At 41.2% G+C, this 257,606-nt stretch overlaps 4 protein-coding genes, 1 long non-coding RNA gene, 1 other non-coding gene and 3 pseudogenes across 15 annotated transcripts; 5 read left to right on the top strand and 4 right to left on the bottom strand.

Moving 5' to 3' along the window:
* Positions 1 to 16,186: 16,186 nt before the first annotated feature.
* Positions 16,187 to 17,654, bottom strand: LOC144307723 (uncharacterized). Of its 2 annotated transcripts, XR_013374465.1 has the most exons (3): positions 17,179 to 17,620; positions 16,989 to 17,090; positions 16,187 to 16,830 (listed from the first exon to the last, which is right to left on the bottom strand). It is a non-coding gene; the product is annotated as an uncharacterized LOC144307723 (long non-coding RNA). The 2 variants fall into 2 exon arrangements; XR_013374464.1 differs by lacking the exon at positions 16,187 to 16,830 and having other exon boundaries at positions 16,895 to 17,090; positions 17,179 to 17,654.
* A 4,604-nt stretch (positions 17,655 to 22,258) lies between these two features.
* LOC144308905 (inter-alpha-trypsin inhibitor heavy chain H6-like) lies at positions 22,259 to 26,391 on the top strand (annotated as a pseudogene).
* Positions 26,392 to 35,341: 8,950 nt separating this feature from the next.
* Positions 35,342 to 37,948, top strand: LOC144309155 (PEST proteolytic signal-containing nuclear protein pseudogene; annotated as a pseudogene).
* Positions 37,949 to 92,839: 54,891 nt separating this feature from the next.
* Positions 92,840 to 102,493, top strand: TRO (trophinin). The gene is given in 12 exon segments (XM_077887651.1): positions 92,840 to 92,884; positions 95,607 to 95,711; positions 95,827 to 95,860; positions 95,863 to 95,886; positions 96,143 to 96,222; positions 97,109 to 97,200; positions 97,904 to 97,983; positions 98,077 to 98,119; positions 98,530 to 98,592; positions 99,152 to 99,263; positions 100,042 to 101,743; positions 102,252 to 102,493. Coding segments are annotated over 12 exon segments (2,517 nt in total). The 3' UTR covers positions 102,389 to 102,493.
* Positions 98,793 to 98,921, top strand: LOC144309329 (small nucleolar RNA SNORA11). Its single transcript, XR_013375371.1, has one exon. It is a non-coding gene; the product is annotated as a small nucleolar RNA SNORA11 (small nucleolar RNA).
* Positions 102,494 to 104,209: 1,716 nt separating the features above from the next.
* PFKFB1 (6-phosphofructo-2-kinase/fructose-2,6-biphosphatase 1) lies at positions 104,210 to 177,569 on the bottom strand. Of its 7 annotated transcripts, XM_077887656.1 has the most exons (15): positions 177,200 to 177,569; positions 175,890 to 175,965; positions 147,999 to 148,124; positions 144,455 to 144,548; positions 143,552 to 143,618; positions 142,208 to 142,282; positions 141,654 to 141,710; positions 139,140 to 139,261; positions 134,976 to 135,183; positions 132,087 to 132,233; positions 128,442 to 128,546; positions 108,901 to 109,030; positions 106,185 to 106,247; positions 104,863 to 104,927; positions 104,210 to 104,507 (listed from the first exon to the last, which is right to left on the bottom strand). In XM_077887656.1, the coding sequence occupies exons 3-15, from the start codon at positions 148,090 to 148,092 to the stop codon at positions 104,448 to 104,450; spliced, it is 1,287 nt and encodes a 428-aa protein (XP_077743782.1). In that variant the 5' UTR covers positions 148,093 to 148,124; positions 175,890 to 175,965; positions 177,200 to 177,569; the 3' UTR covers positions 104,210 to 104,447. The 7 variants fall into 7 exon arrangements, with proteins under 7 accessions (XP_077743782.1, XP_077743780.1, XP_077743784.1 ...); XM_077887654.1 differs by lacking the exon at positions 175,890 to 175,965; XM_077887658.1 differs by lacking the exon at positions 175,890 to 175,965 and having other exon boundaries at positions 177,281 to 177,569.
* A 1,225-nt stretch (positions 177,570 to 178,794) lies between these two features.
* On the top strand, positions 178,795 to 189,449 carry APEX2 (apurinic/apyrimidinic endodeoxyribonuclease 2). Of its 2 annotated transcripts, none has more exons than XM_077889157.1 (7): positions 178,795 to 178,944; positions 179,161 to 179,535; positions 180,520 to 180,603; positions 183,227 to 183,407; positions 183,950 to 184,096; positions 184,834 to 184,903; positions 187,427 to 189,449. In XM_077889157.1, exons 2-7 carry the CDS (start codon positions 179,379 to 179,381, stop codon positions 188,333 to 188,335), a joined length of 1,548 nt encoding a protein of 515 aa, XP_077745283.1. In that variant the 5' UTR covers positions 178,795 to 178,944; positions 179,161 to 179,378; the 3' UTR covers positions 188,336 to 189,449. The 2 variants fall into 2 exon arrangements, with proteins under 2 accessions (XP_077745283.1, XP_077745284.1); XM_077889158.1 differs by having other exon boundaries at positions 178,812 to 178,949.
* On the bottom strand, positions 180,975 to 181,151 carry LOC144308540 (small EDRK-rich factor 2 pseudogene; annotated as a pseudogene).
* Positions 189,450 to 189,619: 170 nt separating the features above from the next.
* ALAS2 (5'-aminolevulinate synthase 2) lies at positions 189,620 to 215,838 on the bottom strand. 2 transcript variants are annotated; one of them, XM_077889156.1, is made up of 12 exons: positions 215,689 to 215,728; positions 213,235 to 213,298; positions 210,307 to 210,502; positions 209,531 to 209,653; positions 208,589 to 208,699; positions 205,604 to 205,826; positions 204,868 to 205,052; positions 199,217 to 199,396; positions 196,116 to 196,280; positions 195,301 to 195,569; positions 193,694 to 193,856; positions 189,620 to 189,905 (listed from the first exon to the last, which is right to left on the bottom strand). In XM_077889156.1, the coding sequence occupies exons 3-12, from the start codon at positions 210,485 to 210,487 to the stop codon at positions 189,742 to 189,744; spliced, it is 1,764 nt and encodes a 587-aa protein (XP_077745282.1). In that variant the 5' UTR covers positions 210,488 to 210,502; positions 213,235 to 213,298; positions 215,689 to 215,728; the 3' UTR covers positions 189,620 to 189,741. The 2 variants fall into 2 exon arrangements, with proteins under 2 accessions (XP_077745282.1, XP_077745281.1); XM_077889155.1 differs by lacking the exon at positions 213,235 to 213,298 and having other exon boundaries at positions 215,689 to 215,838.
* Positions 215,839 to 257,606: the final 41,768 nt, after the last annotated feature.

The following is a 257,606-nucleotide window of genomic DNA, read 5'->3' as shown; positions in this document are numbered from 1 at the left end:
AATGTTAAATAAATGTACCAAGTGCCTGCTCTATGTCTGGCAGTGTTAGAGGTGTTTGGGAAGGGGTGTTGGGAGAGCTGGAAAGGTGATCTAAGGGACTGGTCATATGGTCAGACAGTGGGATGATTGTATTTAAGAAGACTGAGCAGAGAGAACTCGGTGATGTAAAGTCCAAGGATTGGGTGCTTAGTGGAGAGAAGATGGCATTTCTTGGAGATGTGGGGTCAGTAACATGGAGCACCAGGGTATTGGTTGGGCTATCCATGTGGACGGTTAAATTACTGGGGATGGTGGCAGTTGGGGAAGAGAGGAACATTGGAACCACGTGCCAAAGTACACTTGTGTGATTAAATGTGTCTTCTCAGCTACATTGCCCACTAAGGCATAGGGCCCTCAGGTAATCAGAGATCCACCTTCACCCTATTTTAGGGAGAATTTCCCTGCACTTTTCTCCAGGAAGCCCACACCAAGTGGGGATGGCCAGAGCTGGGAAGAAGAAATGGGGGCAGACTCCAGTTCATGTTTTTGCCAGTTGTTGGCTTGGAGGACATTACTGCAATGAATGAACTCCCACAATTTTCATTCTCTCAATATCTATTAAATTAAAAATAATTCTAGATTATGTTGTATGTCTTCCCCTTGGCCTCCTATGGAAGAGGAGAGAGTCCTTGTAGAGCAGTTTCTCTGCTATCTTTCATTATCACTCCTTAAGAAGCCTTTTTAGACATTTTTGTCCTAATTGCTATCGCTCCTCCCATGAAATTTCAAAACCACAGATATACTGTATATATATCTAATAATTATATTTCTGCTTTATACATAAAATATTGTTATTAAATACAGCACTAGCTGACTAAAATGTTTAAGTTAAAGGTTACTTTAGAAATCAGAAAAGCTATTAACATTTAACTTTATAGAGTTAAAAATAGAGCTACCCTACGACCCAGCAATTGCACTACTTGGGATTTACCCCAAAGATACAGATGCAGTGAAAAACCGAGGCACCTGCACCCCAATGTTTATAGCAGCAATGTCCACAATAGCCAAACTGTGGAAGGAGCCTTGATGTCCATCGAAAGATGAATGGATAAAGAAGATGTGGTCTATGTATACAATGGAATATTAGCCATTAGAAACGATGAATACCCACCATTTGCTTCCACTTGGATGGAACTGGAGAGTATTATGCTGAGTGAAGTAAGTCAATCGAAGGTCAGACATATGGGGAATATAAAAAAATAGGGGGAATATAAAAAATAGTGAAAGGGATTATAGGGGAAAGGAGAGAAAGTGAGTGGGAGAAATTGGAGAGGGTGACAGAACAGGAGAGACTCCTAACTCTGGAAAATGAATAAGGGGTAGTGGAGGGGGAGGTGGGTGGGGGATGGAGTGACTGGGTGACAGGCACTGAGAGGGGCACTTGACAGGATGAACACTGGGTGATAATGTTGGCAAATCGAACTCCAATAAAAAATATACAAAATTTAATTTTATAACTACTTGAACAACTTTAAATGAATTTATTTACATTGTAATGTACATTTTAATATATCAAATTACATATGAAAATTAGCCATTTTTTAAGTAGGCTCCACACCCAATGTGAGGTTTGAACTCCTGACCCTGAGGTCAAGAGTCACATGTTCTACCACCTGAGTCAGCCAGGTGCCCCCGGAAATTAGCCATTTTTATAACAGTTATGATAGTGTAGTAAATTTTTTAAAAGCAATTCACAACTTATTTTTCTAGCAAAAGAAACAATTGGAACTTTAAATTAATTTAAAACTACTTTTAGTGAAGTTAATTTTTAAGTGTTGCTTGATACAAGAAAATTAGTAGCTGCTAGATATTCATTCAGGTATTGTCAGCAGTTTTTCTTTTCAGTACTTGACATAATGATGGAGTGAATAACTTTTGTAGAATTAAATAGAAACTATTTTGGGACGCCTGGGTGGCTCAGTGGTTGGGCATCTGCCTTTGGCTCAGGGCAGGATCCCCAGGTCCAGGATTGAGTCCTGCATTGGGCTCCCTGCATGGAGCCTGCTTCTCCCTCTGCGTATGTCTCTGCCTCTCTGTGTCTCTCATGAATAAATAAATAAAACCTTTAAAAAAGAAACTATTAATTTAATTCTCAAAGCCCAAATAACGCAAAGGCACTCAGGATCAAAGGCAGTCAATGGCAACCAACAGGTACAAACAGACCACTCAGTTCTCACTATATGATTGCAATGGAGCAATGGATTGAAAGTCCTCCAATCACAGCCATCTATTTTCTCTGAGGTTTTGTAAGATTTAGCTTTCATACATTTTGTGTATCTTCTGTGACCTCAGCATCATTGCTGCTCATGTGATAGCCGAGAAAATCCAGTAAGAGAAATTACAAACTGAGGAATAAGATTTTATAAGGTAGGCTTGAGCCTTAAAGGGCCAATCAACAAAAATAGCTGATTATTTTTGCCTCCCCAAGAACCAATTTTCACCCTTTTGGAGTGATTACCCACCACCCCATCCATCTCCAACCCCACATTGAAAAGTTGAAAATGCAATCCCTAGAGTAATATTTCCTTTGGACTGAATAAAAGAAGGTAGAATGAATGCTGGATACCCAAGAAAGGGGGAAGTAGGGGGTGGGGAGAGTGAGAGAGAGAGAGGAGAGAGAGAGGCAGGATAAGAAATATCTACGAGACCAAACATTTGTAAAAACAAAATGGATAGTAAGTTTTCCCCAAACTTACACTTTCAAAAATGCCTTGGTTCAACATAATGCTACTATCCATGTGTAACCACCATTTACCCTTTCTCCAAAAGATTACCACAAATCTTATCACTCACTCTCCAGCTCCAAGTCCAGTAATTTTGGGTGATATCCCTTCCTATTCTAGTTACCTTGCAATCCTTTCTAGATATGCTATGAGCTATTAAGTAAATTGTACATTGAGCCACTATGAACACAGTGTATTTTACAATGGGGCAAAGATAGAGAGTATGGAAATACACACATACACACAGAGAGAGAGCAAGGAAGGAAATAAGGACAATGGTTATAGTCTTTGTTACTGAAACTAGCCTAGCGGCCACAGCTCATTTTTTCTGACTTCCATTTCTCTCTTTTGAATCCATGTATGCCCCTTGCCTATAACAAGCACCTTAGCTGCTCATGGTTATTTGCTTGGTAGCATGAGGCTCTTGGTGGTTCTACATGTATATGGCTAGTGTATTCTTTGGCTAACCTTATTACTGTACATGAGGTGGATGAAAGCACATAGGGGATTTCCATATATATATTTCCATATATATATTATATTTCCATATAATATATATGTATATTAGATAAAGCCTTACTCCACTGGGTCCAGCAATCCTGAACATTCTTTGTAGGAGCAAGTTGTTCATTATGCTCCTAAAGGACCCTAGAGGTTGCCTCCACAATGACTGCATGGAATCTGCACTCTTGGAGGTCTTATCTTTATTAGGTTGCTTTAATCTTCCTTGAACTTTTGCTATGGACATGGCAGTGCTAGTGAATCTCCTGGATTCCCAATTTGCTCTTCTCCACCCCATTGTGTAGTAGAATCCTTATTAACCCTTGATTATGATCACTCATCCCAGCCACGTAGTAAACACACTTTTTATGCCTATTGGTTCAATGTCATGGGGAACTCCAATTGACTCCTGTGAATTAAATTTTTGCAAGAGCTTCACTAAGTGAAGTGATGAGAGGTGTCACTTCAATTTCCACCCTTTGGTTCCTAGACCTATATATATTCTTTTTATGGGAGAAAGAGAATTATATATTGGTTGTTGATTCAAAGAATACACTGAATTCTGTATGATGGCCCTCAGATCTCATAAAGTGTTGTTTCCTAACTGTTGCTACAACTAAATCTTCCATAGGCCATCCCACCCTTTGTAAGGGCAGTTGTTTGTGGGTGATTGTGTATGTGATAAGAATAGGGAAGCCCATAGTCATTAAACCATTGTCTTACCTCTTTCACTGTGAAATGTGTTCCTTGGCCAGAAAAAAATATTGTATGGATATTTCAATGGTGTATAAAGTATACAAAGTAATTAGAAAACCTAAGGATGATGGTGTCAGTAAAAGCACTGTGGGCAGGGAAGGCAAATCCATTCCAGAATATGTGGTTATTTTAGTAAAGATATATTTATGACTACTCCATGATTTCCATGCTGGAAGTGGTCCAGCATAATCCATCTGTTGCCCAATAACTTGTTGGTCTTCCCAGAGAATGGTAACATTGGGATTTTTGCTCTTAAGATAGGGGCTACTCATCCTTGACCTAAGTAGCCAAATCAACCTAAGTGAAGGTAAATCCATGTTGAACCCCTGGATAACATCCAGTTTTGCTCATTGGCTCATCAAACAAATTACTGGAATGTTTGGAAAAGAGGTTGACAGATTTCCATAGGCTGGGTCATCGTGCTCCTTTTGGTAACACAAATATTCTCATGCTTAGTCCATCTTGAGAAACCTGTTCACTTACTCCTCATATATATTCAGGCAAGCAATTAGATTGGGTTTTACACATAATAAGCATTCAAGTATTTTGTTGCATTATTATTATTGCTATCAGTTTTCCAGTCTTGTTCCTTCCCAATCTCAGGCCATCTGGCCAGAGTGTTAGTTGGTATTGATTGTGTGCCTAGTCAAGTCACTTTCTGGATGAAGAGATCAACCAAATGCATGGTTCCAAGTTTTGCCTTCTAAGAGGATTTTGATCACTACTTCCCCTGAGTGGGGCTGTTAACACTACAGCTGTCAACTTCCACCTAGTTCCTCCTTATCAAGCAGCAGCACCTGCAAAACATGCTCCTAAGTTTTTTTTTCTTCTTCTTTAGTAAGCTGGTTATTGGGAACTACCCACAAGGATCTAGGTGTGAGCTGACAGAGGGCAAACTGTGGCAAGAATAGGTGCTTATGGGAGTGTGAACCTCCTGCAACTCACTTGTTCTTTCAGGACCTTCTCCAGACTGGTTTTATTTATACCACTGTCCTTTGCTGATGGAGTATTGTTATTGCTTGCCCAAGTTTTTGGCTTGGTGGATCAAGCCTAGGGTGGGCAGCTCAGTTTGCATGGTATTTGGGACACAATGGTTGGGTATTCAGGCTCTACCAGGGCCAGTAATTGAACGTTGATAAGTTAATCATCAGGTGCAAGGAGCTGTTTCTCAAAGAGTAGTTATTTGACAAAGTGCATGACTTTTGCTTCAAAACTCTTTGAGAGGCTTCTGCTTTGATTCTCCAGTTGAGGCTTGTCAGAGGCTCCATACAGCATCCCAATCTGTCACAGACACTACCTTAACTCACTCAGACATTTACTTGTTTAGTCAACAAATGTGTATTAGAGACTACAATATTCATGGGTCCCAGAATGTCCTGTTTTCAAAACACAACCAGTACAGTGAGGGAAATGATGACAGCACCAAGAGGAACCATGAAGTACTGGGAGAGCCCAATGAGCAAGTGACTCACTTTTCTTTTGCAAAAGCCATGTTAGTCACAGATGGTGTGTGATGAACATCAGCACAAATGCATAGACACAAACACATATGTATATGTCTAAATATAGGCATTGTGTACACACATTCAAATTATGGATTGTGAGTCAGCAGTGTGCTCTGGTGGAAGGAGCCCTTGACTGGGAGGTAGGCAACAGGGGTTAAACTGCTCTAGCTTGCTTACATGGTCCCTATGAGACCTGGGATACATTCCCACTTCTCTCTAGCCTTGTATCTCCTGCCTGTAAGATGCAAACAGCCTAGTCCTGTGAGCATCACATTTGATAGTGGGTGAGAAGCATCCAGAGTGCTCCCTGACACACAGTAGGTGACAGCCTCTGTGAATGATTATGGGTGACAGTCAATGGAAAAGTGCTTTGTAAACTGCATGGTGCACTGTGCCCATAAGAATGAAGATTGGTGTCAGGCATTTGCATGTACATGCACACGTTTGTGTGTGAGGGTAGTATGCCTTGTGGAGGTGGCCATGTGTCCAAATTAGGCATTGAGCTGTGTGGGCAGGGCCATAGCTGGCCCCAATCAAGAGACTCCTGGCTGCAGGTGTGCCATGGGGCAGAACTGATGTCACCAGTACTCTCTACTCTGCTCTAAGGAGTAAGATGGGTGGGAGTCAAAGTTCTGGTCCACTTTAAGGGGAGCCAGTCTGAAGGTAACAGAAAAGAAGCCATGAGGACCAGGTCTTCCAGCCCAATGCCTTGCCTAGAGACACTACCACCTTTGCAGAGGAGGATCTTGAGGGGCAGGCAGGAAAGCCTGGTTTTCAATTCTGGCTCTCTTTTTTACTGGCTGTGTGACCTGGGGCTGATTTTTCTCATCCCTGGGCCTCAGCTTCTTCTGGATTCATAAACCACCAATGGTAATGCCCATCCCACAGAACTGTTGTGAAGACTGAATGAGGCCACACATGTGGAAGCAGATGGTGCTGTGACTATGCACAGGTGCCCAATAAAAGGGAGTACTCTCTCCCTCCTGCACCCCATTTCCCATTTGTTCTGCCCAGGCCATCCTCCCAGCAAGAACAATACCTGTATTAATAAGCCCAGGCACAGGGCCAAACATTAAGGAAAATGTGTGCCTTTATTTCATACCTATAATGTGCAGGTTACTATATTTGGCTGGAGAGAAGAGAATAATGCCACAGTCAGAGATGGGCCAGAACTGAGAGAGAAGGAGCCCAGGGCATGATGACCTGACTGGGAGGGCAGGAAAGAACAGGGGAGGGCTTCCTGGACCAAAGCATGGAGGTGGGCCTTGGAAGGGGTAGGGGAGAGAGGGAAGAAAAAGAGCAGTACTGGTGAGGGACAAGTGTTGATAATGGGATGACCTGAAGTGGGGGTAGGGGACTGTGGAATCAGCCCTCAGTAAAGGGTAGAATAGATTCAAGGATGTGATGCTCACTAGCTGACAGAGGAAGGCAGCCTAGGTGGAAAAAACTGCACAAGCAAAGGCATAGAGTTGTGAGAGAGACGTGGGGACCAGTCAGGCAGGGGTGAAGGGTGCTCACTGTAATGGAGCTGGAGGAGCAGCCAGATCTGGGCAGGCATGAAGTGCCAAGACCAAGCTGCAGATGCTGTTAGTGCATGGGAGCCATTCAAGGATGGGTCAAGACTGAGTGGCTGATTGGGTGGAAGAGCGAGTGCACCAAATCTGCTTTTACCCTGTCACCGAGTCCTCCCATCATCAGGACCCAGGCAGTGATTGTACCACTCACCCATAGCCCACCTGGGCCAGTTAATTCAATGCCTGGGGGTGCATGGGGCCCTTTCTACCTGCTTTCCCTGAGCTTAGAGGCCAGAGTCACCTCTGATGTGGCCTCTAAAGTTGAGTTCACTCTCACCATGCTGACATAAGTAGATGGAGTGGGATGTGATTGGGATGTTCATAAAATAGTAGACTATGTGGCTCTGGATGTGGTCCTGCACTGGGTTCACCAGATAATATATGCCCATATTGAAGATCTTGATGTAGGACAGATGACTGGGCCTCCCCAAGCAGGAACAAGGTAGCTCAAGAGATGATGGCACTGAGCTCTCTTCGTTTTCCCCCATTTGCTCCTCTTGAGCCACGTCTATCCCATACTATGCCCCAAGATAATGACTTTTCTTGATTGCATCCTCTTGTTCTGCAAATAAGACACATTGGCATGAGATGGAGGATGATCAGAGAGTTTAGGGTATTTATTTCCATGTATCCCTACCTCCTGGGTTGTCTTTTAGCCATGTTTGAGTTCCCTAACCATGACCGTAAACTCCTGTGGGCAGAATCTTGTCCCCATTGTCCCCAAGGCTGGTGTAGCACTGGCTGCTTGGGGCAAAAAGGGTGCCAGAAACTGAGGCCCGGGGCTCTGGACAAGACACCTGCACAGGGCTGAGAAGGGGGCTATGGCAAGAGGTGCCCTTCATCATTTGCACCTATATTTTATCTTACAAAATAAAGTACACAGAGTCTTCTCCACTCTAGAGGGAAAACAGGGTTGAAAGGTCCTACTCCTGGAGTCCTGCTAGTTTTGCAGCTACACTCATGAAGTTCTGGAAGATCCTCTTCACTTGCCAAGAAGGGGCAGGAAGTTTTAGCTTTCTTAGTGTCTTCTCACGTGAGAACACTGAGGAGATGTGAGGAGCAGATGGGGGGGGTGTTGTTTCATTGTTTCTGGGGAACCCTACCCCCTTGCTTTTCTTTTGTCAATACTAGTAAAAATCATGTTCTCAAAGGCTGCCCTAGCACCACTTTGGCCATACCTCATGCAGGTGTATCTTTTGACATTTACGGGGTCACCGCAGTAGAGGCTGAGGAGTGTGGTGGGGCAAGTGGGTGGCAAAATGTCTGGGAAGATGCACTCATGCTTGGGTAGGGGACTGGATGCGCCAGTGCAGGCCTGGTGGGCACTATGAAGCCCTTGCAAGGCCCGGGGGTCCCAGGGCTCCTGGTCAATGCTTCGTGCTTGGTCAGGCTCTGTGAGCAAGTCCCTTGCCAGGGCAGGTCCAGGTGTTCCAGAGCTGGACAGCAGAAGAATTCTTGTCCTCACTGGCTGGTGGGGCAGAACGCCCGGGAAGGGTCCCAGTCGGGCAGTCGGGGAGTAACCAGGTGGTGTGGAGTTGATGGCATTATTGCAAATCCTCTCTTTCCCTGAAAAATTAAGACTGTGGAGTTTAAGGAAAAATTGTTGCTTGAATTAAAAAACATCTGAATTAAAAAAAAAATCCCACCACTTTCTTCTAACATATTCCCTTGATCTTTCAATTTTGGTAGTGGAAATGGCTTTCAGTTAATCAGTGCTTGTGTGTCTGACCATCCCTTGTGAGTTCCCTTAACCCTGCCCACCTCTGAAAATTATATCTTCATTAATTTATCTTTGGTTACCAATTGAGTGTGCCATCTATTTCTTTTTTTTTTATGCTTTTATTAATTCTTTGTACCCTTTATTTTATTTTATTTTATTTTTTTTAATTTATTTTTTATTGGTGTTCAATTTACTAACATACAGAATAACACCCAGTGCCCGTCACCCATTCACTCCCACCCCCCGCCCTCCTCCCCTTCTACCACCCCTAGTTCGTTTCCCAGAGTTAGCAGTCTTTACGTTCTGTCTCCCTTTCTGATATTTCCCACACATTTCTTCTCCCTTCCCTTATATTCCCTTTCACTATTATTTATATTCCCCAAATGAATGAGAACATACACCAGTGAGAATGGGGAAAATTAACAAGGCAGGAAACAACAAATGTTGGAGAGGATGCGGAGAAAAGGGAACCCTCTTACACTGTTGGTGGGAATGTGAACTGGTGCAGCCACTCTGGAAAACTGTGTGGAGGTTCCTCAAACAGTTAAAAATATACCTGCCCTACGACCCAGCAATTGCACTGTTGGGGATTTACCCCAAAGATACAAATGCAATGAAACGCCGGGACACCTGCACCCCGATGTTTATAGCAGCAATGGCCATGATAGCCAAACTGTGGAAGGAGCCTCGGTGTCCAACGAAAGATGAATGGATAAAGAAGATGTGGTTTATGTATACAATGGAATATTACTCAGCTATTAGAAATGACAAATACCCACCATTTGCTCCATCTATTTCTTGACAGCATTCTGATTGACATGAAGAGAATGTGAAAAAAATGGACTGTATGGATGTATGAGTAAAGGGTGAATGTGATGTGGATAAATGCATGAATGAATCAAGTGTGAATGAGGGAATGACAGAATAGGTAGACCTATAAACTTCCATATTTACTCCACTAAGAGTGGTGGAAGTCACACTTGCTTTCTTCAAATGACCTCTGAGAATGCAAGGGCAATGGGAAGACAGTGTGAAGTGCAGGCAGCACCTGAGGATACCATCTCAGCCAGAGAGCTCTCTTGGCTGCAAGCCTTGCTTCAAATTTCGTCTATAGATGTTTGAAGGCCAGAATCAGAATCACTATATGAGCTACTATAAATAAAGATTCCTGAACCCACCATTCTAGAGTCTGCTTGGTAGGTTGGAGAAGGGCCTGAGAATCTGTGTTTTTAACCCATTTCAGGTGAATTGGATATCCAGCCAGACTGGAGAACCACTGAGCTGGCCTACTGAAATCCTCTGAAAGATGAAGGGACAGGCACAGAAATATCACTCATGCCATCTGGCCACCTTTACCAAGCTGTTTAGGTTAGAGGCCTTGCCTCACCTGACGCTGCTGACCCAGAGAGGCAGGGTAGTATATATGAAGGAGAGAGACAGACACAGATCTGGGATCAAATCCCAGCTTTGATATTGTTGTAAGATGGGACCACAGGCAAATCACTCAATTGCTCTGCTTCACTTTTCCCACCAATACAATTGGGGAGATGCCATCTCTAGCCCAGGACCATTGTGAGAATTTGAGAAACATTCTTTCCTACAAATCACTGGTACAGAGTAATGAAGATGTGACGATAACTGCCATTGTTAGCGTTGAGTACTTACTAAGAACCAAGTGCAGTTCTAAATGCGTTACATAAACGGTCTCATGTAATCCCCACACAAACACTGTCTGTGAAATAGGAGCTATTATCACTCCCGTGCTATGGATGAGGAGACTGAGGTTTAGAGAGTGTGAAGGAACTTGTCCAGGAGTCCACAGACAGCATCTGAGTCCTTGCAGCCTGCACTCTTAAGCCCTAAGCTATAAATGGCAGCTCCCTCCCCCTTCTCCTTAAAGGTTAAAACAGAGGGTAGAGCCAATCCTGTGGGGATAAAACAGAACAAAGACCTCCGAAAGGAAGGAAGCCAAGGGAATGTATGCAAGCAGGCGCCTCAGAGAGTATGGAGGCTCAGTTTGCCCCTAAGCTTCCTGACAGCTGTAGCAGGAAGGAGGGGGGAAGCAGAATTCCCAAGGTCCATTTTCTAGAAAAAAGGAGGCACAGAGACGTGTCTAAATGGACATTTGTCTCGGGTTGAAATTCCAGGAGAGTTGATCTTGTGGCCTGCTCCGCAAACATCCGGGGCCAGAAAATCATCTATGATGATTTTTCATCTATGATGATTTAGTGATGGGCACTAAAAGCCCATTTACACACGTGATTCTGAGAGTCAGAGGCAGAGGGGGAAGAAAACACATGAAATTCTATCCCAGAGGAGAACCTTGCTAGACTGCAACTTCCCACAGCAGTAAGGGGCATGGGAGGGGACTTAGGCCCTGTTTCTGTGTTTGTCTCTCTCCACAGCACACACCACACAGCCCCTGTGGGAAGAGCCCCAGGCCCCTGGTCTACCTGGGGACATGACACTCTTCCAGACACTGGGCCTAGGGATGGATGGCAAGTGAACCAGGGCAATGTTGTGGGCGAGGGTCAGACTTCCAGAGCCTGGAGTGGGGGGTGGGGCAGGGGAGGGCTGGGTCTGTCAGTCTGGGCCTGCTAGAAGAGGCAGAGCAGGAGGAACTGGTTGTGGGATTTGGAGAGGATGATAACACCAGGGCCAGTGGAAGGGTATTTTAGGCAGAAGGAGCAGCAGTGGGTGGTTCAGGGTTTGCTTTTCCCCATGCTCAGATATTGCCCCTTTTGATGTCCCCTTTCCTGGAATTCTGCCTGGAGAGCCCTCCATGCCACCCACCTCAACCCTCCCCACTCATACAGGGGAGGCTGACTCCCCCCATCCACCTGGATTGAGAGAGGGGAGAGAGAGACTTGTGTCTGAATCACCTTCTGCCCAACACTGCAAGACCAGCCTGCCTTCTCCAGCTCAGGTATCATGGCTCACTTTGTGGTCCAGTACGATGTAGTCATGGAGGATGTCATTGGAGATGTGCAGGTGAGGGAGCTGGGAGGAATGGAAGGAACATGGGCTCTGGAGTCAGACAGGACTGGCCGGTAATCCAGCTTCTGCAAGTTGTTCATCTGTTTTTCCTTAGAGATCAGTGGGGACAAGTGAACATGGACAGAATGATGTATGGGGACACAAGACTTCACAGCATGGGAGACACATGTGCTTCCTCTAAGTGTTGGAGACCTGAAACTCTATAGATGGAATAAAACTCCAAATGAATCCATTCCTTTTTAGAGCTTGTTTGGAGGTTCTAGCAGGGGAGCGCAGCTACTCGTATACCCTTGACCGAAGAACGGTCCTCCTCTATGGGGGATGGTTGTCCTCTTCCACTGAGCTCACAGCTTCGGGAGGGACGCACATGGAGTGGTGAGGGAGGAAGGGGACACCCGCCTAGCCAGCCAGATCAGCCTAATCAACCCTGGCAATCAATGGGGTGACAGATGTCGCAGCCAGATCGCCCTCACATCCGAATCCATTCCTTTTTAAAAAGATTTTATTTATTTGTTTGTTTGAGAGAAACAGAGAGAGAGTGAGAGCGAGCCTGGGCACACAAGAGCAGGAGCAGGGGGAGAGGAAAGGGCAGAAGGAGAAGCAGACTCCCTGCTGAGGGGGGGTGTGTGGGGGCACAACACAGGGTTATGACCTGAGCCGAAGGCAGATGCTTAACCAACTGAACCACCCAGGCGCCCCGAAATGAATCCATTCCTAATCGAATCAAGTTATAGACCACTCTTAACAAGTCCTTTTGCAAAGTGAACCATTGGCCAGTGTAATTGGATTCTCACACTCATGGGACTCTTATTACACTTTCTGCAGCTCTGATGCTCTCATGTTCCCTCAGGCTTTCTTGCCGTCTCTAAGTTTTAAAAATTCTTTTTGCCTCACCTGAGCCATCTGCCTAAACAGGGAGCCCTTAATTCAGAGCTCACACATTCATGAGGAATATGCAGAGATCCCATGCTCTGCCAGAGGGGTAGAGCATGGAACCAAAACCCTTGGCCTGACAGCAACAACTGCATAGAAACCTGAGATGTCTGATCCCAGCCTGCCTTTCCTGCCATACCTCTCACCGCCTGCAGTGCATAAACCACCCTCTAGCTACTCCACACCACACCACACCACACACCACACCACACCACACCACACCACACCACACCATACCACACCACACCACACGCCTTTCTTCACAATACCCAAATTTGCCACTCATTTCTGTCTGAGCATTTGTTCATACTATCTGCTGCCCTGGGAATGTCTTCTCCCTCCTTTCTCCGCTGGTCAGGGTGGGTCCTCGTCCCTGAAAACCTTGCTCAAATGCCACCTCTCTGATGACCCCAGCCCACTGACAATTCCTCCCTCTGCTCTAGGCTAATATAGTGCTTTGGTAACACCTCTCTCCATGCACATATTTACTCATTCGTTCATAAGTAGATACATTGCCACCAAGCAGAGCTACCCTAGCTCAGTCCTGTCCTCATTGACTCTAGGAAGTCAGAAATGAGGTGGACACAACCCCTCCTCTTCCTTTGGAATGTTCCAGTCCTGAAGCAGCCAGATACATAGAGCTATGGCAGTCATAAAAGGTTCTGAGTGCTGTGTATAAACTGTAATGGTTATGTGTGGATACCACTGAGGAGTGTTTCAGGAAAGCCTTCCTAAAGGAGCTGGCCTTTAAATTAGCCTGGGAAAATATGAATAGACTCCACCTCTGGGTCGATGGGGTGAAGGGAATAGCACGCAGAGAGAGTGGGGGGTGCAGTATGTGCAGAGGCACAGAGGTATGGTACAGCCCTTTGTGGAGGGGGAATAAAATACTTCACCCTCTCAAAATAGGAGCTGAGGGTACCCTGCCAGTAGGTGGCAGCAGGGGCCTCGACCTGGTGGTGTTCTAGCATGTGGGTGTGTTAATTGAGGTATTTGTCTGCTTCTCCCTTCTTTACCTTCTTGACCATTGCCTGGAGTAGAAATACAATTAGAACAGATGGAATTAGGCACTAAATAGTTAGACAGATACTGCCGTTTACTGTGTGCCCTGCCTCCTGCATCCTCTAACGAGAACCCTTCAATTGACCTCCCATTCCTGCTTGAGTATGCCTGTCTTTCAAAGCCCAGCATGTTCACCCCTTCATTCATTCAGTTGGGACTCCCTAGGTACCTGATATGCTTCATGCCTACTGCTGGCTGATGTGGGGAACCCTGAAGTGAATCACACACAGATCCTATCCGTCGTCAACAAAGAGACACAAAAGATGAGAAGTGTTCTTTCAATGACAACACAAGGTAAGACAGATGCCATCATGGGGGAAGAAGGTGGTCAGGGAGGGCTCCGTGGCAGAAGTAAAGACTGACGTGGGTTAAAGAGTACAAAAAGAAAAAAAGAAGTGTACCAAACTGGGAGGGGGGCTGTGAAAAGGGAAAGACATTCTAGACAACTGGGGGCTGCATGATTCAGGGGATGAAGGCCAGAAATATCCAGGGGGTGTTTGGGGAGCCTCAAGTAGGTTGGAGTTCCTGGAGCATGGATTTGAGGCACAAGAAATGGTTAAGAGGTGAGACTGAAGGCTACAGCAGGGGCATGATATGGAACATGGAATGTGTCTTGAAGGTGACAAGGGAGCCATGAGAAGGAATGACATAATGGGGTTTGAGTTTAGAAAGACCAGACTGAGCAGCTGCTCCAAAGATGTATAGATGGGAGGGGCCACAATAGAAGCAGCGGAACCAAAGAGAAAGAAGTCCCGAATTTGGGTTTTGTGAGTTTGGGATGGAGAGGAAGGGCGGACCCGAGATATATCCAGCAGATTAAACCAGCAGGAATTGGTGGCTGGTTGGATGTGCCCCTGGGAGTGAGGGGCACAGGAAGATTTAGGGATGACCCTCAGGTTTGTATCTGGAGTGGCCATGTGGATGATAGGGTCTGTAAATGACAAAGGCACACAAGGGCAGGATGGCGGAAATATATGAACTCATTGTTTGGGCAGAATACATTGGAGGCATCTTCAGACATCCATGGGGATGGGTCCAACAGTGAGCAGCTATGCAATTGTGGAGGGGGAAGAGTGGAGAGCATTGGACTGGAGAAAGAGGTCTTAGGTCATTGTGGAGATTCAGAGACTGAAAGTACGGGAGTTAGGGAAGTGACCCAGGGAGAATGTATTGAGCCAGAAGAGCAGATCCAGGATGGCAACTGCTAAGTTAGCACAGCTTCCCAGTCCAGCAGCTATTGATCTCCTCAGCTCTCAGGGTGTGCAGCCCCACCAGCTGCCAGCAGTCTGCTCAGAGCTCTATATCCCCACCACTTCCCTCCATTGTGCTACACCAGCATAATCATTTTCTTTGCATGCCATGGCTGAAAAAGTATCAGGAAGCACTGCTTAAGGGACAGAGGGAGAAAATGGAGCTCAAGAAAGAGACTGAAGCAAATGGGCCAGAGAGCTGGTAGGAGGATAAGGAGAGTTCACCACTTCAGATTCCCAGGACAAAGGATTCTTCTTGGGACCAAAAGTGATCGATCAGCAATTGCAAAATACATCAGGGAGATGCAGTCCAATAAGAATCAAAATACACCCACTAAGTTTGGAAACCAACTTGTTATTGTTGCCTTTAGTGAGAAAAGAGTCAGTGTGTGGTGAGGGCTGAAGCCAGTCTGTGGTGTGGAAAGCAATAAGCTGGAGGTGAGGAGACCACTGTAGGTGATGATTTAATTACCTTGGCATGCTGTAGGGATTAGAGAAGATGGTTTGAAGTTCTGATGGGATTGGAGCCAATGGGGATTGTCCTAATGGATGGAAAAGACACACAACTTTTCATACTCTAAAGAAGACCCAAGTAGCATGTGTGGGGCAGGTCAGAGAGAAGGGTCTGACCAGTGGAGGAGGTGCTGGAGGCTGGGAGTGCATGGGGTCCAGGACAGGACTGTTCTGTCCTTAATAGAGGAAGTGGTGTATGGGTGTGTGAACCCTGTGCAAGAGTGTGGTGGGCGGTCCAAGGGGCATGGCCTGGTGCCCTTAATTTTCTTCATTAGGAAGGAAAGGAAATATTTCCTGAAAGTGAGGTGGCATGGCAGCTGAGGGGAGCGTGAGAGGTTGGTGACCTGGGTCATGCCTCTGGCTTATAGGATGTGAGGTGTGAGGCCACCAGGGAGCCTGGGACCATGAAGAGATAGGAATGTGATATTTCCGGAAACTCTCACCTACCCAGGTTATGGGAGGAATAGCAGGGCAGCTGGGCTCTGCCGTGGGCTTGGGCAGTTGCAGGGTGGACGACTCAGGCTTTGGAGACCTGCTGTAGAGTGCCAGGAGAAAGTGGAGACAGAGCCTGCACATGCACTTGTGAATTAACTCAAAGGCTGGAGTGGAGGGGAGGAGGTAGTATGTCCAGCCTTGTGATCAGAGAGTACCTGAATGGCAGAGAGGAGAACAAAGCTGGTTGTCCCAAGGCAGCGCTTCCTTCTGGCTACTGAGCAGCACAGACCCTCAGCAAGCCCCATACTTCCCTAGGCTGAGCTGACACTGGTCCTGGGGGCCCTCCCAGCTCCCCCCTCCACGTCCCTCAGCTGTTCCAGCCTCCAGGCTCTGCAGAGGGAAGATGGAGTAGGGGGAGGGGGCCAGCAGCCAATCACATCCTTGGCAGCCCAAGGCATCTGCACCTGGTCTAACCAATCCCCTCTGAACAAACAGCTTGCTCAGCCTCTGCTCCCTCCTTCCCTGCCTACTCTGCCCAGCAACAGCAGGAAAGAGGTTTAAGGAGGAGAGGGAGGCCCTGCAAACTCCCAGCCCCTGGCAGCAATGGAGCTGGGCCCCTGGCTCACTCTATAGAGGGAGGTTAAAACAATACTTACAGTTCCTGGAGCCCAGGCAAAATGTCCCCAGGGGCTCTCAAGACTGTGCAAGTCAGCTCTCATGGACAGGAACTCACATATTACAGAGATCCTGATCCTTGGAGCCTTGGGCCACAAGCCAGTCTCATTCACTCCACAGCTCTGGGGCAGGCCCTGGGCTGACAGCCTGAACAGCAGAGACACAGTTCTGTCAGAGCAGATGGACACTGACACAAACAATCACACAGATGCCTATTTAACTAGAAACAGAGTTAAAGCCTACGAAGGAGAAAAAAAAAAAAAAGGCAGGGTGTTCCATAGGAGAATAAGAGGGAACCTGATAACCTGATTTAGACCGTCTCTCATGGTTCCTGTTGGTTTCACTTCTTTTTGTCAAGATTTGCGAGGACTATTTTATTCATTACTTTGCCCCCAGAGGCCTCCCACCTGTCAAGAGAAACATGGTATTCGTTATTGACGTGAGCGGCTCCATGTTTGGTACTATGATGAAGCAGATAACAAGGACTCTGCAGACCTTTTGTAGCTTGTTTTAGAAGGCTCAGAAAGCAGAGAGTGCTGGAACAGTGGTCCTCTGGGACCAGAGACTCTACCTCCCATCACTCTTGGATCTTATAGGCCAAGGCCTACCCAAAGGTCCTGGAACCTTGCACATCAGGAGCCATGAAGACCTGAAATCACAGAGTACTAGAAACGTTGAACATGGGACAACGGGACTGTAAATAAACATCAAGGGCCTTAGCCACAAAACTTCAGATCTCCAAGGGGCCCAGAGTCATAGAACCTTCAAGCTGGAGAACTCTGGTGTCATAAAGCCTGAGTCAACAAATAAAAATAAAACCACAGTCAATTTAGACTCTGAACCTTCCACAGGCCACAGGTTGGTTTTGTCTTCTGTTGTTTATTTTACTTCACAGCCAGAAAAATACAGTGCACTGGCATTGTAGTGCTTAGAGACTACAGAGTCCTGGGTCCATCTAGATTTAAATATTGTAGCCCTTCTACCAGAGTGCCCTTAAAACGGAAAACTGGAGCCATAGGCCAAAGAGATTTTGAGCTTAGAGCCTGAATCTATAAAGTTCTGGAAGCAGTATTTTGAACTACAGTACTCTGGGATTCTAGAATTATAATGTTCAAGTGACCTGGAGCAGTATGGTCTATGTGCCTTGAAATTTTGAACCATAGAGCCCACAGGACCTAAGGCTACTAACTTGTATTTTACCAGAGTGTAACCAAACTGGGGGAAGGGAAATATCGAGAGCTGTCTTTTTGTAGTCTTAAGTGTAGGGGAAAGAAAATACCCAATTCCAAACTGTCTAGCCTTCCTATCTCATCTAGAGTCAGGAAAAAGCTGAGGAGCACTTGTGGAGGTCATGTTTCAGGGGCATAGGTGCCCTAAAAGACCGAGACCGAAGCATAGAACTATGAAATGCTTCTCCTTCCCTCACAGTATCACCACATGCACTGCATTCCTGTATAACAACAGGAGATTACAGCTGAGGGTACTGGAAGCCTAGGCTCTTCAGGAAAGAATATCCTGAGAAACCCAAGACAACAGAGGAGTCGAAAACAAGGACCCTAGAAGAAATTTTAGCCTCTGACACATGCAACTGTAGCAACTAGCAAGCACGATTGAATTACTCACCAGGTAATCTCAAATCACACAAAATCTCACACTTAAAGTTCTTTTTATGTGATACATCATGTCTGCTTTCACCAAATACTTACAAGCCATGCCCAAATGAAAAAGCATGGTCTGAAAAGATAAATCAACCATCAGAACCAGACTGATATGGTAGAGAAATGATTAGACCTGGAATTTATAACAGCTATGACTAATATGCTAAGGGCCCTAAGTGTGAAAAGTGGGCAACATGCAAGAACAGATGGGAAATGCAAGCAGAGATGGATACCCTAAGAAAACCAAAAGTAAGTGCTAGAAATAGAAAATGCTGTAACAGGAATAAAAAATGCCTTTGATGCGGGCTCATTAGGAGACTGATCATGGACAAAAAGCAAGTCAATAAGCTTGAGGATATGTTAATAGAAACTTCCCAAACTGAAAAGCCAAGAGAAAAAAAGAACGCAAAACAAAGTAAAACAGAAGAGAGTATCCAAGAACTGTGTACAATTACAAAAGTATAGCATATGTGTAATGGGAATACCGGAAGGAGAAGAAAGAAAGTAACAGAAGAAATAATCGAAGGAATACTGGATACAAATTTTCCAAAATAAATGACAGCCACTGAACCACAGCTCTAGGAAGTTCAGAGAACACTATAACAGGATTAGTACCAAAAAAATCTACACATAGGCCTATCCTATTCAAACTGCAGAAAATCAAAGACAAAGTTCTTTAAAAAGCCCATAGAAAATATCACCTTACTTATACAGGAACAAGAATAAGAATTATATTGGATTTCTCTTGAAAAACCATGCAACAAAAAGAAAGTGAACTATGTAACGCGCTGAAGGAAAAAAAAAAGAGTGTTAGAAAAAGGAATAAATTAAGGTTAAACAATAGTCTTTTCTTTTTAAATTAATTGATCTAACAAAAACAGTTTGCTCAAAATAATTATAGAAATAATGTGTTCAGTGAATACAGCTTATTGATAAGTGAAATTAGTGACAGCAATGTTATAGAAGAGACAGGAGGGATGAACTGGGAATATTCTATCACAGGATACTTGCACCACACACGAAGCTGTATAGTGTTTTTTTTTTTTTTTTGAAAGTGGACTTGGATTAGTTGCAAAAGCATATTCCACATTCTAGGGCAAACATTAAGAAAAAAATTAAAAACATAATGGATATGCTAAGAGACAAGAGAAAATGAGATCATATCAAATACTCAGTTAAAACCACAGAAGACAGAGAAAGAGTAGTAGACTGAAAAAAAGGAAGGAAGAAAGGAGGAAGGGAGGAGGATGGATGGAAGGAAGGAAGAAGAAACACAAATAGAAAACAGCAAATAGAAAACAGTTAAAAATATGGCAAATATTAGTCTAACTCTAACAGTAATCATGTTAACCGTGAATGGTCTAAATACACCAATCAAGAGACAGAGACTATCAGTGTTGATTCAAACAAAACAGAACATAACAAAAACAAACAAACCATAATCAGACCAATTATGTGTTGTCTACCAAAAACCCATTTTAAACATAAACACACAGATGGATTAAAAGTAATGGTATGGAAACAAAAGACATACCATGCTAACACGAATCCTAAAAATCCTGGAGGAGCTATATTAATTTCAGACAAAGTAGACTTTACAGCAAGCAAATTATCAGGGATAAAGAGACCATTGTATAAAGGAACAAAAAGCAAATTTCCCTGACAGATAACATGCTGCTCGATCTCTTGGTATATATGGCATCACCTGCATGGAAGATCTATCTGATTCACAAGATCTATACTACTGTAAAGTGTTTCAAAGAAGCAAAAACCTTCCTGTGGCCCTTCAAATGATCTTCTCCATGAAGTGGAATGAAGGTGTGGATGCCAGCAATAGGGAAAACCAGATCAACAGGCCTATTAGAAGGATAAACTAAGGTATCTACCATCATTATTTCTGCAATTTGGCCAGTTAACAAACAATGACTACTTTCAAACTGAAAAAAAAATCTTATATAACTATAATTACATAATGACTCCCCAAGAAGACGCGACAATCCTTAATGTGTAATGCACCTAGCAATAGGATGTCAAAATACATGAGGCAAAAAGTGATAGGACTGCACGGAGAAATAGACAAAACCACTGTTATAGTTAGAGACTTCAGCTCCTTCTGTCATAAATGGACAGATCCAGCAGGCAGAAAATCAGTAAGGACATAGTTTAAGTGAACAGCACCATCAATCATTTGGATCTAATTGACATCTACACAATACTTCATCCAACAACAGCACAGTACACATCCATCTCAAGCTCACGTGGAATATTTGCCAGGATAGACTGCATTGTGGGCCATAAAACACGACTTAACAAATTTGAAAGAATAGAAATCATACAATAAATATAGGCTCTCAGACCAAGTGGAATTAAACTAGAAACCAAAAACAGAAAGGTAGCTGGAAAATCTCAACAGACTAAGCAACACACTTCTAAACATGTAATCTGCCTCTGGTTAACAGGAGAGTCTCAAGAAGGGTCATCATGTTCTATGTTGCAGTCCTCTGAATGAAAACGAATGAATGGTTAAATCCTTAAAACTATACAACCCTTAGGCCTTAGTACCTTGTATAGAAATAACCTTTCAATCTTGAGCAAGACCTGAGCTCCCTATTCGAGAATGTGTGACCTAATCTATACCCTGAGCTCGTCCTGTGGCATGAAAGACTCTGATCCACTTAAAAGCATTCAAGGCATCTTCTATCCATTTAAGACGTAGAGAATGGTGGGCCACAAAGTGGTATTTCCTGTTGTCTCTGAAATCTATAGCAACGTAAAAATTGGAAAGCATAAGGTTTAACACCTCCAAAATATGGATTTGAGCCCCTGGCTCATCAGTGACACACATCATGTGTGACGTTGAGCAAGTCACTCCACCTTTCTGAGCCTCAGTGTTGTCACTTATAAAATGGGTATGATATTAGTACCTTTGTCATTGTGTTGCTATGACAATTAAATGAGCTGATGCATCTAAATATTTAGCACAGTGCCTGGAACATAACAAGTGCCCTATAAGTGGTACCTAATATGAGAACCTACATCCCCCATTCCCTGAACCTGCTGTGTGCCTAGCCCTATGCTAGGTATTGTCATCAGGAAGGGAGCTAATAGGAAGAAGCATCCTAAGCCCTGTTCTCAGAGGGCTCAATATCTGTGTGGGAAACGAAAATATTCCACATACAACAGCCAGCGAACCATCTGGGACAGGGAATATCTGGGTGCCAGGGGCATGGGTCAGAGTAAGCAATCAAAGAAGTGCTGCCCAGAGAAGGAGCAACTGAAGGAACAGTGAAGATATGAATATGTAAAGGAGAAGGGGGTGGGGGAAGGTCTGTTATCTAAAGGGCACAACAAGAGCAAAGATGTGGAGAAAAAAACCACACAGAATCTGGGGTTTTCTGGGGGCTGATGAGAAGGTCAGCCTGGAAGAAATGGAAGGTGAGGTGGAAGAACAGATTACTTAGGACAGAACCAAAGTATGCCAATTCACAGGAAGGAAGTTATAAAGACCTAGAATCATAAAACTCTTAAGCTTTAGGGTCCCGGAATCACTGTATCCTGGGTCATGGGGTCCAGGAACCATGGAACACACAGGATCCTAGCACCCTGAAAGCACAGAGTTTGAGAATTTTTTTTTTTTATGATAGTCACAGAGAGAGAGAGAGAGAGGCAGAGACACAGGCAGAGGGAGAAGCAGGCTCCATGCACCGGGAGCCTGATGTGGGATTCGATCCTGGGTCTCCAGGATCGCGCCCTGGGCCAAAGGCAGGCGCTAAACCGCTGCGCCACCCAGGGATCCCGAAAGCACAGAGTTTGAACCTTCTAGTCCACCACTGTCTAACAGAACTACCTGACGATGGAAATGTTCTAAAGTTCTGAGGTGTCCAATTTGGTAGCCACTGCTCTGCAATAACCGTCACATGGTTATGGGACACTTGAAATGCGGCTACTGCCAAGTAAAGAAACAGACTTTAACGTTTTCCTTTAACTTACATTGAAATAGCTACGTGTGGCTAAGCAGTTACCATTGGACAGTGCAATTCTAGGCTTAGAGCCATAGGGCCTCTAGCATGTCGACCTGAGAATTCTAGATTTACAGAGTGTTGGAGTCAGAGTCTTAGAGCCATACGACACTTAGGCCTTAGTACCTCACATAGAGATAACCTTTCAGTCTTTTTTTTAAAAAAGATTTTATTTATTTATTCATGAGAAACCCAGAGAGAGAGAGAGAGAGAGAGAGGCAGGGCAGAGACACAGGCAGAGGGAGAAGCAGGCTCCATGCAAGGAGCCCGACGTGGGACTTGATCCCGGGACTCCAGGATCCTGCCCTGGGCCTAAGGCGGGCGCTAAACCGCTGAGCCACCTAGGGATCCCCCAACCTTCCAGTCTTGAGCAAAACTTCAGGCCTTGGTCCACCCCCTTCACTTCATCCACATCCCACAAACTAACAAGGCCATGAATGTGATCCTTGGTGACCTGCAGGCCGACTACTTCAACATCATCACCTTTTCTGATTCGGTTAGTGTCTAGAAAGCTGGAGGCTCCATCCAGACTACTATCCAGAATTATCCACAGCACCAAGGACTACCAGGCCACATGGAAGCTGATGGTTGTAAGTGTTAGACCTGGCCACTCAAATGGATGGGCTGTGGTAATGTGAGGAGTTCCTTTTTATTTTTTATTTAGTTTTTAACTTTATTTTTTCTATTTTAAGGAGGCCCCACACCCAATGTGGGGCTCAAACTCATGACCCTGAAATTAAGAGTCACATGCTCTACCATCTGAGCCAGCCAGGCACCCCAGATGTGGGGAATTCTCAAAATGCTCCCTTCATTCCCCATCCACCTCACCTCTCACAATACCTGAAATATCACTATTATGTTTTCTACAAATATGTCCCTTCATCTTCTGTGTTCTTTTTCCTAGTAGAAAGAACATAGTTCTATGTATTTTAGGGTACATTCTTCCTTGGCTCTGAGTTTCTCTTTAAAGCACATACTCAGGAGAATTTGCCAAAAATGTTTAAAATCAATAATCTACATACTTATTTCCAAGCATTTGGTCAAGCTTTTGAGCAAAATCATCTCTCAGAAAAGTACCGAAGTCTCCCCAATCAAACACCTCCCGTCAACTCATCCATTTTTTCCCCCTGTAGCATGGAGGTGAGGTTGCTATCCTTGGGGAGCTGCCTGTCTGACTAGAGGATTAGATATCCCCCCAGGAAACAGGCAAATCGTAGTCTGAGACAGGGCGTGATAAAAGCCAAGAACATGTGGGCCCCACTGTCAGATCTCAGGGAGCCTGTGTCGGGGTGGGGGAGCTGGGAAGGATAAGCAGCAGAAAAAGTCTGAACAAGGATAATGAGAAATTCCTGAGCCAGAGAGGTTGGTGAGGTGCCCAGTGTGTCTGCAATGGGAAAAATAACCAGAAATAACCAGAAAAGATGGTCTCACAGTCTGCTTCCCACTTAGGGACCAACATCAAAGCAGCTCTGCTAAACCACAGCAACCAGGAGACTGCACGGGGACCCAATGTGGGGAGGACCCCTCTCATCACCTTCCTGACAGATGTGGAGCCCACAGCCAGTGTGATGACGCCCAGTGTGATCCTCTCCAACATCTGACAGGCGCTGGGCAACAGGGTGTCCGTTTTCAGTTTGGCCTTTGGGGATGAGGCTGACTTCCCACTGAAATGTCACCTATCCCTGGAGACACGGAGAGCAGCCCGGTGCATGCACGAGGACACTTGACACAGCCCTACAGCCGGTGGAGGACCTCTCCGAGGAGATCTCCATGCCTCTGCTGGCAGACATGCATCTGGACTACCTGGGCGGCTTGGTAGGGGCCTCCCCTTGGGCCTTTTCCCCCAATTACTTTGGCGGCTCAGAGCTGGTGGTGGCAGGACAGGTGCAGGCAAGCAAGCAGGAACTGGGCATCCAGGGTCAGCTTCTTGTGGCCTGCTACAGCGAGGCAGCCGCCAACAGCAGCCAGAAGAACTTTGGTGTCCCAGGGGAGCCAGCCTACAACGTAGCCCACTCACCTGCTGCCTACCTCTGGGCCTACCTCACCATTGGAGAGTTGCTGGAGGCATGCTTCCAGGCCCGTGACACCACCGCTTGCCACCTGCTGGCAGCCAAAGTCCCCAGCCTGTCCCTTGAATATGTGAACTTTGTCACATCTCTGACTTTACTGGTCGTGCAGCCCAAGGATGCAAGTGGGAAGGCCAGGATACAGACTTCCACTGCAGCTGGACCAGGCACCATCATGCCCTCATCCACCAGCAGGCATGGCCTAAGGACAGGCACAACCCAGTCAGCCCTGGTATCCAGGGTCTCTCCCAAATCAAGGCTTGTGAAACCAAGGTTCTAGTTATCCTCAACTACTCCTGCCTCCACAAACATTATACCCAGTTCCAAGGAGTTGGAGCCACTGGGCCAGAGCCCTAGTACCCTATCCACCCCAGCACACCCAAAGCCCAAACATCCAGCACAACACGATCCTGGCACTTTGGTTCAACCAAGTCTCAGAACAACAACTGCTACCTTTGTGCCCTCAAATGCTGGCCCCTTCTTGCTTCTGAAGCCCAGTGTACCATCACACCAGTATCCTGGTGCCCTATCCCCATGAATTCCAAGACACAAGTCCCACCTCTGAATCCTGGCACCTTATCCCAGGCCAAAGCTGGCACTATCAAACCTGTTATTCCACTGCACTCCGAACCTGGTGCTCCATCACAACCCAAACTGGATGGTCTATCACACCCCCAACCTGGGGTACTCATATCACAGTCACCCAAAAGGCTGCCACAGCCCAAGCCTGGAGTCTCCACACTTCAGATCCCCAAGTGCCTATAACACACTAGACCAAAGGTTCCTGCTCACCAGACCCCAAACAATCGGCCACACCCTAAACCCAGGGTTCTCTCATGTAAGACCTCCAAAATCCCATCACCTCTTAAACCTAGTAGCCCACCTCCCCCCAAATTACCCAAGCTTATCATTTCCCAATCCTAGGACCCCACTACCCAATAAACCCAAAACCCCATAACCCCCCAAACCTGCCAGACCTGCGTCCCCACCTCTTCAGGATCCAAGCACATCCACGAGCACAACCTCAAGTCCCGCAAGTCCCAGCAGTACCATGATCACTTCTGTCCCTGGAGAACACCTCTCTATTCCCTTTGACCTCACCCTGCCCTCTCTGCTGCCCCAAGGAACCTCTGGCATCAGCATGACCTGCTTCTGGGGCCCCAAAGCACCACACAAATTCTGGGACCATCTGTGTCAGAAGACCCAACAGTGATCCTACCCAGCAGCTCTGGTCTTCTGCTGGAAGGCAGCTGCCCAAACCTGCCAGTCTTGCTGCCTTCTAGCACCCTCCCTGATGTAGAGAGCCTGCTCCATCTCCCTGAGGAGCTAGAGCTGCCGCATGAGTCAGTGGTGGAGTCCGTGTTCATGGAGTCCTTGAACCCACCAGCTTTCCATACCTTTCTCCCTCTTGACGAAGATGGTGAGTGCCATGGGCAAGAGGTCAAGCCATGGCGGCAGGGGGCGGGGGAGGTATGAATGGGGAGCTCCGGGAACTGGTAGCATACAAGGCATTCTGCAGATTCTAGTGATAACCCAGTTGCCTGCTTGCTTGCTTTGAGGCTTCAAATCAGCTATTTAACCTCTCTGGGCCTCAGTACATAAGCACAGAATTAGAGGCTTTGAGGGAGGAGGGATGTTAAGACTGGGAAGGCTAAACAGAAACAAACTGGTCAAGCTGTGGTTTTGACATTTGCTTTGTTGGACAAGAGAATTGCTCATGCGTCTCAAGCAGGGTAGGGATACAGGGTTATAAATGGAAGCATCACTGGGCAAGGCAAGTCTGCTTAGTTCTTTTGTGCTCTGTAAACAGCCCTGTTTAAGGAGAGGGGTATAAACACTGGAAAAGATAATTATCTTTAAATTTCCCAAAGACTGTGACGCACTAACTGTTAACATTTTCTAGCCCTTCCGATGTGAAAGTACCGCTCTACATATTGTACTTGTAAGTCCCTCATTTACTACACACACACACACACACACACACACACACACACACACACACAAACCCTGTTAATAACTGCATTTTACTCATTGGTAAGCTGAAGCACAGTGAAGTGAAGTAACTTATTCCATGTCACACAACTAGTAAGAGATTTGGACCTACATGATTTGGTCCCAGACTGAATGTACTCCACCCCTCCATTGTTCTGTCTTCCTAAGAAGAGCAATATTTCCTGGGTGACCTCATAGGGCAGGATTAGAGCCAGTCGATGGTGGCAGTAAATCACAGGGATATAAATTTGGGCATGAGATCCTTCACATGCCCCTCTCCCTCACCACCCACCAATATCCCATCCATCTTCAATTCTTGGCAATGTTACCTCTGACATATTTCCCAAATGCACCCACTTCTCATCACCCCAACTATTACTATCTTAGGGCAGACTGCCATTGTGTTTACTCTAGAAAACTGGTCTCCCTGCTTCCTCTCTTGGGAGATTTTCTTTACCATTTTCCTCCAGCAGCAAAGGGGTCATTTAGAAACAAAGATTACTTCGTGTCCCTTTCATACTTAACTCCCCTCAAGGGTTTCCTGTCACACCTAGAATGAGATCCAAAGTTCTCTTGATAGCCCACAAGGCCCTGCATGATCTACCCTCTACCCCATACCTCTCTGACTTCACTTTCTCCCACTCACTCTCTGAACTCTAGCCCCACTGGCCTCCTCTCTGTTCATCCAATGGGCCCTGTCTCACCCTCATCTCCACTCAAGGACCTCTCTCAAGCTGTTCCTTCTGTTTGATGATCACTCTGCCCTGCCCTGTCACTTGTCTAGCATCCTCATCTCTTCCATTGCCATCAAATTCCAGACCACACATTAGATCTCAGCTCAGATGGCCTTCCCACCCTCCCCACAACTGCCCCAGACTTCATTATATGTCTATAATTCCCTTGGTCACTTTATTATTTTTTCTGGGGCTCCTGGCTGCTTCAGTCTGTAGAGCATGTGGCTCTTGATCTCGGGGTAGTGAGTTCAAGCCTCACGCTGGGGTATAGAGATTACTTAAAAAACTACTGGACGTTGTGTGTAAGTGATGAATCACTGAATTCTACTCTTGAAACCAATATTGCTCTGCTTGTTAACTAAAATTTAAATAAAAATTCAAAAGGGAAAAAAATAAAATTTTGATTAAACTACTGAAAAAAATCTGAGAGAGAGAGAGAGAGCAAGATGCCTGAAGACCCAGACATAGAAGCAGAGGAGTCAAGATACACAGTGACACATATAGAGACATGACACAGGGACACAGAGGTAACCAGGAAGACATAGGTAAACACCTTAGTCCAAGACACCAAGGACTAAGAAGTAGAGGCACAGAGACACGCTGACATGATGACTTACAGATATGGGATAGGGGATGAGAGGAGAAAATAGAGACACAGGACAACAGATCTATAAAAGCATAGAAACAGAGATGTTGCACAGACCAAGACTTGGAAACAGAGACGCAAGGACATGAGCACATGCAGAGGAGCACACGAGGAGCAAAACTGGAGCACAACCTTATATATTCAGAGATCCAGTGGCAAAAACGTGGGGATGCAGACACCCAAGCTATGACAAACACCAGCTAAGACGTAGGAGTTAGGCTAGGTAACAGAGAGACATAAAGAAAGGCAAGCTGGAGACCCAAGTATAATGGAGACCCTATGACACAGGGACACAGGAAGAGAGAGAGAGAGACAGAGACAGAGACAGAGAGACAAAGAGACAGAGAGATCCTAGAATAGGATCCCTAGACACAGGGATGAGAAGCCACAAAGACAACCATATGGATACAGGCTAGAAATGGGAACAGAAACACAGGAGCATGTCTGGGAGGACCAAGATAGGAACAAAGAAACCTAGACAAATTGAAACAGACACAAAGAACATCAACAAACGGGCAGAGACACGGTGACAAGGAAATCTACCCAGAGAGGCAGGGATGCAAAGACACAGAATAAAGATAAACCTGGGGATAGAAACAGAAACATACAAATAGGCAACCAAGGACACAAATGAAGAGGTAGGGAGAGTGAATCAGGCACAGGAACACAGAGAGTGGTTCAAAAATAAAAAGTTATGCACAGGAGAATACAAAGATGGCAGTGGAGTAGGGGGATGCTATGCTCACCTTGTCACATGAACACAACTAGATAATTATCAAATCATCCTAAATAGCCCAGAAATAGACCTGAAGACTGACAGAACAACCCCCACAACTAGAGGGAGAAAAGAGGTCACATTGAAAAAGATAGGATGTGGGGAGACATGGATTAGGAGAGAAATGGATCCTGGGGGCTGCAAAGGGGAAGAAGCTGTGGTTGCAGAGAAGGGAGGGGGGCACACAGGGGAATGCACACAGAGGATGCTCCCCCAAAGCCATTGGCTTGGAAAACGAGAGGGGCTGAATTTCATGAGTTCTTGCAACCAAGGGGGCTTAAAGGCTGGAGTTTTAAAGGTCAGTGGGCTTGGCTGGAATAGACTTGGAGGGCACTAGGCTGCTCCTGGAGAGAAGGTAAGCAAATGACCTGAAGGCAGACAGCGTGGAAACAGTGATCTAAAAAACCCCTACAATGGAATATTACTCAGCCGTTAGAAACAACAAATACCCACCATTTGCTTCGATGTGGATGGAACTGGAGGGTATTATGCTGAGTGAAATAATAAGCCAATCGGAGAAGGGCAAACATTATATGGTCTCATTCATTTGGGGAATATAAAAAATAGTGAAAGGGAATAAAGGGGAAAGGAGAAAAAAATAAGTGGGAAATATCAGAAAGGGAGACAGAACATGAAAGACTCCTAACTCTGGGAAATGAACTAGGGGTGGGTGGAAGGGGAGGTGGGTGGGGGGTGGGGGTGACTGGGTGGCGGGCACTGAGGTGAGCACTTGATGAGATGAGCACTGGATGTTATTCTGTATGTTGACAAATTGAACACCAATAAAAAATAAATTTATTAAAAAAATGAAAAACCCCTGGCACACACAGTGGAAGAGTTTATGTGTTCTTCTCGTAGTGTGTCCCTGAGAGCCAATATTCGTGGAGATGCTGCTCTGGGAACAAAGAAGCTGGCTGGTGCTATATCCCTCCCCTGACCTGCAGCATAAACACAGAGCCACCTGTAGAAAGCAACACAGCATGCTCACACTAGCTGCCTAACCTTCTTACACCAAGCCCCACATCCCCTGCACTCTGGAGGGCCTGCCCTTCTCTCTCTCTCTCTCTCTCTCTCTTTTTAAAGATTTTATTTATTTATTCATGAGAGACACAGAGAGAGGCAGCGACGCAGGCAGAGGGAGAAGCAGGCTCCATGCAGGGAGCCTGATGTGGGACTTGATCCTGGGACTCCAGGATCACGCCCTGGGCCGAAGGGAAGCGCTCAACCACTGAGCCACTCAGGCGTCCCAAGGGCCTGGCCTTCTCAGTCAATCTTGTTCCAGTCCCAGTGCAGAGGGCCCCTTCCCAGGAGACCAGGAGAAACTCCTGCCCACACCACATCTCCACCAGAGAGTTCTTCAGTGCTTTGGTTCCAGTGCAGGAAGTATCAGGTCTCATTTAACAAGCAGACTAAAGCACACCTACCTAAAACTCACCACATTCTAGCAAAGGACTAAACACTGCCCACTGCAGGTTAAGAGTGCCTCTGCAGACAACCACTCTGAAGGACAGAGCAGCCAAAGCACTCCAGCAGAGTGCAGGCGACACACACCAGAGACGATGCCTGAAGTAGTGCCAGGCCATGGACACTACATGACCTCTTCTTCATAAAGCCATTGCTCTCAGGAGCAGGAAACATACCTGGCTATTCTAACACAGAGACGAAGGCAGAGACTTAGACAAAATGCCAGATGGAGGAATTCATCCTCAATGAAAGAACAAGATAAGGTCATGGCCAGAGATCTAAGCAGAAGAGATAATAAGTAACATGGGTGATGGAGGATTTAAAGCAACAATCATAAGAATACTCGCTGGGCTTGAGAAAGAGTGGAAGACTTCAGGGAGACCCTTACCACAGAGATAAGAGAGTTAAGAGGCAATCAGACAGAAATGAATATGGCAATAACTGAGATCCAAAACTGCCTGCAAGTAATGACCATAAGGACGGAAGAAGAAGAAGAATGAATAAATTATATAGTAGATAGGATAATGGAAAATAATGAAGCTGAAGAAAAGACAGAAGGACAAATTATGGATCATGAGAAAAGGCTTTGGGAACTCAGTGACTCCATCCAACATAATAAAATTTGTACCATAGGAGTCCCAGAAGAGGAAGTGAGAGAAAAGGGGGCAGAAGGTTTATTTGAGAAAATAATAGCTAAAAACTTCCCTAATCTGGGGATGGAAACAGACATCCAGGACCAGGAGGCACAGAGAACTCCCACCAAAATCAATAAAAGCAGGCCAACACCAAGACATATTGTGATTACATTTGCTAAATATAGTGATAAAGAAAAATCTTAAAAGCAGCAAGACAAAAGAATTTACAAGGGAAGACACATAAGGCTAGCTGCAGATTTTTCAACAGAAACTTGGCAAACCAGAAGACAGTGGCATAATATGTTCAAAGTGCTGGATGGAAAAATCTGCAGCCAAGAATTCTCTATCTTGCAAGGGTATCCTTCAGAATAGAAGGAAAGATATAGAGGTACCCAGACAAACAAAAACTGAAGGAGTTTGTGGCAACTAAAACAGCCCTGGATGAGATATTAAAGGGGACTCTTTGCAAAGGAGAGACCAACAGTGATAATGAGAAGAAGGGATCAGAGAAAACCTCCAGAGGTGACAAAAGACATGATAAAATGGCAATAAGTCCATACCTATCAATAATTATTCTGAATGTAAGTGGCTTAAATGCTCCAGTTAAAAGACATAAGATGACAGAATGGATGAAAACAACAACAAGTTTCGTCTATATGCTTCCCACAAGAGTCTCATCTCAGACCTAAAGACACCTGAAGATTGAATGTGAGGGGATGGAGAAATATTTATCACGCGAAAGGATGTCAAAAGAAAGCCAGAATAGCAATTCTTATATCAGGCAAACTAGACTTTACATCAAAGACTGTAACAATAGATGAAGAATGACACGATTCATTATAAAGGGAACAATGCAGCAAGAAGATCTAACAATTGTAAATACTTATGGGCACAACATAAGCGCCCCAAATATATAAAACAATTAATAACAAACATAAAGGAACTCATTGATAATAGTACAGTAAGAGTAGGTAGGGGACTTTAACACCCCACTTATAGCAATGGACGGATCGCCTAAGCAGAGAATCAATGAGGAAACAATGGCTTTGAGTGACACAGTGGACCAGATGGACTTTACAGATGTATTCAGAACATTCCATCCTAAAACGACAGAATACACATTCTTTTCAAGTGCGCATGCAACATTCTCTGGAATAGATCACATTCTAGGTCACAAATCATGCCTCAACAAATACAAAGGAGAATAAGATCATGCCATGCATCTTTTCTGACCAGGACACTACGAAACTTGAAGTCAACCAGAAGAAAAAAACTGGAGAGACCACAAATACCTAGAGGTTAAACAAATGCTACTAATGAGCAAATGGGTCAACCAGGAAATCAAAGAAGAAAATTTAAAAATACATGGAAACAAATGAAAATGAAAACATAAACGATGCAAAACCATTGGGATGCAGCAAAAGTGGGCCTAAGAGGGAAGTATATAGCAATATAGTTCTACCTTAAGAGGCACAAAGAATCTCAAATAAACAACCTGATCTTACACCTCAAGGAGCTAGAAAAAGAACCTCAAACAAAACCTAAAATCAGCAGGAAGGAAAGAATAAAGGTTAGAGCAGAAATAAATGATATGGAAACTAAAAAAACCCAAAAACAATGGAACAGAACAGGTCAATGAAACCAGAAGCTGGTTCTTTGAAAAAAAAAAAAAAAAAGAATAAAATTGATAAACCACTATCTAGACTTATAAAACAGAAATGAGAAAGGACCCAAATAAATAAGATCACAAATGAGAGAGGAGCGATAACAACCAACACCATAGAAATATGGACAATTACAAGAGAATATTATGGAAAACAATATGCCAACGACCTGGAAAAAATGGATAAATTCCTAGAAACATATAATCTGCCAAAAATGAAACAGGAAGGAACAGAAAACTTGAACATACTGATTACCAGCAAAGAAATTGAAGCAGTAATAAAAAAAAATCTCCCAACAAACAACAGTCCAGGGCCACACAGCTTCACAGGGGAATTCTACCAAACATTTAGAGAAGACTTAATACCTAGTTTTCTCAAATGATTCCAAAAAAATATAAAAGGAAGGAAAACTTCCAACTTAATTGTATGAAACCAGCACTACCCTGATATCAAAACCAGACAAAGACTCCAGCAAAAGAGACAGAGAGAGACAGAGAGAAAACTACAGGCCAATATCCCTGATGAACACGCATGCAACAAATTCTTAAGAAAATACTAGCAAACCTAATCCAACAATACATTAAAAAGAATCTTTCTCCACGATCAACTGGGACTTATTCCTAGGCCATCAGTATACTTTGATATTTGCAAATCAATCAATGTGATACACCACATTAATAAAAGAAAAGAGCCATATGATCCTCTCAACAGAGGCAGAAAAAGCATTTGACAAAGTAGGGCATCCATTCATTATAAAAACCCTCAACAAACTAGGGTAGAGGGAACATAACATAATGAAGGCCAAACACGAAAAACCCGCAGCCACTGTCATCCTCAATGGGCAAAAACTGAGAGCTCTTCCTTTATGTCAGGAACAAGACAGGGATGTCCACTCTCACCACTGCTTCTTAACAGAGTTTTGGAAGCCCTAGCCACAGCAATCAGACAACAAAAAGAAATAAAAAGTAACCAAATCAGCAGGGAGGAAGTAAAACTTTCACTATCTGCAGATGACATGATACTCAATATAGAAAACCTGAAAGACACCATCAAAAAATTGCTAGAACTGATGCACGAATTCCCCAAAGTCACAGGCTACAGAATCAACATACAGAACTCTGTTGCACTTCTATATGCCAATAATGAAGCAGCAGAAAGAGAAACGAAGGTATGGATCCCATTCACACTTACAGAAAAAAAAAAAAAAAAAACATAAGATATCTAGGAATAAACCTAACCAAAGAGCTAAAAAACCTGTTCCCTGTAAACTATAAGACATTGATGGGAGTGCTAAGATGGCAGCATCCTTGGAGCACAGGTAACTATCAAATCATTCTGAATACCCAAGAAATCAACCTGAGGACTAATAGAACAAACTGCACCACTAGAGGGAGAGAAGAGGCCACAATGAGGAAGGTAGGAAGTGCAGAGATGTGGTTTGGGGGAGAAAGGGATCATGGGAGCTGCAGAGGGGTGGAGGGTGCCCTGGTTGTAGGGAAAGGCAAGAGGGAGTGGAATGCATAGGGATACATGTGAGGAGAAGACTGCTCCAAAGCCATTGGCTTAGAAAACCAGCGAGGCTGATTTTTGTGAGTAATTGCAACCAGCAGGACGCAAACACTGGAGTTTTAGAGGTCCCTGGGCTTTGCTGGGATAGAGGCCTGAAGACATTGCCCTTACTCCCAGAGACAAAACAGGCCAGCAACGCGGGAAAGACTGCGGGACTGCGGGATCTGAGGACCATCCCAGGTGCATGGGGAGAGAGACCGTTCATACTTTATGGAGTGCGTCTGTGAGAGGTGGCATTGTCTCTCTGGGGACAAAAGAACTGGCAGGCGCCACTTCCCTCCCTTGCCCCTCAACATAGGTGCAGACATATCTGCTGAGGGTGGCAAACCCGGACACTGGCTGTTTAGCCTGCTTTGCTCCAAACCCATGCCCCTGTGTTCTGGCATGGCTGCCCTTCTGAGTCACACCTGCATCGTTCCCAGCACTGTGATACCCTGTCCCAAGGACCAGCACAGGCCCCCGCCACACCAGGTCCCTGACGTTTGGAATTTTAAAAATTGGCAGGGGTGGCTGAGATAGAGCCCAAGGTGCACTGCACTGCTCCAGGCAAACAAGCAACCCAGAGACAGACAGTGTGAAAACAGTGATCTGAAAAAAATCCTGGTGCTTGAGTGGAGATTATTTGCTCCGTCGAAAGTGCTTCCCTGAGAACAGTAAAAACGGACTCGTGGACACCTGTCCCTGCGGACAAAGGAGCTGTCTGGTGCCATTTCTCTGCCCTGCCCCTCAGCATAAACTAACTTCAGTAAACACCACAGTGCCAACACTGGCTGCCTGACCTGCTTATACCAAGTCCTGTCTCCCTGTGCTCTGCTGGTATTAATGCTGCTCTTGGGCAAGTGTGCTTCAGGATGGGATTAGTGGGCCACTTCCCCAGAAGACCAGCAGAAACCCCTGCACACAGGATGTCTACTGACCACAGAGTTCCACAAGGCTTCAGTTCTAGTGGAAAGAGTGCCAGGTCCCTTTTAACAAGCAGACTGGAGCACAACTAGTTAAAACTGGCCACATTCTGGCCAAGGTCCAAACACTCCCCACTATAAGCAAGGAGAACCTCTGCAGATGACTGGCCTGAGGGATAGAACAGACAAAACGCAACACCAGAGGGCACATAGCACACACCAGAGACACTTCCTGAAGCACCGGGCCCTGGACATTATACAAACTCTTCTTCATAAAACCATTACTTGCAGGAGCAGGAAACATAACAGGCTTTTCTCTCTCTCTCTCTTTTTTTTAAAGATTTTATTTATTTATTCATGAGAGACAGAGAGACACACACACACAGAGGCAGAGACACAGGCAGAGGGAGAAGCAGGCTCCATGTAGCCATGTGGGACTTGATCCTGGGTCTCCAGGATCACACCCTGGGCCAAAAGCGGCGCTAAACCGCTGAGCCACTCAGGCTGCCGAGCAGGCTTTTCTAACACAGAAGAAGCCAGAGACCTAGACAAAATGCCAGGATGGAGGAATTCATCCCAAAAGAGAACAAGAAAAGATCATGGCCAGGGATCTAATCGAAACAGATATACAGAATATACCTGATCCAATATTTAAAGCAACAATCATAAGGATACTAACTGGGCTTGAGAAAAGCTTGGAAGACATCAGGGAGACCCTTACTGCAGACGTACAGGAGCTAAACACCAATCAGACCAAAATGAAAAATGCAGTAACTAAGATTCAAAACCGACTGGGTGTTATGACCACAAGGATGGAAGAGGCAGAGGAATGAATAAGTGATATCAAAGATGGGAATTATGGAAAATAATAGAGCTGAACAAAAGAGAGAAAGAAAAATTTTGGACCACAAGAGTAGACTGAGGGAACCCAGTGAGTCCATCAAGCGTAATAACATTCATTTCATAAAAGTCCCAGAAGAAAAAGAAGAGAGAAAATGGGGCAGAAGGTTTATTTGAGGAAAATAATAGCTGAAAAATTTCCTAGTCTGGGGAATGAAACAGACATCTAGTTCCAGGAGGCACAGAGAACTCGTAACAAAATCAACAAAAGCAGGCCAACACCAAGACAATATTGCAGAACAGTTTGCAAAATATGGTGATAAAGAAAAAAATCCGAAAGGCAGCAAGACAAAAGAAATCCATAACTCACCAGGGAAGATCCATACAGCTAGCAGTAGATCTCTCCACAGAATCTTGGCAGGTCAGAAGGGAGTGAGTGGCATGATATGCTCAACGTGATGAATGGCAAAAGTCTGCAGCCAAGAATTCTCTATTCAGCAAGGCTATCATTCAGAATAGAAGGAGAGGTAAAGAGTTTCCCAGACAAACAAAAACTAAAGGAGATTGTGACCACTACAGCAGCCCTACAAGAAATATTAAACGGTGCTCTTTGATTGGGAAGGGAAGACCAAAAGTGACAAAGACAAGAAAGGAACAGAGAAAATCTAGAAATAATGACCAAACAAGCAATAAAATGGCACTAAATACATATCTATGAATAACCACTCTGAATGCAAATGGACAAAATGCTCCAATCAAAAGACATAGGATGCCAGAATGTATTAAAAACAACAACAACAACAACAACAACAACAACAACAAGACCCATCTATATGCTGCCTGCAAGGGACTCCTTTTTAGACTTAAAGACACCTTCAGATTGAAAGTGAGGGGATGGAGAAACATTTATCATGCAAATGGACATCAAAAGAAAGCCGGAGTAGCAATACTTACATCAGAAAAACTAGATTTTAAACCAAAGCCTGTAATAAGAGATAAAGAAGGGCGCTATAGCTTGGCATGGCTGCAGAGGAGGCCGCGGCGGGGAAAATGGCGGACGGGAAGGCGGGAGAGGAGAAGCCGGAGAAACCGCAACGAGCTGGAGCCGCGGGAGGACCTGAAGAAGAAGCAGAAAAACCTGTGAAAACTAAGACTTTCTTCCAGTAATGGAGGGGAAAGTTCCAGTCGCAGCACTGAGAAGCGATCAGCTAAAGAAGAAGCTGCAGACCTCCCAACAAAGCCTACAAAGATCTCCAAGTTTGGATTTGCCATAGGTAGACGACAAAGAAAGCCTCAGCCAGATCCATCAAACTTGGATCAAGTAAGCCTAAAGAAACTGTTCCAACGCTTGCTCCAAAAACCCTTTCAGTAGCAGCAGCTTTTAACGAAGACAAAGATAGTGAACCAGAGGAAATGCCTCCAGAAGCAAAGATGCGATGAAGAATATTGGAAGGGATATACCAACATCAGCAGGACCAAACTCCTTCAATAAAGGAAAGCATGGTTTTTCTGATAACCAGAAGCTATGGGAGCAAAATATAAAATCTCATCTTGGAAATGTCCATGACCAAGACAATTAAGTGATGTGTTTTGAAATTGGGGTGTGGGGTGGGTGCAAAGTTAAAAGGAACAGTTTCCTTTTTAAAAGAATGGTATAAGACTATCTTTGGAGCCGCCTTTTTGTTTTGTTTTGTTTTGTTTTTTAAAGATTGAGTGGTACACTAATAAGAGTTTGAAATTAGAGGTAATTTATGTTTTATATACAGATTTCAAGACATCTGCTAATTTTGTAGTTTCATGTGATTAGTTTCCAAAGGTTACAGATAATAAAAAACCCAGAAATGGTACCTTTCTAAGAATTGCATGTTGTTTTAGACACAACTATTAGCACATTAAGAGGGACGCAAAAAGTTATTGTCTATTAAACTGCAAGCAATTAGTCTTAACTCCCTTATTAACCTAAAGTGTCTGGCTCCCAGGAACAGCCTTATAGAGAGGGAGTATCGTATTGGGAGGAAAATGTTCCTGGACTATTGACTGAAAGTATGTTAGATAAAATACAGCTTTTCTTTTTCCTAATGGGCATTTGTTTTGTTTCAAGTCGTCATAAACTAGGTATTGCATTGCTATTGGTTGGTACAGATGCTTAGCGCTTTAAAAAAAAAATTTTAAGGGGCACCCTGGATGGCTCAGTGGTTTAGCGCCGCCTTGGGCCCAGGGCCTGATCCTGGAGACTCTGGATCGGGTCCCACGTCGGGCTCGCTGCTTGGGGCCTGCTTCTCCCTCTGCCTGTGTCTCTGCCTCTCTCTCTCTCTCCCCCTGTGTCTCTCATAAATAAATAAAATATTTTTAAAAAAATTTTAAGAACTTCTATGTAAATTGTTGTGTATTTGAGATAGCCCACTTCACTTTAACGGGTCTTGTCTACCTTCATTAGTCTTCAAAGACCATTTGCTGCCAAAGTAAATCAGTATTTTGAATGTCCTTCTCTTGGTTTTTGTTATTAGCTAGTTCCTGTAAGCATTTCCACCAGATCTTGAGGCAAATCATAAGAAAGCTGTTTCTTTTAAAATACAAACCACCACCAAAAATTTAAATGTACATAATACTTAAATATTTGGCTGTTTTTAATTTTTAAAAGGTAGAAACACCAAAAAAGCAACATTGTATGAAGATGAAAATGAGAAAGATGCACTTTCTGTAACTTTGTTAAAGCTTACTTTAAGTTACTAACTTGTGTCTTCCTCAATTTCTTTCAGAAGTGTTCTATAGTTTTGAGGGTATAGATCCTTTACATCTTTGGTTAGGTTTATTCCTAGGTATCTTATGCTTTTGGGTGCAATTATGCTGAGTGAAGTAAGTCAGTCGGAGAAGGACAAACATTATATGTTCTCATTCATTTGGGGAATATAAATAATAGTGAAAGGGAATATAAGGGAAGGGAGAAGAAATGTGTGAGAAATATCAGAAAGGGAGACATAACGTAAAGACTGCTAACTCTGGGAAACGAACTAGGGGTGGTAGAAGGGGAGGAGGGCGGGGGGTGGGAGTGAATGGGTGACGGGCACTGGGGGTTATTCTGTATGTTAGTAAATTGAACACCAATAAAAAATAAATTAAAAAAAAGTTACTAACTTGTGAAAGTGAATTTGATTTGAACTTAATGCAACAATTCTTATTTTAGTACAGTAATAACAGTTCATTTGAAGTGTATACATATTAACCAATGGCCTCTCAAAAGCACATTTTAGGTACTGGAGATAAAAAAGAAAATGCATCTTTAAACATTTTATGGATTCTTTGACCACATATACGTTGTTAGATCTATGTATTGTAGGATTTTTTAAAGAATTTTTGTATATGGATTATTTTTTAATGTGACAGTTAAAACACATCTTTAAAAGCATAGTCCCAGATAAAAGAAACAGAGTATAATGGTTTCTTTGAAAACTCCTGCAATGCTTAATTTGGAGGCAGCTTCAGACTATTTTATTGGTGGTAACTACTCGCTGAGCTCTTTTAATAGGTAATAACTCCAGAGAAGCAGCCTGTATATACTCCTAACACTTTGTTCATTTGCATTTAAGTTTAGAGTAAGCCCCAAGTAAAACAATGGAAATGTATATAGAACTGTTAGTTCTTACATTATTTAATTATATCAATATACATGAATTTAACTTGCTTTAATGTAGGCAAACTTTCCACGTTGTCCATTTTACTGTTTATGTTAAAATAATATCCCTTTCCTACATAATCTTTTCTTGACTCAAATGAAATATTAACCTAAGGTCAAGATGGGAGAGAAACGACTGAGATGAATGTCTTTACTAAAATACCAATAAATTTGGCAAACTCAAAAAAAAAAAAAAAAAAAAAAGAAGGGAGCTGTATCATAGTAGAGGGACTATCCATCAAGAAGATCTAACAACTGTAAATATTGATGCCCCCAACTTGGGAGCACCCAAATATATAAATCAATTAATAACAAACATAAAGAAACTCATTGATGATAATATAATAATAGTAAGGGACCTTAACACCCCAGTTACAGCAATGGACAGATCATCTAAGCAGGAAACAATGGCTTTGAATGACACCCTGGACCAGATGGGCTTAATAGATATGTTCAGGACATTTCATCCCAAAGCAGCAGAATACATACCTTTTGGAGCACACACAGAGTATTCTCCAGAATAGTTCACATATTGGGTCACAAATCAAGCCTCAACAAGTACAAAACGATCAAGATCATACCATGCATCTTTTCTGACCACAAAACTATGAAACTTGAAGTTGAGCAAAAGAAAACATTTGGAACGACCACAAATAGGTGGAGGATAAGCAGCATGCTCCTAACCAGAGAATGGGCCAACCAGGAAATTAAAGAAGAAATTTTAAAAATACATGGAAAACAAATGAAAGTGAAAACACGACAGTTCAAAACCTTTGGGATGCAGCAAGAGTGGTCCTCAGAGGAAAGTATATGGCAATACAGGCCTACCTTAAAAGGCAAGAAAAATCTCAAATAAACAACCTAAACTTACACCTAAAGGAGCTGGAGAAAGAACAAAAAAATGAAGCCTAAAGCCAGCAGAAGAAGGGAAGTATTATTTAGGTTAGTGCAGAAACAATGCTATAGAAACTAAAGAAACAGTAGAAGAGATCAATGAAACCTGGAGCTGGCTCATTGAAAAAGTCAGTAGAATTGATAACCCTCTAGCCATACTTTTAAGAAGAAAATAGAAAGGACCCAAATAAATAAAATCACAAATGAGAGAGGAGAAATGAGAACCAACACCACAGAAATACAAAGAAGTAAAAGAGGATATTATGAAATACAATATGACAACAAACTGGACAACCTGGACATTTCTTAATGGATAAATTCCTAGAAACATATAAACTACCAAAATTGAAACAGGAAGGAATAGAAAGCTTGAACAGGCTGATACCCAGCAAAGCAATTGCATCAGTCAGTAACAAAAAAATCTCCCAACAGCCAAATATCCAGGGCCAGATAGCTTCATAGGGGAATTCTATCAAACGTGAAGAGTTAATATCTATTCTTCTTCAACTATTCCAAAAGATAGAAATGGAAAGAATACCTCCAAATTCATTCTATGGGACCAGCACTACCCTGATCCCACGACCAGACAAAGACCCCAGCAAAATAGAGAACTACAGGCCAATGTCCGTAATGAACATGGATGCCACAATTCTCAAGAAAATATTAGCAAGTCACATCCCAGAGTACACTGAAAGAATCATTCACCATGATCGAGTGGGATTTATTCCTGGGCTGCAAGAGTGGTTCAATATTCACAAATCAATCAACATGATGCACCACATCAAAAAGGAAGGTATAAGAACCATATGATCCTCTCAATAGATGCATAGAAAGCATCTGATAAAGTAGAATGTCCATTCATCATAAAAACCATCAGCTGAGTAGGGATAGATGGAACATACCTCAACATAATCAAGATCATATATTAAAAACCCACAGCTAATATCATTCTCAATGGGCAAAAACTGAGATCTTTTCTTCTTCAGTCAGGAACAAGACAGGGATACCCACTCTCACCACTGTTCTTTAACATAGCATTGGAAGTCCTAGCCACAGCAATCAGACAACAAAAGGAAATAAAAGGCATCCAAATCATCAAGAAAGAAGTAAAACTTTTGCTATTCACAGAAGACATGATACTCTAATACCAAAAACCCAAAAGACTCCCCCACAACAATTGGTTGAACTGATGTATGAATTCAGTAAAGTCACAGGACACAAAATTAGTATACAGAAATCTGGTGCATTGCTATACACCAATAATGAAGCAACAGAGAGAGAATTCAAGGAATTCATTTACAATTGCACCCAAAAGCATAAGATACCTAGTGATAAGCCTAACAGAAGAGGTGAAGGTCCCCCCCCCCACTCTGAAAACTGTAAAGCACTGTTAACAGCAATTGAAGAGGACACAGAGAAATGGAAAGACAGTCAATGCTCGTGCATTGGAAGAACACATATTGTTAAAATGTCCATACTACCCAAAGCAACCCACAAATTTAATGCAATCCCTGTCAAAATACCAAGAGCATTTTTCACAGGGCTAGAACAAACAATCCTAAAATTTGTATGGAACCACAAAGGATCCCAAATAGCCAAAGCAATCTTGAAAAAGAAAAAGCAAACCTGGAGGCATTACAAGGATGGAGTTCAAGCTATATTACAGAGCTGTAGTGATCAAGACAGTATAGTACTGGCACAAAAACAGACACATCGATCAATAGAACTGAATAAAAAACCCAGAAACGTTTCCACAACTACATGGTCAACCAATCTTCAACAAAGCAACAAAGAATATCCAATGGGAAAAAGACAGTCTCTTCAATAAATGGTGTTGGAAAACCTGGACAGCAACATGCAAAAGACTGGAACTGGACCATTTTCTTACACTACTCAAAATGGATGAAAGACCTAAATGTGAGACAGGAATCCATCAAAATCCTAGAGGAGAACACAGGCAGTAACCTCCTTGACATTGGCCACAGCAACTTCCTGCTAGATATGTCTCCCAAGGCAAGGGAAACAAAAGCACAAATAAACTATTGGGACTTCATCGAGATAAAACACTTTGTACAGCGAAGGAAACAACCAACAAAACTAAAAGGCAACCTTCAGAGTGGGAGAAGATATTTGCAAATGGCACATCAGATAAAGCATTAGTATCTAAAATGTATAAAGAACTTACAAATCTCCACACTCAGAAAGCAAACAATCCAGTTTAAAAATTGGGCAGAAGACATGAATGGACGCTTTTCCAAAGAAGACATCCAGATGGCTAACAGACACGTGAAAAGATGCTCAACATCACTCATCATCAGGGAAATGCAAGTGAAAACCACAATGAGCTACCACCTCACACCTGTCAGAATGGCTAAAATTAAGAACACAGGAAACAACAGGCGTCGGTGAGGATGCAGTGAAAGTGGAACCCTCTTAAACTGTTGGTGGGAATGCTAACTGGTGCAACCACTCCAGAAAACAGTGTGGAGTTTCCTCAAAAAGTTAAAAATAGAACTACCCTGTGATCCATCAAGTGCACTACTAGGTCTTTACTCAAGGAATACAAAAATACTAATTTGAAGGGATATTTCCACCCCAACATATATAAAGCAGCATTATCTATAATAGCCAGCTTATGGAAACAGCCTAAGTTCCCATCAACTGAGGAGTGGAGGAAGAAGATGTGGGGTATATATACCCATATATCCCTCAGCCATCAAGAGGAATGAAATCTTGTCATTTGCAATGACATGGATGGAGCAACCGAACGTTATGCTAAGTGAAATTAGTCAGAGAAAGACAGATACCATATGATTGCACTCATGTGGAATTTAAGAAACAAACCAAAGGAACAAAAGAGAGAAAAAAGAGGGAGAGAGGAAAACCAATAAGCAGACTCTTAACTGTAGAAAACAAACTGATGGGGACCCCTGGGTGGCTCAGTGGTTGAGCGTCTGCCTTCGGCTCAGGGCGTGATCCCGGGGTCTGGGGATCGAGTCCCACATCGGGCTCCCTGCAGGGAGCCTGCTTCTCCCTCTGCCTGTGTCTCTGCCTCTCTGTCTCTCTGTGTGTGTGTCTCTCATGAATAAATAAATAAAATCCTATTTTTTTAAAAAAATAAAACAAACTGATGATTAGCAGAAGGGAGTGTGGGGTGGGGGGTTATATAGGTGATGGGGATTAAGGAGTGCACTTGTGATGAGCACTGGCGTTGGATGGAAGTGTTGAATCACTATATTGTACACCTGATAGTAATACTACACGGTGTGCTAACAAAGTGGAATTTAAGTGAAAACTTCAAAAAAATAAAAAGACATCGATCAGACACCAGACACAAGCAGCGAGACAGGAACACAGAGATGGTGAGTATGATCAAAACAAAAGCAGGGTCAGAGCGAGAAGGTAAGAGAAACAGATGCAGAGAGGCACCCTGGAAACTAGATGCATAGAAACAAGAACACAGCCAGGGGGACCCAGAGAAAATGAGGCAGGGACTGAGAAAGAGAGGTATTGAGTCACAAAACAACTTAAGACACTGTCACAGCAACATCAAGAAACAGATACGGAGACATTGGCAAAAACTGGGGAAAGTAAATGGAGAATTACAGTAAATGCCAAATCACAGACATGGAGAGCAAAGTGCCAGAGATGCACAGACTCAGAGACTCACCAACAAAAGGTACATGGAAGGAGGCATTTGCACATGATTCATGAGCACAGACACTGCAACACAGAGGCTCAGAGACACCCAGATACAGGAATACAGAGACCCTGAGACACACTTCCAGTGGATCACAGAGGTTCTAGGATATGCAAGGACTTGGGGATGGATGCACGGAGATAAAAAACACACAGACACTGGAGCATAGAAGCTCACGGGCACCCAGACACAGACATGCAACAGACACTAGTTCATATGCTAAGGCTCAGAGACATATAAAGATTTAGGGACATGCAGACTCAGGGATGCACAATGACTCAAGGGCACATCAAGACTCAGGAATAGGCAAAGATTCAAGGACATGTGAAGAATCAGGGATGCACAGAAAAAAGGGATGCACAAACACTCAAACACAGAGACTTGTTGGATCCCCAGACACCGAGACGCAGAGACCTATCGGCCCACAGAGACAGGCAGACACAGACTGCAGAGCCTCTGGATATGCAGAAATTCAAGTACCTTCAAGGACAAGGATGACTAGACACTGAAACACAGTCATGAGGGACACACAGAGACAAGAAATAGAAGCCACAGAATACAGGCAGAGAATCAGGGACACTCAGAGATGGCGATATACAGACACTGAAACAGAGACTAATAGGATGTACAACACAGGGACACATAAAGAAATGAACACAGAAACTCACAGGGTTACAGGAGTTCAAGGACATGCAGATACTGTACCACAATATACAGTGGAAATCACAGACACCAGAGCACAGAGACAGTGGGACATAGAATCCTTGGGACACTGAAATATGCAGACACTGGAACACAGTTAGACACTCGCTCATATAAATATTAAGATGCACACAGCCATTAGGAAATATGGGCAACCACTAACTCACACACACACAGACACAGGTATACACACAAACACTTAAAACACAAGCACACAGATACTAGAATAGGTGTCAGAACACACAGGGATGCTGGCACACAGAGTCAATGGGACCAGACACTGCCACGCAGGTCCTGGTACATACAGACACTGGCATACACAGAGGGACACATAGAACCTGAGATTGACATACACACTGGGATACACACACCCTTGAGACACAAGGAACCTGGGGTACGAAGACTGAAGCACACAAAACCTGAAACTCAGAGACACACAGTAAGCAGCATGCTGATACTGGAACACACAGACGAAAGGATACAGGCATTGGGGCCCACAGACACAAGGGCATATAAAAACACTGTGACACACAGACACTTTGACTCACAAATAGTGGAACAAGGGATCCCTGGGTGGCGCAGCGGTTTAGCGCCTGCCTTTGGCCCAGGGCGCGATCCTGGAGACCCGGGATCGAATCCCACATCGGGCTCTCGGTGCATGGAGCCTGCTTCTCCCTCTGCCTATGTCTCTGCCTCTCTCTCTCTCTCTCTCTCTCTCTCTCTGTGACTATCATAAATAAATAAAAATTAAAAAAAAACAAATAGTGGAACAAGCAAACACTGGAATATACATACACTGAGGTTCAGTGGCATTGGGACACACTGAAGCCGGGACACACCCTTGGGACACACGGTTATAGAGGCTTACAGTGGCAGTGACCATACAACCATGGGACTACACAGAACAGGGCCATACAGACACTGGGTCAAGCAGACATTGTGAAAAAAAAAAACAGACATTGTGATACACAGACACTGGGCTACAGATACTGAGGTGCATGGGAACACTGAAACTAATAGACACATGCAACACGCAAATGGTCAAGCTACACAAACTGGCACAGATAGAAAGTGAGGAACACACATACTGGAACATGTACAGACACCAAGACACACAGACACTACAGCATAGAGTCATTAGGACATAAACAGATACTGGGGACACCCAGACATTAGAGTAGAGAGAAACTATTGATCTGCAGATACTGGGAGATATACAGACACTGTGACAGACAGTCATTTTGACACAGACACTGAAGCACAGTCAGGGGTAGAGGCAGAAGTTGGGATTTCTAGACATTGAGGTTCACAGACACTAGGATACCTAAACACTGAGATGCACAGATACTTGGGGCATACAAACACTGGGACACAGCCCCTGAGACACATAGACATTTGGATGTAGAGACACTGAGGAATACAGTCCCTGGGACATTCAATCACAGGGAAACAGGCACACAGACTGAGACAGACGACGACGGTGACATACAGACACTGACATACACACAGACGCTGACCCACACAGACGTTGCAATGAGTAGGTAACGGAACACATAAACACTGGGGTTCTCAGAAACTGGGAGGCACAGGGACACCTGGATGGCTCAGCGGTTCAGTGTCTGCCTTCGGCTCAGGGCGTGATCCCGGGGTCCTGGGATCGAGTTCCGCATCGGGCTCCCTGCAGGGAGCCTGCTTCTCCGTCTGCCTATGTCTCTGCCCCCAGCTCTCTGTCTCTCTCTCTCTCTGTCTCTCTCTCTGTCTCTGTCTCTCTCTCTTTGTGTGTGTGTCTCTCATGAATGAATAAATAAAATCTTCAAAAGAAGAAAGAAAAGAAACTGGGAGGCACAGGCACCAGAAAACATATAGACCATAGGACGTACAAACACTGGTTGCAACCACTTAAACCTACAAATTCTGGGACACATAAACACTAGGACATACAGACACTAGGATATAGTACCTGAGGCACACGTAAACACTGAAACTCAGGCATACTACATCATGCTGACACAGGGACATAGTCACTGAAATGTGCAGACACTAAGATACGCTGACTCAAACACACAGAACCTGGAGTACAGACACTAAAGCACACAAAACAGTGAAACACATAAACACACTGCAACATGGCTTACTTTAAAACACACAGTCCCTGGAATGCACAAACACTGGAACATACAGACATTGACACAGACACTGGAACATACAGTCATTGGGACATGCACAGACAGGAGAACACATAGACACTGGAACCTACAGATATGGGGATACAGACCCTGGGACCTACAGACACTCTTTTCACAGATATTGAGCTAGTCAAAAAACACTAGGGCACACAGACAGGGATAAAGACACTGAGGCACACAGAAATACTGAACTGAGATACACGGCCAACATGCTGGCACATGATACACAGATACTGAAGACACACAGACACTAATGCACTCATTCACAGGCATAAAGAGAAATCGATATATGAAAGAAATTGTGGGGCATAGTAAGACACATAGACCTTAAGACACATAAACGCTTGGATACACAGAGACTGGGTGAATGAGGGAGCCATTTCCTAAGATGTGAGAACCTAGGAGAAGAGGTAGGGGAACCTACATTAGTCTAAGGTGTCTGTTGGCCTCCAAAAACATTTATTCATTAATTAATCTCACTTCTTTCTCCAAAAGTCTTGAGATTTCATGCATAGATCTCTGTTAGAATAATTTTGGTTGCAAGTAATAGAAAATCCTACTCAAACTATTTTCATAAAGGGATTTTATTGGCTCCTGTAACTAAAATATTTCAAAAGTATGGTGGGTTTCAGAACCAGTTCCACTGCTCAATGATGTCGCCAAGGTAACATTCAATTTCTCTCTATCACTTCACTGCCTTCCACAGTCGCTCTATCCTAAGCTTGGCTCCCCTAATCACAGTGTGACTGCCAGCAGCAACAAACACTGACGGGAAGTCCTGCGTTTCACTGTGTAACTTGAGTACATGCCCACTATCAAATCAGTTACTGTGTCCTGGGATATAGGGTTGTGCTAACGGGCTTAGACCAAACCCGGGCCCACTCTTGGAGGCAACATCTGAGTCAGCCACCAACCAACTACATGGCTGCTACACATTGTGTGAGAGGCAAAATGAATGCTGGATAGACCAGCAACATGTCACTACATTAGAACAAGTGGTTTAGCTATAATAAGCACAGTAGACCAGGTCAAAGGAATAAGTGTCCAGTAATGATGAAGTAGTAATTATCAGAAGACCCATACTGGAGAAAGCTACTCCAACACAGCCCAAAAGCTTGAGCTTCTTAGCAACCATGGTGCAAAATGACAGCACAGTGATGATCTCTGAAGGTGATCTCCATGCATGTAGCTGTTTTTTCATAGTAGCAAACGACTACTGCTGTCATAACAGTCACAATTCCCTCTATCTTCTATGTAAGTTGGGTAGAGTGTACAGTTCGGCAATACTACCATTAACAGAGGATAAGACAGAGGCCAGGAGAGTGTGCATGACCTATTTTGCAAGATGAAGCGAGTCAATGGCAGAGCTAGGACTAGAACTCCAAATGTTTCTTAGCTATAAGCAACAGAAATAAACTCTGGCCGGTTAAAGTACAAAGAAATTTGTTAATCAGTTATTAGATAGTTCACAGAGTCTGTGAGAGCAGGAAAACCAGATGCAGAGACAACATAGCTAGGAATGATACCTAGAATCACACCTCAGAATTTTTCCAGAGGAGATACTGCTCATGACGGCCACTGGAAACTGATGCCATCATTTGCAGTTCCCACCTCACCAACTCTTCCATTGCCTCTGGAAATCAGAGGCAGCCGCTGCAAGCTGCAATCACCCATCAGCAAAAGTGGGTTCCATGTAGCCTCTGCTTCCTTATGCTTAACTCCAGAGTATAAGTCTAGGATAAGTTGATCTAATGACTGTAGCCTGGTCATGTGCCCAAGCCTTAGCTGCAAAGGAGGCTAGGCAAGTGAGGAGGTGGTTTTTTCAGCTTCTGATGTGGCAGATGAGGTCTGCCTCATAAGCCAGGGGATTACCAAACACAGAAAAGGAGTCAGTAACCAAAAATAGCAGTAAATACTCATTATACCTGGCTTACTGTCACCCTACCCAGGGCTTCTAGAATGGAGCCACTTATTCTGCAATCAGTTGTTCAATAAACATTCCCCAAGTGTGGTAAGCTAGCAACACTAGGAGAAAATGAAGGAGGTGGCAGAGACGTGTCCTCCCTGTCCTCCTTCCAGGCTAGTTGGAGTGTTCTGCCCACCCAGGAGCTCTTAGGTAAGTAGCACCAAATACCTGAACAAGGTTTAGGACCAGGAAGGCTTCCAGGGGTGCCTGGGTGGCTCATTTGGTTAAGTATCTGACTCTTGATCTCAGGGTTGTGAGTTCAAGGCCCACATTGGGCTCCATGCTAGGCGTGGAGCCTACTTTAAAAAAAGAAAAAGAAAAAGAAAGAAAGACAGATAGACAAGACAAGACTGGGAAGGCCTCCAGAGGAAGTACAACTTGGTCTGGACCTTCAAAGATAGATAGACTTCAAAGTGGGAAAGAAGAGAAAAAGAGCATTACATCTAGTCTCTACTCTTAATCCCCTTCTTCTTTTTCACCTGGTCCTTACCTGGTCACTGGCTGTCTGAGTATCTATTCACATGCCTAAAAGATGGTTGAACATCACCATTGCCTCCGGATTTCCAGGGCTAGAGCTAAATGCCACTCTGGAGCCAGCAGTGAACAGACACATGGTCCAAATGGCTGGATGGTAGAGACCAACCGAGGTCCAGCAATGGTCTCCATTGTCACCCAGTAGGGTGGGTGATCACGCACACCATTTCCTTCTTTCCTTTCACATGACCTCAAGTTGGTGATTCTTTCCATCGAAATCTCAGTAAAATTGACAGAATCGGTCATATTTTGCAGGGTATGAGGTTGAGATAAAAAATATGTATGCATGTATATATGTAAGTATGTATTCACATGCATATATATACACTTTAAAGTACCCAGCTCAAGGCCTAACACATAAATGGTACTTGATATTATTATCATTCCTCATAGAAAGTCAGAGGTAAAAGGAACTTCAAAAATTACCCACTCCAACACTCATTTCTCAGAGTAGCTAAGGCCTAAAGGGAATAAAACATTGCCTGGGATCACACAGGTTAGTGCCAGAGAAAGAATTGTTTTTTTTGTTTTGTTTTGTTTTGTTTTGTATATTTTTTTATTGGAGTTTGATTTGCCAACATGTAGTATAACACCCAGTGCTCATCCCGTCAAGTGCCCCCCTCAGTGCCCGTCACCCAGTCACCCCGCCCCCCCCCGCCCACCTCCCCTTCCACTACCCCTTGTTTGTTTCCCAGAGTTAGGAGTCTCTCATGTTCTGTCACCCTCTCTGATATTTCCCACTCATTTTCTCAGAGAAAGAATTGTAAACCTTTCTTCCCGAAACCTTCTCCAAGAATTTTTTTAAAACCTTGTCTAGCTGAGTCATGTTGATTACAATTCACACTGTGGGTGTAAAGTAAATGGGTCGCCCCTCCAATGGGTGTTGGCCTGTCTTCAAACAGTTGGAGGATTTATTCACCTAAGAATTACAGAAAATTTATCTATGCCAGGTTATTGCTAGATAAGGTAAGAGACTAGAGAGGACTCAGATCTGATCCCTGCCCCTAAGATATTCCAAGACCTGAGAGAAGATGGTTATAAACAGACAACTGCAAACAAACAAACCAAAAAACCAACCAAAGAAAAACTAGAGATTTGTGTGTGTGTCAGGTAGTGAAGGGACTAAAGGGTGACTTTAAGCGATATTAGCCTTCCCCCCTATAAAATCCATCAACCAGTCCACATCCATCACAAATAACTTAAATGGCAAGGATGTTCTTTCTGTAGATGACTGCAGCTCTTAATCTTTTGTAAAGTATGACTAAAATAATCCTGAGAGACTTCCAGCTATGGCTGAATGAGAATATCAACAAATGCCCCCCTCAAAAAGAAACCATAAAGTAGATAAGTTGATTTTAAAAAATAAAACCAGTTGTATTGGAGCCCAAAGGAACACAACAATCTAAGAAGTGTTTATACTTTTGTGTGTGTGTGTGTGTGTGTGTGTGTGTGTGTTTCTGTTTCCCCTCCCCTGGTTTATTGAGAAATAATTGGCAAACATCAGTGTATAAGGCATACGGCATGATTGTTTGTATGTATTTTGAAATGATTATCACAATAAGTTCAGCTAATATCTATCTTCCCAGATAGATACAATAAAAAGAAAAGAAAGCAGAAAGAAATAGAGGGGAAAAAAAAAAACTTCTCCTTGTGGTGAGAAGTCTTAAGATTTACTCTCTTGGATTAAGGACCTAAATGTGAGACCTGAAACCATAAAAACAGTAGAAGAGAACACAGGCAATAATTTCTCCAACTTCAGCCATAGCAACATTTTTTATTTTAGATATGTCTCCTGAGGCAAGTGAAACAAAAGCAAAAATAAACTATTCGGACCATATCAAAACAAAAAGCTTCTGCACAGCAAAGGAAACCATCAACAAAACTAAAAGCAACCTACTGAATGGGAGAAGATATTCGCAAATGACATGCCAATAAAGGGTTAGTATCCAAAATATATAAAGAACTTATATGGCTCAAGACCAAGTAAACAAATAATTCAATAATATATATGAATATATAAAAAGTAAAAATAAATGAAAATAAAATTTAAAAACATGGGCAGAACACATGAACAGGCATTTCTCCAAAGAAAGCATACCGGTGACCAATAGACACATGAAAAGATGCAAAACATCGCTCATCATCAGGTAAATGAAAATCAAAGCTACAATGAGCTATCATGTCACACTTGTCAGAATGGCTAAAATAAAAAAACTCAAGAAACAACAAGTGTTGGCAAGGATGCAGAGAAATGGGAACCCTCGTGCATTGTTGGTGGGAATGCAAACTGGCACAGCCACTGTGGGAAACAGTACAGAGGTTCCTCAAAAAATTAAAAATAGAAGTACCATATGATTCAGTCAATGCACTACTGTACATTTCCACGAAGGATACGAAAATGCTAATTTGAAAAGATATAAGCACCCCTGTGTTTACTGCAGCACTATTTACAATAGCCAAATCATGGAAGCAGCCCAAGTGTCCATCGACAGATGAGTGGATAAAGAAGTGATATATATAATGGAATATTATTCAGCCATTAAATGATTGAAATCTTGCCATTTGCAATGACATGGATGGAGCTAAAGAGTATGATGTTAAGTGAATTAAGCCCATCAGAGAAAGGCAAATACCATACGGTTTTACTCATATGTGGATTTGAAGAAACAAAACAAATGAAGTATAAAAAGAAAAGAGACAAGCCAAAAAACAGACTCTTAACTATAGAGAAGAAACTGGTAGTTGTGAGAGGGGACATGGGTGGGGGGATGGGTGAAATAGAAGGCAGGGATTAAAGAGTACATTTATCACGATGAGCACTGGGCGATATATGGACGTGTTGAATCCCTATATTGTATGCCTGAAGCTAGTATAACACTGTATGCTAACTACACTGGCATTAAATTTTTTAAAAAAAGTTTTCCTCTCTTAACAACTTTCCCACATATCACACAGCACTGTTAGCTATAGTTATCATATATATATATGTATATATATGTATATATGTATATATATGTATATATATGTGTGTGTATATATGTATATATATATGTATATATAGTACTTCTTCATCATAACTGGAAGTTTGCACCTTTTGACCACCTTCCTCCATCCTCCAATTCCCCCTCACTGCATCCTCTGCCTCTGGTAACCACAAGTCTGATCTCCTTTTTTATGAGGTTTTTATTTTTGTAGATCCCACATATAAGTGCAATCACACAGTATCTGTGTTTCTCTGTCTGAATTAGTTCACTTTAAAAATAAAATATTTTATTTATTTATGAGAGAACGAGAAAACACAAGCGAGGGGGGCAGAGGGAGAGAGAAGCAGACTCCCCGCTGAGCAGGAAGGCCAAGTGGGGCTCGATCCCAGGACCTTGAGATCACAGGGATCCCAGGACCCTTGGATTATGACCCCAGCTGAAGGCAGAAGCTTAACCAACTGAGCCAGGCAGGTGCCCCTGAGTTATTTCACTTTGCAAAGTCTTTTCAAGATCCATCCATGTTGTCACAATGGTAAGACTTTTTTCTTTTGTATGTCTAAATAATATTCATATATATAATATATAATTATATATTATATAATATATATATTATATAATATATAATATATAATTATATAATATTATATGTCTAAATAATATTCATATTATATAATATATAATGTGTTATACATAATGTGGTATATATATAAATATGTGATATATACATATGTATAATGTATATATGTGCGTATATGTGTGTGTGTGTGTGTGTGTGTGTGTGTGTGTATCACAACTCTTTGTTCATCCATCATGGACACTTTCCATGTCTTTATCTATATAAATAATGCTGTTATGAACATGGGGGTGCAGATATTTCTCAAGTTAATGTTTTTATTACCTTTGGATTTATTCTCAGAAATAAATATCCATGAACTTGTTGGACCATATGGTAGTTGTATTTTTAATTTTTTTGAAAATTGTCCATAATGTTCTCTACAGTGGCTGCACTAATTTACAAACCTACCAACAGTGAACAAGGGTTTTCTCCACATCCATGCCAATTTGTACTATCTCTTGTCTTTTTGATGGTGGCCCTTCTAACAGGTGTGAGGTGGTATCTCATTGTGGTTTCAACTTGCACTTCCCTCATGACTGGTGATGCTAGGCATCTTTTAATGTACCTGTCGGCTTTTCATGTATTTTCTTTGGAGAAATGCCTAATTCAGATACTTTGATCATTTTTTAATTGGGTTATTTGGTATTTTGCTATTGAGTTAGTTGTAGGAGTTCTTCATATGTTTTGGATATTAACCCATCATTAGATATATGGTTTGCAAATGTTTTTCCCACTCTGCAGATTGTCTTTTCACTTTTTTGAAGGCTTCTTTCACTGTGCAGAAGATTTTTGGCTCGATGTATTCTGACTTGTTTATTCTTTGTTTTGTTGCTTCTGCCTTAGGTGTCCTACCCAAAAAAGTCATTACGAAGACCCATGTCAAGGAGATTTGTTCCCGTTTTCTTCTAGAGGTTTCATGGCTTCAGGTCTAACATTTGAGGCTTTAATATATTTTGAGTTGATTTTTGTAAGTGGTGTAAGATATGCATCCAGTTTCATTCTTTTACATGTGAATATCCAATTATCCCAGCACCAGTTAGAGACTGTCTTTTCTTCACTGAGTATCCTTGGCTCTCTTGTCAAATATTAGTTAACTGAGTGTGCTTAGGTTTATTTCTGGGCTCTTGATTCTGCTCCATCGGTCTATTTCTCCATTGTCGTACCAGTACCAAGCCGTTTTGATGATGACAGATTTAGAGTATAACTTGAAATCAGGAAGTGTGATACCTGCTGCTTTGTTCTGCTTTCTCAAGATATTTTTTGGGGGGTGTGGTGATGCCACGTGGGGTCTTTTGTGGTTCTACATAAACTTTAGAAGGCCTTCTTCTACTTCTGTAAAAATGTGTCATTGAAATCTTGATAGGGACTGCATCAAATCTATAGATGATTTATGGTAGTATTGACATTTTTAACAATATTAACTTTTCCAATCTATGAACACAAGATACCTTTTTTACATTTATTTGGGTCTTCTCCAATCACTTTTATCAATTTCTTCTAGTTTTCAGTATGGAGATGTTTCCCCTCCTTAGTTTAATTTATTTCTAAGTATTTCATTGTTTTTGATGTAATTGTCAATGGGAACAATTTATTTTTCCTATGATTAGATGCATATTTTATTTAAAATAGGTTTGGAATTGAGAGAATCATGAAAATCATGAATATAAATATTTATCGGCAACGTTATGGTAAATACATGTATTATACATGCATATATATATACATATACATTGTTTTTACTGTCATCATCTCATTTTGCTTTATGTCATCAATGAAGTTGGTCATTGTATGCCTGTTTTTATAGGATACTTGGCAATGTAATGTAAACTGATCTAAGCATATGCAATTAATAACCGATAGAGTCATAAATTTAACCCAGGCGCTTTTGCCTCCAACAACTATGCTTTATATTTTATTTTATTTTATTTTTTTATTTTATTTTATTTTATTATTTCTATTTTATTATTGAGGTATTGACATACAATGTTATATAACCTTCAGGTGAACAACATAATGATCTAACAATTAGCTACATTACTCAGTGCTCACTAAGATAAGTATAGTCACCATTAGTCATTCTACAACATTATTATAATATTGTTGGCTATATTTTCTATGCTGCAGCATTTATCTCCATGACTTATTTGTTTTATACCTGGAAGTTTATGCCTCTTAATCCCCTTCCTATGGTATTTGTGTTTGTCTGACTGGCTTATTTCATTTAGCACTATACTTTCTAGCTCCATCCATGTTGCTGTGAATGGCAAGAATTCATTCCTTTTTATGGCTGAATAATAGTCTGTTGTATATGTATGATACCACTTCATCTTTGTCCATTCACCTATCAATGGATAGTTAGGCTGCTGCCATAATTTTGTTGTTGTAAATAATGTTGCAATAAACATTAGGGTGCATGTATCCCCTCAACTTAGTGTTTTTGTGTTTTGGAGATAAATACTCAGTAGAGCAATTACTGGATCATAGGTAGTTCTATTTTTAATTTCGTGAGGAACATCCATACTGTCTTTCACAGTAGCAGTGAAACTTTCACCAGTTTGCATTCCCAACAAGAGTGCATGAGGGTTCCTATTTCTATGCATCCTTGCCAACGATTGTTTGTTGAGTTTTTGACGTTAGCCATTCTGACAGGTGTGAGGTGGTATCTCATTGTGATTTTACTTTGCATGTCCCTGATGATGAGTGATGTTGAGCATCTTTTCATGTGTCTGTTGGCCATCTGTATGTCTTCTTTGGATAAATGTCTGTTCATGTCTTCTGCCCATTTTTTAACTTGGGTCTTTTTGTGTTGAGTTCTATAAGTTCTTAGATATTTGGATACCTACTCTATTGGATATATCATTTGCAAATCTCCTCTCACTCAGTAGGATGCTTTTAATTCTGCTGGTTGTTTCCTTTGCTGTGCAGAAACTTTTCACCATGATGTAGTCCTAATAGTTTACTTTTGGTGGTGTTTCCCTGTGGAAACAGGTTGTATAACAAACAGATTGTTCTCTATAGTAAAGAGTCTGTTGGTTGGTTTGCATCTCTCTGTTTTCTTCCCTTTGCTCCTTCGTTTTGTTTCGTAAATTAAATGTGAGAGTGAAGTCATACGGCATATCTTTCTCTAACTTAGTTCACACAACACAATACTCTTTAGCTCCATCCGTGTCACTGCAAATGGCAAGATTTCATTCTTTTTGAGGGCTGAGTAATATCCCATGTTTTATATATATCCCACTTCCTTATCCATTCACCAGTCAATGAACCCTTGTCTCCTTGCATAATTTGGCTATTGTAGATAACACAGCTATAAACATTGGGGTGCACGTATACCTATGAATTAATATTTTCGTATTCTTCAGGTACATACCCAGTAGTGCAATCGCTGGATCAGAGGGTAGTCCTATTTCTAACCCTTTGAGGAACCTCCATACTGCTTTCCAGAGTGGCCGCACCAGTTTGCATTCCCACCAACAGTGCAAGAGGGTCCCCCTTTCTCTGCATCTTCACCAACACCTGTTGTTTCTTGTGTTGTTGATTTTAGCCATTCTGACAGATGTGAGGTGATATCTCATTGTAGTTTTAATTTGCATTTCCCTGATAATCACTGATATTGAAGATCTTCTCATGTGTCTGTTAGCCATCTGGAGGTCTTTTTTGGAAAAACGTCTATTCACGTTTTCTGTCTCTTTCTTAATTGGATTATTTGGTTTCTGGGTGTTGAGGTTTACAAGTTCTGCACATACTGTGGATACTAACCCTTAACTGGGTGTGTCATTTCCAAATATCTTTTCCCATTCTGTAGGTCGCCTTTAGTTTTGTTGATTGTTTCCTTCACTGGGCAAAAGTTTTTGTTTGATGGAGTCTCAATAGTTTATATTTTACTTTTGTTTCCCTCGCTCCAGGAGACAAATCTAGTTGCTATGGCTAATGTGAGAGGTTACTGCTTGTGTTCTCCTCGAGGATCTTGATGGTTTCCTGTCTCACCTTTAGGTCTTTCATCCATTTTGAATTTATTTTTGTGTATGGTATAAGAAAGTGGTCCAGTTTCATTCTTTTGCATGTCGCTGTCGTTTTCCCAACACCATTTGTTGAAGAGACTGTCTTTTTCCCATTGGACATTCTTTTCTGCTTTGTCAAAGATTGATTGGCCATACAGTTGTGGGAATGGGTTCTCTATTCTGTTGCATCGATCTATGTGTTTGTTTTTGTGCCAGTACCATACTGTCTTGATCCCTGTAGCTTTGTAATATAACCTCTACTCTGGAATTGTAATGCCTCCAGCTCTGCTTTTCTTCTTTAAGGTTTGTGTGGCTATTTGGGGTCTTCTGTGATTCCATACAAATTTTAAGATTCTTTATTGTAACTCTGAAAAATGCTTTCGGTATTTTGATAGGAGTTGCATTAAATGTGTAGTTTGCTTTTGGTAGTGTAGACATTTTAACAATACTGGAAGACATTTAATAATGTCTTCCAATCCGTGAGCATGGAATGTCTTTTCATTTCATTTTGTCATTTTCAATTTGTTCATTGATGTTTTATCCTTTTGAGAGCAAAGGTCTTTCATCTCTTTGGTTAGGTTTATTGTCGGATATCTTATTGATTTTGGTGCAATTGTAAATGGTATTTCTTAATTTCTCTTTCTACTCCTTTATTATTATTGTATAGAAATACAACAGGTTTCTGTACATTGACCTTGTGTCCCGCGACTTTACTGAATTTGTTTATCAGTTCTAGCAATTTGTTGGTGGAATCCTTAGGTTTTTTTTTATATAGAGTATCATGTCATCAGCAAATAACAAAAGTTTTCCTTCCTCCTTGTTCATTTTGATGTCTTTTATTTGTTTTTGTTGTCTGATTGCTGTGACTGGGACTTCCAGCACTTTGTTAAGCAGAAGTGGTAAGAGTGGACATCTTTGTCTTGTTCCTGGCATAGAGAAAAGCTCTGTTTTTGCCCTTGAGGATGATATTAGCTGTGGGTTTTTCATATATGGCTTTTATTGTGTTGAGTTATGTTCCCTCTACCCTGCTTTGTTGAGGGTATTTTTTCCTAAGGAAGACTTTTTATTATGCACCAAAACAGAGATTAGCAGAAGGATATGGCCACTGTACTCGTAGTGCTAAAAAGGTGTATAAAGAAATAATTCAGAAGTGAGAATGTTGAGCCCTGAATTTTAGTCATAAGTAATGCTCTTTGTTATTCTACTGAGTTGGTTTTGTGTTCATCTGATCTTTGAAAGTCCACTAATGATTTGTAAAATATACATTGTATATTTGTTCTATAGTGTCCAAGGAAAGATCATAATATTATATAGTTGGCAACATTATTAACAAGAACCACGGAGGGTTTTTATAATTAATGGATATCCTACATTGTCAAATGCTTTTCCTGCATCTATTGAAATGATCATTTTAAATTTAAATTTAATTAATTAAAATATAATATATTATTAGTTTCAGAGGTAGAGTTTAGTGAGTCATCAGTTGCATATAATACCCAGTGCTCATTAAATCAAGTGGCCTGCTTAATGCCTATCACCCTATTAGCCCATCCCTCCACCCACCTCCCTTCCCATGATTCTTATCCCTTTTTTCAGTGTGGTGTATCATGTTGATGATCATGTTGCAGATATTGAACCACTCTTGCAGCCCAGGAGTAAATCCCTCCTGATTGTGGTGAGTGACTCTTTCATTATACTGTTGGGTTGGGTTTGGTAGTATTTTACTGAGTATTTTTGCATCTATATTCATCAGGGATACTGGTAGTATTTTACTGAGTATTTTTTAAAAGATTTTATTTATTTATTCATGAGACACACAAAGAGAGAGAGAGACAGCCAGAGACACAGGCAGAGGGAGAAGCAGGCTCCACGCAGGGAGCCTGACGTGGGACTCAATCCCAGGTCTCCAGGATCACACCATGGGCTGAAAGCGGCGCTACCGCTGAGCTACCCAGGCTGCCCTTAATTAGTATTTTTGCATCTATATTCATTATACTGTTGGGTTGGGTTTGGTAGCATTTTACTGAGATATTTTGCATCTATATTCATCAGGGATACTGGTGGTCTTTTTTTTCAGTGGTGTTTTTATCTGCTTTTGGTATCAAGGTTGTGCTGGCCTCATAGAATGAATTTGGAAGATTTCCTTCCTCTTGTATTTTTTGGAATAGTTAGAGAAGAATAGGTATTAACTCTTCTTTTCACGTTTGGTAGAAATCCCCTGTGAAGCCACCTGGCCCCGGACTTTTGTTTGTTGGGATTTTTTTGATTGCTGATTCTATTTCTTTGCTGGTTATCAGCCTGCTCAAGTTTTCCATTTCTTTCTGTTTCAGTTTTGGTCATTTATATGTTTCTATGAATGTATCCATTTGTTCCAGGTTGTCCGATTTGCTGGCATAAAGTTTTTCATAATATTCTCTTATAACTGTATTTCCATGATGTCGATTATTATTTCTTCACTCTCATGTGTGACCTTATTCATTTGGGTCCATTCTCTCTTGTTGTTAATAAGTCTGGAGGTTTATGAATTTTATTAATTTTTTCAAAGAACCAGCTCCTGATTTCATTGATCTGCTCTATTGGTTTTTAAGGCCTATATCATCTTTTTTCTGCTCTGATCTTTCTTTTTTTTCCTTCCTTCTGCTGGCTGTAGGCTTTGCTTGTTATTTTTCTAGCTCTTTTAGGTGTAAGGTTAGGTTGTTTTATTATTTTTTGTATATTTTTTATTGGAGTTCGATTTGCCAACACATAGTATAACACCCAGTGCTCATCCCGTCAAGTGCCCCCCTCAGTGCCCGTCACCCAGTCACCCCATCCCCCCCACCCGCACCCCCTTCCACTACCCCTTGTTCATTCCCCAGAGTTAGGAGTCTTTCACGTTCTGTCACCCTCTCCGATTTTTCCCACTCATTTTCTCTCCTTTCCCCTATAACCCCTTTTACTATTTTGGTTAGGTTGTTTATTTGAGATTTTTCTTGCTTTTTGAGGTAAGCCTGTATTGCTAACTACTTTCCAAATAGGACCACTTTTGCTTCTTCCCAAAGGTTTTGGACCACTGTGTTTCTACTTTCATCTGATTCATGTATTTTTTAAATCTCTTCTTTGATTTCCTGGTTGGCCCGTTCATTGTTTAGTAGCATGTTGTTTTACCTCCATGTATTTGTGGCCTTTTCGAGGTTTCTTGTGACTGACTTCTAGTTTTATGGCGTTGTTGTCAGAAAGGTGCATGATGTGAAGTCAAATTTTTTATATTTGCTGAGGCCTGATTTGTAACCTAATATGTGATCTATTTTGTAGAATGTCCCATGTGCACTTGAAAAGAATGTATATTCTGCTGTTTTAGGATGGAATGTTCAGAACATATCTGTTAAATCCATCTGGTCCAGGGTGTCATTTAAAGCCATTGTTTCCTTGTTGATTTTCTGTCTAGATAATCAGTCCACTGATGAAAGTGGGGTGCTAAAGTTTCCTGCTCTTATTGTCCTATTATTAATGGGTTCCTTTATGTTTGATATTTATTCTTTTATATATTTGCGTACTTGCATATTAAGTGCATAAATATTACCATTGTTATATTTCTTGTTGGACTGTCATCTTTATTAAGATATAGTTACCATTTTGTCTCTTGTTACAATCTTTATTTTAATGTGGAGTTTGTCTGATACAAGTGTTACTACTCCAACTTTCTTTTGACATCAATTTGGATGGTCAATGTTCCTCCGTTCCGCTTACTTTCAATCTGCGGGTGTCTTTAAGTCCAAAATGAGTCTCTTGTAGGCATATAGATGGGTCTTGTTTTTTATACATTCTGACACCCTGTGTCTTTTGTTTGGAGCATTTAGTCCATTTACACTCAGAATAATTACTGATACGTATATATTTTGTGCCCTTTTATTACTGGTTCTTTGTTGTTTGTGGAGATTTTCTCTCTTCCTTTCTTTGTTACCTTTGGTCTCTTCTTCCCACTCAAAGAGTCCCCTTTAATATTTCTTCCAGGTCTGGTTTAGTGATCATGAACTCCTTTAGATTTTGTTTGTCTGGGAAACTCTTTATCTCTCCTTCGTTTTTTGTTTTTTGGTTTTTTTTTGTATATTTTTCATTGGAGTTCGATTTGCCAACATATAGCATAACACCCAGTGCTCATCCCGTCAAGTGCCCCCGTCAGTGCCCGTCACCCAGTCACCCCATTCCCCCCGCCCACCTCCCTTTCCACTACTCTTTGTTCGTTTCCCAGTGTTAGGAGTATTATGCTGAGTGACGTAAGTCAATTGGAGAAAGACAAACATATGGTCTCATTCATTTGGGGAATATAAAGAATAGTGAAAGGGAATAAAGGGGAAAGGAGAGAAAATGAGTGGGAAATATCAGTGAGGGTGACAGAACATGAGAGACTCCTGTCTCTCCTTCTATTTTGAATGATAGCCTTGTTGGATAGAGTATTCCTGGCTGCAGATTCTTTCCATTCAGCCTGTTGAATATATCATGCCATTCTTTTCTGGACTGCATGATTTCTGTTGAGAAATCTCCAGCTTGCCTTATTGGCCTTCCCTTGTAAGTTAAGGGCCTATCTTTTTATGCTGCCTTTAAGATTTTTCTTTCCTTTTTCACTATATTTTGCAAATTTAACCATAATATGTCTTGGTATTGGCCTGCTTTTGTTGATTTTGATGGGAGTTCTCTGTGCCTTCCGCATCTGGATGTCTGTTTCCTTCCCCCCAGATTAGGGAAGTGTTCAGCTATTATTTCTTCAATTAAATTTTCTGCCCCTGTTTCTGTGTTTTCTTCTGGGACACCTATAATACAAATGTTATTGTATTTGATGGAGTCACTGAGTCCCCTAAATGAATTCTCAAGGTACATAAATCTTCTTTCTCTCTTCTGTTCAGCTTCATTATTTTCCATTGTTTTGTCTTCTAGGTCACTGATTCGTTCCTCTGCTTCTTACAGCCTTTTGTTTATTGCATCAAGCCTGTTTCCAATCTTCCTTATTCCATCTTTCATCTCTGATTGATTCTTTTTTAACAATTTCATCTCTAAGGAAAGGATCTCACTGATGTCTTGTAATATTTTCTCAAGCCCAGTGATTATCCTCATGATTGTTGCCTCCATCAGGGCCAGCCTGGGTGGCTCAGTGGCTTAGCGCCACCTTCAGCCCAGTGCCTGATCCTGGAGGCCGAGGATCCAGGCTGGTGTCGGTGTTGGGTCCTCTGCATGGAGCCTGCTTCTACCTCCGCCTGTGTCTCTGCCTCTCTCTCTCTCTGTGTGTGTGTGTGTGTCATGAATAAATAAATGAAATATTTTTTTTTAAATTTTAAAAATAAATACTCCATCAGATGTGTTACTTATATCTTTTTTGCTTAGATTTCTGGCCATGGCCTTACCTTTGTCTTTCATATGGGATCATTTTCTCTATCTTGGCATTTTGTCTAAGTCTGGATCTTCCCTGTATTGTGAAAGCCAGTTTTATATCTTGTTCTCAAAAGAAATGGCTTTTTAAAGAATAGTTCATGTAGTGCCCTGGGACAAAAAGAAGCAAATCTTTTTGTCCCGTTGAAGTCTCAATAGTTCATTTTTCCTTTTGTTTCCTTTGCCTCTAGAGACCTCTCTATCAAAAAGTTGCTGCTGCCAAGGTCAAATAGGTTGCTACCCCTATTCTCCTCTAGGATTTTGATGGATTCCTGTCTCTAGTTTAGGTATTTCATCCATTTTGAGTTCTTTGTGTGTGTGGTGTAAGACAGTGTTTCAGTTTCATTCTTATCTATGTGGCTATCCAATTTTCCCAACATGATTTGTTGAAGATACTTCTTTCCTATGTATATTCTTTCCTGATTTGTCAAAGAGTAGCTGACCATATTTTTGAGTATCTATTTCTGTATTTTCTATTCTGTTCCATTGATCTATGCATCTGTTTTTGTGCCAGCACCATAATGCCTTGATGATTACAGCTTTTTAATACTGCTTGAATTCTGGAATTGGGATGCCTCCACCTTTATTTTCTTTTTCAATTTTGCTTTGGCTATTCAGAATCTTTTCTATTTCTATATAAATTTTGGGATTAAGTGTTCCAGATCTGTGAAAAATGTCAACGAATTTTGATAGGGATTGCATTGAATGTGTAGATTACCCTGGATAGGGTAGACATTTTGCAATATTTGTTCTTCCAATCCATACACATGAAGTGTTTTTCCATTTCTTTGTGTCTTCCTCAATTTCGTTCAGAAGTGTTGTATACTTTTCGGAGCACAGACCATCACCTCATTGGTTAGTTTTATTTATGGGTGTTGGTTCGATTATAAATGGGATTGATTCAATGATTTCTCTTTCTTCTGCCTCATTGTTAATGTATAGAAATGCAACTGAGTTCCGTGCTTTGATTTTATATCCTGTGAGTTTGCTGAATTCCTATACCTGTTCTAGCAGTTTTGGGGTCAAATGTTTTGGGTTTTCCACATCGAGTATCATGTTGCCTATGAAGAGTGGAAGTTTGGCTTCTTGCTGATTTGGATGCCTTTTATTTCTTTTCATTGTCTAATTGCTGAAGCTAGGACTTCCAGTACTATGTTGAACAACAGTGGTGAGAATGAACATCTCTGTCATATTTTTGACCTTAGGGGCTGAGCTCTCATTTTTTCCCATTGAGGGTTATTCCTGAGTATTTTTCTCATATGGCTTTTATGATATTGAGGTATATTGCTTCTATCCTTACATTGTGGAGAATTATCAAGAAAGCATGCTGCGTTTTATCAAATGCTTTTTCTACATCCTTGAGGGCATCATATGTTTTTTGTCTTTTCTTTCATTACTGTGGTGTATTAAATTGATTGCTTTGCAGATGTTGAAAGCTTCACCCTTGAAGCCCAGGGATACATAGCATTTGATCGTGGTGAATAAATCTTTTAATATATTGTTGGATGGCATTGGGCAGTATCTTGATGAGAAATTTTGAGTCCATTTTCATCAGGGATACTGTTCTGTATTTCTCCTTTTTGGTTGGGGTCTTTTTCTGGTTTTGAGAACAAGGGAATGCTGGCAATATCTACAAATGAGTTTGGAAGTTTTCCTTCCATTTCTATTTTTTGAAACAGCTTCAGAAGAATAAGTATTAATTCTTCTTTAAATGTCCCATAGAATTCTGCTGGGAGGCCATCTGGCAGTGGACTCTTGTTTTTTGGGAGATTTTGGATTACTTCTTCAATTTCCTTCCTGTTTGTGGGTCTGTTTAGGTTTTCCATTTCTTCCTGGTTCAGTTTTGGTAGCTTATATGTTTCTAGGAATGCATCCATTTCTTCCAGATTGTTTAATTTGTTGCCATTTGGTTGCTCATAATGTTCTTTTATAATTGTTTGTATTTCTTTGATATTGGTTGTGATCTCTCCTTTTTCATTCATGATTTTATTTACTTAGATCCTTTCTCTTTTCTTTTTGATAAGTCTGCCTATGAACTTTTCAATCTTATTCATTCTTTCATTGAACCAGCTCTTAGTTTCTTTGATCTCTTCTACTGGTTTTTAAATTTTTATATAATTGATTTCTTCTCTATCATTTCTCTTCTCCTGCTGTATTTAATGTTTATTTCCTGTTCTTTCTCCAGCTCCTTTAGGTGTAAATTTATATTCTGTATTTGAGAGTTTTGTGTTGCTTGAGAAAGACTCATATTTCTATATAATTCCCTCTTAAGACTGTCTTTGCTGTATCGCCAAGGTTTTGAAGTGGTGTGTTTTCATTTCTATTTGCTTCCATGTATTTTTAAAATTCCTCTTTAATTTCTTGGTTGATTCATTTATTCCTTAGTAAGATGCTCTTTAGCCTCCATTTATTTTGTGTTTCTTCTAAATTTTTTCTTGGGATTGACTTCACGTTTCAAAGCATTGTAGTCAGAAAATATGCGCAGTATAATCACAATCTTTTTGTACCAGTTGAGACTGAATTGTGACTTAGTATCTGGCCTTTTCTGGATAATGTTTCATATGTACTGAAGAAGAATGTGTATTCTATTTCTTTATGATGAAATGCTCAGGATATATCAGGGGAAGTTCATAGGGTTCAATATGTCATTGAAAGCCCCAGTTTCCTCGTTCATCTGCTTAGATGATTTGTCCATTGTTTGATTGGGATCTTAAAGTGCCTAGTATTATTGTATTATTTTCAATGAGTTTCTTTAAAATTCTTGTTTTATGTATTTGGCTACTCCCAAGTTAGGGGCATATATATTTATAGTTGTTACATCTCTTTTTGGACATCCCCCTTTATTATTTTTTTTAAATAAAATAATTTTTATTGGTGTTCAATTTACCAACATACAGAATAACACCCAGTGCTCATCCCGTCAAGTGTCCCCCTCAGTGCCCGTCACACAACTCACCCCCACCCCCGCCCTCCTCCCCTTCCATCACCCCTAGTTCGTTTCCTAGAATTAGGAGTCTTTATGTTCTGTCTCCCTTTCTGATATTTCCCGAACATTTCTTCTCCCTTCCCTTGTATTCCCTTTAACTATTATTTATATTCCCCAAATGAATGAGAACATACACTGTTTGTCCTTCTCCGATTGACTTACTTCACTCAGCATAATACCCTCCAGTTCCATCCACGTTGAAGCAAATGGTGGGTATTTGTCGTTTCTAATGGCTGAGTAATATTCCATTGTATACATGAACCACATCTTCTTTATCCATTCAGCTTTCGATGGACACCGAGGCTCCTTCCACAGTTTGGCTATTGTGGACATTGCTGGTATAAACATCGGGATGCAGGTGTCCCGGCATTTCACTGCATCTGAATCTTTGGGGTAAATCCCCAACAGTGCAATTGCTGGGTCGTAGGGCAGGTCTATTTTTACCTCTTTGAGGAACCTCCACACACTTTTCCTGAGTGACTGCACCAGTTCACATTCCCACCAACACTGTAAGAGGCTTCCCTTTTCTCCACATCCTCTCCAACATTTGTTGTTTCCTGCCTTGTTAATTTTCCCCATTCTCACTGGCATGAGGTGGTATCAAATCGTGGTTTTGATTTGTATTTCCCTGATGGCAAGTGATGCAGAGCATTTTCTCATGTGCATGTTGGCCATGTCTATATCTTCCTCTGTGAGATTTCTCTTCATGTCTTTTGCCCATTTCATGATTGGATTGTTTGTTTCTTTGGTGTTGAGTTTAAGAAGTACTTTATAGATCTTGGAAACTAGCCCTTTATCTGATACGTCATTTGCAAATATCTTTTCCCATTCTGTAGGTTGTCTTTTAGTTTTGTTGACTGTATCCTTTGCTGTGCAAAAGCTTCTTATCTTGATGAAGTCCCAATAGTTCATTTTTGCTTTTGTTTCTTTTGCCTTCGTGGATGTATCTTGCAAGAAGTTACTGTGGCCAAGTTCAAAAAAGGTGTTGCCTGTGTTCTCCTCTAGGATTTTGATGGAATCTTGTCTCACATTGATCTTTCATCCATTTTCAGTTTATCTTTGTGTATGGTGTAAGAGAATGATCTAGTTTCATTCTTCTGCATGTGGATGTCCAATTTTCCCAGCACCATTTATTGAAGAGACTGTCTTTCTTCCAGTGGATAGTCTTTCCTCCTTTATCGAATATTAGTTGACCATAAAGTTCAGGGTTCACTTCTGGGTTCTCTATTCTGTTCCATTGATCTATGTGTCTGTTTTTGTGCCAGTACCACAATGTCTTGATGACCACAGCTTTGTAGTACAACCTGAAATCTGGCATTGTGATGCCCCCAGAAATGCTTTTCTTTTTTAAAATTCCCCTGGCTATTCGGGGTCTTTTCTGATTCCACACAAATCTTAAAATAATTTGTTCTAACTCTCTGAAGAAAGTCAGAGTGTTTTGATAGGGATTGCATTAAACGTGAAAATTGCCCTGGGAAACATTGACATTTTCACAATATTAATTCTGCCAATCCATGAGCATGGAATATTTCTCCATCTCTTTGTGTCTTCCTCAATTTCTTTCAGAAGTGTTCTATAGTTTTTAGGGTATAGATCCTTTACCTCTTTGGTTAGGTTTATTCCTAGGTATCTTATGCTTTTGGGTGCAATTGTAAATGGGATTGACTTCTTAATTTCTCTTTCTTCAGTCTCATTGTTAGTGTATAGAAATGCCACTGACTTCTGGGCATTGGTTTTGTATCCTGCCATGCTACCAAATTGCTGTATGAGTTCTAGCAATCTTGGGTGGAGACTTTTTGGTTTTCTATGTAGAGTATCATGTCATCGGTGAAGAGGGAGAGTTTGACTCCTTCTTTGCCAATTTGAATGCCTTTAATGTCTTCTTGTTGTCTGATTGCTGAGGCTAGGACTTCCAGTACTATGTTGAATAGCAGTGGTGAGAGTGGACATCCCTGTCTTGTTCCTGATCTTAGGGGAAAGGCTCCCAGTGCTTCCCCATTGAGAATGATATTTGCTGTGGGCTTTTCGTAGATGGCTCTTAAGATGTCGAGGAAAGTTCCCTCTATCCCTACACTCTGAAGAGTTTTGATCAAGAATGGATGCTGTATTTTGTCAAATGCTTTCTCTGCATCTAATGAGAGGATCATATGGTTCTTGGTTTTTCTCTTGCTGATATGATGAATCACATTGATTGTTTTACGAGTGTTGAACCAGCCTTGTGTCCCGGGGATAAATCCTACTTGGTCATGGTGAATAATTTTCTTAATGTACTGTTGGATCCTATTGGCCAGTATCTTGTTGAGAATTTTTGCATTCATGTTCATCAGGAATATCGGTCTGTAATTCTCCTTTTTGGTGGGGTCTTTGTCTGGTTTTGGAATTAAGGTGATGCTGGCCTCATAGAACAAGTTTGGAAGTACTCCATCTCTTTCTATCTTTCCAAACAGCTTTAGTAGTATAGGTATGATTTCTTCTTTAAACGTTTGATAGAATTCCCCTGGGAAGCCATCTGGCCCTGGACTCTTGTGTCTTGGGAGGTTTTTGATGACTGCTTCAATTTCCTCCCTGGTTATTGGCCTGTTCAGGTTTTCTATTTCTTCCTGTTCCAGTTTTGGTAGTTTCTGGCTTTCCAGGAATGCGTCCATTTCTTCTAGATTGCCTAATTTATTGGCGTATAGCTGTTCATAATATGTTTTTAAAATCGTTTGTATTTCCTTGGTGTTGGTAGTGATCTCTCCTTTCTCATTCATGATTTTATTAATTTGAGTCTTCTCTCTCTTCTTTTTAATAAGGTTGGCTAATGGTTTATCTATCTTATTAATTCTTTCAAAGAACCAACTTCTGGTTCTGTTGATCTGTTCCACAGTTCTTGTGGACTCGATTTCGTTGAGTTCTGCTCGAATTTTAATTAACTCTCTTCTTCTGCTGGGCATGGGGTCCATCTGCTGTTTTTTCTCTAGCTCCTTTATGTGTAAGGTTAGCTTTTGTATTTGAGTTCTTTCCAGTTTTTGAATGGATGCTTGTATTGCGATGTATTTCCCCCTCAGGACTGCTTTTGCTGCATCCCAAAGATTTTGAACGGTTGTATCTTCATTCTCATTAGTTTCCACGAATCTTTTTAATTCTTCCTTAATTTCCTGGTTGACCCTTTCATCTTTTAGCAGGATGGTCCTTAACCTCCACGTGTTTGAGGTCCTTCCAAACTTCTTGTCGTGATTTAGTTCTAATTTCAAGGCATTATGGTCTGAGAATATGCAGGGGACGATCCCAATCTTTTGGTATCAGTTCAGACCCGATTTGTGACCCAGTATGTGGTCTATTCTGGAGAAAGTTCCATGTGCCCTTGAGAAGAATGTGTATTCAGTTGAGTTTGCATGTAAAGTGCTGTAGATATCTGTGAAATCCATCTGGTCCAGTGTATCATTTAAAGCTCTCGTTTCTTTGGAGATGTTGTGCTTAGAAGACCTATCAAGGGTAGAAAGAGCTAGATCGAAGTCACCAAGGATAAGTGTATTATTATCTAATTATTTCTTCACTTTGGTTATTAATTGTTTTAAATATTGGGCAGCTCCCACATTCGGGGCATATATATTGAGGATTGTTAAGTCCTCTTGTTGGATAGATCCTTTAAGTATGAGATAGTGTCCCTCTTCATCCCTCACTACAGTCTTCGGGGTAAATTTTAGTTTATCTGATATAAGGATGGCTACCCCTGCTTTCCTTTGAGGACCATTCGAATGGTAAATGGTTCTCCAACTTTTTATTTTCAGGTTGTAGGTGTCCTTCTGTCTAAAATGAGTCTCTTGTAGACAGAAAAAAGATGGGTCCTGCTTTTTTATCCAGTCTGAAACCCTGAGCCTTTTGATGGGGTCATTAAGCCCGTTCACATTCAGAGTTACTATTGACAGATATGAGTTTAGTGTCATCATGATATCTATTCAGTCCTTGGTTTTGTGGATTGTTCCACTGAACTTCTTCTTAAGGGGAATTTTAAGAGTCCCCCTTAAAATTTCTTGCAGACCTGGTTTGGAGGTCACATATTCTTTCAGTTGCTGCCTGTCTTGGAAGCTCTTTATCTCTCCTTCCATTTTGAGTGAGAGCCTTGCTGGATAAAGTATTCTTGGTTGCATGTTCTTCTCATTTAGTATCCTGAATATATCCTGCCAGCCCTTTCTGGCCTTCCAGGTCTCTGTGGAGAGGTCTGCTGTTACCCTAATATTCCTCCCCATAAAAGTCAGGGATTTCTTGTCTCTTGCTGCTTTAAGGATCTTCTCTTTATCTTTGGAATTTGCAAGCTTCACTATTAGATGTCGAGGTGTTGAACGGTTTTTATTGATTTTAGGGGGGGATCTCTCTATTTCCTGGATCTGAATGCCTGTTTCCCCTTCCAGATTAGGAAATTTTTCAGCTAGGATTTGTTCAAATACATATTCTGGCCCTCTGGCCCTTTCGGTGCCCTCAGGAACCCCAATTAAACGTAGGTTTTTCTTCCTCAGGCCGTCATTTCCCTTAATCTGTCTTCATGGTCTTTTAATTGTCTGTCTCTTTTTTCCTCAGTTTCTGTCTTTGCCATCAACTTGTCTTCTATGTCACTCACTCGTTCTTCCACGTTGTTAACCCTCGTCGTTAGGACTTCTAGTTTGGATTGCATCTCATTCAATTGATTTTTAATTTCTGCCTGATTGGATCTGAATTCTACAGTCATGAAGTCTCTTGAGTCCTTTATGCTTTTTTTCTAGAGCCACCAGTAGCTGTATAATAGTGCTTCTGAATTGGCTTTCTGACATTGAATTGTAATCCAGGTTTTGTAACTCTGTGGGAGAGAGGACTGTTTCTGATTCTTTCTTTTGAGGTGAGGTTTTCCTTCTAGTCATTTTGCTCAGTGCAGAGTGGTCAAAAACAAGTTGTATTGGGAAAAGGAGGAAAAGAGAGAGAGAGAAGGAAAGAAAAGAGAAAAAGAAAAAAGAAAAAAGGAAGAAAAAAGGAGAAAAGAGAAGAAAAAGAGAAAGAAAAAGAAAGAAAGGTGAAACAAAAGGGTGGGGGAAGCAATCAGAAATCAAAAAGAAAAAAAAGAACACGGGGGAGTATCTTCTGATTCTGTATACTTTAAGTCCCTTGACTTCCCCTGGAACTTGTCCGTCTAGTTGGTCTTCTGGGGGCGGAGCCTGTTGTGCTGATTTTCAGGTGTTCGCACTTGGGGGAGCTGCTCTGCCCCCTGCCTGGTGCAGGGCTCAGTGGGGGTTGTTTACCCCGTGAGGCCCCAGGAGGAACAACGGCAGTGTCGGCTGCAGCTCTGGAAACCTGGATTCAGCTCCCGCAGGAACTACTCCGTCTGCAGGGGCCTGGAGGCTCCGGGGGCAGGGCCGCTGATCTGCTCAGCTCCGCGCAGGAGTGTCCTTGCGGTCCTGAGCCCTCCCGGCCTCTGCCTGTCCCGGGGGGAGGCCGGATCCTGGGCTGTGTCCCAGCGCCCTGTGTTCCCGGCCTGCGCTGTTGGATTCGTGCTCCTGCCCCGCAGCCCCCTCCGCGGAGCGGCCGCCCGAGCCCCTCCAAGCTGCTCCGGGTCCCGCCATGCGCGCTGCAGCCCTTAGGGAGCTCGGCGCACTCTCCCCGGGGCGCAGGTGTCTGTTAGTGTCCCAGGGAGCCCGAGGGCATCCCCGCCCTCCTGGGGTCCTGCTCTAACTCCCTGCGGGCACCTTCCCCCCCGGGAAAGTTGGTGCAGCTCCTGCTTCTCCCCGACGTGGCTCTCCTGTCCTGGGGACACTCGCCCTGGCCTCAGCCCAGCTCCTCGCGGGGCCCCTCCCCCTTGGATGCCTTTTGTTTCTTTATTTCTTTTTCCCCGTCTTCCTCCCTTGATAGAAGCACAAACTGTTCTCACTGTAGCGTGTCAGCTGTTCTCTCTTTAAATCTCAGGCCGAATTCGTAGATTTTCAGGATGATTTGAAGGTTATCTAGGTAATTTGGTGGGGACAGGTGTTTTGGGGACCCTACTCTTCTGCCATCTTGCCTCTCCTTCCCCCCTTTATTATGATGTAGTGTCCTTCTTCACCTCTTAATACAGTCTTTGGTTTAAAGTCTAGTTTGTGTGATATGGCCACTTCAGCTTCCTTTTGGTGTCCATTAGCATGATAAATTGATCTCCATCTGCTGACTTTAATCTGAAGGTGTCTTTGGGTTAAAATGAGTCTTCTGTACTCAGCATATTGATTGTTTTTTTTTTATCCATTAGATATCCTATGTCTTTTGATTGGAGCTTTTAATCTTTTTATCTTCAAAGTAATTATTGAAAGACATGAATTATTGCCATTGTATTACCTTTACAGTCATTGTTTCTGTAGAATATAGTTGTTCCTTTCTGGCCTTTATTACTTTTGAGCTCTCTCTTTGTGTAGAGGATCCCCTTTAATAGGTCATGCCAGGCTGGTTTAGTGATCACAAATTCTTTTAGTTTCTGTTTGTCCTCAAAGCTCTATATCTCTCTTTCTCTTCTGAATGATAGCTTTGCTGGATAAGGTATTCTAGGCTGCATATTTTTCTCATCTAGCACCTTGATGTACCATACCAGGCCTTTCTAGCCTGCCAGGTGTTTATGATTAGGTCTGCTGCCAGCCTATGTGTCTACCCTTATAGATTAAGGACCTCCTATCCTGAGGTGCATCCAGGATGTTTTCTTTGTCTCCAGGATTTGCAAATTTCACTATTATATGTTGGGGTGTTGATCTATTTTTATTGATTTTGAGGGGGGTTCTCTGTGCATCCTGGACTTGAATGCCTGTTTCTTTCCACATTCTTGTTATGTCTTCAGCTATAATTTATTCAAGTATACCTTTTGCCCCTCTCTCCCTCTCTTGATCTTCTGGGACACCTATTATCTGGATATTAACTTGCTTTGTAGATTCAATGAGTTTTCAAATTCTCCCTTCAGTATCTAGCAGTTGCCTAGTTGTCTTCTTTTCAGGTTGCCTATTTTGCATCATTTTATCTCTATGTCACTGACTGTCTCTCCTGCCTCATTTATCCTCGTTGTTAGAGCCTCCACTTGGAACTCTATCTCAGTAATAGCATTTTTAATTTTGACCTGATTAGATTTTTAGTTCTTTTATTTCTACAGTAGGGGATTCTCTAGGGTCTTCTATGCTTTTTTTCATGCCCAGCTACTATCCTTATAATGATTGTTTTCTTTTTTTTTTTAAAGATTTTATTTATTTATTCATGATAGTTACACAGAGAGAGACAGAGAGGCAGAGACACAGGCAGAGGGAGAAGCAGGCTCCATGCAGGGAGCCCGACGTGGGATTCGATCCCGGGTCTCCAGGATCGCGCCCCGGGCCAAAGGCAGGCGCCAAACCACTGTGCCACCCAGGGATCCCTATAATGATTGTTTTCAACTTTAGTTCAGACATCTTACTTATATCTATATTATTTAATCCATGGCAGTGAGTACTACCTCTGTTCTTACTTTGGTGGTGAATTTCTCCATCTCATCTTTTTCCCCAGAAATTAATACAATAAAAGAGAGAAAAGACAAAACACAACAACAGAGACAACGCAAGATAAACCAGAAAAAAATAACAAAACAAAGTAAGAATAAAAATAAAGCAAGAAAAAAAACAGCAAAAACAAAAAAGTAGATCCTGGTGTATTTTGGTTTGTTAAAAGAAACTAGATGCCAAAACAGGAAAGAAAGAAAAAAATTTATACACACACAAATAAATAAAACACAATGAAAGGAAACAAAAAATGAGATGCCTGGGTGGCTGAGCAGTTGGGCTCCTGCCTTCATCTCAGGTCGTGATCCTGGGATCTGGGATTGAGTCCCACATCAGGCTCCCTGCGAGGAGCCTGCTTCTCCCTCTGCCTGTGTCTTTGTCTCTCTCTCTCTCTCAGTCTGTGTCGCTCATTTATAAATAAATAAATAAACAAATCCTTTTTTTTTCTTAAAGAAAGGAAACACAAAATAAAATGCATGTATATATAACATAAAGAGATTAGGCGGGGCATGATGGCAGAACAGTAGGATCCCCAAGTCACCTGTCCCCACCAACTTACCTAGATAACTTTCAAATCATCCTGAAAACCTACGAATTCGGCCAGAGATTTAAAGAGAGAACAGCTGGAATGCTACAGTGAGAAGAGTTTGCGCTTCTATCAAGGTAGGAAGACAGAAAAAAATAAAAATAAAAAAGCATCCAAGGGGGAGGTGCCGCCACAAGGAGCCCAAAGGCCAGGCGGATAGAGCCTCCGGGACAGGAAAGCCCAGTCCCAGAAAAGCAGGAACTTTACCAATCTTCCCAGAGGGAAAGGTGTTTGCAGGAATCCCGGGCAGGATCCTAGGAAGGGCAGTGGAGCACCCAGGTTCCCAGGTCACTAACAGAGGAAGTGCGCCCAGGGGAGAGTGCGCCACAAACCACTGGCCGGGCTCCCTAATGGTCTGGAGCTCGAGCCTGGTAGGGCCTCAGGAGCAGCTCAGGCAGCTCCTAGGGAGGCGACTCCGGTCGGAGGGGGCTGCGCGGTCCCGGGAGCATGATTTCAGTGGCACAGGCCCCGGAGCACAAGGTGCCAGGGGACACAGCCCGGGATCCAGTGCTCCCCTTGGGACAGGCGGAGTCCAGGAGGACACAGGACAGCGAGGTCAGGCCCTGAGGTATGCAGATCAGCAGTCCCCCTCCCCCGGAGCATCCAGGCCCCTGTGGACTGGGAGACTGTGGTAGTTACTGCTGGAGCTGACTCCAGGACTGGACAGCTTGCCACTGTCACTGTTGTTCCTCCTGGTGTCACCTTGTGCGTGGGACTGAGCGGAGCTGCCAGGGACCAGGGGCCTCACAGGATAAATAGCTCCCACTGAAACGTGCACCTGGCAGGGCACAGCGCAGCTCCCCCAAGTGCACACACCTGAGAATCAGCACAGCAGGCCCTTCCCCCAGAAGACGAGCTGGAAGGACAGGGGAGGAGCAAGTTCTTAACCAAGCAGTGCTGGAAAGCTCCAGGGGAGGCGAGGGACTTACAGTATATAGAATTAGGGGATACCCCTCCTTGTTTTTTGTTTTCTGTTCGTTCTGTGCCCCACTTTTTTCCTTCCCTTTTTCTTCCTTTTTCCAGTACAAGTTGTTTTTAGCCACTCTGCCTGAGCAAAATGACTAGAAGGAAGAACTCACCACAAAAGAAATAATCAGAAACAGTACTCTCTCCCAAAGAATTACAGAATTTGTATTACAATGCGATGTCAGAAAGCCAATTCCATAGCACAATTATAAAGCTAGTGGTGGCACTGGAAAAAAAGCATAAAGCAATCAGGAGACTTTATGACTGCAGAATTAAGATTTAATCAGGCTGAAATTAAAAATCAATTAAGTGAGATGCAATCAAAACTGGAGGTCCTAACGATGAGGGTTCATGAGGCAGAAAAAAGAGTGAGTGTCATAGAAGGCAAGATGATGGCAAGGAAGGAAGCTTAGGAAAAAAAGAGAAAAACAATTAAAAGATCATGAGGAAAGGTAAAGGGAAATAAATGACAGCCTCATAAGGAAAAATCTACGTTTAATTGGGGTTCCAGAGGGCGCCGAAAGGGACAGAGGACCAGAAAGTGTATTTGAACAAAGCATACCTGAGAACTTCCCTCACTTGGGAAGGGAAACAGGCATTCAGATCAAGGAAATAGAGAGAACCCCTCCTAAAATCATAAAAACCATTCAACACCCTGACATTTAATAGTAAAAATTACAAATTCCAAAGATAGAAGATCCTTAAAGCAGCAAGAGATAAGAGAACCCTAAACTTTATGGGGAGAAGTATTAGGTTAACAGAAGAACTTTCCACAGAGACCTAGCAGGCCAGACAGGGCTGGCAGGATATATTCAGGGTCCAAATGAGAAGAACCTGCAGCCAAGGATACTTTATCCAGCAAGACTCCATTCAGAATAGAAGGAGAGATAAAGAGCTTCCAGCATAGGCAGAAAGTGAAAGAATATGTGGCCACCAAACCAGCTCTTCAAGAAATTATTTTTCTGTAAAAAATTATTAAGGGTGACTCTGTAAAACAAAGAGGAAGTCCAAGGAAACAATCCTCAAAAACAGGGACTGAATAGGTATCATGATGACACTAAATTCCTATCTTTCTTTCTTTTTTTAATTTATTTTTTATTGGTGTTCAATTTACTAACATACAGAATAACACCCAGTGCCCGTCACCCATTCACTCCCACCCCCCGCCCTCCTCCCCTTCTACCACCCCTAGTTCGTTTCCCAGAGTTAGCAGTCTTTACGTTCTGTCTCCCTTTCTGATATTTCCCACACATTTCTTCTCCATTCCCTTATATTCCCTTTCACTATTATTTATATTCCCCAAATGAATGAGAACATATAATGTTTGTCCTTCTCCGACTTCCTATCTTTCAATAGTAACTCTGAACGTGAATGGGCTTAATGATCCCATCAAAAGGCGCAGGGTTTCAGACTGGATAAAAAAGCAATACCCATCGATTTTCTGTCTACCAGAGACTCATTGTAGACATAAGGACACCTACAGCCTGAAAAAGAAAGATTGGAGAACCACGAACCATTCAAAAAGTCCTCAAAAGAAAGCAGGGGTAGCCATCCTCATATCAGATAAAGTTTACCTGTTAAAACTTAAAGATTAAGACTGTAATAAGAGATGAAGAGGGACACTATATCATACTTAAGGATCTAACCAACAAGAGGACCTAAAATCATGAATATTTATTTCCCTAATGTGGGATCTGCCAAGTATATCAATCAATTACTAACAAATGTTAAGACATACTTAGATGATAATACACTTATACTTGGTGACTTCAATCTAGTGCTTTCTACACTCGACACATCTTCTAAACACAACATCTCCAAAGAAAACAAGAGCTTTAAATGATACACTGGACCAGATGGATTTCACAGATATCTACAGAACTTTACATCCAAACTCAACTGAATACACATTCTTCTCAAGGGCACATGGAACTTTCTCCAGAATAGACCACCTACTGGGTCACAAATCGGGTCTGAACTGATACCAAAATATTGGGATTGTCCCTTGAGTATTCTCAGACCATATGCCTTGAAATTAGAACTAAATCAGAACAGGAAGTTTGGAAGGACGTCAAATAAGTGGAGGTTAAGGACCATCCTGCTAAAAGATGAAAGGGTCAACCAGGAAATTAAGGAGGAATTGAAAAGATTCATGGAAACTAATGAGAATGAAGATACAACCATTCAAAATCTTTGGGATGCAGCAAAAGCAGTCCTGAGAGGGAAATACATAGCAATACAAGCATCCATTCAAAAACTGGAAAGGACTCAAATACAAAAGCTAATCTTACACCCAAAGGAGCTAGAGAAAAAACAGCAAATAGATCCTACATCCAGCAGAAGAAGAGAGTTAATAAATTCAAGCAGAACTCAACGAAATCGAGACCAGAAGAACTGTGGAACAGATCAACAAAATCAGGAGTTGATTCTTTGAAAGAATTAATAAGATAGATAAACCATTAGCCAGCCTTATTAAAAAGAAGAGAGAGAAGACTCAAATTAATAAAATCATGAATGAGAAAGGAAAGATCGCTACCAACACCAAGGAAATACAAACGATTTTAAAAATATATTATGAACAGTTATACACCAATAAATTAGATAATCAAGAAGAAATGGACGCATTTCTGGAAAGCCACAAACTACCAAAACTGGAACAGGAAGAAATAGAAAACCTGAACAGGCCAATAACCAGGGAGGAAATTGAAGCAGTCCTCAAAAACCTCCCAAGACACAAAAGTCCAGGGCCAGATGGCTTCCCAGGGGAATTCTATCAAACGTTTAAAGAAGAAACCCTACCTATTCTACTAAAGCTGTTTGGAAAGATAGAAAGAGATGGAGTACTTCCAAACTTGTTCTATGAGGCCAGCATGACCTTAATTCCAAAACCAGACAAAGACCCCACCAAAAAGAAGTACAGACCAATATCCCTGATGAACATGGATGCAAAAATTCTCAACAAGATACTAGCCAATAGGATCCTACAGTACATTTTTTTAATAAATTTATTTTTTATTGGTGTTCAATTTGCGAACATTCAGAATAACACCCAGTGCTCATCCCTTCAAGTTCCCCCTTTAATGCCCGTCATCCATGCACCCCCACCCCCCGCCCTCCTCCCCTTCCACCAACCCTAGTCGTTTCCCAGAGTTAGGAGTCGTTATGTTCTGTCTCCCTTTCTGATATTTCCCACACATTTCTTCTCCCTTCCCTTATATTCCCTTTCACTATTATTTATATTCCCCAAATGAATGAGAACACATAATGTTTGTCCTTCTCCAATTGACTCATTTCACTCAGCATAATACCCTCCAGTTCCATCCACGTCGAAGAAAATGGTGGGTATTTGTTGTTTGTAATGGCTGAGTAATATTCCATTGTATGCATAAACCACATCTTTTTTATCCATTCATCTTTCGATGGACACCGAGGCTCCTTCCACAGTTTGGCTATTGTGGACATTGCTGCTAGAAACATTGGGAAGCAGGTGTCCCGGCATTTCATTGCATCTGTATCTTTGGGGTAAATCCCCAACAGTGCAATTGCTGGGTCGTAGGGAAGGTCTATTTTTAACTCTTTGAGGAACCTCCACACAGTTTTCCAGAGTGGCTGCACCAGTTCACATTCCCACCAACAGTGTAAGAGTGTTCCCTTTTCTCCACATACTCTCCAACATTTGTGGTTTCCTGCCTTGTTCATTTTCCCCATTCTCACTGGTGTGAGGTGGTATCTCATTGTGGTTTTGATTTGTATTTCCTTCATGGCAAGTGATGCAGAGCATTGTCTCATGTGCATGTTGGCCATGTCTATGTCTTCCTCTGTGAGATTTCTGTTCATGTCTTTTGCCCATTTCATGATTGGATTGTTTGTTTCTTTGCTGTTGAGTTTAATAAGTTTTTTATAGATCCTGGAAACTAGCCCTTTATCTGACACGTCATTTGCAAATATCTTCTCCCATTCTGTAGGTTGTCTTTTAGTTTTGTTGACTGTATCCTTTGCTGTGTAAAAGCTTCTTATCTTGATGAAGTCCCAATAGTTCATTTTTGCTTTTGTTTCTTTTGCCTTCGTGGATGTATCTTGCAAGAAGTTATAGGGGCCGAATTTGAAAAGGGTGTTGCTTCTGATCTCCTCTAGTATTTTGAAGGAACCTTGTCTCACATTTAGAACTTTCATCCATGTTGAGTTTATCTTTGTGTATGGTGAAAGAGAGTGGTCTAGTTTCATTCTTCTGCATGTGGATGTCCAATTTTCCCCGCACCATTTATTGAAGAGGAAGAGAGGGAACATTCCTCAACATCTTAAAAGCCATCTACAAAAAGCCCACAGGAAATATAATTTTCAGTGGGGAAGCACTGGGAGCCTTTCCCCTAAGATCAGGAACAAGACAGGGATTTCCACTCTCACCACTGCTATTCAACAGAGTACTGGAAGTCCTAGCCTCAGCAATCAGACAACAAAAAGACATTTAAGGCATTCGAATTGGCAAAGAAGAATTCAAACTCTCCCTTTTCGCTGATGACATATACTCTTCATCGAAAACCTAAAAGCCTCCACCCCAAGATATCTGGAACTCATACAGCAATTTGGCAGTGTGGCAGGATACGAAATTAATGCCCAGAAATCAGTGACATTTCTATGCACTAACAATGAGACTGAAGAAAGAGAAATTAAGGAGTCAATCCCATTTACAATTGCACCCAAAAGCATAAGATACCTAGGAATAAACCTAACCAAAGACGTAAAGGATGTATACGCTAAAAACTATAGAACACTTCTGAAAGAAATTGAGGAAGACACAAAGAGATGGAAAAATATTCCATGCTCATGGATTGGCACAATTAATATTGTGAAAATGTCAATGTTACTCAGGGCAATTTACGCGTTTAATGCAATCCCTATCAAAATACCATGGGCTTTCCTCAGAGAGTTAGAACAAATTATTTTAAGATTGGTGTGGAATCAGAAAAGACCCTGAATAGCCAGGGGGATTTTAAAATAGAAAAGCATAGCTGGGGGCATCACAATGCTAGATTTCAGGTTGTACTACAAAGCTGTGGTCATCAAGACAGTGTGGTACTGGCACAAAAACAGACACATAGATCAATGGAACAGAATAGAGAATCCAGAAGTGGACCCTCAACTTTATGGTCAACTAATATTCGACAAAGGAGGAAAGACTATCCATTGGAAGAAAGACAGTCTCTTCAATAAATGGTGCTGGGAAAATTGGTCAGCCATGTGCAGAAGAATGAAACTAGACCATTCTCTAACACCATACACAAAGATAAACTCAAAATGGATGAAAGATCTAAATGTGAGAAAATAAGCCATCAAAACCCTTATAGGAGAACACATGCAACAACCTTTTTGAACTTGGCCACAGTAACTTCTTGCAAGGTGCATCTATATGAAGGCAAAGGAAACAGAAGTTAAAATATACTATTGAGACTTAATCAGGATAAGAAACTTCTGCACAGCAAAAGAATCCATTAACAAAACTAAAAGACAACCTACAGAATGGGAGAGGACCTTTGCAAATGACATATCAGTTAAAGTGCTAGTATCCAAGGTCTATAAAGAACTTATTAAACTCAACACCCAAGCATCAAGCAATCCAATCATGAAATGGGCAACGGAGATGAACAGAAATTTCAGTCAAGGAGACATACACATGGCCAAGAAGCACATGAGAAAATGCTCCACATTACTTGCCATCAGGGAAATGCAGATCAAAACCACTATGAGATACGACTTCACACCAGTGAGAATGGCAAAAATTTACAAGACAGGAAACAACAAATTTTGGAGAGGATGTGGTGAAAGGGGAACCCTCTTGCACTCTAAGTGGTAATGTGAAGTGGTTACAACCACTATGGAAAACAGTGTCGAGGTTCCTCAAAGAGTTAAAAATAGAGCACCCTATGACCTAGCAACTACAATACTGGGTGTTTACCAAAAACATACAGATGCAGTGAAACTCCGGGACACCTGTTCCCCGATGTTTATGGCAGCAATGTCCATAATAGCCAAACTGTGGAAGGAGCCACGATGTTCTTTGACAGATGAATGGATAAAGAAAATTTTATATATACAATATCTATCTATCTATCTATCTATCTATCTATCTATCTATCATCTATCTATCTATCAGCCATTAGAAAGGATGAATACCCACCTTTTGCTTCAACGTGTATGGAACTGGAGGGTATTATGCTGAGTGAATTAAGTCAATCAGAGGAGGACAATGATCATATCATTTCACTCATACAAAGAGCCTAAGAAATAGTGAAAGGGATTATAGGGGGAAAGGGGAGAATCAAGCGGGAAAATTGGAGAGGGTGACAAACATGAGAGACTCCTAACTCTGGGAAACTAACAAAGGGAAGTGGAAGGGGAGGTAGGTGGGGGGATTGGGTAACCAGGTGTCGTGCACTTAGGAGGGCACTTGATGGGAGGAGCACTGGGTGTGATAGTATATGTTTGCAAATTGAATTTCAATTTAAAAAAATAAATAGAATATATAGAAAAGAAGACAGGCAGTAACTACTTTGTCATTGGCCATGGAGACTCCTTACTAGATATATCTCCAGAGGTGAGGGAAACAAAAGCAAAAATAAACTATTGGGACTACATCAAAATAAGTGGCTTCTACGTAGTAAAGGAAACAATCAACAAAACTAAAAGGCATCCTACAGAATGGGAGAAGATATTTGCAAATGACATCCAATAAAGGGTTAGTATCCAAAACATACAAGGAATGTATCTTTCAGCATTCTGAAAACCCATCAAATAATCAAATTTTAAAAGTGAGCAGAAAACAGAAATAGACATTTCTCCAAATATGACATATAGATGGCCAACAGACTAAAAAGATGCATATCATCCCATATCATCAATAAATGCAAATCAAAATACAATGAGATATCACATCACATCTGTTAGAAAGGCTAAAACCTACAACAAAGGAACAACAGGTGTTGGTGAGGATGTGGAGAAAAAGGAACACTAGTGCTGGTAGGGGTACAAACTGGTGCAGCCACTCTGGAAAATAGAATAGAGGTTCTTCAAAGAGTTAAACATAGAATTACCTTATGATCCTGCAATTATACTAATGAGCATTTACCCAAAAACCCACAAAAGCACTAATTCAAAGGGATATATGCATCCCTATATATATAGCAGCATTAGTACCAATAGGGAAGATATGGAAGCAGCCTAAGTATCAATGGATTGATGAATGGAAAAAGAAGATGTGGTAGACACATACAATAGAATATGATTCAGCCATAAAAAATGAAATGTCATTTGCAATGACATGGATGGATCTAGAGAATATAATGTTAACCAAAATAAGTCAGAGAAACACAAACCATATGTTTTCAGTCACGTGTGGTATTCAAGAAACAAAAAAAAAAGGAGAAAAAAGAGGGGGGAGAGAGAGAAAGAGGGAGAGAGAGAGAAATCAAGACACAGACTCTTAATGATAGAGAACAAACTTATGATTACCTTAGGGTAGATTGGTGGGGGGATGGGTTATTTTTTCATAGTGTAGATTTTTTTTTACTTGAGTTCAATTTGCCAACATATAGCCCAACACCCAGTGATCATCCTATCAAGTGCCCCACTAAGGGCCTGTCAACGAGTCACCCCCACCCCAGGCCCACCTCCCTTTCCACTTCCCCTTGTTCGTTTCCCAGAGTTAAGAGTCTCTCATGTTCTGTCTCCCTCTCTGATATTTCACGCTCATTTTTTCTCCTTTCCCATTCATTCCCTTTCACTATTTTTTATATTCCCCAAATGAATGAGACCATATAATGTTTGTCCTTCTCTGATTGACTTATTTCACTCAGCATAATACCCTCCAGTTCCATCCTCGTCGAAGAAAATGTTGGGTATTTGTCATTTCTAATGGCTGAGTAATATTCCATTGTATACATAAACCACATCTTTATCCATTCATCTTTCGATGGACACCGAGGCTCCTTCCACAGTTTGGCTATTGTGGACATTGCTGCTAGAAACATCAGGGTGCAGGTGTCTCGGCATTTCATTGCATCTGAATCTTGGGGTAAATCCCCAACAGTGCAATTGCTGGGTCGTAGGGAAGGTCTATTTTTAACTCTTTGAGGAACCTCCACACAGTTTTCCAGAGTGGCTGCACCAGTTCACATTCCCACCAACAGTGCAAGAGGGTTCCCATTTCTCCGCATCCTCGCCAATATTTGTTGTTTCCTGCCTTGTTCATTTTCCCCATTCTCACTGGTGTGAGGTGGTATCTCATTGTGGTTTTGATTTGTATTTCCCTGATGGCAAGAGATGCCGACCATTTTCTCATGTGCTTGTTGGCCATGTCTATGTCTTCCTCTGTGAGATTTCTCTTCATGTCTTTCGCCCATTTCATGATTGGATTGTTTGTTTCTTTGCTGTAGAGTTTAATAAGTTCTTTATAGATCTTGGAAACTAGCCCTTTATCTGATACGTCATTTGCAAATACCTTCTCACATTCTGTAGGTTGTCTTTTAGTTTTGTTGACTGTTTCTTTTGCTGTGCAAAAGCTTCTTATCTTGATGGAAGTCCCAATAGTTCATTTTTGCTTTTGTTTCTCTTGCCTTCATGGATGTATCTTGCAAGAAGTTACTGTGGCCAAGTTCAAAAAGGGTGTTGCCTGTGTTCTCCTCCAGGATTTTGATGGAATCTTGTCTCATATTTAGATCGTTCATCCATTTTGAGTTTATCTTTGTGTATGGTGAAAGAGAATCTTCCAGTTTTATTCTTCTGCATGTGGATGTCCAATTTTCCCAGCACCATTTATTGAAGAGACTGTCTTTCTTCCAGTGGATAGTCTTTCCTCCTTTGTCAAATATTAGTTGACCATAAAATTGAGGGTCCACCTCTGGATTCTCTATTCTGTTCCATTGATTTATGTGTCTATTTTTGTGCCAGTACCACATTGTCTTGATGACCACAACTTTGTAATACAACTAATATCTGGTATTGTGGGGATCCCTGGGTGGCTCAGTGGTTTGGCGCCTGCCTTTGGCCCAGGGCGCGATCCTGGAGACCTGGGATCGAGTCCGCATTGGGGTCCCGGCATGGAGCCTGCTTCTCCCTCTGCCTGTGTCTCTGCCTCTCTCTATCTCTCTCTCTGTGTGTGACTATAATGAATAAATAAATACAATCTTTCAAAAAAATAATAAGGGCAGCGAGGGTGGCTCAGTGGTTTAGCGCCGCCTTCAGTCCAGGGCCTGATCCTGGAGACCCGGGTTCGAGTCCCACGTCAGGCTCCTTGCATGGAGCATGCTTCTCCCTCTGCCTGTGTCTCTGGTTCTCTCTCTCTCTCTCTCTCTCTCTCTCTGCTCTGTGTGTCTCTCATGAATAAATAAAATAAAATCTTAAAAAAAAAGAAATCTGGCATTGTGATGCCCCAAGCTATGGTTTTCTTTTTTAACATTCCCTGCACTATTCAGGGTCCTTTCTGATTCCATACAAATTTTAAGATGATTTGTTCCAACTCTGAAGAAAGTCCATGGTATTTTGATAGGAATTCATTGAAGTTTGTAAATTGCCCTGGGTAGCATGGACATTTTCGCAATATTAAGTCTTCCAATCCATAGGCATGGAATAATTTTCCATCTCTTTGCGTCTTCCTCAATTTCTTTCAGAAGTGTTCTATAGTTTTTAGGGTATAGATCCTTTACCTCTTTGGTTAGGTTTATTCCTAGGTATCTTATGCTTTTGGGTGCAATTGTAAATGGGATTGACTCCTTCATTTCTCTTTCTTCAGTCTCATTGTTAGTGTATAGAAATGCCACTGACTTCTGGGCATTGATTTTGTATCCTGTCACAGTACCAAATTGCTATATGAGTTCTAGCAACCTTGGGGTGGAGTCTTCTGTGTTTTCAATGTACAGTATCATGTCATCTGCGAAAAGGGAGAGTTTGACTTCTTCCTTGCCAATTTGAATGCCTTTTATTTCATTTTGTTGCCTGATTGCTGAGGCTAGGACTTCTAGTACTATGTTGAATAGCAGTGGTGAGAGTGGACATCCCTGTCTTGTTCCTGATCTTAGGGGTAAGGCTCCCAGTGTTTCCCCATTGACTATGATATTTGTTGTGGGCTTTTTGTAGATGGCTTTTAAGAAGCTGAGGAAGGTCCCCTCTATCCCTACAGTCTGAAGAGTTTTGATCAGGAATGGATGCTGTATTTTGTCAAATGCTTTCTCTGCATGTATTGAAAGGATCATATGGTTCTTGTTTTTTCTCTTGCTGATATGATGAATCATATTGATTGCTTTACGAGTGTTGAACCAGCTTTGCATCACAGGGACAAATCCTACTTGGTCATGGTGAATAATCTTTTAATGTATTGTTAAATCGAATTGGCTACTATCTTGTTGAGAGTTTTTGCATCCATGTTCATCAGGGATATTGGTCTATAATTCTCCTTTTTGCTGGGGTGTTGTCTGGTTTTGGAATTAAGGTGATGCTGGCCTCATAGAACAAGTTTGGAAGTACTCCATCTTTTTCTATCTTTCTGAACAGCTTTGGTAGAATAGGTATGGTTTCCTCTTTAAACATTTGATAGAATTCCCCCTGGAAAGCCATCTGGCCCTGAACTTTTGTGTCTCGGGAGGTTTTTGATGACTGCTTCAATTTCCTCCCTGGTTATTGGCCTGTTCAGGCTTTCTATTTCTTTCAGTTCCAGTTTTGGCAGTTTGTGGTTTTCCAGAAATGCATCCATTTTTTCTAGATTGCCTAATTTATTGGCATATAGCTGCTCATAATAAGTTTTTAAAATCGTTTGTATTTCATTGGTGTTGTTGGTGATCTATCCTTTCTCATTCATGATTTTATTAAATGGAGTCTTTTCTCTCTTCTTCTTAATAAGGCTGGCTAATGGTTTATCTATCTTATTAATTATTTCAAAGAACCAACTCCTGATTTTGTTGATCTGTTCCACAGTTATTTTGGTCTCAATTTCGTTTTATTCTGCTCAAATCTATTAACTCTCTTCTTCTGCTGGGTGTAGAATCTATTTGCTGTTTTTTTTTCTCCAGCACCTTTAGGTGCAAGGTTAGCTTTTGTATTTGAGTTCTTTCTAGTTTTTGGATCGATGTTTGTATTGCGATGTATTTCCACCTCAGGACTGCTTTTGCTGTATCCCAAAGATTTTGAACAGTTGTGTCTTCATCCTCATTAGTTTCCATGAATCTTTTTAATTCTTCCTTAATTTCCTGGTTGACCCTTTCATCTTTTTCATGATGGTCCTTATCCTCCATGTGTTTGATATCCTTCCAAACTTCTTCTTGTGTTTTAGTTCTAATTTCAAAGCATTATGGTCTGAAAATATGCAGGGAACGATCCCAAACTTTGGTATCAGTTCAGACTAGATTTGTGACCCAGTATGTGGTCTATTCTGGAGAAAGTTCCATGTGCACTTGAGAAAAATGTGTATTGAGTTGCGTTTGCATGTAAAGTTCTGTAGATATCTGTGAAATCCATCTGGTCCAGTGTACCAATTAAGGCTCTTGTTTCTCTGGAGATGTTGTGCTTAGAAGACATGTCAATTGTAGAAAGCGCTACATTCAAGTCACCCAATATAAGTGTATTACTATCTAAGTATGTCTTAACTTTGGTTAGTAATTGATTGATATACTTGGCAGCTCCCACATTCGGGGCTTAAATATTCATGGTTGTTAGGTCCTCTTGTTGGATAGATCCTTTCAGTATGATATAGTATGATATAGTGTCCCTCTTCATCCCTTACTACAGTCTTTGCGATAAACTTTAGTTTATCTGATTTAAGGATGGCTACCCCTGCTTTCTTTTGGGGACCATTTGAATGGTAAATGGTTCTCCAACCTTTCAGTTTCAGGCTGTAGGTGTCCTCATATCTAAAACGAGTCTCTTCTAGACAGCAAATAGATGGGTCTTGCTTTTTTATCCAGTCTGAAACCCTGCGCCTTTTGATGGGGTCATTAAGCCCATTCCCGTTCAGAGTTACTATTAAAAGATAGGAATTTAGGGTCATCATGATACCTATTCAGTCCCTGTTTTTGTGGATTGTTCCCTTGGACTTCCTCTATTAAAGAATCCCCCTTAGTATTTCTTGCAGAGCTGGCTTCGTGGTCACATACTCTTTCAGTTTCTGCCTATCTTGGAAGCTCTTTATCTCTCCTTCTATTCTGAATGAGAGCCTTGCTGCATAAAGTATTCTTGGTTGCATGTTCTTCTCATTTAGGACCCTGAATATATCCTGCCAGCCCTTTCTGGCCTGCCAGGTGTCTGTGGAGGTCTGCTGTTAATCTAATATTTCTCCCCATAAAAGTTAGAGATTTCTTGTCTCTTTCTGCTCTAAGGATCTTCTCTTTGTCTTTAGAATTTGCAAGTTTCACTATTAAATGTCGAGGTGTTGAGCGGTTTTTATTGATTTTTTTTTTGGGGGGTGGGAATCTCTCTATTTCCTGGATCTGAATGCCTGTTTCCTTTCCCAGGTTAGGAAAGTTCTCAGCTATGATTTGTTCAAATTCATATTCCAGACCTTTGTCCCTTTCGGCGCCCTCTGGGACCCCAATTAAACGTAGATTTTTCCTTCTGAGGCTATCATTTATTTCCCTTAACCTATCCTCATGATCTTTTAATTGTTTTTCTCTTTTTTCCTCAGTTTCCCTCCTTGCCATCAACTTGTCTTCTATGTCACTCACTCGTTCTTCTACCTCATTAACCCTCATGTTAGGACCTCTAGTTTGGATTGCATCTCTTTTAATTGATTCTTAATTTCTGCCTGATTAGATCTAAATTCTGCAGTCATAGGTCTCTTGAATCCTTTATGATTTTTTCTAGAGCCACCAGTAGCTTTGTAATTGTGCTTCTGAATTGGCTTTTGACATTGAATTGTAATCCAGATTTTGTAACTCTGTGGGAGAGAGGACTGTTTCTGATTCTTTCTTTTGAGGTGATTTTTTCCTTCTAGTCATTTTGCTCAGTGCAGAGCATCTAAATCAATTTATACTGCAGAAAGGAGAAAAAGAGAGAAGAGAAAAAAGAAGAAAAAAAAGAAGAAAAGAGAAAAAGGGCGGGGACACAAATAGAAAACAAACAACAAGGGGGAGTATCCTTTGATTCTATATACTGTAAATCCTTCCACTTCCCCTGGAACTTTCCAGTGCTGCTTGGTCAATAACTTGCTTTTCCCCTGTCAATCTAGCTGATCTTCTTGGGGAGGGGCCTGCTGTGCTGATTCTCAGGTGTGAGCACCTGGGGGAGCTGCTCAGCCCCCTGCCTGGTGCACGGCTCAGTGGGAGTTGTTTATCCCGTTTATCCTGTGAGGCCACTGTGAGGCTCAGTGAAGGTTATTTATCCTGTGAGGCGGCCAGCTCTCCAATCCTAGAGTCAGCTCCTGCAGTAACTACCACAGCTCTCAGTCCGCAGGGGCCTGGATGCTCTGAGGGTGGGGGCCGCTGATCTGCACAGCTCGGGGCCACCCAGCGGTAGGAGCGTCCTCGCTGTCCTGTGTCTTCCCGGCCACTGCCTGTCCCGGGGGGAGATAAGGATCTTGGGCTGTGTCCCCCAGTGCTCTGGGCTCTGGGGATGCACCCATGGAATCACGCTCCCGCAGGAATTGCGCTCCTGGGGCACACAGCCCCCTCCGCTCGGAGCCTCGCCTCTGCCCAAGCCGCCGCCTGCTCCCGGCCCCCGGGCGTGCTGCAGCCCTTTAGGGAGCCCTGCTGCAGTGTGTTGCGGTCTCCCCCTGGGCGCAGTTCCTCTGTTAATGCTCCTGGGAGCCTGAGGGCATCCCCGCCCCTCCAGGGATCCTCCTCAAACTCCCTGCCAGCGCCATTCAGTCCGGGAAGATTGGTGAAGCTCCTGCTTCTCTGGGCCAGGGCTTTCCTGTCCTGGGGGCACTCCCGCATGGTCTTAGCCCGGCTCCTCGTGGGGCCCCTCCCCCTTGGATGCTTTTTTATTTCTTTATTTTTTTTTCCATCTTCCTACCTTGATAGAAGTGCGAACTCTTCTCACTGTAGCATTCCAGCTATTCTCTCTTTAAATCTCAGACCGAATTTGTAGGTTTTCAGAATGATTTGAAAGTTATCTAGGTAAGTTTTGGGGGATGGGTGACTTGAGGACCCTACTCTTCCTCCATCTTGCCCCCTCCTGAGTGCACCTGTTGTGATGAGCACAGGGTGATGTATGGATGTGTTGAATCACATATTATATGCCTGAAGCTAACATCACACTGTATGTTAAGTAACTGGAATTAAAATAAAATCTTAAAAAATAACTTATTTTAAACTACATTTAAAAAAGAATATAAAAAAAAGAATATATTTGAGTTCCTTAAGTACAGGTATCCTATCCTACTTGTGTTTGCGCACATCCAGTGAGCACCTTGACACAGCTGTGTGCTTAATGTATAATTAAGGATTGAGTACAATAAATAAATATCCAAGGAGAACTATTTGCTGCACTGGAGAGCTGTGATCGATTTCCCGAGAGTCTGAGTACTTGCTTAGCACACCAGTAATGGTGGAATGTCGCCCCAATAAAATTTTTCAGATAAGTTGATATTCATTGAAAGCATCAATATAGTCATCAGAGATAAGAAAAAAAACACATTGGTAGACTTTCTTATCTTTACTGTTTTAATTCTGAATGGCATATGGTGTGGGAGCACCCTATCTCTTCCTGTTTAGAGCCTCTAAATGTCTTAATCTGGTCATACTTGAGAGAGGGAAAGGATTATGACATGGTCCTCAGAACAGCTCCTGGGGAGAGAGACCTCATACACAGGACAACACACTCTAATTAGTGTTGGTAGAGGGGCTGCAGGAAGGGATTTGGGAGCTCAGAGAAGCACAGTCCTCTTAGGGTGAATAGAGGAATCAAATAGGAATGGGGGTACAGGGTGGGTGATAGATAAATCAAATGGGGAGCTGGAGAGAGCAATTCCTGAATAAGAGGTAGTAACCAGAAAAGAGACCACACAAAGAAGAGAACGCTGAAAGTGGAGAGTGAAGGAGGAGGTTGACAGGCAGGGAAGGAGGCCCATCTGGAGGTGGAAAAAGGCAGGACCACTTCCGGCTGGGGAGGGAAAGCCAACAAGCTCAAAACTAAGGAGAGGTTTGGAGAGAGCAGATGCCTTCTGGATTCCAGAGGACAGGTGAGCTATGGTGCCCAGCTTCAGTGAAGACCCTGTGGGATCCTCTGGGCAATGGCTTCAATGTGCTTGACTCCACACACCCTAAGTTGAAGAAAACCTGCTACATGTTCAGGAGCTAACTGCATTAATGTGATCAGGTTTAGAGGTGCTTGGACCCTGTTCGTATGGGAGATAGAGGGGGCAGAATCCCCTTTGGGCCTTATAATGGAGAGATCTGGTCTCTGTTCTGGCCGCAGAAAGGAGAGACACAGACCCAGTTTGGACTGTGGGAAGATAAAGCAATAGTTCAGGCAGTAAAAGAAAGGAGCAGGACCCAATTTGGGAGGGAGATAAGCTATGGCAGGAATCTGGTAGACTGGTAAAAGGGGACAGGGTCCGCACTGGGTCACAGAAAGTAGGGATCAGGACCTAGAAATGAGCAGCAGAATCCCTTTGAATAGTGAAAGTGACCAGGCTCAGCCAGAAGGAAAGAGGAGCTAGGTGCTAGTTTGAAAAGGGAAGGGAAAGAACCTGGTACTATTTGGGAACAAGGAATACACAAAAGCGTAATACCACTGGGTTTGTGGGTAGGGTATTGTCGCAGAAAGGGCGGGAGCAGTCACTTGCAAACATGAAGTGGGGGAGAGGTTTGGGGAATGGACAGTGCAGGACTGCACAGGAGAGAGGAGGGAACAGGCATCTTAGGGAAAGGGAGGGGCTGAGAAGTACTGCAGAAGGGGGCAGGGTTATTCAACATAGTACTAGAAGTCCTAGCCTCAGCAATCAGACAACAAAAAGACATTAAAGGCAATTAATTTGGCAAAAGAAGAAGTCAAACTCTCCCTCTTCGCCAATGACATGATACTGTATATAGAAAACCCAAAAAACTCCACCCCAAGATTGCTAGAACTCATACAGCAAATTGGCAGTGTGGCAAGATACAAAATCAATGCCCAGAAGTCAGTGGCATTTCTATACACTAACAATGAGACTGAAGAAAGAGAAATTAAGGAGTCAATCCCATTTACAATTGCACCCAAAAGCATAAGATACCTAGGAATAAACCTAACCAAAGACATAAAGGATCTATACCCTAAAAAGTACAGAACACTTCTGAAAGGAATTGAGGAAGACACAAAGAGATGGAAAAATATTCCATGCTCATGGATTGGCACAATTAATATTGTGAAAATGTCAATGTTACCCAGGGCAATTTTCACATTTAATGCAATCCGTACCAAAATACCAAAGACTTTCTTCAGAGAGTTGGAACAAATTATTTTAAGATTTGTGTGGAATCAGAAAAGACCCCGAATAGCCAGGGGAATTTTAAAAAAGAAAACCATATCTGGGGGCATCACAATGCCAGATTTCAGGTTGTACTACAAAGCTGTGGTTGTACTACAAAGACAGTGTGGTACTGGCACAAAAACAGACACATAGATCAATGGAACAGAATAGAGAATCCAGAAGTGGACCCTCAACTTTATGGTCAACTAATATTCGAAAAAGGAGGAAAGACTATCCATTGGAAGAAAGACAGTCTCTTCAATAAATGGTGCTGGGAAAATTGGACATCCACATGCAGAAGAATGAAACTAGACCACTCTCTTTCACCATACACAAAGATAAACTCAAAATGGATGAAAGATCTAAATGTGAGACAAGATTCCATCAAAATCCTAGAGGAGTACAAAGGCAACACCCTTTTTGAACTTGGCCACAGTAACTTCTTGCAAGATATATCCATGAAGGCAAAAGAAACAAAAGCAAAAATGAACTATTGGGACTTCCATCAAGATAAGAAGCTTTTGCACAGCAAAAGAAACAGTCAACAAAACTACAAGACAACCTACAGAGTGGGAGAAGATATTTGCAAATGACCTATCAGATAAAGGGTTAGTTTCCAAGATCTATAAAGAACTTATTCAACTTAACAGCAAAGAAACAAACAATCCAATCATGAAATGGGCAAAAGACATAAACAGAAATCTCACAGAGGAAGACATAGACATGGCCAACAAGCACATGAGAAAATGCTCTGCATCACTTGCCATCAGGGAAATACAAATCAAAACCACAATGAAATACCACCTCACACCAGTGAGAATGGGGAAAATTAACAAGGCAGGAAACCACAAATGTTAGAGAGGATGTGGAGAAAGGGGAACTGGTGGAGCCACTCTGGAAAACTGTGTGGAGGTTCCTCAAAGAGTGAAAAATAGATCAGCTCTATGACCCAGCAATTGCACTGCTGGGGATTTACCTCAAAGATACAGATGCAATGAAACACCGGGACACCTGCACCCCGATGTTTCTAGCAGCAATGTCCACAATAGCCAAACTGTGGAAGGAGCCTCGGTGTCCACCGAAAGATAAATGGATAAAGAAGATGTGGTTTATGTATACGATGGAATATTACTCAGCCATTAGAAACGACAAATATCACCATTTTCTTCGACGTGGATCGAACTGGAGGGTATTATGCTGAGTGAAATAAGTCAATCGGAGAAGGACAAACATTATATGGTCTCATTCATTTTGGGAATATAAAAAATAGTGAAAGGGAATAAAGGGTAAAGGAGAAAAATGAGTGGGAAATATCAGAAAGGGAGACAGAACATGAGAGACTCCTAACTCTTGGAAACGATCTAGGGATGGTGGAAGGGGAGGTGGGCAGGGGGTGGAGGTGACTGGGCGACAGGCACTGTGGGGTCACTTGATGGGATGAGCACTGGGTGTTATGCTATATGTTGGCAAATTGAACACCAATAAAAAATAAATTTATATAAAAAAATTAAAAGGGGAAAAAAGAAGGGGGCAGAAGGTCCTATCGGGAAGGGGTGGTGCGTGTCAGTGTGGAAGAGTAGAGATGGGCGGTTTTAGGGAAGGGGCAGTGCAAAGCAGTACTGCAGTGGGAGCCAGCTGGTGTTGGGGGAAGGGCTGGATCGAAATACGTTGCAGTTAGGAAGAGTGGGTCAAGGGCTTGTCCGAGCTGTTCTGCTGCTCTGAGAGCAGAGGCGTCTGTGGGATTGAGATTATCAGCCTTTCCGGACCACCAAAACTCATTCACTCCAGCTGGCACGCATGCGCACTATTAAGCTGCAGTAGGGAGCATGTCTAAAATGAAGGGGTGAGGTTGTAGAACTGCCTTGTGGTATCGCAGAGGCAAAGGAGCTAGGGTTTGGATAGGTGGTCTGGGTTTCTAGGTATGAGAACCCAACAGTTGAAGCGTTTGGGGGCCAAAGCTGGATAAACTCCCTCTTCCCTCAGGATAAGCGAGAGGTCTGGTGAATCTCCCTCTCCTCATTCTCCCCTAACTCAGGCCCCTTCGCCTCAGGCTTAGCTGTTACTCGGCCTTTCAGAAAAATGGATAGGAGAAATGACCGCAATTATAGGATTCTCCCATTCCAAGTGAGGCATCTCTGTATTCTCACCAGGCCATCTGCCCAGTCCTGAGTTCATTTACTGGTCTTGAGCCCCTTACTACTCTGTAGTTGAAGAATTTCCTAGCTTATCCTGTATCAGTCTTTCCCTGCAAGATGAAGGAGGAGAGAAAAACCTATCTGACTTTATCTTCTGCTCCCTCCCTTTTTCTTTATACCCCCCTTCAATCACTGCTCAGAGGAAGAGGAGGCCTTTGTGGAAAGGGTGCACTGTAGGGAGGCCAGATGGTTCAGCAGATCATAATTCTAAGTGTGTAGGGCCCCCTTCTTTCCCCCTGGGAGCCTGGGGCTTCACTTCCCTCCAGATATACAGATTGAGACCACAGAAGAGGACAGTGTCTTGCTGATGCAATACCCTCTTGGCGGCAACCAAGGACTCTCTGGCCATGGACCTACCAGTTGCTGACCCGCCTAAGAAAAGCAAGATCAAGAATGCTCCCGTTAAGGCTGTTACAAAGACCATACGTGTTGCCCATACAGTCTCATCTGCCAATGTGATTGCCACTAACAAGCCTAAAGTAACTTTGCAGTCTTTATTATTTTTTTAGTTTCTTTTTTTTATAAATTTATTTTTTATTGGTGTTCAATTTGCCAACATAGAGAATAACACCCAGTGCTCATCCCGTCAGGTGTCCACCTCAGTGCCCGTCACCCAGTCACCCCCACCTCCCGCCCACCTCCCCTTCCACCACCCCTAGTTCGTTTCCCAGAGTTAGGAGTCTCTCATGTTCTGTCTCCCTTTCTGATATTTCCCACTTATTTTCTCTCCTTTCCCCTTTATTCCCTTTCATTATTATTTATATTCCCCAAATGAATGAGACAATATAATGTTTGTCCTCCGATTGACTTATTTCACTCAGCATAATACCTTCCAGTTCCATTCATGTCGAAGTAAATGGTGGGTGTCTGTCGTTTCTAATGGCTGAGTAATATTCCATTGTATACATAAACCAATGAAACGCCGGGACACCTGCACCCCGATGTTTATAGCAGCAATGTCCACAATAGCCAAACTGTGGAAGGAGCCTCAGTGTCCATTGAAAGATGAATGGATAAACTTTGCAGTCTTTAAATCTGCCTATCATCCCCCAGATCAACCAGGCTTCAGCTACCACTGAAGCAGCCAATACTCAGGCTTCTGTAGTCACTGCTCAGCCTAAGAAAGCCAGTAAGACAAAGAGAATTACTGCTAAGACAACCCAAAGCTCCCAATCTCCAACTGGTAAGTAGAGTGTCACTACACAGATCAAGGCACTCTTGCAGGCTCTATACCAGACATCCTGCAGGCTATCCAGGTTTCAGTTAGCAGTGGGTCAGCCAACTCCCAGGTCTTGACAGCCTTCACTAAGCCTACGGAAGTTTCCAAAGCTAAGAAGGCTGCTGATAAGGCCATAACTAGTACTATTGATATCTCATTGGCTCCAACCACCACCCACTCAGCTACCACCCAAGGCCAACTTACTAATGAGGCAGCCACTACCCATGCCACAGCAGCTGGCATCAGATCTAATAAAACCTCCAAAGCGAAGAAGGCAACTGTTAAATACTGACACTGAACTCCTAAAGGCCCCGAATACTGACACTGAACTCCTAGAGGGCCCAAAATACTGACACTGAACTCCTAGAGGCCCCAAATACCAAGACAGCTACCAGGCAGACTGAGGCCTCAGCAGCAGCTATCTGGCCCCCAAAATTCAGGGGCAAGAAGGCTGCCAATAGAAGCCCAAATTCTGCCTATGAGGTCTCTCAGGCTCCATCTGCTGCTCAAATGGTCACAAACCAAGCCCTAGCAGCCACCTTTCAGGTCAAGAGAGGGTCCAGGGCTCATATGTCTGCCACTAAAGCACAGACAGCCGAAAGTCAGACTAAAATTGTTGACCAACGGGCCCAGGCCAAGATGGCCACTTTTAAGACTAACATAAGTGCTCTTGAGACTCAGGTTGCTGCTGCTGTCCAGGCCCTGGCAGATGACTACCTGGCCCAGTTGAGTCTCCACAACCAGGACCCAGGGCAAGAGGAACCAAAAGGTGAGATCTCTGACATCACCATTCTTAACTCTTCACTTCTTTTCCATTCCTATGCTCCTGGTTTGTTCATTTGTTCTATAAAAGTTTATTGAGACTTTTTGCTTTGAGCCAGTCCCTCTGTTTGGATAGGCTATGAGAGATGCTGAGAAGAACATGATATAGTTCCTGCTCCCTGACAATCCATGGATTGGTGGGGAAATAATACATTCATACACTTAGCTACAACCTGGTTATAATTCAACTTGTATTTACATAGTAGTTACCATGTGCTATGTTTTCTCTTACAGGTTGTGTCTTTATTTTTTGAAAGTAACTCCTACTATCTAGGGATCATAGATCCCAGTTTTATAGATGAAAAAACTGAGTCCCAGAGAGATGAAGTGATTTGTCCAAGGTATACAGCTAGCAAAATCAGTGGTGACCAAAATAAGAGGAGGAACCCCGGGTCCTGCCCTTGGGTTGCTTTTGTCCTGAAAGGGAAATGAAACTCCTGGCTAGAAGATAGTGAAGACAAATCTAGGACTTCTGACCGTCCAATCTGGCCAATTGGATGGTCAGAACCCACTATAGGAAGGGTTTGGGAGATTTTCAGGAGACGGTAGGGTAGGGAGACAGAGCCTTTCATCTGGTGACTCTAGACCTTCCTTCTTTTTGATGATGTAGTCAAAGCATCTGAATGGAGATGAGAGAGGTGGTAGTAATTACAGGTTGATCCCATGGGGCTGGAGGCCTCTGCCAGCCTGAAACGTGGCCATTTTGCAAGAAAGGGTAAGAATCCAACTCTGCCCAGTCTCTTTTCTTCTTTACCTTCCCTCTTTTCTGTCATTCTTCCAAGTTTTCTAAAAACATATTGAGTTCTCCCCATGTATTCCTCTTCTCCCAGGCAAATAAGTTGGTGAAATACCTGTTGGTTAAGGACCAAAGATCCCCATCAAATGCTCAGGTAGAGTCATACCAACTCTCCTCCCTGAAATCTCCTCTCCACTCCCCTCCCTCCTCTGCTCTGGGGTAACCATTTACTTTTATAGCCTTTTTGTTCTCTCATATATCCTCCCTTACTCTTCACATTCTGATATGGCTGGCATCTCCCATTAGCACAGTTCAGGACTCAGACTGCACTGACCCCACAAGCTGGCAAAAGGGCTGCAGTTCTGTGGCCCCCGCACAGCCTGGCTGCTCCCACCTCTCCCTTCCTACAGACATGCTGAAGGATGTCATCCAAGAATATGATGAATATTTCCCAGAGATCATTGAATGAGCAAGCTACGCTCTGGAGAAAGTGAAGGGGCAGCCCTGGGGGATGGGCACAATGGGGAAGCCTTGACTCAACAAAGACATACATGACCCTTCTGGGATAGATCAAAGAGACTTTCTATTTTTTTAATAAATTTATTTTTTTATTGGTGTTCAATTTGTCAACATACAGAATAACACCCAGTGCTCATCCCGTCAAGTGCCCACCTCAGTGCCTGCCATCCAGTCACCCCCACCCCCCACCCACCTCCCCTTCCACCACCCCTAGTTCGTTTCCCAGAGTTAGGAGTCTTTCATGTTCTGTCTCCCTTTCTGATATTTCCCACTTATTTTTTCTCTTTTCTCCTGTATTCCCTTTCACTATTTTTTCTCCTTTCTCCTTTATTCCCTTTCACTATTTTTTATATTCCCCAAATGAATGAGACTATATAATTTTCAAAGGGACTTTCTATCCCCATTACTATGCAGTTGGGCAAACGGTGGCATAAGTAGGAACATAGACTAGCCCAGGGTCACACTGAAAGCCAGTGGTAAAACACAGCTAGGGCTCAAACCTCCTTTTTTTTTTTTGGGGGGGGGGGGCTCAAACCTCCTAAGTTAGTTCTGTCTGATGCTGTCTGATGCTGGATGTGTCCTGTAATGCATTTTAGATGGTCACCTCTCCATTTCACTCTCCATTCTCTATCTCCCTAGATTCCCACTAATTACAAAGGTGATGCTGATAATAGTACATTTCTTACCTGTTTTCTGTAGTGGTGACCACTTAGCTAAGTGCTTTACCTGCATTATCTCACTGATTTCTCACATACACTCAAAACTCTAGCTACACAGGGAACTGTGGGATGCTCAGGAAGCTCACTGATGCCTAGGTTGAATTTTGTGATCTCACAGGCTATATTTTTACTTGGCAGATGTTTTGAGTCAATCTGAAAGAAATTGATAAGCAAAGTAACTTGCATATTCTCATCAGCATTCAGGAATTCTCTGCAGGCATACTGGGAATGTAAGCTGGGAAAGGGCTGGGGTGGGAGGGAGGCTTTGCTTCTGTCTATGGCACTACCCCATCCCTGTCATCTCTCCCCATATCTCCTTGGAGAGGCAGAAAGTCAGGGCCTAAAAAGCCCCTGTTTAAGCTTCATCACATAGTTGGAACCCTGCAGATGGTAGTGGTACTTGATTATGATTGACTAAAGAATATAGAAGCCTGGAGAAGTGCATTCCTACTGTCTTGTTTTCTGTTTATACAGAAGCTTTCAGGAAAAGCAGACCTGTTGTTGCCTGTCTCTTCCTACTGGCTTTGGTAGAGTGGTTCTTCCTGGTATGGGTGAATCATGATGCTTGAAGGATAGGAGCATCTCTGGGGCTGTACCTAGAATTCTCTTGGAGCAGGGGGGTCAGTTTGGGAGAGAAAGAAAGGACTCACATTAGCTGGGTGCCTAGGTTGTTTCAGGTTGATAGGCATTCTTCCATCCTTTTGGCAACCTGGGGCAGAGGAGCATTGGATTTTGCCATTCTACTTAACAGGAGACTGAGACTCAAGAGTCTAAGTGCCTTGCTCAGCGTCACATAGACCTTGAAGTATAGACTGGGAAGAATTCTGTCATGTGTGAGGAATCTGGGAGAGGGTAGCCTAGTGAGCTGGCTGATATGTTTTTTGCAGATGGCTGCTGGACATAAATCTTCTCTCTACCTTGTTATTTCCCTAGGGTTAAGGATTCGCCAAAGCTAGGTCTCCTCATGGTGCTTCTTAGCATCATCTTTATGAATGGAAATTGGTCCAGTGAGGGCGAGTGACTGGGCATGTAGCTGAATGGGTGGCCACAGTTGGAATTCCACATGTTCATTTTCTGTCCCTGTCTCTTCTTGCCTCCCTTTGCAGCTGTCATCTGGGAGGTGCTGCGCAAGCTGGGGCTGCGCCCTGGGTATGATTGGGCTCTCTCAGTGCTTGCTGTCCGTGTTGTTGTTTGGCAAGAGAGGATGGTCCCAGGATTGCATCAGCTTGGTGGTCTGGTGGTGTGGGAACGGGATGCTGGACTGGGTAGAGGGTCCAGGGTTCTGACCTGGGTGGACGGGTAAATGGTCCTGAACTCTCTGCACTTTCCCACCCCTATGTCATTCCAAACTGAGATAGAAGATAGAACTTTAGGGGCATTCCTGACAAAGAACCATCTGGCTTCAACTTACTGTTTCTAGTGACTGTGTGTTCACTACTTTTCTGGCTTCACTGGGACTGCTATATGTGCTAGAGAGGTCTCTTCCATGTTGAGAAACGCCTCTTCCCTCATATGGGAAGTTTTCTTCTCTGTTTATGGGTTATTTTTCCCATCGTCAGGGTGAGGCACTCTCTCTTTGGGGAAATAAGGAAGCTCATCCCAGACGAATTTGTGAAGCAGAAGTAAGTGGCATTTGGAGGCTTTGTCTGGCCCTGAAGTGTTCTGAGTGTGCTGCTCTGGTTCAGAAAGTGCTCAATCAGCTCTTTTATTACACTAGCTTTAGATGCAGTATGGGCATCCTATGCCCTAGAACTGAGTCTTGTCCACAATTCCCATGAGTGGACAGTTCCAGGATTGGGCTAGACTAAAGGCCAATTGCTTTGGGGTGTGCTCAGAGCAGGGTACCTGAAGAATGGCTCCTCTGTTTACAACACACCCAACAGGAACTTGGGCTTACTCCTCACAGGTTTCAAGGTACTTTGGCCTTCCTGTGACATCATGCCCTATACGTGCCTTCTATGAAGCATCAAGTGACAGTCTTGCACAAGTCCAAAAGGAAATGACTCAATATTGGAGACCAATGCCACAAACTGTGTTTGGGAGTGAGTGTAGGGAAGGAGGGTCTTAGAAATCCTTGTTGTAGGAGCTGAGTTTAGTATTTGAAGGGGCTTGCCACCTGGTACCATTGGTTGCACAATAGATTTGTTTGGTTAGAAGCAAGTTTCATTTCCATTCTCCAAGGTACCTGGAGTACAAGAGGGTCCCTAACAGCAGATCACCTGAATATGAATTCTGGGGCTTGCACTCTTACCATGAGACTAGCAAGATGAAAGTCCTCAAGTTTTCATGCAAGGTAATAGGAGAGCTTCCCTGACTTGTAATATTAAGGATACTGGATGTCCCTTGCTGGGGAAGACTATGTGCAAGGGTGGTCAGGTACAGGGCAGCCTGCAGTTAGTATATAAACATATGGAACTTCACTGATGTCTGAGAATGCTGCTGAACATAAAGTTTACATTGTTTCATTCTTTTTTCATACTTTGTGTTAGTCTTCTTGCATTGTCATAACAAAATACTACAGACTGGGTGACTTAAACAACAGAAATTTATTTTCTCACAGTTATGGAGGCTGAAAGCCCCAGATTAAGGTCCAGCAGGATCGGTTTCTGAAGAAACCTCTCCCTCTGGCTTGCAGATGAATATTTTCCTGCTGTGTTCTCACACAGTAGAGAAAGGGCCTTTTATAAAAACACTAATCTTATTTGACCAGGGCCTCACCATTATGACCTCATTTAACTCTACTTCCATTAAGGCCCAATCTCCAAATATAGTCACATTGGGAGCTGGTGCATTAACATATGAACTTGTGGGGAGACACAAACATTCAATCCATAACATACTCTTTTATCATTTCCCATCTTCTCAGTGAGGTTAAGTAACTTGTCCAAAGTCACACAACACCTTAGTTATCAGAGCTGAAACTAGATCTCAGGACTGACCCATGATAGAGCCTCAGAAAACTAAGAATTAAAAAAAAATACTGCTGCTATTGGTTTTATACAAAGCCCATAGTATGTAATTAATACATAGTTACAAATGTTATTGTCCTTATATTATCATTCCCATTTCAGATGCAGAAGAAAGACATCAAAGACTGGGCTGCTTAGTACCAGGCGGTAGAGATGGAAGTGCAAGCTGCAGCTGTGGCTGTGGCTGAGGCTGAGGCAAGGGCTGAGGCAAGGGCTGAGGCAAGATCCCAGATGAGGATTGGAGAAGAAGCTGTGGCTGGGCCCTGGAATTGGGATGACATGGCTATCGACTGCCTAACAAGGGAAGAGTTAGGTGATAATGCTCAGTCCTGGAACAGATTTTAATTTGAAATTGAGACCAGAGCCCAAGAAAATGCCGAAGCCAGCACCAACATCGACTTCAACAGAGGAGCTAGCACCAGGGTTACCTTCAGTGATAATGCTAGCATTAGCTTCAGTGCTACGCCCAGACCCAGTGGTGGCTTTGGTGGCAGAGCTGGCATTAGCTTTGGTGGCACACCCAGGACCAGTTCCAGCTTCAGCAGTACAGCCAGCATTTGCATTAGTGGTATACCCAGCACTAGCACTAGTTTTGGTGGTGCAGCCAGTACCAGCTCTAGTTTCAACAGTGAAGCCTGCATTAGCTTTAGTGGCATACTTTGTACCAGTGCCATCTTTGGTGGTGGGGTCAGCTCTAGTTTCAGTGTCTCACTTAGCACCAGTCCCAGTTTCAGTGGTGGAGCCAGCTCTGGCTTTGGAGGCACACTCAGCACCACCACTGGCTTCAATGGTGCATTTACTACCAGTAGCAGATTTAGCAGTATGCTCAGAACCAGTTCAGTCTTTAGTGGTGCACTTAGCATCAGGACTGGATTTGGTGGCACATTGAGCACTAGTGTCTGCTTTGGTTTCTCTCCCAGCTCTGGTGCCAGCTTTGGTGGCACACTTAATACCAGTTTCTGCTTTGGTGGCTCTCCTAGCACCACCACTGGTTTTGATGGAGTACTCAGCACCAGTGTCCCCTTTGGTGGCTCTTCCAGCACCAGCACTGACTTTGGTGGTACACTAAGCACCAGCATCTGCTTTGGTGGCTCTTCCAGCACTGGTGCCAGCTTTGGTGGTTCATTCAGCACCAGTGCTGGTTTTAGCAGTGCTGTCAGCACTAGTGCTAGCTTTAGCAGTGCACCCAGCACCATCTCTGGCTTTGGCAGTATGTTCAGCACCAATGCTGACTTCAGTGGGGCGCTTAGCACCACTACTGACTCTGGCATTGCTCCCAGTACCAGCATTGGCTTTGGTGGAATTCCCAGCACCAGCCTCTGCTTTGGCAGTATGTCTAACACCAACCTATGCTTTGGTGGCCCTCCTAGCACTAGCACCTGCTTTAGTGGTGCTACCAGTGCTAGTTTTGGTGATGGATCCAGTACCGCTGCTGGTTTCATCTTTGGCAATGGGTTAAGCACCAATGCTGGATTTCGTGGTGGGCTGAGCACCAGTGCTGGCTTTCGTAGTGGACTAGGCACCAGTGCTATCTTCAGTAGTGAACTGAACACCAGTGCTGGCTTTGGTGGTGGACTGATCTCAAATGATGGCTTTGGTGATGGACTGGGCACCAACGCTGGTTTTAGCAGCACACTTGGCACAAGTGCTAGCTTTAGTGGTGGCCTCAGCATCAGTGATGGTTTTGGTGCTGGCCCTAATAACAGCTTCAACAGAGGACCAAGTACCATCATTGGCTTTGGCAGTGGTTCCAACACCAGCACTGGCTTTATTGGCGAACCCTGCACCAGCACCAGCTTCAATTGTGGACCCAGTTCTTTTTTTTTTATTTTTTTATTTTTTTATTTTTTTATTTTTTTATTTTTTATTGGTGTTCAATTTACTAACATACAGAATAACCCCCAGTGCCCGTCACCCATTCACTCCCACCCCCCGCCCTCCTCCCCTTCCAACACCCCTAGTTCGTTTCCCAGAGTTAGCAGTCTTTACGTTCTGTCTCCCTTTCTGATATTTCCCACACATTTCTTCCCCCTTCCCTTATATTCCCTTTCACTATTATTTATATTCCCCAAATGAATGAGAACATATAATGTTTGTCCTTCTCCGACTGGCTTACTTCACTCAGCATAATACCCTCCAGTTCCATCCACGTTGAAGCAAATGGTGGGTATTTGTCATTTCTAATAGCTGAGTAATATTCCATTGTATACATAAACCACATCTTCTTTATCCATTCATCTTTCGTTGGACACCGAGGCTCCTTCCACAGTTTGGCTATCGTGGCCATTGCTGCTATAAACATCGGGGTGCAGGTGGTGGACCCAGTTCTATCACTGGCTTCAGCAGTGGACCAAGCAGTAGTGCTGGCTTTGGCGGTGGACTGAGAAATGGTGTTGGCTTTAGTGGTGGAGCCACCAGACTTGGTGCCTGTAGCTTCTCTTATGGCTAGTGAGGTTTCAGGTAATTACAACATTTGCTCAGCCATGGCCCATGGGGATGGGCATAAGAACTGGGAAATGTTATAAGAAACCCCAAAGGGGGAGGTTTGGGTAGGGAGATGAGGACAATGAAGGAAGTATGAGGAAACAGTATATTTGGTGCTAAAATGTGTTCCTGTTTGGTGTTGTTTTTAGCTTTATTTCCCAGGTTTGCAGATACAGCTAATGAATTCCAGCAGTTCTTCCCAAGTAGCCAGGTACATCCTTGGGATCTTTGTCCACACAGCAGTATAAACAGACATTATCAATCAGCTGAGGATGACACACTATGAAAAATCTGTTTGCAGATCCTGCTTTATTGTTTGCTTATTGTATGTTATCATATTTTGGTATCAGAGTTACATTAAATTTGCAAAATGAATTGGAGTTTTTTATGTTTTTTAATGTGCTTGTTGTGAGTAATATTTCAGGTTCCTAGAAGAACTAGAGATCAGTGTAGCTCTTCAGAGAAGGGGGGGCTGCAGCTTTAGGCTAAAATAAAAATATTATTTCAATGGGATAGAGACCTGGAGAAAGTATAGCAGACAAGGGGATTATAGCTTGAATGAAGATATAGAGGGAAAGCCTGGAATCAAGGCAGAGGGAGAGGGTTTTGGACAGTAAATATAGATCCATTTTGAGACATTTGTATAAGAATAGAGAGATAGGCTGTATAAGAATAGAGGTAGACACAAGAACAAGGGAGGGTTTTCTTGAGATAGGAAAGAGAGATCTGAACATGTTGCAGAGTGTAGGGGCAAAAGCCAATAAAGGAGATAGATATTCTATAATAGTCAAGAATGGACTGAAGTAGCCCATGCCTGACAAGGTGGGATGGGATAGAGTGCCAGGGAATAGAGGGTGACCCTGACTTTGAATAGGATTTAAGGGTGGCTGTGGAAGCAGATAAATGTAGGTTTGTTTCAAACAGTAGATCTTCCCAAAAAAGGTGATATGAAAAAGGTGATACAAGGTTTGGGGCTTGCTGGTGGCTATGATGGAAGAACAAAGGAATCAAGGCAGTGAGTACATGAGTCTGTCTCTTTATCCCTGCGTTGCTGATACCTCGGTGCATGAAGAGTGGCTAAAGAAATGGAACATAGGATTCAAGCTGTCTAAGGATGGAGGAACAATGAGGAGGAAAAGATGATAGATTGGAAGACAATTGAGGAATCAAAGGATTATACTCTTGATGCAGTACAAGAACAAATCTTGTTCATTCAGGAAATACTATACACATGCCTACTATGTGGGAGGCATGTTTCTAGGGATCCTGCAGATGACACAGAGAGTTGTAAGGACTGGGGGCCAGTGGTCAGATAGTGAGATCCTTGTATTAAAGAAGTCATACTGGGTGTGGGGTGTCTAGATGGTCTATAGAGTAGATGGCTAAGGGGGAAATGATCATTGTTTTGAGGGGTCAGGGGACTTGGAGGGCAGATTATTATTTGGATCATTTGTATGGACAGTGAAATCATTCAGGATGGCAGCAGGAGTTGGAGAAGAGAGGAACACTGTGGTCTAGTTACAAATTCTTCTGAGTGTAGGAATGAAGGTGTCAGGTCCTCAGCTATGCTGCCCACCAAGAAATGAGGCCATAGGTCCTCACAGAGACATATCTCCTCCCTCACTTTTAGAGTTGCTACCCCAGAACCCTTCCCTCCAGTAAGCCCTCATCCATTCCACACCCCACAACACCAGAGGCACTTCACAAGGTTGGGATCTTAAGAAGATCTTGTGGGGGAAACCTCACAATGCCTTCCTCTCCCCTTTTGTAAGCAGCAAGAGAAGTCTTTATTATTAATAAGGATTTATTAACTTAGAAAAAGTTTCATTCAGAGCTAGACACCTCCTTGGTTGTAGCTAGAAATCAAGATGTATTTCGAAGCTGCTGAGGGCTTCTTCACTGGAAGCAAGGCTCTTTCAGTGAGGCCAAGTCCAGGGTCTTAAGGTAAAGGAAGTACAAGGATAGCAGCTCTTAAAAGGTGTGAGACAATGAGAGCAAAGGCAGTTTCACTTCTTGGAAAGGGCTCAATAGTGGGCAGGGACAGTGTCCAGGGCTTCTTCAGGTTCTCGGGTGATGTCCACATTCTGAGAGGAGAGAGCCCAGGATTAATAGGAAAGAGCCAGCACTGTAGAGCCCCAGCCCCTTCCCCGCCTCTTGTTCTCACTGCCAGGCTCTCCTCCTTCAGCCAGGCCTTGATCCTTACATTTTTCTCAGGCAAGCCTCTGGGGAATCTCAACTTGAGGACTTTTGGGTAGGCATTGCTGTAGCCCTGCATTTCAATGGCACCTCAGGCCTGGGCCACAGTTCCTGCATTTTTTGGTGCTGGTTATTCTACCTGTTGGTACGAGACACTCAAGCTCTGTGGGATTGGGCCAGCCTTTCTGTGCAGGTGGGTGCTTTCACCATGTGCCAACTTAGGCCACAGAGCCCCTCACCTACCTCAGGTTTCTCCCGGTGCGTGTTTACGGCTTCCACGTTCAGGTAGATGGACTCCACTTTGCAGCCTCAGAAAAGAACAGCCAGTCCATCCATAAGCCCCCAAGGTAAGCACAAATCTTCCCCAAGGTGTCATTCACTCCCTCACTTATCACTACCTATACCCCCAGCCCCACACCATGTAGATTGTGACTGCTCTGCAGGACAGGGAATGTAGATCTGCTGAGTGATGTATGGGGAAGACACCAGATCTAAGAGAAGCCAATGAGGTATCTTCTCAGCTGCCCCTAATAGTCTCAGAGTTCTCTGAGCCTCAGTTGCTCAAATGGGAATAGGAAGGAGATGAGAATAGATGATCTCTAAGGATTCCCCCCAAGTCTTGTGCTCTGTGAGACAGCAATCTAATGTATATAATAGTGGTAGAGCCCTATAGATCTTCTAAGCTGTGTTAAGTGCTGAAGTGGTGGAAAAGCCTTAGAGCTACTGCCTTGGGACAATGAGTCCCCGGTAAAATTTATTTAGAGGACAGGGATGCCTGGGTGGCTCAGTGGTTGAGCCTTTGCCTTCGTCTCAGGGCATGATCCTGGGTCTGGAGATGGAGTCCAGCATTGGGCTTCCTGCAAGGAGCCGCCTGCTTCTTCCTCTGACTGTGTCTCTGCCTCTCTCTCTGTCTCTCATGAATAAATAAATAAAATCTTAAAAAAAACTTATTTAGAGGACAAAATGGTTATGGCATCAACAGAGGTCTGGAAGTTCACAAGGGAGTTCTGGGAGCCTGAAGATAAAGGAGAGTGGTATCACTGGGGCCTGGGGCTGGCAGAGGAAGCCCAATGCCTATGGAAGTCCCTCTTAGCTCCAGCCCTGTGGACCACAACTTACTCTGGGCTTCAGCACACTGTCTTTCATATTCATACCTTAGAAGATATTTGAGTCTGTCTCTTCCCTGCTTATGAATATTTCATAGCAAACTAATGTCTCAAGAAAGAGTCTAAATTGACCAGACCAATCTTTGAGCTCTTTCTTTGATCTGGCCCTGACTTACACTAATTCCTCTGTCCCCTTCATGCACCTTCTCTTTTATAGCTTAGTGTTCCATGCTTGGTGCTTTGATAGAGCCAAAGAGAGTTGAGGGCAGCTTTTGGATTTAGAGGCCATCCTAGTTCTTCCCTGTTTTCATCCTATTATTGCCAATTCTTATTTCACCAGGACTTACAATTATCCACCCCAGAAACTACCCCCATTACTCTCTTGGGCAAATGGTATACACTGGAAGCATGCTCATGCCTTCTATGTGTCTTTCCACAGATGAGGGTGGAGGCACTCACCATAAGCCACAGGTGTGAGTTTAAGCACTGTGTGCAAAGGACACTTGAGATATGGCAGCTCATCTGGAAAGGAGGATAAAGTAGCCATCAGAGAAAGGGTACTGGAGAGGGTACCATTCCTCAGGCCTCCTCTGCCATACCCCTTTCCTTATGGTCAGCTTCATTAGGGTTACACTCCCCCACTCTGTAAGCAGTGCTGAGAGCAGGGTGGGTAGTAAGGAAGAATGCAGAAGGGTGTCCTCTAGAGCAGAGAGGAAGGAGGACCTTGGGGAACGTGGAAAGACTGTGAGTTCCCCAGGAAGGACAGGATGGTCATCTGGGATGTGGCCTATCTCTTCTTCACTCACAGGGCAAACATGAAACCAAGGCAGACCTTCCTCCTGCCCTCAGCCTCAGGCCTTCCACAGGCTCTTTTAGTATGAAGGCCCACAACTTTGTCTTGGCAAGTATTTTCTGAGACCTTGCTATGTACCAGGGCCCTTGAATAGGTGTACATGTACTTTGGCAGCTCCCACAATTTTCTCTCCAGCCCAGGCCTGCATTCTCTGACTCTTCTCACACTTGTCAATAGGCATTTCTCTATTCACTTGTTTCCAGTTGTTGACTGTTTATTATTCATAAAGTTGTTTTGAATATTCACATACCATTTATTAAATGAGCCTAGGTTTTCATTTATTAGACATCTCTGAGAGGAGGAAATGATCAGGCCCATTCCATGGATGAAGAACTAAGGCTCTGAGAGGACACTTGTCCCGTGTCACAGTCAGGAAGCAGCAGCACTGGGACTTGAACCTAAGACCCTCTGAGGCTAAATGCATGCTCTGCCCCCTGCAGCCAGCTGCCACTGCCTTGGAGGGGCTCATAGGGTTGTGGGAGTGACACTCCCAGCTCTCACTACTCTCCAACATCAGCCCTCTCACCCACCCAGAGTGCCCTTACCACTTCCCATCTTCCTTCAATGAGCCAGAACCAAACCTCACATGGCTTCCCTGCCCTCAAGGTTCATCCTGGGCTTTTAAGGCTGCCACTACATTCCTGGCTTCCTGAGACATCAGGTTTGGCGATATCCTGGGCATCCATCCTGCTCCTCCTCATCATCTTTGTCATCATAATTGTCAGGCCCTGGGGGCCCAGTGCTTTGGGTACAAGATCTCATTCTATCTTTGCCAATACTCTACAGGGGTTACTGATCCACATGGCACACATAACAAAATGGACTCAGAGAAGGCAAGTGACTTGCCTGAGGTCTCTGACTTAGCTCTGCCACCACCTGGACAAGTAACCTTGGCCCAGCCTTTTCTTTCTCTGGCCCTCAGAGTTCCTACCTCTCCCAGCACAAAATTGGGTTAGATGTACTCTGAGGGTGCCCCAGCTCTGAGGTCCTATGGGTCTGCTTTCCCTGTCACATCATCTCTCTGGGATCCAAGTGTTTCCTCACTGACTAATAGGGGTAAAAGCATGTACCCAGCACTGCCTGGGCCAGCTTTCAGGGCAACTGGGAGCAGCTGGTGTGACCTGTGCATGAATAATCAGGAAGTGTTTAAAGCGGTGTGAGAATAGCAGGTACATGTGCTCTTCCTTCAATCTACGCATATCTGTGAGGGAAGTCCTCTGGAAAGTACATGAGATTGACACCCCTCCCTTATTCTCTGAGCCCTGTAACCTTGGGCAAGTTCCTTCATCTCTCAGAGCCTCCATTTCCTCATCTGCACAGTCGGGGTTACAGTGCTTGCCTCACAGTCTCAAAGATAGTACTGAGCAATAGAGATGGGAAGTTATCAGAAATTTAGTAGCACAAGAACCCTCACCCCAAACCCATCACCTTTTCCAGTGAGGAGATTGAGGACCAGGCAGAAGAAATGACTTGTCCAATGTCAAGTTCTCAAGTTCCCTGGGTTTCATTTTGGATGACTCCATATCCAAATACTCTTTATTTGGAAACTAGCATAGTACAGAAGATTCAAGTCTGCAGGACATTGCACAATATAACTTTGAAATATAAATTTGCAAGGTCCATACATACCCTCACAGTATCCTGGAGATGCCAATACTTCAGCATCCACATCAGAAATGAACTATCATGCCAAAGAGTGACATAACAGTCCTTTGCCAGGTTCCCTGCCCTAGGTTGCAGTTCAGTATATGTTGTCAGCCTATAGATACTTTGTAAACTACAATATCTAGATATCTTTTAAGAAAGAAATCATCATTTAAAAAATAAAATTAAAATATCACTATCTTGGGAGAAATCATCCCCACGGCAAAGGCAGAAGCCTATAATCAGGGTCAGGAGGCAACAAAAAGTCCCATTACCACCTGATGACAGCATGTTTCAGAAAAGTACCCTCAGCCTTTTCAGGTTGATACAAAGGCTGGCTTTGAAAACATTAACTCAGAATAATACTAATATTAGTAACAGCAACTAACACCTATATAGCCCATACTGTGTGTCATGCACTGTCCTAAGCTCTTTACATATGTTAATTTATTTAAACATCATTATTGTTCTCCCCATTTTACAGATGTGGAAATTGAGGCCAGAGAGGCTTAAGTAATTTGCCAAAGCTAGTATGTGACAGAGCAAGAATTTGAACTCAAGAATTTTTGTTCTAGATGCTGTGCTCTTAGCTACTAAGATATAAACTACAGACAGCTGGTGTCAGGATCCCAAATCTTATCCAGCTTCCTGTGCCAGGAACAGAGAGGAGTGCGGTACCTGAGCTCTTATCCAGGAAGTAGGCAAGGAGGCATCGCATGACAGCCTGGTGGCAGATCACCAGTACATTTTCCTGCCGTTCTAGCTCCATTATAACTGGCTCCAGACGCTGAACCAGATCTTCATAGGACTAAGAATGACAGAAATTTTGGGTAAAAAAAGGTAGATGAGGAGATTTGCTCAGAGAACAACTCAGGACTAGGAATCAGGAAAAGTTGGTTCTGGCACAGCTCAGTTTTTGACCCAGTAGTATAATGTTAAGTCATGCAATTCATTTTTAGTGTCTTAGTTTTTCATCTACTAAATGGGAGCATTCAATACAGTGGACTAAATAACAACAATAATAAAACTTCTCAATATAAAATTCCTGGAAAAGCTAGATAAAATAAATGTTTGGCCTGCCGTACTCTCAAAAAAATAAAAGAAACATGAATGTAGGGTTCCAAAATGGAGAAAAACTTGGAAAAAAATAAAGATAGAGAGAGGTAAGTGGATGTTGCCTTGGGGGGCATTTATCAATTACAGTAAATGAGAGGCTTGAGATTTTAAAACCTTATAGAGACAGAAGGCAATACCTTAGATGTTTGCAAGGTGGAGAATTGGGACTGAACTTTTCACACAAATCTGAGACCCTCAAAGGGCTACATCCTTAGAAGTGTAAACTAGAAGAAATATATATCCACAGGCAAAAGGAAACAATGACATTTATCTGCCTCTGCTTACTCAGTGGAAAAATAGGAAAATCTTCCTATAATAATACATTAACCACAAGCCTACCATCAGGTGGGTTTGTGGTTCAGATTTACAATATTCATGTGTTTTAGAAAATGCTAAGATGAGGGTTTAATAAAAAGCAATTTTAATCATTAGTTACCAGAAGTGTCTGGAAGAAGCAAAGGGAAATTATCTCTGGATCCTCTCAACTTAGTCTGTGCAGAATTCTTATATACAAAATTTACCAAACTGTAACTCACATAACATGCAAGGGAAATAAGCTATCACAAGTGAAAATAAACAGAAACAATGAGAGGAGAACCTTAAAAACTTAAGATAAAGGATCCACAATATAAAATAAATATGTTTGAAATTTATAAAGAAATAAAAGATGGAATAATAATCTGAGGAAGAAGTACAATGCTATTAAATATATGATGTAGATTTGAAATAAACATAATAGAATTTGTATAAATGAAAAATACATTTATTAAAATTGAAAACTAAATGGATTGAGTAAACAAAAGTTTAGATACAACTTAGGAAATAGTGATTTGAAGATAGAGCTGAAGAAATTACTCAGAAGGCAGCAAAGACATAAAAAATAAGAAGTTAGGAAACATGAAAAAAGGATAAAGACAGAATGTCTGAGGGTTTCTAGAATTGAGGAAGAATCCCAATTCTCAAATTTAGGAAGTCTAACTAATCATAAGCAAAATAAATGAAAAAAATGTTCAGATATATCTGAGTGGAACATAAAAGCAATGAAGATAAAAGATCTTAATAGCAGTCTTAGGGAAGGTAAACAACAATTAGATTGACTATAGACTTCTTAGTCACATTAGAAGCCAGACGGCAATGATGGTGGGGGAGGAGTTAAGATGGTGGTGAAGTACAGGGACCATGGGCTTTCCTCATTCCTTGAACACAGATTTATGGAGGTCAGATCCCTTGGGACACCCAAGGAACTGATCTGAGTATTGGAAGAAAGATTTCTACAGTTGGAGGGAGATAGTATGACAGGTTTATTTCAACAAAAACAACAACAACAACAAAAATCAAAGCATACCTAAAGGTTCAAATGTTCCCCACTGCAAACAAGGAGGAACTCTGCAGAGGACTGACCAGCAGTAAAGGACAGCCAAAACATCAGAGTGCACACAGCATATATCAGAAACACTTTCTGAAGTGCCAAGCCCTGGACATTGTATGACCGCTTTTTAAATATAGCATTACTCTTAAATATAGCATTACGCTTTTTAAATATAGCATTACTGTGCAGGAAACAAAACAAGCTTTCATAACACACAAAAGACAGAAATGTAACCAAAATGACAAGATGGAGGAGCTCTCCTCAAAACAAAGTTCAAGAAGAAATTACAGCCAGGGACTTACTAAAAACAGATGTAGGCAATATATCTGAACAAGAATTTAGAACGCTCATGCTCATAATATTACTAGCTGGGCTTGAAAAAAAAGCATAGAAGACACAAGAGAAATCCTTGCTACAGAGACAAAGGACCTAAAAACTAGTCAAGCTGAAATGAAAAATGCTATAACTGAGATGCAAAACAGACTGGATATAATCACAAAGAGGATTGAAGAAGCAGAGGAAAGAATAGGTGATATAAAAGATACAATTATGGAAAATAATGAAGCTAAAAAAAAGGCAAAGAAAACTAGTAGATCATAAAGCTGTGGCTGGGCCCTGGAATTGGGATGACATGGCTATCGACTGCCTAACAAGGGAAGAGTTAGGTGATAATGCTCAGTCCTGGAACAGATTTTCATCATAAAGGTAGACTTAGGGAACTCAGCATTTCCAAATAGCACAAGAATATTTGTATTATAGGAGTCACAGAAGAAGAGTGGGAAAAGGGTGCAAAAGGTTAATTTGAACAAATTATAGCTGAGAACTTCCCTAATCTGGGGAAGGAAACAAGCACTTGAGCACAAGAGGCACAGAGAACTCCCCTCAAAATCAACAAAAACAGGTTGACACCATGACATATTATAGTGAAACTTACAAAATACAAAGACAGATAATTCTGAAAGCAGTAAGGGGCTGAGTTAATAACAAAATTTTAAAAAACCTCATTGATAATAATACAATAATAGTAGGGGATTTTAACACCCCACTCTCAACAATGGAAAGATCATCTGAACAGAGATCAGCAAGGAAACAAGGGATTTGAATGGCACAGTGGACCAGATGGACTTCACAGATACATTGATAGTATTTAACTCTAAAACAGCAGAATACATATTCCGTTCAAGTGCACGTGGAACATTCTTGAGAATAGACCTCATACTGGGAAACAAATCAGGCCTCAACTGGTACAAAAATTTTGAGATAATACCATGTATATTTTCAGACCACAATGCTATGAAGCCTAAAGTCAATAACACGAAAAAAACTTGAAAGGGCCACAAATACAGGGAGGCTAAGAACATCCTACTATAGAATGAATGAGTTACCAGGAAAGTAAAGAGGAATTAAAAAAAATACATGTATACAATGGAATATTACTCAGCCATTAGAAATGACAAATACCCACCATTTGTTTCAACGTGGATGGAACTGGAGGGTATTATGCTGAGTGAAATAAGTCAATAGGAGAAGGACAAACATTATATGGTCTCATTCATTTTGGGAATATAAATAATAGTGAAAGGGAATAGAAGGGAAGAGAGAAGAAATGGGTAGGAAATATCAGAAAGGGAGACAGAACATGAAGACTCCTAACTCTGGGAAACGAACTAGGGGTGGTGGAAAAGGAGGAGGGCGGGGGTGGGGGTGAATGGGTGACAGGCACTGAGGGGGGCACTTGACGGGATGAGCACTGGGTGTTATTCTGTATGTTGGCAAATTGAACACCAATAAAAAATAAATTTATAAAAAATAAAAAATAAAAATAAATAAAAACAAAAAAAATACATGTAAGCAAAAGAAAATGAAAACACCAGGGGAATTCTACCAAACATTTAAAGAAGAAATAATAACAATTCTACTGAAGCTGTTTCAAAGGATAGAATTGAACAAAAACTTCTAAACTCCTTCAATGAGGCCAGTATTACCTTGACCCTAAAACAAGACAAAGACCTGATCAAAAAGAATTACAGATCAATATTCCTGATGAACATGGATATCAAAATACTCACTAAGAATATTTACTACGACCAAGTGGGATGTATTCCTGGGATGCAAGTGTGGCTCAACACTGACAAATCAATCATTGTGATAGATCACATTAAAGAAAGAAAAGACAAGAACCATGTGATCCTCTCAATTGATGCAGGAAAAGTATTTGACAAAATACCGCATCTTTTCTTCATTAAAACTCTTCAAAGTGTAGGGATAGAGAAAACATACCTCAATATCATAAAAGCCATCTACAAAAAGCCCATAGCAAAAATAATTCTCAATGGGGAAAAACTGAGAGATTTTTCCCTAAGGTCAGGAACACGACAGGGATGCCCACTCTCACTACTGTCGTCCAACATAGTACTAGAAGTCCTACCGCCAGCAATCAGACAAAAAAAGATATAAAAGGCATTCAAATTGGCAAAGAAGAAGTCAAACTCTCACTCTTTGTAGATGACATGATATTGTATGTGGATAACCCAAAAGACATACCCCAAAGTTGGTAGAACTCAAACAGCAACTCAGCAACATGGCAGGATACAAAATTAATACACAGAAATCAGTGGCATTTCTATACACTAACAATGAGACTGAAGAAAGAGAAATTAAGGAATCAATACAATTTACAATTGCACCAAAAATCATAAGATACCTTGCAATAAACCTAACCAAAGAGGTAAAGGATCTGTTCTCTAAAAACTACAGAGCACTAATGAAAGACATTGAGGAAGATGCAAAGAGATGGAAAAAACATTTCAAGCTCATGGATTGGAAGAATAAATATTGTTAAAATGTCTATACTCTCCATAGAAATCCACATTCAATGCAATCTCTATCAAAATATCATGGACTTTTTTTTTTTTGCAGAGTTGGAACAAGTAATCTGAAGATTTACATGGAACCAGAAAAGACCCTGAATAGTCACAGCAATGTTGAAAAAGAAAACTGAAACTGGGGGGGGTATCACAAAGCTACATTATAAAGCTGTGATCATCATAACCTTTGAGTTGCAGCAAAGACAGTCCTAAGAGAGAAGTATGTAGTTATACAGGCTTTCTCAAGAATCAAGAAAAATCTCAAATACAGAACCTAACCTTACACCTGAAAGAGCTGGAAAAGAACAGCAGATAAAGTCTAAGTCCAGCAGGAAAAGGGAAATAATAAATATGAGCATAAATCAATGATAGAGAAATAAAAACAGTAGAACAGATAAACAAAACTAGGAGCTGGTTCTTTGAAGGAATTTATAAGATTCATAATCCCCTAGCTAGACTTATCAAAAAGAAAAGAGAAAGGACCCAAATAAATAACACAACCAATACTGGAGAAATACAAACAGTTATAAGAGAATATTATGAGCAAATATATGCCAATGAATTAGGCAATCTGGAAGAAATGAATGCATTACAAGAAACATATAAACTACCAAAACTAAACCAGGAAGAAATAGAAAACCTGAACAGACTCATGCATAGCCAGGAAAGAAATCGGAGCAATAATCAGAAATATCCCAAAGCACCAGGGTTCAGGGTTGGATGGCTTCCCAGAGGAATTCTACCAAACTTGAAGAAGAATTAATACCTATTTTTCTGAAGCTGTTTCAAACATAAAAAAAGGAAGGAAAACTTCCAAACTTATTCTATGAGGCCAGCATTACCTTGATCCCCAAACCAGATAAAGGCCCCACCAAAAAGGAGAATTACAGACCAATATCCATGATGAACATGGATGCAAAAATTCTCACCAAGATACTACTCAATAGGATCCAACAGTACATTAAAAGGTTTGTTCATCATGACCAAGTGGATTTATTCCTGGGATGGAAGGGTGGTTCAACATCTGCAAATCAATCAACGTGATACACCACATTGACAAAAGAAAGGACAAGCACCATATGATCCTTTTAATAGATGCAGAAAAAGCATTTGACAAAATGCAACATATTTCTTGTTAAAAATTCTCCACAGTGTAGGGATAGAAGAAATATACTTCAATATCATAAAAGCCTTATAAGAAATACACATAGAGAATATCAACCTCAATGGGGAAAAACAGAGCATTTCCCCTAAGCTCAGGAACCTGACAGGGATGTCCACTCCCACCAGTGTTGTTCAACATAATACTGGAAGTCCTAGCCTTCCAAAAGAAAGAAAAGGCACCCAAAAAGAAAGAAAAGGCATCCAAATTGGCAAAGAAGAAACCAAATATACACTCTTCGCAGATGACATGATACTCTATCTAGATAACCCAAAATACTCCCCTCCCCCCAAATTGCTAGAACTGATACAGGATTTCAGTAAAGTGACAGGATATAAAATCAAAGCACAGAAGTCAGTTGCATTTCTTTACACTAACAATGAATTTATAGAAAAGGGAATCAAAGGAATCAATCTCAATTATAATCACAGCAAAAATATAAGACACCTAGAATAAACCTAACCAAAGAGGTAAAAGATCTGTACTCTGAAAACAATAGAACATTTATGAAAGAAATTGAGTAAGACAAAGAAATGGAAAAACTCCATACTCATTGATTGGAAGAACAAATACTGTTAAAATGTCTATGCTATGCAAAGTCATCTACATGTTCAATGCAATCTCTATCAGAATACCATCAGCATTTTTTACAGAACTGGAACAAACCTGAAATTTTTATGGAATCATAAAAGATCCCAAATAACCAGCGGAATGTTGAAAAAGAAAACCAAAGCTGGTGGTATCACAATCTGGACTTCAAGCTGTATTACAAAGCTGTAATCATCAGGACAGTATGGTACTGGTACAAAAACAGACACATAGATCAATGGAACAGAATAGAGAACCCAGAATTGGTCACCCAACTCTGTGTTCAACTAATCTTTGACAAAGCAGGAAAGAATATCCAATGGAAAAAAGATGGTCTCTTCAACAAATGGTGTTGGGAAAACTGGACAGCAACATGCAGAGGAATGAAACTGGATCACTTTCTTACACCATACACAAAGATAAACTCAAAATGGATGAAAGATCTATATGTGAGACAGGAATCCATCAAAATCCTAGAGGAGAACACAGACAGCATGCTCTTTGATCTTGGCTGTAGCAATTTCTTGCTAGACATGTCTCTAAAGGCAAGGGTAAAAAAAGCAAAAGGGAACTATCGGGACTTCATCAGGATAAAATTCTTTTGCACAGTAAAAGAAACAGTCAACAAAACTAAAAGAAATCTATGGAATGGGAGAGGATAGTCACAAATATTTTATCAGATAAAGGGTTAGTATCCAAAATCTACAAAGAACTTATCAAATTCAACCCTCAAAAACATACAAACAAAAAAATCCAGTCAGGAAATGGGCAGAAGACATGAACAGAAATTTCTCCAAAGATGACATACAAATGACTAACACACACATACGAACAAATGTTCAATGTCTCTTGGCATCTGGGAAATACAAATCAAAATCACAGTGAGATACCACCTCACACCTGTCAGAATAGCTGAAATTAACAACTAAGGAAACAATAGATGTTGGTGAGGATGTGGAGAAAGAGGAACCCTCTTAGGCTTCTGGTGGGAATGCAAACTGATGTAGCCATTCTGGAAAACAATACAGAGTTTCCTCAAAATGTTAAAAAAAAAAAGAGTCATCCTATGACCCAGCAATTGCACTCCTAGGTATTTTATCCAAAGGATACAAATATAGTGATTTGAAGGGGCTCATGCACCCCAATGTTTATAGCAGCAATGCCCACAATTGCCAGCCTATGGAAAGAGTTCAGACATCCATTGACAGGTGAATGGATAAAGAAGATATATATATATATGTATATATATATATCAGCAAATGAAATGAAAATCTTGCCATTTACAATGACATTAATGGAACTAGAGGGTATCTGAGTGAAATAAGTCAGTCAAAAAAGACCAATACCATATGATTTCATTCATAGGTGAAATTTAAGAAAAAAAAACAGATGAACATAGGGAAAGGGAAGGAAAAATAAAATACCAGGAAACTGAGATGGAGGCAAACCATAAGAAACTTTTTACTATAGGGAATAAACTGAGGGTTGCTGGAGGGGAGGTGGGTGGGGGATGGAGTAGCTGGGTGATAAGCATTAAGAGGGCACTGGCAATAATGAGCACCAGGTGCTATATGCAACTCATGAATCCCTGAATTCTACCTCTCAAAATAATAATGCAGTATATATTAATTAAAATGTATTTAAATAAAATTTTTTTAAAAGAATGAAACAGATTATATAACTTAAACAAACAAGTAAAATATCAGGATCAGGGAGCAAGATGGTGGAGAGTAGGAGTTCTCAACTCACCTGGTCCCACCAACTTACCTAGATAACTTTTTTTTGATATTTTTTTAAATTTATTTTTTATTGGTGTTCAATTTACTAACATACAGAATAAGCCCCAGTGCCCGTCACCCATTCACTCCCACCCCCTGCCCTCCTCCCCTTCTACCACCCCTAGTTCGTTTCCCAGAGTTAGCAGTCTTTACGTTCTGTCTCCCTTTCTGATATTTCCCACACATTTCTTCTCCCTTCCCTTATATTCCCTTTCACTATTATTTATATTCCCCAAATGAATGAGAACATATAATGTTTGTCCTTCTCCGACTGACTTACTTCACTCAGCATAATACCCTCCAGTTCCATCCACGTTGAAGCAAATGGTGGGTATTTGTCATTTCTAATAGCTGAGTAATATTCCATTGTATACATAAACCACATCTTCTTTATCCATTCATCTTTCGTTGGACACCGAGGCTCCTTCCACAATTTGGCTATCGTGGCCATTGCTGCTATAAACATCGGGGTGCAGCTGTCCCGGCGTTTCATTGCATTTGTATCTTTGGGGTAAATCCCCAACAGTGCAATTGCTGGGTCGTAGGGCAGGTCTATTTTTAACTCTTTGAGGAACCTCCACACAGTTTTCCAGAGTGGCTGCACCAGTTCACATTCCCACCAACAGTGTAAGAGGGTTCCCTTTTCTCCGCATCCTCTCCAACATTTGTTGTTTCCTGCCTTGTTAATTTGCCCCATTCTCACTGGTGTGAGGTGGTATCTCATTGTGGTTTTGATTTGTATTTCCCTGATGGCAAGTGATGCGGAGCATTTTCTCATATGCATGTTGGCCATGTCTATGTCTTCCTCTGTGAGATTTCTGTTCATGTCTTTTGCCCATTTCATGATTGGATTGTTTGTTTCTTTGGTGTTGAGTTTAATAAGTTCTTGAGGAAGACACAAAGAGATGGAAAAATATTCCATGCTCATGGATTGGCAGAATTAATATTGTGAAAATGTCAATGTTACCCAGGGCAATATACACGTTTAATGCAATCCCTATCAAAATACCACGGACTTTCTTCAGAGAGTTAGAACAAATTATTTTAAGATTTGTGTGGAATCAGAAAAGACCCCGAATAGCCAGGGGAATTTTAAAAAAGAAAACCATATCTGGGGGCATCACAATGCCAGATTTCAGGTTGTACTACAAAGCTGTGGTCATCAAGACATTGTGGTACTGGCACAAAAACAGACACATAGATCAATGGAACAGAATAGAGAACCCAGAAGTGGACCCTGAACTTTATGGTCAACTAATATTCGATAAAGGAGGAAAGACTATCCATTGGAAGAAAGACAGTCTCTTCAATAAATGGTGCTGGGAAAATTGGACATCCACATGCAGAAGAATGAAACTAGACCACTCTCTTTCACCATACACAAAGATAAACTCAAAATGGATGAAAGATCTAAATGTGAGACAAGATTCCATCAAAATCCTAGAGAAGAACACAGGCAACACCCTTTTTGAACTCGGCCACAGTAACTTCTTGCAAGATACATCCACAAAGGCAAAAGAAACAAAAGCAAAAATGAACTATTGGGACTTCATCAAGATAAGAAGCTTTTGCACAGCAAAGGATACAGTCAACAAAAGTCAAAGACAACCTACAGAATGGGAGAAGATATTTGCAAATGACGTATCAGATAAAGGGCTAGTTTCCAAGATTTACCTAGATAACTTTCAAAACATCCTGAACACCTACAAATTCGACCTCAGATTTAAAGGGAGAACATTTGGAATGCTACAGAGAGAAAAGTTTTCGCTTTTAGCAGGGTAGGAAGGTGGAAATAAATAAATAAATAAATAAATAAACAAACAAACAAACAAACAAATAAACAAACAAATAAATAAAGAATAAAAGAATAAAGTTGGGGAGGGGAATTGCAAGGAGTCAGGCTAAAGTGGAGTAGCAAAAGCCTCCGGGACAGGAAAGCCCAGCCCTGGAGAAGCGGGAACTTTAAAAATCCATGCCATATTATTCCCGAACAGAAAAGTGCTTAGTAGGGAAATCAGGCTGAATCTCAGGAGGGGCAGTGAAGCCTCCAGATTCCCAGAGTCACTATTACAGGAAGTGCGCCCTGGGCAAAGCCCCACCGCAAACTGCAGACAGATTTTTGTAAAGGGCTGGAACGTGCAGTCCTTGGAGCATTTGGGAGAAGCCAGTGGGTTAGGCAGGCCAGCTCCAGTGGCTGTGTCCCAATGCCTTCGGGAGCCGAGGCCCCTGGGATCACAGTTTCAGCAGCACAGGGCCGAGGATCCCAGGACACCCAGGCAGACAAAGCCAAGAATCCTGCATTCCCCCTGGGACAGGCAGAAGAGGGGAGGGCACAGGACAGCAATAACTCTCCTGCCGCTGGGCGCCCTGCAAGCTTTGGAGATCAGTATACCCGTGCTGGCCCCAGGAGCATATAGGCCAGTGAGGACTGGGAGACTGAATTAGTTACTTGTGGGGAGCTGACTCCAGAGCTGGAAACCTGGCAGCCGCCATTGTTATTTTTCCTCCTTGTTTCACCTTGTGCCTGGGAAGGGTGGGGCTGGCCCAGAATAAAGGTCTTACAGGAAAAACAGCTCCCACTGTGCCCAGCACCGCGCAGGGGTGGCGCATCTCTGCCCAGGCACAAACACCTGATAATCAGCACAGCCAAACCCTCCCCCAGAAGACCAGCTGGAAGAACAGGGGAAGAGCAAGTTCTTGATCAGCAGCACTGGAAAGCTCCAGGACCAAGGGAATATTGAAGGAATATAGTATATAGAACTAGAGGGACCCCCCCACCTCTGTTTTTTTAACTGTTTTTTTTTTCCTTTTTCCATTACAACTGATTTTTATACCAGACTAAAATTTTCCAATATTTTTTCTCTTTTCACACCTTAACTACAATATTTTACCAGGTCTTCATTTTTAAGTTTCTCCCTTTTTTACTTTCATATTTCTATAATTACATGTCTTATACATATTTTTCATTTCTGGATTCCCTTCAACATACTCAAATTAATTTTGGGAGATACATGAGATATGAGGTTTTGTTTTGTGTTTTTTGTTTTCTCTGCCTCATTTTGTTCTACAATGGCGGAAGTTAATACCTTCTAAAATATGACCAGCATGCACCCAGAACCAAGTGGAATACCATGCTGGTTCATTCTGTGAGACTATAATCTCTCTTCATTCCCATTCTGCCCACCTCTTTTATCTTGTTTATGTTTTGGTGGTCAATGGTGGGGCTTTCTACAAGTGTTGCTGGTTTATATAAATTTGGATTTGGCATTCTTCTAACATACAGAACTCAATACACTCAGAACCAAGAGGACTATCTTCTAGGACCCCTCAGGTAGACTATATTCTCCCTCCTATACAGCTTCTTCACCACCATCTCCCAGTGCCCCCACCCATTTTTTTTTCTTTTTCCTCTTTTTTATCTTTTTCTTTTTTTTTTCTTCTTTGGGATTTTTAACCTTTTAGTTTTTACTACTTTGTTTTAAAATTTATTTTTTCACTTTAAAGGTCCTTTTGTTTTATTTTGTTCTGATCTTCATTTTCATTTTCTGGTCTCTGACCTTGTCAAAAACATCAAGGGTGGAATTTACTTAGGTCGTGGTTGATATTTTTGACTCAGCCTACTCATGCAGCCACGCTGCACTGGACAAAATACTAGAAGGAAGAATTCAACACAAAAGAAAGAACTGGAAACAGTACTCTCGGCCACAGAGTTACAGAATTTGGATTTCAATGCCATGTCCGAAAGCCAATTCAGAAGCACAATTATAGCGCTATTGGTGGCTCTGGAATAAAACATAAAGGACTCTAGAGACTTCATTATTGCAGAATTTAGATCTAATCAGGCAAAAATTAAAAGTAAATTAAATGCGATGCAATCCAAACTGGAGGTCCTAACGACAAGGGTTAATGAGGTGGAAGAAAGAGTGAGTGACATAGAAGACAAGTTGATGGTAAGGAAGGAAGCTGAGGGAAAAAGAGAAAAACAAGAGACCATGAGAAAAGGTTAAGGCAAATAAATGATAGCCTGACAAGGAAGATTCTATGTATAATTGAGGTTCCATAAGATGTCGAGAGGGACAGAGTGCCACAAAGTATATTGGAACAAATAATAGCTGAGAACTTCCCTCATTTGGGGAAGGAAACAGGCATTCAGATCCAGGAGATAGAGAGGTCCTCCCCCAAAATCAATAAAACTGTTCATCATCTCGACATTTAATAGTGAAACTTGCAAATTCCAAAGATAAAAAGAAAATCCTTAAAGCAGCAAGAGGCAAGAGATTCTTAACTTATATGGGGAGAAAGATTAGATTAACAGCACACCTCTCCACAGAGACCTGGCAGACTAGAAAGGGCTGGCAGGATATATTTAGGGTACTAAATGAGAATAACATACAGCCAAGAATACTTTATCCAGCAAGGCTCTCATTCAGAATAGAAGGAGAGATAAAGAGCTTCCAAGATAGGAAGAAACTGAAAGAATATGTGACCACCAAACCAGCTCTGCGAGAAACATTAAGGGGGACCCTGTAAAACAAAGATGAAGCCCAAAGAAATAATCCACAAAAAAAGGGACTGAATAGGTATTATGATGACACTAAATTCATGTCTTTCAATAGTTACTCTGAATGTGAATGGTCTAAATGATCCCATCAAAAGAGAAGGGTATTGGACTGGATAAAAGAGAAAGACCCATCTATTTGCTGTCTACAAGAGACTCATTTTAGACCTAAGGACACCTACAGCCTGAAAATGAAAGGGTGGAGAACCATTTACCATTCAAATGGCTCTCAAAAGAAAGTTGGGGTAGCAATCCTTATATCAGATAAATTATAATTTATCCCAAGGACTAGTAAGAGATGAAGAGGGACACTATATCATACTTAAAGGGTCTAACCAACAAGAGGACCTAACAATCGTGAATATTTATGGCCCTAATGTGAGAGCTGGCAAGTATATTAATCTATTAATAACTAAGGTAAAGACATACTTAGATAATAACATGCTAATAGTAGAGACTTCCACATGGCACTTTCTACAAATGACAGTTCTTCTAAGCACAACATCTCCAAAGAAACAAGGGCCTTAAATGATACACTGGACCAGTTGGATTTCACAGATATATACTGAACTTTCAATCTGAACACAACTGAATACACATTCTTCTCAAGTGCACATGGAACTTTCTCCAGAATAGACCACATACTGGGTCACAATTCAGGTCTCAACTGATGCCAAAAGATTGGGATTGTCCCATGCATATTTTTGGACAACAATGCTTTGAAACTAGAACTCAATCACATGAAGAAATTTGGAAGAAACTCAAACAGGTGGAGGTTAAAGAGCATCACATTAAAAGACAAATGGGTCAACCAGGAAATCAGAGAAGAATGAAAAAGATTCATGGAAAGTAATGAAAATGAAGATACAACCATTCAAAATCTTTAGGATACAGCAAAAGCAGTCCTGAGGGGGAAATACATAACAAAACAAGCATTCCTCAGAAAATTGGAAAAAACTCAAATACACAAGCTAACCTTGCACCTAAAGGAATTGGAGAAAGAAGAGCAAGTAAAACCTACACCAGGCAGAAGACGGGGGCGAATAAAGATTTGAGCAGAACGCAATGAAATAGAGACCAGAAGAACTGTAGAAGAGATGAACAAAACCAGGAGTTGGTTATTTGAAAGAATGAATGAGAGAGATAAACCACTAGCTAGCCTTATTAAAAATAAAAAAGACTTAAATTAACAAAATTATGAATGAAATAGGAGAGATCACAACTAGTACCAAGGAAATACAAATGATTGTAAAAATGTATTATGAGCAGATATATGCCAACAAATTAGGCAATCTGGAAGAAATGGACCTATTTCTGGAATACCACAAATTACCAAAACTGGAACAGGAAGAAATAGAAAACCAGAACAGGCCAATAACCAGCGAGGAAATTGAAGCAGCCATCAAAAACTTCCCAAGACACAAAAGTCCAGGACTAGATGGTTTTCCAGGGCAATTCTACCAAACGTTTAAGAAGAAATAATACCTATTGTACTAAAGCTGTTCCAAAGGATGGAAAGGGATGGAGTACTTCCAGACTTGTTTTATGAGGCAGCATCACCTTCCCTCCAAAACCAGACAAAGACCCCACCAAAAAGGAGAATTATAGACCAATATCCCTGATGAACATGGATGCAAAAATTTTCAACAAGATACTAGCCAATAGGATCCAAACGGTACATTAAGAAGATTATTCAGTATGACCAAGTGGGAATTATCCCCAGGATGCAAGGTTGGTTCAACACTCGTAAAATAATCAACATGATAGAGCATATCAACAAAAGAAAAAACAAGAACCATATGATCCTCTCAATAGATGCAGAGAAAGCATTTGACAAAATAAAAAATCCATTCCTGATCACAACTCCTCAGAGTGTAGGGATTAGGGATAGGGGAAACATTCCTCAGTATCTTAAAAGCCATCTATGAAAAGCCCACAGCAAATATCATTCTCAATGGGGAAACACTGGGAGCCTTTCCCCTAAGAACAGGAACACGACAGGGATGTCCACTCTCACCACTGCTATTCAACATAGTACTAGAAAGCCTAGCCTCAGCAATCAGGCAACAAAAAGAAATTAAAGGCATTCAAATTGGCAAAGAAAAGGTCAAACTCTCCAGCTTCACAGATGACATGATGCTGTACATAGAAAACCCAAAAGACTCCACCCCAAGATTGCTGGAACTCATACAGCAATTCAGCAATATGACAGGATACAAAATCAATGCCCAGAAGTCAGTGGAATTTCTCTACACTAACAATGAGACTGAAGAAAGAGAAATTAAGGCATCAATCTCATTTAAAATTGTGTCCAAAATCATAGGGTACCTAGGAATAAACCTAACCAAAGAGGTAAAGGATCTATACCCTAAAAACTATAAAACACTTCAAAATAAATTGAGGAAGACACAAAGAGATGGAAAAATATTCCATGACCATGGATTGTAAGAATTCATATTATGAAAATGTCTATGCTACTCAAGGCAATTTACACATTCAATAAAATCCCTATCAAAATACCATGAACTTCCTTCACAGAGTTGGAAGAAATAATCTTAAGAATTTTGTGGAATCACCATAAAAATCCTAGAGGAGAACACAGGCAACACCCTTTTTGAACTCAGCCACAGTAACTTCTTGCAAGATACATCCACGAAGGCAAAAGAAACAAAAGCAAAAATGAACTATTGGGACTTCATCAAGATAAGAAGCTTTTGCACAGCAAAGGATACAGTCAACAAAACTAAAAGACAACCTACAGAATGGGAGAAGATATTTGCAAATGACGTGTCAGATAAAGGGCTACTTTCCAGGATCTATAAAAAACTTAAACTCAACAGCCAAGAAACAAACAATCCAATCATGAAATGGGCAAAGACATGAACAGAGATCTCACCGAGGAAGACATAGACATGGCCAACATGCACATGAGAAAATGCTCCGCATCATTTGCCATCCGGGAAATACAAATCAAAACCACAATGAGATACCACCTCACACCAGTGAGAATGGGGAAAATGAACAAGGCAGGAAACAACAAATGTTGGAGAGGATGCAGAGAAAAGGGAACCCTCTTACACTGTTGGTGCAAATGTGAACTGGTGCAGCCACTCTGGAAAACTGTGTGGAGGTTCCTCAAAGAGTTAAAAATAGATCAGCTCTATGACCCAGCAATTGCACTGTTGGGGATTTACCCCAAAGATACAGATGCAATGAAACACCGGGACACCTGCACCCCGATGTTTCTAGCAGCAATGTCCACAATAGCCAAACTGTGGAAGGAGCCTCGGTGTCCATCGAAAGATGAATGGATAAAGAAGCTGTGGTTTATGTATACAATGGAATATTACTCAGCCATTACAAACGACAAATACCAACGATTTTCTTCGATGTGGATGGAACTGGAGGGTATTATGCTGAGTGAAATGAGTCAATCGGAGAAGGACAAACATTATATGGTCTCATTCATCTGGGGAATATAAATAATAGTGAAAGGGAATAAAGGGGAAAGGAGAGAAAATAAGTGGAAAATATCAGAAAGGGAGACAGAACATGGAAGCCTCCTAACTCTGGGAAACGAACTAGGGGTGGTGGAAGGAGAGGAGAGCGGGGGGGTGGGGGTGACTGGGTGGCGGGCACTGAGGGGGGCACTTGACGGGATGAGCACTGGGTGTTATGCTATATGTTGGTAATTGAACACCAATAAAAAATAAATTTATTATTAAAAAACAATTTTTGTGGAATCAAAAAAGGCCCTGAATAGCCAGGGGAATATTCAAAAAGAAAACCAGAGCCTGGGGCATCTCAATGCCAGATTTCAAGCTGTACTACAAAACTGTGATCATCAAGACAGTTTGGTACTGGCACAAAAACAGATACATAGATGAATAGAACAGAATAGAGAATCCAGAAATGGGCCCTCAACTCTATGGTCAACTCATATTCGACAAAGCAGGGAAGACTATCCACTGGAAAACGGACAGTATCCTTGATAAATGGTGCTGGGAATATTGGTCAGCCCCGTGCAGAAGAATGAAACTAGATCATTCTCTTACACCATACACAAACATAAATTCAAAACGGATGAAAGATCTAAATGTGAGACAAGAATCCATCAAAATCCTAGAGGAAAACAGAGGCAACACCCTTTTTGACTTGGCTATAGCAACTTCCTGCAAGATACATCTATGAATGCAAGGGAAACAAAAGCAAAAATGAACTATTGGGACTTCATCAAGATAAAAAGCTTCTGCACAGCGAAAGTCACAATCAATGAAACTAAAAGACAACCTACAGAATGGGAGAAGATATTTGCAAATGACATATCAGATAAAGGGCTAGTATCCAAGATCTATAAAGAGCTTATTAAACTCAACACCCAAGACACAAATAATCCAATCATGAAATGGGCAAAAGACATGAACAGAAATTTCACCAGAGAAGACATAGATATGGGCAGCAAGCACATGAGAAAATGCTCCGTATCACTTGCCATCAGGGAAATACAAATCAAAACCACAATGAGATACTACCTCACACCAGTGAGAATGGTGAAAACTAATGAGACAGGAAACAAGTGTTGGTGAGGATGTGGAGAAAGGGGAACTCTCTTGCACTCTTGGTGGGAATGTGAAGTGATACAGCCACTCTGGACAACTGTGCGGAGGTTCCTCAAAGAGTTAAAAACAGAGCTACCCTACCACCCTGCAATTGCAGTGCTGGGGATTTACCTCAAAGATGCAGATGCAGTGAAACCCCAGAACAACTGCGCCCCAATGTTTATAGCAGCAATGTCCAGAATATCCAAACTTGGAAGGAGCCAAGATGTCCTCCGGCAGATGAATTGATAAAGAAAATGTGATATTATATATATCAGCCATTAGAAAGGGCGAATGCCCACCATTTTTTGAGATGTGGATAGAACTGGGGGGTATTATGGTGAGAGATGTAAGTCATTCAGAGGAGGACCATCATTATATAGCTTCACTCATAAGGTGAGTATCAGAATTAGTGACAGAGATTATAGGGGAAGGGGGGCAAAGTGATTGGGAAAAATTAGAGAGAGTGAGAAAACATGACAGACTTCTAACTATGGGAAATGAACAAGGGGAATTGGGAAGGAGGTGGGCGGGGGGATGGGGTGACTGGGTGGCAGGCACTGAGGAGGGCACTCGACGAGATGAGCACTGGGTGTTCTATATATATATAAATTCAGGACCTGAATTATAAAGAAGGGAGAAAAATAGAAGTAAAAACTAACCATAAAGATCTCAAAATAAAAGATATAAGCTCAATTCAATCAATAAAAGTAAATGTATCAGAATTACCATTCAAAAGACATGTATTTTCAGGTTGTATTAAAAACAACACAAGCAAAACAACATGAACTGCAACAACAACAACAACAGCTGAGGTGCCTGGGTGGTTTTTTCAGTTTGGCTTATGACTCTTGATTTTGGCTCAGGTCATGGTCTCTGGTTCATGGGATAGAGCCCCATGTTGGTCTCCATGCTCAGTGAGGAGTCTTCTCTCCCTATCTCTTTCTGCCCCTCCCCCTGATCATGCTCTCTATACCTCTAAAATAAAGTAAATAAAGCTTTTTAAAAAGGGACTACATGCTGTTTACATGGGATATAAAGCAAAAATACACAAGGAAGTGGAAAGTAAATGAATAAATAAAAATGAACTAGGTTGGGGGATCCTTGGGTAGCTCAGTGGTTTGGCCCTTGCCTTTGGCCCAGGGCGCAATCCTGGAGTCCAGGGATCAAGTCCCGCGTCGGGCTCCCGGCAGGGAGCCTGCTTCTCCCTCTGCCTGTGTCTCTGCCTCTCTCTCTCTCTATCATAAATAAATAAATAAATCTTAAAAAAATGAACTAGGGAAATACTTACTAGAAAAAATATATAGCTATATTAATATTAGGTAAAATACATTTTCAGGCAAAAAACATTATTAGGGGGAAATATTATTATTCATAATAAAATATGCAATTCCCTAATAAGATATAACTTCTTTAAACTTGTGTGCCTCAAAATATATAAGGGAAAATAAAGTCAAACTCTGACTTTATAATGTCATTTCTGAGAATGAGGATAAAAATGTGAAATTGCTTTGTAACACAGGATATCTATTGTTTTACCTTCCCTCTTGTCCTTTTCTGATAATTATACCCAGGAATTTATATTGGAAATGGAGTATGAATGGGATGAGCACTGGGTGTTATTCTATATGTTGGCAAATTGAACACCAATGAAAAATAAATTTATAAAAAAAAAGGAAATGGAGTATGACTAATAAATGCTTTAAGATGTGGAGCTGGCTAAATGGAGGCTGGATTAAAACAATGAGGATCCACCTGATATGGGAATAGGAAATTGACGGTCTGGTTCATGTGGTGGCAAATAATTTGGTTAGAATATTAGGCATTGTCCCTTGGGACTCCAACCTACTGTCCAGAGAGACTGGATCTTTAGGCAACTTGTCAATAAAATTACAGGAGTATGTTGAGTGAAAGGATACCAGAGACAAAATCTAGGATAAAGCCCTCCTGAAAGCAGATGGGAAATAAGCAGCAATTATTTAGCTTTAATAAAAGAGGAATCTGTTGCCTATTGCCATGAAACAGAGACAGCCAAGAGCCAGGTTATCATGTACCTTATGGGACGGCAACAAAATAAACTTTAGTCCTTTTCTAAAGCTGTCCAAGGAACTATGGAATTCTGGGTATTGGAATGAAGATACTGGGAGAAGTTCTAGGTATCAGGCAATCCCTCCAAACCTTACCTCTCCCTTGGGATAGCGGTACCGATATTTATCTTGGTCCCGTAGCGCAAATTCTTCAGGATAGTGTTCCTGGATTTCTTCATAGGTCATCTCCTCACAGACACCCTGAGAAAAATCATTTGGGGACAAAAGTATTGCCAAAGTGAAATCCACACAGCCTTTACCATAGTTCTGAGGCCAATGATTGTGGAAAAGCAGAACACAAGCACCTGATTTTCTGTGAACAAAGCTCTATGTTTGTGCCTGTTGTCTGAGTATATGTGTGTGTGTGTGCACGCGTGCATGCATGTGCATGAGATGTGTGGATGTGTGAATGTGTTCAGTTTGAGTATATAGTATATGGTGGGTACCTGTGTGTGGTGTTTCTCTATGATTGTCCCTATGATTTGTAGATATACGTTGTACATTTAAGTATGTATTTTATAAATATATGGGCTTAAGGATTTGAGACTGTGTGTGTATGTGTAGCACGCTGGTACATTTAAGGACATATGCCATATATTTATGTATTTGTCTCAGTATTTGTAGTGTGTTTATTTGAGTGTGTGTGTACAGGGTGTCTGAGCATCAGGGATATGCCCACATGAATGTCTCTGCAGTCTTTCTCTCAGTGTGTCTGCGGCATGCATTTCTGTGAATGTTTCTGATTACGTCTCTGGTAATCTGTGTGAGTATCTGTGTGCCTACTATGCCTGAGGTTATGTGAAATTCATGGTACTATTTCTATCATGCCATGGTATGCCTCTCTGTGTCCATGTGATGTAGCTATGTACAAAGACTGCATGTGTGTCTATGGTGAGTGTGTCCATATATATATCTCAAAGTGTGTCTCTGTGAGGTGTATGTATGTGCATGCATGATACAGGTTTAGATTGGTAGAAGTGTCTGAGAAGGATCCTATGTCAGACTAGCAGCAGGTATCTGTGAAGTGCATGTCTGTGAATATAGGCATATTTGTGATGGATACCTATGACTGTGTATGCAAGCACACACTTGTGTGCACATACATAGCAGTGCTCTTCTATTTTATAGCATTTTCCATCCCCTCTGTTCCTACCTCTGCTCCAGGACCTCTGGCAGATAAAGAAACACATATCCACAGACATCTCAGAAGACAAGAGTTAATAAATTCCTAACAGTTTCAGAGTGGGCGAGATAGAGTCTCTTCACCCAAAGAAGGAATCTAGAGCTGGGGAGCTCCTTAGGAGCACATAAGAGATAGAGTCTCCTCACCCAAAGAAGGAATCTAGAGCTCAAGAGTGAGCTCCTTAGGAGCACATAAGAGCTTCCCAAGTTCACTGAAAATTCCCAGAAATGAGGTGGGGGTGGGAAGCAATATTGGGTTTATAAGGTTTCCTTTTGATTGTGTGGATTCCAATTAGACTTTTCTGTAAGGGAGCAACAGTCTCTGGTTATTGTCTTTTGAATCATCTATTAACCTTTCTTTAGGGGTGAAGTTCACCCCTGCCATAGCCCACAATCAGCTCTGCAGTGTCAAATTTCTCTACTGATACTGTCCATGGGAGAAAGTGCACTCTATTGCATACACAAGGTCCTTCCAGATTGACATTGATTTTCTATTTTGAGGCATGCTAGAAGCCTGTTGCCTGTGGAAATGACCATTGACTTCTTACTGACTTAAGGCAAATTACCCAACCCCTTCCAATTTTATTTTTCTCATCTGAAAAATGAGGATTACAACTACCTCACAAAAATGCTTTGAATATTAGAGATGATATATGTAAAAGAGACTAGTACAGAATGTACAAGGCTTTCAAGACTCAATCAGTGGAATTTATTAACATATTATTGATCATGGAAAATAAACCAGAAACTTAGGCATCATTCTAAATTATTACTTCTTCCTTATCCTTCCCTTATAACAAATTTCTGTGATCCTATCTGCTAAATTTCTCAGAAAATCTATTCTTTTTTCTTCCCAGTCTTTACTGCTACCATCATAGCAGTTCTACACACACACACACACACACACACACACACACACAGACACACACACACACACACACAATCTATCTTCTTTGTTTATGCTACTCTCTACCTGACATACCATTCCTGATCCTCTCTACCTGGCTCACTGTTAATTAACTCTCAACTCAGCATCACTTCCTCCTGGCAGATCCTGGCTGAGTTTGATGTCCAGCCCTGACATCTGTGCATCCATGGTCTAACCTACCAGAGCCTATATCACAATGCTGTTTTGTATTTTGCTGTTTTTATTCACTATCTACTCTGTTTTGACTGAAAATTCAGTGAAGACAAGAATCTCTTTGTCTCCACCATCCCAAAGCCTAAAACAAAGTAGCTATCCAATAAATGCTTATACCACATATAGGCCAGAAGCAAGCAGTGAATGATCTCTTATGATGAAGGGCTTATATATTTGCTTGAATGTATTTTATAGCAAATATATGTGACATGTAGAACAATACTGTATATTCCTTTTCTATATATATGTATCTCTGTACATCTATAGCTGAGTACATGTGTATGTATGTAGAAATACATATATTTCTCTGTATTTATAGAAGTATATCTACAGGCAAGCAAGTTAACCTACCTACATGCAAGTTATTTATACTTGTGATAAGGCTTTTACTTTTAGGTCTAACAATCATAACCTGTGGACTGCAACCTGATGTCAGTATACCTATAGTTCAAGTGAGACAATGTGGAGGAAAAAATGCTTTTGCAAAGAGCACATGGGAATACTTGACTCTGAAGTGAGATTGCCCTGTCATGAGGGTCGGACAGTATTTCTTCTTCATTCCATCTCCAATGCCACTACTCTGGTCCATCATTACCTCTTGCCTGGACTAATGCAGCCGTCCCCATACTGATCTGCATGCTCATCCTGGCCTTCTTCCCACATAGTTTCCATGCATGACCAGAATGATCTTCCATTTTTTAATTAATTAATTAATTATTTTATTTACTTATTTATATCAAGTATAGTTAACATACAGCACCATATTAGTTTCAGGTGTATGATATAGTGATTTAATAATTCTATACATTTCTTAGGGCTCATCAAGATAAGTGTACTCTTAATAAACTGTGTCTATTTCACTCATCCCCTGCCTACCTCCCCTCTGGCAACCACCAGTTTGTTTATTTAAGAGTCTGTCTTTTGTTTATCTCTTCTTTTTCCTTTGTTCATTTGTTTTTTTTATTACATTCTACATATGAGTGAAATAATATGGTATTATTTTCTTTTTAAGAATGTGAGACACATTCAGGCCACTTCTCCTTGACTTAGACTACATCATTGGCTTCCCACTTTTAGGGCAGCATCTAAACACCTCAACATGAATTATAAAACTCCATGAACTGCCTTCCTTTCCAACCTCATCTCCCTTATGCTTCTCTTCTTACAACCTTTTGTTATAGGAGATGCAGTCTTATTTATGGCCTGCCTTTGGGCTCCATGAGGACAGGGAACATGTCTGTTCTGGCCTTCACTGGATCCCCAAAACACAGAACAGTATATGGTACATGGCTGGTTGTTGAGAAATATTTATTGAATTAATTTGGTTCTTCATAGGCACCAAAGCAGAGGCAATCCAGAGGATAACCCCAGAGGCAAGTCCCATCAATCACCAAAAAATCCATCCCCCTCCATCTCACCGCATCAATTTCATTTAGGGCCTTCCACTGCTCATAGGGAACACCGAGGGCCTCCGCTGTTTGGATAGTCCTCTTCATGTGGCTGGTCCACACCTTCAGGGAGTTGATGCCCTGGGACTGAATGAAGTTAGCCAGGGCATAGGCATACTGGGTGGTGGGGTTGCAGGTGATGAGAAGACAGGAGAAAGAGAGAGATGAAAGAAGATAGAGTAGCTGTGAGATCTGCCACAAATGGTGAAATCGTGATGAACAAGAAAGAATAAAGTTTAAATGTTCCCAGTTTATAAACAAGGACATGACAAGGATCAGGGGAATAGAAAAGGATACGTGTGTTTATGTGTGTATATGTGTGTGTGTGTGTGTGTGTTCATTGATGCTTGCTTATTAAACCCCTTAGTTATTCATTTAAATTGCCCACCTCTGGCATTTGTGGAGCCTGGGAGTACAAATGGAGGCATTCTACCCAGTTGACCTCCCTTCTCTTCCCATTTCTGCCTCCATCCTGCACTTATAGGTGCCTTGAGTACATGTTTATAGATAACCCAGTCACATGACCAAGTTCTGTCCACACCCTATTTCCACTGATTCCCATGATCCACAAACAGCAACCCCTTGGCCACTCCTTTGCCTAAGGGTAAACATCACTGTAATGTGGCCTGCTCTCAGGTTGACAGACTCTTGGATAGGCCCACACAGTCATGGAAAGCAGATGCCAGGGCAGAAGGGAAAGGGATTCTGGGTTCTGGGTACTCAGAGTATGGTCTAGAAGTAGAGGGTGTGGGATTTGGGAGACATTTCTTTTTGCCCTTGGGGATTCTCATTGCTTGAGTGGGGGTCTTTGGTACCCAGCTTCTAAGGGCATTCAAACATACTGAGTGTGTGGTCATGTGCTGGGTACCAGGGTGTCCTGTTCTCAAGACACAGCCAGTGCAGTAAGGGAAACAATGACAGCACTGAGAGGAAACATGAAGAGCTTTCAGAGCCCAAATGAGCAAGTCATTTGTTCTTCTTTGGCAAAGAGTCATGTTATTAGCCACAGATGGTATGTGAGGAACATTGACACAAATACATAGATGTGTTTATATGAACATATGCATATATACAAATATAAGCATTGTATATATCTATTCTAATTATGGATTATGATTCAGTAGTCCATGTGCTCTGGTGGAAGGAGCCCTTGACTGGGAAATAGGCAATTGGAGTTAAACTTTCCCAGCTTCCTCACATGGTCCCTGTGCTCTGGGACACATCCCTGTTTCTCTCTGGCCTCATATCTTCTGCCTGTAAGATGTGAACAGCATTAATTCAGCCTTTTCTTGTGAGCATCACATTTGATAGTGGACAAGAAGCATTCAGAGTGCTCCCTGACACACAGTAGGTGACAGCCTCTGTGATTATGGGTGATAGTTGATGGGAAAATGCTTTGTAAACTGCATGGTACACTGAGCCCATAAGCATAAATGTTGGTCCCAGGCATTTACATGTATATGCACACATTTGTGTGCAAGGGTAGTATGCGTTGTGGAGTTGGCATGTGTCCAAACTGGGGATTGAGCTGTGTGGGTAGGGCCATAGCTGAGCCCAAGCAAGAGATTCCTGGCTGCAGGTAGTGCCATGGGGCAAAAGCTGATGCCACCAGTACCTTCTATTCTTCTCTGAGGAGTAAAACAGGTGGGAGTCAAAGGTCTGGTTCACCCCAAGGGGAGTCTGTCAGTCTGAAGGTAACAGAAATGGAGCCACGAGGACCGGGCCTTCCAGCACAGTGCCTTGCCTAGGGACACCACTACCTCTGCAGAGGGGGATGCTGAGGGGTAGGCAGGAAAGCTTGGTTTTCAATTCTGGCTCTCTTTTTTTTACTGGCTGCATGACCTGGGCTGTTTTTTCTCATCTCTGGGCCTCAGCTTCTTCAGGTTTCATAAATTACTAATGATAATGCCCACCCACAGAACTGTTGTGAAGATTGAATGAGGCCACACATGTAGAAGCAGATGGTGCTGTGACTGTGCACAGGTGCCCAATAAAAGAGAGTGCTCCCTCCCTCATGAACCTCACTTTCCATTTGTTCTGCCCAAGCCATTGTTCCAGCAAGAACACTACCTGTATTAACAAGCTCAGAAACAGAGCCAAACACTAGGGAAAATGTGTGTCTTTAATTTATACTCATAATGTATAAGTTACTATATGCTTGGCTGGAGAGAAGAGACTCATGCCACAGAGTCAGAGATGGGCCAGAACTGAGAGTGTTGGAGCCTAGGGCATGGTGACTTGCCTGGGAGGGCAGAAAAGGTCAGGGGAGAGCTTCTTGGACCAAACCATGGAACAGGAGCTGGGCCCTGGAAGGGAGTCAGGAAGAGAGGGCAGGAAAAGGGCAGTAACTTGTGGGGACAAGTGCTGACAGTGGGATGACCTGAAGGAGGGGTGAGGGACTGTGGCATCAGCCCTGAGTAAGGGAGAAAATAGATTCAAGGATGGGGTACATCAGAGTAGCTTTCAGGGCATGTGATGATGCTCACCAGCTGACAGAGGAAGGCAGCCTAGGTGGAAGAAACTGCACAAGCAAATGCACAGAGTTGTGTGAGAGAAGAGAGGACCAGTCATGCAGGGGTGAAGGGTGCTCACTATAGTGGGGGTAGGAGAGCAGCCAGATCTGGGCAGGCCTGAAGTGCCAAGACCAAGCTGCAGATGCTATTAGTGCATGGGAACCATTCAAGGATGGGTTAAGGCTGAGCGGCTGATTGGGTGGAAGAGCGAGTGTGACCAGAACCTACTTTTACCCTGTCACTGAATTCTCCCATCATCAGGACCCAGGCAGTGGCTGTACCACCCACCCACAGCCCACCTGGGCCAGTTAATCCAATGCCTGGGGGTGTGGGGGATCCTTCCTACCTGCTTGCCTCGAGCTGAGAGGCCAGAGTCACCTCCGATGCGGCCTCTGAGGTTGAGTTCACTCTCACCATGCCGGCATAGGTAGATGGAGCGGGGTGTGACGTGGATGTTCATGAGATAGTAGACTGTGCGGCTCTGGATGTGGTCCTGTACTCGGTTCACCATGTAGCGTGTGCCCACATCGAAGATCTTGATGTAGGATAGGTGGCTGGGCCGGCCCAAGCAGGAGCAAGGGCAGCTCAGGGGATGATGGTGGAGAGGCTGATCCCAAGACAAAGCCCCAACCACATACCCTGCCTTCAAGCCTCTTGTACAGTGCACCCTTCACCCATCTTTCCTCTAACAAAATGCCATGCCTTGCCCTATTCTGGGTACCTGTTCTAGAGACTTCGCTCCTGTCCACCCCGAAGAGCTCACTGCCTGCTACCATATCCCCCTGTCTCCTTTCTTCAGTTTCAGTTTGATCCAGGCTATCTTTTCACATCTACTTTTTACACTCCAGTCATCTGGGCTCTCTTCTTTGTGGTTCACACTCCTGAAAAACTCAGAGAAAAGCTGTAATCCCATGTCCCTGGCTGCCTTCCACATCCTACTGGCAGCTCCTGAATTGCCTACTCATGCTTTTAAATCTCAAGCTGAGCTCTGTACCTCTATTCTTTAAGTCTCTGCTATGATATATTGTATTTGACAGTCTATAGGCAGCTACCAGATTGGGTCTGTATGCACTTGTGTCTGTGTGTGTATGTCTCTCTCCTCACTCAGAACGGGAAAAGTGTTGGTTTTTTTCCCTGTAATGCAGTTAACAAACACACCCTCTTCTGTTTTAAGCCTTGTGCTTGAGGTGGGGACTCAGCATCTGCCCTTTGGGAACTCTTAGGCCAGTCAAGAACATGGAAACACATGGCCAATGCTAAACACCCCTTCCATAAACAGTCATTCACTCTTTGTGAATGTGTGCCAAGTATTGGGATATGGGAATACAGAAGTGGTACACAACATGGAAATCTTGTGGTCCTTGTTTCAAGCCCCCCTTTTATCTCTCTTAATTCTGTGCTCTAGTCATGAACTAATAACTAAACACAGGGTGATAATCAAACTATTCAATAACCTGTCTGAAGAGGAGCTGGGAATGGGCAGCACTGACTAGTCAAAAGATTAGAATAATGATCTTATGAGGCCCCTGCTGTGCCAAGCATGAATCTTTTAGTTGTTGGACTATAAGGGAGTTCAAGGAAATCCCTGGGAAGAGGTAGGGAAGGCTGCAACAATGGGGTGACAGACAGCAACCCTGGGTGCACAGTAGCAAAACAAAGTAAATAGAAATAGCTATACTAACCCAAGTCATGTAAGTCAGTGGCTGATGGGTTTGGCCTCAGAAAGCCTCTCTTCTGATCTTCCTAGAGAAGCCTTTTTTATCTCTGAAGTTTTATTTTTATTTATTTATTTATTTATTTATTTATTTATTTATTATTTATTTATTTTTTATTGGAGTTCAATTTGCCAACACATAGCATAACACCCAGTGCTCATCCCACCAAGTGCCCCCCTCACTGCCCATCACCCAGTCACCCCAGGCCCCCGCCCACTTTATCTGTACCATACTTAATCATGCCCATCCCTGTCATCTGTGTCAATGGTTCCCACAGGACACTTGCTGAGCACTTTTTTGCGTATGTATATCTGTCAAGGAGTGAGGACTTCAAAATACATAAATCCTCATAATCATCCTAGGAATAAGGGATTATTAGCTTTGTTTTATAGAAGAGGAAAATAAAACACAGAGAAAGGAAATGATTTGTGTAAGGTCAATCTCTCCAACTATCTTATCCAGAACTCTCAGAACCAAGGGGTAGAAAATATCTGATGTAGGCTTGTTGCCTAATGACTGTCTGTTCTTGATGCTAGGTCCTGGATAGCTCTAAGAGAACTTCTGAATTCCTCAGTTAGTCGGACATTCTAGGTGCCTTCACACACTGGCCTTGCTTGGCCTCACTTCATGGTCCCGCACCCACACCTATGCCCACAATTTCTCTGTTTCAATCTAGCCTTCGTTCTTTTGCTAGAATATTCTCTAAACTCCTGTACTCTTATTCAGATTTAACTACACCATTCCAAAATGCTGTTCTATTTCCTTGAAAAGATATTCCTTGCCTGCTTTCCAAAGCTGAGTTGCTATGCATCCATTCCTCAAGAACCAGCACATTCAATCTCTCTAGGAAGTCTTCTTTGAGCCTTGGATCATGTGGAGTCATTTATAGGTGCTTCCCACCAAAAATATTATATTAGCTAGTGCCCACCTCTTACCATGTGTAATATAAAACAAAAGTTATAAGCTATATTACAATATGAAGAGGTCCTATGAATTTTTTTTCATTTTGACCACATTGATGCTGGTTTTGAAGTTAAAATAGCAAAAGCTTTCCAGATTGTTTTATTTTTATTTTTGGTAGCCTAAACCTTTCTGGTATCCCAAATACATATCTAGTCTACCTGGACTTGGTGAACCTGGTCTTCCAGATCTCTTTTTCCCATCTGGGGTAAGTTTTCTCTTTTGTGTTCCTTTAGCCCCCTTGGTTTAACATTTCCACAATTCTGATCAACTGCACATTCATTGTCTTCTCTGACCAAGTGGGCATTCTATCACAGCAGGAACAGCCCTTCCCTCTTTGGATTCCTAGGGCACAGCTTTGGCTGAGCCCTGATACATAGACTGTAAATGTCTGTTGATGTAAAATGATTAAATTAAGCCAACCCTCAGAATATGTCATATTCAGTCTCAAACACTAACTGAGCACCTGTAGAAGTCTAGGCTGAAGGCTAGGGGCTTTCTAAATGTCATTTTTCCACTTTAGCTCCCCTTCTTCAAGCTTCTTTCACTATAAGCTGCTAGCCTATATGGTGGTTTTGTGGAAATATGAAAAAGTTATACTTTCCTGAGGGCAGAAACATCTCCATTCCAGCACACATGTCTCGGTGAGAAAAACAAGTGTGCCCTTGACCTGGTTGTCCTTGCACAATGAACAATCTTTACAATTGTACATAAAGGTCCTGCTCCTTAAGTATCTAAGCCACATGTGACACTTCTTTATGATTTAGGCACGTGGGAGGGGGATAACCAGGCTGGAAGGATGAGATAACGGTTTGAATAAATATTTTACTGACTCATTATGTGGCCTCAGGTAAGCCCTTGCTCTGTTCTGTATCTCAGTTTCTCCATCTAAGGAGCAATGCAGTAGCAATACTTGCCTCTTAGGACTTCAGTTGGACAGAAGGATGCTCTTTACATTTTTTTAATGACAATTTGAGGTTTCCTTATACTTCTCACTTGGGGCCCAAAGGGTCTGAGTGACCACAGTCTCTTCTCATCACAACCCATTTTCAGGATTATGGGAATATACTGTCTAAAATTCACATATTCTCTGCACTACCAGCTAACATGTTTCTAATTTTTAGCTGGCAATATGAATGAGAGTTTAATATTTTTCATGTGTTTTTCCATATGTCAAGGCACGATGGAAGCTACCTGCGGATAGAAACCACCTCTTGCTATTATTGATATCCCTACATACACCACAGCTCAAAGAGGCCAAATATCTATTGATTGAAGAGGAACATGGATTTTGTGAAAAGAGACATGAGTAAGAGACAAAATATGATTAAAATCCTAGTTCTACCCCCTGATTTGTATTGGGAACTTGGCAAATGGTTTAAGCTAAGACTCAATTTTCTCTTCTTGAAAAATTATAAGCATAAGATCTATTTTGGCTTCCTTTATAGGGGTGCTGAAGGGATTCAGTAGAAACAAAGAACGTGAACATGTTTGGAAGCTGAAGTGTCATCCATGTGTAAGGAATGCTTTTGAAAAAAAATAATAGCAACAACCACAGGTGGGAAGCATTTGTTCCTAGAAATCAGGGTCCTTAGCTGTCCATATTGCTCAGGAAGGCACCACCTTAACCATCTCATAGACATTTTACATCTCAAGGACTACCTCAGATAATTTTGGAGTTTGGAGAGTCCTAGAAGACAAATAATCAAATCTAGCTCCATGATTTTACAGATAGAGAAGTTGAGGCCCGGGGGGGGGGCATTTTCCCAGGTCCTAAAGGACATCAAAATAGGGTTAAAGATCCTGTCTTGGATTTTAAGGTTCTGCGTTCTTACCTATCCAGTTCATCATCCAAGGGTTGGTAGTTGACCTCATAGCACTCAATTCTCTTTAGAAAGTCTTCCAGAACCTTTTCCCGGTCACAGTCTATGTAATCAGGGCTGCCAAGTTTTACTTGCTAGGAAAAGGGAGAAGAGGGAAACTGTAAGAGACAGAGACTCTAACAGTGATCTTTGGAAGTGCTCTTAGAGATCATTGAGTACAACATCCCTCATCATGAAGATTAGGAAATTGAGGCTTAGACAAAGGGTCTTGCCAAGTTTACAAAGTCAGTCAATTGAAGATAATTTGGATTGTGTGACTGCTTATTCCTTATTTCTATGTGATTAAACAAGGTCTGTTATAATATTGTACTCACTTCTAAAGCACACAGTTTCTAAGAAGAACAATTAAAAGAACATGTGGTATTCACATATGGAATATTGTTCAGCCATCAAAAAAATGAAATCTTGCCATTTGCAACCATGTGGATGGAACTAAAGCATATTATACTAAGCAAAACAAGTCAATCAGAGAAAGACAATTATCATGATTTCACTCATATGAGGAATTTAAGAAACAAAACAGAGGATCATAGGGGAAGGGAAGGAAAAGTAAAATAAGATGAAATCAGAGAGGGAGATAAACCATAAAAGACTATTAATAATAGGAAACAAACTGAGGGTTGCTGGAGGGGAGGTAGATGGGGGATAGGGTAACTGGGTGATGGGCATTAAGTAGGGCACTTGATATAATGAGCCAGTGCTCACCACCCAGTGGTGTTGTATGCAACTGATGAGTCACTAAACTACCTCTGAAACTAATAATACACCATATGTTAATTAATTTAATTTAAATAAAAAAGGTAAAAAATAGTAAAAGTAAAATTGTGATGTGAGAAATGGTTGAAGAAGAATAGGAGATCTTGGCCAGGGGTCATAATGGCTTACATGTATTGAGTGTTTAATGAGAGAATATGGCATGTTGGCTTTAAATTTCTAAAAGGTTGATGGCTCCTAATCCCCCAATGCCTATCTTCTCCATCCACATTTGCCATCTCATGAATGGCACTATCATCCACTCAGTTACCTGAGTCTAAAAAGAATAGAGAAGTCATCCTAGATGTGTCATCATCCCTTACCTCTCAGCAGACACCAGATCCTTTCCACTCTATCTTCTAAATATTCCTCCCATTTATTTCCATTCTCTCTTTCATGGATGCTTACTTTAGCTTTGTGACTAATTTACTCTTGTCTACAGTCTTGTTACTTCCAATGTATTCCTCATACTAGCAGCCAGAAAGATATTTTTAACATGAACATCTGACCACGGCATTCCCCTGCTTAAAACTCTTAATCATTTCCTAATATATTTTAGGGCAAAGTGTGAACTATTTTATTAGGTGACCCATTTGTCATAATTGACTCCAAGATTATTTCTTCATCTCATATCTTATTGTTCTCCTATTCTTCCACACACTGCTCTAGCTAACTTAAACTACTTATAGTTCCCTGGAGATGCCATAATTAGTATATACTATTCCTTTATATCCAATTCTTTGCCTGCCAAGTTCCTATGTATTCTTCAAGGTTCAGGTCAGCTATTGCTTTCATTGAGAAACCTTCCCTGATACACATCTATCCCTCCCATGTAAGGATAGGTACTCAACAGTGTTTTCCCACAGCCTCTTTTATTTCTTCATCTCAGCACTGACTCATAGTTATGTCTATAAACTTGTCAGTATCTCTCACTTGACTGTGATCTAAAGGGCAGGATTTTTCTCTATGTCTCTAATACACAGAATAGACCAGTTTAGTCATATAGATTAAATTTGTGTTGAATCAGTAAATGGCTGGATAGAAGGGGCGATGAAGAAGAGAGGGATTGGACATGTTCTATGTCTCAAGAGGAAAAAACAGGACAAATCAGTGAAAATTTCAGGAAGGTAGATTTCAGCTTGATTGAACTGCATTTGATAAAAGCAATGAGTCTCTTGTCACCGGAGGTATGAAAAAAAAATAGACAAACATTTAGCTGAGATTTCAAGTATTTGATGGAGGCTTAAGGGAGATAACCTATAAGATTTCTTCTGTCCCTGAGCTCCAATAATTTCATGAAATAAGGAACAATAAAATGTGGTGGGTGATCCAGTTCTAGACCACATGCCTAGAATATAAGAGCAGTTATATTTCTGATACAAGCCTGAGGTCTAGTCTCAGTACTACTTCTTTCTGGTTGTATGAATCCTTGAAAACTCTTTTTTTGGAATCTCTGCTCTCTCTCTCCAACAATGAAATGATACCTAACATACAGGTTTATTGTAAACAAATCAGTAAGAGATGCTTGGTGCCCACTGCATATTAAGGACTCTATATTTGGCTACTTTACATTTCATAGGATTATTATAGGACAGGATGGTCAGGAAATACTTCCTAAAGGAGAAGAATACCACCTTTAACCTCATAGAAGTCTTTTTAGGCATTATCCAAACCTGAGGAAAAGTAAGGAGGAAAGGGTAAAGTGCTCCTTACCCTGATGTTTTCTGCAATGATGCCAGGGTCATTACAGATAGACTCAATGAAAAAGACCTATAAGAGAAAAAGAAGAGACATTTTCAGCAAGGAATTATGTTTGGTAGTGCCAACCATAGCTTCACTTATTCACAGTGGCTGTGAGTTATCCCCAGGGGGCATCTCTGACAACATTTCATACAGTGTTACTTTTAGGATTTTGAGTTTTATGAGGCATATTGACTCTAAACTGAATGGCCTTAAGTTATTCTTTTATGTTTTTAATTGGGTTTTAGTTCTTATATATGCTTTTTGTAGTGGTTCTCTTCCCTCCATCCTCACTTCCACCTCCCACAGTGTCAGCCTGTCAGCAATTATCTTCCATTACTAATATGGCACCTCTCCTGTTCTGTTTTGCTGCTTCTAACTGTGATCTAGAAAGCCATATAACAAATTAAAGCCTGACTTAGGCTGATTTGTAGCTGATTTGGCAGATTGAAGTCCTTTGGTTTACCTTTCTTTAGGATTTGTACTAGATAAGTAGGCTCTAGATAAGAGTGGGAGTGTTACTATACCTTGTAACCATGTTCTTTAGCAAACTGCAGAATTAGTGACCGTCGTTCTCTGGTAGTGTTGGTGGCATCAAAAACCTATAGGCCAATGATGACATTGGGTTACTCTGAATGTGGTTTTTGAGAGAACACCTACTCCTTGATTATCCTTGTGCTAAGTGGAAGGCTTCCAGGGTGAGATAGAACTTGACTGAGTTTTGAAGGATAGGAAGGATCTGATACTGATTTATGCCAATATCTCAAGCATTTATTGAGCCCTTGCTGTCAGTCCAGAAATGTAGCAGACTGTAGGCATAAACAAGAGGAAACCTATAAAATTTTATTAGCATCATTTTATAGATAAAATAGCCAAGGCTTTGAGGAAAGATTTGCTTTAACCAAGGCCACCAAGAGTTGCTGACAGAGCAGAGCTACAATGGATTTTCTCAACTCCTAGTTGAGGCTTCTTCCTTCTCTATCACTTTGGAACTCTTTAAGAACAGGTAACAACTCCCTATCCTCAGCACCTTAGGTGGGACTATTTAAAGATCTCTTCTCCTTTTAGAATTCACAAATCCTACCCCAAGGGTTTATAATATTAAATTGACTAGATTTTTGGGTAAATCTCTAGAACTCAAAAATATTTGTACTATAGTCTTTTTTAAAAAATATTTTATATTTATTTATTCATAAGAGACACACAGAGAGAGGCAGAGGGTGAATAAGGCTCCCTGCAGGGAGCCCAATTCAGGACTTGATCTCAGAACCCCAGGATCATGACCTAAGCCAAAGACAGATGCTCAACCACTGAGCCACCCAGGCGCCCCTGTACTGTAGTCTTAAACTGTGTTGTAGTCTTAATTCTTGGGGGTGGAGTGGTAAAGCATAGTGGTTAGGAATGTAAAAAATTTTTTAAAAAAATATTTTATTAATTTATTCATGAGAGACACAGAGAGATGCAGAGACACAGGCAGAGGGAGAAATAGGCTCCATGTAGAGAGCCCAATGTGGGACTTGATCTCAGGACCCCGGGATCAAGCCCTGGGCCAAAGGCAGATGCTCAACTGCTGAGCCACCCAGGCATCCCAGGAGTGTAGATTTTGGAGCTATATAAACTGAATTCTAGTTTTGGCCTTGCTGCATACATGCTGTGCCACCTTGAGGAATTATTTACTCTCTCTGTGCCATTTTTTTTTTTACTATAAAATGGAGTATTAACAACAACATGCTTGTCTCATGGGAGAGGGTGGAATTAAATTAATATGTGTAAAATACTTATAATAATGTGTGGAACATAGTAAATGTTCAATACATTTGAGGGGTCCTTAATTCCAGCAGAAACTTGAGGGAAAATGCAAATTTCTTTACCGCAACATGACCTTCCTCATGGCTGAGATAGTCATGGACATCCTTCAGGGCTGCCAGGGCACACTGCCTAAAAAATACAGAGAAAGAAATGGAGACAATCCCTATCCCCAAGATGAGTTCCTCTCTATTTTTCTCCATTGTCTTTTGCACCATCTCTCAGATATCTCACATTAAATTATTAATCTATGAAACATATACATAGGGTATCCTATATTCCAGACGCTATGACAAGCACAGAGAGGTCACATAGTTGAAAGTGGCTTTGTGGGCCAGGCATAAAGTGGCATACCCAGGAAAAGTGGACTAATGACAGAGCCATAATATTAAAAACTCCAATCTTTGGGGTGATAGAGCTCAAGTGGAACTGATCCTTAAACCCAGTTAGAGTTTGAGTATATGGTCTATGAAATAGAGGGCATTCCTGGAATGGGTACCAGTACAAGCACAGGTATAATGGTGGCAATATATTCATGCATTTGGTAAAAATCTATTTAGTGATTATTCTTTGCTAGGTTCTTTTATAAGGGCATGGATCAATAAATGAGATATAGGATCTGTTGTGGAAATGGTCAGTGTCGTAGAGGAGAGAGACCTTGAGATTGAATAGATGGGACTGGAGATACTGAAATGAGCCAAGCTATTGAGACTCTTAAATGCTAGGCTGAGAATTTTCCACTTTCTCTTGTAAGGAGTAAGAGACTGAGACCATTAGTTCCTAAGTTCTTAAGTAGGGGATGGTCATGGGTTTTGGGTAGGCTAGAGGAAAGGCTTTCCCAATCAGCCTTTGAGAGTCTAGAAGATCTCCTTGCTAACCCAAGTAACTCTGTCCCATGCCCCCATTATCTTAACAAAGCCCTCCTTCAACAATGGGCAGCACAGTTCTATAAAATAGTAGGCACTTACTTCCTGATAAGTAGGGCCTCCATATTGTCTGGGAGAAAGAACTCGTAGTTCTTGTAGCTCACTGCTTCCCGTCGGTACTGGCCTAAATTAAACACTGAAAGCAGGGAGACCTGGTGAAGAGGTTGGAAAGATTCTAGTAGAAAAATATTTAATTGCTGGGAGAGATTTCAGAGGTAGAAGGAGGTATAATTTGTGCCTATATAATATGCTTATAAAGCTTCAAATTGTGGCTACTAACTCACTTATTCCTTACAACAACCCTGCAACATAGAAATTACAATCCCATTTTATAAATTAAGAAATTTTTTTTCTAGATGCCACTCTTTTTTTATAAATTTATTTTTTATTGGTGTTCAATTTGCCAACATATAGAATAACATCCAGTGCTCATCCCGTCAAGTGCCCACCTAAGTTCAGAGATAAGAAGTAACTTTCATAGTTAATAAGTGGGAAGCTGGGATTCAAAACCAGGTCTGTTTGGCTCCAAAGCTAGTGGACATTTTACTATTCTATTTCATTATAAATTCCAACCCTCTTAATGCCCTATTCTATTGGAAAGATAAGGGAAAAAATCCAGTGAGTAAAATCAATTACTAACGGTCAGTGAGTTAGCAGGTAACAGAATTAGACTGGGCCTCCTGAAACCTAGCTCAATGTTATTACATTCTCCTGTATAATGATAGAGAATCCAAATTTATTGCCCTCTCTAGGCCATACTTTTTCATCAGTAATAGTGAAAAACTGAGAGAAGGTAAGGAAAGGAGGAGAAAGAGGATAAGAGGCTAACACAATATTTCATTCAATAAATACGTTCTGATGTACACTCTGTAAAGCAGGACATGAGTTCTGAAGCCTCAAAGATAGACCAGATATGTATGATGGGGACCCAAGGAGCTTACAATCTAGCAAGTAGGACAGACAGTAAACCAGTAAACAGAGTTCCGACAGAGTTTCTTGAGTTCTCTGACAGACGCATTCAAAAGAATAAGGGGAAGGACAGATTAATTATACTTAGGGTAATCTGACATGGTTTCCAGTAGCATTTGAACAAGTCCTTTTAGGAAGGCAGGCCTTTTTATAGGCAGGCATGGGGGATGGGAGTGGGGAACAAAAACATTCCAGGCAGAGGAATACTATAAGCAAAGGTATGACATTGGCAAAAGGCAGAACATGTTTAGGGAGTGATGAGTCATTCACTGTGACTGAAGCCTGAGAGACTGGCAGGGGTGGATCATGGAGGGCCTTGAACAACAGGTTAAAAATCTTGGGCTTAAACCTGCAGGCCAAGAGGACCTGTGGAGGTATGGTAAGCTTTGTGCTTTTTGAAACATGACTCTGAGGCTTTGTGCTCTGTGGGAATGGACTATATTGGAGCAGATGGAAAGCGTGTGCATTAGGGCAGAGACCTATCCACCACAATCCCATATTTCTCTAACATCCAACAGAAACTATGTGGAGCCTGTAGTCCTCCACAAGAACGATCCTTTCTCTTCTCTTTTGCCAATGTTCTACTCCTCCCACAGGACCAAGCTCAAATATATCCTACCTGGAAGCTTTCTCTGCCTTCCAGTTGGTGATTTCCTCTGGGAGCCCCCTCATTACCCTGCTCTAGGATTCTTTAAGTGACCATGAGGCATTCTTATGCATCCCAGCCAGATAGAAAACTCTTCAAGGACAGGGTGTGATTCATTAATTTTTGCATCCTCATTGCCAAGCATGGGTTTTAGCACATAAAAAACATTGGGAAATCCTTCATCAGTGAATAAGAGAAAGTGCATGAAGGAAAAGAAATGGGATAAAGAGAGGAGGAGACTTGAAGAGAGGGAAGGAAGGGGGCAGATAGATAGGGTGCTGGGATGGGCAAGAGAAAGAAGAGGAAGAGAATGGAGAAAAGGTGGAGTACATGGCCAACGTGGGATTATTTTTTTTCCCCATCTGTAGAGCCAAATAGCAGACCTGGTACAGTGGGTATCAGGCTTTGGAATAAACCAGATGTGGGCTTATTTCCTGGTTCTTTCACTCAATGGCCATGTGTCTTTAGTGGGACTTCACCTCTTGGGCACTAATTTAATCAATTGTAGAATGATGATAATACTAGTTTCCTCTTCATGGGCATTTTAGAACTTAAGAATAGATGTTCATTCTTTGAGGACAGACATCCTGTCCTATAGAGAAGTTTGCCTAATATCCAACAAGACCTTTGGCACAGCTATGTGCTCAATGAATAATTAAAGATCGAATAAATAAATAAATGCCCAAGGAGAACTGTTTGCTGCACTAGGGAGCAGTGCCCCATTTCGAGAGAGAGAGAGAGAGAGAGAGAGAGAGAGAGATCTAAATACTTGTTTAGTGCATCAGTAAAGGAGGAACATGGTCCAAAAATTTTTTCAGATAAGTTGATATTCTTTGAAAACATCAATATAGTCATTGAGGGTAAATAAAAACATTGGTAGACATTCTAACCTTTACTGTTTTTATTCTGAGTTGCATAAGATATGGGAGCACCCTATCTCTTACTGTTTAGAGCCTCTAAATGTCTTAATTTGATCATACATGAGAGAGGGAAAGCAACATGATCTGGTCCCCTGCTCCCTGAACAGCTCCTGGGGAGAGAACTGATACACACTACAACAACAGACTCTAGTTAGCGTTGGCAGAGGGGGCTGTAGGAAGGGATATGGGAACTCAGGGAAGTACAGTCCTCTTAGGGGGAATAGAGGAATCAAATAGGAACAGAACGGGGATACGGAGTGAGGGGGATAGAGAAATCAAATGGAGAATAGGAAAGAGCAATTACTGAATAAGCAATAGTAAGCAGAAAAGAGACCACACTGAAGAGAATGGAAAGTTGGAAATAGGGAGTGAAGGAGGAGGTTGATAGGCAGGGAAGGAGGCCCCTCTGGAGGTGGAAAAAGGCAGGACCACTTCTGCCTGGGGAGGGGAAGCCAACAACAAGCTGAAACCTAAGGAGAGGCTTGGAGAGAGCAGATGTCTTCTGGACTCCAGAGGACAAGGTTAGCTAAGGTGCCCAGCTTTAGCGAAGACCCTGTGGGAACCCCTGGGCTGTGGCTTCAATGTGCTTGACTCCATATACCCTAAGGCTTAAAGAAGATCTTAAGGTTTTGAGTAAATGGTAATGCTAATCAAAATAGTAATATTGGTATGGTAATAATAATAATGGCAATAAACATAATAATGATAATAAAAATACTATATTACTCATATGGTTGTGTTAAGATCTTGCAAAACTGAAGGTCCCTGAGAACAGACATTTAGTCCTGTTAATTATCCTATACCTAGTACCTAGAATACAGTTAGGCACAGAGTATGTGCTCAAGAAATTGTAAAACTTTTAAGAGTGCAGTGGTGGTGGTGGTAGTAGTAGTAGTAGTGGCGTTGGTATTAGTAGTAGTAATTCTAAGATTGGTAATAATGTTTTGAGGCATTCCTGGTACTGAGGGAATGTCCTTTCTGAGGCCTGCTACCTTACTCTTCAGCTAGTGGCCAGTAAGGGGCTGTAGAACAAATGGTTTCAGAAACATACCTTTAGTTGGTGTTCCTATCCAGTTGAGATATCTTGTGAGCTTCGTGGAGATGTAGGTCTTTCCTCGAGCTGGTAAACCCACCATGATCACCATTGTGGGGGAATTGGTAAACTGGGGTATTGACGCTGGAAAATAAACAACATCTCAAAAGCTTATCCCCAGGTTTCCATGACCTTCTGGTATCATATTAGAGGTGTAGAATTAGAAAAACATCCTTCCTACCATTGTAACAGCAACAACAATAACAAAAACCTGGACATTTTCTTTTTTTAAAAAAGATTTTATTTATTTATTTATTCATGAGAGACATAGAGAGAGAGAGAGAGAGAGAGAGAGAGAGAGAGGCAGAGACACAGGCAGAGGGAGAAGCAGGCTCCATGCAGGAGGCCTGACATGGGACTCGATCCTAGGTCTCCAGGATTCCACCCTGGGCTGAAGGTGGAGCTAAACCACTGAGCCACCGGGACTGCCAAACCTGGACATTTTCTAACTGACTTCTGAATTCATCAGAAAACTGAGATTACAATGTAAACAGCTAACCCCAAATCCGTAGAGATAGGCAGGCATCTGCAGGGAGCAACAGGGCCCAGGTATTTCCTTATCTTTCATAGATACTACTGCATAACATATAAACTCATAAAAAGACTCAGCTAAAAAAATTTTTAATAAATTGATAAAGATTGGTTGTGAGCTAGTATGAGAATGTGAAGCCCCTGGGGGCTGAAGAAATAGATGGTTTTGCATCCTCTAAGAATTCCATCAGGTGTTGACAGAGAAGACAGAAGAATCCTGAGATAGATGTCCTGTAGTTCTGGCTTGGAGAGGAAGACAGAAGAGCAGCCATTGCTGAAATTGTGCCCAGATCTTTCTCCCTTTGTATTCTATGAAACAAAAACCTTAGTCTTCACAGAGAAAGGGAATGCAACTGTAGTTTGGGAGCACTGGTGGAAATTAACTGCAGCTGATAAAGAGGAATGGCCAACACTATTGAAATTCTGCCCAGACCCATCTACTCCATCTCCCCTAAAGAAAATAATCTTTAATCTACAAGGAAGGGCAACAGAAACTGAGGACACTGGGAGAAACTCACCACAGCTGGAGAAGAATAATGGGAAAAAATGCTATAGCCCAGGAGGCATAGGAATATGCACTAAGCCCACCATTATAGTTAGAGAAGAGGCAGGTCACACCTCCAAGACTGAGGATAAGCCTGCCTAAGGCTGAGACTTCATTAGACTAACATAAAATGGCATTGGTCCCCTATTCCCTACTAAAGGTAAGTAAAATAATAGAAGACTGCATCTTCAAAGGATGCAAAAAATAATTGTCTCCCTCCAGAGAGTAACACAAAGGGAAGAATCAAGGCAAGAAAAAAAATAGTCTGAAGAGACAAAGAAATAATCAGGATCAGACTCAGTTATGATACACATGTTGGAATTATCAGGCAGAGAATGTATAATAGCTAAGATTGATAAGTTAAAAAGTTTATTGGAAAAGGTAGACAACATGTAAGATCAGATAGATAATTTCAGTATGGGGATGGAAAGTATAAGAAAGAATCAAATGTAAATGCAAGAGAAAAAACACAGTAATAGATCTTAAGGATGTCTTCAATGTTCTCATAAATGAACTTAACATAGCTAAGGAATCAATGAACTTGAAGATAGGTCAGAAGAAATTACACACCCTGAAATGCAGAGAAAAAATATTAAAAAAAGAAACAAACAAAACAAAACAACCCAGAATAAAACATCCAAGAAATATGGGAAAGTATCAAATAGTGTAATATATGTAATATATAAATATCATGTACATATATGTATATACATGCAATATATATGTAATTAAAATAACAGAGGAGAAGAAGGAGATGATGGGAAAGAAGAAATACTTGAAGAGAGAATTGCCAAAAATTTTCAAAATTGAGTTATTGATTATAAACCACAGATTCAGGTATCTCAGAGAATACCAATCAGGATAAATAAAATATAAAAATGAACCACACCACACCTAGACATATCAAATTTAAACTGCAGAAAATCAGGCAAAAATAAAATACTGAAGAAGGCCAGGGAAAAGGGGCAGTAGGAACACCTTACCTACAGAAGAACTAGGAGAATTATATTAGACTTCTTGTCAGAAGCCACATAAGCTAAAAGATAGTGAAATAAAAAATTTAAAGCTTTGAAAGTTAACAACAACAACAGTAACAAAAACAACAAAACCCACAGACCCTGCCAATCCAGAATTCTAAAGTAAGCAGAAATATCTTTCAAAAATAAAGGAAAAATAAATACTTTTATTTAAGACAAACAAAAACAGGAAATTCATCACACCAGACCTCTCATATAATAAATATTAAAGAACAATATTTAAGCAGAAAAGATGTGATATAGGTCAGAAAATTGGATCTACATCATTAAAGAAGAGCATTAGAAAAGGAATAAATTAAGGCAAAATACACCTTTTATTTTTCATATTATTAATTGTTCTAAAAGACAACTGACTGGCTAAAGTAATAATAGTAATAATGCATTGAGTGTTCATAGCATATATCAGAATGAAATAAGCAGCTCAAAAAAGACACAAGGAAAGAGAGGAAGAATCTAGGAATATTTGTTATAAAGGTACTTGTTCTATATATAAAGCAATATAGTGTTATTTGAAGGTAAACCCAAATTATTTTCAAAATACATTGTAAACTCCAGGGGAACCACTAAAAAAGTAAACACACACACACACACACACACACACACACAGATATATAGATGATAAGTAAACACAAGCAATAAAATGGGATCATAGGGGATCCCTGGGTGGCTCAGTGGTTTAGCACCTGCCTTCAGCCCAGGGTGTGATCCTGGAGTCCCCGGATTGAGTCCCACATCGGGCTTCCTGCATGGAGCTTGCTTCTCCCTCTGCCTCTCTCTCTCTCCCTGTGTCTCTCATGAATGAATAAATAAAATTTAAAAAATATAAAAAATAATAATAATAAATTGCAACTGCCCTTTCTCCAACACATGCTTTAAAAAAATGGGATCATAGAAAATGCTCAAATAAAATAAGAGAAAGCAAAAAAAAAAAAAAGATAAGAAACAAAGAGGTCTGGGAAGATGGTGGTGGAGTAGGAAGACTCTAGGCTTGGCTTGTCCCACAAATACAACTAGATAACAATCATATCATCCTAAATAATCACCAAATCAATGTGGAAACTGGCAGAATAAACTCCACAACTAAAGGCAGAGAAGAGACCATATCAAGAAGGTAAAAAAATGTGGAGACACATCTTGGGAGAGAAACAGATTATGGCCACCATGGTGGAAAGGAACTGCAGTTGCAGAAAAAGGCAAGAGACAGGCTGGCACACAGGGGAGCCCACAAGAGGCAGACAAACCCCCATGGAAATTGGCTTGGAAAGTGAAAGGGGCTGAATTTTGTGAGTTCTTGCAACAACTAGGGTTAAAAGTCTGGAGATTTAAAGGCCAGCAGCATTGGCTCAGGGAAAGCACAGAGAGCATTAGGATGCTCTTAGAGAGAAAGCTGGGCAAACAGCCTGTGGACATACAACTTGAAAATAGCAATCTGAAGAGTGCCTGGGGAATACAATGAGGAAATTATTTGCTCCTCTTGGAGCCTGTCAGTGTCTTCGAGTGGTAGCATTCATGGAAAAACCCATCTGGGAACAAAATGAATGGCAGGCACCATTCCCGCCTCCCAACCCTTTAGGAACGGGACCACTTGTGGGACCCAACCAACGCTTACATTTGCTACCCAACTAGCTTTTGCCAAGCCCACCCCGCCTCTGGTGGAACTTCCCTTCCCAGTCATGCTTGCCTAGGTTCCATTGTGGCAGGCTTCTTCTCCTAGAAGACCAGCCCAAATCCCCGCCCACATTTCATCCCTCCAGCCAGGAGTTTTGTGGGGCCTCAGTTTTGGCAGCAATGTTAAAAGCATAAGCAGACCAGAACATACCTAGTTAAAACTTGCCACACTCAGACCAGGTACCAAATATTGCCCACAACAGGGAAAGAGAGCCTCTGTAGATGACTGGCCTGAAGGATAAAGCAGTCAGGACACAATGGCAGAGCACATGCGGCACAAATTGGAGACATGCTCTGAAGCACTAGGCCCTGGGGAATAGGGGACACTACATTAAAGGGTATTACAGGAACTCTTCTTCATCAGGTGATTATTCTCAAGAACAAGAGAAGAAGCTGACATTCCTTACGTATAGGAACATGCATAAGGACTTAGACAAAAGACAGAAAAATTTATTCCAAATGAAAGAACCAGAGAAGGTCATGACCAGAAGTCTAAGCAAAAGAGATATAAGTGACATGCCTGACAGAGAATTTAAAGTAATGATTATAAAAATACACACTGGACTTGAGAAAACACTGGAAGTCACTAGTGAGAACCTTAACACACAGATAAGGAATAACATAACAGAGATAAAGGGTTCAATAAGGGAAATGAGAAACACACTTGATAGAATGAACAGCAGACTGGAAAAAACAGAAGAATAAATTAGTGATCTAGAAGACAGAGTAACAGAAAGTAATCAGGTTGAACGAAAGAGAGAAAAAAATAATTATGTAAAATGAGAATAGACTTAGGGAACTGAGAGACTCCATCAAACATAATAACATTCATATTATAGGGATCCTAGAAGAAGAAAGAGAAAAATGGGCAGAAAATTTACTTGAAAAAATAATAGTGAAGTAAGTCAGTCGGAGAAGGACAAACATTATATGTTCTCATTCATTTGGGGAATATAAATAATAGTGAAAGGGAATATAAGGGAAGGGAGAAGAAATGTGTGGGAAATATCAGAAAGGGAGACAGAACGTAAAGACTGCTAACTCTGGGAAACGAACTAGGGGTGGTAGAAGGGGAGGAGGCGGGGGGTGGGAGTGAATGGGTGACGGGCACTGGGGGTTATTCTGTATGTTAGTAAATTGAACACCAATAAAAAATTAAAAAAAAATAATAGCTTAAAAAAATCCCTAATCTGAAGAAGGAAATAAATATCCAGATCCAGGAGGCACAGTGATGCTCCAACAAAATCAGTAAAGCATATTCACACCAAAACATATGGTAATTAAAATGACAAAATATAGTGATGCTTACAGGCAGCAAGTCAAAATAAGACAATTACATACAAGGGAAATCCCATAAAGCTATAAGTAGACTTTTCAGCAGAAACCTTGTAAGACAGAGGGAATGAAGTGATATATTCAAATTGCTGAATGGGAAAAATATACAGCTAAATTACTCTAACCAGCAAGGCTATCATCCAGAATAGAAGGAGAGATAAAGTTTCTCAGACAAACAAAAACTAAAGGAGTTTATTATCACTAAACCAGCCTGCAAGAAATATTAAAAGGAACAATTTGAGTAGAAAGGAAGGATTATAAATGAGTATATGAAGGTAGGAAACACAAATGCAGTAAAAATGAACACTTCAGTAAAAAATCAGTTAAGGAACTCAGAAAATAAAAGGTTTTAAAATATGGCACCATATACCTAAAACATGAGAAGGACAGGAATAAAGAATGAGTTCAAACTTAAATGACCATCAACTTAATATAGACTGTTATATACAAGAGATTTTCTATACAAACTTAACTCTAACCATAAACCAAACACACTAATATGTATACAAAGAATGAAGAGAAAGAAACCCAAATGTATTACTAAGGAAAACCAGCAAATCATGAAAGAAAGAATGATCAGAGAAAAACTACAGAAACAACCACAAAACAAGTAATAAAATGACATTAAATACATGTATATATCAATAATTACTTAGAATGTAAATGGACTAAATGTCCCAATAAAAAGACAGGTTAATACAATGGATTAAAAAGCAAGACCTATCTAGATGCAGTCCACAGGAGATGCTTTTTAGACTGAGATACCTGCAGATTGAAACTAGGAGAATGGAGAAACATATATCATACAAATGGATGTTAAAATAAAGCTAGAGGAGCAATAATTGTATCAGATAAACTAGATTTTAAAACAAAGACTGTCACAAGAGACAAAGAAGGATACTGTGTAGCTAAATGGAGACAATCCAACAAGAAGATATAACAATTATAAATATTTATGCGTCCAAATGTGAGCACTCAAATACAAAAAAACAGATTAAAACAAATATAAAGAAACTAATTGGTAGTAATGCAATAATAGTAGATAGGGGACCTTAACATTCCGCTTACATCAATGAACAGATAATCTAAACAGAAAATGTACGAGGAAACAAAGGTTTTGAATGACACATTATACAACATGGATTTAACAGATATATTCAGAACATTCCATCTTAAAACACAACACACATTTTTTCAAGTGCACATGAAACATTATCCAGAATAGATCACATATTAGGCCATAAAACCAGTCTCAACAAATTAAAAAAAAAAAACAAAATCATACCATGTATCTTTTCTGACCACAACATTATGAAACCAGAAATCAATCACAAGAAAAAAATTTGTAAAGACCACAAATACATGAAGGTTAAATAACATACTACTAAACATGAATGGGTAAAACAAGAAATAAAAAAGTACATGGAAACAATTGAAAATGGAAACAAATGGTCCAAAACATTTTGGATGCAGCTAAAGCAGTTCTAAGAGTGAAGTTTATCGCAATAGAGACCTACCTCCAGAAGCAAGAAAAATCTCAAATGATCTTACACCTAAAGTTAGAACAAGGTAGAAAAAGAAAAACAAAGAGCACCTAGCTGGCACAGTCAGTAAAGCATTTGACTCTTGATCTCAGGGTCATGAATTTGAGTCCCATGTTGGGGGTAGAGATTAATTAACAGAGTTTTAAAAAAGATTAAAATATTCTTTTTTGAAATATTTTATTTATTTATTCATGAGAGACAGACAGAGAGAGGCAGAGACATAGGCAGAGGGAGCAGCAGGCTCTTCACAGGGAACCTGATGTGGGACTTGATCCCCAGACCCTGGGATCATGCCCTGAGCCCAAGGATGACACTCACCCGCTGAGCCACCCAGGCATGCCCAAAAATATTCTTAAAAAAGAAAAAGAACAACAAAACCCGAGAGCAACAGAAACAAGGGAATAATAAAGATTGGAGCAGAAATAAATGGTATAGAAACTAAATAAATGGTAAAACATACCCTTGAAACCAGGAAATGGTTCCTTAAAAAAAATCAATAAAATTGATAAACCTGTAGCCAGACTTATCAAGCAACAATAGGAAGGGACACAAAGAAAACTACAAATGTAGGGGATAAATAACAACCAACGCTTAAGAAATACAATCATAAGAGAATATTATGTAAAATTATATGCCAACAAATGGGACAACCTAGAAGAAATGGATAAATTATAAGAAATATATAACCTTCCAAAACTGAAAAGGACCAAATAGAAAATTTGAATAGACTAATTACCAGCAATGATATTGAATTAGTAATCAAAAAACTCTCAACAAACAAAAGTCCAGGACCTGACAGTTTCACACGTGTATTCTACCAAACATTAAAGGATTAATACCCATTCTTCTCAAACTATTCCAAAAAATAGAAGAGGAAGGAAAACTTTCAAATTCATTCTATGAGGCCTGAATCAGCCTGATAAAAAATTATATATAGATACCACAAAAAAAGAGAATTACAGGCCAATATCTCTGATGAACATCGGCGCAAAAATCCTTAACTAAATACTAGCAAACTGAATCCAACAATGCATTAAAAAGTCATTCATCACCATCAAGTGGGATTTATTCCCAGTATGCAAGAGTGGATAAGTATTCATAAATCAATCAACATGATACACCACATCAATAAGAAAGGATAAACATCTTATGATCATTTCAATAGATGTAGAAAAAGTATTTGACAAAGTACAACATCTATTCATGATGAAAGCTCTAAACAAAGTAGGTTTAGAGTGAATATATCTTAACATATTAAAGACCATGTATGAAAAACCCATAGTAAACATCATACTGAACGGGGGAAAACTGAGAACTTTTCCCCTAAACTCAGGAGCAAGAGGAGGTACACTCTCACTTTTATTCAACATAGTACTGGAAGTCTGAGCCACAGCAATTAGGCAACAAAAAGAAATAAAAGGTATCCAGAATGGTAAGGAAAAAGTAAAACTTCCACTATATGCTGATGATATGTTACTATATATAGAATACCCAAAAAACTCCACCAAAAAACCACTAGAACTGATAAATGAATTCAGTAAAGTCCCACAGGATACAAAACTTTAAAAAGATTTTATTTATTTATTCATGAGAGACACAGAGAAAGAGGGAGGCACAGACACAGGCAGAGGGGGAAGCAAGCTCCATGCAGGAAGCCTGAAGTGGGACTCGATCCTGGGACTCCAGGATCATGTCCTGCACCGAAGGCAGGCACTAAGCTGCTGAGCCACCCAGGGATCCCCACAATATACAAAATTAATGTGAAGAAATCTGTTGCATTTCTATACACCAATAATGAAGCAGCAGAAAGGAAATTTGAGAAAACAATCCCATTTAAAACTGCACCAATAATTATTATTTTATATCTAGGAATAAACCTAATCAAAGAGGTGAATGAAGTATACTCTGAAAACTATAAACACTGATGAAAGATATTGAAGATGACACAAAGAAATAAAAAGACATTCCATGCTCATCAATTGGGAGAACAAATATTGTTAAAATTTCCATATCACCGTAAGCAATCTATGCATTTACTGCAATTCCTATCAAAATATGAACAGCATTTTTCACAGATTAGAAGAAAAAAAATCCTAAAATTTATATGGAATCACAAAAGGCCCTAAATAGACAAAGCAATTTGGAAAAAGGAAAACAAAGCTGGAGGCATCATAATTCTGTATATCAAGTTATATTACAAAGCTATGGTCATCAAAACAGTATAGTAGTGGCACAATAATAGAGATCAATGGAACAGAATAGAAAACCCAGAAATATGGTCGATTACTCTCACAAAGCAGGAAAGGATATCCAGTGGGAAAAAGTCATCTCTTCAACAAACAGTGTTGGGGAAACTGGTCAGCTATATGCAAAAGAATGATATTGTACCACTTGCACCACACACAAAGATAAATTGCAAATGGATTAGAGATCTAAATGTGAGACGTGAAACCATAAAAATCATAGAAGAGTGCATCGGCAGTGAGGTTTCTGACATCAGCCATAGCAATATTTTTCTATGATATGTCTTTTGAGGCATGGAAAATAAAAGCAAAAATAAACAACTATTGGGACTACATAAAATTATAAAGCTTCTGCAACAGTGAAGGAAACAATCAACAAAACTAAAAGTCAAACTACTGAGTGGGAGAAGATATTTGCAAATGACATATCTATTAAAGGGTTGGCATCCAAAATATACAAATAACTTATACAAATCAACACCTGAATACCAAATAATCCAATTAAAAAATAGGCAGAGGACATGACCAGATGTTTCTTCAAAGAAGACATCTAGATGGCCAACAGGCAAATAAAAAAAAGATGCTCAACCTCACTCATCATTAGGGAGATGCAAATAAAAACTGCAATGAGTTATCACCTCACCCCTGTCAGATTGATTAAAATTAAGAACAGAGGAAATGGGGTGCCTGCGTGGATCAGTGGTTGAACATCTGCCTTCAGCTCAGGTTGTGATCCCGGGATTCTGGGATCAAGTTCCACATCAGGCTCACAGCAGGAAGTCTGCTTCTCCCTCTGCCTGTGTCTCTGCCTCCCTTTCTGTGTCTCTCATGAATAAATAAATAAAATCTTTTTTTTTTCTTAAAGAACAGAGGAAACAACAGGTGTTGGTGAGGATGTGGAGAAAGGGGAACACTCTTACACTGTTGATGGGAATGCTAATTTGTGCAGCCACTGTGGAAACCAGAATGGAGGTTACTCAAAAGCTAAAAATAGAACTATTCTTTTATCTGGTAATCACATACTGAGTACTTCCAAAATACAAAAAAAACCAAAAAACAAAAAACCCCCACCAATTCAAATGGATACATACACCCCTGCATTTGTAGCAGCATTATTTATGATAGCCAAATTATGGAAGCAGCCCCAGAGTCCATTGACTGATGAATGAATAAAGAAGATGCGGTATGTGTATGTATATGTATACGTGTATCTATATCTATCTGTCTATAACGGAAAATCATTTAGCCATTAAAAAAATGAAATCTTGCCATTTGCAATGACATGAATGGAGCTAGAGCGTATAATCTAAGAAAAAGAAGTCAGAGAAAGACAAATACTATATGATTTCACTCATGTGGAATTTAAGAATCAAAGCAAATGAGCAGAGGAAAAGGGAGAAAATGAAAGAGAGACCAAGGAACAGACTCTTAACTATTGAGAACAAACCGATGGTTACCAGAAAGGAGATGGGTGGGGGGAATGGGTGAAATAAGTGATGGGGATTAAGGAGGGCACTTATGATGATGATCACTAGGTGATGTATAGAATTGTTGAATCACTATATTGTACACCTGAAGCTAATATAACACTGTATGTTAACTATTCTGGAATTAAAATAAAATCTTAAATAAAAAGGAAATGATACCAGAAGGGAGCTAGAGTGTGGGAAACTAACTACAACAGAAATGTTAAACATCTGGATAAATGTATTTTCTGAATCTTAGAGTCCTTTGAAACATGCAGGCAAAAAATAACATATTATTATATTATATTATATTATATTATATTATATTATATTATATTATATCCCCAATGTCTGTATGTGTAGAATATTAGGTAAATATCGCATGAAGTGAGAAGCATAAATTGGCATGTGAAAGTAAAATTTATACATTCATATTGAAGTGGTAACAAATTGATTCTATTCAGACTGAAAAGTTAAATGTATATTTTCTAATCCTTAGGGAAACCATTAAAAATTCTGCCAGATTAATAGTAAAAATCACTGAATAAAAAAAGAAATACTAAAAACTGTTCAAATCAATTTTGAAAAAGCAGAAAAATAAGGAAGGGTTGAAGTAAAAAAAGGGGGGGACAGAAAAGACATAAGAAAATAGTACATCTAAATCCAAATATAACAATAATTACATGGAAGGTAAATGGCATAAGCACACTAATAAAGAGAGAGCCCAAAATATTTTGGGTTAAAAATCCCATTACATGAATATAAGATGTAAAGGCTAATCTCTTCAGGAAAAAGAAGACAGGGAAAGACTTCTCAGCCTATTTTATGAGGCCAGTATTTTTTTTAAAGATTTTATTTATTTATTCATGAGAGACAGAGAGAGAGAGAGAGAGAGAGAGGCAGAGACATAGGCAGAGGGAGAAGCAGGCTCCATGCAGGGAGCCTGATATGGGACTCGATCCCAGGACCCCAAGATCACGCCTTGGGCCAAAGGCATGTGCCAAACCACTGAGCCACCCAGGTGTCCCTAGGACACCAGTATTATCTTGAAACCCAAACCAGAGAAACAATGGTACAAAAATGAAAAATATCATTCAATGCCTCCATCATCTTAGGCACAAAAGTCCTCAAAACATTTGGCAAATCAAATTTGGCCATTCATAAAATAAATGGTAGTACAATATAACCAAGCATGGTTTATACCAAAAATGTAAGACTGATTCAATATATAAAAATTAATCAGAGGGGCGTGGCAAGATTGAGGGGCAGGGCAAGTGGCTGAGGAGTAGGCTCCCCAAGTCACCTGTCCCCACCAACTTACCTAGATAACTTTCAAATCATCCTGAAAAACTATGAATTCAACGTGAGATTTATTTATTTATTATTAATAAATTTATTTTTTATTGGTGTTCAATTTACCAACATACAGAATAACACCCAGTGCTCATCCCGTCAAGTGTCCCCCTCAGTGCCCGTCACCCACTCACCCCTACCCCCCGCCCTCCTCCCCTTCCATCACCCCTAGTTTGTTTCCTAGAATTAGGAGTCTTTATGTTCTGTCTCCCATTCGGATATTTCCCACACATTTCTTCACCCTTCCCTTATATTCCCTTTCACTATTATTTATATTCCCCAAATGAATGAGAACATATCAATGTGAGATTTAAAGAGAGAACTGGAATGCTACAGAGAGAAGAGTTTGCACTTCTAAAGTACAACTCATTTGTAGCCACTCTGCACTGAGCAAACTAACTTTAGAAAGAAGAACTCAACACAAAAGAATCAGAAACAGTACTCTCTCCCACAGAGTTACAGAATTTGGATTACAATTCAATGTCAGAAAGTCAATTCTGAAGCACAATTATAAAGCTACTGGTGGCTCTGGAAAAAAAGCATAAAGGATTCAAGAGACTTCATGACTACAGAATTTAGATCTAATCAGGCTGAAATTAAAACTCAATTAAATGAGATGCAATCCAAACTGAAGGTCTTAACGACAAGGATTAATGAGGTAGAAGAAAGAGTGAGTGACATAGAAGACAACTTAATGGCAAGGAAGGAAGCTGAGGAAAAAAGAGATAAACAATTAAAAGACCATGATGAAAGGTTAAGGGAAATAAATGATAGCCTAAGAGGGAAAAATCTACATATAATTGGGGATCCAGCGAGCGCCAAAAGAGACAGAGGGCGAGAAAGCATATTTGAACAAATCATAGCTGAGAACTTCCCTCATTTGGGGAGGGAAACAGGCAATCAGACCCAGAAGATAGAGAGGTTCCCCCCCTTAAAATCAATAAAAACCCCTCAACACCTCGACATTTAATAGTGAAACGTAGAAATTCCAAAGAAAAAGAGAAAATCCTTAAAGCAGCAGGAGATGAGAGATCACTAACTTATAGGGAGAGAAATAGTAGATTAACAGCAGACCTCTACACAGAGACCTGGCAGGCCAGAAAGGGCTGGCAGGTTATATTCAGGGTCCAAAATGAGAAGACCATGCAGCCAAGAATACGTTATCCAGCAAGGTTCTCATTCAGAATAGAAGCAGAGATAAAGAGCTTCCAAGATAGGCAGAAACTGAAAGAATATGTGACCACCAAACCAGCTCTGCAAGAAATATTAAGGGGGCACTGTATAAGAAAGAGGAAGTCCAAAGAAATAATCCACAAAACCAAGGACTGAATAGGTATTATGATGACAATAAATTCATATCTTTCAATAGTAACTCTGAACGTGAATGGGCTAAATGATACCATGAAACACACAGGGTTTCAGACTGGATAAAAAAGCGAGACCCATCTATTTGCTGTCTACAAGAGACTCATTTGAGACCTAAGGACACTTACATCCTGAAAATGAAAGGGTGGAGAACCATTTACCATTCAAATGGTCCTCAACAAAATGCAGGGGTAACCATCCTCATATCAGATAAATTAAAGTTTATCCCAAAGACGGCAGTAAGAGATAAAGAGGGACACTAAATCATACTTAAAGGATCTATCCAACAAAAGAAACTAACAATCATGAATATTTATGGCCCTAATGTGAGAGCTGCCAAGTATATCAATCAATTACTAACCAAAGTTAAGACATACTTAGATAATAATACACATATACTAGGAGACTTCAACACGGTGCTTTCTGCAAATGACAGATATTCTAAGCACAACATATCCAAAGAAACAAGAGCTTTAAATGATACACTGGACCAAATGGATTTCACAGATATTTACAGAACTTTACATGCAAACGCAACTGAATACACATTCTTCTCCAGTGTACATGGAACTTTCTCCAGAATAGACCACATACTCAGTCACAAATCAGGTCTTAACCGATGCCAAAAGATTGGGATTGTCCCTTGCATATTTTCAGACCATAATGCTTTGAAACTAGAACTCAATCACAAGAAGAAATTTGGAAGAAATTCAAACACATGGAAGTTAAAGACCATCCTGCTAAAAGATGAAATGGTCAACCAGAAAATTAGAGAAGAATTAAAAAGATTCATGGAAACTAATGAGAATGAAGATACAACTGTTCAAAATCTTTGAGATACAGCAAAAGCACTCCTGAGAGGGAAATCCATTGCAATACAAGCATCCCTCAAAAAATTGGAAAAAAACGCAAATACACAAGCTAACCTTGCAACTAAAGGAGCTAGAGAAAAACCAGCAAATAGATCCTACACCCAGCAGAAGAGAGTTAATAAAGATTCAAGCAGAACTCAATGAAATTGAGACCAGAAGAACTGTGGAACAGACTAACAAAACCAGGAGTTGGTTCTTGGAAAGAATTAATAAGATAGATAAACCATTAGTCAGCCTGGCATGGGACTCGATCCCGGGTCTCCAGGATCAAGCCCTGGACTGAAGATGGCGCTAAACTGCCGAGCTAAACTGCCGAGCCACCCGGGCTGCCCAACAAATGATTTTAAAAACATCTTATGAGCAGCTATATGCCAGTAAATTAGGCAATCTAGAAGAGATGGACGCATTTCTGGAAAACCACAAACTACCAAAACTGGAACAGGAAGAAACAGAAAATCTGAACAGGCCAATAAATAACCAGGCAGGAAAATGAAGCAGTTATTAAAAACCTCCTAAGACACAAAAGTCCAGGGCCAGATGGCTTCCCAGGGGAATTCTATCAAACGTTTAAAGAAGAAACAAAACCTACTCTACTAAAGCTGTTCTGAAAGATAGAAAGGGATGGAATACTTCCAAACTCATTCTATGAGGCCAACATCACCTTAGTTCCAAAACCAGACAAAGACCCCACCAAAAAGAAGAATTATAGACCAATATCCCTGATGAACACAGATGCAAAAATTCTCAACAAGATACTAGCCAATAGGATCCAACAGTACATTAAAGAGATAATTCACCATGACAATGTGGGATTTATCCCTGTGATGCAAGCTGGTTCAACACTTGTAAAGCAATCAATGTGATAGATCATATCAACAAGAGGAAAAACAAGAACCATATGATCCTCTCAATAGATGCAGAGAAAGCATTTGACAAAATACCGCATCCATTCCTGATCAAAACTCTTCAGAGTGTAGGGATAGAGGGAACATTACTCAGCATCTTAAAAGTCATCTATGAGAAGCCCACAACAAATATCATACTTAATGGGGAAACACTGGGAGCCTTTTTCCTAAGATCAGGAACACTACAGGGCTGTCCACTCTCCCCACTGCTATTCAACACAGTAGTAGAAGTCCTAGCCTCAGCAATCAGGCAACAAAAAGAAATAAAAGGCATTCAAATTGGCAAAGAAGTCAAACTCTCCCTCTTTGCAGACGACATGATGCTGTACTTAGAAAACCCAAAAGTCTCCACCCCAAGATTGCTAGAACTCATACAGCAATTCGGCAGTGTGGCAGGATACAAAATCAATGCTCAGAAGTCAGTCGCAATTCTCTACACCAACAATGAGACTGAAGAAAGGTAAATTAATTAAGAAGTTAATCCCATTTAGAGTTGCACCCAAAAGTATAGGATACCTAGGAATAAACTTTACCAAAGAGGTACCAAAAGGTACCAAAGGTAAACTTTTCCAATCTTCCATGGATTGGAAGAATTAATATTGTGAAAATGTCAATGCTACCCAGGGAAATTTACACGTTTAATTGAATCCCTATCAAAATAGCATGGACTTTCTTCAGAGAGTTGGAACAAATCATCTTAAGATTTGTGTGTAAACAGAAAAGACCCCGAATAGCCAGAGGAATATTGAAAAAGAAAACTAGAGCCAGGGTCCTCACAATGTCGGATTTCAAGTTGTACTACAAAGCTGTGATCGTCACGACAGTGTGGTACTGGCACAAAAACAGACACATAGATCAATGGAACAGAATAGGGAATCCAGAAATGGCCTCTCAACGCTATGGTCAACTAATATTCGACAAAGCAGGAAAGACTTTCCACTGGAAAAAGGACAGTCTCGTCAATAAATGGTGCTGGGAAAATTGGACATCCATGTGCAGAAGAATGTAACTATACCATTCTCTTACACCATACACAAAGATAAACTCAAAATGGATGAAAGATCTAAACATGAAACAGGAATCCATCAAAATCCTAGAGGAGAACACAGGCAACACCCTTTTTGAACTTGGCCACAGCAACTTCTTGCAAGATACATCCATGAAGTCAAGGGAAACAAAAGCAAAAATGAACTATTGAGACTTATTCAAGGTAAAAAGCTTCTGCACAGCCAAAGAAACAGTCAACAAAACTAAAAGACAACCTACAGAACAGGAGAAGATATTTGCAAATGACCTATCAGATAAAGTGCTAGTATCCAAGATCTATAAAGAACTTGTGAAACTCAACAGCAAAGAAACAAATAATCCAATCATGAAATGGGCAAAAGACATGAACAGAAATTTCAGAGAGGAAGACATAGACATGGGCAACAAGCACATGAGAAAATGCTCCACATCACTGGCCATCAGGGAAATACAAATCAAAACCACAATGAGATACCACCTCACACCATGAGAATGGTGAAAATTAACAAGGCAGGAAACCACAAATGTTGGAGAGCATGTGGAGAAAGGGGAACCCTCTTGCACTGTTGGTGGGAATGTGAACTGGTGCAGCCAATCTGGAAAACTGTGTCGAGGTTCCTCAAAGAGTTAAAATAGAACTGTCCTGTGACCCAGCAGTTGTACTGCTGGGGATTTGCCCCAAAGATGCAAATGCAGTGAAACGCTGGGATACCTTCACCCCAATGTTTATAGCAGCAATGTCCACAATAGCCAAACTGTGGAAGGAGCCTTGGTGCCCATCGAAAGATGAATGGATAAAGAAGATGTGGTTTATGTATACAACGGAATATTACTCAACCATTAGAAATGACAAATACCCAACATTTGCTTCAATGTGGTTAGAACTGGAGGGTATTATGCTGAGTGAAATAAGTCAATTGGAGAAGGACAAACATTTTATGGTCTCATTCATTTGGGGAATGTTAAAATAGTGAAAGGGAATAAAGTGGTAGGGAGAGAAAATGAGTGGGAAATATCAGTGAGGGTGACAGAACATGAGAGACACATAACTCTGGGAAAGGAACAAGGGGTAGTGGAAAGGGAGGTGGGCAGGGGTTTGGGGGGACTGGGTGATGGGCCCTGACAGGATGAGCAGTGGTTGTTATGCTATATGTTGGCAAATTGAACTCCAATAAAACAAAATATACAAAAAAACCCTCAACCAATGTTTTCGAAAGTATAGGATTAGATACACCAAGCAGATATTAAGGTAAATAAAAGTAATGTCATAATATCAGAAAAAAATTTGTTTTTAGGCAAAATGTCAAAAATACCAAGTTTCCAGAAATATTTTCCTTACACTTTGATAAAATATTAATTTCACCAGGAACATATAGCAGTTGTAAATTTTTTATAATTACTTATATAGCTTCAAAATTGACAGAGTTACAAGGAGACATCAACACATTTTTCATCTCAACAAGTAGAGAATACCTCAGAAGTATGTTTAGAACATTTGAGCAAGATTAACAAACGTGACTTGACATATATACTATAGTAAACTCAACTGTAAAATGTATATTTTTTTCGGGGATCCCTGGGTGGCTCAGCAGTTTAGTGCCTGCCATTGGCTCAGGACATGATCCTCGAGTCCCGGGATCGAGTCCCACATCGGGCTCCCTGCATGGAGCCTGCTTCTCCCTCTGCCTGTGTCTCTGCTCCTCTCTCTCTCTGTGTCTCTCATGAATAAATAAAATAAATAAAAATAAAAAAAAATCTTAAAAAAATGTATATTTTTTTCAAGTGCTTATGGAATGTTTACCAAAAATGGCCTTTTGTTGGTCCATGAAGCAAATATAAATATGTTTCAAAGAATTGAAATAATAATAAGTACAAGAATGAAAAAAAAAAAGGATGCCTAGGTGGCTTAGTGGTTGAGCATCTGCCTTTGGCTCAGGACATGATCCTGAAGTCCTGGGATAGAGTCCCACTTTGGGCTCCCTGCATGGAGCCTCCTTCTCCCTCTGCCTGTGTCTCTGCCTCCGTGTGTGTGTGTGTGTGTGTGTGTGTGTGTGTGTGTGTGTCTCATGAATAAATAAGTAAAAGCTTTAAAAAAATTAAAAAGAATTACAAGAATGTAGTCAAGAATGTAATCAAACTGGAAATGGCAGGGGCACTTGATCTGCCAAAAAGGAAGCTGGTGGGTTGACTGGCTCCAAATTCCTGGAGGCCTCCTGCTGTGTTAGGCATTAACCCTTTAGTTGCTAAATGGTGGTTAGTAGGTCCCAGCAGTCCTAGATAAAGGGATGAAGTGCCCAGGGTAATAGGGTACCTGGTGGGGAAACTAAGAAAGCCAGGAACAGTGTTTATTTACCAAATAATCTAGAAATAATTTAAAAGTCATTATGTCCACACAATCATGAATCTGAGGAATATCAGTCCTATTTTTTAATCATTCTTATTTAATAGGTAAATTATAGCACCCGATGCTTATAACTCAAAAAAAACGAAAGTCTGAAAATTAATGAGCTGAGCACTTAACTCCAGAAGGTAAAAAAAATATCAAAAGAAAGTGAAAGAAATAGAATAATGATAAGTAAAAAATTGTTAAATGGGAAACAAAGACATAACAGAAAAGTAAAGAGTCAAAAGTTGATTATTTTTAAAAACTTGTAAAAGTGAAAAACTTTTGGCAAGATTGATCAAAACGAAAATGAGAAGATACCAATAAACAATATTAGAACAAAAGAGAGGCTATAACTGCAAATACAACAGAGATTAAAAAAATCCTAAATTGGACGTCTGGGTGGCTCATTAGTTGAGCTTCTGCCTTTGGCTCGGGAAGTGGTCCAGGGGTTTTGGGTTTTTTTTTTTTAATACACTGTAAGTCTTTATTACAAACCAAACCTTCCTCACATTGATGCTAGGCAGCCCTAAATGCATGGATGTTTTATTTTCCAAAATATCATCAGTAAATCAGCTGGTTTGAACTTGCAACACATTTTTCTGTAGAAACAATATTGTAAATCATGGTTTGTTTCAGAAACTTGTCTGAAAAACCCTATTGAAACTATAATGCAGCTCTATATCTGAAGTTAAAACTATACATAGAGAAAACATATTTTTCTTTTCCTATTTTTGTATACACCATAAATATAATTAGGCAAATGGGAAAGACAAAATAACCTTCAGTAGATACAATAATTTTTAAATGTGTTGAATTAAAGATAACTAAACCAAATGGAAAAGATGCCTTCAGTAAAATGGGTTTTTAGATTTGCTTTTGGATGTTAGCAATTGAGAAAAATTAAATTTATTTTGGGAGTGATAAAATAAATGGAGAGATGTGAAGACTAACAGGAATTTGTGGGCAGTCTCAGAGTCTTTGAACATTTGTTGTAATTTTTTGTTCATTTAATTTTATTTTAATACTTTTTACTTTTTCCCTTGGTATTTATAGACTGCCAACACCAACAATTAAGTCAGTTTTATTTATTTGAATTATAATTAAAGCATATGTTTTTATTTGAAAGCACCAAACTTCTCTAACTGCCTCTCCTAATCTTTCATGGTTAAAAGTTCTTCTGAACTCCTTTAGATTAATTTCTCTATTTTATTGCATTATATTTTTCTTATTATTATTAATATTTTCTGCTTACTTCCTTTTTTTGGTACTTCTACAGATATACACCAAATAGAGCTTTATTGAAAATATGTATTCATAGATCAATGGAACAGAATAGAGAATCCAGAAGTGGACCCTCAACTTTATGGTCAACTAATATTCGATAAAGGAGGAAAGACTATCCACTGGAAGAAAGACAGTCTCTTCAATAAATGGTGCGGTGTTTTGGGATTGAGTCCCACATCAGGCTTCCTGCATAGAACCTGCTTCTTCCTCTGCCTGTGCCTCTGCCTCTGTCTCTCTGTGTCTTTCATGAATAAATAAATAAAACCTTTAAAAAATAAAAAATCCGAAGATAAGAACTTCAAGCAAATAAATTTAAAAAGTGAAATGAAAGAGAAAAATTCGTAGAAAACCATAACTTAAAAATATTGACAAGTAGAAATAGCAAACTGGAATGATTCTATAACTATTTTTAAAAATTGCATCAGTTAAATTTTTTCTTATAAAGAAGATAGCAGGCTCAGATGTTTTTATCTGGAAGCTGTGTCAAATATTTAAAGAACACATAGTTTCTTGGATGACCTCTATCAGAAAATAGAATGAAAGGAAATCATTTGTACTTCATTTTATGTCGCCAAAATCAAATAGAGAAACATGAGAACCATGGAAAAATTACAAACCAAGCTCATTCATGAACAAAATGCTAAATTCCTAAATAAAATATTAATGAACTAAATCCAGCAGTTTTTATTTATCCTAGGACTGTGAGATCAGTTCAACACAAGAAAAACCTGTAATGTAATTCACATTAACAAATTAAAATAGAAAATTAACATGTCATCTTAAGAAATATAGAAAAGATTTTTAATAAAGTTCAAAGTCTACTTATTAAAAAAATCCTATTGGCAAACTCAGAATAAACTGGAACTTCCAGTGCACCTGGGTGGATCAGTGGTTGAGCATCTGCCTTTGGCTCAGGTCTTGATCCCGGAGTCCTGGGATTGAGTCCTGCATCAGGCTCCCCATGGGGAGCCTGCTTCTTCCTCTGCCTCTTTCTGTGTTTCTCGTGAATAAATAAAAAATCTTTAAAAAATTAACTGGAACTTCCTTAACCTGTTAAATGGTATCTACAAAAAACGACTGCAAATTTACTCAATGGTGAAACTTTAAAAACATTCTCTTTAGGGATGCTTGGGTGGCTCAGTCATTTAAGCAGTTAAGCTCTGCCTTTGGCTCAGGTCATGATCCCAGGTCTTTAGGGATGCTTGGGTGGCTCAGTCATTTAAGCAGTTAAGCTCTGCCTTTGGCTCAGGTCATGATCAAGCCCCATATATGGTTCCCTGCTCAGTAGAGAGCCTGCTTCTCCATCTCCCTCTGCTGCTCCCCTTGCTTGTGTTCTCTCTCAAGCTCTCTCTTGCTGTCAAATAAATAAATGAAATCTTAAAAAAACCCATTCTCCTTAAAATTATGATCAACATAACAATACACACTATTAACATTTCTATTCAGCATTGTACTTAAAATGGTGTGTTTGAGGTGAGAGGTCCTAGGAGTACAGTAATATAAGAAAAAGAGATACAAAAATATAAAGATGAGAGGTGAAAAAGAAAACTGTCATTAACCTATAAGTTATCAAAATTAATAAGAAAGTTAATGAGGTTATTTAGTTACAAATGCAATAGACAGTAATTACAATTATATTTGCATACATTAGCAATAAACTGCTATGAAATGCAATTTTCTAAAAAGGTATTGTTTACAATAGCAACAAGAAATAAAGAAATTTCTTATAATGATGTACAAGTCCTTTCAAATCATAAAACTTCACTCAAATTACATGAAAAGATTTTAAATAGATGGAGAGATATACTGTGTTTACAGAAGACCCAATGTCACAAAGTCGTTAACTCCACCTTAAACTGATCTACAGATTGAATGCAATTCCAATCAAAATCCCCAAATTTTGTCTGTGTGTATAACTTGAAAAGCTGATTCCAAAATTTATGTGGGCAAAAATTTTCACTGCAGTATTGTTCATAACCAAAAACTAGAAACTACCTAATTGTGCACCAACAGTAAAATGGATAAACAAACCATGAGATTTCACAAAATGTAGTACTACACAGCAAGGAGAATAAATATAACTACATGCAACAATAATATAGATGGCACACAAAACACAACATTGAATGAGAAAACAAGTCCAGATGAACATACACAGTTTTCCAAGCACTTTATACATATTAATGCACTTAATTCTCAGAACATCATTGATTGTGTTAATCTCCTCACCCATTGTCCCCTTTGGGACCAGGCAGTTCTAAAAAGGATGCTCCAAGCAAAAGGTAATTCAGATCTTTCAGTGGTAAATAGACTCCTCAGCAAGGGAGGTGAGACAGACTTTGCCTAGGGCAAGATATGGCAATCACTAAGTTTATTGTCTCTGCGGTCTGATATAATTCAGTCAATCACTAATGAGAGACCGTCTTAGGCACAGTCCACGCTTGCCTATGGTGAGTAGTAGGGTGAGTGGAAGTACAGCAATAAACATATGCTATGTGCCAGGTTCTGAGCTTGATGCTGAGGATATGATGGGCAAAAAGACCACACATCCATCTTCTAGTTTAAATAATAACTAACATTTATGGAGCACTTACTATGAGCTGGACATTTTAAGCATTTTATATACTTTACTCTCTAATCTTTATAACAACACTATTATTCACTTCTTTTTACAGATGAAGAAATGGATGCACAGGGAGGTAAAGAGACTTGCCCAAAGTCACAGAGGCAGGAGGTGGCAGATCTGGGATTAAAACCTAGGCAGTCTGGATCCAGACATCTGAATCACTGAATTGTCCCAACAACACAGTGTGAGAAGAATTAGTTCTGTTTTGCAGCCGAGGAAAGAGATGCTCAGAACTAAAGTGGGCACATATTTGTTTTGTACCCTTTATGTAACAGAGACTATACTAGGAGACTTACATATATTTTTCTGCAACCTGAAAGAGTTCACAGGAATACAGGGTCCTAACTCTAGAGGACCCAAGTATGCAGAGACTGGTTTGCCTGCTTGCCAACTGAACCCAACAGCCCCTTGGAAAGAATTAAAGTGGTTGGCTGGATGGGGGGTGGGATGTAATTCTCCGTCTCATCCAGGTCCCTAGATCTCTAGATGAGTGAGTGAAATTCCTGGTGGAGAGAAGGAAAGAGAATAGGAGGCTGGGTTTTTCCACCTCTTCCTCTTCTTCCTCTATCTACATCTTGCACACTACACACCATATTTAATATCCTACATCTTCCTGTATTCTCTAAGCAACTACCTCTCTTCCCAATAGTGCTGAGCCTGGACCTCCTCTAGCATTAGCATAGTGCAAGCTTGGTCAGCTGGTCCTCAAGATGTCTGGTTCCCACAGTCCACTGCTATCTTATCTCTGCTCACTTCATGGCTCCTCATGGCTCAGTCCATCCTTGGACTGGAAACACCTTGGTCTGCAACCATCCCCTGTTATCTATGGGAAATGGAATACTCCAGTTTTTTTTTAAAAAATATTTACAAGTTTTGTTTGCTTCTCTTTCGCCCTGCTTTTTCTTAAATTTTCAAAGTGAACATTACACAGCAGGCTGTCCCTGAGAGGCTGAATGTTTTCTCTCTCAAATTCCCAGAGCAGCGAAAGTGTCTGTGTGAGCCAAGAAGGAACTGCAGGAGACAGGACATCCAGACTTTCCCAAATCAGACAGGTAAAGACTTATTAGAAGAGGCTTGAGAAAAGGGAGGAGCAAAACTGACCAATGACATGAGACTGGTGTGTATCCAGCACCTGTCTCCTGAGAAATTATGCCAGGAATCATTACCTTATTTCACCCAAGCACTATCAGACAGGACCAATTTCCAAACTCTTCACAGAGTTCATCAAAATGAAACATTCTAGGTTAGCACTGAACAGTTAGTTCCAAACTAGCAATGTCAAATTTCGAACAAGAAGCATTTCAAATAAGCTCTGCATAAGAAAAAAAGTGCCTAGTCAAAAATCCCTCTAAGATGGTCTTTACCTAATCCTCATTCTTTCTCTGTCCTTTATCTCTCTCTTTCTTTAATTCTTTCTCTGTCTTTTCTGACATTATCCTTTTGTTGTTCTACAGCTATTTCATTCAGCTGCTTATCTAGTCGAACTTTCAGGTTCGGATGGGGGTAGAAATGGGGGGGGGGGGAACTGTCCTTTGCTCTTCTACACACATTCTACTACCACCACCTTGAAGCCCATGGAAGCAAACCACACTTACAGCCCCTCCTCCGCTGTAGCCCGCTGCTGCCACTGCTGTGTGGAATCCAGATCTTCTGCAACCTGGTTTGGGTGAGCTCTTCCATCTCTTGAGACAGCTTAGGTGTTGCAGCTAATGACACCACTGTCCACAAGGTACTGGGCCTCACTTCCTGTCTTACTATCTCTTCTGTTAATGTGGCCACAGCAGCAGGTGGACAGAGTTGGGACAGGGAGGCGCACTGGGCTTCTGATCTCTCTGGCAGCCTGTCTCCAGCCCCCTCTCCTCTTTCCTAGTCCTTGCCTGACTTGCCTGCCTCTGCACCTGTACGTACCAGTGGGGGCTTGGGTACAGAGAAAGAGGTTGGGCAGAGGTCAGCAGAGGCCTCTGAACTCCAAGGGCTGTGTACATAGGAGATAAGTTGGAGCCCAGCAAGGAAGGCAGCCAGCAAGACAGCCTAGGTCTGGCCAGTTACTTCCCTCCAATGAAGACAGGACTAGTAGAGTATGCAAATAAAAGACCAAAGATCATGTGCTTATATCCTGTGTGAGGTGGAAACGGTAAAGGTGATGGAGGCAGGTCTCAGTAGCTTTTACAGCTTTGAAATAAAATGATGAGCCTAAGTAGAATGTCAAGTTCTAACTGAGAAACAGAGATCCATATCAGAAATTCAAGGTTTTCAATATAAACAAACAAAATCCCTACTGAAAAATGCAATGTTTTGAGCTAGCAATCAAAAACCAGAACTAGAAGTAGAAGATTCATTGTCTCACTGTTTCCCCCCACCCACAAATGTTATTGCAACTGTTGTCTTCCCCTGAATTCAGCTGTCTTTCCTACCACAGGTCCTTTCCCACTTAAAATGTGCTGCTTGGGGGCACTCTTGGGAGAGATGGACACCATCTAATCATCTTTATGTTCTCCCCAGCCAAGGCTAAATAAATTAGAATAAAACTGACACCTTGGAAAGAGAAGTGAATGCAGCCATTTCTGGGGGGAGAGATGGTAAGCACTGCCCACATGGCTGCCAGCTGCCATTAGGAGTCCTAGAGAGAAAGGCATCATGATCTGATACAGAACCTGACTACAGTTCTTCATGCCAAGTGGAGGCTTAGGGTAAAGGCTGCAGCCGGCTGAGTGTGGGAAGCAGGGAGCAATGACCTCAAAGTAGGACAAGTCCATAGGCCAGAGTCATCTCACCCAGATGTGTCTACTTTACCTTCCCCCCTTCCCCTGGTTGTTTTGAGGCTTTTATGAGTAGAACTCATAACAACATAGCTTACCTGGAAGATGTCCAAGTATACTCTTACTTCATTCTTTTTTTTTTTTTTCTTACTTCATTCTTTTGCAACCTTCCCACCCCCTGAAGAGCCTCCAGTGATTGGCTACAAGGAAGCTCAACTTTCTTCCACTGAGCTGGGCTACACAGAAAGCTCTTGGGAATAGCAATCTCTAATCCCTTTCCTCCAATGCTCTTGGCTGTACTTTGCCTTTTAAGAAGTTCCCTAAAAGTTTATTTTCAGTATCCTAGTCTATACAAAGGTTAGATTTCCTCCAGTTGTGTATAAATCATTCCAAATCTTCAATACATTTCAGAGCCTGCCTATCTAAATGAATGTACTGATGCAGTGAGTCACAGTAGTTAAAAGCAATGGGCTGTGGAGCCATACCACCTGAGTGGAATCCCACCTCTTCCCTCTGCAATGAGATCCTGAGCAGAAGATTTAACTTTTCAGTGCCTCAGTTTTTTCATCTGATAAGAGTATCTATCTGCTCAGGGTTGTTGAAAACTCAACGTGTTAACACACATAAAGCAACCTGGGAAATATTCAAAATACATTAGTTAACCCCTTTTGTGAAGTAAATGATCAATCACCTCTTCAGCTAATCTGAAACTTCTAATGTAATGCTGAGTATACAAGAAACAATAAAAGGAATTTATAACATATTACAAAGGGTTAACATTTATAATAAAGAACTCCTGCCAATCAATTAGAAAGATAAATTTACTTTTACTTTTTTGGTTTTGTGATACAGAAAACCCTAGAAATCATTACATCCAACCTTCTCTGGTAAGAAAATTGAAGCCTAGAGAGGGGAGGTATTTTCCTAAGTGACCAAGTGACCAAGTCCGGGGTAGAACACTGGGGACCTGATTTTTCCCAGTCCAAGGCTTGGAGCAACTTGGACTTTGTTGTTGTTGTTGTTGTTATTAATTGATCAATTTAGTTTGATTTAAGAATGTGGTCTTTCAGATGATCTCAGAACATTTAGAGTCTCAGAACTAGACCTTGGAAGAGATACAACTCTCTTAATCCTAATAAGTCTTCTAATAAGTATTACTCTGCTAATAATTATTTTTTCCTCGGCATTGGCTTTCCTTGCTACTGAGTTGGTTTTTTCTTTTTCTGACAATGCAATATTGCATATACTGTATTTTGTATTACTTTTTAATTGAAGTATAATTAACATACAGTGTTACATTACTTTACAGAATAATTTAATAATTCTATACATTTCTTAGTGGTCATCTAGATAAGTGTACTACTCTTAATCTCCTCTATCTGTTCTACCCCTCCCATCTACCCAGTTTGTTCTCTGTACTTAAGTGTGTTTTTTTGGTGTTTTTTCTTTGTTTGTTTGCTTCTTAAATTCCACAAATAAGCGAAATCATATGGTATTTGTCTGACTGACTCATTTCACTTATCGTAATACTCGCTAGCTCCATCCATGTCATTGAAAATGGCAAGATCTCATTCTTTTTTATGCCTGAATAGTATTTCATTGTGTGTATATGTATATATATGTATGTGTGCATATATATGTATATGTATATATTTTTGTGTGTGTATATATGTATATCACATCTTCTTTACCATTCATCTATTGATGGACATTTTGGCTGCTTTTATATCTTAGCTATTATAAATAAGGCTACAATAAACATAGGGGTGCATATATCTATTTGAGTTAGTGTTTCCATTTTCTTTGGGTAAATACTCAGTAGTGGAATTGCTGGATTGTATGGTATTTCTATTTTTAGTTTTTTGAGGAACCTCCATACTGTTTTCCACAGAGGTTCCCTCAATTTGCATTTCCACCAACAGTATATGAAGGTTCCTTTGTTCCCACACCCTTGCCATCACTTGTTATTTCTTCTGTTTTTTATTTTGGCCATTCTGACAGATGTAAAGTAATAACTCTTTTTTATTTGCAATGTTAATAATCCTAATAATAACTTTTTACATGTATGTTTTCCATTGTCCACAAAACAACAACATATTCCATATCCTAGTTGCTCCTTACATTCTCACTAGTTTCATAGGGAAACTAAGGTCTAGGGAGATGGGAAAAAGCTTGTCCAAGGTAATTGAGCTGGTTACATGAACCCCCTTCTATGTTTACAGTTTTGTCCTCATGACTCTGCCAAGAGGCAGAAAGATAATTTTAGCAGCAGGAAATCTGAGATAGGAGGCTAGCAGGCTATTGGCAAGGTCTGAAAGGGTAAACCTAGGGTCCAGGCTTGAAAACCCAAGTTAAAATTGCCTGGAACTGGAACTAGCTAGCTGGTTTTTGTTGTTGTCATATTTTTTTTTAATCTTGCTTTTGTGGTGTATGTGTTGTTTGTCTGGGTTTTTTGTTTGTTTACCTGTTATCAATTTTGATCCTAGAAGCAGGAGAACTAAACAAGATTTATGGAAAGGTCTCAGGATGGCTGTTCTAAATCAAGCCCCAACCTACTTCTCTAAGCCATGTCTCTCTTTCTAAGCCCATGCTTAACTTGCGCTTGCTGATTCATGGAGTCCCCAAACATAACATATATATATTTTTTAAACCTCTGGGCTTTTGCTCCACCTGAAATGCCTTCTCTTTCCTTCCATTCTCAGTGAAATCTAACTCAATCTTCAAGAACTGGCTCAATGTTGCCTCCTCTGGGAAGCTTTCCCTGTAATCTGGGATAGGCATTATCTTTGGTTCTCATATTGTCTGTATGTTTCCATTTATCTGAGCAAGTATCCACTAGTTTTTACTGGTGTACTTCCCTACTAGACTATGAATTCCTTGAGGATGGGAACTAGACCTCAGTTACCTGCGATCAGTGTTTCCAGTATTCAGCTCAGGTTCTGGCAAGGAGGAAACACTTGCTCAATGAGTATCTCTCTGCCCTAGATGAGATGAACGTATAGACAATCACTATTCGGAAAAGTAAATGTCATAACTGAGATCTATACAGGGAACTGGGTGGGCAAACTAACTAGGTCTGAAAGTAGAAGGTGGTATCTAGAAAGATTTTTTAACCTTGAATGGGGCAGAATAGAATGAGCAAAAGAATGAAGTCCACCCCACCTGAAAAAGTCCAATCAACTGGTTGCAGAAAAAGAGTTCACTCAGTATCAGTGACTCACTCAAGACCAAGATCTGATTCTAAATTGGGTTAACTCTATGGAGAAAAGCACACAATGTGACTTCCTGAGATTCACAGGTCCTGATCATCCTCCCAAAGTATAGGGTATGTGGGAGAATCCCACTAAAAGCACTATTAAACCCATACTGATGGGTTACAAAATCACAAATGGAGTATCTCTATTAGTAATTCTTAGGAGTATGTGGGTATAAATGCATTTGTAGGGGGTAAGGGTGTACAGGGGAGATTGGCCACATGCTTATAGTTTAGGTGCGGATGTGTATTAGGCTTTCTGTGGCAACCACCTAGGTACCACTTAATTCTTAGTCACTGTTCTGGCCCACTATCCCCCCACCACATTCAGCCTTACACCTGGAGCCCAAGGATTACTGTATCCCAGTCCCAGGAGTGGCTCTCTACAGACCATAGTCACTCAGAGAGAAGAGCAGCTGGAGGCCTGTGGGTGGTATTGCCTGTGGAGGCTACAGAAAAAAGCAGGATCACTAATCTCAGACAGAGCATGGAAGTTCTGAAACATCTCCAGAAATTTGGTTCTTCTTCTCCTACTCCTCTTCACCTTGAGATAGCCCTCTGAAGGACGTAGGCCAGGGATTTCAATTTCCATTTTAGTAAGAAGGTTATTGAAGCTCTGAGAAGGTTGAAAAGCTTGTTCAAAGTGCCACAGAAAACAAGACCTACTGTATATACTATTGGGGGAGGTAAGATATATAATCCCTACTATCCAGTTCACTCAAAACTGGAATAGACCAAGAGAGACTTCTAAAGGTGCTAGAGAACTGCCCTTTTGGTTAGTGTCCCACAAAGACAGGTGGCGATGGATGACAGAGAGATATAGATATCATCTTTTCCCCAACTCTTTCATACCCTTTAATGCTCACTTCAAGTAACCCCTATACAAAGAAAACTTTCCAGAAACCTAAAGAATGGATTTGGAATTGTGTATCCCTATCTATTTTTCCTTCTGTCTCACCTACCTGTTCTCCTAGAGGTTTTCTCTTCCATCACTAATTATCCGACACACAGCTTTCTTGCATTTAGACCTTCAAAGCAGGTACCTGGGTGGCGTTAAAGAGGGAGTCTCGAGGCGTTGGTTGGTTCCTTGAAAACACTGTGGAAGTACCCTTAATAAGAGGGGCATGTGTGTGCTCTGTTGAAATATCAGCTGTGTTAGTTGTCAAAGAAGTTCCTGAGCCACCGGAGCCTTTTCTCTTCAGGCCAACCATGTGTTCACCTTGCCCCAAAGGTCAGAACTAATATTAACAAGCAACTGCAGAATGGGGAAATTAAAACCAGCAATGTAGACAGGCAAGATCTGGATTTCCTAGGGGCTGAGTTTCAGATTGGTCTTTAGTGTAAATGGGCATGATCTCTTACTGGACAGTGATTTGGCAATATGAAGCAAGAGCAATAAAAATGTTAATTTCCTTTGTCCTAGTTATCCCTCTCCTGGGACTCAATCCTGAGCCAATAACCACCAAAGCATGAAAAAGCTCAAAGCACCAAAATTCTTATTTTAATTGCAGAGCTATTTATCCTGATGGCAACAACTGGAAGGTAACCTTTAAGTCCTCTAGGAGGAAAAGCAGCTATTTGGGCCTTTTCTGCAGACATTGAGGATGATGGTTCTAATAAGGTTATGGTATTCTAGGGGGAAAATTATGCTGCAGCTTAGGGTGAGGAACCTAAGAATGTGAAGTCATGCTTTTCCTTGGACATTGGGCATGTCTATCATTTCTATTTTTGTGTTCTCAAAAACAAGTCACTAATCTGTTGCTTTTGCATTTGCTCCGTGTTTGTTTATTCAATTAGGAAATATTTATTGACTCCTAAATATGCTGTGCCCTAGATTAGAGGATGGGGCTAACAAGATGAATCAGACATGGTCTTTGCTCTCAAGTTGCTGGCAGTTGTGTGACAAAAACAGCAATCAATGGTAGCTGTGCATTGCGATAAGTGCTGTGACAGAATGGACCACAGGGTGCTGTGGGGGCCCAGAGAAAAGACCTAACTGGGGAAGTGTGTGGGTGTTAAGGAAAAACTTATCCAAGAAAGTATTCCTTGAGCTGATTAAGATAGGCTTTGAATCCTGGCTCTACCACTTCTGTGAGACTGGGGTGAACTCACTCATTCTGTCATACTTAGCCTTAATACCCCTTATGGGGTTATCCAGAGAATCAAACAAATAATGCATGTGGAAGAGCCATGGGGTACATTGGGAGACAGTGCTGCTCTGGATCTTGGGTAGCCCACTTCAATTCCCTGGGCTCGACTTTACTTATCTGAGAAATGGAGCCAGGAAAAAGTATGTGTTGGGGACTTAAGAATGTTATAAAGCCCAAGACAAATAATGGCTAGAGGGTGGGCTTGAGACAGGTTCCTCTCTTCCCCTTCCCTTATAAATCTAATTACACTAGCATTTCTTTTTTTTTAAGATTTTATTTATTTATTCATGAGTGACACACACACACACAGAGGCAGAGACACAGGCAGAGGGAGATGCGGGCTCCATGTAGGGAGCCCAACGTCGGACTCGATCTCGTGTCTCCAGGATCACGCCCTGGGGCTGAAGGCGGCGCTAAACCGCTGAGCCACCCGGACTCCCCATACTCTAGAGCATTTCTTATTGCTCCCTCTAGCGGCGCGGTTCCCTTCGAGCCTCCCTTCCTCCACCCAAGCACAGTTACAGCAGTAACCCAGGACGACAGAGGCGCACTTGGAGGTAAGGTCAGTCTCACTGGGAGCGGGGCTTCGGTTACCGCGCGGTTTCGTTCTGCTGCTTAAAAGGTGGCGAAATCCCATCTGTAAGTAATTGGAAGCACCAAGGGGACTTTAGAGCTGCTCGGAAACGCAGTCAGACTGCGGTGTGCGGACGGAGTGCTGAAGGAGGAGAAGGAGCCTAACTGGAGGACTTCCTCTTGCCATTCATTCATCCTAGGCATTTGCACCACCCCATCAACTTCCGCTCCTCCCGCCAAATGAGAACTGAGAGGCTCGAAGCCCCGCCTCACTTTCGCCGACATTTTTCGTGGCGCGCAGGAAAACGCTTGGGCCAATGCGCGCGGAAGGCGGGATCTGGTTGGGCCGGGGGCGCCTAGTTGTCCTGTGTCCCCTACATTAGGCGCGTACTGTGAGGCTTTGCAGTTGGCCGTCAAGATGTTGCGTGTGGTGAGCTGGAACATCAATGGGATCAGGAGCCCCCTGCAAGGGATGGTATATGAGGAGCCCAGCAACTGTGCCGCCATGGCCATGGGGCGCATTTTGGACAAGCTGGATGCCGACATCGTCTGCCTTCAGGAGACCAAAGTGACCAGTGAGCGCTCAAAAATCCAAGATCCCTACCATACTTTACCATTTCCACTAAATTTTTCCCCAACTTAATCTCATTTTACTTTACTATTTCTCTATCCGTAGAGTCCTCCTCTTAGACCTAGTTTAGAATCCTGACCCCTTTCTCTTAAACCCCTTTTTCTCACTCCAGTCTGATGTCTTAATTCCTACTTCTCCTGTCCTCAGCACAATCTTAATTCCCTCATCCGTGCAACCTTCCTCCTCGTACAGACCCTCTACATCCCACTCATTATCCTGCCCCAGCTCAGTACCCCAAATTTCTTCCTCATACATTATCCAGCTCCAGCTCCCAAGTTAAATCCTCCAATTCCCCTCCCCCGCCCCCAGCTCATATCCTTTAATTTCCACCCCATTTTTGTTCCCAGCTCAGACTTCCTAATTTCTTCCCTTTTACCGCTCCCTCTCTCAATCCTCAGTTTTCCCCTCAGATCCCTTAGAGCTCTACCCCCATTTCTCCTTTCCAGCCTCAGAACCTCTTATTTCTATCTCATGTCCTATGCCAAGGTTAGATTCCCTATTTCCCTCTCTCACACCCGAGCTCAACACTCCCCCCCCCCCATTCCTTCCTGCTCCCTTGCACTGGACCCTGAGACCCACTAACAACTTTTTCCTCCATCCCCAGTTCAGATCCTCTAATTGCTTCTCTCTCCAACCTCATATCCCCAGCTCAGATTCCCAGTTCCCTCTCTCATATTTCCATTTCGCACCTCCAGCTCCCTCCATTCACCTAATCACTAGCTTCCTCCCACCTAATTCTCCTCTCATTCTATAGCTTTCTTATTCTGATATCAATTCCCTCTCTAGTTTCTACCTTTCTAACTCCTCCTCTAATCTTACTCTGGCTCTGATGTGTGCAAGGAATTGCCCTACAATGTTAATTCCAGACCTTTGTTTCCTAGGCTCTACTTTTATCTCTGACACAATCTTACATCTGTTTTTTTTGCAGGAGACGTGCTCACAGAGCCACTGGCTATCATTGAGGGCTATAATTCCTATTTCAGCTTCAGCCGCAACCGCAGTGGCTATTCTGGTAAATGGGGCTTTCTGGGAATGTTAAATTAGTGATGGAGGCAGGTCGGGGGGTGAAAAAGTTTCCAATATTTGATGAGAAAATAATAAGAAACTCAGTCTTTTAAAAGCTACTTTTAATACTTTGGAGTGAGCCCCACAGGAATAAAAAACTCTGGGAAGGGGGTAACCCCCTCACCCACAGGATGGCCTAGGGGAAGAGAGGCTAAGGGAAGGAAAAAAAGCACAGGAGGGATCCGCTGCGGAAACAGGACAAAAATGAATGCTAATGGTGCTGGGACCTATGAGCACTACAGGAGAAAATGAGAGCATGGTGGGACTGGCTCCAGGCACACAGGGGAGACCAAGAGGGTTGGACATGTAGCCACAGAGCTACTTGGGTTCCTCCTTCTCATTTGCCTTTTTTTGCTTTTCCTGAATGGTCTCTGAGGCCCTCTGTTTGCAGGTGGCAGCAGAAAGCCCATTATCTCAGTACTTTCCCTTAACCTAGTAGCTCTGCTTTTTCATATTCTTCTGGTGGATGCGCTACCTCTGGTTACCCTGGGTCATGGTGAGGGCAGCAGATCTGGCCTACCTCCCTTGCATCCCCTCATTCTGTCCCATGTTGTAGGCGCCACAGGCTTTTAGTCCACAGAGCTAAAGTCACATAAAGTTACATGAAGGATGGTTTTTATGTGTAAAATTACCCTATTTGACTTTGGAAGCACAGTCATGTGGTGGTTTATTGTATGAATTTAGGACTGCCAGGGTTTGAGTCCTACCTCACTTCCTAGCTGTGTATCCTCTGACAAGTTACTTAACCTCTTTGTGCTTCAGGTTTCTCAGCTGAGAAATGGAAATAATGCCTATGTCCTAGGGCTACTACAGGCATACCTTGTTTTGTATATATACATAATATATATATGTATATATACATTTATAAATAAACATATATAAGTAAATACAAGATAAGCAACAAATATATGAATTTACATATCTATATATTTTCATATATACATACATATATAAAGCACTTCACTATATTGTGTTTTTTTGAAGTTCGATTTATTTTTTAAAAAATATAATTAACATACAGTAGTATATTAATTTCAAGTGTATAATATAAAGATTCAATAATTCTATATATTTCTCAGTGTGCATCAAGAGAAGTATATTCTTAATCCTCTTTATCTGTTTCACCCATCCCCCCTACCCACCTCCCCTCTATACTTAAGAGTCTAAGTACCACTTTTTTTTCATTTTTTTTTATTGGAGTTCAATTTGCCAACATATAGCATAACACCCAGTGCTCATCCTGCCAAGTGCCCTCCTCAATGCCTGTCACCCAGTCACCCCAACCCCCTGCCCACCTCCCTTTCCACTACCCCTTGTTAGTTTCCCAGAGTTAGGTGTCTCTCATGTTTTGTCACCCTCACTGATATTTTCACTCATTTCCTCACTTTATTGTGTTTTGAAGATATTACATATTTTATAAATTGAAGGTTTTTTAAGATTTTATTTATTTATTCATGACAGACACACAGAGAGAGGCAAAGACACAGGCAGAGGGAGAAGCAGGCTCCATGCAGGGAGCCCGATGTGGGACTCGATCCCGGGTCTCCTGGCTCACACCCCAGGCTGAAGGCGGTGCTAAACCGCTGGGCCACCGGGGCTGCCCTAAATTGAAGGTTTTATGGCAACCCTGTATTGCAAGTCTCCTGGCACCATTTTTCTAGCAACATTTGCTTACTTCATGTCTCTTTTTCACATTTTGGTTAATTCTTAAATATTTCAAACTTTTTTTATTATGTGTAATTTTTTTTATTATTTTTTAAAGATACATACTTTATTTTTTTAAAGATTTTCTTTATTTATTTGAGAGAGAGAGAGTGAGTGAGAGAGAGAGAGAGCATGAGCTGGGAGAGGAGCAGAGGGAGTGGGAGAAACAGGCCCCCACTGAGCCGGAGCCCCCTGTGGGGCTGCATGTGGGGCTTGATCCTGGTACTCTGGGATCATGACCTGAGCCGAAAGCAGACACCCAACTGACTAAGCCACCCAGGTGCCCCTTAATAATATTTGTTGTATGGTGATCTGTGATCAGTGCTTGCAACTTGCTAAAAGCTCAGATAGACAGCATTTTTTAGCAGTATTTTTTAATTAAGGAATATACATTGTTTTTTTTTAGACATAATGTTAGCACACATTTAATAGACTATAATATTGTAACCATATAACTCTTATGTGTACTGGGAAACCAAAAAATTCATTGGACTTTATTGCAATATTTGCTTTATTGTGGTAGTCTGTAACTGAACTTGCAATATATTGTGGTGTTCCTGTACAAAGATTAAACAAATTAGTCTGTGATAATAATAATGGCTAATAATTTTTGAACACTTACCATGTATCCATATAAAACATTTAGACCATTAGCTATTATTGTTCTGTGGCTTTTTTAGATGAAGGAACTGAGACTCTCAAAATTGCCTCAGGCTTTCAGGAGCCATCCATGGCCCTTGAGTTGGGAGAGTTGTCAGTATAACCACATTAGATGAAGTTGACTCAGGTGACCCATTTGGGGGCAACAAGCAATACGATAGGCTGTTGACTTCTAGGACCTCTCAGAGTATCCTGTCTATCTCCAGGTGTAGCTACCTTCTGTAAGGACAGCGCTACTCCCATGGCTGCTGAAGAAGGCCTGAGTGGCCTACTTGCCACTCATAATGGGGACGTGGGTTGCTATGGAAACATGGATGAATTCACCCAAGAGGAGCTTCGGGCTTTGGATAGTGAGGGCCGGGCCCTCCTGACACAGCATAAGATCCGGTAATAGCCCACATCCCTTTGCACTGAGCACTGCTGGTTCTACTCTTAGTGTAGTGACTCTGAGGCTTACCTTGTATACTTATATTCATCATGGAAAACATCCCAGATTTGCCTTTCTTGGACTACAGTTCTGACTGGCTACACATTGTGTGACCTTGGGCAAATCATATTCGCCTCTGGGCTTTGAGTTTCCTATCTCTAGAGTGGGGAACTGGCCTATAGCTCCCTTATTACCACAGGCACCTCAAAGGCAACTTAGCAACTCATCGCCCCAAGTTGCTCTCTTTCTGAGTATCCTGTCATTGTGAATGGCAGCACCGTCACCTGGTTTACCTGGGTGTTATCCTAGATGCCCCTCTCCCTGTTTTGCCTGTAGTCTGTCCCCAAGTCCTGTGCATGCCGGCATGTTCATGTATTTCTGTCCCCTTCACATCCATCCCACAGGCAACCATTAAGTGGAAGCCACACGATGTGGAGAGGGGAGATTTGGAAATGACCTTTTCTTGTGTGTGTGTGTGTGGGGGGGGGTCTCTTCTCCCCAGGACATGGGAAGGGAAGCAGAAGACCTTGACCCTAATCAACGTGTACTGCCCCCATGCGGATGCTGGGAAACCTGAGCGGCTGACCTTTAAAATGCGCTTCTATCGCTTGCTGCAGATCCGAGCAGAAGCCCTCCTGGCAGCTGGCAGGTATTGTAAACCTAAGTGGTACTTGAGGTTCTAGGTTCCCAGCCCATTTAGGTATCAAGCTCCATTGAACGGGATGTGGGATCTTTGTCTTTTGAGTTCCTTTACAGCCTACTTGGAGACACCAGCATACCTCCCAGAATGGGCTCTGCTCTCTATGAGCTGTGAGGATCAGGTAAAGTGGTACAAATATGGGTTTTGTACTTAGATACCTTTAAGCACCTATCCTGGCCCTTTTATTCACTATGAGTCCTGAGGCTAGTTCTGCTTTTATTTTCTCAAGTGAGTATATGAATCCCTACCTCACAGGATAGTTTTAAGGATGAAATGAGATAAAGAAGGTAAAGTGTCTAGGAGCAAATGAAAAGTCTTGTCCCAAGAAAGGACAGGAAAGTGAGGGTGGGTTAGAGTAATCAAGAGATGCTTCCTAAAAGAAGTGGTACCTGAGCTCAACTTTTAAGGACCAGAAAGATGCCATTAGGTAGAGATCAGTGAGATAATCATGTCAGGGAATGATCTCATCTCTGGAGATCAGAATTGGGGTCAGGCATAAAAGGTAGCAAGGTTATGGTAAGATTGGAGAGGTAGCCTGCTATGCATTGCTGTGGACTCCTACCTTGGACTCCCTGTGTGAAAAGGTGCCTTTCTGAGCTCTTGGGCCCAGAAGAAAGTAGATGGGCCAGGACTATTGGTTCCCTGTCTTGAATGTCTAGTTGATAATCTCATGTCATGTTTTTTAGCCATGTGATCATTCTGGGTGACCTGAATACAGCCCACTGCCCCATTGACCACTGGGATGCAGTCAACCTGGTAAGGCTCTTCAAGGCCCCGTTCCTCACTTCTGACCATGGTTCTGTTTAGGCAGCCAGCCAAAGCTGGATTTGGGGCTCAAGAGTAGCTTCCTTCATGGAAAAGGAGAGCTTAGTTTGAAATACAATTCTCAAAGCACTGAGGATTGTTGGATTGTTCATTCATTCAGGAGACATTATTGATCTTGTCCTTGGCATTGTCCTGAGCTATGTCTTGAGGACTCAGTTGCCAGTCAGTTCTGGCTCTTGGCCCCTCAGAGGTTTAAGCATAGTGGGGGATATGACCAGCCATTTACAAAAAGATATCTTCAGGGCTGAGATGGTAGGCCAGGAGTCTAGAGGAGCCTGGAAAAATGAAATCCCTGGGCTAGTCTGGACATTAGGAGGCATCTGAAAATGGTCAAATATTAAAAACAGAGTTTTAGGGGTAGGGGAAGCAAAGCATTCTAGCTTGAGCAAAGGCTACAAGGTGAGAATTTGCCTGGTATGCATGGTGAACTGCAAGTCCCATTCTTGTTAGAGGTTGACATGGGAAGGGGGGTTAGAGGCAGGAGATGGGGCTGGAGGGTCCTTTGGGGACCAGATTTCAAGGTCCTTGAACTCCATATTATCTTGATCATTTCCCTCATACAGTGTTTCCTGCTCATGAACTTTCAGTATCTCCCTGTTAGCTCTGCAATGCAAAGAAAACATCTAGGCCTGGCATTGAAGGCTCTTTCTGGTCTGTTCCCAGTCTTCATTTCCATCCTCAGTCCCCACCAGCGAGATCTTCTTCTCTCAGTCCATTGTAAAAGTTATTTTCATTTTGACTTTTCTCACTGTACCCTCTGTCTTTTTTTTATTGTATGAACCTTTCATCTCTGAGTCTCTTTAGGCCAATGGTTCTCATTCCCTGACAGCACATTAGAACAAGGAACTTTTACAAGAATATTAATACTTGGGTGCCACCCCAGACCAATTAAATCAGGATCTCTTGGGTGTGGGGCCAGGGTAGCAGTATGTTTTACAAGGTCCCAGGCTGATTTTGTTGTACAGTCAGGCTTGAGAACCACTGTCCTAGAGTCTACAAGCCAGCTCTCAGCTTGCCTCATGAAGGGAGTGATCAATAACTTATGCTGGCATAGTCCATCTCAGCATTGGACTTGGCTCAAAGAAGGGGCTGTAGGAAGAGTCTTTGATTGGTATGCAGAAGAGCCACATAAACCGATGTGGCTCCCAGCTGGGAAGAAGAACAGAAATGAGATAATGAAAGAATGTTGGTATTGGTGGTGGTATGGTGGGGAAGAGAGTGTACATTACAAAATGTAAACTTCAGTCTCTTCATACCTTATTTCTCATCAGGTATATACTCAGTCTGTTCTTTCTGCTTCCTGCAATAGTGTCATATAACTTTATGCCTTTTTTTTCTTAGTTCAAAACTCTAGATCTCTCAAGTGCACCTTTTACATTCTTCCTTCCAAGAAAAGAGAATAGTACCAGGTCACATGAGAAACACAGTCTTTCCAAAATAGAATATGAGAACTTCCCAAAAGACTGGGTCTTCTAGTCTTCTTCTCCCTAAATGGCACCATCATCTCCTTGGCTACTCCAACCGGAAGCCTGGGAATTGATGTTAGTAGTTTCCTTACTCTCTAACCCCACATCCCACATTTAGCTGATCAGTGAGTGCTGCTGACTTTAGTTTCAAACCATTTCTTAATTTCATTTTTCTTTGTCTCCTCTGGCTCTACCCTGGTCTAAGTGATGATCATCTCTTGCTTGCACTATGATAGTTATCTCCTGCCAGTCTTCTGGTCCCCAGTCTGGTCTCCCTTTATCTTTTGGGTGCACTGCTTCCTTTCTCCACAGGTCCATTACAGAGGCTGCTCTCTCAACTTATAACATCTTCTGTCTGGGTTGTTCCTGCTCAGCCTTCACTTTTCAGCTCTAGATCACTTCCTCAAAGGAAGCCTCATTGGCCACTTGGACAAGCTCAGGTTCCCACCTTGTTTCTAGTATCATGCCTGGCCCATAATCAGTGTTCTTTGAACATTTTTTCATTGAATGAGTGTGTGGGCAGGTGGATTGGATGGATGGATGAATTGGGAATCAGAGCCAAAGGAAATATTTAGTAGGCATGGATTTCTGGAGCTCCTCAGCTGAGGAGTTTGGGGCAGGAGAGGCAATGGTCTGTGAGGCCCTTGATACACATTTAATAAGCCAAACAGTTCCAGAAGGTTTAAATGAAAAAGTAACAGTTTTCTTAACTTCTAACCCCATCCCTACTTCCTAGAAGTAACCACTTTTGACTTCATGCTTTCCAGCCTATTGGTGAGCAATTCTGAGAATTGCTTTTATTAAGCAAATGACAAGCTTTCAGATTTGGCATTTAATCCCAGCTGTGCCAGTTCTGGACCCTGAGTAGTAGTCTTTTGGGGACCAATCACATTTTTTTTGTCTGAAAAATGAAGCAGTTAGTCTAAGTCTCTTCCAGGTCTAGGCATCTAGTTTTGCCTCTCTGTTCATTCTCCTCCCCCTTCCCCAGGAATGCTTTGAAGAGGACCCAGGGCGCAAGTGGATGGACGGCTTGCTCAGTAACCTGGGATGCCAGGCTGGGTCCCATGTCCGGCCCTTCATTGATAGCTACCGCTGCTTCCAGCCAAAGCAGGAGGGGGCATTCACCTGCTGGTCAGCAGTCAGTGGTGCCCGCCACCTGAATTATGGCTCCCGGCTTGATTATGTGCTGGGGGACAGGACCCTGGTAATTGACACCTTCCAGGACTCCTTCCTGCTGCCTGAGGTGATGGGCTCTGATCATTGCCCTGTGGGTGCAGTCTTGAGTGTGTCCTCTGTGCCAGCAAAACAGTGCCCACCTCTGTGCACTCGCTTCCTCCCTGAGTTTGCAGGCACCCAGCTCAAGATCCTTCGCTTCCTAGTTCATCACAAACAAGATCCTGTGTTCAAGCAATCAGTGCTGCGACTCAGCAAACAAACCCAGGTAAAGATGCACCAAAACAAAGCCCGTGTGCGCTCAACCAGGCTTCGGCCAAATCAAACTGGCTCTAGCAGAGGCCAAAAAAGCCTGACAAGCTACTTCCAGCCATCCTCTAATCGTCCCCAAGCTTCTCCTAACTTGGAGCTTCCTAGTATGGGTGCCCTCATGACCCCAAAGACTCCAGAAGAGGAGGTAATGGCCAAAGTGGTGGAAGGGCAAGTTGGTGCTTCAGAGGCCAAGGATGAGAAGGAGGTACAGACCTCTTTTTGGAAGTCTTTGCTTGGGGGGCCCTTGCCCATGCCCCTCTGTGGGGGCCACAGGGAACCATGTGTGATGCGAACTGTGAAGAAGCCGGGACCCAATCTGGGCCGCCACTTCTATATGTGTGCTAGGCCCCGGGGTCCTCCCACTGACCCTTCCTCCCGCTGTAACTTCTTCCTCTGGAGCAGGCCCAGCTGAACCAACCCAGGCCTAGGGATGTCTGGCATCATCAGCCCTGTATGTAATTTGAGGCCAGCTCCATCCTAAGCTGCCTATTCTTCCTTCCCCAAAGACACCTCTTCCTCTTTACTTCCTGAAGAACCCTTCTCTTTCCTTTCTCTCTTCCTCCTTTAAGGCCTCTCTTTCTCTTCTTCCTGCCTAGTTCCTACTCATTGGTGAGCCTCTTGTTCCTTAATGCTGTGACCCAGCTCTCCACTCCACTTCCCACCTTCCTGTCAGAAGTGCACAGGAACCAATTTTCCCAGGAAGTTGATTTTAAACCCCTTTCTTGTTGAGAAATATATCTGTGCCTAAACAAAGTGTGTTTTTGTTTTAGCACACTATGTCATGTAGACATTTTGGATGTGCTTTATGAAGTTGAATCAGAGACATTATCTCAACACAGGTTGCCAGCTGCCTATAGCCTGATGATACAACTCCTAGGAAGGGGAGAGGAAGGAGTGGTACTCACCATAAAGGTGCTCTGTTGAGTTGTAGGGATTCCTGCACTACTAAGGTTGAATCAGCAAGGGAGGTGAGTGTGGTATGTTAGAAAGCTCAGGTGGTTTGAATAGCTTTCAACCAGTGCTTCCCAACTGGTGTGTCCCACAACTGCCACAAAATGGATTATAGGATGGAAAGAAATGGCCCTAGAATTGCCAGGCAGAGCACGAATGTCAGGAGAGAGTGCCTCCTAGGCAAGTAGTATCATTAGTTCATGCAGGTGTGCTATGCAAATGTTTTCTGTGTGCTATGATCTGGAAAGATTGGGAGTGTTGCCTTGAAAAAGTTGTTTGGTATAGCCAAGTCTCTTTCCCACCTTGGAAAATAGAGCTGGTAGATCCTGTTCTATAAAGTACTGTGGAGAGGAGAGGATAACAGATTGAGGACATCCATTCTGTCTGCTGGAAAATATCTCCGAAGTTTGAGGATCTCTTCTCTTCCAAGCGGTTCATTTAGGGCTGATTCCATCTCCTGGCTTCAGGGGCTACATGGGCCTAGGTTTTCCAGGTCTACCAGTAAAGAGTCAATCCCTGGATTTTTGTTGAAACCATTGGGAAAAATCCATTTCAAATAAACCTGCTGAGTGCTACTCACTGTGTGGTTTTTGGCAGCCATTTTCCTCTTTCTGGATCAGTGTCCCTATTAGTAAAATGGATTGGTCAGACCAACAAGTGACCTATGGTTTCCTCATGGCTCTGCTACTTGTCTGAAGGAGTCAGATATAATGCAGTTTCCTGTCTAACAAAAGGCTACAAATGCTGCAGTTTGTTCTTTATTTTCAGGCTGAAGTCAGCTAGAGGCACACAACAAAGCAGAGGACAGGAAGAGGATCAGTCCCACGTGAAGTGCACATGGGTTGGGGCTCTGAGGCAGCTGGCTTCTCAGGCATAGGTGGTGACATACTGGGGCCCCATGTTCCCAAAGTAGGAACGTTCCCATTCACTCATGAGCTCAAAGTGCACAGGCCGGTGACAAAAATTGCAGGCAGCCATAGACACATCCTGGAGGGGCAGCCCCACCTCAGTCCAGGCTACCAGCAGCTTCTCTAAAAGGTGGTAAGGGTGGGGAAGGAAAGAATTGGTTAGATTAGGTCTTCTTAATCCCAGTGTCACAATACAGATGTGCCAAGATAATGATCCCCTCAAGCCTCTATGATACCTTAGAACCAGAAATAACCTTTGCTCCATTGTGTGCTATGAATGTTACCATTTGTGTATGAGTGCTGTAATGTATACAAGATTGGGATGCACTCCTTTGACACAACTTAAAGCTGTACTGGCCTGGCCTGGACTACTGCTTAAGTACGGGACATACTCTGACCTAAGAAGTGAATCCATTTGCTTGAAAACTCAGCCTAATGAAGATAACACAATAATAGCCATACGGTGTCATCATTTGTGACCTGTGAGCCTGGGATGGGGGGTGTTCTGGAGTGGGTGGGAACCCAGAGGAGAGAACCTGACCCCATTATTGGAAATGCTACAGGTGTGTGCCAGGGCTCTGTCCTTGACCTTGTTTTTATGCTTACTCCCTGGGAGATCTTATTTAGTCTCATGGCTATAAATACTATTTATATGTTGATTTTGAGCTTTTCATCTCAGCTCAGACGCCTCTTCTGAATTCTAGACCTGTATATACCAATTGCCTTTCTGTTTCTCCACCTGGATGTTTAATCAACATCTCTAACCACATGAGCACAACTGAGCTACCGATCTCCCTGCCTTCCACCAAGTCTACTTTCAGCCTTCCCCATCTGTCTCAGTTGATGGCAGTTCTAGTTCAGTCCAAAGATTTTAGAGCCATCTTTATTTTTCTCTTTCTCTCTTACCACACTTCCAATCTATCAGAAAATGACTACTGATTTCACCTTCAAAATTTAGACCACTTCTCATTCACCTCTAATGCCATCATCAGGTTTAAATCACTATCCTCTCTTACTTGGATTATTACAGTAGCCCCCAATTGGATCTCTGTTTCCACTCATTCTCTGTTTCAGTCTATTCTCAACATAGAAGTTGGAGCAGTTCTGTTAAAACCTCAGTCAACTATGTTCCTCTTCTGCTCAAATCCTTCAAAAGACTTTCAGAGTTGAAGCCAAAATCCTTCCAATGGGAGGATACCTTACACAGTGTAGCCTCACATTTCCCTTCACTACTCAATTTTCTATCTCTGCCTCTTGCTTATACCACTCTATCCACATCATCTCCTTACTATTCCTCAAGTATAGAAGAAATACTCCTGTGACAGGGTCTTCCTGCCTTAGGTTGATCTCTCTGCCTGGGATGACCTTCCTTTTGATATCTGCCCAGCTAATTCCTTTACCTTTATAGCTTTGCTCAAGTGTCCCCTCAATGATCTCTAGTCTTAACACTATTTAATGCTACAACCCTCTTCCAAACCAACCCCTCCCCACCAGCACTTCCTATTCCCTTATCCTGCTTTATTTTTTCCATAACACTTAAAACTACCATGCTATATGCATTGCTTCTTTTTTAAAGGCTTTTGACTATCTCCTTCCTCTAGAATATACGCTGCAGAAGGATAGTGATTTTGTGTCTGTTTTAGTTAGTACTGGATCCCCAGCACCTAGAACAGTGTCTAGCACACAGTAGATAATATTTGTTGGAAGAATGAATGTAAGGATGACCAATTAAGTCTAGAAGATAAAAAAAGTGCACCAGAGGAAAGAGTGAGGGAGGGCATTCCAATAAAAAGGGAGGAAAGTACCAGAGGTAAGAAAGTAGAGCAAAATAAGGGGTTTACAAGTCACTCAGTGGACCTGGAGAACTAAAATGAATGTAGAAAAGAGGTGAGGGCATAGAGTTCACCATGTTTAAGGCATTGAATGCCATGCCAAGGAGCTTCAACTTCTACAGGCCAGTGGTCTCTAAATTTTGGACTGTACAATCTATCAGTACAAACATTTTAGCACATGCCTCTAATTTACGTATGTTTTTTATATACTGATACATGTATAATTGTCAGTCTATATGTTAAAGATCAGTCCATTATGTCTAATTTCCTATTTTTAAGATTAAAAAAAAGGAAAAATTCTAATGACCTGCCTCGCCCTATGGGTCATCTTGCATACCTCACATAGGAGACCACTGCTCTAGTCTAGGCAAATGGGAAACAGGAAGAGGTTTATGTAAGGGAAGTATATAGTCAGATGTTTAAAAAAAATCCCTCTGATGGTCACTCTGGAGAATAGAAGGGATCAAGGGAGAAGCAGGAAAATTAGGAAGAAATCACATTGACATGTATTCAAAAACAGGCAATAGCAAAAAACAGATTTGAGAGAGACTGTAGAGACCATTTGTAGGATTTCAGGATGGGTTGACTGTGGGCTTAAAGGACTGGTGGACGCATGGTAAATGCCTGTCATATTTCTTTACTGAAAAGCTCAGCATAAGTGGACACTCAGAGAATGGAATACTGAGGGCTCCATAATTAAAGGCCAGAGCAACTTAGAGGACTGAGCAAAAGGTCCAGGAGTCTGGATCATCAGCTCAGGCAGTGGACCTGACTACTGGTTATGACTGTAGAGGTAGAGACAGACTCCCCAGTTCAAATCCAATCGCTGTGTGACCTTGGTTGACCAGTTACTATATATTTTTATGCCTCAATTTCCGCATATATAAAATGGAAATGCTAATAATAGCATCTCGGTCTGATGAGTATTAGATGAGTTAATACATGCAAAAAGTTTAGAGCAGTGCTTGGCACATGGTAAGTACTTAATAAATGTTGGCTAGCATTAATTAATGTTTTTGAATGAATAGCACCTACCTATCTTATCTTCCTTGAATTCTCATGCTACCTATGCCCCAAACAGAATGACTATTGCCAATGCATGTCTTCTGTTTTCTCATCTCTAGGTCCTTGCTCACAGAATTTCCTTATTCTGGAATGCCCTTGCACTATACCATATGTACTTCAAGGTGCAGCACAAGAACTTCCTCACCCACAAAACCTTCCTAACTTCACGCTTCCTACTTTCTCTAGCCATGAGTGATTACTCTCTCCAGCTCCCAGAGCACTGTAGCTCATCACCCTGGACCAGTACTGTCTATGTCTATATCTCTCTCCTTTTCTAGACTGTCAGCTGCCTACATGTCTTTTGTCCAACAGACTTGGAATGAACACTTGCTCTATGCCAGGCCCTGTGCTAAAAACTGCATCCAGTGGGAATCCAGTAAACTTTAGGTGAATTGACTAAACTGGCATCATTCAGGATAAAACCCAAGCTACTCTGTAGCTCTACAAACCTCTCAATCCAATCCCTGTCTTGTGTTGTCTTTATAGACTCATAGGTTGGCACTCCCTTCCTCTACTCCATTCCTACTACTCTACATCTCAGTAACACCTGCTTATTGTTCTTGATATATCTCAGGCTAGTTCACGTCATTCTCTTTGCCTTTCTTTATGCTCTTCCTTCTGCAAGGAATACCACTTCCACACTATTCTCTTGATCCAATACCACTCTCCTTATAAAATTCAGCTCAGGTGTCACTTCCACTAGGAAGCCTGTCTTGAATCCTACGTGTTGGGTCAGGCCTCTTCTCTCTGTTTCCACAACTCTCTGATGCACTCTTTGTTGAAATTTGATCACCTCTTACAGTCATTGTTTGTGTCTGCTATGGCTCATCTGAATTGGAACTTTATGAATCTAGAAAGTGTTTCTCATCCTTTTATTACCCCAGTTTAGAGTCTGGCACACAATAGATATTCTGGAAATATACTTTTAAACTGAATGGAATTCATTCCCTCAACTTATTCAGATCCTGGGGCTGAAGGGAAAGAGTGCTATAGACACCTATGTTGAGGACTTACGCACAAAGTCTTCCATCATCTGAGGGCTGTGGTGAGGGGAGGGTGCCAGACGCAGCAGCTCTTCACCTCGGGGGACAGTTGGGTAGTTGATGGCCTGCACATAGATACCATGCTTGGAGAGCAGGAGATCACAGATCTTGCTGTTCAGTGCTGCATCACCCACCTGGGCTCAGGAGAAAAGCGTGTCAGTATCTGCTACCCTGGCCCCACTATCAAAGTTCCATTGAACAGGTGGAGGGAGGCGGTTCAACAAACATCACTGAAGTTTGAGACAGATTTTTTTTCAGAAAGGGCTTAGTGGCAGCTCCAGAATTTCTATCAAGGAGTTGCTCAGAGGCAACAATTAAATTTGAAGGGTTTGGGATGGAGGTGGTGCTAGGTACCTGGTCTTGAAAGTATTTGCAGAGCAAGCACGCTGGTTTTACCTAGATAGTATGTTAACTTGAGTTCATTCTGAGTAAGAAGGTGAACCCTCCCCAAGCTACCTCTGGGGTGATTCATTGGGTTAATTTTAAAAAATTCAAAAATAGTCTCCCCACCATTTGCTTCAACGTGGATGGAACTGGAGGGTATTATGCTGAGTGAAGTAAGTCAGTTGGAGAAGGACAAACATTATATGGTCTCATTCATTTAGGCAATATAAAAAATAGTGAAGGAATAAAGGGGAAAGGAGAGAAAATGAGTGGGAAATATCAGTGAGGGTGACAACATGAGAGACACGTAACTGGGAAATGAACAAGGGGTGGTGGAAAGGGAGGTGGGCAGGGGTTGGGGTGACTGGGTGACGAGCACTGAGGGGGTACTTGATGGGATGAGCACTGGGTGTTATGCTATATGTTGGCAAATTGAGCCCCAATAAAAATAATAATAAAAACAAAAATAGTCTCCCAATATCCCCAAAAAGGAATATTGAATTAGCCCAAGCAGTGACTATTTGTTTCTCATTCACAAAACCATCACAAAAAAGTGTCTTTACCACACTCTGACATACTGACACACACAAATAGATGTTAAGAAAGAGGTAGCAGTTCATTTTTAAAGGCAGTAAACAAACATCATTGGGAATCCAAAATAGCACCTTGTCCCATGGTTTTTGACTTTCTTTCTGACTTCAATATTTTTTACTTCAACTCTTTTTAAGAAATATGTTTCATATCATGACTGATTATACATTCACATATGTCACATATGTGTGCATATACATATGTATAAAACTGAAACATTTTTCATAAAATATTACCTTCTCTTTGTGATGTATTACAACATTTTCAATTCTATTTTAATTTTTAATACTAGTCATAACTTGCTAAACTGATTTTGCCACGAGTGGTCTTGACCCACAGTTTCAAAAACACTGAATTATAGGTCACAGGTACCCAATATTGTGAGGGTCAGGACAGTCTAATCATGAGATAATAGCTAATGCAAAAAGAGGTGACTAATCCAGAATGGCTGATGATTTTTCAAAAAGGGTAACATAGCTGGAAATGAGGGTAGTTAACAGGAAAGTAAAGAACAGATCAGAGGAGCAGTTGTTGGTTTGCTGGGTGTGGGAGGGCTCCAGAAAAGATAAGTGGGTAGGGTAATGGTCAGGGTGGGGCTCTCACCCGGATGGGGATGATGTGGCTGGGGCAGGGAATGACAGGAAGGCCCCTGTCCATTAGTAGCTGGCGCATGTGCTTGACATTGCGCTGGTGGGCTCGCCTCAGGGCTTGGCCTTCCTCTCCCTTGAGCAGCCGCACAGATTCTAAAGCCCCAGAGAGCACCATGGGAGGCAGTGAAGTGGTAAAGATGAAGCCAGCAGCATAGGAGCGCACCATGTCCACCAAGTCACGGGTGCTGGCGATGTAGCCACCCACACAGCCAAAGGCCTTACCTGGAGATAATGGGGGGAGGATATGCACAGAGCCCATAATTAGTCTCTAAAGGGACAGGATTATGTCCAGATAAACATGAAGATGTGCACCAGAAGCTGGAGTTCCAGATCCCTTTCCCAGACCTCTGCTTATCTCTCTTGTCCATGACAGGACAGACAGCTGATAGTTCTGCTGCTTTGAGATAGGACTTCCAAGGCCTGCCACATGCAGTGATGAGATAGGTGGTAGCTGGGTGGGGACCTTTAGCTGGTTAGTCCCAAAAGTGGAACTAAAATGAAGGTTGAGGCTGGAGTGGGGGAGGAATTTAGAACTACAACTCTCCGTACTGACTTGAACCTGGCTATTTGGCCCTACTTAGGGTTATTCTCAAAAACCCCTCCCAGACTTTCTCAGCAACTCTGCAGTGGGGTAGGAGTGGGAGGAGGGAATCCAAGAGTTCCATAGCCTGAGGCTATGAGTTCTACCCAAATAACTTCTATAGCTTTGGGGAGGAGGAAGGAAAGGGTCTTATTGGATTATATATAAGGGCATCCCAAGGCACTCACCAAGAGTTCCAGAGACAATGTCAATCTTGTGCATAACTCCATCACGCTCCCCAATCCCAGCACCCTGGGGTCCATATAGCCCTACAGCATGAACCTCATCCACGAAAGTCAGAGCCCCATACTGATGAGCCACATCACACAACTCCTCAAGGGGACAGATGGCACCTGAGAAAAGCCAAGGAAAAAGGTAGGAGATCACAATGTTTCCCCAGCGTCATCTCCAGTGTGGAATTTGTGACCCATAACTATTTTGGGTTGGAAAAGGGCGAGGATGTGCATACTCGGCTGGGACTATTTCAAACTTCCTTAAATTTGTTGACTGCCTCCATCTCATGCCCACTCAAGGTGTGTGTGTGTGTGTGTGTGTGTGTGTGTGTGTGTGTGTTTGTGTGTGTTTTCCCTAGTTTGTAATCAAGGCTTGCCTCTGTGTTTCTATTTTTACTTCTGACAGTATCATCTTGTTTAAGCCATTTTCCAGCCTCTCTTTGCTTCCTTTCTTCACTCCCACAAGTCTGTGTATTTCCACTTTGCGTTGGCACTGGCCCATTTGGTGCCTTTGTTTTAATAAATTGAAAAAGTAACTTTTGGGGATCCCTGGGTGACTCAGTGGTTTAGCGCCTGCCTTTGGCCCTGGGGCGTGATCCTGGAGTCCCAGGATCGAGTTCCACATCGGGCTCCCTGCATGGAGCCTGCTTCTCCCTCTGCATGTGTCTCTGCCTTTCTCTCTCTCTCTCTCTCTCTCTCTCTCTCTCATGAATAAATAAATAACATCTTTAAAAAAAAAAAAGAAAAAGTAACTTTTTCCTCCAGGTTAATGCAGTCCTGATTTCAGAGCCAACTCATCCCCTCAGGCAGGTGCTTTTGGAAGCCTGTCAATATCTTTATACTGCACTGGTCCTCCCTGTCTCCGTTTTTCTGGATTTCTGTCACTTTTTAAATATTTTATTTATTTATCAATGAGAGACACACAGAGAGAGAGGCTACCTCTCTCTCTGCTTCAGATTTTCTTTCCCTGTACCTATATGCTTCTGAGTTTCTCTTCTTTTTTTAAAAAAAGATTTTATTTATTCATGAGAGACACAGAGTGAGAGGCAGAGACATAGATAGAGGGAGAAGCAGGCTCCCTGTGAAGAGCCAGATGCAGGACTTGATCTCAGGACCCCAGGATCACCACTTGAGCAGAAGGCAGACGCTCAACCACTGAGCCACCCAGGCGTCCCTCTTTCTGAGTTTCTTTGAGCCTCTGTTTTTTCTGTGTCTCTGTGGGAATGCATTTCTCTCTCATCTCTGTCAATGTTATTACCTGAAGGAGCCCTCCCACAGGCTCAGTCTCAATCTGTTGGATGGAAAAATTAGAAGTAATGTTTGCTCCTCACTATTTTTCATACAGACTTACCATTTTCCTATGTTATTCTGGACATCTTCTATGCTGATAATTGTCTATAATGTCTTCAAATGGCTGTGAATCTCATCTATAGACTTTGTGGCCACTCTGCATATATAAGAACTCATACTTTCTGTTATTCCCCATCTGGAAAATGCTGAGGTGCAGGGAGTTGGAATACAGAAGAAAGTTCTTCAGGTGGAAACTGGGGCTCCAAACCAGGATTAAAAAATGTGAGCAATTCAGAACAACATGAGGGGGAGAAAATCACAATAGGTGGAGCTCAAGACAAATAGGGAAATGGCTCCAGCATCATTTCAATGGAAGAAATTTAGCCCTCAAATTGATAGTTTAAGTAGTGTCCACCAACAAAATAAGGAGCCGTTCATTTGCAAATGTAAGGAAGTAAAATGATCCCAACATGGTTTCCACTAAAGACATAATGAATTACAGTAGTCTCAGAAGTAGAAATATAATCATGGGATAGTTTTACTTTGTTGCTAGTTGTAGAAATGTGGGAGTGGGCACAATAATAAATTTTTCACATATATCAACTAAATTCTCACGGCTACTCTATTATAACCCCCATTTTACAAAAAAAAAAAAGAAAGAATGAAAGAAAAATAAAGAAAACCCTGAGACACAGAGCAATTAAGAAAATTGCCCTAGCTAGTAAGCTGTCATGTTGGGATCTGAACATAATAGCCTGGTTCCATAGCCTGTGCATCACAGTTACGTGTTACTGATGACACTTATGTTAGCCAAATCAAGTAATACTATGGACTCTCCTTTATTTCAGTTGGAAAAACAACAAATTGAAATTAAGTGAGAAGTGTTTATTTAATAAATCCACAAGGCGATGTCTAAAACACATGATTTCTGCTCAAGATAGGTAGCAGTAGAATGTTTGGACATTGTTTCAGTTGGGGGAAGAAAAGAGGTAGGAGGGTTAAGGTCCTTTATTTCTATTTAGATAATAATAAATGGAATGACTTCCATTGTCTAATTCTTACTATTAGATATTTTATGTTGGGAAAAACTGAGGCTCAGGGAGTTGAGGTGTTACCCAAGATCATAGAACAAGTAAGTGCCAGAGGTGGGATTTGAACCCAGGTCTCTCTCACTTGAAAACATGTTTTGATTCCAATGCTTCATACTGGACCCTGAAAGAACTCCCAGGCAATGGTTCTTAAAATTTTTCATTGCAGAAACCAGACACTAGAATGACTGATTTCATAGCATTTCTAATGGAGGGAGTGTTATGTGAAGGAATTGGAATAATACTTTCTAGGGTACAAATACTTTGGCACCAATTTACTGAGTCAACCAAAACAAGTTGGGTACTGTCTCTGAACATCAGTTCTTAACCTGTAAAATCAGTATAATAGCTGCTTTTATCCTTTGGCATTTACTGGCTTATGGCTTTATGACCTTGGGCAAGTTATTTATTTGTGTCTCAGTTTCCCCATGTAAATAAATAGAAATAATAGAACTTACTCCATAGAATTATTGTGAAGATTAAGCAAATTAATATGTCTAAAATACTAATAATTTCACTGGGTGTTATTCTGTATGTTGGCAAGTTGAACATCAATAAAAAATAAATTTATTATTTAAAAAAATAAAATAAAATACTAATAATTTTGCTTGGCATATAAACAAATTCTATACATGTCAGCTATTATCATTGCTACCATGGTTTTTATTATATACATACCATCCATGGAGTGAACAGTCTCAAAGGCCACAATTTTGGGTGTCCTAGTATTGGATTCCTTTAGAAGTTTCTTCAGGTGGTCAGGGTCATTGTGCCTGAAGACAAACTTCGCTGCTCCACTGTTGCGAATACCTTGGATCATTGAAGCATGATTCCCTGCATCTGAGTAAATCTCACAACCTGAAGAACCAGATGCATATTCCTTAAGCTTCTGTTCCAGTATTTCCACTTCAACCTCAGGGCTGACCTGACAGGGGTAGAGAGCCAGCCAGCCATCCCTTTGAAGACCCTGTTCTGCTTCCGTCTCCTCTGGAAGCCTTTGTGACACCTCTTCCTCCCTTGAAAGAAATCCCTTGCCCTGAAATTCTGACCCCTACACCCTTCCCTTCAATCATTTCTAGCCTGATCTGGCACTGACTACCTTGGGGGTAGACGAAATTTTAATTTCCCAAGAAGCTCTAGAGTTTCTTGAGGGCAGGGTCTGGGTTCCTATTCCCAGATACATAAGATCAAGCCTTGGAGAGGAGTTTATCCCAGGGAATGGGACTTGACTTGTTGACTTGGACTGATACTATATTCTTTCTGGCCTAGATGAAATCCGACCTCTTCCAGGTATCATTCTTCTGCTTATAGTTACAGGGTAGATACTTATAAGATTTTGTATTTGAATCATAAGCTCATGGAATGTCAGAGCAGAACAGAATATTAGTAAACATGGAGTTCAGTTCCTAAACTGTTAAGTGAGGAAGCTAAGGTCTACAAAGGGGAAGACCTTTCCCTAGGACCTGAGGAATATAGAGCTTTTCACTGAACAAATATGGAAGGACAGGTAGAGGTGGGATATTGGTGGAGGGGATTGATTCTTGGCTCCCCCCAAATTGCACTGCCATCAAGGAATTCTGGACTTTCATTAGAGTAAGCTATCACTTCTAACTGAGAAAATCAGGCATGACTTTCTAGGGGACCTGCCATGAAGGAAAGTAGATTTGGAGTTTATTGAGAGCAAGAATCACGCAATTTTGTTGTTGTTAATGCAAGAAGATGGTATTTGAAGGACACATTCATTATACACAGTGTAATTCCAATGAGTTAAGCATATGGCTATTCCCATATGCTTCTACAAATACATTTACAAACACTAATATCTTAGTGAAAGAAGATGCTCCTTGAAAGATACATTATACACAGTATAGCTTCAATGAGTTAAATATACATCTATTCCCATATCCTTCTACACATAAGTTTACAAACACTTGTATGTTAATGACAGATGTTATTTGTAGTTTTGATTTGTATTTCTCTGATGATCAGTGATAGTGAGCACCCTTTCATGTGTCTGTTGGCCATCTGTATATCTTCTTGGAAAAATGTCTATTCATGACTTCTGCCCACTTATTAAATTGGATTAATAGTTTTTTGGATGTTGAGTTTTATAAGCCCCTTATATTTTTGGATACTAACTCTTTATCAGATATATCATTTGCAAATATCCTTTCCATTTCATAGATTGCCTTTTACTTTTTTAAATTTTTATTTATTTGTTCATGAGAGACAGGGAGAGACAGAGAGAGAGAGGAGAGAGAGAGAGAGAGGGAGGCGGAGACACAGGCAGAGGGAGAAGCAGGCTCCATGCAGGGAGCCTGATGCGGGACTAGATCCCAGGATTCCAGGATCATGCCCTGGGCGGAAGGCAGGTGCTAAACCGCTGAGCCACCCAGGGATCCCCTGCCTTTTACTTTTGTTGATTATAAACTACCAAAACTGAAACAGGAAGAAATAGAAAACTTGAACAGACAAATAACCAGCAAATAAATTGAATTAGTAATAGAAGAACTCCAAATAAACAAGGGTCCAGTGCCAGATGGCTTCACAGGCAAACTCTACCAAACATTTAAAGAAGAGTTAATACCTATTCTTCTCAAACTGTTCCAAAAAATTGAAAAGAAGGGAAAACTTCCAAATTCATTCTATGAGACTAGCATTACCTTGATACCAAAACCAGATAAAGACTCCACTAAAAAAGAGAACTACAGGCCAATATCCCTGATGAATATAGATGGAAAAATTCTCAATAAAATACAAGCAAACTAAATTCAACAATACATTTTTTAAAAAATTATTCACCATTATCAAGTGGAATTTTTCCTGGTTTTCAAGGTGGTTCAATATTTACAAATCCATGTGATATACCACATTAATAAAAGAAAGGATAAGAACCAACTGATCATTTCAATAGATGTAGAAAAAACATTTGACAAAGCACAACATCCATTTATAATAAAAACCATCAACAAAGTAGGTTTAAAGGGAGCATACCTCAACATAATAAAGGCCTTATATGAATAACCCACAGCCAATATCATCCTCAGTGGGGGAAACCTGAGAGCTTTTCCTGTATGGTCGGGAACAAGACAGGGATGTCTACTCTTGACAGTGTTATTTAACATAGTACTGGAAGTCCTAGCCACAGCAATCAGACAAGAAGAAGAAATAAAAGGAATTCAAATCAATAAGGAAGAAGTGAAACTTCCATGATTTGCACATGACATGATATTTTATATAGAAAACCCAAAGGCTCCACCAAAAAATTGCTAGAACTGATAAATCAATTCAGTAAAGTGACAGGATATAAATAAAGGTACAGATATCTGTTGCATTCCTATACACTAATAATGAAGCAGCAGAAAGAGAAATTAAGGAATTGATCTCATTTACAATTGTACTAGGAACAGTAAGATACCCAGGAATAAACCTAATAAAAGAGTGAAAGACTGCTACTCTGAAAACTATAAAACACTGATGAAAGAAATTGAAGATAACACAAAGAAATGGAAAGACATTCCATGCCCAAGCGTTGGAAGAACAAATATTATTAAGATGTCTATATTACCCAAAGCAACCTACACATTTAATGCAATCTCTATCAATAGCATTTTTTCACAGAGCTAGAACAAACAATCCTAAAATTTGTATAGAACTACAAAAGACCCCCCATAACCAAAGAAACATTGAAAAAGAAAAGCAAAGGCGAAGGTGTCACAATTCCAGACTTCAAGTTGTGTTACAAAGCTGGGTGATGGGCACTGAGGGGGGCACTTGACGGGATGAGCACTGGGTGTTATACTGTATGTTGGCAAATCGAACTCCAATAAAAAAATATACAAAAAACCACAAAGCCGTAGTGATCAAAACAGTATAGTACAGGCACAAACATAGACACATAGATCAATGCTACAGAATAGAAAACCCAGAAATGAACCCACAACTGTAGGGTCAATTAATCTTCAGCAAAGCAGGAAAGAATATTCAATGGGAAAAAAGACTTCTTCAACAAATGGTGTTAGGAAAAAAAAAAGGATGGGGGGACGCCTGGGTGGCTCAGCGGTTTAGCGCATGCCTTTGGCCCAGGGCGTGATCCTGGAGTCCCGGGATCGAGTCCCACTTTGGGTTCCCTGCATGGAGCCTGCTATTCCCTCTGCCTGTGTCTCTGCCTCTCTCTCCCTGTGTCTCTCATGAATAAATAAATAAAATCTTAAATAAAAATAGTGTTAGGAAGATTGGACAGCAACATACAAAAGAAGAACTGAACTTTCTTATACCATACAAAAAATAAATTCAAAACAAATGAAAGACCTAAATTTGAGAACTGAAGCCATAAAAATCCTAGAGGAGAACATAGGCAGTAACCTCTTTGACATTGGGTATAGCAAATTCTTACTAGATATGTGTCCTGAGGCAAGGGAAAAAAGGGCAAAAATAAAGTATTAGGAATTCATCAAAATTAAAAGCTTCTGCACAGTGAAGGAAATAACCAACAAAACTGAAAGAAATAACATATTTTATCTTTCTGTCTCTGGTACCCAGTATAAATCTAAGTACACAGTAGATGCTAATTAAACATTTTTTGAATTAATTGATGGGTAAACAAATTACTGATTTATAAGTGAGTAAATGAATATATTACTGAACAAAAGAATGAGAGGAGGATTATCAAAGATGATGCTGAAGAGGTAGGTAGAAGCTAGATTATTGAGGGCCATGATAAAAAGTTTAGGTTTGGTCTGAAGGGCAATAGGAATATATTAAAGAGTTTGGGGCAGGGGGTAACAAAAATAGGTTTGCATTTATAAAGATATTATTCTGACTGTTGTGAAGAATAGAATATAGGAGGGCAAAGGTGAAATCAAGAAAATGATGTTGGTCTAAGCTAGGATGGTGGTAGAAGAAATGGAAAGAAGTTTAATTCTAATGGTTGAGGAGGATGTTCACTGAAAAAATTCCCAAAGGTATTTTAGTTGGGGTTATGTATGCTCTCAGAAAAAGTTTCTCAGAAACAGTAGAAATGTTTACAGTGTGCTGAAGAATCAACAGAAAGTAAGGAAGTAGATAGCAAGTGTAGAGACTTCTCTCAAGCAGTTGGTCTATTATAGGAAGGGGATAGATAGGGCAGTAGCTAGATAGTGATGAGAGGACTTTTTTCTTTTTTAGATGAAAGAGACTTTAGCATGTTGAAAGAGGAGAGGCTGAAGATGCAAGAAGAGAAGGAAGTGATAGATCAAATTTTCTGAGGAGGTGGAGGGGAATGAGACACAGAGCACCAGCAAAAGGATAAGTCAACAAGAAACAGGGCACCTCTTTCATTGTGACAGGAGAGAAAAAGTGAGGAGAGTACATGTAGGGATGTTTGTGAGTTTGTATAGTTTGTGTTAAAGAGTTGAGGACATTGCTACTTGAGAACTTCTATTTTCAGTGAGGAAGGAGGTGAAGTTAATTGCTGTGGTTGAGGGTGAGGTGGAAGTGTGGGAAGGCTGAGCAGAATGGGGGGAGGGGTGTTGCAAAACTGCCCTGGAGATTTGGAAGGCTGATCTTGGAAACAGGATCACTACACAGCATAGAGGACCTGGTACAAGTTTGGGACCATGAATTTTTACTGGATTCCACCTGAGTAATTATATGTGCCTAGGATTGGCATGGAGAAGGTGGAGTATTATATTCATCTGTGGTTGGGGATGTGATGGAATGACAATAGGCATATGAATTGAGGACATTATTAGCTAGAGAGTGGGAGATTGAGAAGATTAAGTGCAGATGGGATCTACTACACAGTGAAAGGATTGGCTTTAGGCAGAAGAGATGTGCCTTCAAATTGTAAAAGGAAAGTATGAAAGAAGGGTAGATGAAAAATCAGATAAGTTTGTAGGTTTGATGGCTTTAAGCTAAAAGAGTTTCTCTCTGGTGGCTTCTGTTTTCTTTGCCATGTGAGATGTGAGGTTATTTGCTAAGAATGAAGGAAGAGATAGTCACAGGTTTTAAAATAGAAGAGTGTTTGAAAAAAGCTAGTATGGAGACACCAAAGGAGTATTTATGGGTGTTATGGGCCCAGTTAAGTTTGGAGGGGGTGATAAATTTACGGTGTTACTCTTCTGTGGAGTTGAGCAATGTTCCTTAGTAGTATTCTTCAGCCTAACTAAAGAAGGGGAGAAATGAGAGGGATATAGTCATCCAGTGTTGAGGATACGTAAAGTGGGTAAGAAAGAAGGGCAATGGGAGCAAGTGAACTCAGAATAGAGGGAAAAGGTGATGAAGGCAAGGAGACTGCATGCTATAGTGCAAGATTCCAACCTTGAACAGAACTCAGGCCCTAGGCTTACCTGGCAGGATCTTTGCCAAAGTGAAGAGAGTAGAGTCATTCGCCACAAAGCAGGAAGAAAAAAGCAGGGCTGCATCTTTTTGGTGCAGCTCAGCCAGCTCCTGCTCCAGCTCCACATGAAACTTACTGGTACCTGAAATATTGCGGGTACCACCAGCTCCAGCTCCATGACGCTGCAGGGTCTCCCTGGCCAGGAGAAAACAGAGGGAGGACAAGAGGAGGGAAAAACCCTTGTCAGGTACCAAGGAACTGGGTAGGTTTCTCTTCATTGATGGAGGTCAGTGTTGATTTAGTTATCCTATATGAGCTGTGCCCTATGTAATCAAATAGAGGGCAAGATTGACACAATGAGGAGATATGGGCCCTCCTTCTCAGGATGACGGCACTCAGGGATGGAGGGAGAAGATAGTTGTACAGCTAGGAAGACCTTCTAGAGGATGTCACACACTATCTCTAGCAATATTCATTCTGTAACCAGAGTAAGAGCTCATGGAAAGTGGGCCTTGCTTGGTCTTCCATCTTCTCCATAGAACTGGACAATCAATAATTTGGAAATCATGGTTTGTTGACTGACATGGTTCATATTTGAGGGTTAGGTATGCTGGAAGACCATGGACAAAAGGGGTGGTAGGTGCAACTCAGTTTTCCACTGCCGCTCTGCTTTTCCCTTCCATGTGTGGCTTTGATTCTTTTTTGTATGTGTCCCCACAGCTCATGGCCCAGATCTTACTACTCACTGTGTAGCTTGCAAGACCCGAGGGTGCCGGCTCATGCCTAGATAGTCATTACTGCACCAGACTGACACGTCCTTTGAGGCCATAGATGCCTCAGAGAAGTGTTGGGCAAAAGGGTATGCATCAGCCCAGCGATTTACAGTCTTGAACACACGGTAGGTATGGTCCTGTTTCTTCTCCATGATCTTGTGCCTGAAAAACTGGTCATAACCAAAAACATGGTTTCCTGCCAAAGTAGAAATGGAGATGAAAAGAATTCATTTTTAAATCACTTCCTGATTAGTCCATATTTTATCCACGTAGTTGATTTTGAGTTCTCCAGTTCTCTTTCCATTTATTCATTTATTTGATCAGTCATCAACTTACTGAGCCACAGTAACTCTCCATGACTTCATTCAGTGATTCCTTTGCTTTCTCAATTGCTCAGTCGCTCAGTAAATTATTCATACATTCACTCAGATTTACTGCCCCTGGCAGGGCCATCTCTCTTTTTTTAAGATTATTGTGGTTGCCTTCTTGCTGAAATCACTACTTCTAGTTTTAGTGGAAACAGTATCAACAGATCAGGTTTCTAGTCATTGCTCTCTCACTTCCTAGTTATGTGACCTTGAGCAAGTCATGAATCCTCTCTCTTAATTTCCTCACCTGTAGAATGGGGCTAATAATACCTTCTTGGAGAATTGCGAGCATTTGATGATAAACAGAATGTAATACAGCCAAATTAATGTCTGGTACAATTAGTATTATTACAATTATAGTAATAGTAGTAGTAGTAGTAGTAGTAGCAGCAGCTAATATTTAATTATATTATTATAACCAACATTTAATGAGTGTCTATTATATGTAATGCCTTCTCTTAGGAACTTTATAAATATTATTTCTTGTATTCCTCGTAACAGCCCTATGTGGAGAGTTTTGTTAGTATTTGCATTTTACAGATGAGGAGATGGAAGCATAGACAAGTTAGGTAACTTGACCAAGGTTATGCAGCAAGAAAGTGGCCTACAAATAAGTGACCTAGAGTTTACTTTCAAAACTGCTACTACTATCAAATGGAGCAATACTATTTTCAGGATAAATGGAAACAACGTGTGCCAATAGACTTGTTAAACATGAGACAGAAATCATGATTGTTGCAGATGACAACTGATGTGGTAGGGATGTAAACTGGTAACATCTTTGCTGCAGGGATGTTTAGAAATATGTATCAAGAATTTTTAAAATGCAAATACTGGCATACCTAGAGAAATATTTGCAGTATTTTTAACAGAAAAAAATGATTGATATCCAGAACTTTTTTTTTTTAACTCTGAAAAATTTGGGTTCTGGATGGTTCAGTCAGTTAAGCATCTGACTCTTGATTTTGTCTCAGGTCATGCTCTCAGGATTGTGAGATTGAGCCCTGCTTTGGGTTCTGTGTTGGGCATGGAGCCTGCTTAAGATTCTCCCTCTCCTTCAGAGCCCCCCTTTCTCCCTCTCTAAAAAGAAAAACACCTCTAAAAACTTACTATGAAAACTTTTCAACCCACTAGAAAAATGGGCAAAGAATATAAATAGAAAATTTAATAAATGCAGAAGATTCTTAAGGGAAACCAAACTGCAAAATCAAATTTTCATCCATATTGATAAAGATGTAAAAGTCTGATGATATCAAGTGCTAGAGAGGGTGTGAGAATATGAATACTCTCTTTGATAACTAGTACACCACTTTGGAGGGCTAACTGGCAATGTTTATTAATGTTAAAAATGTATACAACCTTACACCCTAAGATTTTTCACCTCTTAATGCTATCCTAGAGGAAAAAAAAAACCCTACCTATGTCCATGCTGAGGTACACTCAGAGTTTTTTGTTGCACCACTATTTGTAGTAGGAAAATTTGGAAGCAACTCAATAGAGGAATAGCTAAATAATCTCTAGTATAACCATTATGGGTCTAAGATAATATTATGTATTATATTTGAGTACATTTATATGTACATAAAACAAACATACACTATAAAGCAGAATAAAGCACAAAAAATTGAAAATAATAACCTGCATTATAGATGCTTGATTAACTGAACGATGTTGCATCCATGCTTATAGAACCATTCAACCATTAAATAATGATTATGCATCTCTATGCTTAGGGCCATGAAATGATGCCCATGACATACTGTTAGGTAAACAAAGCAAGATAACAAAACCAATGAGAGAGTCCTAACTCTGGGAAAAGAACAAGGGGTGGTGGAAAGGGTGGGGGGTGGGGTGACTGGGTGATGGGCACTGAGGGGGGCACTTGATGGGATGAGCACTGGGTGTTATGCTATATGTTGGCAAATTGAACTAAAAAAAAAAAGGATAACAAAACCAGTAGAATAAAATCACATTTCTAATAAAAACATGTATGTAGAAGGAAGTATAGGAGGTATGTCTGTGTGTGTGTGTGTGTGTGTGTGTGTATTATTAGTCATGGAAAAGTATATGGAAAAAATATGAAAAGTTAATAGTGGATGGTGGAAGTCTGAGTGATTTAAATTCCCCTCTATATTTTCCTATATCTGTTGAAAAATACAATTAATCATCTTCCTTTTATATTAGAAAAAGGCAAATTGCATTATGAATAATCAATATAAACACATACAAGAAAGGGGAAAAGGGAAAAAGGCTATCGGTAAAAGATGAATTTTTGAGGGAAGTATGAAGAAGAAATAATAGGAATAAACGTAGTATTTACTGAGGCCTCAAAACAGCTAGAAACACTTCCATAAATCTAATTTTATTTCTTCCTCATGATAACCTGTTGAGGCAAGCATTAAAATTCCACTAAAAGAAACTGACTTACTTGCCAAAGAACATTGATCCAGCAAGTTTTAAACTAAAATTTAAACCCAGACTCCCTTTGGTTTCAAAGTACTTCCTTGAAATTTCTTCTACTGTTTCAGAAGCCCCTTTAGCACTCCTTCCACATTCCTACCCCCCTTTATTTCCATCTGAACAAACTCACCAATCATGTTGTTCTGAACCAGGTGTGTGACCTTCTCTGAAATTAGCTCTAGCTCCTGGGGATTGGAGAATGGCTTTCTCAGGCTGGTTGAGGCCGGGGATCTGGGCAGGTCTGACAGAGAGTGTGAGATTCATTGGCCATGAATAGAGGGGAGAAAAAAAGAAAGCACGTGCTGTCCTCTTTAAACTCAATACAACATGAAAATTCAGTTTATGAAGTAGAGAAGCCTGTAGAGAGAAGAGATATTCTGCAAAGTGAGCCCCCACTCATCTCACCAAGTGGAAAATTTAGTGTCAGGCACTTTCCATAAGGTATTACATTTTCCCCATTAGAAAATTCCCTTGGGCAAAGTAACTGGGGCAGCTGCCCTGAATCTTGTACGTAAGAAGTATATGCAGGACATTGTACCTTACTCTTCTTTTCCAAATGTCATTAAAATTCAAATTTGAAATTTTTATTTTTAATGATATCCCAAAAGGGCCTATGAAAAATGTCAATAGTGTGGCCATATTTCAAGTGTGATTTTCTTGAATAGTCTGCACCAATTGAGTTGACCTGGGGCTTCATATCCTTTTAAAAGATGTACCTGCTTCCAACACTTACTCTCATGCAAATCCAGATTGTTGTAGAGTGGTATTGCTTAAATGTGGGAGCCCAGACTGTTGCAATCCATTAACCACTTGGGAGAGAGGAGGCAGAGCTCTAGAGGGCTCATTTTAGACTAATGGCTTAAAGTTACAAGAACCTCTGCATTTATGTGTGTTGGGGAGGGCACATTTCAGTGCACTAAGCCATTGCCTACCATGGTCTCCTTGGAAAAGACTGGACTTCCCATCATGGGATGCATACTAGTTGACCTAGAATTAGCCTAGCTCAGGACTGTGATGAAGTGAGTTCAAGCATTAGGAGTAGAGCTTGGATGAGGTAGCACTTGACTCCAACCTGTCTTGAAAGTCTTCACATCCTCCTGGACTTCTGGAGCTGCCTTCTGCACAATCTTGCTCTTCCCATCCTGGAGTTCTGACAGCATAAAGGGACAGGGGCTTTTGGCCCAAGGTGGAGAGTCTGTGCAAAGGTAAGAGAGTAAGTGGCAATGCATTTCTAGCCATAAGTTTAGTTTAATAATGATTACTGAGACCTATTGTATCCCAAAGCTCTATCTCAGGCTATGGTAGAGATACAAAAATGTCCCTTGCTAGGGGAGCTTTTAGGCTGGTAGAGGTGGCATACACTGAAGACACATTGTGAACAGTGCTGAGATAAGAGAGAGGACATGGGCTGTGGTAGTCTAAAAGAGGGAGGAAACATGACCAGAATTGGAAATGGATAGGCTGGAAGTTTAGACAAGCTTCACAGAGGAGATGATGCCCACGTTAAGTGTCACATGAAAAGTATGAGATACTCTGGTAAAAGGTATGGGTGAGGGTCATGTGACAGGTGCAAAGACATAGAAGCTTGAGACAATAGAATTCATCCAGGCAAATTTAAGTAGTTTCAGCAATACTGGGAGTATATAGAGTATGAGGGGCATGAGAGTGACACTCTTGAGAGATATTGGCAGAAGTCAGAACCCAGATGTGTTTTGGGGTCAGCTCATTTTGTCTTGACACATTTCACATAAGCCTTCCCACTTATTAGGCAATGATGGTCAGTATGACTTGGAACCTTATCTGCAAGATCCAGACATTCTCCATCATTTGCCAGAAACTTCTTCTTACCTCCTCCAGCCTTGGTTGCCTTAAGGTGGATTTGAGAAAAGGTTGGTCTTTGGGTGGCAAGGATAGGACAGCGTCCAATACCAAACAGGAACTGATGAGTCTTAATGATCTTGCCCAGGAGGCCTATATGGTCCCGGGCAAGCACAGGACAGCACTGTAGCAACATAGCTACTACTACCATCTTGAGCCCGAAGTCCTACAGAAGATGTGGAAGACATAAGAATCCATCATGAAAGCCTGACCAAAAGCCAAGGGTCATTCCTGTGTTTGATGATTTGCCTATAGCTTTGCAACCAATGTATGATGCCCCTTTTAAAGATGCCCTCGTTGTCCTTCCATGGTAAGACTTTTCCCAATATCAAAGTGTACCAACAGAGCATCAGGGAGGAAGAAATGAGACAACGACCATTAGACAATGGGGTAAAGCAAAGAGTTTCAACTGAAGGTTAGGAAGCCTAAATTCTGATTCAGACTCTGCCTTCTATGATGGTGAGGATTACTGAAGTATGCTTGTATGTAGCAGGATGAGAACTGATGACCACCAACTCTTTGATAACACTTAAGGTTAAAAGTCTTTCTAGAATATTAGCCTTAGTCAAGTTAATATTCATTCTGCTAATGCAAACAGATGCCATTGGCCAGGACTCCTGAGGCTTGGCTTAGAGTGTTTCCTGAACAGGCCCAACCAGAAAGGAAAAAGGAGCTTGAGGCCACAGGTTCCAGCTTAAGTAGATTCAAGGAATAGGACAAAAGGGAAGGCCTTAGGCCCTACAGGCCATGTGCCACCAGACTGGTATTTTGCTGTCTTTGAACTTGCTCCTGGATTTTAGAAAAGAACAGTTAGAGGAGATGAAAACAAGATCCAAGGGATTAGGGAAACAAGCCTAAGGGCTAATGAAAGAGGCAGAAGATAAGACATAGGACAGAAGGGACAGAGTGCAGGTCAGAAAAAAGATAACAAATACCCATTTGGTATACACATACCTATTTGAATACAAATAGGCATTCAATAAATATTTGTTGAATTTAGGATTAAATTAATGAATGAATAGGGACTGAAGTGAAGGAAAGAAAAGAAGGGTAAGGAAATAGAAGAAAAGAGAAACTGGGGAAGATAAAAGGGGGAAGTGAGAGAAAACAAAGGTACAGTGGTAGTGGTGAAGTTAGAAGAGAATTGTGGGAGAGAAAGAGATCAATAGCATAGGGAAAGGGATAGGCTCATGATATGAACAGGAAGAGGAAGAAAAACAGGAGGTTCAGAAAAACAGAAAAAAAGATTCTGGGAGATACAAAAGGATAAGGAAAGAGACTTAGATGAGAGAGAGAGAGCAGAGGTAGAGGCAGAGATAGACAAGACGCAAAATGGACATGAAGAGAAATAAAGGAACATACAAGAAAATACAAAGACTCAGAAAACTGAGTGCAGGAGAGGTGGGAATCCAGCAGGAGCAGAGAATCAGTCAGGCACAAAGATAAGGGATAAATGCTTCCATAGATATTGGGGGTTAGAGAGAGCAACACAGAAGAGTTAGGGTAAGAAGAGATTGATGCTACTGAGGGAGATGAGAGAGACTGAGCAACAGAGAGAAAGGAATAGAGATAAGATAAAAGGATAGATAAGAAAAGATGGTTAAGGTGTGCTGAAGGTTGGGATGAGGGAGGGCTAGGAAATCTAGAGGAGGACAAAGAACGAATAGGAGAAATAGATTAAAAGTAAAACAGCAGGGCAGCCCGGGTGGCTCAGTGGTTTAGCACCTGTCTTTGGCCCAGTGTGTGATTCTGGAGACCTGGGATTGAGTCCCATGTCAGGCTCTCTGCATGGAGCCTGCTCCTCCCTCTGCCTGTGTCTCTGCCTCTCTCTCTCTGTGTATCTATGAATAAATAAATAACATCTAAAAAAAAGTAAAAGGGCAAACTGGAGATCCAACATTAGAAAGTGAGACAAAATAGGGGACAAGACAATAGGGGAGATATGGGGGAATGTGGGAAGCCTAAGACCCGGGCACCACCAGAAGAGCTATGGAGTAGAATCTAAGCACCTCTAGTATACAGGACTTTATATTGTAAGGGAAAAGTGAACAGGAGGACCTCATAGCCCTTTCCTTATATGGTAACCTCCTTTATTTCTTATGGAACAATACCCCTCCCCCTAATTCACAAAGCAATCTCTTCCCCTTGTTCATCTAAGAGCATTCTCCCTTCAACATTCACAGGCTGTCATAGGAGCATAGATCAGGGCAGGGTGTATGACACCTGAAATTGGGAAAGGCCAAGGGGTATTGAAAAAACTAGATGAAACTCATGTTAAGCCGTTAGAACAATACTTGACACACAGTAAGTTTTCAATAAATGTTAACTTTGCTTACTTAAATTACAGCTTCCCAGCTACCTGTTAGATGTTTTTGGAAAGCCACTTCCCCTCTCTGGGTCTTAGCTTTCATCAACTGTCAGATGTAGGGTATTTATGCCTACTTCATATGGTAGGTAATGAATTGGATCCAATGCCTACATCATATGTGGAGATATCAGTTTCCCCTCCCCTGCCTGCCTGCAAAGGCCAAAGCACTTAGGGCTGAGTCTGCAGACCACAGATAAAGCTCCCAGTATTTATCATAGTTGGAGTCTCACCACTCCCTAAACTGAGACCAGGGTGTGGGAGGGAAGGAGAGCTCCTTTCTAGAATCATGATTGAGCATCTGGCTGGGACTGCCTCTGGCAATATGTGGTAAAGATGGGTGGATGATCCAGGAAAAGGAAGGCAAAGAAGATGTTCAAGTTCTAGGCTCCTGCAAACTCCCTTCCCCAACATCAACACTGACAACAATAAGACAACAACATTGGGATATGTAATGGGAAGGAAAGCCTCCAAGATTGGAAGCAGAGTCCAGTTCTGCCTTGGGATGATCGTGGATTAAGGCCTTTTCCCACCCCATATATAATTCAGTCCATTCATCATCTCTCAGGAACTTCTGGCCATGATATTTTCAGGGACCTGGGAAAATATAGAATACGTTTTGGAATTTGTTGAATTATCAAGTTCTTTCAAGCTTCAATTGCAATTTCTCTGTTCTGATTCTCCTTTCCTTGAATTTGCCCAGCTCCCCTCTCCCTGCCCACCTTTATGATCCATAATTTTACAGTCTAGTTACCTTCAGCTCTGTTTCCATTCCATCTCCCCTACCTATCATGGGATTGGAGTGAGTAAAATTGAATTAAGAAAGTATTTTAGGCAATTTAGTGTATCTAAGAGCACAACCTCTGGAGTCAGACTTTCTTGAATCCTGGCTCCACCACTAACTAGCTCTGGGACCTCAGAAAAGTTTTGTCTCTTCTCTACATCTTATATCTGTAAAGTTTAAATAATAACAAAGACAAGCTACTTCACAGGGATGTTGTGAAGATTCAGTAAAATAATCCTATAAAGTATATAAAACAGTGCTTATCTTAGAATAAATATTGAAAATAATGTTACTATTATTTCTATTTTCTACAGTTCTATGTAGAGAAAGTGAAGGTACATCCAAGGAATGTACCTTTACTAGTCTGTACACCATAATAGTTCTCTAAAATTGATTCTTGTCTCAATCCTGATTTTTATCTTTACCCTATTAAAACTTACTATATGAACTTGGGCTCTTTACTTTCCCTCTCTGGGTCTCAGTTTCCCACTTCATTAATTTCATCTGGTTCTAATAGTCAAACACAGAGTACTCACTGTGTCAAACATTGTTGTAATGCTTCACATACACTGACTCTTTTAATTATCACAACAACCCTATGAGGTAGACACTAATATCAACTTTACTTCAAACCTGAGGAAACTGAGCTCCCCATAGATTAATTAACCCATTCAGGTCACAGAGCTAATAAGTAAGAGAAGTAGGATTCAAACCGAGGCAATCTGACTTCAGGGCTTGCTAACTTAACCACTATGGATCTATGATTCAAAAATTACTACATATTTTCTTGGCTGAGAACCTGACTCCAGACATTAATCCCCTCTGCTGCACTAACAGGCCCCTTTCTGGGACATTTGATTTTGGACTGTGAAAGTGCTTTTAGCAAAGGAACAGATTTCTAACTGAAGTGGAATTTCAGGCACTGGTGAACATTAATTCATTCAATTTAACAAATTATACATCCACTTTAGCAATCTTTGCCAAGGATCTTCTTAAAATAAAGATTCCACCAAAGATGTAATGGTGAAATTTCAGGCCAAGTGACAGATCATTACTTGTAGGTGTTCCTTATACCTTAAAACCCTTTTTTCATGTCAGCAGCCAATATGTAGTCCTAGAGATCAGAGGGGCCAACCACAACTCTACTTCAGCAGAGAACCAGAAACCACTCATTGCCATGTTCCTTGCTCCCTCTCTCCCTTTTGTGGATTGCTTTGCAAGAATCAGTTAGGTCTGTAGGGGATGATCACTTTTCTTCCAGAATTGAATGTATCAAACTTTACTTCCCCTCCTGGCATCCTCTCAGCGTCATGGAAGAGTCATAGAGAATTTTAGATACTTGGAATCACAGAACTGAAATTTTTAGAAACAAAATTTCAGATACTTGGAATCACAGAACTGAAATTTTTAGAAACAAAATTTCAGAAGACCACAATATCAAAGTTAGGAGAGATTTTGGAGATCACAGGACAAGCACCCTTTTTTTCAGAGGCTGAATGACTTGCCTAGGGTCTCACAGAAAATTAGAGTGAGAATACAAATCTATTGGCATTCAGCATAGAGCCCTTTTAGTGACAAAACATTCCTCTTCATCCTTCTCCCCTTATTTATGCTAATCAATTCTTAAGTCCTTCAATTATCTCTCTACCCATTTCATCCTTCCCTTCATCCCCACATTCCCTCTATTTTCTCTCCCTACCTCTGGCCCCCTAGGCACAGACCTGCTGAGTTCTGCCATCAGCTGAGCAGAGAAGAGTCAGAGTGAGGGAGAAATGGATAATTACTGGAAGAAATAGCAAGACATATTTCTGACAGACAGAGAGGGAAAAGAATAGAGAGATAGGAAAACGGAGAGTGAGAGATGCCAAGTAGAAGAAAGAGAGACAAAGAATGAGAGAAGAATATACAGACAGAACTCAGACAAAGAAAAATAAGAGAAAGCTAGAGTGTCAGAGACAGATGAAGTGAAGTGAATGATCCTGAAAACTAACAAGGGAGAGAAAAAAGGCAGGACAAAACAAAGGAAAGCCCAAAATAGGGAAAGACAAAAAAGATATAGGAGGAAAAAAGAAAATGTCAGAGAGATTCTAAGGAATAAAGTCAGATCTAGTCAGACCAGAGAGTTAGAATGTGCAGGCTTGAGGTGGGCAGTAGACCAGAAAGACCAGTAGACCAGTAGACCCAGACTGAAAGCAACTCTTACCTGTTGCCCTGCACTGAGGACGAACGAACGACGGGTGGGTGCTGTAGGTAAGAGCCTGGCATTTATCCCTTCCCCCTTGGCTCAACTCCACCCTTCTCTCCTTCTGTTGGCCAGGCTCTGCATTGGCCCCAAAGGTATCACAGGCTCTTGCTAGAGATAAAACCCAACCCCTTCATTTAGCACTGCCTCTCCTATTCCTTCTCTTCTCCCTCTGGAGTAGTAAAATGAGCTTGCTAGGTTTTAGAATCAGATAATCCATATATACCTAGGGCAGCTTGAGAAAAACCACCTCTCTGATCCTTGATTTCCTTGTATAAAAGAAAGAAAATAAAACTCAGAAGCAACTATAGCACAAGTGGGAATGGCCTCAAACAGACAGCTTCCATAGACTACATTTAGGCCATTGTAAAAATTTAAAACATAATCTGTAGAAAACAATATGAACAGTGCCTGGTTAAAAAAAATAACAGCTAATATTAATTGGATTACCGTGCACCAGACCTTTCATTAAGTGCTTTACAGGAATTAATTTAGCCCACCCCAATAAGGACCTTATGAGATAAAAGCTATTATTCCCATATTACAGATGAAGAAACTGAGGCTCAGAGATGTGAAGTAACTAACTGATAATTACTCAGCTAAGTACAGAGCTCCACTGTGAAACCAAGCAGTCTGGTTCTGGAACTTACACATTTCAGAACTCACACTCTTTTTAAAATTTTTTTTAAATTAAATTCAATTTAGTTAACATAGAATGTACTATTAGTTTCAGGGATAGAGCTCGGTGATTCATCAGTTGCATATAACACCTAGTGCTCATTTCATCAAGTGCCTTCCTTAATGCCAAACATCCAGTAAACCCATACCCCCACCTACCTTCCCTCCAGGAACCCTCAATTTTATCCCTGTAGTAGAGGCTCTTATGGTTTGTCTCCCTATTTTTTAAAATTTTTCCCTTCCTTTCTCCTATGTTAATCTGTTTTGTTTCTTAAATTCCACATGTGAGTAAAATCATATGGTATTTTTCTTTCTCTGACTGACTTATTTTGCTTAGCATAATATACTCTAGTTCAATCTAGTCATCAGAAATGGCAAGATTTTATTCTTTTTTTGATGGCTGAGTAATATTCCCTTCTCTCTATATATCACCTCTTCTTTATCCATTCATCTGTCAATGGACATCTGGGCTCTTTCCATATTTTGGCTATTGTGGACATTGCTGCTATAAACATTGGGGTGTATGTTCCCCTTCAGAACACTATGTTTGTATCCTTTGGATTGCTACCTAGGAGTGTAATTGCTGGGTCACAGGATAGTTCTATTTTTAACATTTGAGGCACCTCCATACTGTTTTCCAGAATGTCTGCACCAGTTTGCATTCCCATCAACAATGTAAGAGGGTTCCTATTTCTCTGCATCCTTGCCAACATCTGCTGTTTCCTGAGTTGTTCATTTTAGCCATTCTGACCAGTGTGAGGTGGCATCACATTGTGGTTTTGATGTGTGTTTTCCTGATGCTGAGTAGTGTTGAGCATTTTTTTCATGTGTTTGTTAGCAATTTGTATGTCTTCTTTAGGGAAATATCTGTTAACATCTTCTGCTCATTCCTTTTTTAAAACAATATTTAATTTATTTATTCATGAGAGACACACAGAGAGATATAGGCAGAGGGAGACACAGGTGCCCCATGGGGAACGTGATGTGGGACTCAATATCAGGACCCCAGGATCACGACCTGAGATGAAGGCAGATGCTCAACCACTGAGCCACCCAGGTGTCCCTGCATCATATATTTCTGTTCTACTTCTCATTATTTCCTCCTTCTATGGGCTTTAGGCTTCATTTGGTGTTCTTTTTCTGGCTTGTTTAGGGGTAAGTTTGATTCTTTATTTGAAATATACTTGCTTCTTGAGGTAGGAAGACTATTGCTATATATTTCCATTTTCGGACTGCATTTACTGCATCCCGAAGGTTTTGAGGTCATTGTGTTTTCTTTCTTTCTTTCTTTCTTTCTTTCTTTCTTTCTTTCTTTCTTTCTTTCTTTCTTTTTTTGGTTTACTTTTTTATTGGAGTTTGATTTGCCAACATATAGAATAAGACCAAGTGCTCTTCCCATCAAGTACCCCCCTCAGTGACAGTCACCCAGCCACTCCACCCATCCACCCACCTCCCTTTCCACTACCCCTTGTTCATTTCCCAGAGTTAGGTGTCTCTCACGTTCTGGCACCCTCACTGATATTTCCCACTCATTTTCTCTCCTTTTCCCTTTATTCCCTTTCACTATTTTTTATATTCCCCAAATGAATGATACCATATAATGTTTGTCCTTCTCTGATTGACTTACCTCAATCAGCATAATACCCTCCAGTTCCACCCACGTTGAAGCAAATGGTGGGTATTTGTCGTTTCTAATAGCTGAGTAATATTCCATTGTATATATAGACCACATCTTTATCCGTTCATCTTTCGATGGACACTGAGGTGCATTCCACAGTTTGGCTATTGTGGACATTGCTGCTATAAACATTGGGGTGCAGGTGTTCCAGCGTTTCACTCCATTTGTATCTTTGAGGTAAATCTCCAGCAGTGCAATTGCTGGGTCATAGGGCACCTCTACTTTTAACTCTTTGAGGAACCTTGATACGGTTTTCCAGAGTGGCTGCATCAGTTCACATTCCCACCAACAGTGCAAGGGGGTTCCCTTTTCTTGTTAATTTTCCCCATTCTGACTGGTGTGAGGTGGTATCTCACTGTGGTTTTGATTTGTATTTCCCTGAGGGCCAGTGATGCAGAGCATTTTCTCATGTGCTTGTTGGCCATGTCTATGTCTTCTCCTGTGAAATTTCTGTTCATGTCTTTTGCCCATTTCATGATTGAATTGTTTCCTTGCTGCTGAGTTTAATAGATTCTTTATAGATCTTTTTTTTTAATTTTTATTTATTTATGATAGTCACACACACACACACGGAGAGAGAGAGAGAGTCAGAGACATAGGCAGAGGGAGAAGCAGGCTCCATGCACCGGGAGCCCGACGTGGGATTCGATCCCTGGTCTCCAGGATCGCGCCCTGGGCCAAAGGCAGGCTCCAAACCGCTGCGCCACCCAGGGATCCCTATAGATCTTTTTAAAAAGATTTTATTCATTTATTCATGAGAGACACAGAGAAAAAGAGAGAGAGAGAGAGAGAGAGAGAGAGAGAGAGAGGCAGAGAGGCAGAGGGAAAAGCAGGCTCCATGCTGGGAGCCCTACGTGGGACTCAATCCCGGGTCTCCAGGATCACACCCTGGGCTGCAGGCGGCGCTAAACCGCTGCGCCACCGGGGCTGCCCAGATTTTTTTTTTTTCCCTTAGTGTGGTTCTTCTTTTTTTTTTTTTAATAAAATAATTTTTTATTGGTGTTCAATTTACCAACATACAGAATAACACCCAGTGCTTATCCCGTCAAGTGTCCCCCTCAGTGCCCGTCACCCACTTACCTCCACCCCCCCCCCCCCCCCCCCCCCCGTCCTCCTCCCCTTCCACCACCCCTAGTTCGTTTCCCAGTGTTAGGAGTCTTTATCTTCTGTCTCCTTTCTGATATTTCCCACACATTTTTTCTCCCTTCCCTTATATTCCCTTTCACTATTATTTTATTCCCAGATTCTTTATAGATCTTGGATACTAGCCCTCTATCTGATAGTCATTTGCAAATATATTCTCCCATTCTGTAGGTTGTCTTTTAGTTTTGTTGACTGCTTCTTTTGCTGTGCAGAAGCTTTTTATCTTGATGAAGTCCCAATAATTCAATTTGCTTTTGATTCCCTTGCCTTGATAGATGCATCTTGCAAGAAGGTGCTGTGACAACATTCAGAAAAGGGTGTGACTGTGTTCTTCTCTAGGATTTGATGGATTCTTGTCTCACATTTAGATCTTTCATCCATTTTGAGTTTATATTTGTGTATGGTGTAAGAGAATGGTCTAGATTCATTCTTCTGCACGTTCAGTTTTCCCAGCACCATTTATTGAAGAGACTATCATTTTTCCAGGGGATGGTCTTTCCTGCTTTGTCGAATATTAGTTGACCATAGAGTTGAGGGCCCATTTCTGGGTTCTCTATTCTGTTCATTGATCTATGTGTCTGTTTTTGTGCCAGTACTACACTGTCTTGATGACCACAGCTTTGTAGTACAACCTGAAATTTGGCATTGTGATGCCCCCAGCTATGGTTTCCTTTGTCAATATACGCCTAGCTACTCACGGTCTTTTCTGATTCCACACAAATCTTAAGATGATTTGTTCCAACTCTCTAAAGAAAGTCCATGGTATTTTGATAGGGATTGCACTAAATATGTGAATTGCCCTAGATAGCATTGATATTTTAACAATGTTATTTTTTAAAATCCTTGAGCATGAAATATTTTACCAACTCTTTGTGTCTTCCTACATTTCTTTCAGAAGTGTTCTGTATTTTTAGGGTATAGATCCTTTGCCTCTTTGATTACGTTTCTTCCTAGGTATCTTATGCTTTTGCATGCGATTGTAAATGGGATTGACTCCGTAATTTCTCTTTCTTCAGCCTCATTGTTAGTGTAGAGAAATGCCACTGATTTCTGGACATTGATATTGTATCCTGCCACACTGCCAAATTGCTGTCTGAGTTCCAGCAATCTTCGGGTGGAGTTTTTGGGTTTTCTATATACACTATCACATCATCTGCAAAAAGGGAGAGTTTGACTTCTTTGCCAATTTGAATGCCTTTTATTTCTTTCTGTTGCCTGATTGCTGAGGCTAGGACTTCTACTATTATGTTGAATAGCAGTGGTGAGAGTGGACATCCCTGTCGTGTTCCTGATCTTAGGGGAAAGGCTTCCAGTGTTTCCCCATTGAGAATGATATTTGCTGTGGGCTTCTCACAGATAGCTTTTAAGATGCTGAGGAATGTTCCCTCTATCCCTGCACTCTGAAGAGTTTTGATCAGGAATGGATGCTGTCTTTTGTCAAATGTTTTCTCTGCATCTATTGAGAGGATCATATGATTCTTGTCTTTCCTCTTGTTGATATGATCTATCACATTGATTGCTTTATGAGTGTTGTACCAGCCTTGTATTGCGGGGATAAAAACCACTTGGTCATGGTGAATAATCTTCTTAATGTACTCTTGGATCCTACTGGCTAGTATCTTGTTGAGAATTTTTGCATCTGTGTTCATATTGGTCTATAATTCTTCATTTTGGTGGAGTCTTTCTCTGCTCTTAGAATTAAGGTGATGCTGGCCTCATAGAACAAGTCTGGAAGTATTATATCCCTTTCTATCTTTCCGAACAGCTTTAGTAGAATAGGTATTGTTTCTTCTTTAAACCCTTGATAGAATTCCCCAGAGAGGCCATCGGGACCTGGACTTTTGAGTCTTGGGAGGTTTTTAGACTGCTTTAATTTCCTCCCTGGTTATTGGCCTGTTCAGGTTTTCTATTTCATTCTGTTCCAGTTTTGGTAGCTTGTGGTTTTACAGAAATGTGTCCATTTCTTCTAGATTGCTTAATTTATTGGCATACAGCTGCCAATAATATGTTTTTAAAATTGTTTGTATTTCCTTGGTACAACTTGTGATCTCTCCTTTTTCATTTGTGATTTTATTAATTTGAGTCTTTTTTCTTTTGTTTTTAATAATGCTGGCTAATGGTTTATATATCTTTTTTCCATTGTTCATTTTTTAAATTTTTTCTGTTTTTTTAATAAATTTATTTTTTATTCATGTTCAATTTGTCAACATATGGAATAACACCCAGTGCTCATCTTCTCAAGTGCCCACCTCAGTGCCCATCACCCAGTCACCCCCACCCCCCGCCCACCTCCCCTTCCACCACCTCTAGTTCGTTTCCCAGAGTTAGGAGTTTTACATGTTCTGTCTCTCTTTCTGATATTTCCCACTTATTTTTTCTCCTTTCCCCTTTATTCCCTTTCACTATTTTTTAATTCCCCAAATGAATGAGACCCATATAGTGTTTGTCCTTCTCCAGTTGACTTATTTCACTCAGCATAATACGCTCCAGTTCCATCCACATAGAAGCAAATGGTGGGTATTTGTCGTTTCTAATGGCTGAGTAATATCCATTGTATACATATACCACATCTTCTTTATCCATTCATCTTTCGATGGACACCTAGGCTCCTTCCACAGTTTGGCTATTGTGGACATTGCTGCTAGAAACACCGGGGTGCAGGTGTCCCGGCGTTTCACTGCATCTGTATCTTTGGGGTAAATCCCCAGCAGTGCAATGGCTGGGTCATAGGGCAGATCGATTTTTAACTCTTTGAGGAACCTCCACACAGTTTTCAGAGGGGCTGACCTGGTTAACATTCCCACCAACAGTGCAAGAGGGTTCCCCGTTCTCCACATCCTCTCCAACATTTGTGGTTTCCTGCCTTAATTTTCCCCATTCTCACTGGTGTGAGATGGTATCTCACTGTGGTTTTAATTTGTATTTCCCTGATTGCAAATGATGCAGAGCATTTTCTCATGTGCTTGTTGGCCATGTCTATGTCTTCCTCTGCGAGATTTCTATTTATGTCTTTTGCCCATTTCATGATTGGATTATTTGTTTGTTTGCTGTTGAGTTTAATAAGTTCTTTATAGATCTTGGAAACTAGCCCTTTACCTGATAGGTCATTTGCAAATATCTTCTCCCATTCTGTAGGTTGTCTTGTAGTTTTGTTGACTGTATCCTTTGCTGTGCAAAAGCTTCTTATCTTGATGAACTCCCAATAGTTCATTTTTGCTTTTGTTTCTTTTGCCTTCGTGGATGTATCTTGCAAGAAGTTACTGTGGCCAAGTTCAAAAAGGGTGTTGCCTGTGTACTCCTCTAGGATTTTAATGGACTCTTGTCTCACATTTAGATCTTTCATCCATTTTGAGTTTATCTTTGTGTATGGTGCAAGAGAGTGGTCTAGTTTCATTCTTCTGCATGTGGATGTCCAATTTTCCCAGCACCATTTATTGAAAAGACTGTCTTTTTTCCAGTGGATAGTCTTTCCTCCTTTGTCGAATATTAGTTGACCATTAAGTTGAGGGTCCACTTCTGGGTTCTCTATTCTGTTCCATTGATCTATGTGTCTGTTTTTGTGCCAGTACCACACTGTCTTGATGACCACAGCTTTGTAGTACAACCTGAAATCTGGCATTGTGATGCCCCCAGCTATGGTTTTCGTCTTTAAAATTCCCCTGGCTATGCGGGGTCTTTTCTGATTCCACACAAATCTTAAACTAATTTGTTCCAACTCTCTGAGGAAAGTCCATGGTATTTTGATAAGGATTGCATTAAACGTGTAAATTGCCCTGGGGAACATTGACATTTTCACAATATTAATTCTGCCAATCCATGAGCATGGAATATTTTTCCATCTCTTTTTGTCTTCCTCAATCTCTTTAAGAAGTGTTCTATAGTTTTTAGGGTATAGATCCTTTACCTCTTTGGTTAGGTTTATTCCTAGGTATCTTATGCTTTTGGGTGCGATTGTAAATGGGATTGACTCCTTAAGTTCTCTTTCTTCAGTCTCATTGTTAGTGTATAGAAATGCCACTGACTTCTGGGCATTGATTTTGTATCCTGCCACAATGCCAAATTGCTGTATGAGTTCTAGCAATCTTGGGGTGGAGGCTTTTGGGTTTTCTATGCAGAGTATCATGTCATCTGGGAAGAGGTAGAGTTTGACTTCTTCTTTGCCAATTTGAATGCCTTTTATTTCTTTTTGTTGCCTGATTGCTGAGGCTAGGACTTCTAGTACTATGTTGAATAGCAGTGGTGAGAGTGGACATCCCTGTCTTGTTCCTGATCTTAGGGGAAAGGCTCCCAGTGCTCCCCCATTGAAAATGATATTTGCTGTGGCCTTTTCATAGATGGCTTTTAAGATGTTTAGGAATGTTCCCTCTATCCCTATACTCTGAAGAGTTTTGAACAGGAATGGATGCTGTCTTCTGTCAAATGCTTTCTCTGGATCTATTGAATGGATTATATGGTTCTTTGGTTATATGGTTTTTCTCTTGCTGATATGATGAATCACATTGATTTTTTTTACGTGTGTTGAACCAGCCTTGCATCCTGGGGTTAAATCCTACTCGACCCCTTTTGATGGGGTCATTAAGCCCATTCACGTTCAGAGTTACTATTGAAAGTTATGAGTTTAGTGTCATCATGATACCTATTCAGTCCAGTTTTTGTGGATGTTCCATTGGACTTCTTATTAAAGAGGAATTTTAAGACTCCCCCTTAAAATTTCTTGCAGAGCTGGTTTGGTGGTCACATATTCTTTCAGTTCCTGCCTATCTTGGAAGCTCTTTATCTCTCCTATTCTGAATGAGAACCTTGCTGTATAAAGTATTTTTGGCTGCATGTTCTTCTCGTTTAGGACCCTGAATATATCCTGCCAGCCCCTTCTGGGCTGCCAGGTCTCTGTGGAGATGTCTGCTGTTAATCTGCTATTCCTCTCCATTTAAGTTAGGGATCTCTTGCCTCTTGCTGCTTTGCGGATCTTCTCTTTATCTTTGGAATTTGCAAGCTTCACTATTAAATGTCGAGATGCTGAGCGGTTTTTATTGATTTTCCGGGGGGGGGGGGATCTCTCTATTTCCTGGATCTGAATGCCTGTTTCCCTTCCCAGATTAGGAAAGTTTTCAGCTATGATTTGTTCAAATACATATTCTGGACCTCTGTCTCTTTCGCCGCCCTCGGGAACCCTAATTAAATGTAGATTTTTCTTCCTCAGGCTGTCACTTATTTTCCTTCATCTATCCTCATGATCTTTTAATTGTTTGTCTCTTTTTTCCTCAGTTTCCCTCTTTGCCATCAACTCTTCTTCTATGTCACTCACTTGTTCTTCCACCTTGTTAACCCTCGTCATTACGACCTCTAGTTTGGATTGCATCTCATTCAATTGATTTTTAATTTCTGCCTGATTAGCTCTAAATTCTGCAGTCATGAAGTCTCTTGAGTCCTTTATGCTTTTTTCTAGAGCCACCAGTAGCTTTATAATAGTGCTTCTGAATTGGCTTTCTGACATTGAATTGTAATCCAGATTTTGTAACTCTGTGGGAGAGAGGACTGTTTCTGATTCTTTCTTTTGAGGTTAGGTTTTCCTTCTAGTCATTTTGTTCAGTGCAGAGTGGCCAAAAACAAGTTGTTTCGGGAAAAGGAGAAAAAGAGAGAAGAGAAAGAAGTAAAGAAAAAAAAAGAGAGAAAAGGAAGAAAAAAAGGAAAAAAAGAGAAGAAAAGGGAAAAAGAAAAAGGGGGGAAGCAAACAATTGAAAAAACAAAAAACGAGGGGGAGTATCCTCTGATTTTGTATACTGTAAATCCCTTGACTTTCCCTGGAACTTTCCAGTGCTGTTGGTCAATAATTTGTTTTTCCCCTGTCCGCCTAGCTGGTCTTCTGGGGGAGGGGCCTGCTGTGCTGATTTTCAGGTGTTAGCATTTGGCAGAGCTGCTCACCCCCCTGCCTAGTGCAGGGCTCAGTGAAAGATTTTTAACCTGTTTATCCTGTGAGGCCACTGTGAGGCTCATTGGGGGTCCTTTATCCTGTGAGTCCCCAGGAGGAACAACAACAGTGGCTGTGGCCAGCTCTGGAGCCCTGGATTCAGCTTCTGCAGTAACTATGGAGCTCTCAGTGTGCAGGGGCCTGGATGCTCCGGGGGCGGGGCTGCTGAACTGCTCAGCTTGGGGCAGGAGCGTCCTTGCTGTCCTGTGCCCTCCTGGCTTCTGCCTGTCCCGGGGGGAGCTCCGGATCTTGGGCTGTGTCCCCGGCGCTGAGCTCCCGGGCCTGCGCTGTTGGATTCACGCTCCCGGCTGTGCAGCCCCCTCTGCACTGAGCCTCTGCTGGAGCCGCCCCCGAGCTGCTCCTGGGGCCGCGCAGCCCCTTCCGCGCGGATCCACCGCCCGAGCCGCCTCTGATCTGCTCCCAGGTCCAGCGGTGCACGCGCTGCAGACCTTTAGGGAGCTCTGCCACGGGGTGTGGCGCTCTCTCCCTGGGGCACAGGTGCTCTGTTGGTGTCCCTGGGAGCCCGAGGGCATCCCCGCCCCTCCTGGGGTCCTGCTCCAAATCCCTGCGAGCGCCTTTCCGTCCTGGGAAGATTGGTGAAACTCCTGCTTCTCCAGGCGGGGCTCTCTTGTCCTGTGGGCACTCGCCTCGGCATTAACCTGGCTCCTCACGGGGCCCCTCCCCCTTGGATGCCTTTTCTTTCTTTATTTCTTTTTTCCTCCGTCTTCCTACCTTGATAGAAGCATGAACTCTTCTCACTGTAGCATTCCAGCTGTTCTCTCTTTACATCTCAGGCCGAATTCGTAGATTTTCAGGATTATTTAAGGTTATCTAGGTAATTTGGTGGGGACAGGTGACTTGGGGACCCTACTCTTCTGCCATCTTGCCCCCCAGTCTGGTTTATATATCTTATTAATTCTTTCAAAGAACCAGCTCCTGGTTTTGTAGATCTGTTCCACAGTTATTCTGGTCTCTATGCCACTGAGTTCTGCTCTAATCTTTATTAATTCACTTATGCTGGGTGTAGGTTTTATTGGCTGTTCTTTCTCTAGTTCCTTTAGGTGCAAGGTTAGCTTGTGTATTTGAGTTTTTCCCAAGTTCTTGAGGGATGATTGTATTGCGATGTATTTCCCTCTCAGTACTGCTTTTATTGCATCCCAAAGATTTTGAACGGTTGTATCTTCATTCTCATTAGTTTCCATGAATCTTTTTAATTCCTCTAATTTCCTGGTTGACCCTTTCATCCTATAGCAGGATGCTCTTTAACCTCCACGTGTTTGAATTTCTTCAAAATTTCTTCTTGTGATTGACTTCCAGCTTTAAAGCAGTGTGGTCTGAAAACATGGAAGGGACATACCCAATCTTTTGGTATCGGTTGAGTCTTGTATGTGATCCAGTATGTGGTCTATTCTGGAGATATTTCCATATGCACTTGAGAAGAATGTGTATTCAGTTCCTTTCAGATGCAAAGTTCTGCAAATATCTGTGAAATCCATCGGGTCCAGTGTATCATTTAAAGCCCTTGTTTTGAATAGACCACACACTGGGTCACAAATCTAGTCTAAAAAGTACAGAACACTTCTGAAAGAAATGGAGGAAGACACAAAGAGATGGAAAAATATTCCATCATCATTAATTGGAAGAATTGAGATTGTGAAAATTTTAATTTTACCCAGGGCAATTTACACATTTAATGCATTCCCTATCAAAATAGCATGGACTTTCTTTAGAGAGTTGGAACAAATCATCTTAAGATTTGTGTGGAATCAGAAAACCCTGAATAGCCAGGGGAATATTTAAAAAAGGAAACCATAGATGGGGGCATCACAATGCCAGATTTCAGGTTGTACTACAAAGCTGTGGTCATCAAGACAGTGTGGTACTGGCACAAAAATAGACACATAGATCAATGGAACAGAATGAGAATCCAAAAATGGACCCTTATTTCTATGGTCAACTAATATTTGACAAAGCAGGAAAGACTATCCACTGGAAAAAGGACAGTCTCTTCATTAAATGGTGCTCAGAAATTGGACATCCAAATGCAGAAGAATGAAACTAGACCATTCTCTTACACCATACATACAGATAAAGTCAAAATGGATGAAAGATCTAAATGTGAGACAAGAATCCATCAAATTCTATAGAAGATCACAGGCAACACCCTTTTTGAACTTGGCCACAGCACCTTCTTGCAAGATACATGTATCAAGGCAAGGGAATCAAAAGTAAAAATGAATTTATTGGGACTTCATCAAGATAAAAAGCTTCTACACAGCAAAAGAAGCAATCAACAAAACTTAAAGACAACCTACAGAATGGGAGAATATATTTGAAAATGACATATCAGATAAAGGACTAGTATCCAAGATCTATAAATTACTTATTAAAGTCAACAACAAAGAAACAAACAATTCAATCATGAAATGGGCAAAAGACATGAATAGAAATTTCACAGAGGAAGACATAGACATGGCCAACAAGCACATGAGAAAATGGTCTGCATCACTGGCCATCACGGAAATACAAATCAAAACCACAATGAGATGCCACCTCACACCAGTGAGAATGGTGAACATTAACAAGACAGGAAACCACAAATGTTGGAGAGGATGTGGAGAAAGGGGAATCCTCTTGCACTGTTGGTGGGAATGTGAACTGGTGCAGCCACTCTGGAAAACTGTGTGGAGGCTCCTCAAAGAGTTAAAAATAAATCTGCCCTATGACCCAGCATTGTATTGCTGGGGATTTACCCCAAAGATGCAGATTCAGTGAAATGCTGGAATACCTGCACCCCAATGTTTATAAGAGCAATGTCCACAATAGCCAAACTGTGGAAGGCCCCTCGGTGTCCACCGAAAGATGAATGGATAAAGAATGTGTGGTATATATATATGCAATGGAATATTACTCAGCTATTAGAAACGACAAATACCCACCATTTGCTTTGATGTGAATGGAACTGAAAGGTGTTATGCTGAGTGAAATAAGTCAATCAGAAAAGGACAAACATTATATGGTCTCATTCATTTGGGGAATATAAAAAATAGTGAAAGGGAATAAAGGGGAAAGGAGAAAAAATGAGTGGGAAATATCAGAAAGGGAGACAGAACATGAGAGACTCCTAACTCTGGGAAACGAACTAGGGGTGGTGGAAGGGGAGGTGGGCGGGGGGTGGTGGTGACTGGGTGATGGTCACTGAGGGGGGCACTTGATGGGATAAGCACTGGGTGTTATTCTATATGTTGGCAAATTGAACACCAATAAAACATAAATTTATAAAATTTAGTGAAATGGAATAAAGGGGAAGGAGAGTGAATGAGTGAAAATATCAGTGAGGGTGCCAGAACATGAAAGACACCTAACTCTGGGAAACAAACAAGGGGTAGTGGAAAGGGAAGTGGGTGGGGTGTTGGGGTGATTGGATGATGGGCACTGATGGGGGCACTTGGGATGACCACTGGGTGTTATGCTATGTGTTTGCAAATTGAACTCCAATAAAAAAATTAAAAAAGAATAAAGTCTTGTTTTTTCCCACAGGTTGTGTTTAGAATAGCTGTCTATTACAGAAAGTACCATGTTTAAGTCTGCTAGTATTCATGTATTATTATCTAAGTAATTGTTTACTTTTGTTATTATTTGACTGATATACTTTGCAGCTCCCACATTGGGGGCATAAATATTCATGATTGTTAGGTTTTCTTGTTGGATAGACCCTTTAAGTATGATAGAGTGTCCCTCTTCATTTCTTACTACAATCTTTGTAATAAACTTTAATTTACCTGATATGATGATTGCTCCCCCAGCTTTCTTTTGAGGATCATTTGAATGGTAAATTGTTCTCCAACCTTTTATTTTTAGGCTGTAGATGTCCTTCGGTCTAAAATGAGTCTCTTGTATATTTTTTTATTTAATTTTTTAAATTTTTTATTGGTGTTCAATTTACTAACATACAGAATAACCCCCAGTGCCCGTCACCCATTCACTCCCACCCCCCGCCCTCCTCCCCTTCTACCACCCCTAGTTCGTTTCCCAGAGTTAGCAGTCTTTACGTTCTGTCTCCCTTTCTGATATTTCCCACACATTTCTTCTCCCTTCCCTTATATTCCCTTTCACTATTATTTATATTCCCCAAATGAATGAGAACATATAATGTTTGTCCTTCTCCGACTGACTTACTTCACTCAGCATAATACCCTCCAGTTCCATCCACGTTGAAGCAAATGGTGGGTATTTGTCATTTCTAATAGCTGAGTAATATTCCATTGTATACATAAACCACATCTTCTTTATCCATTCATCTTTCGTTGGACACCGAGGCTCCTTCCACAGTTTGGCTATCGTGGCCATTGCTGCTATAAACATCGGGGTGCGGGTGTCCCGGCGTTTCACTGCATTTGTATCTTTGGGGTAAATCCCCAACAGTGCAATTGCTGGGTCGTGGGGCAGGTCTATTTTTAACTCTTTGAAGAACCTCCACACAGTTTTCCAGAGTGGCTGCACCAGTTCACATTCCCACCAACAGTGTAAGAGGGTTCCCTTTTCTCCACATCCTCTCCAACATTTATTGTTTCCTGCCTTGTTAATTTGCCCCATTCTCACCGGTGTGAGGTGGTATCTCATTGTGGTTTTGATTTGTATTTCCCTGATGGCAAGTGATGCAGAGCATTTTCTCATATGCATGCTGGCCATGTCTACGTCTTCCTCTGTGAGATTTCTGTTCATGTCTTTTGCCCATTTCATGATTGGATTGTTTGTTTCTTTGGTGTTGAGTTTAATAAGTTCTTTATAGATCTTGGAAACTAGCCCTTTATCTGATATGTCATTTGCAAATATCTTCTCCCATTCTGTAGGTTGTCTTGTAGTTTTGTTGACTGTATCCTTTGCTGTGCAAAAGCTTCTTATCTTGATGAACTCCCAATAGTTCATTTTTGCTTTTGTTTCTTTTGCCTTCGTGGATGTATCTTGCAAGAAGTTACTGTGGCCGAGTTCAAAAAGGGTGTTGCCTGTGTTCTTCTCTAAGATTTTGATGGAATCTTGTCTCACATTTAGATCTTTCATCCATTTTGAGTTTATCTTTGTGTATGGTGAAAGAGAGTGGTCTAGTTTCATTCTTCTGCATATGGATGTCCAATTTTCCCAGCACCATTTATTGAAGAGACTGTCTTTCTTCCAATGGATAGTCTTTCCTCCTTTATCGAATATTAGTTGACCATAAAGTTCAGGGTCCACTTCTGGGTTCTCTATTCTGTTCCACTGATCTATGTGTCTGTTTTTGTGCCAGTACCACACTGTCTTGATGACCACAGCTTTGTAGTACAACCTGAAATCTGGCATTGTGATGCCCCCAGATATGGTTTTCTTTTTTAAAATTCCCCTGGCTATTCGGGGTCTTTTATGATTCCACACAAATCTTAAAATAATTTGTTCTAACTCTCTGAAGAAAGTCCATGGTATTTTGATAGGGATTGCATTAAACATGTATATTGCCCTGGGTAACATTGACATTTTCACAATATTAATTCTGCCTTCCATGAGCATGGAATATTTTTCCATCTCTTTGTGTCTTCCTCAATTTCTTTCAGAAGTGTTCTATAGTTTTGAGGGTATAGATCCTTTACATCTTTGGTTAGGTTTATTCCTAGGTACCTTATGCCTTTGGGTGCAATTGTAAATGGGATTGACTCCTTAATTTCTCTTTCTTCAGTCTCATTGTTAGTGTATAGAAATGCCACTGAGGGGATCCCTGGGTGGTGCAGCGGTTTGGCGCCTGCCTTTGGCCCAGGGCGCAATCCTGGAGACCCGGGATCGAGTCCCACATCGGGCTCCCCGTGCATGGAGCCTGCTTCTCCCTCTGCCTGTGTCTCTGCCTCTCTCTCTCGCTCTCTGATGACTATCATAAATAAATAAATTTTAAAAAAATTTAAAAAAAGAAATGCCACTGATTTCTGGGCATTGATTTTGTATCCTGCCACACTACCGAATTGCTGTATGAGTTCTAGCAATTTGGGGTGGAGACTTTTGGGTTTTCTATGTAGAGTATCATGTCATCGGTGAAGAGGGAGAGTTTGACTTCTTCTTTGCCAATTTGAATGCCTTTAATGTCTTTTTGTTGTCTGATTGCTGAGGCTAGGACTTCCAGTACTATGTTGAATAGCAGTGGTGAGAGTGGACATCCCTGTCTTGTTCCTGATCTTAGGGGAAAGGCTCCCAGTGCTTCCCCATTGAGAATGATATTTGCTGTGGGCTTTTCTTAGATGGCTTTTAAGATGTCGAGGAATGTTCCCTCTATCCCTACACTCTGAAGAGTTTTGATCAGAAATGGATGCTTTTTTTTGTCAAATGCTTTCTCTGCATCTAATGAGAGGATCATATGGTTCTTGGTTTTTCTCTTGCTGATATGATGAATCACATTGATTGTTTTACGGGTGTTGAACCAGCCTTGTGTCCCAGGGATAAATCCTACTTGGTCATGGTGAATAATTTTCTTAATGTACTGTTGGATCCTATTGGCCAGTATCTTGTTGAGAATTTTTGCATCCATGTTCATCAGGGATATTGGTCTGTAATTCTCCTTTTTGGCGGGGTCTTTGTCTGGTTTTAGAATTAAGTTGATGCTGGCCTCATAGAACGAATTTGGAAGTACTCCATCTCTTTCTATCTTTCCAAACAGCTTTAGGAGAATAGGTATGGTTTCTTCTTCTATACGTTTGATAAAATTCCCCTGGGAAGCCATCTGGCCCTGGACTCTTGTGTCTTGGGAGGTTTTTGATGACTGCTTCAATTTCCTCCCTGGTTATTGGCCTGTTCAGGTTTTCTATTTCTTCCTGTTCCAGTTTTGGTAGTTTGTGGCTTTCCAGGAATGTGCCCATTTCTTCTAGATTGCCTAATTTATTGGCGTATAGCTGTTCATAATATGTTTTTAAAATCGTTTGTATTTCCTTGGTGTTGGTAGTGATCTCTCGTTTCTCATTCATTTTATTAATTTGAGTCTTCTCTCTCTTCTTTTTAATAAGGCTGGCTAATGGTTTATCTATCTTATTAATTCTTTCAAAGAACCAACTCCTGGTTCTGTTGATCTGTTCCACAGTTCTTCTGGTCTCGATTTCATTGAGTTCTGCTCGAATCTTTATTAACTCCCTTCTTCTCTTGGGTGTAGGATATTTGCTGTTTTTTCTCTAGCTCCTTTATGTGTAAGGTTAGCTTTTGTATTTGAGTTCTTTCCAGTTTTTGAATGGATGCTTGTATTGCGATGTATTTCCCCCTTAGGACTGCTTTTGCTGCATCCCAAAGATTTTGAACGGTTGTATCTTCATTCTCATTTGTTTCCATGAATCTTTTTAATTCTTCCTTAATTTCCTGGTTGACCCTTTCATCTTTTAGTAGGATGGTACTTAACCTCCACGTGTTTGAGGTCCTTCCAAACTTATTGTTGTGATTTAGTTCTAATTTCAAGGCATTATGGTCTGAGAATATGCAGGGGACGATCCCAATCTTTTGGTATCAGTTCAGACCCGATTTGTGACCCAGTATGTGGTGTATTCTGGAGAAAGTTCCATGTGCACTTGAGAAGAATGTGTATTCAGTTGAGTTTGGATGTAAATTTCTGTAGATATCTGTGAAATCCATCTGGTCCAGTGTATCATTTAAAGCTCTCGTTTCTTTGGAGATGTTGTGCTTAGAAGACCTATCGAGTATAGTAAGAGCTAGATTGAAGTCACCAAGTATAAGTGTATTATTATCTAAGTATTTCTTCACTTTGGTTATTAATTGATTTAAATATTTGGGAGCTCCCACATTCGGGGCATATATATTGAGGATTGTTAAGTCCTCTTGTTGGATAGATCCTTTAAGTATGATATAGTGTCCCTCTTCATCTCTCACTACAGTCTTCGGGGTAAATTTTAGTTTATCTGATATAAGGATGGCTACCCCTGCTTTCTTTTGAGGACCATTCGAATGGTAAATGGTTCTCCAACCTTTTATTTTCAGGCTGTAGGTGTCCTTCTGTCTAAAATGAGTCCCTTATAGACAGCAAATAGATGGGTCTTGCTTTTTTATCCAGTCTGAAACCCTGTGCCTTTTGATGGGGTCATTAAGCCCGGTCACCTTCAGAGTTACTATTGAGAGATATGAGTTTAGTGTCACCATGATATCTATTCAGTCCTTGTTTTTGTGGATTGTTCCACTGAACTTCTTCTTAAAGGGGAATTTTAAGAGTCCCCCTTAAAATTTCTTGCACAGCTGGTTTGGAGGTCATATATTCTTTCAGTTGCTGCCTGTCTTGGAAGCTCTTTATCTCTCCTTCCATTTTGAATGAGAGCCTTGCTGGATAAAGTATTCTTGGTTGCATGTTCTTCTCATTTAGGACCCTGAATATATCCTGCCAGCCCTTTCTGGCCTGCCAGATCTCTGTGGAGAGGTCTGCTGTTACCCTAATACTCCTCCCCATAAAAGTCAAGGATTTCTTGTCTCTTGCTGCTTTAAGGATCTTCTCTTTTATCTTTGGAATTTGCAAGCTTAACTATTAAATGTCGAGGTGTTGAACAGTTTTTATTGATTTTAGGGGGGGATCTCTCTATTTCCTGGGTCTGAATGCCTGTTTCCCTTCCCAGATTAGGAACGTTTTCAGCTAGGATTTGTTCAAATACATATTCTGGCCCTCTGGCCCTTTCAGCGCCCTTGGGAACCCTAATTAAACGTAGGTTTTTCTTCCTCAGGCTGTCGTTTATTTCCCTTAATCTATCTTCATGGTCTTTTAATTGTTTGTCTCTTTTTCCTCAGTTTCCCTCTTTGCCATCAACTCTTCTTCTATGTCACTCACTCGTTCTTCCACCTCATTAACCCTCGTCGTTAGGACTTCTAGTTTGGATTGCATCTCATTCAATTGATTTTTAATTTCTGCCTGATTGGATCTAAATTCTGCAGTCATGAAGTCTCTTGAGTCCTTTATGCTTTTTTCTAGAGCCACCAGTAGCTGTATAATAGTGCTTCTGAATTGGCTTTCTGACATTGAATTGTAATCCAGGTTTTGTAACTCTGTGGGAGAGAGGACTGTTTTTGATTCTTTCTTTTGAGGTGAGGTTTTCCTTCTAATCATTTTGCTCAGTGCAGAGTGGCCAAAAGCAAGGTGTATTGGGAAAAGGAGAAAAAGAGAGGAGAGAAAGAAGGAAAGAAAAGAGAAAAAGAAAAAACAAAAAAGGGAGAAGAAAAAGAGAAAGAAAAAGAAGGAAAGGGGAAAAATCATGGGGGAAGGAAACAAATCAAAAAGCAAAAAAAAAAAAAAAAAACCAACAACAACAACAACAAAAACACGGGGGAGTATCTTCTGATTTTGTATACCTTAAGTCCCTTAACTTCCCCTGGAACTTGTCCTTCTAGCTGGTCTTCTGGGGAAGGGGCCTGTTGTGCTGATTTTCAGGTATTAGCACTTGGGAGAGCTGCTCTGCCCCTTCCTGGTTCAGGGCTCAGTGGGGGTTGTTTATCCCGTGAGGCCCCAGGAGGAACAATCGCTGTGGCGGCGGCCAGCTCTGGAGCCCTGGATTCAGCTCCTGCAGTAACTATGGAGCTCTCCGTCTGCAGGGCCTGGAGGATCCCTGGCGGGGCCGGTGATCTGCTCATCTTGGGGCAGGAGCATCCTTGCGGTGCTGGGCCCTCCCGGCCTCTGCCTGTCCCGGGGGGAGGCCGGATCCCGGGCTGTGTCCCCGGCATCCTGTGCTCCCGGGCCTGAGATGTTGGATTCGCGCTCCGGCCGGGCAGCCCCCTCCGCGGAGCCACCGCCGGAGCCCCTCCGAGCTGCTGCCGGGTCCAGCTGTGCGCGCTGTAGCCCTCTAGGGAGCTCGGCGCACTCTCCTGGGCACACAGGTGTCTGTTAGTTTCCCAGGGAGACTAAGGGCATCCCCACCCTCCTGGGGTCCTGCTCCAATTCCCTGCGAGGCCTTTCCACCCGGGAAGATTGGTGAAGCTCCTGCTTCTCTGGGACGGGGCTCTCTTGTCCTGGGGGCACTCTCCCCGGCTCCTCGCCGGGCCCCCCCTCCTTGGATGCCTTTTGTTTATTTTTTTCTTTTTTCCCCCTCTTCCTACCTTGATAGAAGCACGAACCCTTCTCACTGTAGCATTCCAGCTGTTCTCTCTTTAAATCTCAGGCCGAATTCGTAGGTTTTCAGGATAATTTGAGGGTTATCTAGGTAATTTGGTTGGGACAGGTGATTTGGGGACCCTACTCTTCCGCCATCTTGCCCCTCCTCCTACATATCCTTTACCTCTTTGGTGAGGTTTATTCCTAGGTATCTTATGGTTTTTGGTGCAATTGTAAATGGGATCAATTCCTTAATTTCTCTTTCTTCAGTCTCAGTGTATAGAAATGCCATTGATTTCTGGGCATTGATTTTGTATCCTGCCACACTGCTGAATTGCTGTATGAGTTCTAACAATTTTGGGGTGGAGTCTTTTGGATTCTCTACATATAGTATCATGTCATCTTCAAAGAGGGAGAGTTTGACTTCTTCTTTGCCAAATTGAATGCCTTTTATTTCTTTTTGTTTTCTGGTTTCTGATGCTAGGACTTCTCGTACTATGTTGAACAGAGGTGAGAGTAGGCATCCCTGTCATGTTCCTGACCTTAGGGAAAAAGCTCTAAGTTTTTCCCCATTGAGAATGATATTCACTGTGGGCTTTTCGTAGATGGCTTTTATGGTACTGAGGTATGTTCTCTCTATCCTTACATTGTGGAGAGATAAAAGGCTTCTACACAGCAAAGGAAACCATCAACAAAACTAAAAGGCAACCTATCAAGTGGGAGAAGGTATTTGGAAATAACATACCAGATAAATGGCTAGCTTCCAAAATCTATAAAGAACGTATCAAGTTCTACACCCAAAAAACAAATAATCCAGTCAAGAAGTGGGCATGTACAGTTATTTCTCCAAAGAAGACAAAGAAATGTCCAACAGACATGTGAAAAAATGCTTCACACCACTTGGCATCAGGGAAATATCAAAACCACAATCAGGTATCATTTCATGCCAGGCAGAATGGCTAAAATTAACAAGATGGGAAACAACAAATGTTGGTGAGGATGCAAAGAAAGGGGAATCCTCTTACACTGTTGGTGTGATTGCAAGCTGGTACAGCCACTCTGAAAAATAGTTTGGAGGTTTCTCAGAAGTTAAAAATAGAGCTACACTACAATCCAGCAACCCAGCAATTGCACTACTAGGTATTTATCACAAAGATAAAAATATAGTGATCCAAAGGGGCACCTGCACCCCAATGTTTATAACAACAATGTACATAATAGACAAACTGTGGAAAGTATTGAGATGTCTATTGAGAGATGAATGGATAAAGATATATATATATATATATACATATACATATATAATATGAATATTACTCACCAATCAGAGAGAATGAATACTTACCATTTACATTGATGTGTATGGAACTGGGGGTGTCATACTGAGCAAAATAACTCAGAGAAAGATAATTATATGGTTTTACTCATATGTGGAATATAAGAAGCAGCACAGAGTATCATAGGGTAAGGGGGGGTACTGAATGGAGAGTCAACAGAGAGGGAGGAAATCCATGAGAGAATCTTAACTATAGGAAACAAACAGGGTTGCTGGAGGGGTGTGGTGGGTGGGGGAATGGGGTAATTGGGTGTCGGATATTAAGGAGGGCATGTGATGTAATGAGTACTGGGTGTTATATACAACTGATAAATTATTATACACTACATCTGTACTGTGTGTTGGCTAACTGAATTTAAATTAAAAAAGAAGACATACAGGTGGCCAAAGCAGATGTGAAAAGATACTCAACATATCTCATTATCAGAGAAATGGAAATCAAAACCACAATGAGATATTACCTCACACCTGTCAGAATGGCTAAAATAAAAAAAAAAAAAACTCAAGAAATGACAAGTGTTGGAGAGGATGTGAAAAAATAGGATCTCTCCTGCATTGTTGGTGGGAAATGCAAACTGGTGCAGCCACTGTACAAGAGTATGGAGATCCCTCAAAACATTGAAAATAGCACTACTCTGATAAATTGTACTACTGAGTATTTACCCTAAAATATAAAAACATTAATTTGAAAGGATATATGCACCCCCATATTTATTGCAGCATTATTTACAATAGCCAAATTATGGAACCAGCCCAAGTGTCTATCAATGGGTAAATGGATAATGATGTGTTAGATGTGACATATATATATGTATGTCACAGACACACATATATATGTAATGAAGTATTATTTAGTCATAAGGAATGAAATATTACCATTTGCATCAACATAGATGGATCTAGAGAGTATAAAATGCTAAATGAAGTAAGTTGGTCAGAGCAAGACAAATACCATATTATTTCCACTCACATGTGGAATTTAAGAAACAAAACAAACAAACAAAGAAAAAAAGGCAAACTAAGATACAGGCTCTTAACTATACAGAAAAAACGATGGTTACCAGAGGGGACATTAAGTAGGAACATGGATTAAATAAGTGAAGAAGGTTAAGAGTATACTTATCTTGATAAGCACAGAGTAATACATAAAGTTGTCAAATCAGTATTATTATACACCTGAAAGAATATAACACTGTTAACTGAGCTGGATTTGGGATCCCTGGGTGGCGCAGCGGTTTGGCCCCTGCCTTTGGCCCAGGGCGCGATCCTGGAGACCCGGGATCGAATCCCACGTCCGGCTCCCGGTGCATGGAGCCTGCTTCTCCCTCTGCCTGTGTCTCTGCCTCATTCTCTCTCTCTCTCTGTGACTATCACAAATAAATGAAAATTAAAAATAATTAAAAAAAAACTGAGCTGGATTAAAAAAAAGAAAACCACACACACACACACACACACACAAAACTGAGGGACACCTGGGTGGCTCAGTGATTGAGCAGTTGCCTTTGGCTCAGGTCATGATTTCAGGGCCCCGGAATCTAGACCTGCACTGGGCTCCCCACGGGGAGCCTGCCTCTTTCTGCTTATGTCTCTGCCTCTCTTTCTGCTTATGTCTCTGCCTCTCTTTCTTTTATTCTCTTATGAATAAATTATTTAAATCTTTAAAAAATTTAAAAAACTGCGATGGAATTAAATTTTAAAAAAAGCTTGGAGATCAGATGGTAGTGGGATGATATATTGAAAGTGTTGAAATGAAAATACTATTAGACAGGAATTCAATGTCCAGTGAATTCATTCTTCAAAATAAAGAAGTTTATAGGTTCCAAAATAAATACTGAGACATTTTATCACTAGCAGAACTGCTCTACAAGAAACACTAGAGGGAGTCCTTCAGATTGAAATAAAAGGACACTAGACAGTAACTCAAATCCAGATGAAGAAATATTCTGATAAAGGTAACTACCTTGCAAATATTTAAGTATTCTTATAATGTAGTTTTATAATTCTTTTTTCTCTTATTTGATTAAAAAGGAAATTGCATAAAGCAAAAAATTATATATCTGTACTTATAGCATAAAAGGTATAAATTTTACATAACAATGTTAGCAAAATGGAACAGGCAGCTATGGTGAAAGAGAAGGGCAATTGTTTTTGTATATAATTACAATTAACTTGGTATTAGTTAAACTTAAAAAACAACTTGGTATTAGTTGGAACAAGATTGTTATAAGTTAGGATGTTGATTTTAATCATCATCAGGGAAACCAATAGAAAAAAAATTAAAGAAAGGCAGACTGGTACATGCAGCACCTCATTCGGGTGTGTGTCTTGGAAGTTTAACTACCCTATATTCTCCTACAAATTGACCTTGAGAGCTTGTTTGAAGGTTCGAGCAGGGGATGACCAGCTACTCATATATCCTTGACCAAAGACAATCATTCTCTATTGGGAAAGGTCATTCTCTTTTACTGAGTGTGCAGCTTTGGGAGGGATGCACATGAAGCAATGAGGGAGAAAGGGTTCATCTACCTACCCAGCCAGGTCAGCTGAATGAACCCTGGCAATCAGTGGGCTGACATATGTCACAGCCAGATTGCCCTCACATCCAGAAAATTTTAAAGTAGAGTAAAATACCCAGTACTAGAGTAAATAGAATAAGGGAATTAAAAATAATACACTAAGAAACAATATCTATTTAACACAAATTTAGAAATGAAGTTTCTGTCTTTAATTAGACAAACAAAAAAGATAAATCATATGAAAAAAACCAAAATGGCAGGTATAAATGTTACCTTATCATAATTACATTAAATGCATTAAACATTTAAAAGGCAGAAAATTTCAGAAAAGATTTAAAGAAAAAAATGATCTCCTATATACTGTCAATGAGAAACATGATTTTAGATTCAAAGACATAAATAGTTTGAAAAAACAATAGGAAAACATATATCATTCAAAAAATAACCATGAGAAATGGAATGACTATAGTAATTCTAAACAAATAGACTTTAATACAAAAATTGTTGCTTGAGAAAAACTAGCACATTTTATAATGTTAAATTCAAACTGATATAAAAGTTATAAACAGGAGTTAAGATGGTGGGGGAGTTCGGGGACTCTAAGTTTGTCTTGTCCCTTGAATACAACTAGACAGTTATTAAATCATCCTGAACACCTGAGAAATCAATTGGATATGTCAGAAAACAAATGTTGCAAGTCTACAAGTTGAAAGGCAACTACCATTTTGGCAGGGGCAAGGCAGCTTGCTTAAGGAGGCCACTGCAAAGTAATATAAGCAGCAGACTGCATAATTGGAAGAAGTCTGCTACAGTAGGGGACGTGCCTGGCTTAAGGGTGACTAATTTTGGTGAAGTGGAGCTGAATCCCAGGTGTGACAGAATGGTCTGAGGATCCCTGAGGTTGTAAGAAGAACAGGTAGGTGGTGCCTAACTGCAGCTCAATTCCCAGGCATAGAAGTGTGGAAGCCACCTGAGAACAGCAGCTAGCTTTCTGCTCTGTGTTCCATAAACTGCGAACCACAGCACAGTCATGTAAATGCTTTCTGGGATGGGTCCAGCCAAAGGCCAGGTGGGACCTTCCCCAGGAGGAACACTGTGGGTCTGCACCATGGGAATCCCTAAATTTGGAGTTTTGAAACACAGTAACATGTCTGAGATAAAAACACCCAGATGCAGGCAAGGTGAACACAATTCTGACAGAAACTGGGGAGACAAGAGTGATTGATTGTTCTGTGAGGTCTCAGTGAAGAGTGGGGGGCATAAATTTTTAGCTCACAGCTAGAGAGAAGTGCACTGCTATATTAATCTCCATGATCAGCACTGAAAGACTTCAGAGAACAAAACAGGACCACCTAGTGGAGTCTGGACTATGTACACCAAGCCCAGCTTCCCTGCACTCTGGAGGCACGTTTCCACTAGGGCAAGTCCACCTGAGAATCAGTACAAGAGGCGCCTTACCCAGAAGACCTGCACAAACAACTCACTGTCACCAAGTTCAGTGATCATAGATGGTGGCAAAGCCTCAGTTTTAGGGGATGTATCATAGCATTCTTTGTATTTTTATTCCTTAGTCTTTTATTATGATTTTTTCAGGTATTTTCTTATTTTTTCAATTGGTTTTCGGTCTTTTTTAATTTTTATTTTTGTATATACATTTAAATATATCATTTTTTGTTTCATATATATATATAATTATATATATATATAATTTTGGGATCTACTTTCTTTCAACAAGTAGATGAAAACACCCACGGGACCGAGGTTTATTTTTTGTTGTTGTTTTCTTTCTTCTTTTCTTTTCTGGACAAAATGACAAGATGGAGAAATTCTCCCCAAAAGAAAGAACATGAGTACTACTTATTGCCAAGGATTTAATCAATATGGATATACATACGTAAGATGATTGAAGTAAAATTTATTTATTTATTTTTAAAGATTTACTTATTTATGATAGACAGAGAGAGAGAGAGAGAGAGAGAGAGAGAGAGAGAGAGAGGCAGAGACACAGGAGGAGGGAGAAGCAGGCTCCATGCCGGGAGTCTGATGCGGGACTCGATCCTGGGACTCTAGGATCGCGCCCTGGGCCAAAGGCAGGCGCTAAACCGCTGAGCAGCTCCAGGATTCCCTGAAGTAAAATTTAAACAGTGATGATAAAGATACAAGGTGGGCTTGAAAAAAGCATAGAATACAACTGAGAATCCCTTACTGTAGAGATTAAAGAACTATAATCTACTCAGGCTGAAATTAAAATTGCTGTTACTGAGATATTGTCCCAAGTGGAGGCCATAATAATGAGGATGTATGAAGCAGAAGAGTGGATCAATGATATAGAAGATAAAGTGATGAAAAATAATAAAGCTGAAAAGAGGATATTAAAACTATTAGATCATGAAGGGAAACTTAGGAAACTTATCAATTCCATAAAGCAAATATTATCCATATGAGTCCCAAAAGATGAGAAGTAAGAGAAAGGGGCAGAAAATCTATTTAAACCAATTATAGAAGAGAACTTTTCTAATCTGGGGAAGGAAACAGGCATTCAGGTCCAGGAAGCATAGGGAATTTCCCTCAAAATTAATGAAAATAGGTCAACACCTCGCCATATTATAGTAAAGCTTGGAAATTAAAATGAGAGAGAAAATCTTGAAAGCAGCTCTGGACAAGAAGTCCTTAACCTACAAGGGGAGACACAAGGCTGGCAGAAGACCTGTCCACTGAGACCTGGCAGCCAGAAAGGATTGGCATCATAAAATCAACCTGCTAAATGGGACAAAATACACCTAAGAATACTTTATACAACAAGGCTATCATTCAGATAGAAAGAGAGATAAAAGGTTTCCATGAGGCAAAAAGCATAGAAATCTGTGAACCCTAAACCAGTGCTGCAAGGAATATTAAAGGGTGATCCTTTCAGCAGAAATAGAGAGCCCAAAAGTAACAAGGACCAAAAAAGAACAAAAACAATCTACAGAAACAGCAACTTTACAGGTAATATAGTGGCACTAAATTAATATCTTTCAATAATTACCCTGGCAAAAGAAACAAAAGCAAAAATGAACTATTGGGACTTCATCAAGATAAGAAAGAAGCTTTTGCACAGGAAAGGATACAGTCAACAAAACTAAAAGACAACCTACAGAATGGGAGAAGATACTTGCAAGTGACCTATCAGATAAAGGGCTAGTTTCCAAGATCTATAAAGAACTTCTTAAACTCAACACCAAAGAAACAAACAATCCAATCATGAAATGGGCAAAAGACATGAAGAGAAATCTCACAGAGGAAGACATAGACATGGGCAACAAGCACATGAGAAAATGCTCTGCATCACTGGCCATCAGGGAAATACCAATCAGAACCACAATGAGATACCACCTCACACCAGTGAAAATGGGGAAAATTAACAAGGCAGGAAACCACAAATGTTGGAGAGGATGTGGAGAAAAGGGAACCCTCTTACACTGTTGGTGGGAATGTGAACTGGTGCAGCCACTCTGGAAAACTGTGTGGAGGTTCCTCAAAGAGTTAAAAATAGACCTGCCCTACAACCCATCCATTGCACTGTTGGGGATTTACCCCAAAGATTCAGATGCAATGAAATGCTGGGACACCTGCACCCCGGTGTTTATAGCAGCAATGTCCACAATAGCCAAACTGTGGAAGGAGCCTCGGTGTCCATCGAAAGATGAATGGATAAAGAAGATGTGGTTTATGTATACAATGGAATATTACTCAGCCATTAGAAACGACAAATACCCACCATTTGCTTCAAAGTGGATGGAACTGGAGGGTATTATGCTGAGTGAAGTAAGTCAATCAGAGAAGGACAAACAGTGTATGTTCTCATTCATTTGGGGAATATAAATAATAGTGAAAGGGAATATAAGGGAAGGGAGAAGAAATATGCGGGAAATATCAGAAAGGGAGACAGAACATAAAGACTCCTAACTCTGGGAAACGAACTAGGGGTGATGGAAGGGGAGGAAGGGGGGTGGGGGTGAGTGGGTGACGGGCACTGAGGGGGACACTTGACAGGATGAGCACTGGGTGTTATTCTGTATGTTGGTAAATTGAACACCAATAAAAAATAAATTTATTTTTAAAAAATAATTTTTGTAGCTTTTAAGAAATAAAAAAATAAAAATAAAAATAAAAATAAAAGGATCTATCCAACAAGAAGACCTCACAATCATGAATATTTATGCTCCTAATGTGGGAGATGCCAAGAATATCAATCAATTAATAACCAAAATGAAGACATACTTAGAAAATATTACACTAATACTGGGAGACTTCAACATGGTGCTTTCTGTAAATGACAGATCTGCTAAGCACAACATCTCCAAAGAAATAAGAGCCTTAAATGATACACTGCACCGGAATGGATTTTACAGAGATTTACAGAACTTTACATTCAAATGCAACTGAATACACATGCTTCTCAAGTGCACATGGAACTTTCTTCAGAATAGACCACATACTGGGTCACAAATCAGTTCTCAACTGATACCAAAAGATTGCGATTGTCCCTTGCATATTTTCAGAGCATAATGCTTTGAAACTTAAACTCAATCACAAGAAGAATTTTGTAAGAAACTCAAACACGTGGAGGTTAAGAAACATCCTGCTAAAAGCTGAATCGGTCAACCAGGAAATTAGAGAAGAATTAAAAACATTCATGGAAACTAATGAGAATGAAAATACAATCGTTCAAAAACTTTGGGATACAGCAAAAGCAGTCCTGAGAGGGAAATACATCGCAATACAAGCATCCCTCAAAAAATTGGAAAAAACTCAAATACACAAGCTAACCTTGCACCTAAAGGAACTGGAGAAAGAACAGCAAATAAAACCTACACCCAGCAGAAGAAGAGAGTTAATACAGATTTGAGCAGAACTCAATGATTTAGAGACCCGAAGAACTTTCGAAGAGATCAACAAAACCAGGAGTTTGTTCTTTGAAAGAATTAATAAGATAGATAAACTATTAGCCAGCCTTATTAAAAAGATTAAAAAGACTCAAAATAATAAAGTGATGAATGGAAGAGGAGAGATCACTACCAATACCAAGGAAATGCATACGATTTTAAAAATGTATTATGAGTAGCTATATGCCAATAAGTTAGGCAATGTAGAAGAAATGGATGCATTTCTGAAAACCACAAATTATAAGTACATTTTGAAGTCAACTGTTGATCCTTCACTTTTGTCCTTCTTCAATATTTTTTTGGCTATTCTGGGTCTTTTGCCTCTCCATATAAACTTTAGAATCATATTGTCAAAATCCATAAATTATCTTCCTGAGATTTTTTTTTATTTGGATTGCATTGAATCTATATATCAAATTGGGAAGAATGGTCATCCTGAGAATGAATAGTCTTCCTATTCATGATCATTGACTATCTCTTCACTTATCTATTTCTTTATAGTAGTTTTCATCTGAGTATAGTAGTTTTCCTCATGTAGATTTTGTACATTTTAAAAATATTTTTGCATAACTATTCCATTTTGGACTTTCTATTGTAAAATATATTTTGGTTTTTTTTTAAATTTTCAAATTCAACGTTTTAAGTCCTGGTATACAGGAAAGCAGTTGACTTTTGTATATTAACCTTGTATAATGCATCTGTGCTATATTTGCTTTTTGTTACAGGACTTTTTATTATTGTTGATGGCTTTGAATTTTCCACACAAATGAGCATGTCATTTGTGAACAAAGACAGTTGTATTCATTCTTTCTTAAGATGTATAACATTTATATTTTTCCATGTCTTATTATGTTATATAGGACATTCAGCATGACATGGCAAAGTAGTGTAACTAGAGGAAATCATGGTTTTAAAATACTACAGAATTTATAGTAGGTTTTGCGTATATATCAGATTTAAGTGGATTGAAATGATGGAGCCAATTAAAATGTATTGCCTAAGAAGTGCATTTCATGGGCTTCTAAAGATATATCTATATCTATATCTATATCTATATCTATATCTATATATCTCTATCTATCTATCTATCTATCTATCTATCTATATACACACACACACATACATACATACAGTCTTCCAGAGTAAATTTTAAGCAGTAAAAAAACTTTAACTTTGTTGATTTTTCAGAATAATTTTTCTACATATTTTGTGTCTTTTTTTTTCATTTTTTTCCTTTTTTTGTTTTTTTTTTGTATATTTTTATTGGAGTTCGATTGGCAAACATATAGAATAACACCCAGTGCTCATCACATCAACTGCCCCTGTCAGTGCCCACCACCCAGTCACCCCATTCCCCCCACCCACCTCCCCTTCTACTATCCCTTGTTTGTTTCCCAGAGTTAGAGGAGTCTCTCATGTTCTGTCACCCTCTCTGATATTTCCCACTCATTTCTCTCCTTCCCCTATAACACCATCAGGGAAATAAAAATCAAAACCACAATGAGATGCCACCTCACACCAGTGAGAATGGGGAAAATTAACAAGGCAGGAAACAACAAATGTTGGAGAGGATGTGGAGAAAGGGGAACCCTCTTGCACTGTTGGTGGGAATGTGAACTGTTACAACCACTCTGGAAAACTCTGTGGAGGTTCCTCAAAGAGTTAATAATAGAACTGCCATACGACCCAGCAATTTCACTGCTGGTGATTTACCCCAAAGATGCAGATGCAGTGAAACGCCAGGACACCTGCACCTCAATGTTGATAGCAGCAATGTCCACAATAGCCAAACTGTGGAAGGAGCCTCTGTGTCCATCAAAAGATGAATGAATAAAGAAGATGTGGTATATATATACATATAATATTACTCAGCCATTAGAAACGAGAAATACCCACCATTTGCTTCAACGTGGATGGAACTGGAGGGTATTATGCCGAGTGAAGTAAGTCAATCAGAGAAGGACAAACATTATATGGTCTCATTCATTTGAGCAATATAAAAAATAGTGAAAAGGAATAAAAGGGAAAGGAGAGAAAATGAGTGGGAAATATCAGTGAGGGTTACAGAACATGAGAGACACCTAACTCTGGGAAATGAACAAGGTGTGGTGAAAGGGAGGTGGGTGTGGTGTTGGGGTGACTGGGTGACGGGCACTGAGGGGGGCACTTGATGGGATGAGAACTGGGTGTTATGCTATATGTTGGCAAACTGAACTCCAGTAAAAAAGAAAAAATCAGGAAAACAGCAAGTTTATGGACAACACAGGACTGAAAAACTCCAGTGCTAGGAAAGAAAAGTATATATAACTTGAGAGTTTTTTCTGATGATTTATCATTCAGTTTAAAATTTTTTAATTATTTTTATTTTTGTGTGATTATATATACATATATATGCATATTTTGCTTTCTTCATAATTTTGGAATTTAATATCCTCTAACACAGACCAAAATACACTCAGGACCAAGCACATCACCTTGTTTAGGCCACTCTGTGAGATTATGTTCTTCTTCCTCTCCTTTGTTCTTTCTCCCTTTCATTCTATTTTGTTTTTTATATTGTTTTGTTTTTCATTATAAAGATAATGAAAAACTCATTTTAGACTTAAAAACTCATTCTTAAAAACACAAACTAGAAACTCATTCTAAAAACTCAAGCGTTCTAAAAACTCACTTAAAAACTCAAACTCAGTTTAGACTCATTTTAGACTTAAAAACAACTGTCAGACTGAAAATGAGGGGGTGGAGAACCAATTACCCGTGCAAATGGACCTCAAAAGAAAGCTGGGATAGCAATCCTCTTTTTCTTTGCTGACTTCTGAACTCTTTGGATTTGTCTACTGTGTATTTTTCTTGCGTCATGGCTCATATTTTTTATTCTGTTCATGTATTTGTTGATTCTTCTTTGGAAAAAATTACTACAAGAAGGCATTCACCACAAAAGAAAGAAGTAGAGGTAATACTCTGCAAAAGATGTAATGGATATGGGTTTAAGAAAAATGTCAGTGATGGAATTCAGGATAATAATTATAAAGTGACTAGCTGGGCTTGAAAAAAGCATAAAAGACCCTAGAGAATCTCTTAGTGCAGAAATGAGATCTAATCAGGCCAAAAATAATAATACTTTAACTGAGATGCAGTCTGAACTGAATGCTCTAATAGCTAGGTTAAATGCGGCAGAAGAGAGAATAAGGGACATAGAAGACTAGTTCATGGAAAAGAAGGAAGCTGAGGAAGAGAGAGAAAAACAATACCCCATGAGTAGAGGATCCAAGAGAAAAGAGATGCCATGAAAAATAAAAGAACCAACATCAAAATTATCAGAATTCCTGAGGGTGAAGGCGGGGGGGGGGGGGTGTGTCCAGAAAGTATATTTGAGCAAATCATAGCTGAGAACTTCCCTAATCTGGGGAAGGAAACAGGCATTCATATCCAAGAGATAGAGAGGACCCTCTCAACATCACTAAAAATAGATCAATAGCTTGACATATTAATAGTGAAGCTTGCAAATATCATAGATAAAAAGAAAATCCTGAAAACACCTTGAGACAAGAGATTCTTAACACACAGAGGTAGAAATAGTAGATTGACACGAGACCTATCCAGAGACATGGCAAGTCAGAAAGTCCTGACACGATTTATTCATGGCACTAAATGAGAAAAATATCCAGACAAGAATACTTTATCATTCAGAATGGAAGAAGAGGTAAAGAGCTTCCAAGACAGAAACTGAAAGAATATGTAACCACCAAACCAGCCCTACAAGAAATATTAAAGACGATCCTGTAAGTTAAGAGAGAGCCCAAGAATAACATAGACCAGAAAGAAACAGAAAAAATCTGTAGAAACAGGGACTTTAGAGGTAACACAATGACTCTAAATTCATATATTTCAATAGTTAGTGTGAATGTAAATGGGCTAAATGCTCCAATCAAAGACACAGAGTATCGGATTGGATAAAAAAGCAATACCCATCCATAGGCTATATACAAGAGACTCATTTTAGATTTAAAAACATATGTTCTCATTCATTTGGGGAATATAAACAATAGTGAAAGAGAATATAAGGGAAGGGAGAAGAAATGTGTGGGAAATATCAGAAAGGGAGACAGAACATAAAGACTCCTAACTCTGGGAAACGAACTAGGGGTGGTGGAAGAGGAGGAGGGTGGGGGCTGGGGGTGAATGGGTGACGGGCACTGAGGGGGGCACTTGACGGGATGAGCACTGGGTGTTATTCTGTATGTTGGCAAATTGAACACCAATAAAAATAAATTTATTATAAAAAAATAAAAACACTTTCAGACTGAAAATGAGGGGGTGGAGAACCAATTACCCATGCAAATGGACCTCAAAAGAAAGCTGGGGTAGCAATCCTAATATTAGATAAATTAGATTTTTTGAAAAAGACTGTAGTAAGAGATGAAGAGTGACACCGTATCATACTTGAACGGTGTATCCAACAAGAAGAGCTAATAATTATAAATACTTATCCTCCTAAAGTGGGAGCAGACAACTATATAAACCAATTAAAAATCAAATAAACTTGGAGGGCCGGGCAAGATGGCAGAAGAGTAGTATCCTCAAGTCACCTGTCCCCACCAACTTACCTAGATAACTTTCAAATCATCCTGAATACCTAAGAATTCGGCCTGAGATTTAAAGAGAGAACAGCTGGAATGCTACAGTGAGAAGAGTTCACGCTTCTATCAAGTTAGGAAGATGGGAAAAAATAAATAAATGCAAAAGCATCCAGTGGGGGTGGGGCTCCCATGAGGAGCCGGGCTAATGCCAGGCAGAGAGAGCCTCCAGGACGGGAAAGCCCACTCCCGGACAAGCAGGAACTTTACAAATCTTCCCAGATGGAAAGGCGCTCTCAGCGAACTCGGGCAGGATCCAAGGAGGGACAGTGGAGCTCCCAGGTTCCTGGGGTCACTAACAGAGGAAGTGCACCCCGGGTAGAGCACACAACACACTGCGGGCCCAGCTTCATAACGGGCTGAAGCCCATGCCCGGCGGGACCCCGGGAGCAGCTCCAAGCGCGAAGGTTGCTGCGCCACCCCGAGAGCAGCTCAGGCGGTGGCTCAGGTGGCAGCTCCACGTAGAGGGGGCTGCGCGGCCCTGGGAGCATCTCAGATGGCAGCTCAGGAGGCCGCTCGCTAAAAGGGGGCTGCACAGCCCTGGGAGTATGATTCCAGCCGCGCAGGGCCCGGAGGCCAAGGCGTGGAAAGACACAGCCCAGGATCCGGCGCTCCCCTTGGGACAGGCGGAGGCTGGGAGGACACAGGACAGCAAGGACGCTCCTGCCGCCAGGCGGCCCCAGCCCCAGGAGCATCCAGGCCCCTGCGGACTGGGAAACTGCGGTAGTTACTGCTAGAGCTGCCTCCAGGACTGGAAAGCTGGCAGCCACCACAGTTGTTGTTCCTCCTGGTGTCACCTGGTTCCTGGGACTGAGCAGGGCCACCAGGGAGCAGAGGCCTCACAGGATAAAGGCTATCACTGAGCCCTGAACCTGGCAGGAGGCGGGGCAGCTCCCCCAGGGGCACACACTTGACAATCAGCACAGCATGCCCCTCCCCCAGAAGACCAGCTGGAAGGACAGGGGAAGAGCAAGTACTTGACCAAGCAGCATTGGAAAGCTCCAGGGGAAGTAGAGGGACTTACAGTATATAGAATCAGAGGATACCCGTCCTTGTTTTTTGTTTGTTTTGCCCCTTTTTTTCTTTTTCCTTCCTTTTGCCAGTACAACTTGTTTTTAGCCACCATGCACTGAGCAAAATGACTAAAGGGAAGAACACACCACAAAAGAAAGAATCAGAAACAGTACTCTCTCCCACAGAGTTGCAAAATTTGGATTACAATGTGATGTCAGAAAGCCAATTCAGAAGCACAATTACAAAGCTACTTACTGGTGGCTCCGGAAAAAGCATAAAGGAATCAAGAGACTTCATGACTGCAGAATTTAGATCTAATCAGGCCAAAATTAAAAATCAATTAAATGAGATGCAATCAAAACTGGAGGTCCTAACGAAGAGGGTTAATGAGGTGGGGGAACGAGTGAGTGACATAGAAGACAAGTTGATGGCAAAGAAGGAAGCTGAGGAAAAAAGAGAAAAACAATTAAAAGACCATGAGGATAGGTTAAGGTAAATAAATGACAGCCTCAGAAGGAAAAATCTATGTTTAATTGGGGTTCCAGAGGGCGCTGAGAGGGACACAGAACCAGAAAGTGTATTTGAACAAATCATAGCTGAAAACTTCGCTAACGTGGGGAGGGAAACAGGCATTCAGATCCAGGGATTGAGAGATCCCCCCTAAAATCAATAAAAACCATTCAACACCTCGACATGTAATAGTGAAACTTGTAAATTCCAAAGACAAAGAGAAGATCTTTAAAGCAACAAGAGAAAAGAGATTCCTAACCTTTATGGGGAGAAGTATTAGGTTAACAGCACATATCTCCACAGAGACCTGGCAGGCCAGAAAGGGATGGCTGGATATATTCAGGCTCCTAAATGAGAAGAACCTGCAGCCAAGAATACTTTATTCATCAAGGCTCTCATTCAGAATAGAAGGCGAGATAAAGAGCTTCCAAGATAGGCAGAAACTGAAAGAATCTGTGACCACCAAACCAGCTCTGCAAGAAATATTAAGGAGGACTCTGTAAAAGAAAGAGGAAGTCCAAGGAAACAATCCACATAAACAGGGACTGAATAGGTATTATGATGACACTAAATTCATATCTTTCAGTAGTAACTCTGAATGTGAATGGGTTTAACAATCCCATCAAAACGTGCAGGGTTTCAGACTGGATAAAAAAGCAAGACCCATCTCTTTCCTGTGTACAAGAGACACATTTGAGACCTAAGGACATCTACAGCCTGAAAATGAAAGGGTGGAGAACAATTTACCATTCAAATGGTCCTCAAAATAAAGCAGAGGTGGCCATCCTCATCTCAGATGAATTAAAGTTTATCCCAAAGACTGTAGTGAGAGATGAAGAGGGACACTATATCATACTTACAGGATCTATTTAACAAGAGGACCTAACAATCATGAATATTTATGCCCCAAAAGGGGGAGCTGCCCAGTATATCAATCAATTAATAACCAAAGTTAAGACATACTTAGATAATAATACACTAATACTGGGAGACTTCAACATGCTCTTTCTCTATATGACAGATCTTCTAAGCACAACATCTCCAAAGAAATAAGAGCTTTAACTGATACACTGGACCAGATGCATTTCACAGATATTTACAGAACTTTAGCTGCAAACGCAACTCAATACACATTCTTCTCAAGTGCACATGGAGCTTTCTCCAAAGTAGATCACATACTGGGTCACAAATCAGGTCTGAATCGATACCAAAAGATTGGGATCATCCCCTGCGTATTCTCAGACCATAATGCCTTGAAATTAGAACTAAATCACAACAAGAAGTTTGGAAGGACCTCAAACACGTGGAGGTTAAGGACCATCCTGCTAAAAGATGAAAGGGTCAACCAGGAAATTAAGGAAGAATTAAAAAGATTCATGGAAACTAATGAGAATGAAGACACAACCGTTCAAAATCTTTGGGATACAGCAAAAGCAGACCTGAGGGGGAAATACATCACAATACAAGCATCCATCCAAAAACTGGAAAGAATTCAAATACACAAGCTAACCTTGCACCCAAAGGAGCTGGATAAAGAACAGCAAATAAAACCTACACCCAGCAGAAGAGAATTAATAAAGATTCAAGCAGAACTCAATGATTTAAAGACCAGAAGAAATGTGGAACAGATCAACAAAACCAGGAGTTGGTTCTTTGAAAGAATTAATAAGATAGATAAACCATTAGCCAGCCTTATTAAAAACAAAGAAGACTCAAATACTAAAATCACAAATGAAAAAGGAGAGATCACCACCAATACCAAGGAAATACAAACGATTTTAAAAACTTTTATGAGCAGCTATATGCCAATAAATTAGGTAATCTAGAAGATATGGATGCCTTTCTGGAAAACAACAAACTACCAAAACTGGAACAGGAAGAAATAGAAACCCTGAACAGGCCAATAACCAGGGAGGAAATTGAAGCAGTCATCAAAAACCTCCCAAGACACAAAAGTCCAGGTCCACGTGGCTTCCCAGGGGAATTGTAACAAAAGTTTATTGAAGAAACTCTACAGATGCTACTAAAGCTGTTCTGAAAGATAGAAAGGGGTGGAATACTTCGAAACTCGTTCTATGAGGCCAGCATCACCTTAATTCCAAAACCGTACAAAGATCCCAGCAAAAAGGAGAATTATAGGCCAATTTCCCTGATGAGATGCAAAAATTCTCAACAAGATTCTAGTCAATAGGATCCAAAGGTACATTAAGAAGATGGTTCACCATGACAAGTGGGATTTATCCCCGGGAATCAAGGCTGGTTCAACACTCAGAAAGCAATCAATGTGATAGATCATAACAACAAGAGAAAAAACAAGAACCATATGATCCTATCAATAGATGCAGAGAAAACATTTGACAAAATACAGCGTCCATTCCTGATCAAAACTCTTGAGAGTGTAGGGGTAGAGGGAACATTCCTCAGCATCTTAAAAGCCATCTACGGAAAGCCCACAGCAAATATCATTCTCAATGGGGAAACACTGGGATCCTTTCCCATTAGATCAGGAACAGGACAGGGATGGCCACTCTCACCACTGATATTCAACATAATATTAGAAATCCTAGCCTGAGCAATCAGGCAACAACAACAAAAAAATAAAAGGCATTCAAATTGGCAAAGAAGAAGTCAAACTCTACCTCTTCGCAGATGAGATGATACTGTACATAGAAAACCCAAAAGTCTCCACTCCAAGATTGCTAGAACTCATACAGCGACTCAGCAGTGTGGCAGGATATAAAACCAATGCCCAGAAAACAGTGGCATTTCTATACACTAACAATGAGACTGAAGAAAGAGAAATTAAGGAGTCAATCCCATTTACAATTACACCCAAAAGCATAAGATCCCTAAGAAGAAACGTAACCAAGGAGGTAAAGGATCTATACCCTAAGAACTACAGAACACTTCTGAAAGAAATGGGGGAAGACAAAAAGAGATGGAAAAATATTATATGCTCCTGGATTGGAAGAATTAATATTGTGAAAATGTCAATTTTACCCAGGGCAATTTACATATTTATTGCAATCCCTATCAAAATACCATGGACTTTCTTCAGGGAGTTGGAACAAATCATCTTAAGATTTGTGTGGAAAAAAAAAAGATTTGTGTGGAGTCAGAAAAGACCCCAAATAGCCAGGGGAATATTGAAAAAGAAAACCAGAGCCAGGGGCTTCAGAATGCTAGATTTCAGGTTGCACTACAAAGCTGTGATCATCAAGACAGTGTGGTACTCGCACAAAAACAGACACGTAGATCACTGGAATAGAATAGAGAATCCAGAAATGGACCCTCATCTCTGTGGCCAACTAATATTTGACAAAGCAGAAAAGACTATCCACTGGAAAAAGGACAGTCTCTTCAATAAATGGTGCTGGGAAAATTGGACAGCCACATATCGAAGAATGGAACTAGACCATTCTCTTACACCATACACAAAGATAAACTCAAAATGGATGAAAGATCCAATGTGAGACAAGAATCCATCAAAATCCTTGAGGAGAACACAAGCAACACCCTTTATGAACTTTGCCATAGCAACTTCTTGCAAGATATATCTATGAAGGCATGGGAAACAAAAGCAAAAATGAAATATTAGGACTTAATCAAGACTAAAAGCTTTTGCACAGCAAAAGAAACAGTCAACAAAACTAAAAGACAACCTACAGAATTTAGAATATATTTGCAAATGACATATCAGATAAAGGGCTAGTGTCCTAGATCTATAAAAAACTTATGAAACTCAACAGCAAAGAAACAAACAATCCAATTATGAAATGGGCAAAAGATATGAACAGAAATTTCACAGAGGAAGACAGACATGGCCAACAAGCCCATAAGAAAATGCTGTGCATCACTGGCCATCAAGGAAATACAATATAATATGTTTTTATAATCGTTTGTATTTCCTTGGTGTTGGTAGTGATCTCTCCTTTCTCATTCATGATTTTATTAATTTGAGTCTTCTCTCTCTTCTTTTTAATAAGGCTGGTTAATGGTTTATCTATCTTATTAAATCTTTCAAAGAACCAACTCCTGGTTTTGTTGATCTGTTCCACAGTTCTTCTCGTCTCTATTTCATTGAGTTCTGCTCGAATCTTTATTAACTCTCTTCTTCTGCTGTGTGTAGGATCTATTTGCTGGTTTTTCTCTAGCTGCTTTAGGTGTAAGGTTAGCTTTTGTATTTGAGGTCTTTCCAGTTTTTGGAGGGATGCTTGTATTGCGATGTATTTCTCCCTCAGGACTGCTTTTGCTGTATCCCAAAGATTTTGAATGGTTGTACCTTCATTCTCATTAGTTTCCATGAATCTTTTTAATTCTTCCTTAAGTTCCTGGTTGACCCTTTCATCTTTTAGCAGGATGGTCCTTAACCTCCACATGTTTGAAATCCTTCCAAACTTCTTGTGATTTAGCTCTAATTTCAAGGCATTATGGTTTGAGGATATGCAGGGGACGATCCCAACCTTTTGGTATCGGTTAAGACTTGATTTGTGACACAGTATGTAATCTATTCTGGAGAAAGTTCCATGTGCACTTGAAAAGAATGTGTATTCAGTTGCGTTTTGATGTAAAGTTCTGTAGATATCTGTGAAATCCAAGGGTCCAGTGTATCATTTAAAGCTCTCGTTTCTTTGGATATGTTGTGCTTAGAAGACCTATCGAGTATAGAAACCGCTACATTGAAATCACCAAGTATAAGTGTATTATTATCTAAGTATGTCTTAACTCTGGTTATTAATTAATTGATATATTTGGCAATCCCACTTTGTGCATATATATTGATGATTGTTAAGTCCTCTTGTTGGATAGATCCTTTAAGTATGATATAGTGTCTTTCTTCATCTCTCACTACAGTCTTAGGGTTAAACTTCAGTTTATCTATATAATGATGGCTACATCTGGTTTCTTTTGAGGACCATTTGAATGGTAAATGGTTCTCCAACCTTTTATTTTCAGGCTGTAGGTGTCCTTCTGTCTAAAATGAGTCTCTTTTAGACAGCAAATAGATGGTTTCTGCTTTTTTATCCAGTCTGACACCCTGCGCCTTTTGATGGGGTCATTAAGCCCATTGATGTTCAGAGTTACTATTGAAAGATAGGAATTTAGTATCATCATGATACCTATTCAGTCCATTTTTCTTGTGGATTGTTCCATTTGACTTCCTCTTAAGGAGGAATTTAAAGACTCCCCCCTTAAAATTTCTTGCAGAGCTTGTTTGGTTGTCACATATTCTTTCTGTTTCTGCCTGTCGTGGAAGCTCTTTATCTCTCCTTCCATTCCGAATGAGAGCCTTGCTGGATAAGGTATTCTTAGCTGCATGTTCTTCTCATTTCGGACCCTGAATATATCCTGCCAGCCCTTTCTGGCCTGCCAGGTCTCTGTGGAGAGATCTTCTGTTAATTTGATATTTCTCCCCATATAGTGAGGGATCTCTTGTCTCTTGCTGCTTTAAGGATCTTCTCTTTATCTTTGGAATTTGCAAGCTTCACTATTAGATGTCGAGGTGTTGAACGGTTTTTATTTATTTTAGGGGGGGATCTCTCTATTTCCTGGTTCTGAATGCCTGTTTCCCTTCCCAGATTAGGAAAGTTTTCAGCTATGATTTGTACAAATACATATTCTGGCCCTCTGGCCCTTTCGGCGCCCTCGGGAACCCCAATTAAACGTAGGTTTTTCTTCCTCAGGCTGTCGTTTATTTCCCTTAATCTATCCTCATGGTCTTTTAATTGTTTGTCTCTTTTTTCCTCAGTTTCCCTCTTTGCCATCAACTTGTCTTCTATGTCACTCACTCGTTCTTCCACCTCGTTAACCCTCTATTTGGATTGCATCTCATTCAATTGATTTTTAATTTCTGCCCGATTAGATCCAAATTCTGCAGTCATGAAGTTTCTTGAGTCCTTTGTGCTTTTTTCTAGAGCCACCAGTAGCTGTATAATATTGCTTCTGAATTGGCTTTCTGACATTGAATTGTAATCCAGATTTTGTAACTGTGGGAGAGAGGACTGTTTCTGATTCTTTCTTTTGAGGTGAGGTTTTCCTTCTAGTCATTTTGCTCAGTGCAGAGTGGTCAAAAACAAGTTTTATTGGGAAAAGGAGAAAAAGAGAGGAGAGAAGGAAGGAAAGAAAAGAGAAAAAGAAAAACAGAAAAAGAAAGAAAGGAAAAAAAGGGTGGGGGAAGCAAACCGAAATCAAAAAGAAAGAAAAAAGAAAAAGAAAAACACGGGGATGTATCTTTTGATTCTGTATACTTTAAGTCCCTTGGCTTCCCCTGGAACTTGTCTGTCTAGCTGGTCTTCTGGGGGAGGGGCCTGTTGTGCTGATTTTCAGGTGTTAGCACTTGGGGGAGCTGCTCTGCCCCCTGCTTGGTGCAGGGCTCAGTAGGGGTTGTTCACCCCGTGAGGCCCCAGGAGGAACAACCACAATGGTGGTGGCCAGCTCTGGAGCCCTGGAGTCAGCTCCCGCAGGAACTACGGAGCTCTCCGTCTGCAGGGCCTTGATGCTCCGGGGTGGGGCCGCTGATCTGCTCGGCTCGGGGCAGGAGTGTCCTTGCTTTCCTGGGCCCTCCTGGCCTCTGCCTGTCCTGGGGGGAGGCCGGGTCCCGGGCTGTGTCCCCGGCGCCCTGGGCTCCGGGGCCTTGCGCTATTGGATTCGCGCTCCGGCCGGGCAGCCCCGTCTGTGGAGCCGCTGCCCGAGCCCCTCTGAGCTGCTCCCGGAGCCATGCAGCCCCCTCCATCACTGAGCCTCTTCCTCTAACCGAGCCCCTCCGAGCTGCTCCTGTCAGCTCAGCCCCCTCCTCGCGGAGCCTCTTCCTCTGCCCGAGCCCCTCCAAGTTGCTCCCGGCCACGCAGCCCCCTCCGCGGAGCCACCGCCCGAGCCCCTCCGAGCTGCTCAGGGTCCCGCCATCCCCGCGCTGCAGCCCTTTAGGGAGCTCGGCGCACTCTCCTGAGCGTGCAGGTGCTCTGTTAGTGTCCCAAGGAGCCTGAGGGCATCCCCGCCCTCCTGGGGTCCTGCTCCAAATCCCTGCGATGCCTTTCCGCCGGGAAGGTTGGTGAAACTCCTGCTTCTCCGGGACGGGGCTCTCCTGTCCTGGGTACACTCGCCCCGGCCTTAGCCCGGCTCCTCGCGGGGTCCCTCCCCCTTGGATTGGATGCCTTTTGTTTCTTTATTTCTTCCCCACCCCACCCCCCGTCTTCCTACCTTGATAGAAGCGGGAACTCTTCTCACTGTAGCATTCCAGCTGTTCTCTCTTTAAATCTCAGGCCGAATTCGTAGATTTTCAGGATGATTCAAGGTTGTCTAGGTAAAAAAAAAAAAAAAAAAAAAGGTTTTCTAGGTAATTTGGTGGGGACAGGTGACTTGGGGACCCTACTCTTCCGCCATCTTGCCCCTCCCC

The sequence above is a fragment of the Canis aureus genome, chromosome X, assembly GCF_053574225.1.
Source record: "Canis aureus isolate CA01 chromosome X, VMU_Caureus_v.1.0, whole genome shotgun sequence".
In the NCBI taxonomy this organism is placed as follows: domain Eukaryota; kingdom Metazoa; phylum Chordata; class Mammalia; order Carnivora; family Canidae; genus Canis; species Canis aureus.
Note: the sequence above shows the minus strand (reverse complement) of the source record. Positions and strands in the feature narration are given on the sequence as shown.

Coding starts and splice junctions, on each gene's coding strand:
- PFKFB1 (XM_077887653.1), bottom strand. CDS start 171,905: ATGGAAGAGCTCACCCAAACCAGGTTGCAGAAGATCTGGATTCCACAC. Junction 143,619..144,454: donor GAGGCCCTACTTATCAGGAA/GTAAGTGCCTAC, acceptor TGTATTTTTTAG/GCAGTGTGCCCTGGCAGCCC. Junction 139,262..141,653: donor TCATTGCAGAAAACATCAGG/GTAAGGAGCACT, acceptor CCCTTTTCCTAG/CAAGTAAAACTTGGCAGCCC.
- APEX2 (XM_077889157.1), top strand. CDS start 179,379: ATGTTGCGTGTGGTGAGCTGGAACATCAATGGGATCAGGAGCCCCCTG. Junction 183,408..183,949: donor CTGACACAGCATAAGATCCG/GTAATAGCCCAC, acceptor TCTTCTCCCCAG/GACATGGGAAGGGAAGCAGA. Junction 184,097..184,833: donor GCCCTCCTGGCAGCTGGCAG/GTATTGTAAACC, acceptor CATGTTTTTTAG/CCATGTGATCATTCTGGGTG.
- ALAS2 (XM_077889155.1), bottom strand. CDS start 210,487: ATGGTAGTAGTAGCTATGTTGCTACAGTGCTGTCCTGTGCTTGCCCGG. Junction 209,654..210,306: donor GGCAACCAAGGCTGGAGGAG/GTAAGAAGAAGT, acceptor ACCTTTGCACAG/ACTCTCCACCTTGGGCCAAA. Junction 196,281..199,216: donor GACTGTTCACTCCATGGATG/GTATGTATATAA, acceptor GGCTTTTCTCAG/GTGCCATCTGTCCCCTTGAG.